At 44.0% G+C, this 288,358-nt stretch overlaps 1 protein-coding gene across 2 annotated transcripts; it reads right to left on the bottom strand.

The window, feature by feature from the left end:
* Positions 1-50,232: 50,232 nt before the first annotated feature.
* BEND4 (BEN domain containing 4) lies at positions 50,233-198,962 on the bottom strand. Of its 2 annotated transcripts, none has more exons than XM_073645585.1 (5): positions 198,392-198,962; positions 124,903-125,466; positions 104,716-104,807; positions 68,606-68,846; positions 50,233-50,938 (listed from the first exon to the last, which is right to left on the bottom strand). In XM_073645585.1, the coding sequence occupies exons 1-5, from the start codon at positions 198,771-198,773 to the stop codon at positions 50,721-50,723; spliced, it is 1,497 nt and encodes a 498-aa protein (XP_073501686.1). In that variant the 5' UTR covers positions 198,774-198,962; the 3' UTR covers positions 50,233-50,720. The 2 variants fall into 2 exon arrangements, with proteins under 2 accessions (XP_073501686.1, XP_073501693.1); XM_073645592.1 differs by having other exon boundaries at positions 50,803-50,938; positions 68,677-68,846; positions 198,392-198,951.
* Between the last annotated feature and the right edge of the window lie 89,396 nt (positions 198,963-288,358).

The raw sequence follows: 288,358 nt of genomic DNA, 5'->3' as shown, positions 1-288,358 counted from the left end.
GGTAACAGGAAAAAATGGACCCCAAAATTTGTTGTGCAATTTCTCCTGAGTAAGCAGATACCCCATATGTGGGGGAAAACCACTGTTTGGGCACATGGCAGGGTTCGGAAGGGAAGGAGCGCCATTTGACTTTTTGATTGTAAAATTTGCTTGAATAATTAGCGGACGCCATGTTGCATTTGGGGAGCCCCTGATGTGCCTAAACAGTGGAAACCCCCCACAAGTGACACCATTTTGGAAACTAGACCCCTCAGGGAACTTATCTAGATGTGTGGTGAGCACCTTGAACCCCCAAGTCCTTTACAGAAGTTTATAACATGGAGCCGTGAAAATAAAAAAATCAAACTTTTTCCACAAAACTGATTTTTTAGCCCCAATTTTTTTTATTTTCACAAGGGTAAGAGGAGAAAATGGACCCCAAAAACTTTTGTGCAATTTCTCCTGAGTACGCCAATACCCCATATGTGGGGAAAATAGTGTTTGGGCGCATGGCAGAGTTCAGAAGGGAAGGAGCACTGTGCGACTTTCTGAACGCAAAATCGGCTGGAATCGAGAGCGGACGCCATGTCGCGTTTGGAGAGCCCCTGATGTGCCTAAATAGTTGAAACCCCTCACAAGTGACCCCATTTTGGAAACTACACCCCTCAAGGATTTTATCAAGGGGTATAGTGAACATTTTGAACCCAGAGGTACGACACAGAATTTGATGACATTAGGTCATCATATTGAATAAGTTGTCATTAGTCTTGAGCGCAAGTGCTCGCTACTTGAGTTTGCATCGGGTACTCAGGTATGCACCATGTATCACGGGTGCTCAAGTGAAAAGCTCGAGTCCCCGCCCGCATGTTTCACGGTTATTAGACACCCCAAAAAAAAACATGAGGGGATCGCTCGTGCATGGCAGGCAATCCCCACAAGGTTTTTTTGGCCGCGAAGCATATGGGGCGGAGACTCGAGCACCAGTGATACTCAATGCATACCCGAGCACCAGATGCAAACTCAAGTAGCGAGCACTTGCGTTCAACACTAGTTGCCATATCGTCGTTTGGTTTTTTTTTGTTTTTTTTTGTTTTTTTACTTTTGAAAAAAAAAACTAACCCTATCCCTAACCCCAACCCCAGCCCTAGCGTTTATTTTTTACGCCGTTCCTAGTGCAGTATAAGTGATTAGACGACCTTATTCTTCAGGTCGGTGCGACTACAGAGATACCAGAATGATATCGGGTTTTTATGATTGACAGCGGTCACACACTAAAAGACACATATTTTGTAAAATCTAGTTTTTGCATCGCCATATTTTGAGAGCTATAATTTTTCCATATTTTGAATGACAGAGTCATGTGACGGCTTGTTTTTTGCAGGATGAGTTGACGTTTTTATTGGTGCCATTTTCAGGCACGTGACATTTTTTGATCACTTTCTATTCCAGCTTTTGGGAGGCAGAATAAACAAAAACCAACAATTCAGGAATTGTTTTTTTTTTTTTATTTTTTTTATTCTACTCCGCGTGTGGTAAAATTGATAAGGTAGCTTTATTCTTCAGGTCAGTACGTTTACAGCAGTACCACATTTATATAGTTTTTCTATGTTTTGGCGCTTTTACACAATAAAAGCTGTTTTATAGAAACAATTATTTTTTTGCATCGCTTTATTCTGAGAGCTATAACTTTTTGATTTTTCGGATGATAGAGCTGTATGGTGGCTTGTTTTTTGCAGGACAAGATGACGTTTTCAGCGGTACCATTTTTATTTATATTCGTCTCTTTGATCGCGTGTTATTCCATTTTTTGTTTGGCGGTATGATGATAAAGCATTGTTTTTTGCTTCGTTTTTTATTTTATTTTTTTACCGTGTTCACTGAAGGGGTTAACTAGTGGGACAGTTTGTAGGTCAGGTCGTTATGGATGCGGCGATACCAAATGTGTACTTTTATTGTTTTTATTTTTTTTTCATAATATTTATTGATGGGTACATTATATTTTTATTTTATTTATTTTTTTATATTTTTTTCCCTTTCTGAGAGTTTTTTTACTTTTTTACTTTGTCCCACTCTGGGACTTTCACTTTTTTTTATTCTGATCGCCTGCATAGCATAGGGATGGAGCACCATCCCTGTGCTATGCAGGCAGTCAGCGCTGCACAGTGAGAAGATTGTTTGGTCATGCACTGTGCATGACCAAAAAATCTTCCTGCTGTCTGGTGACCCGGATGTTGTCATGACGACATCGGGTCGTCATGGCAACACCCGGGAAGCCGCTGGAGGCCGGAAGAGGAGGTGAGTATTGGGATCACCTCCCCTTAGCCACCGCAATACTGCGCACATTGTCACAGCGGACACCCAGTACTATCAGCTGACACCCGGCGACGATCGCGCCCACACAGCCTGTGTGCGCGCACGATCGCGATGACTTACTAATACGGGTCAGGCTCTTAAGTCCCAGGGCACAGACGCGTATTAGTACCTCATGAGCTTTAAAGGGGTTAAAGAAACAAGCAGAGAGGAGTAATACAAATAGCATGGAAGAGCCCCTGTCAGCGGCATTAGTAGAGAATATAATAACTGCTCCTTCACCAAAATCCCACTGCCACCCTCCGTTACTCTCCCCTCCTTTGAGGTTCACTGTGTGTGCATCTACTCCCCCTCCAACTAGCTGTCATTTACCACCCCCCAGGGCCAGCCACCACCTTTTTTGACCACTTCACCACCTGACTACTTCACTTCCTTTCCTCTGACATCCCCACTATTGTCATGGTTGGTGACTTCAACATCCCCAATGACACTTCCCTCTCAACTGTCTTTAAGCTTCTATTTCTCACTTCCTTCTTCGGCCTTGCTCAATGGTCTTCTGCAGCCACTCACAGAGATGGCCACACACTGGACCTCATTTTCACCTGCCTCTGCTCCCTATTTAACCTCACTTCTCCCTCTTTCTGACCACAACCTACTTACATTCTCTTTCCTCTCCTCTCCAGGTCCACAATCCCCAGTCAACAAATTTGCACACCCTTTCAGAAATCTCAAACACCTTGACCTACACTCAATCTCTGAATCCCTTCTCCCTCTTACAAACATAAGCCCCTTACAAAATACAGATGCTGCTGCCGCTTTATATAACACGACAGCTGCGTCTCTCGAATCAGTTGCCCCCTAACACATATCAAAGCTCTCACAGTCAACAGGCAAACCTGGCACACAAGCCTGACTAAAGAAATGAGACGGACTGCCAGGGTTGCTGAGCGGAGATGGAAAAGGTACCACTCCAATGAGCAGCTCATCACATTCAAACAGTCCCTAACTACTTTCAAGTCCACACTCACTGCAGCAAAAGAAACCTACTTATCTCTCATATCCTCCCTGTCTCACAAACCTAAACAGCTATTCAGTACTTTCAATTCTCTCCTTCGTCCCCCGGCACTGCCTCCCTCTCATCTCAACTGCCTCATTCTTCAAGAAGAAGATTGACAACATCAGGCAAAGCTTTTGCTTAAAGTCCCCACAGACGCTCTTCATAACTACTCAACCCTCCTCCAAAATCAGCTTCTCCGCCATGACGGAAGATAAACTTTCCTCTTTACTCTCCAAATCACATCTCACCACCTGTGAACTTGACCAGTCCTGTTCCACCTCATCCCAAACCTTACCACAGTCTTCATCCTAACCCTAACCCACCTCTTCAACCTGTCACTAACTGGTGTCTTCCCCTCATGCTTCAAACTTGACTCAATCACACCCATCCTCAAAAAGTCGTCCCTTGACCCATCCTCTCTGTCTAGCTATCGCCCCATATCACTTCTCCCCTATGCCTCAAAACTACTGGAACACATCCATTTTGAACTGTCCTCCCACCCCTCCTCCTGCTCCCTCTTTATCCGCTTACAATCTGGCTTCTGATCGCACCATTCCACTGAAACTGCCCTGACTAAAGTCACCACTGACCTACTGGCCAAATCCAAGCGACACTACTGTCCTCCTCCTGGACCTATAATTTGCCTTTGACACAATGGACCATTACATCTTGCTACAGACTATCTCTTCTCTTGGCATCACAAACTTGCCCTTTCTTGGATCTCCTCATACCTAACAGACCAGAAATTCAGCATCTCCCACTCACACACCACCTCCTCATCTCGCCCCCTATCTGTCTGTGTCCCCCAAGGCTCAGTTCTAGAACCCCTACTCTTCTCCATCTACACCTTCGATCTGGGACAGCTCATAGTCTCATGCCTTTCAGTATCACCTCTATGCTGATAACACACTCTGGACCTGATATCACCTCCTTATTAATCAGAATCCCACAATGTCTGCTACAACCCCTGGCAAAAATTATGGAATCACCGGGCTCGGAGCATGTTCATTCAGTTGTTTAATGTTGTTGAAAAAAAAGCAGATTACAGACATGGCACAAACCTAAAGTCATTTCAGATGGCAACTTTAGGGCTTTAAGAAACACTAAAAGAAATCAAGATTAAATATGTGGTACTCAGTAAGGGTAATTTTTTTCAGACCAAGCAGAGGGAAAAAATTATAGAATCACTCAATTCTGAGGAAAAAACTATGGAATCACCCTGTAAATTTTCATTTCCAAAATTAACACCTGCATCAAATTAGATCTGCTTGTTAGTCTGCATCTAAAAAGGAGTGATCACACCTTGGAGAGCTGTTGCACCAAGTGGACTGACCTGAATCATGGCTCCAACAGGAGAGATGTCAATTGAAACAAAGGTAAATCATCATGCAAAGATGTTGGTTGTTCACAGTCAGCTGTGTCTAAAATCTGGACCAAATACAAACAACATGGGAAGGTTGTTAAAGGCAAACATACTGGTATACCAAGGAAGACATCAAAGCGTCAAGACCGGAAACTTAAAGCAATATGTCTCCAAAACAGGAAATGCACAACAAAACAAATGAGGAACGAATGGGAGGAAACTGGAGTCAATGTCTGTGACCGAACTGTAAGAAACCTCCTAAAGGAAATGGGATTTACATACAGAAAAGCTAAACATAAGCCATCATTAATACCTTAACAGAAAAAAAAAAACAAGGTTACAATGGGCTAAGGTAAAGCAATCGTGGACTGTGGATGACGGGATGAAAGTCATATTCAGTGATGAATCGTGAATCTGCATTGGGCAAGGTGATGATGCTGGAACTTTTGTTCGGTGCCGTTCAAATGAGATTTATAAAGATACATGCATGAAGAGAACATGCAAATTTCCACAGTCATTGATAATATGGGGCAGCATGTCAGGTAAAGGCACTGGGGAGATGGCTGTCATTACATCTTCAATAAATGCCCAAGTTTACATTGATATTTTGGACAGTTTTCTTATCCCATCAATTGAAAGGATGTTTGGGGATGATGACATAATTTTTCAGGATGATAATGCATCCTGTCATAGAACAAAAACTGTGAAAACATTCCTTGAAAGAAGACACATAAGGTCAATGTCATGGCCTGCAAATAGTCCGGATCTCAATCCAATTGAAAATCTTTGGTGGAAGTTGAAGAAAATGGTCCAAGGCTTCAACCTGCAAAGCTGATCTGGCAACAGCAATCAGAGAAAGTTGGAGCCAGATAGTTGAAGAGTACTGTTTGTCACTCATTAAGTCCATGCCTCAGAGACTGCAAGCTGTTATTAAAGCCAGAGGTGGTGCAACAAAATACTAGTGATGTATTGGAGTGTTCTTTTGTGTGTTTGTTTTTCATGATTCCATAATTTTTTCCTCAGAATTGAGTGATTCCATAATTTTTTCCCTCTGCTTGGTCTGAAAAAAATTACCCTTACTGAGTACCAAATTTTTAATCTTGATTTCTTTTAGTGTTTCTTAAAGCCCTAAAGTTGCCATTTGAAATGACTTTAGTTTTGTGCCATGTCTGTGATCTGCTTTTTTTCAACAACATTAAACAACTGAATGAACATCCTCCGAGCCCGGTGATTCCATAATTTTTGCCACGGGTTGTATTTCATCTTCTCTGCCAAATTTCTAAAAATTAACATGGATAAAACTGAATTAATCATCTTTCCACCATCTCATTCAACCCCCCCAACTGATCTATCCATCAAAGTCAATGGCTGCCCACTCTTCCTAGTCCCGCAAGCTTACTGCCTCGGGGTAACCCTGTACTCTGATCTCTCCTTCAAACCTCAGATCCAAGGCCTTTCCACTTCCTGCCAACTCCAACTCTGGAACTCTCTACCCTAACATATCAGACTCTCGCCTACAGTGGAAACCTTCAAAAGGAACCTGATGACCTACCTCTTCCAACAAGCCTACAACCTGCAATAACCCTCATTCCACCATAGCACTGGATGACCAGCTCTGCCCTTACCTACTGTATCCTCACCCATCCCTTGTAGACTGTAAGCCCTCATGGGCAGAGACCTTTCTCTTCCTGTACCAGTCGTTGACTCATTTTTGTTCAAGATTATTGTACTTGTTGTTTGCTATGTATACCCCTTTTCACATGTAATGTGACATGGAATAAATGGCGCTATAATAATATCCACTTGCCCAACTTCCATCACCTACTTTTGTGTGATCCATAGAAACATCATGCTCTGTCCAGCAGCTAATGCACCACTTTCATGGTCAGGCGAAGGCAGTTGCGATATATTAGAGATGCAACATTTTTTTTAAACAGATCCAATTGTGAAAATGCTTAATTTTTTTATTATTTATTAATCAACCCTTAAATTTCAGAGGTTATCCCACAAATCAATCAGAATTGTAGCTAGCATATTGAATTTCTACTGTAAAAGAATGATAAAGGGATGAAATCCAGCCAAGGAAGTTTTGTTTGAATCCCCACTTGGCCAGAGCAAGATGCATGAAATCCTAGAAAAAGGAATGAAAAGCAAGAGAAAGTGAGATGCAATAAATTTTATGTAGTCTTGCAAACGCGCTAGATGGGCTGCCCTTCATATTTAGCACTAGCCTGTTTCTTGGGCATGAAGCCCATTAGATCTTTATGAATCAGTTGAGATAAAAAAAAACTTCAATTAAGATTTTAGCTAGAAGCTTTAAGCTATGTGCCCACGATGCAGAAATGCTGCATATTTTTTCCGCTTCTCCCTGGCAGGAAAAACGCAATCGGATTTTACATGCGTTTTTCCTGCCAGGTAGAAGCGTTTGTCAAGCGATTTTAGCATCACTTGGAAAAGTGCTTGACAACTTGATCACACTATATAAATCCATGCAACCGGCATGGATTTATATAGTGTGACCAAGTAATAGTTAAAAAAAAGAATAAGAATGATAAAAAATAAAGATTATACTTACCTTCCGATGGCCCCCGGTCTCCTTCTCTGATGCGTCCGATCTCCCCGGTGTCTCGCAGTTGTGTAAAAGGGCCTGCCATGATGTCATTTAGTCATGTGACAGGTCACGCGACCGCCGATGTCAGCGGTCGCGTGACCTGTTACATGACTAAATTACGTCATGGAAGGTCTTTTCACACCACCGCGAGTCGCCCAACACACTGAACGCATCGCTGAGGAGACCGGGGGCCATCAGAAAGTAAGTATAATCTTTATTTTTTATTTTAAATTCATTTTTTTACAGGTACCATGGTACCTGGGTCTGGATGAGAGTCTCCTCTTCTCCAAACCTGGGTACCATCCGCACATTGAATCGCTTCATATCAGCATGTGCACATGTAGTGATGCGGATATCAAGCGTTTCAATGCAAGTCAATGGCGTCAATTACGCTGCAAAATTAATGGACATGCTGCATATTTTTCCGCAATGATAATCCGCAGCGGAAATTTCCGCAGCATGTGCACAGCACATGTGGATTATCATTGGGGACCATGGGGCTCGTATTACCAAGCGTTTTTTAAGCGTTTTCGCTGCGGAAATTCGTCAGCAAAAGCGCTTGAAAAACGCATAGTGGTCACGCAGCCTCAGATCTATATTTAGGAGCAAGATTGGCTTGTAGTTGTGATTCCTAAACCCAACAAGAATCCTATTGACATCAGTAACTATGTAGCTAATAGAGATGATGGGAAGTATTGGGAACCTGATCTTATAACATTGGCAATGTGGGGAGCCAAAATATCAGAATTTTTTGTAATATCACATGGAAAAACCTTTCAGCTGTGGGATCATTGACATTTTGAGAGACATAATGGCCCAAGTGACTTCCAGTGGGAACATGTCCTGTTTCTAAGACTTATATTCGTTAAGTCTCTCCCTCCCAAAGATGACCATCTATGAGAGAGTTAGCTACTGTAGATTAGGAGAAAAGCTATTAGACTTGGCGTAAAGTGACACTAGATAAGATGGAAAGAGGCGCACTATATTTTTAGGATTATCTGTAATTGTACTGTCAGAATCTTGTAGTTTGACTGAAGGAGGTTTAGGAGTGTTGACTTTCAGTTAATGTGCTAAGAGTGAGCCAGATTTTTTTATCCAAAGCATAGCGGTTTCTTTAACACGAACAAGTCAGTTTTATCCATTTGGTTTGCTAACTATAATTAGTTCAGTCTGCTCTTTCATAACTTAGTGCTGGTGGTCATTGTTGCTGTGATACAGTCTCTGTGGGGTGGTGTGGCCCATAGGTTTGTGGGCTTTGTCTGGCAGCGTGGGATCAGAGGGTCACTTTGATCGCTCTCTATGCTAGTGCAGTATCATTGCAGGAATGGTTTCTGCCCAACACTTCACCTAATGGGTTAGGTATCCGCGGAGAGGTTCACCATGACATTGCAGTGGGCTTATACATTTCTGATCAAAACTATAGCTAAGAACCTTGAATAAAGTTTGGAAAATTCTGCTTGCTTGCAGTAGATCAATGTATAATATTTGGATGGTTTTCGATACAACTTTAGCATAACTTGAGATTTGTTCACATTTGTAGAGTATATTTTCCAGGTCTCCTCTAAGGCCTCTAAATTTGCAGTTAAATGTTGGATTTTTTTCAAACCTAACTTTTTTGTGATCTAAGGCGATGCGAATGTGTTCGCCTTCTAAAGTGACTTTGTGGGCATCTCAGAGGGTAAGCTGAGAAGAGACTGAGGAGAAATCTAATTCAAGCTATGATTGTAATGCAGCCTGAATTTGTTTGAAAGTGAAGAAGTGAAAAGAGAATCATTCAAGCGTCAATTATATTGTGGTTTGATTGGGATTAGTGAATGGCAAATAACAATGATTGGACTATGATCAGACCAAGAGCAAGAAGCAATCTATAGAGAGGTTATCAATGAGAGATAAAATGTAGAGGTAAATGTATGATTGATCCTGCAGAACGAATCGTGAGAATGAGAGTTAGGCCACGGCCCCACTATCCGTATTCGGTCAGTATTTTTTCTCAGGAGTGGGAGCCAAAACCAGGAGTAGGTGATAAATGCAGAATCGATGCACTTGTTTCTATTGTACCTTTTCTCTGATTGTTCCACTCCTGGCTTTGGCTCCCACTCCTGAGGAAAAAATGCTGTTGAAATACTGATAGTGAGGCCGTGGCCTAAGGCTGTGTGCCCACGATCAGGCTATAGCAACGCTTTGGACACAGCACATTTTCTCTGCTTCCAAAGCGTTGTGTCCGATCCCGCAGGTAAATCCGCATCATACACATTCAATTGGGGACATTTCTGTTGCGGAGACTAGTGTCTCTGCAACAGAAATTCACATGCTCCAGCTTGTAAAGCCGCAGCGTTAAATAGAAGCACAGTGGGCATGGGACTTCTATAAATCCATCCACTGTGCTTCTACTGTATAATGCAGCGTTTTGGACTCAGCGCAGGTGAGCTGTGTCCAAAACGCTGCAAATACTGATCGTGGACTCATAGCCTAAGAGGATAAGTCTTTGACCTGGTGGATACCTGGAAGGTAAAAGACCCACAAGAGGGATCTGAAATTCACTTAGTGGAAAGGGGACTTGTCCAAAAAGGGTTTACTCACTAGGTAGGAGTCCCCCACCACAAATAGAAGGCCTTTTGTGTTATTTGAATAACTTTAAACAAACGTGAGAAAAAGTTGAGCTGAAAAGTGCTGAGGGTATAATGTACTAGAAAGGTCACTTCGATGCCCATCACATGATCGCAGGCTGCCGATGGGTTGTCATGAGAACCCGGGGTCTGCAGGAGACCTCTGTGGTTGTCATAGCCGATCTGCTTTGAGCTCCACCCAGCAGTCGGCATTCATAGCAGATGAGCACTTTTGTTATGTGTAACACAGGCGATCAGATGATCACAGCTTCTAGTCTCCGTTGGTTACTATTGAGGCCAGTGAAAGGTAGAAAAAAAGTTTTTCAAAATATAAAAAAAATGTAAAAGTTCAAATCATCCCCCTTTCACCCCATTCAAAATAAAACAATAAAAAAACAAAAAATACACATTTGTTATAGCCGCGTTCAGAATCGCCCGATCTACCAATATAAAAAGTGAATTAATCCGATTGGTAAACAGTGTAATGAGAAAAAAAATCAAAACGCCAGAATTAAGTTTTTTTGGTAGTCGCAACATTGCAATAAACTGCAATAATGGACTATCAGAACATCATATCTGCCCCAAAATGTTATCAATAAAAAAAAGTCTGCTTGGCGCTCAAAAATAAGCCCTCACCCAGCCCCAGATCCTGAAAAATGGCGACTTTTTTTTATCTTTTAACAAACTTTGGATTTTTTAACCCCCGAGGGTGGTTTGCACGTTAATGACCAGGCCAATTTTTACAATTCTGACCACTGTCATTTTATGAGGTAATTACTCTGGAACGCTTCAATGGATCCCCCTGATTCTGAGATTGTTTTTTCGTGACATATTGTACTTCATGATTGTGGTAAAATTTCTTCGATATCACTTGCGTTTATTTGTGAAAAAAATGGAAATTTGGCAAAAATTTTGCAATTTTCAAACTTTGAATTTTTATGCCCTTAAATCAGAGAGATATGTCACACAAAATAGTTAATAAATAACATTTCCCACATGTCTACTTTACATCAGCACAATTTTGGAACCAAAATTTTTTTTTGTTAGGGAGCTATAAGGGTTAAAAGTTGACCAGCGATTTCTCATTTTTCCAGCAAAATGTACAAAACCATTTTTTTAGGGACCACATCACATTTGAAGTCACTTTGAGAGGTGTTTATGACAGAAAATACCCAAAAGTGACACCATTCTAAAAACTGCACCCCTCAAGGTGCTCAAAACCACATTCAAGAACTTTATTAACCCTTCAGGTGCTTCACAGGAATTTTTGGAATGTGGAAGAAAAAAATGAACCTTTAACTTTTTTCACAAAAATGTTACTTTTAGACCCAATTTTTTTTTATTTTCACAGGGGTAACAAGAAAACATGGACCCTAAAATTTGTTGTTCAATTTCCCCTGGGCATGCAGATACCCCATATGTGGGGAAAAAACACTGTTTGGGTGCACGGCAGGGCTCGGAAGGGAAGGAGCGCCATTTGACTTTTTGATTGTAAAATTTGCTTGAATAATTAGCGGACGCCATGTTGCATTTGGAGAGCCCCTGATGTGCCTAAACATTGGAGCTCCCCCACAAGTGACCCCATTTTGGAAACTAGACCCCCCCAAGGCACCTATCTAGATGCATAGTGAGCACTTGGAACCCCCAGGTGCTTCACAAATTGATTCGTAAAAATGAAAAAGTGAAAAAAAAACACTTTTTCATTTTTATGGATCAATTTGTGAAGCACCTGGGGATTCCAAGTGCTCACTATGCATCTAGATAGGTGCCTTGGGGGGTCTAGTTTCCAAAATGGGGTCACTTGTGGGGGAGCTCCAATGTTTGGGCACACAGGGGCTCTCCAAACGCAACATGGTGTCCCCTAACAAATTGGAACCATGTCGCGTTTGGAGAGCCCCTGTGTGTCTAAACATTGGAGCTCCCCCACAAGTGACCCCATTTTGGAAACTAGACCCCCCAGGGAACTTATATAGATGTGTGGTGAGCCCATTGAACCCCCAGGTGCTTCACAGAAAATCATAATGTTGACTTGTGAAAATAAACAAAAAAACATTTTTTCCACAAAAATGCAAAAAAAAATATTTTCACAAGGGTACCAGGAGAAATTGCACCCCATAAGTTTTTGTGCAATTTCTCCTGAGTAGGCATATACCCCATGTGTTGGAAAAAACTACTGTTTGGGCGCATGTAAGGGCTCGGAAGGGAAGGAGTGACGCTTTTGAACGCAGACTTTGATGGAATGGTCTGCGGGCGTCATGTCATGTTCTCAGAGACCCTGATGTGCCTAAACAGTGAAATGCCCAACAAGTGCCCCCTTTTTGGTAATGGTAGTTGATTTTTGAATTTTGTAATGTAGTGATATACATCAGTTGTGTAGGACAACCTGACGAACACTACACAACTGACGTATGACAACCTGACGAACACTACGTCAGCTGTGTAGTGTTCGTCAGGTTGTCATACGTCAGAAATTAATTTACTAGTCCATCAAAGTATGGTACCTTTTGAAGCAGTCTTTCATACACAGGCCAGGTTTGTCAGGGCAGGTGTCACATTGATAAATGGTGTCCTTGCGTATTCCACTTTTATAACACACTCGGCACCTCTTTTGTGACTTTCCTTTTTTTCCGCTGTGAGGGATCTGCCCTGGGAAATGCTGGCCTGGTACAATTCTCGGTCCTTCAATTCCAGAAGTACTGGGGCCCGCTCTGTCACCGCTGCCAAATATCAGGGCGTTGATAACTGTTTTCTGAAACTGAAGATACGACGCAGAAGTCTGGCCTGCACATTGTGACAGAAGGAAAGCGTTGTGCATTGCCATCTGTACAATGTGCACAGCCAGCTTCTTGTACCACACTCTGGCCTTTCTCAAAGCACTGTACGGCTGGAGTACTTGATCAGAGAGATCAACTCCCCCCATGTACTTGTTGTACCCCACTACACAGTCTGGTTTGACGACCTGTGTAGTGGAACCTCGTACAGTGCTGAGTGTGCTGCCATCACCATGTATGGTGGTCAAGAAAAGGACATCCCTTTTGTCCTTGTACTTGACCATCAACAGGTGGTCGCTACATTGGGCTCTGCTCTCACCCCTTCTGAGCAGCTGCCCAATTAGCGTCTTTGGGAGGCCTTTCTGATTTTTGCAAACAGTACCGCAGGCTGCGGTACGTCGCGCAGAGAGGGACTTGAAGAGCGGGATACTTGTATAAAAGTTATCCACGTAGAGGTGATAACCTTTATCAAGCAGTGGGTGCACCAAGTCCCACACAATTTTCCCACTCACTCCCAGAACAGGGGGGCATTCAGGGGGTTCAATCCGGGAGTCCTTCCCTTCATAAACTCTAAACTTGTGAGTGTATCCTGAGGTACTCTCACAAAGTTTATACAGCTTGATCCCGTACCTTGCCCTCTTACTGGGCAGTACTGTCGGAATTCAAGCCGCCCCTTAAAAGAAATTAAGGACTCATCCACACAGATGTCCTTTTGGGGCACATACACTTCACCAAACTTGTTGAAGTGTTCTATGACCGGCCGAACTTTGAAAAGACGATCAAAGTTCGGGTCATCGCGTGCAGGACACCTTGCATTATCTTGGTAATGCAAAAACTTGTAGATGGCCTGAAAGCGTGTCCGGGGCATGACCATTCGAAACACTGGAGTGTTATACAAAACGTCAACACTCCAGTATTGCTGAAGCTCGGGCTTCTTCAAGATCCCCATAAGAAGGACTAGGCCCCAAAACTTCATCATTTCTACTGTCTACAGGAGACCAGTTAGAAAATGATGAAGAGGGGTTTTGTTCTAAAAATTGATGAGCGTATAAATTAGTTTGGCCCACCATGAGGTTTATAAAATCCTCAGAGAAAAAGACTTTGAAAAAGACTTTGAAAAAGTCTATTTCTGTGAGGCCGGTGGTGTCAAACTTGATTCCTGATTCCGCCACGAAATCAGGAATCAGTGGCTCATAATTTTCGGGGGGCGAAGTCCATATAGGCTCAGTAGTGGGGGGCGCTGGAACATCTCTCCTGCGACGACGGCGGGGCGGGCCAGCAGAACCTGAGGAAGAGGAGGAAGACAAGGAGTCGGAAAAACAAAGAAATGTGGGATCCTCACCCTCACTGTCAGTGTCGGAGGCAAGAATAGCGTATGCCTCCTCCGCTGAATACTGAGTTTGGAATGAGCAGGACATTGTTTGTTATGTATGTAGTGCGTGTATGTCAGTACTTTATTTAGAGTGTGTGGAAAAAGTAAATACTGTATGTGGTGCAAACAGCGAGCACGAGTGTGGATTGGTGAACTATGTCACCGATCAATACTCGGCGGCTGCTGGATGTGCGCACAGATGTGTGGGGAGTGGGAAGAGGGGAATTGGGTTGGATGAGGGGAGATCAGAGATTACTTACCAAAGTCCTCTCTGTTCTTCTTTCTGGACCGGGAGCCCGGCGCTGGTGACCGGGAGCCCGGCGCAGGAGCCTGGAGCAGGAGATCGGGAGCCCGGAGCAGGAGACCGGTACTAGAGCTGGAGATCAGAACCAAAAGAATTAACAGGGACACTGGGGTGAGGCGGATTGGGGTGGGAAGGGGGGTAAAAAGACAGGGGAGTGGGAAGAGGGGTAAAAAGACGGGAGTGGGAAGAGGGGGATTCGGGTGGATGAGGGGAGATCAGAGATGGACTTACCAAAGGGTCAGCAGGACTGGAACAGAAGACCCAGAGCAGGAGACCGGGAGCCCGGCGCTGGTGACCGGGAGCGGAGCTGGAGACTCGGACCAGAGCTGGAGACCGCTGCAGGACGCAGAAAAAAAGGTAAGGGGGGGGTAAAAAGAGGGGGGGGGGATTGGGATGGATGAGGGGAGAACAGACTTACCAAAGTCTTCTCTGCAGGATCAGCAGCAGGATCAGCAGCAGGAACCACAGAAGGTCAGGAGCAGAAGATCCAGGACGCTGGAGCAGAAGATCCAGGAGCAGCGGCAGCAGCAGCAGCGACTGGAACAGTGAGAAGATGGTCTTGTGGTGTCACAGAATATTCTGTGGCACTACAAGGCCCAGCACAGACACATCAGATGTGACCACTCTGTAGAAATCCTCACCAAGTGTGAGGGTCTGCAGGGCGGTCACAGGGTGATGATGGGGTGGTGACAGGTGGAGGTAATCTGATTGGAGCAATCATTGATGACATTGATCGCTCCAATCAGAGTACCTGAATACAGGTGACCAGGCGGTCACAGGGAGGTGTCACCTCTCTGTGACCCCCTGTGGTGCGTGCTGTGCCCCAGCCATCTGATTGGTGACACTGATTGCATCAATCAGACATAGCTGGAGCAGAACACGCACCACAGGGGGTCACAGAGAGGTGACACTTCCCTGTGACTGCCGGTCACCTGTATTCAGGTACTCTGATTGGAGCAATCAATGTCATCATCGATCGCTCCAATCACAGCAGTCTGGGGGCTTGAATCACATTACAGGGGGTCATGGGGCGGTGACAGGCAGGTCACAAGCCGGTCACCGCCCCATGACCGCCCTGTCACCGCGCGGTCGCGCTACGATCGGTGCGATCGATGTGATCGGCGATCGCACCGATCATAGCAGTCTGGGGCCAGGGCTGGAGTGTCCTAGCAACAGCCTAGGATCGGTGCTCTTAGGAGCACCGATCCTAGGCTGCAGATCACTGTTTCCGGCAATCACATTGCCGGAAACAGTGAGAAATGCTGTAATTGGCCGTTCAGATTTGAACAGCCAATCACAGCGATCGCTGGTGCGGGGGGGGGGGGGCGGCGACACCCCCCGGGATAATAACGCCATCTACCCAGAGGTAAGATGGCACCGTAACTTTAATGCTGTCACCGCGACTTAAGTCACGGTGCCGCATTAAAGATATGACGTACTAATACGGGTCTGGCTCTTAAGTCCCAGGGCACAGACGCGTATTAGTACGTCAAATGTTGTTAAGGGGTTAAAGAACCTATACATGTTTGGTATCTGCGAACTTGTAATGACCTGGAGAATCATAATGGCAGGTCAGTTTTAGCACTTAGTGAACATGATAAAAAAAAAAAAAAAAAAAAACACAAAACACAACTGTGGAATTGCATTTTTTTTTTTTTGCAATACTTGGAATTTTTTTTTTACCGTTGGGTTCAAATCCCATCCACATCTGCAAGAAGTTTGTATGTTTTCACTGTGTTTGTGTGGGTTTCCTCCGGGTTCTCCAGTTTTCTCCCACACTCCAAAGACACACTGATAGGGGATGTTGATCGTTAGCCTCAATGGAGACAGAGATGATCTCTGTAAAGCACTGAGGAATTAATGACGCTATATTATAAGCGAGTAAAAGAAATAATAATATTATAGTATATGTCTGGATGCTCCAGTGATGTTGCTGCCCAGTTATGGACCTCTGTGGTACTAATCAAGATACCATTACATTTTTTTATTCAATCCTAAATATTGTCTACAGTGAAGTGTTTTTTTTTGTTCTTTTTCCTAGATACAGTCTTAATTTGACTTTTAATGGAAACCTGTCAATCACCTGGAGCATTTCAGAGAAAAACATACCCTGAGTGTAATCGTGCATCCATAGTTTGGGCAGCATGAATTGACTGACAGGTTCCCTTTAAACCACTCAATGAGATCAGGACTTGATACAGAAAGAGCAACAAGGGTAAATTTCCTTCCAGATTGGTAAGAAGGGAGCAATGCTTTATTATTCAGTTATTACGGAAAGGATGAGAGCAGTGTTCAGGCTGTGTCATGTAAGAATTGAATAAGAGCCAAAAAGCAGGGAAACTAGATTAGATTTTATTTTTTGAAGGCCACACTCCACTGCTGTTGTGCCACTTTAATTTGCTTCCTAGCAGTCTAAGCTGACATGAGAAGTTGCATGGACTTATAGCTGCCACTAAATAGCAGCACTCCCAGGACTGCCTGATCTTAGTGTGGACTGGTCCTTGCAGACACACCTGAGCTCATTAACTCTCATCTTCCTGTAGCATCTGCTCCCACAAATGATGGGAAGCTCCTGTGATGGGGGCAGGACTATGCCGATTTTACAAATTTGAGAAAAGTCAGAACTGTGGTGCATTCAAATGGCAAATTAATCAAAATGATCTGATTAATTGTCCTGCCCTAGTGACAGGTCACATATTGAGGAGGATTCTGTGCAGGAAATAACACATGCCAGATGCATACCAGGAAATAATACAGGCCAGGGCTACTCAGCATAAAGATCCACAGTATAGCAAATTGCACATCTGAGAATTCATCAAGTCAACAATTGCTACATCTGTAAATATGCATGTATATTATGGCTTTTGTAGGCTTGGTATTGAGAGGAGAAGGGCCCCAAGTACACTTCTTGCACAGAAGCCCTCCAGTGTAAGTGTTCACCCCTGTGGCTCATTATACAGTGGCTTGCGAAAGTATTCAGCCCTCCCCCTGCCTTGGCAGTTCTCGTGTTTTGCTACTTCACAACCTGGAATTGCGTTTTTTGTTTGTTTTTTTTGAGGGTTTGCATCAGTTCATATAAGGATCATACCTACAAATGCAAATATTTGTTTTTCTTTTTATTGTGAAGCCAGATGTACAATACAAAATTATACTGTGGTTAGTGAGAAAAATCGTTGTAAATACTTTTATACCCAAAAATGACAAAAGTGTTCTTGGAGTGATACCTTTATTGGCTAATCAGAAAAATATATATATTTGCAAGCTTTCAGAGCACAGGGGCTCCTTCTTCAGGCAGGTTTACAAATGAATTGATAAGACAAAAGCACAAGCATTTAAGAGATATTACAGCAGGACATTTGTCCATGAAGTGTAAGGGGTGATGCCTCCATTTTGCATCTGGATAGAAAGAATATGCCGCTGTTCAATTTCTTCAGGAGATTTTTCAGATCCATCTGTGATCGGTACATTGGGGTATCTTCCATTATTGCTAAGCAAACAACACATAGGACAAAATAACTGAAAACTTCAGTGTGCATAACCGTTCAAACCCCTAAAGTCAGTCCTTTTGTGGAGCCTCCTTTTGTAGCAATTACAGCTGCAAGTCGCTGTGGATAAGTCTCTATGAGCTTTCCACATCTTGCCACTGGGATTTTTGCACATTCCTCAAGGCAAAACTGCTCCAGCTCCTTCAAGTTAGATGGTTTCCTCTGGTGAACAGCAATCTTCAAGTCTGACCACAGATTTTCAATTGGTTTAAGGTCTGGGCTTTTACTAGGCCACTCCAGAACATTTACGCGCTTCCTCTTAAACCACTCGAATGTTGCTTTAGCAGTATGCTTTGGGGCATTGTCTTGTTGGAAAGTGAATCTCTGTCCCAGTCTCAAATCACTGACAGACTGAAACAGGTTTTGCTCAAGAATATCCCTGTATTTCGCATCATCCAACTTACCCTCGACTCAGACCATTTTCCTTGTCCCTGCTGCCAAAAAACATGCCCACAGCATGATGCTGCCACCACTATGGTTCACTGTGGGGATGATGTTCTTTGGCTCAAAACCAACACAGCTCATTACCCTGACATACCGTTTACCTTCGTGACCAAAAAGTTCAACTTTTGTCTCATCTAACCACAGCACCTTTCTCCATACATTTGACACTCTCTTGGCAGGTTTGCTGTGGTACCATGTTCTTTCCACTTGATGATCGTGGATTTGATGGTGCTCCGGGGATCATCAGAGATTGGGATATTTTTTTAGAACCCAACCATGATTTGTACTTCTCAACAAATTTGTCCCTGACTTGTTGGAGATCTCCTTGATCTTCATGGTATTTGGTTAGTGGTGCCTCTTGCTTAATGGTGTTGCAGCCTCTGTGGCCTTTCAGAAAAGATAAAGTTTATATACTGACAGACCATGTGACACTTAGATTGCACACAGGTGGACTTCTTTCACTAAGCATGTGACGTATTAAGGTAATTGCTTGCACTAGAAATTTTTAGGGGCTATATAGCAAAAGGATTGAATACATACAGTGGGTACGGAAAGTATTCAGACACCTTTAAAATTTTCACTCTTTCTTTCATTGCAGCCATTTGGCAAATTCTAAAAAGTTCATTTTTTTCTCATTAAAGTACACTCTGCACTCCATCTTGACTGAAAAAAAACAGAATTGTAGAAAATGTTGCAAATTTATTAAAAATGAAAAACCTGAAATATCACATGGTCATAAGTATTCAGACCCTTTGCTCAATATTTAGTAGAAGCACCCTTTTCAGCTAGTACAGCCATGAGTCGTCTTGGGAATGATGCAACAAGTTTTTCACACCTGGATTTGGGGATCTCTGCCATTCTTCCTTGCCGATCCTCTCCAGTTCCATCAGGTTGGATGGTGAATGTTGTTGGACAGCCATTTTCAGGTCTCTCCAGAGATGTTCAATTGGGATTAGGTCAGGGCTCTGGCTGGGGCAGTCAAGAAAGGTCACAGATTTGTTTTGAAGCCACTCCTTTGTTATTTTAGCTGTGTGCTTAGGATCATTGTCTTGTTGGAAGGTGAACCTTCGGCCAAGTGTGAGGTCTGGCAGAGGTTTTCATCCAGGATATCTCTGTACTTGGCCGCATTCATGTTTCCCTCAATTGCAACCAGTTGTCCTGTCCCTGCAACTGAAAAACACCCCCATAGCATGATGCTGCCACCACCATGTTTCACTGTTGGGATTTTATTGGGCAGGTGATGAGCAGTGCCTGGATTTTTCCACACATACCGCTTAGAATTATCACCAAAAAGTTCTATCTTCGTCTCATCAGACCAGGGAATCTTATTTCTCATAGTCTGGGAGTCCTTCATGTGTTTTTGAGCAAACTCTATGCAGGCTTTCATATGTCTTGCATTGAAGAGAGGCTTCTGTCGGGCCATTCTGCCATAAAGACCCGACTGGTCGAGGGCTACAGTGATAGTTGACTTTGTGGAGCTTTCTCCCATCTCCCTACTGCATCTCTGGAGCTCAGCCCCAGTGATCTTGGGATTCTTCTTTACTTCTCTCACCAAGGCTCTTCTCCCACGACTGCTCAGTTTGGCTGGACGGCCAGGTCTAGGAAGACTCCTGGTGGTCCCAAACTTCTTCCATTTAAGGATTATGGAGGCCACTGTGCTCTTAGGAACCTTGAGTAATGCAGAAATTCTTTTGTAACCTTGGCCAGATCTGTGCCTTGCCACAATTCTGTCTCTGAGCTCCTTGGGCAGTTCCTTTGATCTCATGATTCTCATTTGGTCTCACATGCACTGTGAGCTGTGAGGTCTTATATAGACAGGTGTGTGCCTTTCCAAATAAAGTCCTATCAGTTTAATTAAATAAAGCTGGACTCCAATGAAGGAGTAGAACCATCTCAAGGAGGATCACAAGGAAATGGACAGCATGTAACTTAAATATGAGTGTCCTGAGCAAAGGGTCTGAACACTTATGAACATGTGATATTTCAGTTTTTCTTTTTTAATAAATTTGCAAAAATTTCTACGTTTCAATTTTTTTTTTCCAGTCGAGATGGGGTGCAGAGTGTACTTTAATGAGAAAAAAATGAACTCTTTAGAATTTACCAAATGGCTGCAATGAAACAAAGAGTGAAAAATGTAAAAGGGTCTGAATACTTTCCCGTACCCACTGTATGCACATGCCAATTTTTAGTTACTTGATCCCATAAATTTGATTTATGCCTATATTTTTCTCACTTCACTTGACCAACTTAGACTATCTAGTGCTTATGCATCACACACAAATCGGATTACAAAAATATTTAAACACAGGTTGCAATGTAACAAAATAGGTAAAAGGCCAAGGGGTGAATACTTTCGCAAGCCACTGTAGGTCAATGGGAAAAAAAAAGTACCTATCAAACGTACCGTGATCATCCATCATGGTTCCTTTAAAACCGGAAATCATACTGCTTGTGTGAACAGAGCTGAAGAATTAAATAACTTTTTTATATGGACATTTAGTGATGAGATTTGGCACTTTTCTTTAATACAGGTAGAGTAAGAGGAGGAAGAGTGACAGCTTCTCATCAGCGACATTTAATATCCATTATTATGTTATCACTGTAGTGTGGAGGTGTGCGCGACCAAATCTTCTTATCAGTCTGAATCTGCATTCCCAGAGGCCATAGAGAAATTATCAGTCAAAGGGTTGTTGTCTTTACTCAGCAATAAAATGTCATTGATCCTCATTGGTGTTGGCTGCTGTCATGCTGCTAATTCTGTCTATCTATATCTATATCTATATCACCTATTTAACTTCCTTTATTCTATAATATGCCATTGATGTTCCAGAATATTAAAGCATTAATCTGGCGTTGTTGGGAAATCCATTATTAAAATGTTGATTTCGTACAGATGAAGTATTTTGGTTTTAGAAAATTGATGTACAACAATGACTTATGAATTCAGATCGCAGATTCAGTATTGAAAATCAGCAACAATTTATAGTACAATGCATGCAGATCTGTAAGACCCCGTCAACGGATTATAGAAATCCATGAAGAATTCTTGGTATAAAATCCTGCAGCATGTAAATTCTGTCATTGAGTTTTCAGATTTTCCTCACGGATTTCACCCAGTGAATAGAGTGAAATCCATGTGCATTTTTTGCTGCAGATATGGGGGAATCTGCAGCCAAGTTTTACCTTATTCACGGATATCATGGCACAGAGTTGCCAGTAAGTGAGATTTCTAAAATAAAGTTAACCACCGAAGTAACAGAAGTTTTCTCTTGTAAGCTTCCAACACTCCACTAGCAAGTTAAAGGCATATACTGAGCGTAATTATTTTTTTTGTGAAAACCATTGAATGAAAAGGTGATGAGAAGCCTCTGATTCTGGCTCTTTACCCCTTATATACTGGGAGCAATAGCCAATATGGAATGTAAGCTGTTTGACGGTGAGAGGGAGCTGCCTCTTTTTCACCCAAATATTGCGGGGGCATCAATGGGATACTATGACTTTAAGTTTTAACAAAATATTTAATAAGAGTTCATCATAAAAATATTTATATTATTCAACTACATAAACAGTGAGAAACTCAAAAAGGATAGTGTTGGCCAACTCAAAAATAATTTGGGCAAAGTGGTGGTGGAGGATGAGGGAAATGTCAGTCTACTGAACGCATTCTTCTCTACAGTGTTTTCAAGAGAAAATCCTATGACAGATGACATGATCCGGGACACCATAAATTCTCTTTTAAATGTCACCTGCTTAACCATGCAGGAAGGAGCCGTTTCAAAATCACTAAAATAGACCAATCACTGGGCCCAGATGACATACACCCTGTGAGTCCTTCAGCAATTAAGTACCGCGATAGACAGACTGTTATTTCTAATATTCAAGTATTCTGTAATTACAGGGTCTGTACCACAGGAGTAGCGCATAACAAATGTGGGGCTGGTATTCAAAAAAGAGTCAAAATCTGAGCCTGGAAATAGTATCCCAGTAAGTTTAACTTCCATTGTGGACACAACTTTTAGGGTTTTCAAAGGTACGATGGTCAGTCAATAAGTAATGCCTCCTATTTTTTTCTCCTTTTAATTGGCAAGAAATTCAAATACAATTACATACGTTGAAAACCACAACATTAACGATTAATTTGTCACTTTTCAATATAATCTCCATCCAGTTCCACAGTCTTGGTCCACTGTTTAACAAGGGCATGTATTCCAGCATGGTAAAAAGCATTTTTGGGACCCACCGTGCACAAACTTTTCTGTATCCCAGTTGTCCAATAATTTTCATCACACTGCCTTTACTGAGGCAGATAATGCCACACAATTCATCTGCAGTCACCCGGCGGTCACCACGAATGATGTCATCGACTCGCTGAATGTTGCTTGGAGTCACTGCGGTTACTGGCCTGCCACTCCGCATTTTGTCAGCCAACGGTGATGGCCCTTCAGCTGTGTTACAGCAATGAACCCATTGTCTAACAGTACTGACATCCACTGTTGCATCACCGTACAAATTTTTCAGTCTCTCATGAATTCGAATGGGCGTTTCACCTTCTGCATGCAAGAATTCAATCATAGAGCGTTGTCTAATATGAACATCGATGTCAGCCATTTTGCAAACGGATACAGTCCTGCCACCTGTTGGTGCAGGAAGTTGCAATTGCTGCGGATTGGAGAAGAAGGTTTGAGGAATTGTGCCAAATACAAATATTTAACATAACTACCTTATTTAAGGAGAAAAAAAATAGGAGGCATTACTTATTGACTGACCCTCGTAAATAAGAATAAGCCCATGACCCAGTATTAACATGGTTTTAAGAGGGATTGATCCTGTCAAACTAATCTTATGAACTTCTATGAGTTGGTAAGTTCCAGACTGGACAAGGCTAAGGCCCTGGATGTCTTCTATCTGTACTTTAAAAGGGCATTTGATACAGTGCCACATAAAAGGTTGATACATAGAATGTAAGCAATGGACTAGGGGAAAATATGTGTATAACAAAGGGTGGTTATTCATAGAACACACTCTGATTGGGTCACCGTTAACAGAGGGGTACCACAGGGGTCAGTACTGGGACCTCTTTTGAGCATATTTATTAATGACCTTGTAGAGGAGAGGGAATACAGAATAGTATTTCAGCTGGCACTGGCACTAAACTCTGTAAGGTAATAAACATATAGGAGTATAATTTAATATTACAGAGGGAATATATATAAGCTGGAGGCTCGGGTTGAGAAATGACCATTGAACTTTAATAAAAAACAAATGTAGGGTTATGCACTTGGCCAGAGGAAAGAAAATATAAAGTTATATACTTATTAAATGGTAAAATACTAGGCAAAACTTTCACTGAAAAAGACTTGGGCATATGGGTGGATGGCAAACTCAACTTTAGCGAGCAGTGTCAGCAGCTGCAGCCAAGGCAAATAAAATAATGGGATGCATTAAGAGAGGCATAGATGCTCATGACGAGAACATGGTTTTGCCGCTATACAAGTCACTAGTGTGGCCATACTTACAATACTGTGTACAATTTTGGGCTCCAGTATATAAGAAGGACATAGCTAAACTACAGTGGGTGCAAAGAAGAGCAACCAAGGTTATTAATGGATTGGATGGACTGCAGGACCAAGACAGGTGATCAAATTTGAGGTTATTCAGTTTGAAAACTGACTTAGGAGTGATCTTATTACAAAGTACAAATATGTGAAGACAATATACAAATCTTTCTAATCATCTTTTTACACTTAGACCTGCAATGGTGAGAACGGGACATACTCTAGGTTTAATGATGACAGACAGTGATTCTTTACTGTAAGAGCAGTGAGACTATGAACCTCTCTGCGCTGCTGCTCTCCTGTGTTGCGGCACTCTAATAGAAGAAAGATGCAGCAATTGTTGAGTTCTTAGCGTGTTCACGTTAGACAAATCTCATCTCATGAGATGACGCAGAGCCTGGCTGCAGCTGTGACCTTCTCTGTGGGCATTTGCTTATTTCTCCTCTATGATGCAGCCTTGTTTTGCTAAAAAGATAGAAAAGCAAACCCATAGAGAAGTTCTGGGTTTCCGCCCAGTTGGTTGAAGGGAAAATTTGCATATTGGGTGCTCTTTATTCCCTAGGGGCATAACTTTGGAATGTAATTCTGGCAATGATTTTTTTTTTTTTTTAATTTTACAATTTGTATTAAAAAAAAGAAAAAAATCTTGCAATTTTCACACCTGCAACTGAGGCTACTCTAGACTCTAGATTTGCGGTTCTTTCAGAAAAATTCACATGCACATTAGCAGCAACAGAATGACTCAGGCTCTATCTGTTGTATATTATTTAATGAGCTTGTGCAAAGATCATTGTGAAGGGTAAGGGAGCAGGATTATCTATTGGATACTGTGATGGACTGTTATCAGCTGCGTATAGAGGTGTTCCTGTCAATGTAATCGTGCCTGTGATGATAATGAGACTTCCGAAAATTGTTCCTAAAAGAACATGAAGTATATAAAAATCCCCAATGAGCAATCTGAAAACTGCAAGATAAATAAATAAGTTGCAAGGTTCACAATAGCTTTTGGGAAAAAGTGCCTGAGGTTATTATTGTGTTTCTCCAACATATAAGCGGACATCATACCATATCTAAAGGTAGAGGGTCCTCAAACAGATTTTGCATTTTGTACTTTCAGGACTTTCCATTTACATGTTTATATACATGCTTAGTCATAAACTCTGATTACTTGGCGCAGCCAATCTTCAAGGGTGAGTGCTTTTTTTTCCCCTAATTCACAAATTGTACCACCCTCCTCTATGCCACCCTAGGTGACTGCCACCTCTGAATAGCCTTAATCTCATACAATACAAAATATTTAAAACAAAGATTTTAACCCCTTCTCACCCTTGGACGTATCCATACTTCCAGGTCGCCTGGTACTTACCGACCTTGGACCTATGGATACGTCATATCTTTAATGCGACACCATGAGTGCAGTCGCGGTGATTGCATTAAAGTTCTGGCGCCATCTTGCAGCAGGTCACCGGGAGCTGTCCCCCTCGTGACGACGATCGCTGTGATCGCAATTCTGAACAGCCAATCACAGCATTTCTCAGTGTTTCAGGCAATCAACCTACAAGCTTGCTGCATCCTGTTGTGCATTTTCCTTGACATTTTGGCTGGTACTCTACTCTAACCTATTAAACATTTCTTAAAAATATCCAATACTCTTTTTTTTTAGGTATATTTTATTTATTTTCTTTAAGAGAATGTGTCACATACATTTTTTTTTATACTAATTGTGACCAGATTGTGATTTTTTTTTTTATAATCTGTATTTCTGATTGCAAATTCAATCAATCATTCCCTCCCCAACCAGAATGTATAAGCTCCTGGAGAATCCTGAGCACGGCCGCCTGATGTAATTCGGCATTTGGTTTTGCAGCATCGCTCAGGATCATCCAGTAGCTTATAAATTTTGGTTGAGGGTTGGAAACTGGGAGGGGAGGGAATGATTGCATCATACAATCACATACTGAAATGGTGGACAAATGAATACATGGACTTAAGTTAGCTGCTCACACAGCCAGTAGCACCGCCGCGCCCGCTGCCCAGTCAAGAATATTCTAATGGTCGCCTCAGCTTGCCCACCGCCGTCGCCTCAGCCTGCGATAACTGAATTAATAAATGTAAACAGGGCAGATTATTCCATATATATTCACCGATTTCACACTACTCAAAATATCTTTATTGGTATTCATTAAAAACCTATAAATTCTAGAATATAAATACACCTCAAAACATGATAACTCAAAGTGATAATATAAAAAAATTATCAAGTAGTCAAGAGTAAAGGGGGGATGGGAAGCCACCCCATTTAGCAACTACTCGTCCCTACCTGACTGTGGAGGTTGGCACCCTCGTAAAACAAAATTGGTGCCCCCGCTTTGCAGCCACTCAACAGCCTCCCCTCTCTCACCAGCATCCCCTCAGCAGCCTCCCCTCCCTCACTAGCATTCCTTCGGCAGCCTCCCCTCTTTCACCAGCATCCCCTTACCAGCCTCCCCTCCCTCACCAGCCTCTCCTCCTTCAGCAGCCTCCCCTCCCTCATCAGCCTTCCCTCCTTCAGCAGCCTCCCCTCCCTCACCATCATCCCCTCAGCAGCCTCTCCTCCCTCACAAGCCTCCCTTTCCTCACCAGCCTCCCCTCCTTCAGCAGCGTCCCCTCCCTCACCAGTCTCCCCTCCCTCATCAGCCTCCATTCCTTCAGCAGCCTCCCCTCCCTCTCAAGCCTCCCCTCCTTCAGCAGCTTCCCCTCCCTCACAAGTCCCCCTCCTTCAGCAGCCAGCCTCCCCTCCCTTATCAGCTTCCCTTCCTTTATTCCATTAGCAGCCTCCCCACCCTCACCATCATCTCCTCACCAGCCTCCCCTCCCTCACCCTCCCTCACCAGCCTCCCCTCAGCATCCTCCCCTCCCTTACCAGCATCCCCTCAGCTACCTCCCCTCCCTCACCAGCCTCCCCTCCTTCAGCAGCCTCAGCAGCCTCCCCTCCTTCAACAGCTTCCCCTCCTTCAGCATCACAGCGCAACACACACACTTACCACCCGCCGCCGTCCCCGCAACACATTTGGCACACTGCTGCTCTGCTCCGGGTTGAAGATGAGCGCGCAGCGTGTCACATGACCAGGACCATGATGCCAAACTCTTGTTCCTAAGGGCCCGGTAAGCAGAAGCAAAGTGATATCGAAGAAATTTTACAACTATTATGAAGTACAATATGTCATGAAAAACGGTCTCAGAATCAGCGGGATCCGTTGAAGCGTTCCAGAGTAATTACCTCATAAAGTGACAGTGGTCAGAATTGTAAAATTTGGCCTGGTCAGGAAGGTGAAAACAGGAATGGGGGCTGAAAGCGTTAAGGGGGGATTTTCATCTTATAATGTTTCGGCATAACGCTAAAATATGGCATTAAATTATGATAAGGTCGTGTACGACCTCTGGCACTGAGCTCACCTCAGCATTTCTCCCGCACAGTGTAGCTCCCATCTACTATACAGGGACAGCCCCATTCAAGGTTAGTAGAAGATGCTAACTACATGCACCGCAGCACAGGGCATGCTGTTGTAGTGAGCTGGCCGGCTCTGGCTGTTCTGTGATAATTGATATAGAGCCTGTTACAGAAGTGATTACACAGGATGATGTTGCCACCTTGTGGCCAGAGGTTGCACCTGCGCAGGGTGTGATGACAGAGAAAAAGACTGAGCCTCCTGTGTCCTGCCCTAGAGAGTCACGTGACCAAAGTTGGAAGCAGGAAAAAGCGCGCGAAGAGTCTGCTGTGGTCTGTGAAAAGAGCCAGGACGGTGTGCAGGCCCTCGTGTGTGGCGCAGGAGAGACTCTCAACGTGATTTCTTCTATCTAACACCATATCCTCGGAGCCTTCCCCAGCTTCTTCACTGCTGAGGGATACAGCTATTACACTCCCTGCTACTGGAGTGTGGACTACATAAGGGGACCCACCAGAGCTTCTATCCGGATCAGAGAGACTGTAAGCGGGACCTCTGGCGAGAGGCCGAAGTATCCCTTCCTTTCTTTCCGCGAATTCTGCTGTTCCTGTTTTTTTTTCCGTCTGGGACGCCCTCCTGCAAAGACAGACAGGCCTGCGACGGGGGACACATCCTTCTGGAGTAAAGGACTGGTAACGTGTGAGTAGGGACAGTGAGGGTCAGCTTATCAGTACACGTTATTACTGTGCATATTTACGGTTGTCATTTATTGTTTTTCTTTGCTGTGTTAAAAATGTATACGAGTAAAGATACGGTTATCAAGATAGAGTCTGTGTGTGGGGATCTTGCTGGGCCAGATCATAGATACCAATGCGCGGCCTTGCCCGCGGTCACTTCAATGTTAGAGTATTTTACATTGATTTATTAATAGTTTTTATAATTGCAGTGGAAACAAGTGAATTGTCCAGTTATTGTAAATGTAACACTTCTCAAATTGTGAAGGAATGTTGTTTGTCATTTGCATCATCAGACTTCACACACTATTATCAGCGCTGGACACAGCTACTGCAACGGTTTAGGAAACATACAGTTCCTATTCCTGTAAATTCCCCTTTAAGGTCTCATGTCTCAGACGTTTGTGAATCATGTGTGTGTTCTCTCCCTGTTTTTCATATATTGAACACTTACCCATTATAGTCTATGGGGCTGTTCACACGTCCGTGCTTGTTTGTGGACCATGTGTCCGCAAAAAAGAATTAAAGAGACTTGTCTATTTCTGATCGGGGTCAAGGATCAAAATCATCCATACAAGTTTACAGGTAGACAAGCATTCCTAGGAACGCTCTTCACAATATTCGTGCAGTATAAATAGACCTTTTAGCTACATGTACTGTACATGCAGTTGTGCTCTTTTTATTTCTCCACTGCATAATCAATTTATTTTGCAGGGAAATTGCTGTTTCTCCCTACAAGACCACTTGGCCAATCATAATAATTTTATGGGTAATACAACTGTTAGCTAAAATAGACAAGTCAGGAGGGATGACAGGCTGTTTTCCTCAATTTGAAGATATTCAAGTGAATACTGTATTGTTCATTGACACCTCCGTAGTTTGACCCAAATGTATCACTATAAAATTTAGCAAGTGCTAAGCCAGAAGGTATTTAAACCCCTTACCGACATATGATGTACTGCTTCATTATATGACGGCTCCCTGACTTTGATGCAGGCTCATAAGCCGAGCCCATATCTTTCCGTGCAGATGATGGTTGAATTATTCAGCCATCATCTGCCTCTAACAGCCGCGGGTGGTGCAGAGATCCGCCTGCGGCTGTTAGCCTGTTAAATGCCGCTGTCACTCTCTGAGAGCAGCATTTAGCATGTGTCGACAGAGGAGTGCGTCATTCAACTATGTGATCACGAGGCGCCGATGGGTTGCTATGACACACGGTGGTCTGCTGAAGACCCCCAGGCCTTTCATTACGATACTCCTGTGAAAACCAGCATCTATCTGCCGTTATAGGAAATTGTGATTTTCACTATACATAGCAGTGCTATGTATAGTACTAGTGATCGAATAATCGCATCCTCAAGTCCCTTAAGGGCACTAGTAAATACAGTAAAAAGAGAATTTTTAAAAAAAAAAAAAATATGAAAAACATAAAAATCACCAAAGTTCAAATCACCTCCCTTTTGCCTTATAAAAATAAAACCATAAAAATATTTAAAAAAATACACATATTTGGTATCATTGCATTAAAAAAAAGTCTGATCTATCAAAATCTAAAATAAATTAATCAGATTGGTAACTGGAATAATGAGAGAAAAAATAGAAACATCAGAATTACGTTTTTTTTGGCCACCCCAACATTGCAATAAAATGTGATCAAAACATTTTATCTACCCCAAAATGGCATAAGTGAAAACGTCAGCTCAGGGTGCAAAAAAGAAGTCATCACCCAGCCCCAGATCCCAAAAGTTCAAAACGTTACGGGTCTCAGAAAATGGCTACAAAAGCAAAAGATTTTTTTCTTTTTACAAATTTCAGATTTTTTTTCACCACTTAAAAAGAAAACTATACATGTTTGGTATACTTGTACTGACCTGGAGAATCATATTGCCATGTCAGTTTTACCGTATAGTGAACATTTGGGGAATTGCACTTTTTTTGCAATTTCAATGCACTTGAATTTTTTTCTCCGCTTTCCAGGGCATCACTTGATAAAATGAATGGTGTCTTTCAAGAGTACAACTCATCCCGCAAAAATCAAGCCCTCATACGGCAATGTGAACAGAAAATTAGAAAAGTTATGGCTCTTGGAAGACGGGGACAAAAAAATGAAAATGAAAAAATGGAAAATAGCCCCGTCAGGAAGAAGTTAAAGAATTTTGCAGTCTGATACAAGTAAATTTTCACAGAGCCATGTGCCATGCACTGACGTAGAGAGGTATAAAACATAACAAGTCTTTCTTAAATAGATAATTAGCACATGAAAAAACAATACGTAGAAACATGAAATGTGTAAAAAGGACAACCAATACCCCAGATCAGGCCTCAAGGGGAACACCCCAAAATCCCACACATACTAAATAGGTGTAGAACGAGCAAGAAAGCTTGTAAAAGAACTTCAACATGACGTTTCAAGGATGGAGCGAGACTGCCATCTACTGGCCAGAGACAGTCAAGCGGAACCAAAATATACAAGGGAAGCTGCAGGGAGGGCAGATTCAGACGCTGGACCCGATCAGGTGACTTCCAGGAAGGAGTTCAGAGAGATGAGAGGCCAGCGCGCCAAACCTGAGGGGTCTTTGGTGCCAAGCAGCAGAGAGGAGCAGACGTGCTCCCTGCGTCCTGAGAAACCCCGCGTGACAGGCCAAATCCAGAGGCCTGAGAGATGCTCCAGCCGGGCACCGGTAAAAGAGCTCCGGATCCCTCACAGTTGTGACCCGAGTGCTGTGCCTGCTGAGGATACTAGGAACCTGATCGCGGTGCTGAGTGAGTTCGGGGAACCCGACGTCGGCCGCCGACAGACGAGGCCTGGACCCCCCTATCCAAGGCTCGAGAGACTACCTCCAACGGCCAAGCAGAGAGGAGCTGCATACGTGAGCAGGGCCGTCACTTCCACTGCTCACCCACGGTACCGGGGACAATTGGGCTTAAGTACTCAGGTTGGGAGGGGAACGGTTGGGGCTAAAGTAGCACAACGTGATTTAATTGAATTTATCCGGAAAGAGATTCATGGCCTAGCGGGAATAACCGGTGACCCCCGCTAGGGCCAAATTCACTGTTAAAGAACTTGTGTGGTGTCTCTCATGCTTGAGGGCATCACCTTACTTTAAGAGACTGCGCCTTATTTTAAGAGACTGCGCCTTACTTTGAGAAATTTCGTATTTTTCTGATATTTCAAACCACTGTTCATTACCCTTGTTGCTGATCCTTTGTTTCAGTATACCTGTTGTATAAAACTGTTTACAAACATCTCTGACTGTTCTCGCCTTGTGTCTCTGTGCGTTGCATTCCGGCACCTGCATTACATTTGGCGTAGTCGGCAGGATGCAACATTCAGACGCAGAGATGGCGGATCAGTCTGTAGATGGGTCCGGCCGGAGCCATATACCCCTGGGGGCTATGCTCAGTCATCTTCCCAAGTTTACAGGGGATGGCATGTCACTTTGGGACTGGGCAGAAAGACTGAGAAGTATGCTATGTATGTATCTCCTTGACCCTCTAGCCCAGGCTTAGCTGGCCCTCCTAACCCTTGATGGAGAGGCCCGACAGACTGTGATGTACCGCCCACCTGGGGACCGTGACACCGTGGATAAAGTGATAACAATTCTAGAGGACATGCACGGTGACACTACAGATTTGGGACACTTGCGCTTACGGTTGTTTCAGCGGGTCCAAGGGGAAAATGAGACAGTAAATCAGTATGTTAATGCACTACAGGAAGTGACGGCCAATATCACTAAGAAAACTTGAGATGGGAACCGAGGACTGGGACCATTGGATGAGGTGTTGCGTGACCAACTGATTGCTGGCTTGAAAGACCCTTCCCTGAGGCAGATCCTGAAGGAGCGGCTGCGATTGAGCCCTGATATGGGCTTCCTGGAGAGAGAAGTTCCTGTTCTCAAAGCCACAGTTAGAAGTCATGAGGCAATTGCTCCTGGATTCACCAACCAAGAGCCTGATTGGGTACGGGAAATACGTCAGGAAATTCGAGACATTCGGGGTGAGCTGAATTCTATTAGGAAGACTCCTACTGCCCCCTTGCCGACGGACCGTATTGCTCAACGCGGACGGAGACCAGAACGAGAAAGAAGTTCCTATCCGGCCCCAGCACGACATGTACCCGACCTATCGGCAGAACGAGGACCGGAGTGCTGGACCTGCGGAGGTAGGGGGCATATCTCCAAAGACTGTCCCAACCGAGAAAGGAGGAGGAGGGGACAGCCGTTAAACTAAAATGCCCCACGGTTGTGGAGCATACCGTGGGGTCTCGAGCTTCAGAGAGTAGAAGAGGGAGCTCTGAAGACATTGTCTCCGAGAGGCCCATTATCTGGGCTGAATTCAATGGGCAGCGGATCCGCTGTTTGATGGACACCGGGTCTCAAGTGACCACTATGCCTGAGACGTACTTCCAAAGTCACTTTCCTGAAGTCGCTCGTTCTTGCCGGGAACCCACTGTCAAACTGGTGGCGGCTAATCAACTACCTATCCCAGTAGCGGGAGTAGTATGGATGTCCATGCGGGCATGTGGAAAGGACCTCGGTCGAAAAGGGATCGTACTGACCACCGGGCCCGGAGGCGATGGGCCCATTGTAACCCTGGGCATGAATGTGCTGAAAGAAGTTGGACTGTTCCTGGCTGAGGGCTGTAGCAAAAACAACTGGACCCGCGCCACTCGAGACCCAGCTAACAAGAGAGTGTTCCAGCACCTCGTGCGGGTCAGTCAGATTCAAAAGTTGCCCACTACCTCCCAGTACCTTGGTAAGGTATCGATACCGCCCGAAGCCACAATGACACTGCCGGTGGGACAGACTGTACTCACTTTGCTGGTGCTGGCACATGTGTCCTTAGAGGGCGTGGACATTCATGTTGAACCAATGGAGGGAGAAGAAGCGCCCTCTGGACTCCTGATTGCTCGAACTCTGGCCACCGTGCGGCACGGTCGAATACCCGTGCGCTGCATCAATTTAAGTGGCACCAGTTTACAGTTGTTGCCCCGACAAGAGGTGGTGCGAGTGTGCATAATGCCGGAGGCCCTTACTAGAGCTGACGCTATAGGGCTGGCACCTGTGGAAGGAAAACCATGGACCCTAGAGGTGTCCCTCAATTGCCAGGAACATGGAAGAGAACCGTTGGCTGGACGCCACCTCCTGGAAGAAATGGAAGCTAACCTGACTGAGTTTTCTGCTGGACAAGTAAGGCAGATCGAACAACTTCTACAGCGATATCAGGGAGTGTTTGCACAGCATGAAGATGATTTCGGGTGCACTCGGGACATTCAGCATGAAATACCCACCGAAAATACTGCTCCCATCCGAGAGAGATATCGGCAGATCCCGCCTCAAATGTACTAGGAGGTGAAAGAGCTGTTGGCCCACATGTTGCGGAATGGTGTGATCCGTGAAAGCCAGAGCCCCTGGGCGGCTCCGATTGTGCTGGTCCGAAAGAAGGACGGTACCCTGAGATTCTGCGTAGACTATCGAAAGCTGAATGCCTGTACAGTACGGGACTCCTATCCACTCCCCCGAATCGAAGAGTCTCTATCTGCACTAGGAAGCGCCAAATTCTTCTCCTCCCTCGACCTGGCCAGTGGCTATTGGCAGGTCCCAGTAGCTGAGAAGGATCGTCCGAAGACAGCTTTTGTTCTCCCTATGGGACTGTTTGAGTTCAATCGAATGCCGTTCGGACTAACAAACGCGCCAGGAACCTTCCAACGGCTGATGAGAGTTGTTTGGGGGACCTCAACTTTGAAGCCACTTTAATATATCTGGACGATATAATTATCTATTCCGCAACGTTTTAGGATCATCTCCGCCGATTGGAACAAGTGTTAGAACGGCTACAAAGGCACGGCCTGAAAATTAAGCCTTGTAAGTGTCGTCTCTTCAAACGAGAAATTGAATATCTGGGGCACACTGTGTCCAGTGCAGGGGTGCACCCCACTGCGGAGAAAGTAGCTGCCGTGCAGAAGTGGCCCACGCCCGCCAATCTAAGGGAACTAAGGGCATTCCTGGGGCTTGCTGGATACTACCGCAGATTCATTAAAGACTTCGCTAAGATTGCGATCCCGCTCAATGAATTGCTGAGAGGAACAGCCGGGGGAGCCAAGCGGCAGCCCATTCAGTGGGGCCCACGACAAGAAGAGGCATTCCGAGCATTGAAAATGGCGCTAACAGATGCCCCGATTCTGGCCTACGCTGACTTTTCGCAGCCTTTCATGTTGTACACTGATGGAAGTTTGCATGGGCTGGGAGCAGTGCTGGCTCAAGTACAAGGAGGGAAAGAGTGAGTGATCGCGTATGCCAGCAGGTCACTCCGAGATACGGAGAAGAATCCGGACAACTACAGTTCGTTTAAGCTGGAGCTACTGGCACTGGTGTGGGCCATGACCGAGAAATTTGCTGAGTACCTGTCAGGGTCAGAAGTGCAAGTGCGGACAGATAACAACCCTTTGGCCCACTTGGAGAACGCCAAACTGGGCGCGTTAGAACAGCGGTGGGTCGCAAGGATGTCCAAATTCCAGTATAAAATCGCCTATCGGTCCAAGGCCCTGAACACACATGCAGATGCCTTGTCCCGGGTCACTCAGGCGGGGCCGAAGAAGGACAGAGATGAGGAGCTCGAAGGCAACGAGATCCCGGATTTCAGCCAGTTCACCGCTGCTGTGGTCGACGCCCAAGAGACCAGAGAGGAGCCGAGGCCCACTCAGATTCTGGGCCGTTCAAGAGACGAATGGATACATCTGCAGCAATCCGACCCGGAGCTAGCAAAGTTGAGAGAATGGGTTGCCCTTAATCAGAGACCCGACCAGGAAACCAGAGCCGCTTCACTTCCAACTACCCTACAAATCCTAGGCCAGTGGGAGAGGCTCCTCCTGAAGGACGGCTTGCTATGCCGAAGAATCCAGCTGCCTCGAGAGTTTGATGTGACCTGGCAAGTGGTAGTTCCTGGAGCGCTAGTAACACAGCTAGCCCAAGAAGGTCATAGAAGAGGTGCTCACTTCGGAGTAGAAAAGACCTTCCGGTGGTTGCAACGGCTGGTGTATTTGCCTCAACTGCGACAAGAAGTCGAGGGGGTCTGCCGAACATGTCGCCAGTGTGAGTTGAACAAGCCCCCGGAGCAAAGAGCTCCCATTCAGACCATCCGAACTTCTGCCCCCTTGGAAGTCTTGATGATTGACTACTTGATGGTAGGAACTTCATACAACGGTTATGGACACTGTTTAGTCATGACTGATCACTTCACCAAGTTTGCAGTAGTGACGCCCACTAAAGATCAGACGGCAGAAGCCGCAGCCAAGGCCATCTGTCAAGATTTCATCCGGATTTATGGGTGCCCAAAGCGAATACATTCTGACCAGGCGGCCTGCTTCCAAGGACGAGTGATGGATGAGCTATACCGCATCTATGGGATCGACCGTTCCCGGACAACGCCCTACCACCCGCAAGGGAACGGTGCATGCGAGCGCTTTAACCGAACCCTGTTGCAAATGTTGCGAACACTGGAAGCGGACAAAAAGATGAAGTGGCCCAAATTCGTGTCCGAGCTGGTGTGGGTGTATAATAATCGAGTTCATGCAACCACCGGCTACACCCCCTACATGTTGCTGTTTGGAAGAAGTGGCCGAGAAATCACCGAGCTGGAGCTAGACTCAGAAGACCCCGGTCCGGGCAGTAGCCCAAGTACCTGGATTCGAGAACACCAGCGTCGACTACATACCGTGAGAAGACTGGTTGCTCAGAAGTTTCAGGAAGTAGAGCATGCAGTTCGGCCCCCGACCACAGGTGGATTGCTTCAGCCAGGAGACCGAGTGCTGGTGAGGGCTAAACGATTTGGGAGTAAGCTGGACCATTGTTGGGAGGCAATACCATATCGGGTGGTGAAGAAGGTCCACCCAGACAACCCCGTCTACGAGGTTAGGCCCGAAGGGGATGACGCCGCGACATCCAGGGTGTTGCACCGTAATATGTTGCGACCTTGCTCCTCTGAAGCAGAAGTCTGTAACGGGGCTGGGCCCTCAGACGTGTTGGCTGAAGTGCCACATACAGGAACCTTGGGGGATGAAGAAGGGTGGGCCACAATGCAGTTGGGCCCGTCAGAACCGTTGGTGCTACTCCCAAGTGGAAGTCAGAATGAGTCAGGAAATTATTTGCAATCCCCAGTAGTTGATTCCTCGGATCTCCCGGAGTCTCCTCCGCAAGAAGAGCCCCGCAGAACTGAGCGGGCTAATGCCGGAAGTTTATCTGGTCTCGAATCCAACAGAAAACACAGGAGTGTGCCCAACTCCTGTCTGAGCTTGCACTGCCTGGAAGGAGACATCAATTCTGCGAGGAGTCCACTCGCCCGAGGACTGGCGAGCAAAAAGGAGGGAGGAATGTAGAACGAGCAAGAAAGCTTGTAAAAGAACTTCAACATGATGTTTCAAGGATGGAGCGAGACTGCCATCTACTGGCCAGAGACAATCAAGCGGAACCAAAATATACAAGGGAAGTTGCAGGGAGGGCAGATTCAGACGCTGGACCCGATCAGGTGACTTCCAGGAAGGAGTTCAGAGAGATGAGAGGCCAGCGCGCCAAACCTGAGGGGTCTTTGGCGCCAAGCAGCAGAGAGGAGCAGACGTGCTCCCTGCGTCCTGAGAAACCCCGCGTGACAGGCCAAATCCAGAGGCCTGAGAGATGCTCCAGCTGGGCACCGGTAAAAGAGCTCCGGATCCCTCACAGTTGTGACCCAAGTGCTGTGCCTGCTGAGGATATTAGGAACCTGATCGCGGTGCTGAGTGAGTTTGCGGAACCCGACGTCGGCCGCCGACAGACGAGGCCTGGACCCCCCTATCCAAGGCTCGAGAGACTGCCTCCAACGGCCAAGTAGAGAGGAGCTGCATACGTGAGCAGGGCCGTCACTTCCACTGCTCACCCACGGTACCGGGACAATTGGGTTTAAGTACTCAGGTTGGGAGGGGAACGGTTGGGGCTAAAGTAGCACAACGTGATTTAATTGAATTTATCCGGAAAGAGATTCACGGCCTAGCGGGAATAACCGGTGACCCCCGCTAGGGCCAAATTCACAGTTAAAGAACTTGTGTGGTGTGTCTCGTGCTTGAGGGCATCACCTTACTTTAAGAGACTGCGCCTTATTTTAAGAGACTGCGCCTTACTTTGAGAAATTTCGTATTTTTCTGATATTTCAAACCACTGTTCATTACCCTTGTTGCTAATCCCTTGTTTCAGTATACCTGTTGTATAAAACTGTTTACAAACATCTCTGACTGTTCTCGCCTTGTCTCTGTGCGTTGCATTCCGGTACCTGCATTGCATAGGTACATGAAGGGAAAGCAGTGACCGGATAGCCAAGCACAAAGGGTAATAACTATGAGGATGACAAAAGTTACAGGCCAAGTGGCCATATACCATATGCAGCTAATAGCGCTGTTGCATAAAGTCATCTATGAAACCCCCTGATTGGCAGTCATAACCAAATGGTGTTAAGCTAGAAGCAAAGTAGGCACTGCTTACCCCAAGGTAACTGGGAGGCCGTGAATCAGGGAAAGATTGGATGCTTCCAGCTTCCAGACGTGCGTGTCACATGGAGTGTTCTTTGCTTTCTCAAATTATATACAGTGGGGGAAATAAGTATTTGATCCCTTGCTGTTTTTGTAAGTTTGCCCACTGCCAAAGACATGAACATTCTATAATTTCAAGGGTAGGTTAATTTTAACATTGAGAGATAGAATATCCCCCCAAAAAAATCAAGAAAATTACATTGTATAAATTAGATAAATTTATTTGCATTTTGCAGTGAGAAATAAGTATTTGATCCCCTACAAACCATTATGAGTTCTGGCTCCTACAGACCAGTTGGATGCTCCTAATCAACTCATTACCTGCATTAAAGACAGCTGACTTACATAGTCACTTGTATAAAAGACTCCTGTCCACAGACTCAATTAATAAGTCACACTCTAACCTTTACAACATGGGCAAGACCAAAGAGCTTTCTAAGGATGTCAGGGACAAGATCATAGACCTGCACAAAGCTGGAATGAGCTACAAAACCATGAGTAAGATGCTAGGTGAGAAGGAGACAACTGTTGGTGCAACAGTAAGAAAATGGAAGAAATACAAAATGACTGTCAATTGACATCGATCTGGGGCACCATGTAAAATTTCACCTCGTGGGGTATCCTTGATCATGAGGAAGGTGAGAGATCAGACTAAAACTACACGGGGGGAACTTGTTAATGATCTCAAGGCAGTTGGGACCACAGTCACCAAGAAAACCATAGGTAACACATTATGCCTTAAGGGTTTAAAATCCTGCAGTGCCCACAAGGTCCCCCTGCTCAAGAAGGCACGTGTGCAGGCCCATCTGAAGTTGGCCAATGAACACCTGGATGATTCTGTGAGTTATTGGGAGAAGGTGCTATGGTCAGATGAGACAAAAATTTAGCTTTTTGGCATTAACTCAACTCACCGTGTTTGGAGGAAGAAGAAGGATGAGTACAACCCTAAGAACATCGTCCCAACCGTGAAGCATGGTGAGGGAAACATTATACTTTGGGGGTGCTTTTCTGCTAAGGGGACATGCCGACTGCACAGTACTGAAGGGAAGATGGATGGGATCATGTATTGCAAGATTTTGGCCAACAACCTCCTTCCCTCATTAAGAGCATTGAACATGGGTAGTGGCTGGGTCTTCCAGCAAAAGAATGACCCAAAATATACAGCCAAGGCAACAAAGGAGTGGCACAAAAAGTAGCACAGTAAGGTCATGGAGTGGCCTAGCCAGTCTCTGGACCTTAATCCCATAGAAAACTTATGGAGGGAGTTGAAGCTCCGAGTTGCCAAGCAACAGCCTCAAAATCTTAATGATTTAGAGATGATCTGCAAGGAGGAGTGGACCAAAATTCCTCCCGACATGTGTGCAAACCTCATCATCAAGTACAAACAACGTCTGACTGCTGTGCTTGCCAACAAGGGTTTTGCCACCCAGTATTAAGTGTTGTTTGACAGAGATATCAAATACTTATTTCTCAATGCAACATGCAAAAAAAAAAAATCTAATTTATATAATGTGATTTTCTTGATATTTTGGGGGGATATTCTATCTCTCAATGTTAAAATTAACCTACCCTTAAAATTATAGACTGTTTATGTCTTTGTCAGTGGGCAAACTTGCAAAAACAGCAAGGGATCAAATACTTATTTCCCCCACTGTATAATGTCCATAGCCCTGCATACAGTATATCCACCAAAGCCTTCCAATATACAGTATGTCAAACACAGCCCCCCCATACAGAATGATGGCCCCCACAACCCCTTATATACAGTATAGTGTCCACTACGGCCCCCCTCATACAGTATGATGTCCACCAGAGCCTTCCATATATAGTATGATGTCCACCACAGACTCACAAATATAGTATTATGACCCCCACAGCACCCCATATAATATGATGGCACCACAGCCAATTATGCAGTATAATGTCCCACACAGCTCCCCATACAATATGATATCCATCACAGCTTCTCATACAGTATATCCACCACAGCCCACCAAATATACTGTATGATGTCCACCACAGCCCCCATACTGTATGGTCATCACAGCTCTCTAGACAGTATAATGTCCTCCACAGCATCCCATACAGTATGGTCCCCATAGCCCCCAATATAATGTTTCCCACAGAGCCCACAGTATGGTCATCATAAGCCAGGTCCCCAACAGCTCCCAATACAGTATGGTTACCACAAGACCCAGTATAATGTCTTCCACAGCCCCCAAAACAGTATGATGTCCCCCACAGATCCTTAAACAGAGGGATGTTCACACAGACTCCAGTATAGCACCCCCCCACAACTTACTATACAGTATTATGTCCTCATAGCCCAGGTATAATGTTCTTCACAGCCCTCCATGATGTCCCCACAGCCCCCCATTGTGGCCAAATAATATAAGAAAAACAAAAGTATACTCGCCTAATCCAGGCTCCCCATTCACTGCAGCCTGTGTCCTCCTTCTATCTTGATTAGCAGTGGGTGATGGGTGGCACGATGAAGTGATGTCATCACGTCACCCAATGCACCCTGGGTGGCACTTGTCCCAGGCCTCACATTAATGGTATTGGTATCTTAAAGGCATGAATACAATTGAGTGCAGGGAGGGAACACAGGCCAGGGTGCAGTCAGAGAGCGGTGGTAGTGACTCACTGACAATATTAACCTGTATGCCTGTGCCCTGACCATCAATGTGCTGAATGCTGGTGGCCAAAAGAAGATGCAGGATGGCCACAGGCACAGTACTGTCAGTTGTTTTTTTGCCCAGGGAGGCAAGAAGTAGCACCCTGGGTAGGTGCCTACCATTGTCTGCCCATCATCCCGGCCCTTGGCTACAGTCACGTGATTAAGTACCCAATTATACCAAATAATGCTGATAATGATTATTACCATTTTCATCTGTAACCTGAAACACAGTCTTTAAAAATGAAACAGCTGGGTAAGGAGGTCTAAAACTGGGTGAGGAACAGAACACCGCTACCAAGGTGAGGTTGAGAAAGACAGTTTCATGGCAGTGATAATTGACCATGGCAAGCCTGAACACCGCAACAAGACACAAGAACTGCCTCAGCAAATATTTCACAGCAGACTGGGGTTTGAAGATCTGCTATTCAAGCTGTTTTGAAGAAGCACCATGTAATGGGCAACGTTGAGGACTGTCAACACAGTGGATGGCCAAGGAAACTGCGTAGCAGATCAAAGACACATCATGCTTACTTCCATTCAAAATCGGAATATTTCCAGCAGTACCATCAGCTCAGTACTATCAGCAGCCAGTAGGTCCCAGCTTCACCCATCTACTATTGGGAGAAGTCTGGCAAGAAGTGGTCTTCATGGAATAATTGTGACCAAAAACTATACCTTCGACATGGACACAAGGCCAAGCAACAGATAAAACTCTGGCCTATTGAGTCAAAATATGGAACAGACTTGCAGCAATAATTGCAGCGAAAGGTGGTCCTACAAAGTATTAATTCAGGTGGCCGAATATAAATGCATGTCACAATTTTCAGATTTATATTTTTAAAATATTTATAAAAACATGTACAGTGGTGTGAAAAAGTGTTTGCCCCCTTCCTGATTTCTTATTCTGTTGCATGTTTGTCACACTTAAATGTTTCAGATCACAAAACAAATTTAAAATATTTGACAAAGATAACACAATTAAACACAAAATGCAGTTTTTAAATGAAGGTCTTTATTATTAAGGGAAAAAGAAATCCAAACCTTCAGGGCCCTGTGTGAAAAAGTGATTGCCCCCTAAACTTAATAACTGGGCCACCCTTAGCAGCAACAACCGCAATCAAGTGTTTGTGATAACTGGCAATGAGTCTTTTACAACGCTCTGGAGGAATTTTGGCCCACTCATCTTTGCAAAATTGTTGTAATTCAGCTACATTAGAGGGTTTCCGAGCATGAACCGCCTTTTTAAGGTCATGCCACAGCATCTTAATTGGATTAAAGTCAGGACTTTGACTAGGCCACTTCAAAGCCTTAATTTTGTTTTTCCTAAGCCATTCAGAGGATGACTTGCTAGTGTGTTTTGGATCATTGTTCTGCTGCATAACCCAAGTGCACTTCAGCTTGAGGTCACGAACAGATGGCCGGACATTCGCCTTCAGGATTTTTTGGTAGACAGCAGAATTCATGGTTCCATTTACCACAGCAAGTCTTCCAGGTCCTGAAGCAGCAAAACAGCCCCAGACCATTACGCTACCACCACATTTTACTATTGGTATGATATTTCTTTTCTGAAATGCTGTGTTACTTCTACACCAGATGTAATGGGACATACACCTTCCAAAAAGTTCAAATTTTGTCTCGTCAGTCCACAGAGTCTTCTTTTAAAAAATATTGGTGATCATCAAGAAGTTTTCTGACAAAACTGAGACGAGCCTTTGTTCTTTTTGCTCAGCAGTAGTTTTCGTCTTGGAACTCTGCCATACATGCCATTTTTGCCCAGTCTTTTTTATGGTGGAGTCATAAACACGGACCTTAACTAAGGCAAGTGAGGCCTGCAGTTCTTTGGACCTTGTTGTGGGGTCTTTTGTGACCTCTTGAATGATTCGTCGCTGCGCTTTTGGGGTAATTTTGGTCGGCCGGCTACTCCTGGGAAGGTTCACCACTAGGGTTGAGCGAGTATGTTCTGTCTGAGTATGCTCGGGCCGAGCTCCGAGTATTTATAGCTGCTCGGTGATATGGTTGAATCGCTCCCGTGTGCATGATTTGCAACTGTTTGACAGTTTTATTACAGGTGAGGAATGTGTAAGAAATAGACATTCCTCTCATGTAATAAAACTGTCAAACAGTTGCAAATCATGCAGGGAGCGATTCAACCATATCACCGAGCAGCTATAAATACTCGGAGCTCGGCACGAGCATACCCGGCGAAAGGGTTAATAGAACATACTCGCTCAACACTATTCACCACTCTTCCATGTTTTCGCCATTTGTGGATAATGGTTTGCTGGAGTCCCAAAGCTTTAGAAATGGCTTTATAACCTTTTCCAGACTGATAGATCTCAATTACTTTGTTTCTCATTTGCTCCTGAATTTGTTTGGATTGCAGCATGATGTCTAGCTTTTGAGGATCTTTTGGTCTGCTTCACTTTGTCAGGTATGTCCTATTTAAGTGATTTCTTGATTGAGAACAGGTGTGGCAGTAATCAGGCCTGTGTGTGGCTAGGGAAATTGAACTCGGCTTCCCAAAGATGTGATAAACCACAGTTAATTTATGTTTTAAGGTGGGGGGGGACACTTTTTCACACAGGACCCTGTAGGTTTGGATTTCTTTTTCCCTTAATAATAAAGACCTTCATTTAAAAACTGCATTTTGTGTTTACTTGTATATCTTGTGTTTGCTTGTGTTATCTTTGTCTAATATTTAAAATTTGTTTTGTGATCTGAAACATTTAAGTGTGACAAACATGCACGAGAATAAGAAATCAGGAAGGGGGCAAACACTTTTTCAAACCGCTGTGTCAGTTCCTTTACACTTCACAAATACTTGTTACTTTGTGTTGGTGTATCACATAAAATCCAAATAAAAAAAAACATTTTAACTTTGTGGGCATCCAAGGGGTAACATTTCTCCTTGCGGAAAGTGATATGTTAAGCATGTCAAGGTGAGGAGACTTTTAAGCCACAATGCTCCTCTGTGAAATATGCAAATTTTCTCTTCAAAGAGGAAGAGAACTAGAACTCCAGTGCCACCTATAGGAAGTAGCAATCCTAAAAATCAATATTGACTCTTCAAGGAGTTACCCCTGGGATACTGGTCAGATGCCTCTCACTCAGCCTGACCATATCACACTTTGCACTGACGAGGGGCAGTACCCCGAAACACAGTGTCTGCAAATTGATATTTTGATTTTGGCTATTATCCTAAGTCATGTGATAAGGCTCCTTGAAGAGTCAATATTGACTTTTAGGATTGCTACTTCCTATAGGTGGTACTGGAGTTCTAGTTCTCTTCCTCTCTGAACGGACAATTTGCATAAGTTTGTGGGTGTAACATGAAAAAATGTGGAATAGTTCACGGTGTATGAATACTTTTTCAAGGCACTGTACAGTATATATTAGAGAACTGCATTATGTAAATACCTTTAATATAATTTCATTGTCAGATTCTCTCCTGCTACTACAGTATATGAAATAGTCAAAAACTAAAACAAGAAAACTAAAGAAATCAAATTCCTCAGCAAATTAAGAAATATTAGAATGCAATTCCCTGATAAGACATAACTAATTACTCTCGGAGACGAGGCTCTGCACAGCTCTATAACGGGCAGTATAACATTGCGTATGTCTTTGCCGACTTCTGTTCTTACTTTGTTGCAGGAAGAATCCTAACCTCTATTCTAATGAAGAGCCTCCATTGCTCTTGAGCTTAAGGGTCATTGTATTGAGAGAATGTGTGCGTCTCAATGTGTATTAAGGGTCTTGCATAATTACATTATAAACACCAGGCATGCACAAGACCCAGATAATACAAACCCGGCTGTGTGATGAATATTCATATGATTGCTGCTCGCAGCATCATTATATTGGTGCACACTTTGAATACTGTATATAGTAGGGTCAGTGAGGTTATTGATAGACTTTTGTATGTGAAAATGTCAGCATGGTAAAAACAGAAGAGTGTTCTCTATAAAAGCCATAGACCTGAACGTTCCCATTACCAAGATGGGTTTACAGGAACAGATAATGATCATTTGAATTCTAAGCACTGAATACTAATTTAGTCACATATAATTAATAATCTTTGTGAACTATCACACAACAAACTCACTCCAATACATATTTATAAATGGCAGCTACAATCTTAGAAGCTTGTGCATCAGGGGCAAGTCTAATGCTGATTAACTAGCCAGTTATTGATTTCATTTGAGTTATACATTGAAAACGCTGATACCTGACTTGTTCTTTGGGACCAGATTGACCCATGTCCAACTATACTCCATTCCCTTCACCATAAAGGTTAGTTTGTACCTGTCATTTCAGATGACTTTTGTGTGTCAGGTTTTGTAAAATGAGTAGCACTGATTTCTAACAACACAATTTTTTTGTTATTTTTCATAAGTTTTTCCCACAGCATGTTCCATCTAATTGTTAGCTTTTACTAAGCTCAGCTCCAAAGTGGGTGACGCCTAGCTGTCTATGATGTCTCTCATGCACAATACACAGAGCAGATATCCTTCTCTCCTGTGTCCATGTTGAGCCCCATTAAAAGTAGTAGCATTGAGCGGTGTAGCTGTGAATCCAGCACTGGGTGAAATGTACAACTTTCTAAAGCCTCTGGGAGCCTCTCTGTGTCTCGCGGCAGCTGCTCTTTTCACTTTCTTCTCCACAGTCTACTATGAACATGTAATTGGATTAGTGTTGAGCAAGTACAGTACAGACCAAAAGTTTGGACACACCTTCTCATTTAAAGATTTTTCTGTATTTTCATAACTTTGATAATTGTACATTCACACTGACGGCATCAAAACTATGAATTAACACATGTGGAATTATATACTTAACAAAAAAGTGTGAAACAACTGAAAATATGTCTTATATTCTAGGTTCTTCAAAGTAGCCACCTTTTGCTTTGATGACTGCTTTGCACACTCTGGGCATTCTCTTGATGAGCTTCCAGAGGTAGTCACCGGAAATGGTTTTAGCTTCACAGGTGTGCCCTGTCAGGTTTTATAAGTGGGATTTCTTGTCTTATAAATGGGGTTGGGACCATCAGTTGTGTTGTGCAGAAGTCAGGTGGATGCACAGCTGATAGTCCTACTGAATAGAATGCTAGAATTTGTATCATGGCAAGAAAAAAGCAGCTAAGTAAAGAAAAACGAGTGGCCATCATTACTTTAAGAAATGAAGGTCAGCCAGTCCGAAAAATTGGGCAAACTTTGAAAGTGTCCCCAAGTGCAGTTGCAAAAACCATCAAGCGCTACAAAGAAACTGGCTCACATGAGGACCGCCCCAGGAAAGGAAGACTAAGAGTCACCTCTGCTTCTGAGGATAAGTTTATCCGAGTCACCAGCCTCAGAAATCGCAGGTTAACAGCAGCTCAGATTAGAAACCAGGTCAATGCCACACAGAGTTCTAGCAGCAGACACATCTCTTCAACAACTGTTGAGAGGAGACTTTGTGCAGCAGGCCTTCATGGTAAAATATCTGCTAGGAAACCACTGCTAAGGACAGGCAACAAGCAGAAGAGACTTATTTGGGCTAAAGAACACAAGAAATGGACATTAGACCAGTGGAAATCTGTGCTTTGGTCTGATGAGTCCAAATTTGAGATCTTTGGTTCCAACCACCGTGTCTTTATGCGACGCAGAAAAGGTGAACGGATGGACTCTACATGCCTGGTTCCCACCGTGAAGCATGGAGGAGGAGGTGTGATGGTGTGGGGGTGCTTTGCTGGTGACACTGTTGGGGATTTATTCAAAATTGAAGGCATACTGAACCAGCATGGCTACCACAGCATCTTGCAGTAGCATGCTATTCCATCCGGTTTGCGTTTAGTTGGACCATCATTTATTTTTCAACAGGACAATGACCCCAAACACACCTCCAGGCTGTGTAAGGGCTATTTGACCAAGAAGGAGAGTGATGGGGTGCTATGCCAGATGACCTGGCCTCCACAGTCACCAGACCGGAACCCAATCGAGATGGTTTGGGGTGAGCTGGACCGCAGAGTGAAGGCAAAAGGGCCAACAAGTGCTAATCATCTCTGGGAACTCCTTCAAGATTGTTGGAAGATCATTTCCGGTGACTACCTCTTGAAGCTCATCAAGAGAATGCCAAGAGTGTGCAAAGTAGTCATCAAAGCAAAAGGTGACTACTTTGAAGAACCTAGAATATAAGACATAATTTCAGTTGTTTCACATTTTTTTGTTAAGTATATAATTCCACATGTGTTAATTCATAGTTTTGATGCCTTCAGTGTGAATGTACAATTTTCATAGTCATGAAAATATAGAAATTTTTTTAAATGAGAAGGTGTGTCCAAACTTTTGGTCTGTACTGTATGTTCTGTCCGAGTATGCTCGGGCCGAGCTCCGAGTATTTACAGCTGCTCGGTGATATGGTTTAATCGCTCCCGTGTGCATGATTTGCAACTGTTTGACAGTTTTATTACATGTGAGGAATGTGTAAGAAATAGACATTCCTCACATGTATTAAAACTGTCAAACAGTTGCAAATCATGCACACAGGAGCGATTCAAACATATCACCGAGCAGCTGTAAATACTCGGAGCTCGGCCCGAGCATACTCGACGAAAGGGTTAACAGAACATACTCGCTCAACACTTAATTGGATCCCTCAGTGAGCTGAAAGTCCATCTATTCTCTCTACAGATTTTAGCAGAGTACGGGTCACATCGTGAGCATAGAACTAGTTCGTGAGTGGCGACAGAGGCATAGAAAGAAAACTCATCTTTGTATATTTTCTCTGGGTTACAGAAAAAAAACAGACTTTTATTATACTTTACTCTCATTTATATTTTAGTGGCCAGTCTTCAGCTAGTCCTGACCTAACACTGGTGCTTGGAGTATCTCCTCCCAACCTAGGGCCAGGCCTGTGCAAATAATTTTACTTTGGTAGCAACAAATCGGCACTGATTTTTTTTTCATATAAACATACAGATAATATACCCACTATGAATGATCCCTTAATTTATCAATTATGAGGATTATTACATCTATTGCCACCGCCTCTGCATGGTTCCCTTGTTCTCCCCATGTGGGGACACTGACATACTCACCGCCCGGCAGCATCCTAACGCTCCTCTTCCTCCTTCTCCTGTGCACAGCACGCATGCTCTTAATGGGGCAGCGCGCGTACCTGCAAAAATTCCCCCAGCCAATAGCTGGGAGGCATCTTGTATAAAAGACATCCTCTCCAATATGGAGATGTCTGAGCAACCCTTATTGTTACTGAGTGGTAGTTTGTGTGTGCAACTGTATTTTGCCAGGTCCCCCGTCTATAGTCTATTATACACTGTTCAAAAAAATAAAGGGAACACTTAAACAACAGAATATAACTCCAAGTGAATCAAACTTCTGTGAAATCAAACTGTCCACTTAGGAAGCAACACTGATTGACAATCAATTTCACATTCTGTTGTGCAAATGGAATAGACAATAGATGGAAATTATTGGCAATTATCAAGACACCCTCAATAAAGGAGTGGTTCTGCAGGTGGGGACCACAGACCACATCTCAGTACCAATGCTTTCTGGCTGATGTCTTGGTCACTTTTGAATGTTGATTGTACTTTCACACTCGTGGTAGCATGAGACGGACTCCACAACCCACAGAAGTTGCTCAGGTAGTGCAGCTCATCCAGGATGGCACATCAATGCGAGCTGTGGCAAGAAGGTTTGCTGTGTCTGTCAGCGTAGTGTCCAGAGACTGGAGGCGCTACCAGGAGACAGGCCAGTACACCAGGAGACGTGGAGGGGGCCGTAGGAGGGCAACAACCCAGCAGTAGGACCACTACCTCCGCCTTTGTGCAAGGAGGAACAGGAGGAGCACTGCCAGAGCCCTGCAAAATGACCTTCAGCAGGACACAAATGTGCATGTGTCTGCACAAACGGTTAGAAACCGACTCCATGAGGGTGGTATGAGGGCTCGACGTCCGCAGATGGGGGTTGTGCTCACAGCCAAACACCGTGCAGGAAGCTTGGCATTTGCCACAGAACACCAGGATTGGCGAAGTCACCACTGGCGCCCTGTGCTCTTCACAGATGAAAGCAGGTTCACACTGAGCACGTGACAGAGTCTGGAGATGCTGTGGAGAGCGATCTGCTGCCTGCAACATCCTTCAGCATGACCGGTTTGGCAGTGGGTCAGTAATGGTGTGGGGTGGCATTTCTTTGGAGGGCCGCACAGCCCCCCATGTGCTCGCCAGAGGTAGCCTTACTGCCATTAGGTACCGAGATGAGATCCTCAGACCCCTTGTGAGACCGTATGTTGGTGCGGTTGGCCCTGGGTTCCTCCTAATGCAGGACAATGCCAGACCTCATGTGGCTGGAGTGTGTCAGCAGTTCCTGCAAGATGAAGGCATTGAAGCTATGGACTGGCCCGCCCATTCCCCAGACCTGAATCCGATTGAGCACATCTGGGACATCATGTCTCGCTCCATCCACCAACGTCACGTTGCACCACGGACTGTCCAGGAGTTGGCGGATGCTTTAGTCCAGGTCTGGGAGGAGATCCCAGAGGAGACCATCTGCAACCTCATCAGGAGCATGCCCAGGTGTTGTAGGGAGGTCATACGGGCACGTGGAGGCCACACACAATACTGAGCCTCATTTTGACTTGTTTTAAGGACATTACATCAAAGTTGGATCAGCCTGTAGTGTGTTTTTTCACTTTAATTTTGGGGGTGACTCCAAATCCAGCCCACCATTGGTTAATAAATTTGATTTCCATTGATGATTTTTGTGTGATTTTGTTGTCAGCACATTCAACTTTGTACAGAACAAAGTATTCAATGAGAATATTTCATTCATTCAGATCTAGGATGTGTTATTTGAGTGTTCCCTTTATTTTTTTGAGCAGTGTAGTTATTCCCTTATCCAGAATCGTCACTCTAGTCTTGTGCAGTGTGTATGTGATCCTGTAGCTGCTCCGGCGGAACCTGAACCCTGATGCCGCTTCAGCGGTACCTAAACAATTTCCCGAGACCTGTGTGTCTGAACGAGAACCTATCACCGAAGTCCATGTTGTCCAAACAGTCCGCCAGCCTCCGACTCCTTCCTGTCTGTGACTCTGCTCCCATGTCCCCATCCAGCAAACCTGACCCTTGGGATCGGCAGCTTCAGTACAGGGGACTGCTTAGGAGTGGTACCTGGCGGCTACCTGCAGCTCAAGCCTGACTCCACCATCAGGAGCTCCAGTGAACACCAGGTAACCGCTTAGCTACACCCCTCCTATGTAAGCCCAGCCCCGTGGCACAGTGGGTCCACAAACCACGTGACAGGGTAAAGGCCGTCCACCACTGATAAATAATCTGCAGGTCGGGTCCATGGAAGACTCAGTGCTCAATTTAAAAAATCTTGGTCTATTCCTTAGCACAGGACATCAATGATCAGGAGGGGCCTGACCTCCAAGTCCCTTGCAACTCAGCAAATGCACAGTTTCTTATCCGTATGGGCGTCTATTCCTGATGCTCCATCTAAGTTCCTTTCAAGTGATTTGGACGATCTGCAGTTTTGGGACGTTTGTTTTGGAAAAACCCCTCTAAAACTACCTGCATGTTTAATATCTGAATAATGTCACTTCTCTATTTAGTACAATAGAAATATATTGGCTGAAAAAAGAAGTTTTGCTCTTACCAAATAAAACACAGTGAGAAGAACACTTGAATAATCAAAGAAGATATGTCTTCTGATTCACTGAGCACATTACTCCGCATGAGAAGCCGCATAACAAAGAAACCTGAGATTATGATGATGAAGTGATTGTTCCGAAAGAGAATAAACTACCCTCATCTGTTTTGCCTTTGGAGCCAAAGGAATAAAACATGTACGACATATGCAGAAAGATACATAATAAATATTATCAGAGACAGAAATAATCCACACAAAAGAAAAAAGCCACAGAAATATTCTGCGTCGGAATAGTGGCGACGTTTTATGAACACAGGATGAACAAGTTGAATTCTTGCATAACTGAACCCAATAGTGAAAATGCAAATTCTATTAAAGCTAATTCTACAGAACACACCGACACGTTCCTGTCCAGCGACATTCAGTCTCCAAATGCCTGGTTTTGTCTGTGTTGTGTTCTATTTGGGGGAGAGTGAGTAACAGTCACATAATACAGTCCACAGGAAGTCCCTGAAGAATTTACCAAGATGACAAAATTCTTACACGCACACACACCCACTGTACAGACTTGTAGTATACTTTGGACTGGTTTAGTGGCAGACTGGTATTGCTGATTGGGCCCACTAAGTGTCCCAGGCACCCTGCACAGCAACAAAACATTGAAGACACATTATTTGAACTATTACACTAAGATTTCATTTTGTGGCTAACTTTTTCTTTCACATTTTTTAAATCTTTTATTTTGTCTTAGTCCACATTCTTCATCAATCTCCAGATCCATCAAGAGAGATTCGGTTAAATATGTCCTCTTGACACACTTGGTGGTCTATAGGATCGTAATAGGAGTTTCCGTTATGGAAGAACGTTCCCACAGCACGTCCCTGGCGAGCGTGTCCTACTGCATCGCTGAACACCTTGTTGATCTGCTCTTCGGATGGCATCCACCAGTCTGGGTTTGACGTGCAATGCATCCTAATAAATTCTGAAATGGCAAAAGAAAGTAGACAAACGTATCAGAAAAGTATTTTGCAATGTTTTATATTTATGACATTGGGTTTTTGAGTGGTGGGTTGGGTGGCAAAATAATCACGGAACATGTCATATAGACATCATAATATATCAGTAGGGATATTTTCTTAGACTTGGAAAGTACTCTTGTCCCGGAGAAAGAAAGTTACAAAGTCAATTTTGGACCCATTAACAAGCCCAGCACTGTGAGGAAGGATATAAGCTAAACCAGACTATCCACCAAAATAAGACACACCCATCTGCAGACAGCAGTTTCAAGGTTCTTCCCCCTACCAGTATAAAGCAGGGTACTGGTTGGCTGGGTGAGAAGTCTTTGAGGTGGGTCCAGCCGACTACTCTCTACTGAAGAGAAAGGCAACTCCAAAATAGCACCTTTTCCTTTCTTTGGCTATGTGCCCGCGTAGCAGATTTGATGCAGAGCGTTTTTGCCTCTCTCTGGCAGAAAAAAACGCATGCAGATTTACATGCGTTTTTTTCTGACAGAGAGAAGCGTTTTTTCAGCGTTTTTACATGCGTTTTTTCAAGCAGTTTTCCAAGCGATTTTGAGCATCACTTGGAAAGTGCTTGACAAGTTGGTCACACAATATAAATCCGTGCAACCGGCATGGATTTATAATATGTGAACAACTGATGCTTTAAATGCAGCATCTATAGTAACTGCAGGTCCTGACAGTACACCGCAGGACACCAAGCAGAGAGGACGCGGCCGGGAGCAGACCGGGAGCCGCCGGAGAGGTGAATATACAGGTTTTGTTTATTTTTAACTTTTTTATTTCTTTTTTTCACCGCGTGGTAGCCGGGATGAAGAGGAGTTGTAGTCTCCTCTTCATCCCGGTTACCACACGCACCGCGATTACGCTGCAAATTTGCGGCCATTGAATTTAATTGAAACGCAGCAAATCCACATATACCTGGGCAGCACGGTGGCTCAGTGGTTAGCACTGTAGCCTTGCAGCGCTGGGGTCCTGGGTTCAAATCCCACCAAGGACAACATCTGCAAGGAGATTGTATGTTCTCCCCTTGTTTGTGTGGGTTTCCTCCAGGTTCTCCGGTTTCCTCCCACACTCCAAAGACATACTGATAGGGAATCTAGATTGTGAGGCCTGATGGGGACGGCGACAATAATGTATGTAAAGCGCTGCAGAATATGTTAGTGCTATGTAAAAAATAAAGATTATTATTATATACTTGCGGGTTTGCTGCGTTTCAATGGCCGTGAATTTGCAGTGTAATTGCGGTAGAAATGGTCATGCTGCATTTTGCAACACAATGCGAATTCGGCGCGCAAATTAGCGCATCATGTGCACAGCACATCCGAATTCACATTGCTTTGCATGGCAGACTGTTTTACAAGCTTTTCGTGGCGTTTTCGCAGCCGTAAAAACACCGCAAAAACGCTACAAAAACGCTACGTGGGCACTTAACCTTTCATGTAGACTAGATATCCTTACTGATTTGCAAGGCTCTTTAAAGAGTCAAATATTGACTTTTAGGATAGCTACCTCCAATAGGTACTAGAGAGATCGCTTTCTTCTGAAGGGGAGCGGATTTTCATACCATTATTTTCCCAGGGAATATAATCAACATTAAAATTCCCATCACCGTTCCTCTGCTAAAACATCACTGATATCAATGGCATCTATTTGATAAATCATTGTGTGAGATGGAGCAACATCTTTTGGTGCTTAAAGGAATGTACCAACTCACAAATACACAATATTCAAATAAAATTATTCTTATAAATACAAATATTAAAATATTTTTGTTGGTTTGTTTTATTTTTTATGAGACTCTTGGCACAATTTTTTTTCTGAAATACTTCAGTTGAGCTCCCAATGGCCAAAAGAGCGATGACAATATGTGGACAATTCCTGTTCTGTGCAGATCACTTTTCAGTTTTGCTGTATATTCCTGCACTAGATGGAGAAATCATCTAATTATCATCAGACGGTGAGCAAAATAAGCATAGCTAGATAAGATAGGTCACTAAAGGCCCCCATACACATCAGACTAAAGTCGGCTAATCCGCAAATACTGGCGGGATCAGCAGACAGTCTAATTTATATCTGGTCCTCCCAATTCTCCCCTGACGAAGTATGTCAGGGAAGAGAAGGATGACCCTTTTGTCAGGAGATAAGCGGCTGCGAGAGCTATTTGACAGGCGCTTTCTCCGCTCTTCTCGTTGAAAACATATGGACGTTTGGTTGAGCTGAACATTAAAGTATGTGGGAGAGTCGGTAGACATAGCTGACAGCCGAATGAGTGCTCGTCCATCAGATATTGTGTATGCAGGCTTGGACTGGCCCACTGGAGAAAAGGAGAATCCTCCGGTGGGCCCCTGTGCAGGAGTAGGCCACCAACCTCTTATATGAGCAGTACTTGGCACAATATACTTGAATCACTATGTACAGATAATGGCAGCATCTTATTCATCTAACAATCTAGCCAGTTCATTGTTATATAAATTTGTGATTGAGGATAAAGTCACATTTTCATCTAGCTGAAAAGTGGGGCCCTGGAGTTGGTACTGGTGGGCCCTTGGCATCCCAGTCCGACACTGTATGTCTGTATGGCTAGCCTAAGGCTATACACACACAACACTTTCTATGCATCTACCTGGTCTATAGGGAGATAGGGAGTGGGCTTGTACCCCATCATTTCCTTGGTACTTTAAAAATATATTTCTCTATCACTTGGCTGTCATTCACATTAGATGTCATAAAGTGCACACACTCTACTGTAATCTATGGAGTAAATAAAAAAAAACACAAAAAAACATCTCCAACATGGCGAACATGTCATAAATGAAAAATTAATAGCTACGACTTAAAAGTGAAATAAAAAAACAACACCTCATTTAATTCCTATGGTAAATGACGATTAAATACATGACTCATTTCCTTTAAGGTCTCAATTTTTGGTAACCAGTAGATGTCTAAACTCACGACCCTTTTTATTTCTCTATTACACATCAGAAGACACATTTTCACGGAACATGGAAATCTCTGATTTTATAGAAATGAATATTCGGATGCTTTATCAGTAATTTGTGATCCTGTTAGCGTGTTCATATTGAACAGGAAATCTTTCCATACACTGTACGCTGACATTCCTTATTGATTGTCTCACTGCCTAAACGCTGACAGAAAAATGTGGCATTTTAAGCAACTATTTAGAAATTTACATAAGAGACACAGTAAGCTCCCAATTTCATGCTGATTCTGAAGATCTTTTAACCTTTTCTAAGGGTTTTAAAATTTACAGAGAACGGTTGCATCTATGCAGTAAAGAATTAATTTATATATGTATATATACACACAGGAGAGAACCAAACTAATTATATTATTCTGCAATCAGGTTAAAAATAGCTTTTAGGAAACATCAATTTGTCTCAGAGAGGCGGCTGGTGGCTCCACAAGATACAACCGAGAACACCGACAAAACTACTGTATGATCTTGCACTTCAGACCTGTCCTTCTCTACGAGCCCTAATATTCCAAGTCGTGCTAGAACCGTCAGCTCTCTGCCCCTTCCAGGTCAGGGGCATCACAGGTCGATTAGTTTGGGAAGGCCTTTTACAGTGCAGCGAGGCATACACTTGACTTCCTTCTTCCATTAGAAAAAGTTGAAACATGAAAAGTTAAAAAGGACATTTCACCAAGTCAAAAGTGGGCAGTCTTTGATCTTATTTTATTCTCGCTGCTCCCCTGAATATTCTGTAGTTTTCTTTCGTTATCTCCACCATACAGTTCTAGAGATATGGGCCTTTTTATCTGGCGCCAATATTTATGGTCTTTACTACCAATGGGGCTTAGCTCACAGTAATAATTCAAAGTAGCCTAAAAACACGCCCCCAGGGAATCCTGGGAGCCACACCCACTTGGTAAAAATAGCACTAAGTAAAAAGAGGCTCTCAGTGGTGCCCCAATTTTGCCCCATACACAACGCATGAACCCATGAACAGTCATGGGTGTCACTGCTTCTGGAAGACCACAGCTATGTTTTTCTTATCCTGTGCAGTCCCCAACACATTTGATATTTATTTTTGGGGACATATTTTTGTGGCTTTTAATAACATGTAAGTATAACGTGATTTCCTCCTTTGAGAAATGCCACTTCACAAAGGAAGAGGGATTCTATGAGCTGCTCCAGACCAAAGGTGTAAATGGAGAAGAGTAGGGGTAATACGACAGATCATTGAGAAACACCAACAAATAAAGAGGGCGTGATGAGGAGGTAGTGTGGAAGACAGAAAATGTGCGGTTGGTTAGGTATGAGGATATCCAGAAGAGGGCCAAATCTTTGATGCCAAGGGGTAGAGAAAGTATACTTTGATCTCAAAAAGTAATGTCATCTGGCTTTGGCAGTAGGCAGATCATTTGTGACTTTAGTTATAGCGATCCAGTGGAGTGGTGGGGTCGGAAGCCAAAATGTAGCTGGCCAGAGACAGGATGAGAGGTGGTTTATCGTGGATGTGCTGTTCAAGAAATTTGAAAGCAAACGGGATGAGTGACAAAGGGCTATAGCTGGTCATGGAGGATGGGAAGAGGGATGGCTTCCAATTTTATGAAATAGGTATAGGCAGCTAGGCAATGTTAAACTAAGCAAATTTACAATGAACTTGCTTTTGCTAACTGCCTCCGGTCTCCGGCTATCTGCTTTTTAGTGTCTTATTGTTTATTACTTGTTGGACTCCGCTCCTGTTTTACTCTGAGGCTGGCCCCCTCTCTTCAGCCCCATTAATTTCTGTAGAACGGATCTTTGGCATTCCCAGGAGCAGTTCTACAGTGCTGCTCCCCCCACATGGTCATTATCTGAATGCTGCTGGTGATCGCCCAGCACTTGCGATGCTGCAGAGGTAGACAAAGCTCACATATCAACATATGGTTCCAGCTACCCTGAACTGTCAGTCATGACAAAAATTATGGAATCCGGCACTCTTTTGGAGATTTTATTGAAACCAAGGTACAGTGTATAATAATTTTTGACGTTTCGGTGTTTATGACTTTCTTCAGAATATACACTAGTGATCTATACATATATGTGTAGAGCTAAGATTCCGGCTGATCAAAGATTGTAATAGCAGCTCATATGTTCCTGAGTTCAGGGGTATGATTCAGGAATGTCAGCACAGCTGTGGCAAATATCGCAAAAAGGAGACTATCCACATGGGCTGACACTCCGATTAAGGTTGCCATCCACCACAGACATCACGGGTCCATATCCTGAACCAGGGAAGATTGTCTCCTTTTGCGATATCTGCCATAGCTGTGCAGACATGCCTAAATCATACACCTGAACCCAGGAACATATGGGCTGCTATTTGAATCTTTGATCAGCCGGAATCTTAGCTCTACACATATACTGTATGTATAGATCACTAGTGTATATTCTGAAGAAGGTCATAAAGACTGAAACGTCAAAAATGATTATACACTGTACCTTGATTTCAATAAAATCTCCAAAAGAGTGAAAGATTCAATAGTTCTTGTATTATAAGGATTGGGACCCTATCCGTGCAACTGATACACACAAGGAGAGCCATTCCTTTGTATAATGTCAGTCAAGACAGTCAAAGAAGAGTGCCCGCTGCCCCCAGCAACCAGGGAGTCAGGAGGCTGGGGAGCGGTGTGCTCATGAAGAGAGAAGTTGAGACAAGCCCTTTAAGTATACTGTAGGTGTGATGGTTGTTTGCTTAAAGGAAGGTTAGACTTAACCATGCAGTATTTTTAGGGATGAGATGGTGATGTGGGATTTGGAGAGCTTTTCATCTGATATGGTGGAGAAGCAGGTTATCAGCGGAGAGGACTAGGCTGTGTGCAGAAGTGTCGTAGGAACTGCAGGATGAATCTTTAATAACAATAATTTTATTTATATAGGCGCCAACAAATTCTGCAGCACTTTAGAAATTAAACGGAGATATGTACAAACAATAAAGACAATACAAAGTAACACAAAGCTCAACAATTACAGGAGGAGCGAGGGCCCTGATCGCAAGCTCACAATCTATAAGGAAATAGTAAGGCACAATAGGTAAAAAGTGCTTGTGTGTATGGTCCAGCCATCATTATAATAAATGGGGCATTTATTATATGGGGCTATTAAATGGGGTATTTCAAATAAGCTGCATGAACCGGTCATGAGCCAGTAACTGTGCAAGTACAGATACCAAGTGCAATTGGGTGCATGGAGGATTTGGAGACCGATGAAAGGAAGAGTTAGGTTAGTGATGTGATAGGCTTGTCTAAAGAGATGTGTTTTTAAAGCTCACTTAAAAATGTGGGGGCTAGGTATTAGTTGGATAGTCCAAGGTAGTGATTTCCAGAAAACTGGTGCAGCACGATAGAAGTCTTGGAGACGGAGGTGTGAGGTTCGGATTATGGAGGATGTTAGTCTTAGTTGCAGAACAGAGAGAACAGGTAGGGTGATAGACAGAGATGAGGGAGGAGATATAGGGTGGTGCAGAACTGTAGAGAGCCGTGTGGGTCAGAGAGATACATTTGTATTGTATTACGTAGTGAATGGGCAACCAGTGCAATTACTGGCACAAAGTTGAGGCATCGGTGTAGTTGCTGGACAGAAAAACGACTTTGCCTGCCAAATTCAAGACGGATTGGTGAGGAGAGAGTTTGGTTAGAGGGAGACCGATCAGTAGAGAGAGTTGCAGTAGTCCAGACAAGAATGAATAAGAGCGACAGTAAGAGGTTTTTGCAGTTTCAAAGAGGAGAAAAGGTCCGGATTCTGGAGATGTTTTTAACTTTCAGGTAGCATGAGCGAGTAAGTGATTGCATGTAGGGAAAAAAGGAAAGTTCTGTGTAAATTATGACCACAAGACAGTGAGTGTGCTGCTTGGGAGTTATGGTTGAACCACCCAAAGCAATTGCAATATAGGGTATAGGTAAGTTAGTAGAGGGGGGAAACACAAGAAATTCAGTTTTGAAGAGATTCAGTTTCAGAGAGAGAAAGGACATGATGTTAGAGAGAGCTGATAAACAATCCCTAGTATTTTGTATTAAGGTGGTGGTGAAGTAAGGAGAAGGGGTATATAACTGGGTATCATCAGTGTATAGATGGTATTGGAAATCAAATCTGCTGATGGTTTGTCCAATAGTGGCAGTGTATAAAGAGAAGAGAAGGGGGCCTAGGACTGAGACTTGAAGAACCCCAATAGTAAAGGGAAGATTAGAGAATAAGAACTGGCAAAAGATACAGTGAAGGAGCGTTTAGAGAGGTAGAAGGAGAACCAAGAGAGAACAGTGTCCTTGAGGCCAATAAAGCAAAGCATAGTGAGGAGGAGCTGGTGATGCACAGTGTCAAATGCTGCAGAGAGATCCAGGAGAATCAGCTGCAAGTAATGCCCGTTAGATTTAGTAGTTAGTAGATTGTTAGAGACTTTAGTAAAGGCAGTTTCAGTAGAATGTAAAAATGGAAACCAGATTGTAAAGGGTCAAGAAGAAAGTTATCTGAGAAATAGTGGATTAACCATGAGTGGACCAAGCATGCCAGGAGTTTAGAGATGAAGGGAAGATTAGAGACAGGTCTGTAGTTAGCAGTGCAGTTTTGGTAGAGGGATTTTTTTAGTAATGGGGTTATGACGGCATATTTCAATGAAGTGGGAAAGATACCAGAAGAAAGAGAGAGGTTAAATATTTTAGTTAAGTGGTCAGTGACAAGCAGGGAGAGGGACTGAATGAGATGTGAGGGAATGGGGTCACTGGTGCAGGTTGTAGTGCAAGAAGAAACAAGGAGCCTGGTAACTTCTTCTTCCCTAACAGGTTTAGGCTGTGTGCCCACGTAGCGTTTTTCAAGCATTTATGCTGCGGAATTTCCACAGCAGAAACGCTTGTGAAACACTAGGTAATCCACACCCCATGGTCCCCAAGGGGGTTCTGCATGTTCTATGCACATGCTGCGGATTTTTCCGCAGCATTTATGCTGCGTACAAAAATCCGCAGCATGTCATTTAATTTTGCGGAAGCGCAGCGGAACTCCCGCCATTGACTTGCATTGAGACGCATAGAAACCGCGACTGTACATTTGTACAAGCGGCTTCTATGCGTCTCTATGTGCGGATGGTACCCAGTTTTGGAGGAGAGGAGACTCTCATCCAGACCTGGGTACCATTGTACCTGTAAAAAAAAGAATAAAATAACAAATAAAGTTTATACTCACCTTTCCGAAGGCTTTTCTCTGAATGCCGGCATCGCTTGAGGACCTGCGGTGACGTCACAGTCATGTGACCGCAGGCCCTTCACCGCTCTGTCTCGCGATATGCCAGCAGCCAGGAACCAGACAGGAACGAGCGCTGCTGCACACACCGGGGCCTCGGGGGTGAGTATAGCTTTATTTGTTTTAATTTTTACGGTTCACACTATATAAATCCATGCCGTGTGACCTAGTTGTCAAGCACTTTCCAAGTGATGCTATCGCCTGGAAAGCGCTTGTCAATCTGCCTGCGGAAACGCATGTGAATCCGCATGTATTCTGCAGGAAAAACGCATGCACAATCTGCATGCGTTTTTTCTGCCAGGGAGATGCAGAAATGCTGCAGAAATGTTCTGCTTCATTTCTGCATCGTGGGCACATAGCCTTAAAGGTGGAAAGTGAACTTGTGGTGCAGGAGGGAAGGGGATCCAGACTCTGAGGGGATTGAGCGAAAATGTCCTGACGTATATGCTTGATTTTTTCTAGAAAATAAGTGGCCAGATTGTCAGCACTGAGGTTGGAGATGAGGCCTATACTTTAGGGCTCAGGAGGGAGTGGAAAGTTTTGAGGAGACGTTTTGGACTGTCGGATAGTGATGTGATGAGGGAGTAGACTTGTTGTTGATCTTTTGTTTGAAACATGAGGCAAAGTTCTCACCTGAGAAGAGATGTGGAGAGGGCTTCCGGGGATGGGGTGGGAATTAAAGTCTTAAACATTTGTTTGCAGTTATGGGATACAAAATATATTAGAGTAATGAAGTAGTCCTATTTAGCAGATGTGAGTACAGACTTGAAGATGAAAACTACTTATTCACATGTGATAGGGCCTTCCTTGTAGCAGGTTATCCTCCAAAGCTGTTGTGCAAGTCTGGAAGCTTGCCTCAGTTTTTGTCATCACTTTGGTGTGCCAGGGCGGATTATAAACTTGACACGTTCTGTTGTTTGCGAGAGGAATGACAGATTTGAGAGCTGAGGTTATAGCGGTGTTATAGAAAGAAGTAGCTGCTATTGTATCATTAAAGTTTGATTGAGAATGATATAAGAGTCAGAGAGTGCGAATGTCAAGTTGTGTAAGGTTCCTGAGAGAGTGTGTTAGCTTTAGATCTGGGGAGGACAGGTAAAAATGTAAGTAGGTAAGGGGAGGGAAGATAAGGTCTAGTGTATACCTATCTTTATGGGTGGCTGTGGTGGTCACTGTGAGATGCCAAAGAAGGAAGGAAGTGACAACGTTTGGAGGCAGAGGAGTGACATTTGTCAATGAGGATGTTGAAGTCTCCCATGATGATGGTGGGGATGTTATCAAAGAGCAAATGTAGGAGCGAGGTGATGAAGTGGTTGATGGAGGTGGTGGTCAATGGATAATGGCCAATTAGAGACTAAAGGGTGAGTGCAGTGGACGCTAACTGGCCACAGAGATTGCGTGACATAACAATGGTTTGGTGACAGAACAGAGATATAATAGTGGGAATTTGATAAGTAGTCCCAGAATTAATGGATAAATCACCTGAGGTAAGAAGAAATAGAGGGATATCAGGAGTGAACAATAGAGGGCCTGTCCATCAGCCTCCGCCAAGTGAAAAACAGCTATACACGAGTACATTTTATATGACGTTCATAAGTATGATCCATACACAGTTTCTGTTCAATATCATAGTCTTTAGCGTGCCTGGAAAACGAAGCCGTATGAAGTGTACATTACAACTAGAGCCCTATCATGTCATTTAAATAAAAGCTACTACCGCTTTGTAATACCGTCATTCTGCTACCATCAGGTGCTGCGCCCCACATTCGGCTTTATTAGTTTATATTTTATAATCTCCCTTAATTTATATAGCTGTAACATCTGGCTAGGCTTTAAATAATGACCAAAAAAGACATCTGTTAATCCGTAGTTATGAAATGATATGATTTGTCTGAATGTTCATTTTCATTAATGATCTTGGAGCCTGCCCTTTTGTCTAGCAAATGGATATTAAAAAGAGTCATTGAAATTGTCACATGCAAAAAATATTTTGAACAAAAGCCCTATTAAAAGAGAGATGTAATGTAAATGGTGTATGTGATGCTCCAAAGCAATAATACAATAGAGCCATGGAAAGTCACAGGGAAATCCACATTTGGACATATTCCTTCTATATATAATTTCTTCTTTCATACAGGGTGGAAAATAAGTATTTGATACACTGCCGATTATGCAAGTTTTCCCACTTACAAAGAATGGAGAGGTCTGTAATTTTTATAGTAGGTACACTTCACCTGTGAGAGACAGAATCTAAAAATAAAAACCAGAAAAGCACATTGTATGATTTTTAAATAATTAACTTACATTTTATTGCATGAAATAAGTATTTGATCACCTACCAGCCAGCAAGAATTCGGTCTCTCCCAGCCCTGTTAGTTTTTCTTTAAGAAGCCCTCCTACTCTGCACTCATTGCCTGTATTAATTGCATCTGTTAGAACTCCTTACCTGTATGAAAGACACCTGTCCCCAGGAAGAAGAAGGATGAGTACAACCCCAAGAACACCGTCCCAATCGTGAAGCATGGTGGGGGAAACATCATACTTTGGGGGTGCTTTTCTGCAAAGGGGACAGAATAACTGCACCATATTGAAGGGAGGATGGATTATGTCATGCATCGTGAGATTATGGCCAACAACCTCCTTCCCTTAGAAAGAGCAATGAAGATGGGTCTTCCAGCATGACAATGACCCGAAATACACAGCCAAGTCAACTATGGAGTGGCTCCATAAGAAGCCAGTCTCCAGACCTGCACCCAATAGAAAATCTTTGGAGGAAGCTGAAACTTAATGTTGCACAGCGACAGCCCCGAAACCTGAAAGATCTGGAGAAGATCTGTATGGAGGAGTGGGCCAAAATCCCTGCTGCAGTGTGTGCAAACTTGGTGAAGAACTACAGGAAACGTCTGACCTCTGTTATTGCAAACAAAGGTTTCTGTACCAAATATTAAGTTCTGTTTTTCTATTGTATCAAATACTTATTTCATGCAATAAAATGCAAATTAATTATATAAAAATCAAAAATGTGATTTTCTGGATTCTTTTTTAAGAGTCTGTCTCTCACAGGTGAAGTGTATCTACGATAAAAATTACAGACCTCTCCATTCTTTGTAGATGGAAAAACTTGCAAAATCAGCAGTGTATCAAATACTTATTTTTCTCACTGTATATACAGCAGATTTCTCAGCTCTGTTAGACGCAGTAGGAATCAGATAGCAGTTTAGGTATAGTTCACTGGAGGACACGTGGCCTAATATTTGGGTGGACATCTTGTCTCCCAAAATGCTCTGCTGCCTGGTAACAGGAACCCAGCAGACTTTCTAAAGCATTTCTCAAGCTATAAATGAAAGTTATACACTGCCCCTGTGATTTTGGTATTAACTGTGAAGCCTTTCTGACAGTGACAGCTAAAGTAAAGGAAATAATTATTTGATCCTTTGCTGTTTTTGTAAGTTTGCCCACTGACAAAGACATGAACAGTCTATAATTTTAAGGGTAGGTTAATTTTAACATTGAGAGACAGAATATCCCCCCAAAAAATCAAGAAAATCACATTGTATAAATTAGATAAATTTGCATTTTGCAGTGAGAAATAAGTATTTGATCCCCTACAAACCATTATGAGTTCTGGCTCCTGCAGACCAGTTAGACGCTCCTAATCAACTCGTTACCTGCAGACAGCTGTCTTACATAGTCACCTGTATAAAAGACTCCTGTCCACAGACTCAGTTAATCAGTCAGACTCTAACCTCTACAAATGGGCAAGACCAAAGAGATTTCTAAGGATGTCAGGGACAAGATCATAGACCTGCACAAAGCTGGAATGAGCTACAAAACCATAAGTAAGACGCTGGGTGAGAAGGAGACAACTGTTGGTGCAATAGTAAGAAAATGGAATAAATACAAAATGACTGTCTACCGACATCGATCAGCGGCACCATGCAAAATCTCACCTCGTGGGGTATCCTTGATCATGACGAAGGTGAGAGATCAGCCTAAAACTACACGGGGGGAACTTGTTAATGATCTCAAGGCAGCTGGGACCACAGTCACCAAGAAAACCATTGGTAACACATTAAGCCTTAAAGGTTTAAAATCCTCCAGTGCCCGCAAGGTCCCCCTGCTCAAGAAGACACATGTGCAGGCCCATCTGAAGTTTGCCAATGAACACCTGGATGATTCTGTGAGTTATTGGGAGAAGGTGCTGTGGTCAGATGAGACAAAAATTAAGCTCTTAGGCATTAACTCAACTCGCTGTATTTGGAGGAAGAGAAATGCTGCCTATGACCCAAAGAACACCGTCCCCACTGTCAAGCATGGAGGTAGAAACATTATGTTTTGGGGGTGTTTTTCTGCTAAGGGCACAGGACTACTTTACCTCATCAATGGGAGAATGGATGGAGCCATGTAAAATCCTGAGTGACAACCTCAGGACATTAAAAATGGGTTCTGACTGGGTCTTCCAGCAAGACAATGACCCAAAACATACAGCCAAGGCAACAAAGGAGTGGCTCAAAAAGAAGCACATTAGGGTCATGGAGTCGCCTAGCCAGTCTCCAGACCTTAATCCCATAGAAAACTTATGGAGGGAGTTGAAGCACCGAGTTGCCAAGTGACAGCCTCAAAATCTTAATTATTTAGAGATGATCTGCAAAGCGGAGTGGACCAAAATTCCTCCTGACATGTGCGCAACCCTCATCTACAAAAAATGTCTGACTGCTGTGCTTGCCAACAAGGGTTTTGCCACCAAGTATTAAGTGTTGTTTGCCAGAGGGATCAAATACTTATTGCTCACTGCAAAATGCAAATAAATTTATCTAATTTATACAATGTAATTCTGTTGATTTATTTTGGATATTCTATCTCTCAATGTTAAAATTAACCTACCCTTAAAATTATAGACTGTTTATATCTTTGTCAGTGGGCAAACTTACAAAAACAGCAAGGGATCAAATACTTATTTCCCCCACTGTATATACTTTGAGAAAGCAAAGAACACTCCATGTGACACGCACGTCTGGAAGCATCCAATCTTTCCCTGATTCACGGCCTCCCAGTTACCTTGGGGTAAGCAGTGCCTACTTTGCTTCTAGCTTAACACCATTTGGTTATGACTGCCAATCAGGGGGTTTCATAGATGACTTTATGCAACAGCGCTATTAGCTGCATATGGTATATGGCCACTTGGCCTGTAACTTTTGTGGGCAAACTTACAAAAACAGCAAGGGATCAAATACTTATTTCCTTCACTGTATATCCTTTTAGTCATATTAAAGAGGAACTGTCACCGGGTCAAAATGCTTATGGATTTAGAATGGGGTGTAATAAAAGCTCCCGTAGGTGTAATGTATAGTGGTGCAATATGTTTGTCTATATAGTGCAAACATGTGAATCATGGAGTTAAAGATATTTGTGAATATAGCTATCAAGGCATACAATTGCTATTTCTAGTTTTCTTCTGAGAGAAGTCTTATTTAGACATTTGTGGCTTGTAATATCTATCTCGACAATTAAAAACAGCAAATGTAGCAACCAGTATCATTAAGCAGCAGGTGCAGTATCTGCATTACTGATCACGGTGGTTTCAGTTGCTGTTTGTGGTTTTATATACAGTTTATCTAGTAGAATTTGAATATCCTGCAAATGTATTTATCTTCAAAGATCATATTCCAGCATGCTAGAAATAATACATGACATGCTGTAATAACGCACTATACACTGAGTATACCTGTGATGTAGATGTAGTACAACACATTCTACCATGGGAGAAGAAATCATTGGCATCCTTATGGGGCACAGCTATGGTACAGGGCATTACTATGTTCCTCTGTGCACACTATGTTGTGTAAATACAATATTAGAAATATTTTGGGACCGTGAAAATGAATTCTTCATGAACTATATACGGCATCTTCAAGGGGGGGACTCCAGTTTACTGAGAACATTATGGAGATAATTTGTGAAAGGATGCCCACCAGAATTCTGGCAGAAAACTACCCATACATTTTGTTATACAACTTTTCTGTGCCCATTTGTAGTTTTTTTTTTCTTCAGTTTTACACTTTATGGGGTAAATTCATGCCCAGATCTGAACACCATTTTACACGTAATGTAACTATGATCATTAGTTATCATCTCAACTATATTTTATAGATGCATTCAGGGCCGGTTTTAGAGAAAGTGGGGACCTGACCAAATATTAAAAACTGACCAAAAATTAAAAACTGGCCAAATACTGAACGTGTGCACGTGGCCTTAGAAGGCAAGGATCACTATTCTTAGCTTCTCCTGTAGTGCACAAACCATGCCTTAACCAGTGGCATAGTTATATGAGGTACATAGGTTGTAGTCACATCTGGGTCCAGATAACAAAAAGGTCTCAAAACTTCTTGTCCTACATTAAATGACAGCCGTGCTATATGAGGCTAGTAGCTGTTGTAGGGTTAGAACTTTGGTACAGATTTTTAGATACTTTTGTATTAGACCACTGCTCACGCTACATGACTTTATCTGATCCACTTATTTCCAAGGCTGTCACCTACAGATCTAACAAAGATTAGTGTGACTCAGATAACACAGTCTTGGGGAACTGGGGCACAAAAACATTAATTCGACACCTAACTTGACATTGGTCAATAACTTGTGCAATGTTAAGATATGTTAACACTCTTTAGTGAAATAACTGTATGTGACAAGCTATCAAAAATTGTGATTCATAATAAATTTTGCTACTAATAATAATCTTTATTTATATAGCGCCAACATATTCCGCAGCGCTTTACAATTCAGAGGTTCATATACAACAGTCATAAGTAACAGTAAAAGATAATACAATAATTAAAGCAAAAATAATGACGACCCTGCTCGTAAGAGCTTACAATCTACAATGAGGTGGGGTGACACAAAGTACAGGGGCTTACATCTGTATCTCTACCGCCTGCACAAAGTGATTGCATACTTATAGGGGCTGTCTGGTGAAAAGAAGCAGTCACCAATCCAATTAACTTTTTGAATGCGGGTACTGACACCAATCAGCAGAAGAGGGCACTTTTATCACAGTTAAAATGGGGCTCTCGAACACTGCACTTGGCTTTTTGAATGGATTCAACCTGAAGGCATCAAAACCACAAAGGAACACAAAGGATAAAGAAACACATGTGAAACAAACACGAGTATGAGTTAAACTTTAGATTTCCATTATGGACAATGGCCCAAAACACAACTTCAGGCAATATAAGAGTCTTGCTGACCAAAAAAGAGAGGGATGTAGTTCTGCGAAAAATGATATGGCCAACTCAATCACCGGACCTCAATGCAATAGAGATGGCTGGGATGAGTTGGACCTTAGAGTGAAGGCACAGCTGCCAACAAGTCCTCAGCACCTCTGGGAACTCCTTCAAGACTGTTAGAGACCGTTGCAAATGACTACCTGATGGAGCTGCCAGAGAGAATGCCACGAGCTGTGCAAAGTTGTTATCAGAGTAAAAGGGGAGTACTTTGAGGAATCTAAGATTTAACACACATTCCGCTTTGTTTCACACGTGTTTCTTTACTCCTTATTTGCATATGTGCTCCCTTGTAGTTTTGCTGCTTTCAGTCAGAATTTGCAATGTGCACATTCCAATAAGAAAAATCATTGCATGAACAGGTGAGTCCAAATTTTTAATTAGTACTGTACATCATTAGCGAATTATACGATTTCTTTAAGTATTATAGGGAAGCAGGTTTTACTTTTACTTTACCGGAGTGCAAACCCCAGTGAGATTCTCCTCTCAGGGTGATACCAAATGCGAGGGGCAGATAATTCTACACATCATCTGACTGGTAAAATAGAGCCTTGTAATTAGATCTGCAGGATTTAACCTGTGTTACAATTTTGTCAACTTGCTGGTCCAGGGGAGAAATTACTTTATTTTTCTCATAAATTCACAAAAAGAGGATTACATACATTGGGAATTGATTCACTAATGCATCTCAATGAGCAGCGCATCAGCGAGATGCAAATTAGCCATCAAGTGCCTCTAACAGCCGCGGGTAGAGCGGTGCTCCACCCGTGACTGTTAACCAGTTATATCCCACTGTCATTCACTGACAGTGGGATTTAACACGCGCCGGCCGGAAGCACGTCATTAATCCTGCCTCGGCACCCCTGTCATGTGATCGGAGAACGTTGGTGGGTTGTCATGACAGCCGGGGGTCTGCTGATGATCCCCGTGCCTGTCATTATGATACTCCTGTGAACGTCAGCTCATGGCCGGCGTTCATCGGAGATTGTGATTTCTGCTATACATAGTAGTGCTGAAGCCCTGCTATGTGTAACACAAACGATCAGACGATCGCAGCTTCAAGTCTCCAAAGGGGACTATTAATTACAGTAAAAAAAAAAAGTTTTTAAAAATATGAAGAAAAAAAACAAAAACACAAAAGTTCAAATCACTCCTCTTTTGGTTTACTGAAAAGAAAACAATACAAAAATAATACATATTTGGTATCGCTGCATTCAGAAATGTCTGATCTATCAAAATCTAAAATAAATTAATCCAATCGGTAAGCAGCATAATGAGAAAAAAAATCAAAACGCCAGAATTGCGTTTTTCTTGTCCGCCGCAACATTACCAAAATAGTGATTTAAAAATGATTTAAAAAAAAATTGGACTCTTATTCCTAGCTTGTTATGTTATGGTTTCCTGTTACCCAATTTCCATTATTTCCTAACCCAATAATGTACTTTATCAGCAAAGCTGGTCATAGCTGCAAACAGGCAGGATCAGAGTTGGCAAAACCCTGTGGATAATGATGATGATGATTGATCTGTTTGTGGACCTCCTGACTATATCCATAGAAACGGTGTGAAAAAAATGTTGGACTTCAATATCCTCAATTTTTTTTTCTCACGAGGTGTCTGGCAGCGTTTTTTTCCTCTACTCTATTGTTCATGTCTATGAGGATTATCAAGATACTTAGTTGTCAGTTTAAACATTGTAAGATAACCCTATTGTTGCCGTATCTTCACTTAACCTTATTCAGTTCTCATTGATGTGATACACAAATCCTTGTCTAAGATCAATTAACAAATAAATCTGCAGAAATTACACCGTTATTTGTGATATTCACACCAAAATGTTCTTACTACAAAACTGACTGTAAACCCATATGCTGCAGCCTACACGGATCTATATTGTAAATTTTTTTATTCTACACCAGAATTCTATAACATGGTGATTCAGGAGGATAACAAGAACTTAGATTTATAGGTGGACGCTCCCATATGACACAAAGTATGTATATTAACACAGACATAGCAGTAATACCGGCAGAAAAGATGTATAATACGGCCCCTATAAATGAAAGTGCCAGATATGAAATGAGAGTTACACTGAGTGAAAAGATGCAGTACCTCTGAGACATGTAACTTTAACAGGATCCAGGGGACGTCTTTCAGGACCAGAGTCTCCTGTCTGCACTGACCTTTTCCTTTTCCCAAGGCCACATGAGTATTTAAGCTCATCAGTTGAGAAAACAAATCTTATGAGGTATCGGAGGAGACGCCTTCCGTCTTTCTTGGAGGAGTTGACTGCCTCATCCCATTGTTTACCGCTTATGTAAACAGGGTAGTTGTTCAGCAGCTGTTTGCTGCCCTGTGGAGGGAACGCAAATGGTAAGTGTTAGGTTTGAATACATTTATAATAGAACAAGTAGGTTTAAGGTAAAGGGGTTATAGTGGACTTTGGGTTTTTTTTGGCTACAGGGCTAAGAACTTTCTGGTAGGTAGGTTGACGATCTCTCCCAGATCAGGCGGCGATTCTCTGGCTTCAATTGTCAACAGAGCAGCTCTTTTACTTCCGGTCTGCTCTGTTGATTGGGCGTCACTGCGGACATCACTCTGACTGGCAGTCAGCTCCCCTGTCGACATAGTAGAGCAGAAGAAAAGGAGCTGCTCTGTCGATGTGATGTCTCCAGAAGTAGGAGAATCGAGGGCAGGAGCGGCCCGTAACTACCCTGAGCCAGATGAGATCAGAACAGGAAGGTAAGTTAGCAACTACCTGCAAGTAAGTTCTTAGCCCCATAGCCAAAAAAAACCCAAAGTTCTGTTTAACCCCTTTAATTAAATATAAGTATTTAATAATATAACATATATCAACAAACTTTGGTTCTCCAGCTTTCGGAAAGAATTTCAAGCATGCCCCTACAGCAAGGGTGTTCTGGGAGTTGTAGTTTTGTAATTGCTGGAGTGGTTATCATGTGAATTGTAGCCTATCTAGGGTTTATAGTAAGAAACTGGAGTCACTGAGAAAATGAAAAATCCAAGAAAAGGTAAAGGTGGATACATCCGTTTGTAATTCATTTACTAGTGCCTTTTATTGAAAATTTTACAATATTGTATGTAAAATGATTTCAGACCATTCCTAGGTCATACTCTGCAAATTATTAGACCAACAATGCAATCAATAAAAAAACTATTGTATTAGGTGAGCTAACATTTTTTCAATTATCTTAGATATCTGCCCAAGTTTGATTGGTCACTGAGAGGTAGTTCTCATTCTAAAGAGTTCACTGATACTAGCGCAGTCTTGTAATAGGACATACCTGATGTAACAATATTCTACAATATTGTATCGAGTGAGGCCGTGCCCACTAGACGGGGTCTGGCCGAGAGTATGCATAACGCATATGTACTCTCCGGTCCCGGCTCAAAAACCGGCGAATCCTCGCAGCGCACCATGCGTAAGTCTGTATTCACACAGAGTGACTGCAGACTTATTAATAAAGACTGCTTTAACGTCTATTTTGGACTAACATCTCTACTTCGGACTCGTCTGTCCAAAATTCACAGTTCAAGAAGTCTTCTGGTGTATTTAGATACAACTTTGCAGACTTTAGCCATACTGCCATGCTCTTTTTAGAAATAAAAGGCTTTGTCAAGCCATACTTTTTTTTCTATCAGTACATTCATGAATTTGTCATGCTAATATGCTAACGGAGGCCTTTAGAGTCTGAGGTGTAGCTCTTGGCTTTTTTTTGCAAAGTCTCCAAGCACTGCACAAATGGACCTTATGGTGAATTTGTTGGGATGTCCACTCATAGGAAGACTTATCAACTGTCTTGAATGTTTTCTACTTGTGAATAATCTTTCTCATTGTAGGCTGATGGAATCCAAATTATTTGGAAAACCACTTCTCAACACTCACCATACATGTAGGGATCATGTTGAGTGCAGGTATATGGACTGGGCTTATCAATTGAGACCATTTCATGCGAGGAAAATTCTGGCTGTGTTATACAGCTGGCATCTGCCTTTAATAGCAGCTACCGGAGCAATGAACATTAGTTTGTTTAATGACTGTAGATAGGTATATAAATAGGTGAAATAAATAAGATTTAGAAGCATTCACACACGTGGACAAAATTGTTGGTGCTATGGGCAGCAAAAACGGTATTTGTTCTTTTTCCGTTTTGATAAATCTTCATATACTGGTTGCTAAACACATTTTATACCTATGAAACTGATCCATAAATCAATACGTAGTAGCCTGTCCTATAACATTTCCTATGTAAGGGCTGAAATCCCATTTACAATACTTATATAGTGTATATATCACAATATAATCCACAAATGATAATGATAGAATCACGTACACCCACAGACAGACACCCAGATAGATGGACAGACAGACAGATAGGGTATATATAATCAATGTGCTTAATTTAATCCTATTCAACGTGTTGTGTGCTTCCCCTTCTTGGCAGGAGCCCCTTCATAGACCGGCACTACTATTCATCTATTCTCATGCCTGATTACATGTACCATTCCTTCACAGCACAATGTTGGCACCGGCCCATACAAAGCAATGTAGTCAAGTCATTCCCTGAGAACACAAGCGCACCATTACACTGACAATAAAACATGCTCAGAAATGAACAAGTAATTGCTCATTCTAAGGGCTGACACTTTTAAATTACATTTGCATTTTCCATAACAAGACCCAATGAGGTATAATGAACACCTCTGAGAAAGCAGTTATTTATAATTTGCACTTTAGCTGGTAGGAGCAAAAGTGTCAATGATCCAGTGACTGAGAACATCATTTAAATATAACCCGTAACCCTTCTCTTCCTCTATTAAGATGTCAGGTGCCCGGGATGTGTCTGATGAAGGCGTCGTCTTTATGACGGGTGACAGTATACTGTACAGATGATGCTTTATCATCAGCTCTTAAATTACCACTAAGTAGTGGAAAATGCGCTGCTCAATTTAATGGTGGAATAAAAAACAAATCAATAAAACGGCAGCATTAAACCCGTGCAAAAAAAGCTTGATGTAAAAGCAAGGAATATTCCAACCAGTTTATAGCATTAAGTAAATGTCAACGTGTCAAGCGACAATGCTTCTCAATCATAACTTTCATGAGCTATGAAATTCCAGGGCAAACTGCGAGCGTTGGGACTAATTACTGAAATACTAAAGGGGTATTTCATCGGTATTTATAAGTGATACTATGGTTGGCAACCTGGACTGGATACTTCAGTAAACTGTGGTAGAAAACATTCCTATTCATACATTTCCATAAGTAACGAGTTACAATTCAGAAAATACTTTTATTCCCATAGGAGAAACATAAATGAAGCAAGTAGTATGTTGTACTATTAGTATGTTGCACTATTTGTATGTTGCACTATTAGTATGTTGCACTATTTGTATGTTGCACTATTTGCATGTTGCACTATTTGCATGTTGCACTATTTGTATGTTGCACTATTTGTATGTTGCACTATTTGTATGTTGCACTATTTGTATGTTGCACTATTTGCATGTTGCACTATTTGCATGTTGCACTATTTGTATGTTGCACTATTTGTATGTTGCACTATTAGTATGTTGCACTATTAGTATGTTGCACTATTTGTATGTTGCACTATTAGTATGTTGCACTATTAGTATGTTGCACTATTTGTATGTTGCACTATTTGCATGTTGCACTATTTGCATTTTGCACTATTTGTATGTTGCACTATTTGTATGTTGCACTATTTGTATGTTGCACTATTTGTATGTTGCACTATTTGTATGTTGCACTATTTGCATGTTGCACTATTTGCATGTTGCACTATTTGTATGTTGCACTATTTGTATGTTGCACTATTAGTATGTTGCACTATTAGTATGTTGCACTATTTGTATGTTGCACTATTAGTATGTTGCACTATTTGTATGTTGCACTATTTGTATGTTGCACTATTTGTATGTTGCACTTGTAGTTTGTTGTACTCGTAGTATGTATTACTTACGTACTTGTAGTTTGTTATACCTGTAAATTTGTATTACATTGTACTTGTAGTATGTTGTCCTTATGTATTGTACATTAAGTATGTTGTTCTTGTAGTATGATGTACATGTAGTATCTTGTACTTGTGTACTAGTAGCATGTTGTACTTGTAGTATGTCATACTTGTGTACTAGCAGTATGATGTACTTATGTACTTGCAATATGTTGTATTTTGTAGTATGTTATACTTGTGTACTAATAGTAGGTTGTACTAGAAGTATGCTGTCATTTTGTACTTGTAATATGTTGTACTTGTAAATTTTGCCATATGTTGTTCTTGCAGTATGTTGTACTTGTGTACTAGTAGTATGTTGCACTGGTAGTCTGTTGTACTTTTGTACTAGCAGTATGATATTTTTGTATGTTGTAATGGTGCACTTACAGTATGTTGTTCCTGTGTACTAGTAGTATATTGTATTCGTAGTACAGTATGTTGTACTTGTGTACTAGCAGTATTGTAATTTTGCACTTGTCGGATGTTTTATTTGTAATATGTTATATGTGTGTACTAGTAGTATGTTGTATTTGTAAATTGTGCATTAGTAGTATGTTGTACTTGTATTGCATTTGGCCATTTCGCACTGATTCTATTGCATAGCAAGAATAAAAAGAATACTCGTATCAAACAACAGCGTTTTGTTCCTCCTCGTCCTTGTTCTAGGAGGGAGTGAGTGGTCTGAATCAGTGTGCCCTATAGAGCAATGTAATGGATGCGTTACTGGCCACTCTGCAGAATGCAAAACTAACAACTACTAAGTGGGATGTCAGGGCCAGAACAAGCTCTTCTAGTGACCAATGGAGAGATTTCAGAATATGCTCAATGCCCCAGTTGATAGCTGTAAGATAAACAATAATTTTTGTATCTGGCTTTTTTACCAATCTATATCTAATTCGAATTTTCAATAGCCTTCAGGGGCTTCCACCTCCATTATGTCCACATTGGAGCAATACTCACACTTCTCATCTCCATTTTGCATTAAAAAAGTTCTCTGATGAAAACAAGTTATATCCAAGTGATAGGTGATACCTTATTTATAAGTGGTCTGACCACTGGGATCCGAATTGTTTGGCAGAATCAACACTTTTATCCCTGTTTGAATGGATCGGCGCTCCATTCATTCTCTATGGGGCTTACGAGCGCTGCACTTGGCTTGTTCCGGCAGCCCCACAGATAAGGAATGTAGCGACGGTCAGGCATGCGTGCTGCCGCTTCATTCTAACTAGAATAAAAATTTCTCAATCTGCCGATCAGTGTGGGTCCCTGCAGTCAGACAGCCACCGATCAATAAGTTATCAGGTAGATAGATGATAACTTGTTTTCACCAGACAACCCCTTTAATAAACTGTCTTTCTACGTTTGCTTCTCTGATTGATGACCTGTACCTTCCAGCTTTTTTTGTGAGCTCAAGATAGGGCTTCTAGTAATATGCCGCCAAAGTCACAGGATCACATGTAGGATCACATCATGCCTACTTTTACTTGGTTTACTGCATGTGAAAAATCACTTTGTTCTCCACATTTTATATCTGCATTGTACGGATCTGTTGTATGGAATAAGGTAATATGGTCTGCAGTGCATCAGTGCAGAGATGGCTATCAGTCAAAGTGCTGGGGTGTGCTTATAATCACTGCTTTCAGTGCTGTGAATGGTGACTGAGGCCGCGCCGTCACGCCTGTATGACTGAAAGCCAGCAGTTCTAGGGAAAAATAAAGCTCAATTTCTCCCGAGTGCTGCACTTTGAGTACCGGGCACCATGTAATTGGTTGCCACTTTTAAATATCCTTTTGTATAATTGTGGCCATGTCCATGATATTGCCACTAAATGGTAGCACAAGGGGCAGTCTGCAGAACCCTAGGCACACAATGCCTTCATCAGACTGATATTCTCCTCTAGAAGCAGAGCATGCCATGATTTTTACATGTTAAGGTACAGCATGGGTTCATAGAAAGTGATCCGTGCCATATTACCGGCCCGTAGAATAGAGATCTAAAATGTGGACAACAAAGTGATTTTTGCAGGACTAATAAGAGCCCTGACAGGAGCTGATAGCGAGAGAGGAGAGCAGCTAACTGTTGTATAGAAATCAATGGGCTGTAGAGAACTGACTGGGATGTTAGGAGTTAACTCAAAAATATAATATCGAGGTTATCAGTGCTAGATTCTTTGATGGGACATTGATCCAAGGAACTAGTCTGATTGCTGTATGTGGAGTTGGGAAGGAATGTTTCTACTCATTACCTCATGGGGGTTTTGCCTCCTTCTAGCTCATACATGTCAAACTCTGGCCCGTGGGCCAAATCTTGCCCGCAGGGTGGTTTTATTAGGCCAGCGGCACCAGAACCACCACTCCTATGTGAAGCCATTATTCAGTATGGGGAACTATGTGAAGCCCCATTATTCTGTATGGAGGACTATGTGGTGCCATTATTCTGTATGGAGGACTATGTGGTGCCATTATTCTGTATGGAGGACTATGTGGTGCCATTATACTGTATGGAGGACTGTGTGGGGCCATTATACTGTATGGAGGACTATGTACCATTACACTGTATACTGGTTGGCCCGTGACCAAATTTTTAAGTTTAGTCCTCTGTGTGTGAGTTTGACATCCCTGGTCTAGATCAACATGTTTGGTTATGGGTTGAATTTGTTGGACTTGTGTCTTCTTTGAACTCTAAAACTATAAAATTTATCTTAACATATCACTAATGTCACTGATATATACATATATACCTTTGGCAGATACCAATCAACTATTTAATTACATCACAATTATTGGTATTTAACAGCTAATGTGAGATATCACATCCATTTTACATACATTAATACAACTGAATCTGTGACGATCAGGAACATAATAATCAGGGCACATAATTCGTTGGCATTAAACATTCAAACATTCATTACAATGATTAGGATTAAGATGTTGTATTAATTTGCCAAGATAATTAGCATACATTGTAATGAATTCTTACCAATGGTGTATATATATGTTTCATAACATATAGAGCACGAATATGTAGTGTAAGAAAATGCTATTTTGCATTTGAATTGTTAAAAAGTGGAAATGTTAAATTTTAATTATTTTAATAAGTGAAATGATGAAAAGTAACGAATCATTAGAGCAAAGATGTATGAACGAAGCAGCACAGAGAACTCAGCAAATATGTGTTTTATTGTGCCATAAACACAGTGAATATAAATAATTTCAGGGCTCTGACCTCTGAGACCCCCACTGATTCTGAAAATTAAAGGGCAACAGCACTTATTAAAGGGAGTGTCATGGGTCAAATATATTTATTTATCTATGGCAACAGAGCCTGTTTTGTAGAGATCATCTCAAGGCAATCATCTCCTTATCATCACAGGCAGGATTAAAATGTCAGATAACACCTATAAATAGATAACACAGGATCTACTATTCACAATAGGGTATGGACACAGCTTCCCTCCTCCCCACCTCTGCTTGATAGTGTCTGCACAGATCACAAAGAAAGCCTAAAAAATCTCTCAAGTCAATGAGATAACTGATTTTTTTATGACCTATCCTAATGATAAGTTATCAATATCTTGCGGAAGACATCCTCTTTAAAGTGTCCTGAAAAGAACTATGTTCTTTTACAATTTCAGGATACCTGAAACTTACAATACATTAATTTGATTTAGGCTGCGTGCCCACGATGCAGATTTAATGCGTTTCCGAGGCTGCATTTCCGCCATGTTCCCCAATGATCGCATGTGCTGTGCACATGCTGCAGAAATTTACGCTGCGGATTATCATTGCGGAAAAATCTGCAGCACTAGCATTAATTTTGTGGAATCGCGGCGGAAGCATGCATGCGGATGTTATGCGATTCAATGTGCGGATGGTACCCAGGTCTGGAGAAGAGGAGATTCTCCTCCAGACCCGGGTACCATAGTACCTGTAGTTAAAAAAGAATTAAAATAAAAAAAAACATATACTTACCTTCTGATGGCCCCCTGTCTGCTCCCAGCGGCGCTGCTGGCGCTTCGGCTGCTCGCAGTGGTGTAAAAGGACCTCCCATGAAGGAGACCGGGGGCCATCGGAAGGTGAGTATAATGTTTTTTTTTTATTTTTCAACATTTTTATTCTTTTTTTTTACTATTGATGCTGCATTTGCAGCATCGTAACTTGGTCACACTATATAAATCCATGCCGGTTGCATGGATTTATATAGTGTGACCAAGTTGTCAAGCACTTTCCATCTTGTGTATATACAATACACAAGATGGGGTGCTTTCATATATAATTAAAGGGGTTGTCCTACTTTGGAGACATTTTTTTAAAGAATGCATGTATTTGGGGTTATAAAATAATTTTGTAAATTGAGTTTCATTAAAAATGTTTCACTGTTTGACTTTTGCAGGCTCTTTGGTTCCCATTTAACTTTGATGTGGTCATAAATCAGGTGAGGAAAAGCTCATAAAAAAAAAACAGATAAAAGAGGCACAGACTCTCTTATGAGGCCATCAGTATGAGCTCACTGATGGATTCTCAGTTAACTCATTCTCCAGCCAGCATTAGATAGTGCAACACAGAGGCTATAGAAGGCAAACAATACAACATTTTCAATAAAATCAATTGCAAATTTTCTTTTATCCCCAATCCATGCGTTCAAATAAAATTAAAATTGTCCACAATAGGGGTCAACCCCTTTAATGCCATTATGCAGTATATGTATGAAAGTTTCTCTCACTAGAATAACCTTTCTAAGTGCGCATTTACACAAAACTTTTTTTTTTACAAAAACATAGATATTTGTTCGCTTTTTTGTTGGCAGCAAAAATTCTGTAGTCAGATGTTGACTGTTAGTTAATTGTCAAATATTATGCAAACATTGTGTGAGTTTGGTGGCTTTGTTTTTTCGGTGTTTGTAAGGTTTTAGTATTTTCTTTAAAAGAAAAAGCGTGCTCTAGGTAAAATGCATATGAAATACACGGCGTTTCTTACAAGCTAAAAAAAAAAAAAAAAAGTGTGTCAAGGAAGCCTAAAGTGGTGGTATGCTGCCTTCAAAACCTGTAGAGTAAAACCCAAGTTCCAAAAAAGTTGGGACACTGAGTAAAATATACAGAAAACAAGAATTCAGTAACTTGAAAATCTCTTACAGACATTTTATTCACAACAGAATATAGATCACGGATCGGAAGGTGGAAGACATTTTTCCATTTCATTTTGAAAAAAAAAAACTCATTTAGAAATTGATGACAGCAACACATCTCAAAAAATTTTGAGACACGTCCATGTCTACCATTGTGTAGCATCCCATCTTTTTATAATAGTCTGTAAATGTCTTGGAAGCGAGAAGACAATTGCTGGAGTTTTGGGAGAGGAATGCTGTCCCATTCTTGTCTGATGTAGGATTCTAGATTCGCAACAGTCCTGGATCTTTGCTGGATTTTTCGTTTCATAATGCACCAAATTTTTCCTATTGGTGAAATGTCTGGACTGCAGGCGGCCGGTTCATCACCTGAACTCTTTTCTGTGAAGCCATGCTGTAGTGATGGATGCAGAATGTGGTTTAGCATTGTCTTGCTGAAATATACAGCGGGTGAAATAAGTATTGAACACGTCACAAATTTTCTAAGTAAATATATTTCTAATAATATTCTAAAACTAATTTGAGGGTATTAAAAAAAAGCTGCTAGAATGGCCAAGCCAATAATCTGACCTAAATCCAATAGAAAATTTATGGAAGTAGCTAAAGTTCAGGGTTCATAGAAGGAGCCCACGGGACCTTTAGGATTTCAAGAATGTTTGTGTGTAAGAAAGGGCCAAAATCACACCTGAGCAATGCATGCAACTAATTTCTCCATACAGGAGGCGTCTTGAAGCTTCATCACAAACAGAGGCTTTTGTACAAAGTATTAAATAAATTTCAATAAGCGTGTTCAATACTTTTTTTCCCTGTGTCATTTCTCATTATTACATATAACTTAATTTATGGACATCTATAGTTTGATTTCTTCGCCTATGTGGGTTGGATGAGTTGTTGCCGACATCTGGTGAGAATTTCATGTCAATATCACCTTTAGAAATATATTTACTTAGAAAATTGGTGACGTGTTCAATACTTATTTCACCTGCTGTCCAAGGTCTTCCCTGAAATAGTTGGTTTCTTGATGAAGCATATGTTGTTCTAAAACCTCTAGTGTTCAGCAATGATGGTGCCTTTCAAGATTTGTAAGCTTCCCAAGCCATACACATGTAACCCCATATCATCAGAGACGCAGGAACTGTGCGCTGATAACAAGCTGGACGGTCCCTCTCCTCTTGAGTCCGCAGGACATGGCGTCTGTGGTTTCCATAAAGAATTTCACATTGTGATTCTTCTGATCACAGAACAGTTTTCTGTTTTGCCTTCGTCCATTATAAATGAGCTCTGGCTCAAAGAAGACTGCAGCATTTCAGTGTCGTGTTGATCTATGGCTCCTTCTTTGCCTGATACAGCTTTAACTTGCATTTGTGAATTGCACAACGGACTGTGTTCATATACTGTACAATAAGTATCCCTGAGCCCATGTAGTGATTTGCGAGGCTGAATCATGACTGTTGTTACGGGTCCAGGCGGTGGAACCTCTGTGCTGGGATGCAAGGAGGGACCAGAGGGGAGTAACTAAGCGCCTACTCGGACCGACCCTGGTCGCACGGCGGCTTAGTCGACTCCGTGAACCAAGGAGGGACCGGGCAGGGGAACCAGGTGCCACTCTGGGACCGACCTTGTGTGAGAGCAGGCGACTCCCACGGGTCAGGTGGCTGAGGCTGACAGGTACTGCGGCAGGTAGCTTGACGGGTGATCCGCGTGGACAAGCAGGCGGGTACGGCTGGTAGCCAGACAGGTGATCCGGGTGGACAAGCAGGCAGACACAGCAGGTAACCTGACAGGTGATCCGGGTAGGCAAGCAGGCGGGCACGGCTGGTAGACAGGCTGGTGGGCACGGCTGAAAGGCTGGCGGGCACAGCTGATAGGCTAGCGGCCACGGCTGATACACAGGCTGGCAGGCACGGCCTACAGACAGACTAGCGGGCACTGGGACCTGAGGGCTGAGGAGAGTTTTAGCACACAAACAACAACTTTGTGCAGGCACCTCCATTTTGGAGGAGGTGCTTTAAATAGGGGTGGTCCTCCGGCCATTGGCCGGGGACTCTTTAGGATGGCGCGCGCGGCCCCTTTAAGAGGGAGGGAGCGCGCGCGCCCTAAGCACAGTGCCCGGACAGCTGCGCAAGGTGCGCGCAGCAGCAGCAGGGGAGCTGGAGGACGCCGGACCAGGACAGCGGCGGTGAGGGGAGCGGGGTCTCTGCTTGGCAGGAGGCAGAGACGCCGGCGCTACAGTACACCCCCCTTTACGTCCCCTCTTCTTTAGGCCCACAAGAAATTTTTCTAGAAGACGAGGGGCACAAATGTTCTCCCTGGGCTCCCAAGATCTCTCCTCAGGACCAAACCCCTTCCAATCCACAAGAAAGAAAGTCTTTCCTCTTACCTTCTCGATGGCTAAAATGTTCTCTACCTCAAAGATGTCCTCAGCGGAGACTGGAGCCGGAGTGGTACCTGGATCGTCAGAGAAAGAATTAAGGACAACCGGTTTGAGGAGAGACACGTGAAAAGAGTTGGGGATTTGTAAGGAGGCTGGGAGTTTCAGCTTGTAAGCCACTGGTTTTATTTGGTTCAGAATCTCGAACGGACCGATGAACCGCGGACCCAACTTGTAAGATGGTATCTTGAGGCGGACATATTTGGAGGAAAGCCAGACCTTGTCTCCCGGACGGAATTGAGGCTGATCCAGACGTCTCTTATCAGCATGCTTCTTCATCCGCTCGGAGGACTGAAGGAGAGCAGATCTAGTGTCTTCCCAAATCGCAGAAAATTCACAGACGAGAGACTCCGCGGCAGGGTTATCCACTGAGGAGGAGACGGGAAACGGAATCCGGGGGTGTAGACCGTAGACCACAAAAAACGGACAGTTAGCAGAAGACTCACTCGCATGGTTGTTATAGGAAAACTCGGCAAAGGGCAGGAGCTCAACCCAATCGCTATGGTGAACGTTGACAAAGTGCCGAAGAAAACTGGTAAGGATCTGATTGATACGTTTCACTTGACCACTGGACTGAGGATGATAGGCCGAAGAAAAATCCAAAGAGACATCCAGCAGCTTGCACGTGGCTCTCCAAAAGCGAGAAGTGAACTGAACTCCTCGGTCCGAGACAATGTGGAGGGGTAAGCCATGGAGACGGAAGATGTGATGGATGAAGTCCTTAGCCAGCACAGGGGCAGACGGAAGACCAGGCAGAGGGATGAAGTGAGCCATCTTGGAGAAGCGGTCGGCGACCACCCAAATGACAGTACAACCGGCTGATACAGGAAGATCCGTGATGAAATCCATTGCAATATGCATTGCGACTGGCTGGAAGAGGCCTAGGTATCTTGTTACTGGCACAAGAGGAACAAGCCGCGACAAAATCCGCAACATCCTTGCGCAAGGTGGGCCACCAATAGTGCCTAGCAATGAGCAGAAGTGTGTTCTTGTGGCCGGCATGGCCAGCCAGTTTGGGTGAATGGCCCCAGAGTAAGACCTTCTTCCGATCCTGAGCCGCTACAAAGATCTTATCAGGAGGTAGATGAGACAGGTGAAATGGAGCAACAGTCATAATTCTGGAGGGATCAATGATGTGTAAAGGCTCCTCCTCCAGGGCAGAAGACAGAAAAGAGCGGGTTAGAGCGTCGGCTTTAATGTTCTTGTCTGCCGGGCGATAACGAAGACTGAAGCAGAATCGAGCAAAGAACAAAGACCATCTGGCCTGACACGGGTTTAGTCTTTTGGCAGTCTGAAAATAAGCGAGGTTTTTATGGTCAGTGTAGATGACCACCGAGTGCAGAGCCCCCTCAAGCAAGTAGCGCCACTCCTCCAGCGCTAATTTGATGGCCAGCAGTTCTTGATCTCCTATGGAGTAATTGCGCTCAGACGGAGAGAAGAGTTTGGAAAAGTAGCCCCAGGTCACCATTTGTCCGGACGAAGATTTCTGGGTAAGCACCGCTCCGGCTCCGGAGGAAGAGGCATCAACCTCCAGGAAGAAATGTTTATTGCAATCCGGACGGTGTAGCACAGGAGCGGAGGGGGAGGCTTGTTTAAGAGAGATAAAGGCATTCTCTGCCTCGGAAGACCACTCCTTGGGATTTGCTCCCTTACAGGTAAGAGCAGAGATGGGAGCTGTCAAGGAGGAGAAATGAGGAATGAAAAGGCGGTAATAGCGAATCCCAGGAACCGCTGAATAGCCTTCAACCCCTCCGGTCGGGGCCACTTCAAGAAGGCAGACACTTTCTCGGGATCCATCTGCAGTCTGGTCTCAGAAATGATATACCCCAGAAACGGCAGAGATGTCTGCTCAATGAGGCATTTCTCAAACTTAGAATACAGGCGATTCTTTCAGAGCCTCAGCAGGACCTGACGAACATCCCTCCGGTGAGAGGGCAGATCAGGGGAGAACACCAAGATATCGTCCAGGTACACCACCACGCAGGAATACAGGAGATCTTAAAATATATTGTTTACTAACTCCTGGAAGACACTCGTCTCCTTGGCGAATCTGAACCAGATTGTACGCTCCACGCAGGTCGAGCTTAGTGAAAATCCTTGCGCCTTTTAGGCGATCAAACAGCTCCGAGATGAGAGGCAGAGGGTACTTATTCTTGATGGTAATCTGGTTTAGGCCTCTATAGTCGATACAAGGGCGAAGAGAGCCATCTTTCTTTTTGACAAAGAAGAATCCTGCTCCAGTCGGGGAGGTGGATTTCTGGATAAATCCCCTAGCAAGATTTTCTTCAATGTATTCAGACATGGCACGGGTCTCGGCCAGCGACAAGGGGTAGATTCGCCCACGAGGAGGTGAAGCACCAGGTATTAGGTCGATGGGGCAATCATACGGCCTATGAGGTGGTAGTGTCTCTGCCTCCTTTTTATTGAAGACGTCCGCGTAGGACCAGTGTGGTGCTAGCAGGCCAGGTAAGTTAGCCAGAGTAGACGGGGGTCGAGCAGGAAGAACCGGAACCAGACAGGTCTTATGGCATTCCTGACCCCAACGGAGCACCTCACCCGAGCTCCAATTCAGGACGGGCTCATGTCTCTGTAACCAAGGCAGACCAAGCAAGAGGGGGTGTGAGAGACCGGACAGAACTTAAAAGGAGATCTTCTCCGAGTGCAGCATTCCCACCTTATTGGCTCAGTGACCAACAAGATGGTTTCAGGGAAAAGCTTTCCATCCACAGAGGAAACCGCTACAGGATCCGCCAGATGTACGGTAGGAATCTGAAAACGTTCCACAACGGCCTGTTGGATGAGATTCCCAGCGACTCCGGAATCCAAACACCACTTATTAGGAGGGCACCATCTAATATTTGGGATCTACCCCCAGCATATCACAACATAGTGCACATGACAATCAAAGAAAAAAGAAGATATGCTTTCTAGAGGTGATCACCCAAATAATCAACAATAAATAATTTACCATAAATATACATCAGTTTATTTAAAACATATAGATCCTGACACACATATACAGAAGAACATACCGACCGACAATTAAAACACCATTAAAAATAGTGGAAAAACACCACTACTGGAAGAGCCAGCTATAGCAAAAAAAAAAAAAACCTTCCTATATTCTTGTGAGATATAATGCATGGTAATACACGTAAATGAATAAGAAATGGAATATAAATTGCACAGACTGAAATGGGGTATCTGTGGTGGTCAATATTCCCCAGACTCTATATTGCACATACCCAATAGAAAATCTCATGAGACATACAAAACACATGAATGATTAGATAGAAATATATAAATGTGAGTACACAGCCTCAGGTACCTGTCAGCAGATTGAGATTAGAATCACCATATGTGGGGAGCGACTCCGGAATCCAGATGGGCAGTCTAGAAGAAGCGGGTCTCACCACTGGTAATGGAAACGGACAGAGTCAAGGGCAGAGAGGAAGAACTCTTGCCTAGGATGACCTCTCCAAGCGGTCCTAGACACTGGAGTTTCCCGGTCTCACCGGGCAAGAGCGGATCTGATGCTCTATATTGCCACAATAGAAGCAACTCCCCTCAGCACGACGGGTCTCCCGGCGAGACTTGACCATCTTTACTTGGTCAATTTGCATAGGCTCTGGAGGAGACACTCGGGGGAGTGCAGGTTGCGAGACTGGACTTTGGAAGATGGGAGCAAGGCACAGAGGTAGCTAATCCAGGTAGCTAATCCGGGTAGCTAATTACACTAGGTCGTCCAGTGAGGAAGGTATTTCACGACCGGCTAGCTCATCCCTGATCCGTCCGGAAAGGCCCTCCCAAAAGGTGGACACCAGGTCCTCATTGTTCCAGGCAAGTTCAGATGCGAGGGTTTGGAAACACATGGCATACTGGCCCACAGAGAGACTCCCTTGGCGGAGTCGGAGAAGTGAGGAGGCAGTAGAAGATTTTTGTCCAGGTTCATCGAACACCTTCCGGAAAGCCGCGAGGAAAGCCTGGAGATCGGACACCAGAGGATCCCCTCTCTCCCACAGAGGGTTAAGCCATGCCAACGCCTCTCCGGTGAGGTGAGACATGATGAATGCCACCTTGGCCTGGTTGGAGGTGAACTGGTGTGCCAGGAGTTCAAAGTGCAGCGTGCACTGTTTTAAGAAGCCCCTACATAGGGCCGGGTCACCACCATAATGTGGAGGAGCAGATAGCCTGGGTCCAAAGCCGGATGCCATTGGGTTGAGGTGCCACCGGAGTGGGTGCCGCTCTGTTAGAGGCGGGCACAGTCGGGGTGGACAGCACGTCCAGGCGGGAGTTGACTGTCCACAGGTAGGACAGGATAGTATCCTGTTGGGATCTCTGGCGAGAGACCTCTTGGTACAGGTCTGAGAGCCTGGGAGCCACCGGGTTCCATGGCCTGCGCAAACTGTTACGGGTCCGGGCGGTGGAACCTCTGTGCTGGGATGCAAGGAGGGACCAGAGGGGCGTAACTAAGCGCCTACTCAGACCGATCATGGTCGCACGGCGGCTTAGTTGACTCCGTGAACCAAGGAGGGACCGGGCAGGGGAACCAGGTGCCACTCTGGGACCGACCTTGTGTGAGAGCAGGCGACTCCGACGGGTCAGGTGGCTGAGGCTGACAGGTACTGCGGCAGGTAGCTTGACGGGTGATCCGCGTGGACAAGCAGGCGGGTACGGCTGGTAGCCAGACAGGTGATCCGGGTGGACAAGCAGGCGGACACAGCAGGTAACCTGACAGGTGATCCGGGTAGGCAAGCCGGCGAGCACGGCAGGTAGACAGGCTGGCGGGCACGGCAGATAGACAGGCTGGTGTGCACGGCTGATACAGGCTGGCGGGCACGGCTAATAGACAGGCTGGCGGGCACGGCTGATAGACAGGCTGGAGGGCATGGCTGATAGACAGGCTGGCGGGCACAGCTGATAGGCAGGCTGGCAAGCACGGCCTACAGACAGACTGGCGGGCACTGGGACCTGAGGGCTGAGGAGAGTTTTAGCACACAAACAACAACCTTGCACAGGCACCTCCATTTTGGAGGAGGTGCTTTAACTAGGGGTTGTCCTCCGGCCATTGGCCGGGAACTCTTTAGGACGGCGCGAGCGGCCCCTTTAAGAGGGAGGGAGCGCGCGCCCTAAGCACAGTGCCCGGGAAGCTGCGTGAGGTGAGTGCAGCAGCAGCAGGGGAGCTGGAAGATGCCGGACCAGGACCGCGGCGGTGAGGGGAGTGGCGTCTCTGCCCAGCAGGAGGCAGAGACGCGGGCGCTGCAACTGTTTTTAATCTCAGGGCCTATAGATCATGAGCATCCAGTATTGACTGCTGGCCTCAACCCCTTGCCCTTGGGCACATGGATTTCGCCAGAATCTCTGAATCTTTAGATGATATTATATACCATAAATGGTGGAATATTCAAAGTCTTTGCAATTTTCTGTTGAGGAACATTTTTCTGGAATTGCTCCACAATTTTTAGATGTAGTTATTCACAGACTGATGATCCTCTGACCATCTTTGCTTCCTAGAGACTACCTCTCTAACATGCTCTTCGTATATACTGTCATGTGACTTAGTTGAAACTTGGACTCGCCAGCTGCTTTTCTTAAGAACCACATACTTTTTCAGCCTTTAGTTTACCGTGTCCCAACTTTTTTGAGATGTGTTGCTGCCATCAATTTCTAATTTTTCAAATAAAATGTAAAAAATATCTAACGTTCAACTTATGCTCTGTGTTCTATGTTCTGTTGTGAATATAATATGCCTATAAGAGTTTTCCAAATCATTACATACTTGTTTTCTTAACATTTTACACAACGTCCCAACTGTTTGGGAATCGGGGTTGTATATAGCTCAATTGGTAATTCATTACAGCTATGCACAACATAGTGCCATAATATGGCCCATTTACCTGAGAAGACCTATTTTATTAAATACCTGTTACTCCTCCCTAAAAAGAAACAATTCTAGATCATAATTTTCTGAAGACTCATTGCTTTGGTGTTCCTCTGTTACCCGAGATGAAAGGAAGCACAGCACTCACATGACAATATCGATATACTCTAGATCATACATGTCAAACTCTTGCCCGTTGGCCAAATCTGGCCCACAGGGTGGTTTTATTTGGCCCGCGACACCAGAACCAACAACCCTATGTGGGTCCATTATTCTGTATGGAGGACTATGTGGTGCCCATAATAGTGTATGGATGACGATGTCGTTCCCATAATAGTGTATGGAGGACTATGTGGTGCCCATAATAGTGTATGGAGGACGATGTGGTGCCCATAATAGTGTATGGAGGACGATGTGGTGCTCATAATAGTGTATGGAGGACTATGTGGGCCCATTATACTGTATACTGGTTGGCCCGCAACTTTGTCCAAGTTTTTAATGTTGGCCCTCTGTGTTTTGAGTTTGACAACCCTGCTCGAGATATACATTGTGAGCCCTCCTGTACCAGTCGGTGACATGCATTGTTCATGATTATTGTACTTGTTTTAATTATGTATACCCCCTTTTTCACATGTAAAGTGCCATGGAATAAATGGCACTATAATAATAATAATAATAATAATAATAAATAATAATAATACAGATGTACATAGCTATCACATGTGAGTGCAAAACGTCAACATCGATTAAACTAAAATAACATAAAACATAAAAGTCAAATAAAAGTGCAAGCAGAACGAGTGATCCATATCTCCAGACACAAGATGTCAGCTAGAATATAAGATACAGATGAGCTTGCTCAGCTTTTCCACCAATAAGGGGAGGATATCAATAAGAAATAATGTCATAAATAAAATTTCACTTTTCTGATTAGGATGTTAAAATTCACAATGAAGACAAGCTTTGGTTTTGCAGTGAGAGCTGAAGTTGATGCACAGATGATGTGAAATGGGACTCTGTGGGGAAGTTTATGATCGTGTTGCATTTCAGCTAAGAATTTTTTTTTTCTTACGGAAACAAATGTGCTTTTAGTGTTGATAAGTCATAAGATGCAGAAACTAGAAAGGCCGATTACGGCACAGTCCAAGCAAGGTTTTAGTGCAGTAATAGTAATCACGGCCGTTTTTAAATGGACTGATATTTTTTTTTCTGGGTTAACAAACCTAGAAATGTGGAAACTTACTTTACGTTCTGAAATATTACTGAGATACAAAGAATTATTAAAAAAAATGTCCCTAATAATATAAAAGAGGTGGATTTGTGAGCTCTTAGTGAGGGCTTAAAGGGGTTGTCCACTATTAGGACAACCACTTCTTGATGTAAATGTTTGCCCCCAATAAAATAAAAAAGCTTATACTCACCTCCCGTGCCAGCACTGTTCCAGCGGTGTTGGCACTCTCGGTCCCGGGACTCTCATGCTGTTGTTGTGACACATGAGCCCTGCGCCCAATCAGTGTCGGCGTCATTGTCCCCGCCTTCGTACGAATTGAACATGAAGAGGAAGTGAGAGATCAGCTGCGGCCCGGACTTCCTCTTCATCTTCAATTCTTCCGAAAGCGGAGACAGTGACGCCAGGCACCATGAGTCATAACATCCTTCCGAGACTCCCGGGACTGTGAGTGCCGACACCACTGGAATAGCACCAGCATGGGAGGTGAGTATAGGCTTTTTTATTTTATTGGGGGCAAACATTTAGATCAAGAAGGGGTTGTCCTAGTAATGGACAACCCCTTTAATGTCAGAAAAATCCTACATGTATTTGGAGCAAAACCCATGGCAGGAATCCAAGGCTGACCCTTCTGCTTTTGCACAGAATACACGTCGAAATCTGCGTGACCAAAGCTTTGTGTGAACTTCCCTAATGGTTAAAAGGTATCTTTTATGCATTGTTTTAAATATGGTATACCAAATTACACTAGAAATTCAAGTAGGTATGACTGCTATAGTATATGACATCATGGCCAATAAATGCACAATCGGACACAAGTGTTCAGGCAGCTGATGTCAGCGGTCAAGTGACCTGTCACATGACTAAATGACGTCATGGAAGGTCCTTTTACACCATCGCGAGCTGCCGGGGAGCCAGGACGCACTGTACAGGAGACCAGGGGCCATCAGAAGGTGAGTATAATGTTTATTTTTTATTTTAATTCTTTTTTTTACAGGTTCTATGGTACCCGGGTCTGGAGGAGAGTCTCCTGTCCTCCACACCCGGGTACCATCCGCACATTGAATCGCTTAATATCCGCATGTGCCCATGTAGTCATGCGGATATTAAGCGATTCAATGCAAGTCAATGGCGGCAATTACGCCGCGTTTCCACAAAAATAATGGACATGCTGCGGATTTTTCCGCAATGATAATCCGCAGCGAAAATTTCCGCAGCATGTGCACAGCACATGCGGATTATCATTGGGGACCATGGGGCAAATATTACCAAGCCTTTTTTAAGCGTTTTCGCTGCAGAAATTCCACGGCAAAAACGCTTGAAAAATGAATAGTGGGCACGCAGCCTAAGAAAGCCACAGAAAAATACAATTCAGAACAGTCCTTTTCTAGGTTAAATATGTAAATTTTGCTGTGAATACATCACACACAACTATAAATGGGCAATAAAAAAAATTTATTTTGAAATATATGCAGCATATGAGCTGCATGTACATCAGCGTACAGGGAGTTGATGCATAATATATAGTCACACATAAATATAAAAATATATACAGCAGTAAGTAAACTACACACACAAATATATACCAGCAGTAAATAAATTGGATATATAAATAAATATCAGCAGTGAATATACCACATACACATATACCAGCAGTGAATATATATCATGTAGATAAATATATACTAGTAGAGAAAAAACATAAACAAAAATATAAATCAGCAGTGAATAAGCTGTATACAACAATATATCAGCAGTGAATACACCATGTACATCAATATACACTGTGGCCCCAATTCATCAAGACTGATGAGGGGTCATGGAGTCAGATGCTGCTGATTCATGAAGAGGTAAACACCTGCACAACTGTTTCTGTTTCAGTTAATGATTGTTTTTTCAGCCTGTATATGAAAATAATGATCACTATCACCTGTTTGGTATATTTGAGTACTAATACACCGGAATATAATCCTTCAAAATTCCTGACTTTGTACAAGTGTAGCTAGAACATCAATCAGTGAAATGTCCATTTTACCAAGAAGAAGTGATGCCGTTTTGAAGGCAAAGGACGGCGACACCAAATATTCATCTGATTTAGATTTCTCTTTTGTTCTTCACTTTTCTATCTATATAACATCTCATATCTATTATCTATCTATCATCTATCTATCTCATATCTATCTCTCACCAATTGTATCTAATCTATTTACAGTATCTATCAATTTTGTCTATCATCAATTTTATCTTATCTATTTATCGATTTTATCTATTTATCTATCATCAATTTTATCTATTGATCCATCTATCAATCTATTTATCTATCAATTTATCTATATATCTATTAATCTATCGATCGGTCTATCTATCTAGAGGTCCAAGTGAGAAATAGGAGTTTTATTCACCCATTCAGCTGCACCCTCCCTCTTCTTGGATCCTTTGCTGCCTCAATGGTTTTCCTTTTATATACTTATAGATCGTTAGATAGCTTTACATGTATACATATACATGGCAATGTATATATAAATATATATGAACATTATCAGCAGTGTTAGTAGCAGATACATATATTTACATGTCATACTCAGGGACATTTTTCGGATAATGTTTGTATATTTGTCGCTTATCACAATTCAATCCAGTAAATTCAGCTTTGTTGAGATCTTGTCACTAGAAAGGGCTGATCAATAGGTCTAAGGTGACTAGAAGTCTGAATCTGCAAGATATTCTACATAACTGCCAGCGAGGTCGCTTACTTTAATGACTTGGTAAAGCAGTTTCAAGCCCATCGGCTCTATTTATGTGGCAAAGGGAAAAATAAACAGCAAATCATTGTTTGAAGGGAATAAAAGACCTAGAAATCCGGAATACGCTCTTCCCCATATCCGTCCCCCCTGACAGACCTGCTTGTGTGCACACTGCATATTGATTATACATATGTCTAAAATATAGGTTTGAACTCTGCAGCATCATTGATCTGCAGAATCTTCGCAACAAACCACAAGATTAATTGCACTGAAATTGATCAGACAATCTATGCGCTAGGCAGTAAGGACAGATGAAAGCTGCAGCTGCTCCTGAACAGTTCTTCTGATTGGCGTGACTATCACCAGACGATCAATCAATCAATGAAATGTTCAGTTACCAGTTCTTTAGAAGCTTTCCATACCAAACTACTAATAAGAATATCCATTTTTTTAAGTTTTATGTGAGGCACATTTAATCAATGTATACTGAGCAGTTCTACAATTTTCTAACACACTCATCATATTAAAGACATTTGCTGGCCAAGTGTTAGTAAAAATTCTCACTCGTTCCTGTAATAGCAGAACACGAGCCCAGCACTAGCCCAGCACTCACACCATCCTTACTGCATTTGTGTTTGTACAGAGACAAAGCCTGTAGGCTTAAATAGGCGGCCTCACTTCAAGAGCACACCGCTCCTCAACCTCTCTGCTTCCTGCCTATCAGGTAGCGGTGTGCTCCAGATGATTGACAATTCGGGTCAGCGGCATGGCTGAGCTTCCAGTACAAACTGTGCACTCTCCCATGCCGCAAGCAAAGACAGGTTTGCTTCTGCAGCATAGCAGAAGTGCAGGGGCAGAGAAGTTAGTTGGTCTAGCGATCTGGCCGGCTTCATAGCAGTGCTAAAAAAACTGTGTAGCAATCAGCTTGTAAGCATGTGTTCCTTGCCTAAGAAACCAGCCATCTTAAATTAGGCAATGAGCTGTAAACCATTGAATTAAAGGGGTTTTCCCACGAACTAAAGTTCATTTTTATAAAATAAATTTGTAAAAATCCAAAGTGTTTGTAAAAACAAGCAACTTTGCAAGTTGTTCTTATTAAAAACGTCTCTATTCTCATGATCAGAAATGTTTTTAAAGGGTTTTCCCCACAAACAAAAGTTCATTTTAATCAATAGATCTTGGAATAATAATAACTTCCACAATTGGATGTGTTTAAATAAAATGTTCCTGTGCTGAGATAATCTTATAAATGTGCCCCTGGTGTGTACTGTGTAATGGCTGTGTCTGACCGTACAGGAACATGGTCTGATCATACCACAGCTCATGGGCAGGGGAGGACACAAAAGAGTATACAGACATTACAGCACGAGATCACAGCTGATTCTTTTTGTGAGGTAAAACATTTCCCTGCCTGTTTTTAAACAATGTTTAAAATTATTCCAATAGATCTTGGAATAATAATAACTTCCACAATTGGATGTGTTTAAATAAAATGTTCCTGTGCTGAGATAATCTTATACATGTGCCCCTGCTGTGTACTGTGTAATGGCTGTGTCTGACCATACAGGAACATGGTCTGATCATATCTTATACATGTGCCCCTGCTGTGTACTGTGTAATGGCTGTGTCTGACCATACAGGAACATGGTCTGATCATACCACATCTCCTGGGCAGGGGAGGACACAAAAGAGTATACAGACATTACAGCACGAGATCACAGCTGATTATTTTTGTGAGGTAAAACATTTCCTGCCTGTTTTTAAACAATGTTTTACTTCAATTAAGAATCAGCTGTGATCACACGCTGTCCTGTCTGTATACTCTTTTGCTTCCTCCCCTGCCCAGGAGATGTGGTATGATCAGACCATGTTCCTGTACGGTCAGACACAGCCATTACACAGTACACAGCAGGGGCACATTTATAAGATTATCTCAGCACAGGAACATTTTATTTAAACACATCCAATTGTGGAAGTTATTATTATTCCAAGATCTATTGATTAAAATGAACTTTTGTTTGTGGGGAAAACCCTTTAAAAACATTTCTGATCATGAGAATAGAGACGTTTTTAATAAGAACAACTTGCAAAGTTGCTTATTTTTACAAACACTTTGGATTTTTTCAAATTTCATAAGATGAGACAACCACTTTAAGGATAGCCATAGGTTTTCTTAAGATGAGTTGATATGCTTCTCTTTCATGCTTTATTTTACCAAATGGAAAACCTGTCAATTGTTGAGACTGGACAACCATGGGGTCTCCGTACTCTGATGCCAGTGGTAGGAAGGATTAGATATGGTGGACTTTAACGTCCAATCCTTTGCACATGTCCGAGATAAGTCGCAGCTGGTGGAGTACGGTAGTGATCTATCCTCCTCACTATCGCATTGTATACACAAACACAACTAAAGCCTACAATACACATGGCTGTCAAATAAACAATGGTTCGTCAGATCAATCGGCCAGCAGCCATCTTGGCTGGCTATCTCATACACCAGAGCACTCACTCGGCCGAGCTCTCTTTAAGAAAGTAATTGCCAGACATCTCTGCTGGCTTATCTCTGGAGAACAAAGCGATCAGCAATTTGACATGGTGATAGATATCATCCCCAACAATCAATTGTCCGAGGCTCCCATACACATTAGAGACTGTTGGATGAACCAGTCGATATCGGCGAGTAGGGACAATATTTAAGCCTTAGACTTACAGGGGTATTCCCATCTCCAAGATCCTATCCCAATATGTAGTAGGTGTAATAATAATAATAATATTAGCAAATACCTCCAATAAGAAATGTAGTATAGCTCTCCAGATTCACTATGTCGCTTACCCCATGTGCAGGGCATTGCTTTAGCTTAGGTATCCATGGTTACGACCACTAGCAACTAACTGTCACTATATGAGTGGTCGTAACCATGGATAACCTGCACAAAGGGTAAGCAACATAAGTTATCAGGAGAACTATACTGCATTTTTAATTGAAGGTATTTGCTAATATTATTATTATTACACCTACTACATATTGGGATAGGATCTTGGAGATGGGAATACCCCTTTAACATGCCTGGAAAATTGAGTGACAGCCTGCTCTGCACACACACACATGATGAAGAACAGACTATCAATTAATGTGCTGAGGAGTGATTGTAGCGCACTGACTGTGTACTGAGCGATGACTGTAGTCGACCCAATGACTGGAAACAAGCGGCTGCAGGGAGGATACAAATTAATTTCTCCCTAGAGTCACGCTGCCAGTATGCCAGCCAGGAGGGAGTAATACGCAATTTACCTGCAGATTACCACTATATACAGTACAGACCAAAAGTTTGGACATACCTTCTCATTTAAAGATTTTTCTGTATTTTCATGACTTTGAAAATTGTACATTCACACTGAAGGCATCAAAACTATGAATTAACACATGTGGAATTATATACTTAACAAAAAAGTGGGAAACAACTGAAAATATGTCTTATATTCTAGGTTCTTCAAAGTAGCCACCTTTTGCTTTGATGACTGCTTTGCACACTCTTGGCATTCTCTTGATGAGCTTCAAGAGGTAGTCATCGGAAAGACGGATTTTGGTAAGACCTTACCTGTAAAATCCTTTTCAGCGAGGGAAGGAAGGGAGACACAGTCATTACTAGTGGGTAGGCGGAGCCCACATAGGATAGAACACCTCAGATTAAAAAAGAGTGTTGTCCGGCCCCTCCAGCTTGGGCTCCTCCTACTCCAGCTCTCCAGTCCGTACACAAGCTAAGGAAGAGCAAATATCACCAGCGGAGCAACATAACCCCTTCTGAAGAACTTCAGAGAAAAAACAAGAGACAGGTTATGCATATAACAGAAAAAACCACACAGTCCCAGGTACTACTCACTGGACCTGACCACTGCGATGAGCTGGCAATGCTGGAACAGAGCCTTAGCGCGCCGACCTCAGCCCAGATAATCGCTATCAGAGAAGGGTCACGCTGCATCTGAAAACACAACAACACACTTCTGCCATGGGAGGGAGCTGTGTCTCCCTTCCTTCCCTCGCTGAAAAGGATTTTACAGGTAAGGTCTTACCAAAATCCGTCTTTCAGCAGCAGATGGAAGGAAGGGAGACACAGTCATTACTAGTGGGACGTCCCAAAGCAGTCCAAAAATTAAGGGTGGGAAAAAACCAACAAAGGCAGAATCCCAACAACCTAGAAAAAATGCGCAACTAGCGCTAAATACAAGTTAACGATAACTTAAACTACAGCCGCCTGCAGGACCCTACGTCCTAAGGCTGCATCAGCGGAAGCACTGACGTCCACCTTATAAAACTTTGTAAAAGTGTGGACGGAGCGCCAGGTAGCCGCCCGGCAGAGTTGAGCTGCCGAGGCCCCTTGATGAAAAGCCCACGATGAACCCACAGCTCTCGTGGAGTGAGCTCGAATCTTAATTGGACAAGATTCGCCCTTGAGTCGGTAAGCCTCTAAAATGGCCGACCGAATCCATCGAGCTATAGTGTCCTTGGAAGCTCGTTGACCACGCCGACGACCTGCTGGAATCACAAACAGAGAGTCCGATTTCCGAAAACCTTGAGTAATAGACAAATAGAACTTCAAAGCCCGCACTAAATCCAATGCGTGCAAGGCCCGTTCCTTCGCATTCCTCGGTTCCGGACAGAGCGAGGGCAACACAATATCCTGGTTAACATGAAATTGTGACACCACCTTAGGTAGAAAGTCGCCCCGTGTGCGAAGCACCACGCGATCCGGGAGAAACTCCAGAAAAGGAGGCGAGCAAGAAAGAGCCGCCAGTTCAGAAACCCTTCTCAAAGAGGTGACTGCCACTAAAAAGGCAACCTTCCAAGAAAGCAAAGAAAGGCTAACAGAGTCCATAGGCTCAAAAGGCCCATGTTGAAGAGCCTCCAAGACCAGATTGAGCCGCCAAGGGGACACAAGCGCCTTCCGCGGCGGAAACTGACGGGTTACCCCGCGAAAAAAGGAACGAACGTCCCTACGCGAGGCGATAGCCTTCCGAAACAGCAAGGACAAAGCAGAAACCTGACCCCTCAGAGTGCTAACTGCCAAACCCTTGTCCAGGCCATACTGCAAAAAGGCCAACAAATTGGGAATGGAAAAAATCCTCGGGTTCCTTGAAGAACCCGAACACCATGAAAAGAAGGCCTCCCAAGTCTTGTGATAGATCCTAGTAGTGGCAGGACCCCTGGCAGCTCGCAGAGTGGCAATGACTTCGGCTGAAAAACCTTGACGAGTCAAGATTTCGGTCTCAAGAGCCACGCCGTCAAACGCAGAGACTTCAGGTCCGGATGACGAACGGGCCCTTGGGTTAACAGGTCCGGGCGAAGAGGGAGAGGAAGTGGAGGCGCAGCCAGAAGCGACACCAGCGTCGAGAACCACGTCCTCCTTGGCCAGTCTGGGGCTACTAACATAGCCGAGACTCTTTCCAGTCTGATCCGACGCAACACCAGAGGAAGTAAGGATATCGGCGGGAACACATAGATTAGCTCGAATTGGTCCCACGGAGCCACCAGAGCATCCACCGCCACAGCCTTCGGGTCCTTGTACCTGGACATGAACGTCGGTAACTTGGTGTTGAACCTTGATGCCATCAAATCCACTTGAGGAGTTCCCCAACGGGAGCACAGCTGTGCAAAAATTTCTGGGTGAAGACTCCATTCTCCGGGATCCACCTTCTCGCGACTGAGGAAGTCCGCCGTGATATTCTGAACTCCCGGAATGTGAATCGCAGAGATGGCTGGCACCTTGGCCTCGGCCCATACCAGGATCCGAGACACTTCCATCATGAGCCTGGAGCTCTTCGTTCCACCTTGATGATTGATATACGCGACCGCCGTCGCGTTGTCTGTCTGCACTCGGACTGGCAGACCGTTTAAAGGGACCGTCCAGTGTTGAAGGCAAAGGAAAATCGCCCTCAATTCCAGGATGTTGATCGGCAGGACAGACTCTTCCGACGACCATACTCCCTGAATCCAGAGATCGTTCCAGACACCCCCCCAGCCTGACAGGCTGGCATCGGTGGTTATAACCGACCACCTCGGAAGGAGGAAGGACTTCCCCAGGGATAACGCTTCCGGACGTAATCACCATTCTAGAGACTCTCGCACCCTGTGGGAGATGATGACACTGCGATCCAGCGAAGCCTGTGATCGATCCCAACGGTTCGGAATGAGCATTTGGAGAGTCCTGGAATGAAATTGGGCAAACGGAAGTGCCTCCATTGACGCCACCATCAAACCCAAAAGGCGCATACACCTTCGAAGGGACATTGCTGTCGAAGACTTCATAACCTGTACATGTCGAAGAAGACTTGCTTGCTTGTCTGGAGGCAGGGACACCACTGCTCGTACCGTGTCGAAATGCATCCCCAAAAACAGGATTGACTGCGACGGTTCCAGAGACGACTTCTTCCAATTGACTAGCCACCCGAAGTCCTCCAGGAGCTGAAGGGATAGATTGCGAGCCGTCACCGCCTCCTCCTTTGAGGACGCCACAATCAAAAGGTCGTCCAGGTAGGGAAGAACCGTAACCCCCTGTCTTCGAAGGATCGCCATGAGAGGTGCCAGAATTTTTGTAAAAACTCTGGGCGCCGAGGCCAACCCGAATGGTAGGGCCACAAACTGGAAATGGTCCTGACCTATGGCAAAACGAAGGAAGCGTTGGTGGGCCCTTCCGACAGGAACATGCAAATAAGCGTCGCGAATGTCGATTGACACCAAAAAGTCGTTCTGCGACAGGGCCGCCACAACAGAGCGAAGCGACTCCATGCGGAATTTCCGGGTGCGGACATGCCGATTCAATCTTTTGAGATCCAGAATGGGGCGAAATTTGTCCTCCTTTTTGGGGACCACAAAGAGGTTTGAATAAAACCCTCTTCCCCGGTCCTCCGGCGGAACCGGTACCACCACACCCTTCTGCAGAAGGGAATCGACCTCCTGCCGTAGAGCGGTAACTAGCTCGGTCTCTTTCGGAATGCGAGATCGACAAAACCTGTCCGGGGGTCGAGAAAGAAACTCTATGAAGTAGCCTGCTGACACAACCCGCGTCACCCAGGCGTCCGAAACGCGGGACGCCCAAGTCGATTCGAATTGGAGCAGGCGACCCCCCACTCGAGAGCCCTCGAGAGAAAACCTGGCGTCAGTCCGCCTTAGCGGGCTTTTTGTCAGCTTCCCGCTTGTCTTGACGGAAGCTCTGTTTCCAGGGAGTGCGGGATTTCTGAGAAGCCTTTTTTCCTGAAAAAGAGGGACGACCCGATCCCCAAGAGGGCTGACCGGACCGTCCCCTGGACCGAAAGGGCCGCCGACTACTACCGGCACTAGGCCTGCCCGACGCAGAAGCCACAGTTCTTCGCTGTGGTAAGGCCGCTTCTTTTGCCTTTGCCTTGACAATCAGCTCCGTGAGGTCAGATCCAAATAACTGACCACCCTTGTAAGCTAAAGATAGCAAACCTTGCTTGGAAACCGCGTCCCCGGTCCACTGTCTGAGCCACAGTGCTCTTCTGACTGTGACCGCCGAGGATTGCGCCCTGGACAGCAGTGACGCGGTATCCAAACCTGCATCACTGCCATATCGGGCCGCATCCTCCAACAACTTGAAAAGCCCATCTACCTCGGATAGCGGGGATCCATCCTGCCACGCCGTCCGTAGACGGTCCAACCAGCTTAGGGAAGCTTTACAAGCACACATGGATCCTAGCACCGCTCTGAATCCATGACCCGCGGCCTCGTAGATGGATTTCGCCGCCATCTCCGTTTTTCTGTCCAGCGGATCCTGCAGACTCGCCTTCCCTTTAACAGGCAGTAATGAGGATTTGCTAAGTTGGGATAAAGGGACATCCACTTCAGGAGAAGGAATCCAATTATCAATCAACTCCGTGGAACACGGATACAGTGCCTCAAAAAACCGTGTCCCCTGAAAACGTTTATCTGGACACAGGCGTTCCTTCTCCACTGCCCCATTAAGCTCATCCAGAGATGGTAATGCCAAGCGCGACCTATGCGACTCCTGAAACATCCGGGCCGACTTACCAGGACGTCTAGTTACCTCCTCCGGAAACTGTAACGCCTCCCTCATGGCTCCAATAAAAGCCTCTGCACGGCCTAAAAAAGAGGCAGAGTGCCCCTGCCGATCCTCCTTATCCGAATCGGACATCTCCCCATCTGAGCTTGAAGGGGAACCCTCCATAACAGAGATCTCCGAGTCGCTGCGCGGGGAGGGCAGTACCGGCCTGTGGCGCTTCCTGCCATGAGAGGATCTAGCTGACACCCAATAACCTAGAAGGTCAGACAGGCCATCAATAGAACGAGTGAGGGCCTCCATTTTGACCACTGCCCCATCACCGAAACCCCCGACCGCTGCGCTTGACGCCGTCGAGGACTCCTGCGTGTCAGACACGCGAGACTGATCCTGTAGCGGACCTGGGAGACGGTCCACACCTCCTGGACCCTGATCTGACATGCCCTCACACAGTGTATGGCAGGATAAACCTGTCAGTAAGTAGGACAGTGTGGTTTCTTAAAAGAAAGCTGAAGGGTTAAAGCTCTTAAAAAGAGAGCTACCCCAGCTGACCCCCAATTAAGGGATAACCGCCTAATAAGGGGTTAATGTCGCAGACTCCCCACAACCTCTGTGAAATGAAAAGGATGTGCGAGCCCCAGACAAAAAAAGAGACCTCTATATGAGGTAATAGCTGCAGGACAGCACAGTCTGTCACCTTATTGTGCCTCAGAAAGGTGCCCTGCGCTGAGGGGGTGAGGGGTTAAGCTTCTGCCCTGACAGGCAGAAGCGACTCACCCAGCTGGCCGCGGTGCAGTGTTCCTTCGGTCTATCGGGAGGAGAGGAGAGTGAGGAGCCCGATGGAGGCCTCAGTAATGGCCGCCGCGCTGTGAGGAGAGAGAAACCGGAAGAGGAGGGGCAGGAGAAAGCGCGCGCTCAGAGAGCTTCCTGCCCGCGAAAGACCGGGAAGGCGCGAAGCCACGCCCCCCGCCGGCTTCAAAAAAAGCGCGCGCGACTCCTCCGCTCTCCGCTCCTGCCCCGCTTCCATGTCCTGCAGGCCTCCACCTGCGGACAAAAAAACACAAGTCACCACCTGAAAACATGTAGCAGCGGCTGCCGCAGCAGCCGCTGAAGCACTCAAAACACATTAACATGCTGAGTACTCACCCAGCTGAGCGCCACAGGGACCCCCAGGGATTTGTGGCGCTGTGCCCAAGCTTCCCCCCAGGGCGGAGAACGCAGTGACCCCAGATAAGCGGTTTGCGTCCCCGCCAGGGAAGCATCCCTCATCCCCCGGGGCCGGCAGGGTTCTGCAGGGACCTCTCTCAAAGGGTAATGCAGATCCGCCAAGGGAGGGGTGGGGGTCCAGCAGCGCTGAGACCCCTGAGACCTCAAGACCACGGGGGTCCAAGTCTCTGTCCGATAAAAAAAAAAAAAAAAAAAAAAAAAAAAAAATTTTCTGAGGAGCTGCTTCCAGCAGCGACCATCCTCTGTGACCTCAAATTTTAGACTGGAGAGCTGGAGTAGGAGGAGCCCAAGCTGGAGGGGCCGGACAACACTCTTTTTTAATCTGAGGTGTTCTATCCTATGTGGGCTCCGCCTACCCACTAGTAATGACTGTGTCTCCCTTCCTTCCATCTGCTGCTGAAATGGTCTTCCAACAATCTTGAAGGAGTTCCCAGAGATACTTAGCACTTGTTGGCCCTTTTGCCTTCACTCTGCGATCCAGCTCACCCCAAACCATCTTGATTGGGTTCAGATCTGGTGACTGTGGAGGCCAGGTCGTCTGGCGTAGCACCCCATCACTCACCTTCTTGGTCAAATAGCCCTTACACAGCCTGGAGGTGTGTTTGGGGTCATTGTCCTGTTGAAAAATAAATGATGGTCCAACTAAACGCAAACCGGATGGAATAGCATGCCGCTGCAAGATGCTGTGGAAGCCATGCTGGTTCAGTATGCCTTCAATTTTGAATAAATCCCCAACAGTGTCACCAGCAAAGAACCCCCACACCATCACACCTCCTCCTCCATGCTTCACGGTGGGAACCAGGCAAGTAGAGTCCATCCGTTCACCTTTTCCGCGTCGCACAAAGACGCGGTGGTTGGAACCAAAGATCTCAAATTTGGACTCATCAGACCAAAGCACAGATTTCCACTGGTCTAATGTCCATTCCTTGTGTTCTTTAGCCCAAACAAGTCTCTTCTGCTTGTCGCCTGTCCTTAGCAGTGGTTTCCTAGCAGCTATTTTACCATGAAGGCCTGCTGCACAAAGTCTCCTCTTAACAGTTGTTGTAGAGATGTGTCTGCTGCTAGAACTCTGTGTGGCATTGATCTGGTCTCTAATCTGAGCTGCTGTTAACCTGCGATTTCTGAGGCTGGTGACTCGGATAAACTTATCCTCAGAAGCAGAGGTGATTCTTGGTCTTCCTTTCCTGGGGCGGTCCTCATGTAAGCCAGTTTCTTTGTAGCGCTTGATGGTTTTTGCAACTGCCACATTCAAAGTTTGCCCAATTTTTCGGACTGACTGACCTTCATTTCTTAAAGTAATGATGGCCATTCGTTTTTCTTACTTAGCTGCTTTTTTCTTGCCATAATACAAATTCTAACAGTCTATTCAGTAGGACTATCAGCTGTGTATCCACCTGACTTCTGCACAACACAACTGATGGTCCCAACCCCATTTATAAGGCAAGAAATCCCACTTATTAAACCTGACAGGGCACACCTGTGAAGTGAAAAACATTTCCGGTGACTACCTCTTGAAGCTCATCAAGAGAATGCCAAGAGTGTGCAAAGCAATGATCAAAGCAAAAGGTGGCTACTTTGAAGAACCTAGAATATAATACATATTTACAGTTGTTTCAAACTTTTTTGTTAAGTATATAATTCCACATGTGTTAATTCATAGTTTTGATGCCTTCAGTGTGAATGTACAATTTTCAAAGTCATGAAAATACAGAAAAATCTTTAAATGAGAAGGTGTGTCCAAACTTTTGGTCTGTACTGTATGTTTTCATAGCTAACAGGTTCCCTTTTACATAGCAATAAATAGCAATAAAGTACAATGCCATTTTCACTGTAGGATAATTATGGTTAATATCGTGCACACATCATCCATATTATTTTTCTAAAGAACTGAAGTATTAACAGTTACTTAAGAAGTATTAACAGTTAAGATGAATCTTGACTCTCCTCATCATGATGCATCTAAGGTCCTATGGGACTTAGAAAAAGTGTGGGTAGCCATAAAAGCTATGAAAGAGATAAAATGTAATCTTCAATTAACATATCAAGACACCTTCCATCAAAGTGATGTGTGAGTTGGAAACTTTGCAGGAGGCTACGGTGTCCTCTACCTTCAAAACCTCTCCGAGACTCCTGGGAATTCTGGAGATAACGTGCTTGTATGAGAGCACATCATTGCTGTGAACAAACAATGTCATTATCATAATTTAAGTGCAATCTAAAAATAAGAAGAAAAATGAGGATAAAGTAGGATAAATGTAGTCAGTAATTACAAGGTAGGTGAATATGAGAGAGGAATGATGAGGATGTCTAATCTTCAGTGATTCCGCATAACACTTGGTACAAAGATGCTTTTAAGACTAAACCTATTGGCCAAACGCAAATAATAATTGTTGGCTAATGAGGTTTTAACTAATAACTAAAGTTGTTAATGACTCCAATAACACAGGCATGTCCGGCTAATAGACTGAACAGTGAGTATTGTTTTTGTTTATTTTTTATCAATTTTTTGCTATTATCCCAATTGATTAAAATCCTGGACAACCCCTTTAACTTTTGGGCTCCCGTAAGACAGTATAATAGTTCTGCTATGCTACAGTTAAATAGCAATTAAAGTGAATATTATATCCGCTATGAAAAGTAAAATTCCAGTCAATGGTAACCATGAAAGCCATGAAAGGCAATATAATTTACCAGCATTAAACCCAAAAGCACATTAGGGAGGAGTATTGTGAGGAATCCCTGCCGTTGAGAGACTGTCAAGCCCTACAGTAGAGCAGAGAACAGCAACAACAGCAAGGTTCTCCTCACAACGATTGTCACTCCTGTCCTTTTCAGTTGGATGCAAACCTATTATACTACACCAGATGACAATACTTTTTTAAATGACCCGTACCTCTATGCACTGCAGCACCTAGAAGGTGGACTACATTTACATACATGCACTGGGATCCAAGGGTTAACGTTTTTCCTTGCAGAGAGTGACATATCAAGCCTGATATGCCGAGGTGAGGAGACTTTAAGCCGCAATGCTCCGCTGGGAAATATGAAGATTGTCTCTTTAGAGAGGAAAAGGACTAGAACTCTAGTGCCACCTATAGGAAGTAGCAATCCTAAAAGTCAATATCGACTCTCTAACGAGCCTTGTCACATACCTTAAGATTAAAGCCAAAAGCAAATTCTCAATTTGCAGTCACTGTGTTTCAGGGTACTGCCCCTCATCAGTGCAAAGTGTGAAATCTGGTTTGGCTGGGTGAGAGGCGTCTGACCAGGATCCAAGGGGTAACGTTCCTCTTTGCGGAGAGAGTGACATGTCAAGCCTGACATGCCGCGGTGCGGAGAATTTTAAGCCGCAATGCTCCTCTGGGAAATCTGCAAATTGTCTCTTCATATAGGAAAAGGACTAGAACTCTAGTGAATCCTAAGTCATGTGACAAGGCTCATTAGAGAGTCGATATTAACTTTTAGGATTGTTACTTCCTATAGGTGGCACTAGAGTTCTAGTCCTCTTCATCTCTGAAGAGACAATTTGCAGATTTCCCAGAGGAGCATTGCAGCTTAAAAGTCTCCGCACCTCAGCATGTCAGGCTTGACATGTCACTCTCCGCAAGGAGAAAATTTACCCCTTGAATCCCGGTCTGACGTCTCTCATCCAGCCAAACCAGATCTCCCACTTTGCACTGAGGAGGGGCAGTATCCTGAAACACATTGTCAGAAAATTGAGAATTTGGTTTTGGATTTAATCCTAAATCATGTGATAAGGCTCGTTAGAGAGTGGATATTGATTTTTAGGATAGCTCCTTTCTGTAGGTGGCACTAGAGTTCTAGTCCTCTTCCTCTCTGAAGAGACAATTTGCATACGTGCACTAAAATTCATAGTGGTTGGACGATGTGTAGTATATATTGAAGAAATGGTTTCTACCGATTGTAGTACAGAAGTACTGTGTCAGCAGGGTAATTGCATACCAAGACATTAAAAAATGAAGTTCTTAAAGGAAATTTGTCAGAGACTTTAACCTCTCCCCTCCAAAACCAGTGGCCGTGCCCGTGTACCAGAGCAAACAACCTATCAGCCAGTGGAGGGTGTTGGTAGTTCAGGAATACAGCTGTAAGAGCATCGCCACGCCCCAAAGCACGTCCTTTGGATCATCAATGGCATGAAGCAGTGTCATGATCCACCTCATCCTTCTACTGGATAGTATCATACCAGATGGTAAACATATAGATCAATGCATTAGTCCAGGGTTCCCCAACTCCAGTCCTCAAGGCCCACCAACAGGTCATGTTTTCAGGATTTCCTTAGTATTGCACAGGTGATGGAATTATTGCCTGTGCAGGTGATGCAATTATCACCTGTGTAATACTAAGGAAATCCTGAAAACATGACCTGTTGGTGGGCCTTGAGGACTGGAGTTGGGGAACCCTGCATTAGTCCATGGAAGCCATTCTGTTGTCATGAGCAATCTGATAGAAGACTTCCTATGCCCATAAACAGTAGAATAAAGAAGACGCAAATAGACAATTTCAGTCTTAGGCTATATGCGCACGTTCAGGAATTGCTTGCAGAAATTTCTGCAGCGTTTCTGCACCTCTTGGCAGCAAAAACGGTGCGGAAAATCTGCAGCATTTACATGCGTTTTTGATGCATTTTTTGTGTTTTTGCCTGCGGATTTGCCATGCGCTTTTTCCAATGCATTATATAGGCAAAAACGCACAAAGAATGGACATACTGCGTTTTTTTCTGCACATGAAATCCTGTCAGGAAAATTCCTGATCATGTGCACAGAACTTGCAAGATGTCATAGGAAGTCATGGGATAAGGTATGCAATGCGTTTTTGGAGCAATTCTGCGCAAAAAAAACCGCACAAAAAATGCACTGTGTGCACATAACCTCAAGGAACGTTTGGCAGGTGATCTTTAACAGCGAACAATAGTTTTATTTGACCCATGATATATCAGCATAATGGTTAACATTTTTGCCCAATAGTTAGAGCACAGATCTGTAGTTGTACTCAAAATATTTTGTCCACACACAATCTTTCTTTCAAAGGACATTCCCAAAAAGAACTTTTGTCCTGTGCCCGGTGTCATTGAACAGCTATGACCAGTTTAAATAAATGTAACAGCCGATAAATATAAAAAAAATCTGTCAGCAGGTTTTTGCTATGTAATCTGAGAGCAACATGATGTAGAAGAAGAGAGCGTAATTCCAGCAATGTGTCACTTACTGAGCTATTCTAGTTTCAATAAAATCAGTGTTTTATCAGAAGGAGATTATCACTACAGGACTAGCTGCCTTGTGCCTGATAGTCCAATCACATCCCACCCACTGATTTTGCAGCTTTCTGTGACTACACATTATACACAAAAAGCTGCCAATCAGTAATGTAGAATCCCATGTAAAAAAAGAGAGTTTGTGCAATGAAAATACTGCTAAACTTGGACAAAAACTGAATTCTCACATTTTAATTGTATCCTAAACAGTTTCCATTAGATAGAAGATTTGTAAGTACATTACCTCAGAAGGTTGGTCTATGGGTTGTGGCATAATCAACTGATTGTGATGTTGAAGAACAGTCTTCAAATAGTCTAACACTGTCTGGCACGGCACTGTAAGAGACACAGAAGTCACAAGCACGCCCGCTAAAGTCAGGAGCTGCCATCTAAACCAACAAATATTATAAAGCATGAAATTGTGAAATAATAATGTCACTTTTCTTCAAGAACATTGTTGGGTCTGGTAATCTTCTGAAAGATACAAGTGTAGTTAATGAAAGAGCAAACTTTTCTGTATCCCTTAAAGTAAAGGAGGTAATAATCTTAAACAAATGTAATTCCCGGTAAAAGTCTGCATTTCAATTTTATTCTCGTTTACTAATGAAATGCAAATGAGATCATTATAACCTTAATTAGATTCATTCCAGATGGTTAATGTTTTGAGATTGAGCATGAAGTTAAAGTCACTCTTAAATCTGACCTTAGTGACATATTTCCATGGTTTCACGACAAGTGGAGGTTTCTTCTAAGGCCACCATGAGATTCGCAGACAATGTCAATAATTCACAGAACGCAGTTTGGTGAAAGTCAAAAAAGTACTAAACTTTCTTGCAATGATATTCTCATATCTTCCATGAATATTGGAACAATATAAGCTTTATGCATTCCTACGCATTACAATAAAACAATGGGTTTCCAATTAAAGCGGATCAGTCACAAAGGGACAAGTTAATGAAACATGTTCCCCATGACTGCAGTCCCAGCTCCTGCTGTTGATGTTGGCATCATTCAGATATTTGGACATTTCTATAAATGACTCACATTTTATATCAGTCTTTGTAAGAGTCACAGCCTTGACTGAGCCACAGGCTGACATAATGTACCAAATATAATATGATCAAATTGTTTCTCTATTCAGAAATTTTTCAATTTTAGCCTCTTTTGGTCACAAATGACCCCCATTGTTCTTGGCATTACAACGAGATTTACCTTCAAGGGAACCCGTCATCAAGATTTTATACCCAAACAATGACATGTATGTAACGGCGCTTTAATGCTCATTAAAACCTTAACCTTGTCGAAATCAGTTTTACCTCTCTCGTTACTCCCCGCCTCCTACTGTCTCTGATTGACAGGTCACTCCTGTTTCAGTGACCTGCTTTTCCTGCCAGAGATCTGTCAGTCATAGACAGGAGAAGAGTCTGAAGGAGAAACAGGAGCGGTAGCCCCCAGGCTCTACAAAGAAGTCATGGGATGGATGTGGTTAAAAGATTCTTTATTCATACAACGCGTTTCGGAATGAGGATGACTCCTTCTTCCGAAACATGTTATATAAATATAGAATCATTTAACGCACATCCATCCTGTAACATCTTGGCAACGCTCAGGGATTACTGCTCCTATTTCTCTTTCAGTCTCTTCAGCTCTCTTCCCACCCAAGTTTGGGTCAGCGGCTGGAGCAGCAGTCTATCCATTTGCCCTATGATCAAAGGAGTTGTTCCGGGTCACAACTCACCCATGTGAGCGAGCACCTCCATCTGTCCTTTCATTCCCACTTGGGAGCACTTCTTTCTCTTTTCATTACACAGTCAGAGAATTGAGGCAGGCGGGGAATAGGGAGAGAGGCAGGAAAGCTGCAAGTGAAATGTCCGACCCCGCTGCACTTGCAGCTCATTGTCAAATAATGTCAACAAATAATTCCTAAAATGGATTTCCACAAGCAAGGTAAGAATTTAATCAGCATTAAAGCGCCTTTACATAAATGCTGTTGGTTTGGGTTATAAAATTGTTAAGACAGGTTCTCTTTAAAAGAGTTCTGACATTAGAAATAACCCATTTATGTGCCCTTGGTGGCAGATTCCAGCAACGCCATTGATGGACGTAGTGATATGGCGCACAATCAGGTGGTTGGACCATATGAGAGGTGGGGACATAGTTACTTGGCTTCTAGAGTTCAGTGGATCAGCCAAGATACGAATTCAGCAAATTCCGTGAATTTTATAGGGAAACTTGTTTTGCGGTGAACTTATTTGATGCAAATAGAATATTCCTTATTATTCTTTGAGGTCACTCCAGATCCCAAAGTATAATAAAAGTAGCATGTAAAATTAAAAGGAAACAAAAAATGAAAGGGGTTTTCCACTACTCAGACAACCCCTTCTCAATTGTTATTTTTCCCTGTATAAAAAAAAGCAGCCTATACTCAACTCTGGTGCTGGCGCCGGGTCTTCTGGGACTCGCGCGATGTTGTTATTCTGAATGAGCCCTGCACCCAATTAGCGGCCGCTTCACTCTCACTTCCTTTGGACGTACCTTACATTCAGAGGGCGTCTGAAAGCAGCAGCAGCTGTCACTTCTTCAAGGTGTTGGTTTTGTGTGAAGTGATAGTAAAGTGGCTGCTATTGGCTGCAGGGCTCATGTGGCATAACAATATAATGCGAGTCCTGGGAGCCACGGCATCAATATCGTTAGAATTGAGATGGCACAGTAGATGAGGACAGGCAGTTTTTATTTTACAAGGTGGAATATAGCAATTGGGAAGGGGTTGTCAGAGTAATGGACAACCCCTTTAATACTCAACTTGCCACTCACCTTACTTCCCGCTGTCCAGTCCTCTGTGCTTCTTCTTTTCCCCTTTCCCAGTTGCGGGCGTCCTTTACAGCCTCTTCAGTCCAAGCCAGGACTTATAGCATGTTTAGGTCTCTGACGTCACTGTTCACACAGCGCACAGAGACATCAGATGCCTAGTCGTGCCAGAAGTCCTATGCCTAAAAAGCCAAGGATGGAGGATGCGCACAACTTGGGTAAGGGAAATGAAAATACGTGGAGGGCTGGAAGGTGGGCTGCGGGAACAGCAAGACAGATGAGTGATGAGTATTATTTTTTTAACCATTAGCCTGGCCCTCTGTAGTTCAGAAAAATGGAGGCCGCAGCTGGTCACTAAATTTATTTATGTATATGTATATATATATATATATATATATATATATATATATATATATTGTAGCGTCGGAATCCCTGCCTCTTGCTAGGCAGGGACGCTGTTCCCCTCACCTCTCTGCTCCGTGCCCGGCGGCTTCCTCCCGCTCTGCTTGCAGCGCTCGCTCTCCCCCGGTCACTGTGCTTAGGGCGCGCGCGCTCCCCCTCTCTTAAAGGGGCCACGCGCACCGCCCTAAGGAGTCCCCGGCCAATGGCCGGAGGATCCCTCCATATATAAGGCACCTCCTCCAAAATGGAGGTGCCCGAGCAATGTTGTTGCACTGTTCACTACTCTGCTTCAGCCCTCAGGTCCCGTTTCCAGTTACCTGCCAGTTTGCTGTCTGATTCCTGCCTGTTATCCGCTTACCTGCTTGCTAGCCTGAGGTCCGACGGTCTGCCTTCCGACACCAGTCAGTCTGTCTATGGACCAGCTTGCCCGCTCACCTGGGAGCGCTCATCTGCTACCTGCCTGTTAGCCTACCTGGAGGCTCCGTCGTCACGTGCTGTGACCACCTGCCAGTCCAGAGACTCTTGCCCGCTCACCTGGTAGCGCTCATCTACTAGCCTACCTGGAGGCTCCGCCGTCACGTGCTGTGACCACCTGCCTGTCCAGAGACTCTCGCCTGCTCACCTGGGAGCACACATCTGCTACTCGCCTGCTAGCCTACCTGGAGGCTCCGCCGTCACGTGCTGTGACCACCTGCCTGTCCAGAAACTCTCGCCTGCTCACCTGGGAGCACACATCTGCTACTCGCCTGCTAGCCTACCTGGAGGCTCAGCCGTCACAGGTCGTACCTGCCCTTTACCCAGAGACTGCCCCGGTCACTTGCCGTGACCACCAGCCCGTTACCCAGAGACTGTCCCGGTCACTTGCCGTGACCACCTGCCCGTTATCCAGAGACTGTCCCGGTCACTTGCCGTGACCACCTGCCCGTTACCCAGAGACTGTCCCGGTCACTTGCCGTGACCACCTGCCCGTTACCCAGAGACTGTCCCGGTCACTTGCCGTGACCTCCTGCCCGTTTACCCAGAGACTGCCCCGGTCACTTGCTGTGACTACCTGCCCATCTTCCCTGGGCGCCACCCGCTTTCTTACAAGGACCGCCCCCTTGTATAGTTGCTCAGAGGTTCCGCCTCCCAGACCCGTTACAGTTTGCTCGGGCCATGGAACCCGGTGGCACCCAAGCTCCCTCGCTCTCGGACCTTTGTCATGAACTGTCCCGACAGAGGTCCCAACAGGAGTCCATCCTGGGTCACCTGCGGAATGTCAATTCTCGCCTGGACACTTTGACTGCTCCGCCAGCAACCACCGCTAGTGTCATGACTCGCAGCCCGGCTGCTCCGCTGTCCACCAATACCATGGTATCCTACTCCGGAACCCGGCTTTCTGCACCTCCTCGCTTCGGAGGCGACTCCGCTCAAGCTCGGGGCTTCATAAACCAGTGCACCCTGCACTTTGAACTCCTGTCCCACCAGTTTAATTCCGACCGGGCCAAGGTAGCCTTCATCATGTCCCATCTCACGGGGGAGGCACTGGCTTGGCTAAATCCTCTATGGGAGAGAGGAGATCCCCTGGTGTCCGACCTGCCAGCCTTTCTCACGGCTTTCCGGAAGGTCTTCGACGAACCCGGACAGAAGACCTCATCCGCCTCATCTCTGCTACGCCTCCGCCAAGGGAGTCTCACCGTGGGCCAATATGCCATACGGTTCCGTACCCTTGCTTCGGAGCTGGCCTGGGATAACGACGCCCTGGTGTCCGTCTTCTGGGAGGGTCTGTCCGGCCGTATTAAAGATGAACTCGCCGGTCGGGACATTCCTACCACTCTCGACGACTTAATTACACTTGCCACCCGGATTGACATCTGGTTCCAGGAGCGCGCCAAGGAGGTCACCCGTGAGAGGAGGTTTCCACGTCTAGCCCCTACCTTCCAGAGACCCGTCACTCCCTCTGTTACTCCCCAGGCACACTCACCTGAGCCTATGCAGGTCGACCAGACCAAGATGGTCAAGACCCGTCAAGACTTACGCCGTGCCGAGGGGAGCTGTTTCTACTGTGGCAGTAAGGAGCACCGGATCCGTTCCTGCCCAGAGAGGTCGGGAAACGCCTGTGTCTAGGATCGCTCAGAGAGGTCGCCCTAGACAAAAGTAAACCCTCTCCATCCCTGATGCTGTCTGTCTCTATCTTCTGCGGAGAGAACCGCTATTTTGAACTGGCTCAACTTGACTCAGGAGCTGCTGGAAATCTCATCTCTCAATCCCTGGTAGAAAAATACCGCATTCCCACCAAACCTCTGGCCGTACCTTTATCTGTCGCCGCCGTGGACGGGGGCCTCTTACCACATCCCATCCAACTCATCACCGAATCTCTGACTCTACAGGTGGGAATGCTGCATTCTGAGAGCATCTCCTTTCATGTTCTGCCTGGACTCTCTCACGCACTATTGCTTGGCCTGCCTTGGCTCCAGAAACATGCACCCGTGCTTGACTGGCAGACCGGAGAAGTCCTTCGCTGGGGACAGGACTGCCATAAGACTTGTCTAGTTCCCGTTCGTCCTGCCCGTCCTTCTCCTACCCCAGCCAATCTGCCCGGTCTTCCGGTTCCCTATTGGTCTTATGCGGATGTCTTCAATAAAAAAGAGGCAGAGACTTTACCTCCTCATAGACCATACGACTGCCCAATCGACCTGATGCCCGGCTCTACTCCTCCCCGTGGGCGAATCTACCCTTTGTCCGCTGCAGAGACCCGGTCCATGTCTGAATATATTGAGGAGAACCTGGCCCGGGGATTTATCCAGAAATCTACCTCCCCGGCGGGAGCAGGCTTCTTCTTTGTCAAAAAGAAGGACGGCTCACTCCGTCCATGTACAGACTATAGAGGCCTAAACCAGATTACTGTGAAGAATAAATACCCCCTTCCGCTCATTCCTGAATTATTTGACCGTCTGAGGGGGGCTAGAATCTTCACCAAACTGGATATCCGTGGGGCGTATAACCTGGTCCGTATCCGTCAGGGGGATGAGTGGAAGACGGCATTCAACACCCGGGACGGCCACTATGAGTACCTTGTGATGCCCTTCGGTCTCTGTAACGCTCCTGCCGTCTTTCAAGAGTTGGTCAATGACATCTTCCGTGATCTTCTCTACTCCTGCGTGGTGGTGTACCTGGACGACATCTTGGTCTTCTCTCCGGATATTCCTACTCACCGGAGGGACGTTCGTCAGGTCCTGCTCAGGCTCAGGCAGAACCACCTCTACGCTAAATATGAGAAGTGCATCTTTGAGCAGACCTCTCTTCCATTTCTGGGCTACATAATCTCTCAGACAGGTCTACAAATCGATCCTGAGAAACTGTCTGCCATCCAGAAGTGGCCCCGACCAGAGGGGTTGAAGGCTATTCAGCGGTTCCTGGACTTCGCCAACTATTACCGCCTGTTCATACCGCACTTCTCTTCCCGGACCGCCCCTATCTCTGCGCTCACCCGTAAAGGTACGAACCCCAGAGAATGGCCGCCCGAAGCAGAGGAGGCCTTTCTTTCCTTAAAACAGTCCTTCTCCTCCACCTCGGTGCTGCATTGTCCGGACGGCAACAAACAATTCTTCCTAGAAGTTGACGCCTCCTCCTCCGGAGCTGGGGCGGTACTTACCCAAAAGTCATCTTCCGGAAGAAAGGTAACCTGCGGCTTTTTCTCCAAACTTTTTTCCTCTTCTGAGCGCAACTATTCTATAGGAGACCGAGAATTGTTGGCCATTAAGATGGCACTGGAGGAGTGGCGTTACCTGCTCGAGGGGGCTCTTCACCCGGTAATAATTTACACTGACCACAAGAACTTTGCATATCTCCAGAGCGCCCAGAGACTTAACCCGCGCCAAGCCCGGTGGTCCTTGTTTTTTGCCCGCTTTGATTTCATTCTTCATTTTCACCCGGCTGACAAAAACATCAAAGCTGACGCCCTGTCCCGATCCTTTCTGGTGTCTGATCTTGAGGAGGAGCCTAAACACATCATCGATCCCGCCAGAGTAATACAGCTAGCCCCCGTGAGTCTCAATCATCTCCCTCCCGGTAAGACGTTCGTAACGGTGTCCGATCGGGAGAAGATTCTACACTGGGGTCACTCGTCTAAGCTAGCTGGGCACGCCGGTCAGAGAAAGACCCTCCAGCTTATTACCCGGCACTACTGGTGGCCTACCCTGCACAAGGACGTAATAGACTTTGTTTCTGCCTGTGTGTCCTGCGCCCGCAACAAAGTTCCGAGACACCTGCCTGCCGGCCGCCTTCTCCCTCTGCCAGTACCTGCTGCCCCGTGGCAGCATACAGCTATGGACTTCATAACAGATCTCCCCATCTCTGCCGGTTGTACGGTCATTTGGGTGGTCGCTGACCGCTTTTCCAAAATGGCTCATTTCATTCCCCTGCCAGGCCTCCCGTCTGCACCTGAGCTAGCTAAAGACTTTATCCGCCACATCTTCCGTCTCCATGGTCTGCCTCTCCATATCGTGTCGGATCGTGGGGTTCAGTTCACCTCACGCTTCTGGAGAGCCACATGTAAACTGCTCGACGTCACCCTGGACTTCTCCTCCACTTACCACCCACAGTCCAATGGTCAAGTGGAGCGGATCAATCAAAATCTGACCAGTTACCTCCGGCACTTCGTTAATGCCCACCATTCTGACTGGGTGGATCTCCTACCATGGGCCGAGTTCTCTTACAACAATCACGAGAGCGAATCTTCCTCTAAATCCCCGTTTTTTGTAGTCTTCGGTCAGCATCCTCGGATCCCTTTTCCTGTCTCCACCTCTGTGGACAACCCGGCTGCGGAATCTCTCGTTAGCAAATTTTCCTCCATTTGGGAGAGTACCCGATCCTTCAGTCGTCCGAGCGGATGAAGAGACACGCCGACAAAAAACACCTGGATTCCCCACAATTTCGTCCCGGAGATAAAGTCTGGCTCTCATCCAAATATGTCCGGCTCAAGATTCCTTCCTATAAGTTAGGGCCTCGGTTCATCGGCCCACTGGAGGTTATCAAACAGATCAACCCGGTGGCCTATAAATTGAAACTCCCGGCCAACTTACGGATCCCTAACTCCTTCCATGTATCTCTTCTCAAACCCGTGGTACTTAACTCCTTTTCCAAGTCTACAGGTACGCCCCCTGCTCCGGTTTCTGCTGAAGACGAGTTTGAGGTAGAGAACATTCTGGCCACCAAAAGGGTAAGAGGAAAGACCTTTTTTCTAGTGGATTGGAAGGGGTTTGGTCCTGAGGAGAGAACATGGGAGCCCCGGGAGAACATCCATGCCCCTCTCATCCTTGATAAATTTCTGTCTGGCCTAAAAAAGGGGGGGCCTAAAGGGGGGGGTACTGTAGCGTCGGCGTCCCTGCCTCTTGCTAGGCAGGGACGCTGTTCCCCTCACCTCTCTGCTCAGTGCCCGGCGGCTTCCTCCCGCTCTGCTTGCAGCGCGCGCTCTCCCCCGGTCACTGTGCTTAGGGCGCGCGCGCGCTCCCCCTCTCTTAAAGGGGCCGCGCGCGCCGCCCTAAGGAGTCCCCGGCCAATGGCCGGAGGATCGCTCCATATATAAGGCACCTCCTCCAAAATGGAGGTGCCCGAGCAATGTTGTTGCACTGTTCACTACTCTGCTTCAGCCCTCAGGTCCCGTTTCCAGTTACCTGCCAGTTTCCTGCCAGTTTGCTGTCTGATTCCTGCCTGTTATCCGCTTACCTGCTTGCTAGCCTGAGGTCCGACGGTCTGCCTTCCGACACCAGTCAGTCTGTCTATGGACCAGCTTGCCCGCTCACCTGGGAGCGCTCATCTGCTACCTGCCTGTTAGCCTACCTGGAGGCTCCGTCGTCACGTGCTGTGACCACCTGCCAGTCCAGAGACTCTTGCCCGCTCACCTGGTAGCGCTCATCTACTAGCCTACCTGGAGGCTCCGCCGTCACGTGTTGTGACCACCTGCCTGTCCAGAGACTCTCGCCTGTTCACCTGGGAGCACACATCTGCTACTCGCCTGCTAGCCTACCTGGAGGCTCCGCCGTCACGTGCTGTGACCACCTGCCTGTCCAGAGACTCTCGCCTGCTCACCTGGGAGCACACATCTGCTACTCGCCTGCTAGCCTACCTGGAGGCTCAGCCGTCACAGGTCGTACCTGCCCTTTACCCAGAGACTGCCCGGTCACTTGCCGTGACCACCTGCCCGTTACCCAGAGACTGTCCCGGTCACTTGCCGTGACCACCTGCCCGTTATCCAGAGACTGTCCCGGTCACTTGCCGTGACCACCTGCCCGTTACCCAGAGACTGTCCCGGTCACTTGCCGTGACCAACTGCCCGTTACCCAGAGACTGTCCCGGTCACTTGCCGTGACCTCCTGCCCGTTTACCCAGAGACTGCCCCGGTCACTAGCTGTGACTACCTGCCCATCTTCCCTGGGCGCCACCCGCTTCCTTACAAGGACCGCCCCCTTGTATAGTTGCTCAGAGGTTCCGCCTCCCAGACCCGTTACATATATATATATATATATATATATATACATTATATAAATGGGGATGGTTGGTGATATCAACTTCCTGTTTGTGGCACATTAGTATATGGGAAGGGGAAACCTTTTCCAGATGGGTGGTGACCATGGTGGCCATTTTGAAGTCGGCCATTTTGGATCCAACTTTATTTTTTTCAATGGGAAGAGGGTCATGTGACACATCAAACTTATTGAGAATTTCATAAGAAAAACAATGGTGTGCTTGGTTTTAACGTAACTTTATTCTTTCATGAGTTATTTACAAGTTTATGACCACTTATAAAATGTGTTCAAAGTGCTGCCCATTGTGTTGGATTGTCAATGCCACAAACAGGAAGCCGATATCACCAACCATTCCCATTTTACTTAGGTGTATCCATATAAAAGGCCCACTCTGTATATAGATATACATAAATATATATATATATATATATGTATAAAAAACTAATATTTTACTGAAGTCATTAAAATAATAAAATATTCAATTTTTCAGTATGCTGTCCTGCTATCCTGTGTTCTGGATATTTAGCTTCTTAGTTAAAAGCTTATAAGTAGTGTTGAGCCACCCCCGTAGTGTTCGGGTTCGGTTCGGTTCGTCGAACACCGGGATGTTCGAGGAACTGTTCGTCGAACTGTTCGTCGAACACCTTAGAACACCGTCGAACACCGTTAAAACCAATGGCAGGCAAACAAAAACACATAGAAACACATAGAAAACACCTGCAAAGGTGTCCAAAAGCTGACAAACTGCTCAGAAGACACTCTCTTTAAAAAAGCCGGCCGGCAAATTTAGCAGCGGCATACACCGGTACCCGACAATTTAGACAAGAAGGAATAGAGCATCACACATAGATTAGATAGATAGAAACATGTCAGTCACACATATAAGAAGCACAGTGACAGTGTTGGTTACTGCACTTGTCATTTAGTGTAAAGGATTTATTAAAAAAAATATTAGTGTTTTCATGCACCGTCTCTTTAAAAAAGCCGGCCGGCAATTCAGCATCTGTACCCGACAATTTAGAACAGAAAGAATAGAGCTTCACACATAGATTAGATAGATAGAAACATGTCAGTCACATATATAATAAGTACAGTGATAGTGTTGCTTACTGTACTTGTCATTTAGTGTAAAGGATTTATTTAAAAAAATAATAGTGTTTTCATGCACTGTCTCTTTAAAAAAGCCGGCCGGCAATTCAGCAGCGGTACCCGACAATTTAGAACAGAAAGATAGAGCATCACACATAGATTAGATAGATAGAAACATGTCAGTAACATATATATGAAGTACAGTGATAGTGTTGGTTACTGTACTTGTCATTTAGTATTAAAATAAAGGATTTATTATTAAAAAAATTGGCGTGGGGTTCCCCTTAATTTTAGGCTCTAGCGGAGGTTAAGCAGACGGCTGGGGCAGATGTTTGAAGCCTGGGAAGGGGGTAATACCCACGGAGCTTCCCAGGCTACTAATATCAGCCCCCAGCTGAATACATAGCCTTTACTAGCTATTAAAATGGGGGACCCCCCAAAAAAAATGATGTGGGGTCCCCCCTAATTTAATAGCTAGCAAAGGCTAGGCAGACAGCTGGGGGCTGATATTAATAGCCCAGGAAGGGAGCCATGAATATTGGCCCCCTCCCAGGCTAGAAACACCAGCCGTCAGCCGCCCCAGAAATGGCGCATTCATAGGATGCGCCAATTCTGGCACTTAGCCTCGCTCTTCCACGCTGCCCTGGTGCGGTGGCAGGGGGTAATAGGGTTGGGGTTGATGTCAGCTTATAATGCCAGCTGACATCAAGCCCAGGTTAGTAATGGAGAGGCGTCTATAAGACACCCCCATTACTAACCCCATAGTCAAAGTTAAAAAAAACACAAACACCCAGAATAAAGTCCTTTAATTGAAATAAAGACACAATCCTTTATTGTTCTAAATTAAACCATACTTACCATCACGCCCATTCCAGCTGAAGCCAACGATCTCCTGCAATAAAAGAAAAATAATAAAGCAACCTCATCCTTACCTTTCCATGGTTCCCACGACACCTTCAGCTCTGCTACATTGAGATGACAGGCTGGACCGCAGCAGAACGCTGCCATCCAGCCTGTCATCCCGCAGACACTGAGAAGCGCAGGCATGCTTGCGCTGCTCAGCGTCTCTCTGTGACGACATCCAGATGAGCCGAGTTCATGTCCAATGAACTCGGCTCACCTCATGCACGTCACTGACAGCGTGGGAAAATTCTCACGCTGAAGCGCTGATTGCAGGAGAATTTTCCCACGCTGTCAGTGACGTGCAGGAGGTGAGCTGAGTTCATTGGACATGAGCTCACCTCATGCACATCACTGACAGCGTGGGAGAATTCTCCTGCACTCAGCACTTCAGCGTGAGAATTTTCCCACGCTGTCAGTGACGTGCATGAGGTGAGCCGAGTTCATTGGACATGACCTCGGCTCATCTGGATGCCGTCACAGAGAGACACTGAGGAGCGCAAGCATGCCTGCGCTTCTCAGTGTCTGCGGGATGACAGACTGGATGGCAGCGTTCTGCTGCGGTCCAGCCAGTCATCTCGATGTAGCAGAGCTGAAGCTGTCGTGGGAACCATGGAAAGGTAAGGATGAGGTTGGTTTATTATTTTTCTTTTATTGCAGGAGATCGTTGGCTTCAGCTGGAATGGGTGTGATGGTAAGTATGGTTTAATTTAGAACAATAAAGAATTGTGTCTTTATTTCAATTAAAGGACTTTATTCTGGGTGTTGTGTTTTTTTTAAATACTTTACTAGAAATTCATGGCGGTCATGTCTAATACTGGCGTGACCCCATGAATTTTGGGCTTGGGGCCAGCTGATAATACCAAGCTGGCCCTAACCCCTTTATTACCCAGTGAGCCACCGCACCAGGGCCCTGGATGAGTTGGGTACAGCGCCAGAAGATGGCGCTTCTATGAACGCGCCATTTTCCGGGGTGGCTGCGGACTGCAATTTGTAGCGGGGGGGGGCCCAGAAAGCTTGGGCCTCCCTGCGCTGCAGATTCCAGCCCCCAGCTGCCTAGTTGTACCTGGCTGGACACAAAAATAGGGCGAAGCCCCACGTACTTTTTTTTAAATTATTTCATGAAATAATTAAGAAAAAAAGGCCTTCCCTATATTGTTGTGTCCGGCCAGGTACAAATAGGCAGCTGGTGGTTGGGGGCAGCCCGTTCCTGCCTGCTGTACCTGGCTGGACACAAATATAGTGCGAAGCCCCACTTCAATTTTTTTTAATTATTTCATGAAATTCATGAAATAATTAAGAAAAAAAGGGCTTCCCTATATTGTTGTGTCCGGCCAGGTACAAATAGGCAGCTGGTGGATGGGGGCAGCCCGTTCCTGCCTGCTGTACCTGGCTGGACACAAATATAGTGCGAAGCCCCACTTCAATTTTTTTAAATTATTTCAGGAAATTCATGAAATAATTTTAAAAAAATTGACGTGGGGCTTCGCACTATATTTGTGTCCAGCCAGGTACAGCAGGCAGGAACGGGCTGCCCCCAACCACCAGCTGCCTATTTGTACCTGGCCGGACACAACAATATAGGGAAGCCCTTTTTTTCTTAATTATTTCATAAAATAATTTAAAGAAAATTGACGTGGGGCTTCGCCCTGTTTTTGTGCCCAGCCAGGTACAACTAGGCAGCTGGGGGCTGGAATCCGCAGCGCAGGGAGGCCCAAGCTTTCTGGGCCACCCCCGCTGCAAATTGCAGTCCGCAGCCACCCCGGAAAATGGCGCGTTCATAGAAGCGCCATCTTCTGGCGCTGTACCCAACTCATCCAGGGCCCTGATGCGGTGGCTCACTGGGTAATAAAGGGGTTAGGGCCAGCTTGGCATTATCAGCTGGCCCTAAGCCCGAAATTCATGGGGTCACGCCAATATTAGACATGACCACCATGAATTTCTAGTAAAGTATTTAAAAAAAACACAACACCCAGAAAAAAGTCCTTTAATTGAAATAAACACACAATTCTTTATTGTTCTAAATTAAACCATACTTACCGCCACGCCCATTCCAGCTGAAGCCAACGATCTCCTGAAATAAAAGAAAAATAATAAAGCAACATCATCCTTACCTTTCCATGGTTCCCATGACAGCTTCAGCTCTGCTACATCGAGATGACAGGCTGGACCGCAGCAGAACGCTGCCATCCAGCCTGTCATCCCGCAGACACTGAGAAGCGCAGGCTTGCTTGCGCTCCACAGTGTCTCTCTGTGAGGGCATCCAGATGAGCCGAGTTAATGTCCAATGAACTCGGCTCACCTCATGCACGTCACTGACAGCGTGGGAAAATTCTCCTGCACTCAGCGCTTCAGCGTGGGAGAATTCTCACACTGAAGCGCTGAGTGCAGGAGAATTCTCCCACGCTGTCAGTGACGTGCAGGAGGTGAGCTGAGTTCATTGGACATGAGCTCACCTTATGCACGTCACTGACAGCGTGGGAAAATTCTCCTGCACTCAGCGCTTCAGCGGGAGAATTCTCACGCTGAAGCGCTGAGTGCAGGAGAATTCTCCCACGCTGTCAGTGACGTGCAGGAGGTGAGCTGAGTTCATTGGACATGAGCTCACCTTATGCACGTCACTGACAGCGTGGGAGAATTCTCCTGCACTCACCGCTTCAGCTTGAGAATTTTCCCACGCTGTCAGTGACGTGCATGAGGTGAGCCGAGTTCATTGGACATGAACTCGGCTCATCTGGATGTCGTCACAGAGAGACGCTGAGCAGCGCAAGCAAGCCTGCGCTTCTCAGTGTCTGCGGGATGAGAGGCTGGATGGCAGCGTTCTGCTGCGGTCCAGCCTGTCATCTCGATGTAGCAGAGCTGAAGCTGTCGTGGGAACCATGGAAAGGTAAGGATGAGGTTGCTTTATTATTTTTCTTTTATTGCAGGAGATCGTTGGCTTCAGCTGGAATGGGCGTGACGGTAAGTATGGTTTAATTTAGAACAATAAAGGATTGTGTCTTTATTTCAATTAAAGGACTTTATTCTGGGTGTTTGTGGTTTTTTTAACTTTGACTATGGGGTTAGTAATGGGGGTGTCTTATAGACGCCTCTCCATTACTAACCTGGGCTTGATGTCAGCTGGCATTATAAGCTGACATCAACCCCAACCCTATTACCCCCTGCCACCGCACCAGGGCAGCGTGGAAGAGCGAGGCTAAGTGCCAGAATTGGCGCATCCTATGAATGCGCCATTTCTGGGGCGGCTGACGGCTGGTGTTTCTAGCCTGGGAGGGGGCCAATATTCATGGCTCCCTTCCTGGGCTATTAATATCAGCCCCCAGCTGTCTGCCTAGCCTTTGCTAGCTATTAAATTAGGGGGGACCCCACGTCATTTTTTTTGGGGGGTCCCCCATTTTAATAGCAAGTAAAGGCTATGTATTCAGCTGGGGGCTGATATTAGTAGCCTGGGAAGCTCCGTGGGTATTACCCCCTTCCCAGGCTTCAAACATCTGCCCCAGCCGTCTGCTTAACCTCCGCTAGAGCCTAAAATTAAGGGGAACCCCACGCCAATTTTTTTAATAATAAATCCTTTATTTTAATACTAAATGACAAGTACAGTAACCAACACTATCACTGTACTTCATATATATGTGACTGACATGTTTATATCTATCTAATCTATGTGTGAAGCTCTATTCTTTCGGTTCTAAATTGTCGGGTACAGGTGTATGCCGCTGCTGAATTGCCGGCTTTTCATGTTTCACTGTGAGCACTGTTCCCATCGATTTAGGCAATCACTGTAATGCCACAACCACCATGGCTGTGGCATTACAGTGAGTGGCAGACAATCCCTGCATGATTGGTGCTCTAAATAGCGCCAGACATGCAGGACACGCTTTTGGTGCACGAACAGTTATCGAACATAACCTCGAACAGCCGAATTTTTTGCAAATCGTTCGGGTTCGTCGAACAACTCGAACACCGCCCAAAACAGCTCGAATTTGAGATTGGCGAACAGTTCAAGTCGAACACCGCTCATCTCTACTTATAAGAAATAATCATTTGAAAATACCTAGTAACAAAAAGGAAGCTGCTTTTTATTCCGTGATTAGGGTATCACAGGACACCGCAAAATATATATTTTTCAGCACTTTAATGATGCAAGTAGTAAAGTTTTAATGTTCTTTTTGTTGTATGATGAACGCCATTAAAATTGCAGAAAGAATGGTGGAATTATTGCTTTTTTTCCGTTTGAAAAAACTTATGTCACTAAAAAAAACAAAAATGTTTAAAGAGGTTGTCCGGTCAAAAGTGACTGCAGACTTATGAATCCCCTCAGCACAGGCGGTGTGTGCTGCGGGGATTCGCTGGTATGAAACCCGGGACCGGATGGTATATATGTGTTATACATAACCCGGCCAGTGGGCGCGGCCTCGCTCACCATACACTTGTATTGAGAGAGGTCGCGCCTTCTAGTCGGACGTGCCCACTGGCCGTCCAGGTTACTAGACATGGCGTGGTCTCGTTCCAAACAAGTGAATGGAGCGAGGAGGCACTGAATGGCCGGGGGTATGTATAACGTATACATAGACTCCGGTCCCGGATCTCATACCGGCGAATCCCCGCAGCGCACAGAGTGACTGCAGACTTATCATTTTTGACCGGACAACCCCTTTAAGGCCAGAGCTTGCATTGAATAAAGTCTTAAAACTTCGTGACACCATAATACATCATCATCTGTGACTTTACAGAGCACTGCAGGTAACCTTATTGCTGATAAACTGAGTTCTTCTACACTGTGAGATTAACATGTTATGTATTTGTGTGAATCCGCAAATAATGTAAAATCATAGACTTCATCATGTGCGATTTTTTTAAGTCACTTTTTTTTTCTTGTGATACTTGCTCATATTTTTTTCACCAAATTCATCAAAATGGCACAAGAATTTTGTGCAAAATAAATTTTGTTTCTGGACAACCCAAAGACGATAAACATTGAGGTGGCAGCGTTTTACTTTAGTGATATTCTAAAATACAGTGATGAGCAAAAGGGTAACAATAATTTGAACTTTTGACTTTCAGGCTCCATATCTCACCATTCACTACTGCTTCTAACTTGAGGCTACCATCATTTTATAGACCTTCATCTTGGCTATCTCATACATAAATTTGACTTGCAACTATTTAGCATATGATTAGTTATGCAGATTCCTGTCATGTCACAGCATTGTTACTGTTTTGCTCCTGGTGGTGGAAAAATCTTTTTCTTCCTGTATACTACAAATTACAACCTGTTCTCACATTCCCTAATAGCTCAGTGTGTTATTAAATTGATTCCCAAGCGAAAGGTCACTGGTTTGAATCAAAGAGCAGCCATGAACAAGATTTCCCAAGAAAAGAGAAACAGCATCATCCAGCTCATGGATTGCGACTCTCGGCCAAGAAAATTGCTAAACTGCATCATGTGAGCGCCATGACAGTTGGAAGAATACGAAATGAAGTCCGTCCATCCATTCAAAAGCCAAGAGGTGGACGTCCAGGCATAATATCGGAGTCAACAAGTCGGCTCATCACAAGGTCTATTGGTCCTGGCGTGACAAACACGGCAGTGGAGGTGGCTCATATGCTTCGTAATAGAGAGATCACAGATGACGGTGTGACGCACGTTACACAAGTCTGGAATGGTGGCACGAAAAAAGGTGAAGAAGCTCGTCGCGCGAGTTTGCAGAAAAGTATAAAAAGTGGACAGTAGAAAACTGGAAACGGGTGATTTGGAGTAATGAGAAGAAAGTCAAGAGACTAGGCTTTGATGGGTGCAAATGGGTCTGCAAGATACAAGGGAAAAAGGGGCTAACGGATAGACAATGAAGTAGAGGTGATGGATTGGCCCCCACAATCCCCAGACCTCAACCCAATCGAAGATTTGTGGGTAGAGTTGAAGAAAAAGCTAAGTCGACCAGTATGCAACAACTTTGGGAACGTGTAGAAGAGACCTGGGTTCAGATTTCGGTTGAGACATTCTTGAATCTGATCGAGAGCATGCACAGAAGGCTTCAGGTAGTGTTGAAAGCCAAAGGTGGATTTACAAAATAATAAAAATTAAAATTTAGATTTTTAGGAGCAAAACAGTCACAATACAGTGGCGTGACAAGAATCAGCATAACTAATCATATGCTAAATAGTTGCAAGTCAAATTTATGTATGAGATAGCCAAGATGATTGTCTATAAAATGATGGTAGTCTCACGTTCTAAGTAGTAGTGGATGGTGAGATATGGAGCCTGAAATTCAAAAGTTCAAAACATTTTTACCCTTTTGCTCGTCACTGTATCACAGCAAAGTAGAGCAGGTTCACTGCACAACATCATGCAGCTGCAGGAGCAGGGACCCAGATGTCAGACATAGCTAAATTCTCCATGGAAAAGGCAGGGACGGTTTATTACCGTCTCTACTTTCCTGTACACAGTTCTGAACAAGCGCTGTGTATTCAGTATTAGGAAGTGCTGACAGTGCTTACTCCTCCAGACCCAATGATCATGAGCTTTCTGGGTGTATAGAAAGAGCAGGAGCTGCTGGGTCATAACAGACCCAGATGAACTCTGCAGTGCAACCAGACGTCAGAATTTCCCCTGTAACTGGGGTTAATATACCAGCCAGAGTTACAGAGGAAATCAAATTAAAAATAAAAAGTATTTCATTCCCCCAAAGGTCTTTAATGACTTTATAGGGGGAGACGAGGTAGTTAACAATGTGTGAAATAAATGAAAAATAAATAAAGAGCAAGAAGAAAATAAATAAAAAAGCCATGGCCAATTCAAATTGCTATTGGTAGCCATGCCCACATCGAAAAAAAATAAGGGTCCAATATATACAAATTCTGGGCAGAATTTGCCTGAAAAAGATGGTATGTGGCATTTTTTCAATGGAATACTCTGAAATAGGGAAACCCTTTAGTCACATTATTTCTTACTTAAGCTGAAAATAATAACATAACTTACAATATTTATCAGGGCATTTTTGTTCTGCAGGGCGATGAAAATGGAAGGAAGTTAATTGCAATCCACAATTTGGAACACAACCTATGATCAGAGAACATGAAAATGTATGGTATATTGTGATTTGCTGAAATTGCAGACGTCTGCTGATGTGCCCTACTTTTCCCTGGTGACATGACAAATTTTTGAGCTTCATGCATGTGAAAATCAATAGAGCATTGCAGTGCTATCAGAGTTCAATATAAAACCTGGAATGTTCCACTCATCAATTTCCTGAGCATCTGAGAAAAGCAACACAATGAAAATCCATAGGTAACAGGAGAATAACAGTCTTAATAACAGATCAGGGATATTATTTGTGGAATCAAATGTCGACAGACAGAAATACTAAGCTGCGGGATGACAGCTCCATCCGTAAATGCATATGTTGAATAATACTATTCTATCAAATCTTTACATCGATATCTGAGCTAAAAGAACAGATTTCTTAAAGAGAACCTGCCAGCATGATTTTGCATGTTAAAGTAAAGGCATGGCCATAATGGCACTATTATACAGATTAAATAGCTACCGTCAGTGAAGAAATCGGTTTCCTAGTTATTCTGTATTCTGTTCAGCATTTGCAGATTGGGTGTGATAAGCTTTCGGTGCATAGGGGCGGGACTGTGGGTAGGTTCTTCGGCTCCTGCCCCAGCCATTCCACCTGCCTTTGGTGTCTGTATCTGCCTCCTGTTTGAAGGTTCGAACTAGCGCCATCTTTGCCTCATGTGCTGCTTGCACAGTTTGATCTCCCGGTGATCTTCAATAAAATGGCGCCGGTGGCGGCGAATGCGCAAATTGACCTTAGCTATCTTAAGTAAAATAGCGCAAGTGGCGGTGCATGCATAGATTAATATCTCTGCTCAATGATGAGCCAATATCTCAATTTGCACATGCGCCAAGACTGCACCATTTTATTGAAGACCGCCGGTAGTTTAATCTGGGCAAGCGCAGCCCGCGGTGAGGACGATGCCAGCACAAACTTTCAAAGAAGAGGCAGATACAGACACCAGAAGAGGTGTCGGGACAGGAGCTGAAGACCCTACCCACAGTCCCTCCCCTATGCACCTATCTTATTACACCCAAACTTCAAATGCGGATTAAAGAACAACCACCATGCAAATTTCTTCACTAAAGGTATCTATTTAATCTGTATAACGGCACCATTATGGCCAAGCCTTTACTTTAATATGCAAAATGATCAAATATTTACATCCTCTTGTAAGGATACATTTATTTATTTTTTATATTTTGTTAAAAGGGCTGTCCACTTTCAGGAAAACAGGCCCTAAACTCTGTAAAATACCTAAAATAACAAAGTCAGCAGGTATTCAACCTACCTGTGTCCAGCTTTGGCTTCTTGCCACTGATCCAGTCTCAAGTGTTTTGGTTTCATCGGTAATGTCACGTCAACAACGCGCACCTTTCTAGCCTATCTAGTTTGTACACTGAGCTCAGCGGTGTGTGCCGCCCACCTTGGCAGAGACGCCGAGCTCAGTGATTTAGCGAGAGCCTGAAACCAGAAAGGTGAGTACCTGCTGACTTTACTTTACACAAATTGGGGCCTACTTTCCTGAAAGTGTACAAAGCAAACTCCCACCAGAAGCTTAGCATTGTGACTAAAATTCCACCTTGATATTGGGCAATTTTTCTACTTAATGAAGGATAGTCGTAAGACAGATAATAACAGACAATGAAAGCTATAGAATACCTGGTATACTTTCTAATTTCCTTCTGAGCTCCTCATTCTCTTGCTGTAGACAGATAACTTCTTGTTCTAATTCCTGGCACCTTGGACAGTAACCTTCTTCTTCGTCATCATCTTCTTCTGGAAGAGTTGATGAAGACGGGTGGCCATGTGATTCCGAGGTTGCAGGAGACGCCCATCCACCCATTGTGTGTACCGGAGAAGACGAAAGAACATCCATGTCTGTCAAGTGACCATAATCACTCGAAGATGAGGTATTACGAGCAGGAAAGCTGCCGGCCAATAGGTAGTTTTGGAGTGAATCTGTGAAGACCCTTAAAAACGCTGAGGTCTGTTGCTTTTTTTGTATGTACTGCATTTCTACGTCTGGTTTGTCTGTCGATTGGCCGTGAAAGGCTTTACTAAATTGACATTGCTCCGACCTCTCACTGTAACCGTTATTTTCCTGTTTCACACATGACACCAGAGACGGAGGAGGTTTGGAGTCCAAAAGTTTCCCCCCACAGTTCAACAGGCCGAGTACTCTGCTACACTGCTGGGCAAAGGCATCAAGAATCATTCGGCTCTCTGAAAACACAGAACAAAAATAGTAACGAAAACAGTACAAAAGCATCAGGAATCAAAAAGACTGCATGGGCCCAATCCCTCATTAACGAACAGAATTACCCATTATTCAGTCTGACAAGAAAAACAAGCTTTCACTGCAATGTAAAGTTAATTGCTTATGTTCCTATTGATTTGCATAATTAACAATGACATGTATTAAAAGCAAGAAAGTCTAAATGTACCACATCTTAACTGCTTTCGTCAAGAAATCCCAATTGAGTTCCTTCAAAAATGTTCAATACATTGGATAGGAAAGAACAGGAATGATCAAAAATAACATTTTAGTCATCAAGTGTCACATAAGTAAAAACCTGGACCCCAAACTCAGATACTGTAAAGCAAGGTGTTCAAGTGTCCTTCTCACATTACCTTTTACTGTGATCCCCTACTGGTCACAATTTTATAGACGGTAGATGAACAAAGTCTGAACGAAAATGGGGTTTAAGGCTTCATTTAGCCGACTGCACAACTTCATGACTGACTGCCGACTTCATGGCTGATTGCACTTCTCTGCACACAGAACCATCGGTAATTGATCGTTCTGTGCGTACAGAATATCACTGTTCTCGGTAGCACAATGACCTACTTACAAACGGACAGTGTGCTGCCGAGAACCATGATTTTCAAACAAGCTTAAAAATCATTTTAATTGACGAATGAATGAGCATTTTGCTCGTTTGTTGGGTGATTGTCAGCCAGTCTAGACGGGACGATTATCGGCCAGTGTAAATGTACTCTTGATCTCACTTCAGATCAGTTAGCTGTACATTTTAGTACATAAATTTGTAAAGTTGAGTAACCAGCATTACATTAGCATTATATACAAGACCTGGTCAATGACCATATCAAGCCCTACAGTCTGGGAAATTATGCACTGTGTTTTTAAAAGGCAACACACAGGGTATAATTATGGCATTGGGGAACGTTGACATCATATGTTTGAGTAGGGGGCACTTGACTTATGAATCTTGAGAAACACTGACCTAGAAGTACCTGACCAGCTGTATTCACACCTATAAGACATAAAGGCTGATTAATCAAAGCTTACTTGCAACTTTTTGCATTTTCAGCCAGTTTGAAGCAGCTCCGTCAAAATGCGTGAGCTGGGGAGGAACCGGGGCGGGATGGGCTGTGGCTATGCCCGCCTATCAAATTCATCAAACGTGCCGGTGCTTGTTACGCCAGAAATGCGACTCCAGTCTCTGTCCATGACTGGACTTGCATTTCTGGTGAGGGGCGCGTCACTGAAAAGATGTGCCGAATCCATTAAGGTGCAAGAGCATCTTAATGAACACGGAGCATCGTACTCACTCCAGTGAGCCCTTAATTTTTAATGGATCGGCCCCATAGTTCATCATAAATGTGAATAACTATTCTGGACGAAGTTTCCATATTTCTCCTGGCTACGATGAATTAATTAATTGATTCAACTTACATTTATTAAAAATATTAATATTTTTTTTACCTGTGATTGCACTACTTGTGTCATATCTTCATCTCAATGCCCTACCCATGTGTTTTGTCCTTTTCTGTCTCATTCATGTCTTTAAAATGGTTGTCCAGTCATGATTTTAGCTTATTTCTACTTAGAATGCTATATATATATAAAAAAAAAACTAATTAAGTCATACTCACCATACTGATCCCCCAGGGCTCTAGCTCAGACGCTTCCAGGACCACCAATGGTCCCTGTACTTCCTGTTCCAGAAACAATGTCCTGACATGGGTATGAGAGTACTGTAGCCAATCACTGTCTGCAGCAGTGACAAGCTACAGTTAGTGACTGGCTGTAGCAGTTACATATCTCTGTTGGAACATCATCATTGAAGCATAAAGTACACAGACCTGGAACCAGGAAAGCAAGCAAAGATGTCTCCAGCAGGACCAGGGTTGTATATATCTTGTTAAAACTTCACTTTTAATTTCAAATTGTAAAAGCCAAGGATGAGTTACAGAATGAGCAATATAGCGGCTCTTAGGTACAGCACATTCCAACGCGTTTCAGCTAAACCTTATTCATGGAATAATCAGGTTTAAGGTAAGGTTTAGCTGAAACGCGTTGGAATGTGCTGTACCTAAGAGCCGCTATATTGCTCATTCTGTAACTCATCCTTGGCTTTTACAATTTGAAATTAAAAGTGAAGTTTTAACAAGATATATACAACCCTGGTCCTGCTGGAGACATCTTTGTTTGCTTCCTCATTACTTGAACCTTGGTAGCCCGTGACCTGGGCGTCTCCGCTGCAAGACTTCGTTGGGACTGGATGAGTCTGGCTATTACATGGTGAGCTGACATACGTTTTCCCTTTCCCTTTCCCCTTGTTTTTTCATTGGAACCAGGAAACATCCATTCAAATGGTGCATTCAGAACCCCCTTTCTGGTGATTGTGGGGGGTCACAGTGGTCAGACCACCAGTGACCTAGCAGTTAGAACCTATCCTATGGGTAGGTGATATCTTGTTATAATAGGAAAGCCCTTTCAACCCATTCTCCTGGATAAGCCATGCAAAGTTCATTACTCAACAGGGGGTGACAGAGAGCACAGGAAAACCTCTCTCAATGTTGTCAATGTTCCATCCCAAAGTAAGGAAGCAAAATTCAGAATATAATAAGTATAAAACCCAGTTTATATCTCACTTTATCCTTTTTTTTTTACTTGTTTAAGTTTTAACAATCTCTTCATTCATGTTTAGACCCAATGAGCTGAACACGTATATCCTCAGTGAGGCTGTAACATATCTATAAGGGCTTTGTACATATATTTATCTTCGAGACGTATTTACATGTAAAAGCTTTTGTATGTAAATCTGTCAAGACGCAGCGCACAGAAGTAATTGCTTTCCCTTGCACTGGGCTTTCTCTGTACAATCTGCATTGGAAAACATACACTTTACATATTCTGTACATTACCTCCAGATTTTTCCTTTGATACTTCTACAAGCAAAAATAGGCATAAGCATAAAATGTATTTGTGGGTTAGTGACAGAGCAAGGAACATGTTTTATGCTTGGAAAATCCATTCTAATTCTTCCGCTCCTTTATGATGTTGGCAAATATTTGATTTATATTAGGCAGCAATGGAAGAAGAGGTGCAAGAGCCGCCCGCCTTAATAATGCCCAGCTCAGTAAATGGCAAATATCACAGCACTCATCTATTAATGGCATCAATCTTTTTGAAATATTTGATTTTAGAAATGTAAGACACAGCATTGCATGTATTATGCCCCAGGAAGAGACTACTGCTATTATAGTAGTGTTAGTTCTGTAGTCGATTTAAAGGCAATGGGCACCCTGACATAGAAACAATTCTGTTATATATGGTAGTGGCTACTTTTGGTTAATAAAATAAAACTAAATTTAAGACAGCAATCTTCATTCATTCATTTTCAGCCCCTCTGATAAGCAGGTTGTAGCTTGATCCAAGTTAGATTTTTCTCAAAAAGTGTCCCTCCCAGTAATATAGATCTGTGTGTATCCAGGGGGCTGGTGTTTTCACTGGACTCCTATTTCCTCTTCATGTTCTTTAATCCTGCTTTCTCTGCTCTCCTTGAGACTCTAGATTCTTTCTCCCCTCTGTGTATAACCACCTCCTTCACCCTCTTTCGATCTCTAACACCAAGAGAAAGGAGGAGAGCAGAGGCAGCCACGAGAACCAGGAGCTCTGACGAATTTGTTGCAAAACACTAAGCTACATAAAGGATAAACACTCCGCAGCAGAAAATTGGTAGGAAATTTTCAATTAAAACTTTTTAGAAAGTTGCTTAACTTTTCATTCAGCAAGCAAATGAACAATTTACAAAAACTCAGTACAAAGGGGTACACAGCTTTTAAGTGCTATTAGCATGTCATAAAGTAATCCCTTATCGCTAAGCTAAGCCATCACCTTAAGATACAATCACCGGGATGCCTACTGATCCTGAAGATCTAAGGGCCAAGAGTTCAGACCCCCACCGATCATAAAGTGATGATATTTTGTAGTGATTTGATAGGAGATGGAATAGACAAAAGTGCTAAAAAAGATGCTTACAAAACCTGAAAAAAGGAGCCATTCCTGAAGTCTTCCGCTTGAAAAACAGATGTTTTTATCCACTAAAAACACAGTGTGAACACACCTTTAGACTAGAGACTGTAGCGTCTTAAAATGCACTGGATTTAGCACAGTGCTTCTTGCTGTTTGATTAAACTGGCACATCCTTACTGTCTATTCTAACTTTATATATCTCTCCAATGTGTCAGCATTTAAAAAGAACTAGGTGCTTAACTAAATGCTGCACACAGCGTTATAAATGCAGGGCAATTTGCTATAATTATTAGACACTTAAAAAAATGTTCAGGGCATATATATCTTTTTCCAAATAATACTGCACAACCTATAGCAAATAAACTTATTGCTATTTAGAACATAATTTTGCCACAGAAGTAAAATTATATATGTCATATACTCTATATTATATTACATTTTACTTCTTACACTCATCTATAGTGTCCATTGCTCTAAACAGGAATAAAAGACTTATCTTGCTAATAATATTGGGAAATAACCTGATTTGTTAAGTAACCTGAACTAACCTCCTATAAAGGGAATTTGTCAGTAGAATTCACCCTCCTAAGCCGTCTATATGGAAATGTAGGCCAAAAGAAGCTGAATAAAATGATACCTTGATATCTGTGATCCGATGTCTTATTTCATTTAACATTTTTCTTATATGTAAATGAGATATTAAGATCTATGGCCGGACATAGCTCTCCCTGAGAATCTGCCCCCAGAGCTTATTTTAAATGACAGGGGGTGTTAATAGTGTGAAACACGTAGATCTGGAGTGCAGACTGTCAGTCATTACATGTCTCAGACTGGTATCCCAGTTATTAAGGTATCATTTTATACAACTTCCTTTGACTTACATACCCATATAGACGGCTTAGGCGGGAGAGACCATCCTACTAACAGATGCCTTTGATTTGATAAAATATTGTTTGATCTGGAAAAGTGATTTCACAGCATTTACCCAGTTTATTTGTACAGGAAGGAGACCCCGAATAGATCTCAGTGAATAAGGGCTTTTTGCCAGAAAGGCATTGAGATGTATTCCCAACCTGTATGATCTTTTAAATTACTTTCTAATTAATTGAGGATTTTAATTATTTTTGGGACTCACCAAAATTATTTTCTTATGAGACCCCGAATAGCTTTGCTTAAACTTATGTTTAACAAACCTGCTGGAGATCTTAATTTCCCTACTATCAGAGAGTATGACCTGGCCTGCTTGGCTAGTCATATATTACATTTGGCCTCAAGGTAGATAATTTATCAAATTGGGATCTAGAGAGGGACCTACTATCACCTTGGCACACATATTCATTGCTCCACACAAAATACTCAAAACTACCCCTGTCAATCAAATCCTCAATTTTGCTCCAAAACAAGCTGGTGGCTTGGAGGAAAATACACAACGTTCTGAGGATTTCTTTGCGAATGCAAAAAAACCCCACTTTGGGACCACTCTGAATTTCCCCAGGTAGGAAAAACACCAGCTATAGCCATCTTATGCATATTGAAGAACGCAGGTGGCAGGTGGATCTCGGTTTTCGAATTGACGGATAAGTGTTCTCTGCCTGGAACCTACGTTTTATCTGAGGCACAAATTTTGCCCTTCTGCAATGCAGGCTTAGGAGACCTCAGCAAAGAGGCTGGATGCATGGCTTTTCATATGTGTTCGTTTGGCCAAAAGGGCTCTTTAGTGTCTGTGCTCTACGGAGCTATTGGGGACGCTTGGCACTGCTTGTCTCAAAACAAATCTTTAAAAGTTGGGAGCAGATAGTAAATGACCCCGATAGTGCGAAGAAAATCCCGGACAGATTGCATTAGGAGAAATCTCATTACTGAAAGATGGAGGGAGACTTTCTTAAATCATATCCATGGGTCCATTTATGGTTTTAATTCTCTACCATCCTAAACGTTGTTTATTTCTACACCACTATGTAAATAGCAAACATAAATTGTCATCCTATGACTAGAGCCTCCAAATTTGCCATCGGTACATAAATGTGGCAATATTAAATCAGCCCCCAAGTCAATACTTTGTAGGACAGTCTTTCGCTGCAATTACTGCTGTTGGTCCTTTGAGGCATGTCTCGATCAGTTTTGTACATATAGAGTATGTAAGTCATACTTCAGCCCACAGGGTGAGTATATTTGGCCCTCAACACCACGCGGGTCTCCCGTGTATATTGGTCCCCCGCCCATCATCACACTTTCAACTATATTGGCATCCTAGATGCCGATACAGTTGAAAGCAATGATGGAGGAGGGAGCGTCAGCTGATGCTCCATCTCCCATCATTCCCCCTCTGCGTCTGACGTCTCAGCCCAGCGGGTGAGAAGACATCATTACATCGCGCCCACTGTACCGATGTGTGCAGAGGATCTGAAGATACCATGAAGAGTCTGGAGCTGCGGGGGAATGAGCAGAGGTATTTATTTTAATGTGGGGCCTATTATACTGTATGAAGCACTATGTGGGGCCAATTATACTGTATGGAGTACAATGTGGGCACTATTATACTGTATGGAGAACTATGTGGGGTCATTATACTGTATGTAGCACTATGTGGGCTCCATTATACTGTATAGAGTAATATATGGGGCCATTATACTGTATGGAGCACTATATGGGGCCCATTATACTGTATGGAGCACTATGTGGGCCCCATTATACTGTATGTAGCACTATGTGGGCTCCATTATACTGTATGGAGCACTACGTGGGGCCAGTTATACTGTATGGAGGACTATGTGGGCCCTATTATACTGTATGGAGAACTATGTGGGGTCATTATACTGTATGGTGCACTATGTGGGGCCAATTATATTGTACGTAGCACTATGTGGGCTCCATTATACTGTATGGAGCACTATGTGGGGCCAATTATACTGTATGGAGCACTATGTGGGGCCCTTTATACTGTATGGAGCACTATGTGGGCCCCATTATACTGTATGGAGCACTATGTGGGGCCAATTATACTGTATGGAGGACTATGTGGGCACTATTATACTGTATGGAGAACTATGTGGGGTCATTATCCTGTATGGTGCACTATGTGGGGCCAATTATACTGTATGTAGCACTATGTGGGCTCCATTATACTGTATAGCATAATATATGGGGCCATTATACAGTATGGAGCACTATATGGGGCCCATTATACTGTATGTAGCACTATGTGGGCAACATTATACTGTATAGAGTAATATATGGGGCCATTATACAGTATGGAGCACTATATGGGGCCCATTATACTGTATGTAGCACTATGTGGGCTCCATTATACTGTATAGAGTAATATATGGGGCCATTATTCTGTATGGAGGACTATGTGGGGCCCATTATTCTGTATGGAGGACTATGTGGGCCCCATTATACTGTATGGAGGACTATGTGGGCCCCATTATACTGTATGGTGGACTGTATGGGGATTACAGCTGGTGAATCATACTGTGATGGGGTCACGATTCTTTGTTGTGGTGATTGAGGGGGGTACAGTAGGGTCATCATACTGTGCGTGTGGAGGGTACTGTGGAAGAAATCACTGTGGGGGTATCATACTGTGTTTGGGGGCACTTTTGCTTGCATCATACTTTATTATCTGTATTATTCAAGGGTTTTTTCATCCTTGGTTATTACATATTTAAATTAGGCCATTGGGCCATATGGTTTTTATTGCTCTTACATAACATATATTATTTCAATATTTTATTCTAAGATCTATTAATTAAAATGTACTTTGTTCATGGGACAACCCCTTTAAGTTTGTTTCCATATGAAAAAGTTCACTGTGATATTTGATAAGGAAAAACTTCCTCACTTGTAGACATTTTTTTAATAAATATCGAGATTGGCCTGCGACTTTGTCCAAGATTTAAATTTTGTTCCTCTGTGTATTTGAGTTTGACATCCTTGATCTAGAGCAGTGTTTCCCAAATCCCATCCTCACAGCCCCCCACAGGTCATGTTTTCAGGATCTCCTAAGTATTGCACAGGTGAGAGAATTCCTGATGCCTTGATGATACTTCAATCACCTGTGTAATACTAAGGAGATCCTGAAAACATGACCTGTGGGGGTCCGTGAGGATGGGGTTTGGGAAACACTGATCTAGAGGCTGAAACGTTTGCCAATTCTTCTTTCACACTAGCTCTAGATCAGTGAGATTGGATGGAGGACGTCTGTGAACAGCAATTTTCAAGTCTTGCACCAGATTCAATGGGATTTAGCTCTGGACTGTGACTGGGTCATTCACACATATATGAATACTAGCTATTGAGCCCGTTCTACACGCGGGTGGCGAGCATTTTTATTGGTATATGGTCTCCCATGCTGGTATGTGCTGCCCCTATCCTGGTATTTGTGCTGCCCCCATCCTGGTATTTGTGCTGTCCCCATCCTGGTATTTGTGCTCCCCAATCCTGTTCCTCCTTCCTGTTATGTGCTGCCCTCATCCCTATCCTGGTATGCATGGCATGCCTCATCCCTATCATGGTATGCATGGCACCCCTCACCACTAATCCTGGTATGCATGGCACGCCTCACCCCTATCCTGGTATACATGGCACCCCTCACCACTAATCCTGGTATGCATGGCACCCCTCACCCCCAATCCTGGTATGCATGGCACCCCTCACTCCCAATCCTGGTATGCATGGCACCCCTCAACCCCAATCCCGGTATGCATGGCACCCCTCAACCCCAATCCCGGTATGCATGGCACCCCTCATCCTCCAATCCTGGTATGTATGGCACCCCTCATCCCCAATCCTAGTATGCATGGCCCCCCTCACCTCCCAATCCTGGTATGCATGGTCCCCTCACCCCCCAATCCTGGTATGTGTGGCCCCCTCATCCCCCAATCCTGCTATGTGTGGCCCCCTCATCCCCCAATCCTGGTATGTGTGGCCCCCTCATCCACCAATCCTGGCATGTATGGCACCCCTCATCCCTTTCACGCTGCACATATACAAAAAAACCCCACTTATATTCAACTTTCTTCCCTGTGGTCCAGCGCTGCTGTGCCCTGCTCTGCCGGAGGCCGGGGGAGGAGTGCGGCACCGGAGTACGCGCAAGCCCATACCGCGCTGTCTGGCGCCATTTTGCTGAAGACACACTGCAAATGTGTCTTCAGTAAAATGGCGCCGGATATCGCTATGCGCAAGCGCCGACTCCGACGCCTTCACTCCTGCCCCGGTCTCCGGTGAGAAGAGAGGCACCGCGGCAACGCTCCTCCCGGTCAGGTAAGTATGGCGCTGGAGATCGTGGTATGCGTTCAGTGTCTACGCATACCGCAATCTCCGGCGCCATACACTCCTCTTACCTGTAACGGCTCCATGCGTTCTTCTGTCTGGAGCCAGACTGCGCGTCGCGCTTGCGCAGTCTATAGAGACTTCAGACAGAGGAACGCTTGCAGCGTTGTATTATAGATGCTTTGATCTAAACCATCCATGTAGCTCTGGCAGCATGTTTAGGGTCGCTGCCTTGCTGGAAGGTGAACCTACGCCCCAGTCTCAAGTCTCAACAGGTTTGACTTCAGGATTTCCCTGGATAGCACCATCCATCTTCCCATTAACTCTGATCAGCTTCCCTCTCCCTGCTGAAGAAAATCATCCCCGCAGCATGACGCTGCCACCAATATGTTTGATTGTGGGATGGCGGTTTCAGGCTCATGTGCAGTTTTAGTTTTATGCCACACATGACATAATGAATTTAGTCCAAAAAGTTCTACTTTGGTCTCATCTGACCAGATAGAGCACCTTCTTCCACATGCTAGATGTGTCCAATACATGAATTTGTGCAAACTGCAAACAGGACTTCTTATATCTTGCTTTCAAAAATGTCTCTTTTTTACCACTCTATCAAAAAGGTCAGATTTGTGGAGTACAGTATATAACTAATAGTTGTCCTGTGGACAGATTCTCCCGCCTGAGTTGTGGATCTCTGCAGCTCCTCCAGAGTGACCATAAGCCTCTTGGCTACTTCTATAATTAGTGCTCTCATTGGTTGGGATGTCAGTTTAGGTAGACGGCCCTGTCTTGGTAGGTTTGCAGTTGTGCTATATTTCTTCCATTTTTGGATGATGGATTGAACAGTGCTCCGTGAGATGCTTAGAGCTTGGATTACAGAAATAGGATAACCTCATGGGTATATAATTATATCTCACATCAAAAAAAACATAAAAAATAACGTTTACTAGATATCATTAAAATATTGCCTTAAGGCACACAAACAAACACTGTATAACATAGAAATAGACATACAATTTGTGAAAAGATGATCAAATGCTGTTAGCTCAGATGGATATATAGAAAGACATCAAGCTATAGGCTATAACGTCTAACAAGACGACATGTAGTCCAGAGAGACCCAACTATTCAGAGTCTCTCACAAAAGCCTATTCTTATATAACAGTCATAGATCATAATAGCAAGATTAGCCACTAAGAGTACCGCTAGAATATATTACTCATTTATTTTGATTCAAAAAAGATCCCCGGTGGAGGCGACATCAGTACAATATAAGATGATTCCTGAATCCTCTAATTCATCTCAGTATATCACCTGTTAATGTGAATATGCTTAATAACTAGCTGAAGTTAGCAGTATAATCACCAGGTGATAGTAGTACTCCAAAATTACAAACTAATATATAGATAAATAACTTCCCCAGGCTGGGATATTACAGCAGGTTCCCTTGCAAAAAAAAAAAGGTTCATATTAGGGTTGAGCGAGTATGTTCTGTCCGAGTATACTTGGGCTGAGCTCCGAGTATTTACAGCTGCTGGGTGATAAGGTTAAATCGCTCCCGTGTGCATGATTTGCAACTGTTTGACAGCTTTATTACATGTGAGGAATGTGTAAGAAATAGACATTCCTCACATGCAATAAAACTGTCAAACAGTTGCAAATCATGCACACGGGAGCGATTCAAAAATATCACCGAGCAGCTATAAATACTCGGAGCTCGGCCCGAGCATACTCGGCGAAAGGGTTAATAGAACATACTCGCTCAACACTAGTTCATATAGTATGAAGTATGCACAGATAAAGCAATACCTCACACTACAGTTTTAGATATTTCAGATAAAGTGCATATAGAGTAAAAGTGCATACCTAGTTACTCATCTTAATATGCAGTATAGTATAGGTGTTCCACATTCCTCGACGTGTTTCCCTGTGTAAATCAAGGTTCATCAGGAGAAAAAATGGAATGATAATGTAATAAGGTATCCTGCTGATGGTTTGCAAACGTGTAGAGGAATGTGGAACCCCTATACTATACTGGGAAGGCAGTGTCCCTGCATATTAAGATGAGTAATTATTTATGCACTTTAACTCCATATGCACTTTATCTGAAATATCTACAACTGTAGTGGGAGGTATTGCTTCATCTGTGCATACTTCATACTATATGAACCTTTTTTTTTCTGCAAGGGAACCTGCTGTTATATCCCAGCTTAAGGAAGTTATTTATCTATATATTAGTTTGTAATTTTGGAGTACTACTATCACCTGGTGATTATACTGCTAACTGCAGCTAGTTGTTAAGCATATTCACATTAACAGGTGATATGCTGAGATGAATTAGAGGATTCAGGAATCATCTTATATTGTAATGATGTCGCCTCCACGGGGATCTTTTTTGAATCAAAATAAATGAGTAATATATTCTAGCGGTACTCTTAGTGGCTAATCTTGCTATTATGATCTATGACTGTTATATAAGAATAGGCTTTTGTGAGAGACTCTGAATGGTTGGGTCTCTCTGGACTACATGTGGTCTTGTTAGACGTTATAGCCTATAGCTTGATGTCTTTCTATATATCCATCTGAGCTAACAGCATTTGATCATCTTTTCACAAATTGTATGTCTATTTCTATGTTATACAGTATTTGTTTGTGTGCCTTAAGGCAATATTTTAATAATATCTAGTAAAGGTTATTTTTTATGGGTTTTTTGATGTAAGATATGTTTAGAGCTTGACCTATTTTTTATAACCTAACCCTGCTTTACTATTCTGCACAACTGTATCCCTAACCTGTCTGGTGTGTTCCTTAGTTTTAACGATGCTGTTTGATCCCTACTGTTCTAAAAAAAAAACTGAGGCCTTCACAAAAACATCTGTACTTATACGGAGAATAACTTACACTCAGGTGGACCCAATTTACTATTTATGTAACTTCTGGAGGCAATTAGTTATTCAGGATTTTATTTAGGGGAATCAGACTACAGTGGACTGAATACAAATGCACGCCATAATTTTCAGATTTATGGGTTTAAAATAATTAAAAAAACATGTATCATTTCCTTCACACTTCACAAACATTTGCTACTTTGTGTTGGTATATCAAATAAAATGCATTTAAAATATCAATAAAATACATTTAAGTTTGTGGGTGAGCTGTGGAAAAGGCGCTGTACATATACGTGGCCATCACAGACTGAGGTTTGTCTACAGAAGCTAGGCAACTTGTTGATGGTTTCCATGTAGCAATACAGATTTATTTTGTTAAAGGACAAGGTTATGCAAATAGATATTCACAAGAAATAAAAAAGCTATATTACCGTACATGTCTGCTCCAATTCTATAGCATAAAATTCTAGATTACGGTGTGAAAAGAGTAAAATATAAAAGTGAAGGGAAATGAATTTTACAATCGCTTTCTATATAACCTATAGACAAGCACAGAAAGGTCTAACACCTATAATTACTGGTCTAGTAACAGAACCCATTAGATAAAATGCAGATATCATAGGTTACCTGCAAATAATTAACGCGACGAGCATTTTTCTCTTTAAACCTATGGTAATTAAACGTGTAATTATTGCCAGAGCCAAAGTTAACCAACGTATTTTTATACCTTTATAATATTTCTGCTACTGACTAAACTAAAAAACAAAGACAGCAGTTAATTAGATGTGCAGAACTAGACAATTTAATTTGCATTATACCAAAGTTTTATGTTGCTCAAGCAATTAAGAATCCATTTTGCAGAACATGGAACAGTAAATGGAGCGCAAGCCTCTCCCAGCAGTTCAGCGAGCACCAACACCGTTTATACAGTGAAACGGTGAGTATGTCGGCTTTATAGCACACAGAAGTTGGCTGAAAACAGGGCAACAGTTTGATAGGGGATTCACATAGAATCATAGAATGGTAGAGTTGGAGGGGACCTCCTGGGTCATCTGGTCCAACCCCCTGCTCAAAGCAGGATTCACTAAATCATCTCAGACAGATGTCTGTCCAGCCTCTGTTTGAAGACGTCCATTGAAGAACTCACCACCTCTCGTGGCAGCCTGTTCCACTCATTGATCACTCTCACGGTCTAGAAGTTTTTTCTAACATCTAATCAGTGTCTTCTCCCTTTCAGTTTTATTCCATTGCTTCTCGTGTTTCCATGTGCAAATGAAAATAAAGATGATCCTTCTACACTGTGACAGCCCTTCAGATATTTGTAGACAACTACTAAGTCTCCTCTTAGCCTTCTTTTTTGCCAGCTAAACATTCCCAGATCCGATAACCGTTCCTCGTGGGACATAGTTTGCAGTCCACTCACCATCTTGGTAGCTCTTCTCTGAACTTGCTCCAGTTTCTTCATGTCTTTTTTTAAAATGTGGTGCCCAGAACTGTACACAGTATTCCAGATGAGGTCTGACCAAGGATGAGTAGAGGGGGATAATTACTTCCCGTGATCTAGACTCTATGCTTCTCTTAATACATCCCAGAATTATGTTTGCCGTTTTTGCTGCTGCATCACACTGTTGACTCATGTGCAGTCTGTGATCTATTAGGGTGTGTGCACACGGTCAGTAAATGCTGCGGATTGGACGCAGCGCAATTGCGCTGCGTGCAATCCGCAGCGGCCGGATGTTAGAGCATAGTGGATGGGATTTCAAGAAATCCCATGCCCACTATGCAGCTCTGTGCACCTGCGGCTCACCCGCAGAGAAGGACATGCGGCGCATCTTCACAGACCGCAGCATGTTAATTTCTCTTGCAGAGACGCCAGTCTGAAATGTATAGGATGCGGTGAATCCGCATATGTTCATTGACCTGTGTGCAGCGCTTTGGACGCAGCACAAGTATGCTGCGTTCAAAGCGCTGCTAAAAAGGATTGTGTACACATACCCCTAGTATACCCAAGTCTTTTTCACACATGCTCTTGCTTATTCACTGGTATGTGCTGCTGTGAGAGCATTCTCTCTACTCTCTGGCTGTGGATTAATATTTTCCTCTAATACCAGACCAGACATGATAAAAGCTGAATAGCCTTTTCTGGTCGGTAATAGATTACTAACAAGTACTATCTGAAAAGCAGTGGGCACAGTCTAGAATGGGAAGCCTTGGCGTAGCAGTGCCTATGGCAAAGTAAGTATTATGTGCCCCCCTAACCCGTGGACCACTCAAAGTCCCTTCCACTCGTCCAAAATTGAAACTTATCTCCTAAGCACGTGTGATGTATTTTAAGAGAACATCAATATAATTATAGTTTACCATTTGACCCTCTTTTTTTCTCAGATTCTTGCTTAAATTCAACAGTAAATTTGAAAAAAAAATGTTTACATTGTTATATATTTTTTTCCTTTAGTTTTTTTTTAATTACATATGTTATGGTTTTTTTTCTGTAATTATTTTAATACCCTAACCCTAGCCCTAAGCATAGTTAGGGTTAGAAAAAGTGTGGACAACTGGCCATGTGCCCCCCATGCTGCACCACTCATGGAAAGTTACAGTGTTATTTGTGGCGGGTAAAAGAAAAAGAGAGAAGAAAGAGAGAATAGAGTGTGAACATGGATGTGATTTTCTTTTACATTGTGCACCCAAAGCTCCACTATATCAAACACAATGGTCAAGGATGTTTAGATGGGGTTGATGAGTACATTAAAAAAATGTGATAAAAGTTAAAAAAAATGTTGTGAAAAAGTATAAATATTGTATCACAGAGTGCTCAATAAAACGAATGGGTGATCAATGACCATATAATACCTACTTAGACTAAGTGATCCACAGGGGGTGCTGTTCTTTGCAGTCGCTCTGCTCATGATATTTATTTACCGCTATCTAGGATTATATGTATGCCCTAATGGAGTGTGTGTGTGTGAAGGGGCTGTCCTCATGGGATGACCTATTTAACCCTTAGAGACAGCCAAGTAATTAATAGCCCCCTTTCTATAAGCAGACATAAGGTTGTTCTGTGCAGCACCAGGGGGTGTTAGTCACACCAACGTCAGCATCTTACCATACTGTCCTCATTCCATTTATAGATATATTGTGAATGCATGCTTTGTTTTATCTTCTTTCCAGTGCCCACAAGTACACTGAAAACAGCAACTCCACCATGTTTTACAGAGGATGTGGTGCGCTTGGGTTCATGAGCCGTTCCATGCCTTTCCATACTTTCATCTTCCCATCATTCTGGATAAGTTGATCATAGTTTCATCTGCCAAAGAATGCTTTTCCAATAGTGGGCTGCTTCTTCAGATGTTTTTTTGGCAAAGTCTAATCTGGCCTTTCTATTTTTAAAACAAATTAATAGTTTCCCCCTTAGGTGAACCCTCTATATTTGCTTTCATGAAGTCTTCTCTTTATGGTAAACTTATTGAAACACCTACTTCCTGGAGAGTGTTCTTCACTGGGGTGGATGTTGTGAAGGGATTTTTCTTCACCAAGGAAAGGATTCTGCGATCATTCACCATTGTCTTCCGTAGACGTCCAGGCATTTTTGAGTTCCCAAGCTCACCAGTGTGCTCTTTTTTTTTTGCAGACTGCACCAAACTATTGATTTGGCCACTCCTAACATTTCTGCTATCTTTCTGATGGATGATGGCTTGCTTCACCTCCATTGTAAGCTTCTTTGACCGCACTGTCACGCAAAGTGTAGGAAAGACCAAGGGCAACATGAAGGGAAGGGGGAAAAAGGGACCCAGACTCTAGGGATAGGGGGTAGTGGAGACCTCCTAGGCTGACCTATATCTCCTTGACTCCCCTAACGTCCCAATATTGGTTCCGCAAAAATCGCCACACAGGAACCTCGCCCTGTCTTTCAGTGGCGTTTGGCCCTGGCTAGAGGAGGGAGGGGATGAGCGCTAGTCGATCCCCATTGACAACTAAAGACAACAGAGGGGAACAAGCAAGGGAAGATAGCTTAGCTTTAGTCGACTTCAGAGAGATGAACACACGTCCTCTTAGCACCAGAGAGGAAGAAGTACTGCACTAGCTCCGAGCCTTCACAAGGGTCATGTGAATATCGCCGGGACCTGCCTCTAGCAAACAGCAGGTATTTATACACCCAGGCCAGGGTTTTAATGAGCAAGAGGAAGGTAGCCGCTGGGTCCTAGAGAGACAGCTTCTAAGAAGGTGTCTGTAATGCCAAAGGAAGAGATCTCCTGCAACCAATTGCAAGGCGACAGTCTTTCACTTCTGACAAACCCGTGACACGCATGTTGTGGGTTCACAGCAACAGCTTCCAAATGCAAATACCACACCTGGAATCAGCTCCAAACCTTTTAGCAGCTTAATTGATGATGGATGAACGAGGGAATAGCCCATGCAGCCCATTAAAGAGTGTTTGACATGAATGTCCAATTACTTTTGGTCCTTTTAAAAAGAGGGAGCTACATATTAAAGAGCTGTAATTCCTAAACATTTTCTCCAATTAGGATATGAATACCCTTCAATTAAAGCTGAGAGTCTGTACTTTAAGCCCATATTGATTATATAACTGTACCTTGAATATGTTTTGGTAAACAGCTAAAATACCAAAACTTATGTCACTGTCCAAATATTCCTGGACCTCACTGTATGAGCAGCAACTGTCATCTAAAAGATTCTATGGAGAAAGGAGAAGGGAAGAGGTGGAGGCAAACACAGACATTCTGCTACATGTTTGCAGATCTGCGGTTATTAGGCAGTACAGCGTCCATTTTAGGACATGATCAGATATCAAAATCAAACATCAGAATGATGTCAGATTGAGGCTAAATACCCTGTCTGAGAACTGATTTTGACAAGTGATTTTGACAAGTGATTTTGACAAGTGATTCAGACAAGTTATTCAGACAAGTGATTCTGACAAGTGATTCAGACAAGTGATTCAGACAAGTGATTTTGACAAGTGATTTTGACAAGTGATGTTGACAAGTGATTTTGACAAGTGATTTTGACAAGTGATTCTGACAGGTGATTCTGACAGGTGATCCTGACAGGTGATCCTGACAGGTGATTCTGACAAGTGATTTTGACAAGTGATTTTGACAAGTGATTTTGACAAGTGATTCTGACAAGTGATTCTGACAAGTGATTTTGACAAGTGATCCTGACAAGTGATTTTGACAAGTGATTTTGACAAGTGATTCTGACAAGTGATTTTGACAAGTGATTCTGACAAGTGATTCTGACAAGTGATTCTGACAAGTGATCCTGACAAGTGACTTTTACAACAACTGTAATAATAATAATAAAAATTTTCACTGTTCGCTGATGGGACTTGAACCCAAAATTCTGTGTTCAGAGGCCAGTGCACTTTTACAGTTGTAAAAGTCACTTGTCGGAATCACTTGTCGGAATCACTTGTCAAAATCAGTTCTCAGACAGGGTATTTAGCCTCAAACTGACATCATTCTGAGGTTTGATTTTGATATCTGATCATGTCCTAAAATGGACACTGCAAGGCAGACTGAGTTTCATTTGTGAACAGAACAATCAGTAATAGACTATGTTTAATAGTTTTATAGATTTTGAGGTTGAAGTTCAATCGAGTTCAACCTATAACCTAACATGTCGATCCATGTGAAGGGAAAAATCCTAATTGCCCCATATTAAGGGAATATTTCCTTCCTGACTCCACGTACAGCAAGCAAATTAGCTTTCCCGATCAAAGTCCCATTACAGAATTTAATACCCATAACCTGTAATATTATATTTTTCAAGAAAGGCATCCAATCCTTCTTGAACTTTGAGGCTATGTTCACACATGTTGGGTTTTTCAGCGTTTTTTTTCTGCAGATTGTTATGCAAATTTTCAACTGCATTTTGCAGTACCAACAAAGTCTATGAGAAACCAGAATTCTCTGTTCACACATCATGTTTATTTTTGGTGTGTATTTTGTGCCTTGGTTGGGTCTTTGGAAAATAGAGCATGTCACTTCTTTCAGCATTTTTTCACCCATCGGAAGTAAAGGGTGGTTAAAAAAACGCTGAAAAAACGCACCAAATTTGCATCAGCTTTTTTGATGGCAAAATAGAATGGGGTTCTTTTTTTTTACAGAACTTTATGGACGTGCATAAATATAGACAGAAGGACAGAGAAAAAAACACTGAAAAAATGCACAAAAAATGCGTGAACATAGCCTTATAGTAAATCAAGCATTGCAACATCATGTTGCAGAGTTCCATAGTGTCACTGCTCTTAGAGTGAAGAATCACAGTCTATTAATGTGATTGAATCTTCTTTACGCTAGACGTAGAGAATGTAAAAGATGTAAAAAGATCATTAGAAAAACCTTTGTGCTGTCCCGGTTTTCCTGCACCAACTGCCCGCAATGCTGCCTACTGGACACTGCAGGAAAACTTGGACTCACTTACCATCAGAGACATCGCAGAATTCTTGAACAGAAATAAAAAGCTATAATGGTGCATGCCCACATACAAGAATAGTAACGTTTTGGAAGCCTCGTATTTTTGCTACGTCCAAAACGCAGCGTTCTATTAAAACGCATGTGTTTAGGTAACTATGCGGATTTACCGCATCTAATGATAGCCTACTGGGGAAAATACATATCGGTCTCCGCTACAGAAATTAACATGCTGCGGCTCATAAACCAGCACCGCGGGTGAGTTTACACAGGGTTAAAAAGAAGACAAGTGGGCATGGGATCTCTATAAATCCCATCCACTGTGCTTGCAATGTAGAACGCAGAATTTTGGACGCAGCGAAAATACGCTGCATCCAAAACGCTACTGTTCCTGATTGTGGGCACGTACCCTAACTGAGGGACGATCCTTGGATGATCTCTACTTCTTATCCATTAAAGGCTGGACATTTTGGATAAGCATCAGATCCAGCGGACTCGCTACTTATGACTTTGGATTGCTGCATTTTTAGGTAGGAATAACTTACTACTTACAGGCAGAGTTTTTTCAATTACACTACAGCGCAGTTTGCAAGTTTTATTTTTCTACCTTTGGTACCAGGCAATATTTACAGCAGATTTTTTTGCCGCTAATTGCAGCAGCAGTGCAATATACATGGTGGGAGCACCAATATTATAATACATTTAGTCCTATTTAAAAACCAATCTGGATATCCTCATTTTTTTAAAAGGGAACCTGTCAGGTCCCTCATGCCCTCCAACCCAGCAGCATTCACCTATATGTGATTAAACTCCTTCCTCAACCAGCCCTGTATTACGTAATTCAGTTAAATGCTTTAAAAAAGCATCTATAATACTGTTCTCTGAGAAAATATTTCCTTTTTCTCAGCAGGAAACAAATACTTCCAAATGACGGTGAGAACCTCACGCCCACAGACGCCCCATTATAACGGCACAAAGTACTCTCTGTCAAACATAAAAAAATTATGCTGTAACAAACATTGCAAAAACAAAAGAAAAAACATTTTTAAAGAGAATCTGTCAGCAGGTTTTTGCTATGTAATCTGAGAATACCATGATTTGCTTTACTGTATCAATAGAATCAGTATTTTATCAGCAGGAGATTATCACTACAGGACTAGCTGCCTCACGCCTGCTAGTCCAACCAATCCCCCACCACTGATTAGAAGCTTTCTGTTAATATACAATGTCCACAAAAAGCTGCCAATCTGTGGTGGGGATGGGTTACACAGCTCAGCATTCTGAGCTTTGCATAAGATTGTGATTCTATCACAACTGCAGCATCCAGTAAATTAAGTGATACATCGCTGGAATCAGGGTCTCTCTCCCTACCTTATGCTGCTGTCAGATTCCCTTTAAATCCTGACTATATATAGAATATTTATCCACAGATTTAGAATCTGTGACAATACCAAGATCGTGTGGGATGTACAGTAGGTAGATAATGACTTTATATGGCAAGTAATTCAGAAATATCTGTCATCCCACACATTCCCATCTATCATTTGGAGAACATGTTGTGTATCTTTAAGAAAACTAGAGCATTTTATCCCAATAGGCTGTAATAATACATCAAGCTAGTTACATAAATGCTCATTTAAGGAACTGCTCTCCACCACATGCTATACTCTAGCGGAGTGCTGATGGCAGCTATGCATGGCATGTTACAGATAGAGCACCCGCATTCTGGCCAGTAGCAGCTTGTTTTTGTTTTTTTATTATTACATTTGCAGATATTTTTATTTTATTTTCATTTCTTGGAAATTAGATAATCCTTTTAATTTTCAGGTCTTGCCTGGGGACTGAATTTCTTATGGGGTCTAGACTTGGGGCTCAATTTATTTATTTATTTAGGGGTCTGGTCTAAGGTCTGGTTTCATTTTGTAATATAAAGGAAACACACTTATGTTTCAGCTTGTAGAATTTCAGTAGTTTATTTACCTGCAAATCTCTACCTCCTTGGAAATTCCCAATGAAACCGGTTGCATGCCCCTCAGCTTCATTGGTGCACTGTGTATACCCAGGGAGGTAGAGGTGACACAGGACTCAGCCAGCTGCGAAATCTGCAAAGAACAGGTGGTTATGGCTGCCTGTGCCGAGAAGATAAAATCCCTCAGAGCCATCCGACATTTGTGATCGGACACTGCCATCCAACTGTCCAACCCGGACCCTGCGGAACCCATAAGAAGGTGGAGTGTTTTGAGAAGGACGAGTTTAGATGGAGCACCGGGTCAAGTGACATCCATGACAAAGTTCTCTGATATAAAAGGCTATAGATCCAAGGTGGGAGAGGATCTGGCGCCAAAGAGAGAGTAGGAGGATGTGTGCTTGGAGGCACATCACGGCCAAGATACCAGGTCGCACACGAGAGACCAGACTGGCTGTGCACTCGCGAGTGAGATCCAGACTGTCAGGCAAGATCAATGGTCCAGACCGCGGCGGTCAAGATCCAGAGATCGGACTATGCCAGGCAAGACCTCATGCCCAGTCTTCATCAATCCAGACTCTGCACACGTCCACTGCAGGTCAAGCCCCCAAGATCAGGCGGAGACCCTAATCCACAAGTGAATGTCTGCAGCAGTGACCAGGAGGCGTGAGTGAAACGGGCCATTACTTCCGACACTGACGTACGGTACAGGGAACATTCTTGGGTGGTGCAACAGTTAGGATGGGCACCTACTAGAGTACGGGAAGTCCAGAAAGCATTAATTGACTTTGTAAAAAGGACTTGCGACCTAGCGGGAAGAACTGAAGACCCCTGCCAGAGCCTGGAAGGTAAAGGGGATCGCTAAAGAGATATACTTGTCACTGTGAACATTGCTCTCACTAGAAACTAGATATATATTATGCAATGATGCCGTGCTGCAAGAGTTATAGTGTGTTGATAGCAACTGTGATATTATTGTATATTGGACATTGTACTCTGTAAATACTCATACACCACCTTCCCGTATTCAAACTCAAAGCATAAATAGTTAAACCGGTTACTTCCGTCTTGCCTCTGTCTGCGTGTTGCATCTAGTGACCTGCTTACACCTGAGTGCTGCGTTTCCGTTGCCTCCCTTGGTGTGCACAGTGCGCTGATAGAGCAATTAGAATGCTTTGTCAGGGGGGCAGAGATGTGCAAAAAGCCACTGGTGACATCGCACTTGCAAATCATGTCACTCATGGCAGTGATAAAAGCTTAGTAGGGTGAGTAGTCCAGGGAAAACAACGCCCCCATGACTAGTAACCTACTAATTAGCATATTGCAAGCAAATTATAAAACTTATTTTAGGTACATTCAAAAATCAATAAGCCACAAAAAGCTTGTTAGGAAGTACATAAAAGAATAGTGGCCGTATGGGTGACCAAAGAACCTGATGGGCTCCTTTAAGGGCCTAGGATCTGAGGAAAACGGTGACAAAGTAGGGCCCCAATGGAAGTCATATTACAGCAATATAAAATTTAATGGGAACCTGCCAGCAAGAAAAATGATATTTACTTGCAGATACAGCGGTGATCTGCAGGTAAATACCCGTTTAAACATGTCCGGCAAATCAACTTCAAAACTAAAACAATGTGGTTGCAAGTCACCTTTAAATTTATGAGAGCGATTGGTCTTTTTGAGTAGAAGTCTATCAGCATGGCACATCTAGATTGGCAATCTTTGCCCTCTCTTCCTTGCAGTGCCGCTCTAAATCTGTCAGACTGCATCTCCTGTGTACAGCGCCCTCTTCAAGCATGGATTCAGGTCTGGGCTCTGGCTGAAAACCCTGGCCTACTTCTGACGAAGCCATTCGTTTGTTGATTTGGAGGTATGTTTAGGGTGATTGTCAACCCGAAAGGAGAAATTCCTCTTCATCTTCAGCTATTTAGCAGAGACTACATTCCCACAATGAGTTTTGGTGAGCTTTTAAGCTGCATATTTTTGAAAAAATGCAAGTTGCCTATTTTACTTAATAGGTGCAGAAAATCTGCAACCTCACAAACTCACGAAAAGCTCATCGAGGGAACGTAGCTTAACACTAGAACTACTGATGGAGTCATTTTGACTCCTTTCGTTTTTTATTTCTCTTCTGTGACTACATTTTTCAGAATTCCGGCTTGAAACTCGGTGACTTTTCCTCAAATATGATGTGAAAAAAGATTTTGTGAGAATAAATAATTTTGGTGAAAAATTTGCGCGTTTTTTTCAAAATTTACCAAGAACTACTGAAGGGAGTCATTTTGACTCCCTACTATATTTTGAGGTCCTTTTGTCACTAAATGTTGCTATAAAGTTTTGTGCATAATTTTTTCACTCTGTCTTATTTACCCTGATGTTCATATAGATGTAGTTCAATTTACATGTCAACTTTTCACATTTTCCTTGTGTTTTACCTGCTTGTATTACTGTGTAATGCTGAACAAAATAGCTTGTTTACTCTAGGCTCTTATCTTATGCTAATGAAGGGTGGTGTTTTTCTAAGGTCCTAGCAGGAGACAGTATTCTGGATAGTAACTTTACTTTCAGTTCAGCTGAAGAGACAAAGAGAACAGACGCAGACATACGAGCTCTGAAGACTCATACAGGTATGAATTGTTATGAAATAGTTTAGCTGTCTGTCAACTGATTCAGCCCACCTACTTTTGAAGGTGGCAGAACAGTTATTATTTCTTTTAGTTTTCATTTCATTTCTATTTTTCAGCAGGGAACTATATAGAATTATGGAATTTGTGAGGAATATGGAGAGAAGACGTTTGATAAAGCCTCAGGATATTCTGGCTACTTTGCAATCCATACCGGAGGATGAATCGGAATCCGAATTGCAGGAACATGTATTTGATTCTGACAGTGATGAAGATTTCATTCCTCAGAACATATCAAGTGAATCTGAAGACTCAGAAGGAACAAATCCAGAAGGTAAGTAGTTATGTGTATTTATTTGTTCTTCCACACACTGAGTTAGGGCCTGTGCACACTAGCAGAATTCTGGCTGAATAGCCATCTGGATATTCTTGCCGCAATACAGGCCGTACCTGCCCGCTCATGCCTGAAGCTCCGCTCCGAACCCCGGGCTGGAGCCGCTGTCAGGGACAGAGCAGCGCTTGCTTACGCGCGAGCACGGCTCCGTCACAGACAGCGGCTCCAGCCCGGGGTTCGGAGCGGAGCTTCAGGTATGAAACTCCGCTCTGTACCTGAGCGGGCAGGTACGGGCCGGATTGTGGTGAGAATATCCGGTCGGATATTCCGCCGCTAATCCAGCCAGTGTGCACGGACCCTTACAAAACAAAAATTCTAAATATTCATCAACTTTTTTACAGATATTCCAAGCACATCAACTGGGGATCGGGCTCATGCAATTATGTTGCCTCGTGACCATCCTCCTGGTCGTGGACAGAAAAAATCAGCAAAACGTCCCAGAAATGAAAGAACAACAGATAACGATGGCGGCGAAGGTAATGCAACAACAAACACCAGAGAAGGCGAATCTGAAGGAATACTAGTTTCAGCGGATGGTATTCAATGGAAACCTGTTGAAATTGGAGAACACTTGCCTGGTAGGCGTGACAGCCAAAATATTCTTCGAGAAGCACCTGGCCCTACAGGATACGCCAGAAGAAATATCATTATCGATAGTCCTTTGAGTGTATGGCGTTTATTTTTTGATTCATATATATTGACACATATAAAGAACTGTACGCTTGCAGAAGCATGCAGGAACAATAATTTACAGTTTACTCTATCTGATGAGGAGCTAGATGCATTCATTGCGATATTCTATGCTCGTGGAATATCTGGCACGAACCGTCACTCGATTAGCAGTATTTGGTGTAATGACTGGGGAATACCGTTTTGCAAAGCGACAATGTCTAGGGACCGCTTTGTTGAAATTATGAGGTTTCTCAGATTTGATGAGAAATCTACTCGATCGGAGAGACTGCAAACGGACAAGTTTGCTCTATTTTCTACTGTGTGGGACAGGTTTATTGAAAATTGTATTACGTGTTACAAACCTGGCCCATACATAACGGTGGATGAGCAACTTTTCCCAAGCAAAACTAGGTGTCCATTCACGCAGTACATGCCTTCCAAACCAGATAAATATGGCCACAAATATTGGCTAGCTGTTGATAAGAGGAGCAAATATCTGGCAAATGGCTTCCCTTATCTAGGCAAAGATGACACACACCGTGCTGAGGACCGTTTAGCTGACCATGTGGTAATGAAGTTATTGGACCCGTTTTTGAAAAAAGGTCGCAATGTTACAACCTATAATTATTTTACTTCAGTAAAATTAGCTAAACAGCTAAAAAGCAAAGGAACAACCATCGTGGGAACACTGAACAAGATAAGGCGAGAAGTGCCTAAAGAAATAAAATCCATGAAAGAGGAATTGTACAACACTAAAGTGTTTAGAAATGAAGACAATTTTACACTTACAGTATATCAAGGAAAGCCCAACAAAAATGTTGTCATTTTGAGTTCCGTCCATCCAGATGTTGTTTTTGCGTCTGATTCCGCTAAAAAAACTCCAGAAATGGTAAAGTTTTACAATGAAACAAAATATGTAGTAGATGTAGTGGATCAGATGGCACGAAAATATACCACACGAACATGCACAAGGAGATGGCCTGTTCATGCATTTCAAAATGCCTTAGACTTTGCGGGTATAAATGCATGGATAATATTCAAGGAGATTACCCACCAAAAAATGTCACGCAAGGCATTTTTGCAAACGCTTGTGAGAGAGTTGAGTGGTCCTTATGTCACAGATAGGGAAAAGGGTTCCACGTCCCAAGTTTCTACATGCTCAGAAGTGATGGTTCAAACTAAATTTTGCCAGATCAAAGAAAAGTGCAAGAAAAATAGATCTGTCGGAAATTGTAAGACTTGTGGTAAGTCTTTGTGTGGGCAATGTACTGCCATAATTCAAAGGCAATGCCTAAAATGCGAAACACCAAATGTTTAGAAGGTGAATTCTGCGCCATATTTTCATTTTTATGCTCCTCCACCTACATTTTCTCTGCTTTTTGTTCTTCAGTTGTTGTTTATATGTGTGCACTTGAATAAAAAAAATGTTTGAAAAACGTCTATTATAATTATTGTTATTTTCTGTAGAAAAATAAGAAAAGCAGAAAAAAAACAATCAAAAGCATTACTGTTGGATCTCACAATAATAATACATTACAAAAAATATAATTATTAATAAATAACCACAAATGAAACTCTAAAAATAAACGAAAACAAGCAAGGAGTCAAAATGACTCCTTTCAGTAGTTCTAGGCGGGGTCACGAGTCCAGTAGTCCTAGTGTTAAAGATTTTGTTGTAAAATTGACTGATATTTGGAACTGTTGATAATTCCCTCCCCCTTGACTAAAGCCCCGTCCTAACTGCCAAATAACAACCCCAATGCATAATGCAGCCTCCACCATGCTTAACTGTGGTTATGGTGTTCTTTTAACCCCTTTCCGACCTGGTCAGCAATAGTACACACCAGGTCGGAAAGACCGGTTCAGCGGGGGCTCCGGCGCTGAGCCCGCACTGAACCAGGCACATGTCAGCTGATTCTTACAGCTGACATGTGCCCGCAACAGCCACAGGTGTTATCGCGATCAACCCGCAGCTGTTAACCAGTTAAATGCCGCTGTCAATCTCTGACAGCGGCATTTAACTTGCGCTTCCAGGAAGCGCGTCTTAGGCCCCGCCCATCAGTGACCCCATCACGTGATCGCGGGTCACCAATGGGTGGACATGACAACCCAGCGTCTGCAGCAGACCTCTGTGGTTGTCATGTCTCAATTGCTATGAGCGCCACCCAGTGGTCAGCGCTCATAGCAAGTGAGAATTTCTGCTGCATACAAGCGATCTGATCATCGCCTGTATGCAGTAGAAGCAATCAGACAACTGCTGCTTCTAGTCTCCTATGGAGACTATTGAAGCATGCAGTAAGTGTAAAAAAATGTTTTTAAAAATAAAAAATATATAAAAGTTTAAAAGTAAAAAAAGGACCCAAAAAACAACTGTGGAATTGCATTTTTTTGTAATTTCACCTCACTTGGAATTTTTTTCCCATTTTCCAGCACAAGATATGGTAAAACCAGTGATGTCGTTCAAAAGTACAACTCATCCTGCAAAAAATAAGCCCTCACATGGCCATATTGAACGAAAATTAAAAAAGTTCTGGCTCTGGAAGAAGGGGAGCAAAAAATGAAAACGCAAAAACAGAACAAACCCAAGGTCGTTAAGGGGTTAATGATGCGCAGTTTTGGCTTTGCGCCAAACAAATCTTTTGGAATTATGGCCAAAAAGCTCAACCTTGATCTCATCGCACCAGAACACGTATTCTCATGTTTTTGGCAGACTTGATGTAAGTTTGGCCAAAACATTGTTGGGCTTGGATGCTTTTCATTGTAAGGCCACGGCCCCACTATCAGTATTTGGTCAGTATTCAGTCAGTATTTTTTTCAAGAGTGGGAGCCAAAACCAGGTGAGAAACAATGAAAGAAAAGGTATAATAGAAACAAGTGCACCAATTCTGCATTTATCACCCACTCCTGGGTTTGGCTCCCACGCCTGAGAAAAAATACTGACCGAATACTGACCAAACACTGATAGTATGGCCGTGGCCTAAGAAAAAGACTTCAATCTCGCCACCCTACCCCACAGGTCAGACATATGAAGAATATGGGAGATTGTTGTCACATGCAGCCTACAACCAATTACGAAATTCCCGCAGCTCCTTTAATGTTGCTGCAGGCCTCTTGGCAGCCTCCCAGACCAGTTTTCCTCTTGTCTTTTCATAAATTTTTAAGGGACGTCCAGTTCCAGATAATGTCATGAGCCAAATATAAGCCACTTATTGATGACAATCTTCACAATGCTGTATGGTTTATTTAATGCTTTCTAAAAAATCTTGTACCCATCTTCTGACTTAAAACTTTCAACAATGAGATCCCTTTTCTATGTTGTAAGCTGTTTACAGACCATGGCTTTTGCTGTAAAATGCAACTAAGAAAATGTCAGGAAACTCCTACTAGAAATGCTAAACTTTATATGGGATCAATCAGAATCACTGTAATTGCTTGAAGCTGTGCAATGACTACAATGTAATATGAGTTTAAATGTGATTGACTAATTCCATACACAATCACATCTCCAATTATAAGAGAGTATTCATACTTATGCAACCACATTATTTTTATTTTCCCCCTTAAAATTATTTCAGTTTGTTTCTCAGTGGATTTGAGCAGATTATAGGTGACGTTAAAAGTGGAAAAAGTTCTGAAATGATTCTTCTTGGCATGATTTTTTACTTGACAAAAACCTAACATTTTCATAGGTATGTAGACTTTTTATATCTACTGCAGCTCGTTTCAAGTCATCAGAGCAGTGAAAGCCTGTCCTGTAAAATGGCTGGAATAACATGTAGTACACATGTATACCTTGGAAATTCATAGAATTATCCTAGCTTTTGAAAATTATTTGTATATATGACAGGATTACCATAGTACATATTCTACATGTCCATTAAAAAGCTTTCCAAAAATAAAGATCAAAAGATCTTTACAAGGAAATCTTGAGAACAGAAAAAGAAAACAAAAGGTTATGACAAGGGGAAGAAATCTAGTGTAACTTAAAAGTCGACGGTGAAGACCTAGATTCACAAGACGTCTTCTGTCTACTTAGATCAATTAACATCAAAAGATCTAGCTTTCAAGTATTATGATTCCGAATGACACTTTATGAAGCAAAGATGAAAGATCTAGAAAAGATCTTCACACGTAATGATGTGTGTATAAAAAGAAGGACCAGAATTTTTCAGGTTATGATTCAGTATTTAGGCGTTTGTAGATGAGAAATCTGAACAAACAATGGGAAGATATTTGAGAATACTGCAGTTGGCACACAAAATAAGGCAATCCTGGACTAAAATCAACCCATCCATCAACCCAAAGCACAAATTATCGGAATAATGGCAAGAAGCAAAATTATGCTCAAAAGGGGTTAAGAAGACAGTCAGCAAGAATGTGGATGGACGTAAAAAACTAGAGTTTCTGTAGAACCATTTAAGCTACAAGTGCTTCTCACTAAATTAGAATATCATCAAAAAGTTAATTTATTTCAGTTCTTCAATACAAAAAGTGAAACTCATATTACATAGAGTCATTACAGAGTGATCTATTTCAAGTGTTTATTTCTGTTAATGTTGATGATTATGGCTTACAGCCAATGAAAACACAAAAGTCATTATCTCAGTAAATTAGAATAATTAACAAGAAACACCTGCAAAGGCTTCCGATCAGGGCTGTGGAGTTGGTAAGCCAAACCTCTGACTCGACTCCTCAATTTCATTGACACCGACTACCTGGGCCAAGGAGAAAAAGACCTGGACTGTTACTCAGTGGTCCAATGTGTTGTTTTCAGATGAAAGTAAATTTTGCATTTCATTTGGAAATCAAGGTCCCAGAGTCTGGAGGAAGAGTGGAGAGACACAATCCAAGCTGCTGGAGGTCTAGTGTGAAGTTTCCACAATCAGTGATGGTTTGGGGAGCCATGTCATCTGCTGCTGTAGGTCCACTGTGTTTTATCAAGACCAAAGTCAGTGCAGCCGTCTACCAGAAAATTTTAGAGCACTTCATGCTTCCCTCTGCCGACAAGCTTTTTGGAGATGGAAATTTCATTCTCCAGCAGGACTTGGCACCTGTCCACACTGCCAAAAGTACCTATACCTGGTTTACACACAACAGTATCACAGTACTTGATTGGCCAGCAAACTCGCATGACCTGAAGCCCTTAGAGAATCTATGAGGTATTGTCAAGAGGAAGATGAGAGCCACCAGACCCAACAATGCAGACGAGCTGAAGGCTGCTATCAAAGCAACCTGGGCTTCCATAACACCTCAGCAGTGCCACAGGCTGATCGCCTCCATGCCACGCCGCATTGATGCAGTAATTGATGCAAAAGGAGCCCCGACCAAGTATTGAGGGCATTTACTGAACATACATTTCAGTAGGTCAAAATTTCGGACTTTTTTCAAGCTGTTATAAAGTATTCTAATTTACTGAGATAATTACTTTTGTGTTTTCATTGGCTGTAAGCCATAATCATCAACATTAACAGAAATAAACACTTGAAATAGATCACTCTGTCTGTAATGACTCTATATAATATATGAGTTTCACTTTTTGTATTGAAGAACTGAAATAAATTAACTTTTTGATGATATTCTAATTTAGTGAGAAGCACCTGTATGTTCACATAGTTTTTTTTACAAAGGTGTTTGGAGCAGATCCGCTAAAGAAAAAACGTCAAAGTCACTTAGAAAACTCTTCAAATTAATCTCTGTGGGAAATCCTCTTTTCTGTTCACATAAGGAGTTTTTAGAGCTTTTTTTCCTGAAAAGATTTTGAAAAACGCCTTGTGGATAAAAAAAAGTACATGTCCTTTCGTTGAGGCAGATCTGGATGGAATCTACTCTAAACTAGGCACTGTTAAAGGAAAAGACAGTAAAAAACTCTTCAGGAAAAAACAATCTTCCAAAACTCTTCAAACCAAACCTGCTGCAGTAAACAATCAGGTAAAAGAAAAATTGATCCAAAAAGCTGCGTTTCCTGAATCAGTTTCCACTTGAAAAACTCATTGTTTTGAATGCGTCAAAAAGCTTTGTGTGAACATAGCCTCATTTATATGGCACTATACATGATGCTATACTATGTTATGAAAAATGAGCACATAACTTCTCTTATCCTTTGCACGGTTTCCAAATTCTGAAGTGGCTAAAGAAATTAACAAAAGACGGAACATGTGCACAGCAATGCTATTTTGACATTGTTGAGCACTATGTTCATTTTTTGCGACAGTTTGGCGTCACTTTTGCGACAGTTTGGCGGATACCAGGCAGAAAAGAACGTTGTGTGCACTTCACAAGTCCTAGAAAATTGTTTATCAAGGCTATTTTCAAAGTTGTTTCTTTTCATATTGTAGATGCATTGGAGAAATAAAAAAATGATCATACACTTTCAGCTTTGTATGTAGTTAAATGTTTATACATTTGACTGTTGTAGTCACATTATTGTGCTTTGTATGAGAATAGAAGTGAATTGCTCAAGAGCATTAAAGGGGCTGACCCCTTTTCAGAAACTCCCAGTCCCTATTGCAGTTAACTCATCGTCCCCGGGTTCAGGGCTGAGTCTGCGCCGCTGCTCCTGGTGTCTGTTAATGGCGGGAGCAGTTTATACAGAACAGAGGCCAATCAGTGAGCTCAGCGGCTCTGAGCTCGGTTTTCCATCCACATGGGCAGCTCTATGATTGACTGCCGAGCTATCGATATAATGTCAGCGCTGCAGCCAATATCAGACAACAGAAGCAGCGATAGAGACTTAGTGGTGGACCAGGGGATGGTGAGTAAAGGACGGCTGTTGTTTTCTATAGCAATCTGCTCCCAGAGGCTAGGATTTCCTGAAAGGGACAACTCCTTTAAGCAGATCAAACCCATTCTCTACCCTGAATAATATCAAAACAATTCTTCAAATGTGCCAGTATGATTTATGCTCTCCAGCACACAGTGAACAATGTACACCTCCAGTTTTTAAATACTGTACATTTTACATTCTAAAAAAGTCTAAGAAAAAAAAGTGACTGTTGAAAACCAGTAGAGTCAGCAGCACCCACTTACAACGGGTGACTTGGTTGGTTAGTCTTGTCTTCACAAGACCAACATAATCAAGCTTTTTAGGAGCATGGGCTGTCCACATATGCCCAATTGTTCAACTCAAGTCTGCGATAAGTCCTCAGCAAAATCTGCATCCACACTGAAGGGGCTACTCACTGTGAAAATCCACAAGCTGCAGATTTTGAAATAAGAATTGTGAAGAATAATGGAGATATAATTCCATGTCAATCATTGTATCCTATTTGGCAGAGGATTATAAAGCCCTCTTCAGTGTGCAGTTGTAACAGGACACCTAGCAGCTTCAGGGGGGGTGGTCAAGAGACTCTGAGTGACAAATATCCCACCTCTAGTCAGCTCTCTCAGAACAAAGGGCCTGCAGCCATGTGATCCCAAGCCATGTGAGTTTCCTTTAGTTAGACAGATAGGAATTCCACACCGAGTTATGGAAATACTATACGTCTTAGCCATACATCGAATAGATTTTTGAAATCCCGATGACATTGTGAATGTCCGCCTGGGTCTCGACCCAGTCTAGCACATCAGGATAGGGAGATACACAGTGCAGCCATTCAAAAATCCATAGGGCCGCTGTGTTTAGTCTCCACGAGTAGCAGGGGCCCAGCGGGATCCGATGACTCCAGAACCGGCTCCCTAAGACTGTTCATTAAGGAGTTATGACCCATCTTAGTTTCTGGAGTTTCTAGCTCCTAGAAGCCAGGGGTGGAGATTTGGGTCCAGTCCAGGGGGCAGAAGGGGGTGACCTGAGGGGTTAAAAAGCTCCTGCAGCTCTTGGCCTACTGCTTTTTCTCTGGGAGGTTGCAATGACACATAGTGGGGGAGAAGTCACGAGACAGAGGGGACCACAAGCCTCCCATATGGCAGCCCTCTCCTGCAAGCCAGGCTTTTCATCTGACTGGTAACTGACTCTTAATATCTGCATACTTTTGTACCACTACTATTGTATTTGCATCTCTGACCATTATGTATGTATAACCCTTATGTATATAGTGTATTTTCTAGTGTGCCTTTAAGGCAATTAAATATATCATTTAACCTTGGGCTGCTCTTTTATCCCAACCACACGTTTGTTGTTCGGTTCAACTCACATTTTACCTGGGCTAGTTTCTGACCCGATATAATTCCCGTTACGAACCGAGGTTTATGTCTAATAGGAACTGGTGGCAGCTCTACTGGATTGATAAGATTCTGTTTCATTGAGGTCAGTGAGAAGGCCCTCTCAGCCTGTCACAGGTGTGAGCAAGCGTGGTGCCACGTCAGTGACTGAGTGGGCCATCTCTTCTCACTCCCGGGACCTTCCTGAACCCATGAGGACAGGGGGTGTCTGTGTAGAACTGTACTAATCTGACCTTACGTTTCCCCGAGGGGGAACTGAACGTCACGTTGGTGCAAAATGCGGATCTGTATCACGTGATCCGTCTGATGTAATAGTGACGTCAGGAGGGAGGTGCGGTAGGGATCCTTCACATGTGGTGGCTGTGGTGGTATTCTGCGTGATCTCTCTGGTGCCATTCATCACAAGAATCACCGCTCAAACATATAGATGAGATTGCCTTTAACTATATTCTGCAGCAGATTTAAAGGGAACCTGTCAGCAAAAAAAAACAAACAAACATATTTATCTTCAGCCATAGTGGCAATTTGCAGTAACATACCATTTTAAACAAAAGTTGCAGCCTATTTGATAATGCATCTCCAGGGAGAAATAAAATGATATCCTCCCTGCAGTAGCTCGCTTCCAGGCCTGAGAGTGGCACTGTGAGAAATCCTCATTTACTATAGTGAGTTTGCCTGCTCTAATCTCTCCCAACGCTCCATGACTGCACTTCCAAATAGGCTGGCACATTTGTTTAAAATGTATGCTAAGCAAGTGCTATGTATACAGTAATAGGAAGCGCTAAGAGCGCTGCCTCCTCTATACACAGCGGTCATATACAGTGCTGGCCAAAAGTATTGGCACCCCTGCAATTCTGTCAGATAATACTCAGTTTCTTCCTGAAAATGATTGCAATCACAAATTCTTTGGTATTATTCTCTTCATTTAATTTGCTTGCAAGGAAAAAACACAAAAGAGAATGAAGCAAAAATCAAATCATTGATCATTTCACACAAAACTCCAAAAAAGGGCCGGACAAAAGTATTGGCACCCTCAGCCTGATAATTGGTTGCACAACCTTTAGCCAAAATAACTGCGAACAACCAGTTCCGGTAACCATCAATGAGTTTCTTACAATGCTCTGCTGGAATTGTAGACCATTCTTCTTTGGCAAACTGCTCCAGGTCCCTGATATTTGAAGGGTGCCTTCTCCAAACTGCCATTTTGAGATCTCTCCACAGGTGTTCTATGGGATTCAGGTCTGGACTCATTGCTGGCCACCTTAGAAGTCTCCAGTGCTTTCTCTCAAACCATTTTATAGTGCTTTTGGAAGTGTGTTTTGGGTCATTGTCCTGCTGGAAGACCCATGACCTCTGAGGGAGACCCAGCTTTCTCACACTGGGCCCTACATTATGCTGCAAAATTTGTAGTCTTCAGACTTCATAATGCCATGCACACGGTCAAGCAGTCCAGTGCCAGAGGCAGCAAAGCAACCCCAAAACATCAGGGAACCTCCGCCATGTTTGACTGTAGGGACCGTGTTCTTTTCTTTGAATGCCTCTTTTTTTTTCCTGTACACTCTATGTTGATGCTTTTTCCCAAAAAGCTCTACTTTTGTCTCATCTGACCACAGAACATTCTTCCAAAACGTTTTAGGCTTTCTCATGTAAGTTTTGGCAAACTCCAGCCTGTTTTTTTTATGTCTCGGGGTAAGAAGTGGGGTCTTCCTGGGGATCTTACCATACAGTCCCTTTTCATTCAGACGCTGACGGATAGTACGGGTTGACACTGTTGTACCCTCGGACTGCAGGGCAGCTTGAACTTGTTTGGATGTTAGTCGAGGTTCTTTATCCACCATCCGCACAATCTTGCGTTGAAATCTCTCGTCAATTTTTCTTTTCCGTCCACATCTAGTGAGGTTAGCCACAGTGCCATGGGCTTTAAGCTTCTTGTTGACACTGCACACGGAAGACACAGGAACATTCAGGTCTTTAGAGATGGACTTGTAGCCTTGAGATTGCTCATGCTTCCTCACAATTTGGTTTCTCAAGTCCTCAGACAGTTCTTTGGTCTTCTTTGTTTTCTCCATGCTCAATGTGGTACACACAAGGACACAGGACAGAGGTTGAGTCAACTTTAATCCATGTTAACTGGCTGCAAGTGTGATTTAGTTATTGCCAACACCTGTTAGGTGCCACAGGTAAGTTACAGGTGCTGTTAATTACACGAATTAGAGAAGTATCACATGATTTTTCAAAGGGTGCCAATACTTTTGTCCACCCCCTTTTTTAGGTTTGGTGTGGAATTATATCCAATTTGGCTTTAGGACAATTCTTTTGGTGTTTTTTCATTGAAGACAAATTAAATGAAGATAATAATACCAAAGAATTTGTGATTGCAATCATTTTCAGGAAGAAACTGAGTATTATCTGACAGAATTGCAGGGGTGCCAATACTTTTGGCCAGCACTGTAATTCAATGGGTCTAGGGAGAGAGCAGTAGATGCTGGATCTTAGGAGACCCAGTCACTTCTGCAGACAGGAGGTTGCATTTCCACTGTAACTGGTGCTAACATGCCAGCCTCAGTTACAGGAGAAATCAGATTACAAAAAACAGTATTTAAATTTTGAAATGCCCCCCAAAGGGGAAAAAAATGTAAAATGTATTTCAGTGGTCCTTTGTGGTCATATTTTCCCAACCGATATTGTTAAAAAAAACGTAAAAAAAAGAGAGAATAGCAAAATAAAAAGAATTAACTATGTTTACTTAATCTGCATTTCTTTAAATGGCATGTATGAAAACAAATGAAAATATTAAGTCAAGAATGTGGGGGGGTGGCCTGGATATGAACTAGTTAAAATGCGCAAATCTGCACTCTTCTGTCCAGTGTGGAATCCAAGGCCACGGCCCCACTATCAGTATTCGGTCAGTATTTTTTCTCAGGAGTGGGAGCCAAAACCAGGTGAGGAACAATCAGAGAAAATGTATAATAGAAACAAGTCACCAATTCTGCATTTATCACCCACTCCTGGTTTTGGCTCCCAATCCTGAGAAAAAATACTGACCGAATACTGACCAAATACTTATAGTGGGGCTGTGGCCTAATAGTCCAAATCTGAGGTTTAAAAAAATGAAGCAAACAGAGATGGCTGGGGCTAGAGGGTCGAAGTGCTACTTCCATTTTTATTTCTAAATCAACAGGGGTTCAAAGCAGTCAGACCCCATCACACAGATATGAATGGTATAATGTGGTGATATTGTGTAGAAGAACGAGACTGATCGTCCTACACGGAGAAAATTTGTAGTGCCGCATAGGAAAACCTGGGGGATTGTGGGAATTGGCAGGAGAGACAGCTTCTATCTTTTAGATATACTAATAATAAAAGTACTGTGTTATTTTTCAATGCGTTTTTCATGTCACTCAACATAATCATTCGGGAATTAAAGAGTATTTGCAAATCAATGCAGAAAAAGTCTCCCCAGTGGATTCTATTTTGAAAGAACATTACCATAGATATGATTAGTTACATGTCAGTTCTGGTGTTCTGTGAAGAGATTGAAAATTACTTTCCTGGAAATACAGATACAATGTTTCTACCACATCCTTTGTGTAAAAGAATCAGATAAAGGAATTAACACATTTCATTTGTAACGTTGATGTATTTCATTGACATTATCTTTAAAATGAATTCATCTGCATAAATGATTGTCCACTTTTATATCTAGTCACCAGGAGAAACTGCTGGAAATATTGACGCGCAGATGGATGGATAGATTGATTACAGATAGATACGTAGGTAATGGAGATTTGGGGGAAGGGTGGTATACGGTAACGTGGAACGATTTGAAGGAACCTAATCTTGGTTAAGGGGGATGTGTCTTCAGAAAACGATCTATTGTTTAAATCAGGTTTGTGTTTTAACTCCTTTACCCCCGAAGGCTGTTTGAACGTTGATGACCAGGCCAATTTTTACAATTCTGACCACTGTCACTTTATGAGGTAATAACTCTGGAACGCTTCAACGGATCCCACGGATTCTGAGATTGTTATTTCGTGACATATTGTACTTCATGAGTGGTAAAATTTATTCGATATGACTTGTGTTACTTTGTGAAAAAATCGGAAATTTGGCAAAAATGTAGAAAATTTTGCAATTTTCAAACTTTGAATTTTCATGCCCTTAAATCAGAGAGATATGTCACACAAAATAGTTAATAAATAACATTTCCCACATGTCTACTTTACATCAGCACAATTTTGGAACCAATTTTTTTTTCCGTTAGTTAGTTATAAGGGTTAAAAGTTGACCAGCGATTTCTCATTTTTTCAGCAAAATTTATTAAACCATTTTTTTTAGTGACTACATCACATCTAAAGTGACTTTAAGGGGTCTATATGACAGAAAATACCCCAAAGTGACACCATTCTAAAAACTACACCCCTCAAGGTGCTCAAAACCACATTCAAGAAGTTTATTAACCCTTCACGTGCTTCACAGGAATTTTTGAAATATGAAAGAAAACAATGAACATTTAACTTTTTTTCATACAAATTTTAATTTAGACCCAATTTTTTTATTTTTGCAAGGGTAAAAAAGCACATCCTTCAAATCATAGAATGATCTGATGCAGAAAATTATGATTTTCAAGCTAGCCAAAAGATCATTTCATCTGACGAATGTGCATTTTGCTTGTACATCAAGTGATTGGCAGCCTGTTCACATTGTCAGATTATTGGTAAGCAAGTGTTCCTACAAAATCTCGTTCACCATAATAGGGCAGTGTAAACCCAATTTATTGAGCGTGTGCAAAGGAGCCAGGTCAGTATTGATACTACTTATTGTGATTGGTGGATCCTGTGTTATCAGCTGTGTATAGAGGTGTTACCTGTCATTGTAACCCTGCCTCAGCTGATAGGGAAACTGCTGTAAACTCTTCCTGAAACTATAGGAAGTTAGAATCCAAAATACCCATATTGTCTACTGTGAAAAATTATGTAGTTACCCATTTATTAATAAAGAGCATGATAAAAACTTTCATTTTTTTTAAATACATGTAACACAAAAACTTTGATGTAAACAGCAGATCATTTTATATTGACACATTCCCTTTAAAGGCAATCTGTCAGCAGGTTTTGCTATAGAATCTGAGAGCAGCATGAGCATGATGTAGGGGCAGACAGTCTGATTCTAGCATTGTGTCACTTACTGAACTGCTTCGTGCAATTTTGATAAAATCTCTATTTTTTCCGTTTTAGATGTAGCAGTGCACAGAATGCTGAGTTGTGTATAACCCTGCCCACATGCCTGATTTGCAGTGTCTTGTGTACATGGCACATTGTCAGTAAGCTACCAATCAATGGTGGGGGAGGGGTTACACAGATCTCCTGAACTGTCCTGCACATGAGACCTAGTCCTGCAGTAATAATCTCCTGCTGATAAAACATTGATTGTATTGAAGCTACGGCACACAGCCTAATAAGTGACTCATCCCTGGAATAAGGCTCTCTGCTCCTACATTATGATGTCCTCAGATTAAATAGCAAAAGCCTGCTGACAGATACCCTTTAACCTTTTCCTAGCTAGCAGATCTTTGTCTTGTTCTTACAACCATGCTGCAGTTTATCATTCACAATTTTGGTTTCTAACATCCTCTGTTGCACAATGGGCATTTACTATGTATACTTTCCTACAGTCCAATTTTGGAGCTTAAAAATTCCAGTTTTGGTCTTTAAAATATTGGTGTGTTTATATACATTGCTTCAGTCAGTGATGAGGCTGCTGTAATCACAGGATTTTATTAACCCCTTAACAAACGCATTTTTATGGCGGCCGTTAAGGGTACTTATTCCTCAGCGCCATGAAAATGCGACGCTGAGGAATAAGGATGTAGGGCCCCCCAAAGTCAAAAATTCTCCGGGGTCTCAGCTACCACGATAAGTGGTACATACCCGAGTACTCGATGCAAACTGAAGTAGCGAGCACTTGCGCTCAAAACTAATGACAACTTATTCAATATGATGACCTAATGTTATCAAATTCTGTCGTACCTCTGGGTTCAAAATGTTCGCTATACCCCTTGATAAAATCCTTGAGGGGTGTAGTTTCCAAAATGGGGTCACTTGTTGGGTGTTTCCACTATTTAGGCGCATCAGGGGGCTCTCCATATGGGGTATTAGCTTGCACAACAAATTTTATGGTGCAATTTCTCCTGTTACCCTTATTAAAATGCAAAATTGGGGGCTGAAAAACATTTTTGTGGGAAAAATGTGAAAATTTTATTTTTACGGCTCAATGTTATAAACTTCTGTAAAGCACCTGGGGGTTCAAAGTGCTCACCACACATCTAGATAAGTTCCCTGAGGGGTCTAGTTTCCAAAATGGTGTCACTTGTGGGGGGTTTCCACTGTTTAGGCACATCAGGGGATCCCAAACGCAACATGGCGTCCGCTAATTATTCAAGGTAATTTTACATTCAAAAAGTCAAATGGCGCTCCTTCCCTTCTGAACCCTGTCGTACGCCCAAACAGAGGTTTTCCCCCACATACGGGGTATCGGCTTACTCAGGAAAACTTGCTCAACAACTTTTGTGGCCCATTTTCTCTTGTTACCCTTGAGAAAATTAAAAATCTGGGTCCTGAAGTAAAATTTGTGTGAAAAAAAGTTAATTTTTTCCTTCCACGTTGCTTCAGTTCCTGTGAAGCACCTGAAGGGTTAATAAACTTCTTGAATGTGGTTTTGAGCACCTTGAGGGGTGCAGTTTTTAGAATGGTATCACTTTTGGGTATTTTCTGTCATAAAGACCCCTCAAAGTCACTTCAAATGTGATGTGGTCCCTAAAATAAAATGGTTTTGTAAATTTTGTTGGAAAAATGAGAAATCGCTGGTCAACTTTTAACCCTTATAACTTCCTAACAAAAAAAAATGTTGGTTCCAAAATTGTGCTGATGTAAAGTAGACATGTGGGAAATGTTATTTATTAACTATTTTGTGTGGCGTAGCTCTCTGATTTAAAGGCATAAAAATTCAAAGTTTGAAAATTGCAAAATTTTCGAAATTTTTGTTAAATAATAATGCAGCTTATGTTCTAATAAGAGCTATGGGTAAGACAGAAGATTTTAACTAGATCTTGTATCCATGGACATAGTCTGACTGTCTCCCAAATCTTAGGGAAAAAATATGATCAGACTGTCTGGATTTCTAGCAGCCGCTTAACATCATACAAATAAAGTGTCCGTTTGAAGCTGAATAGGCATGTTTTGGGGGATATCTTTTAAATTCCTGTTGGTTAAATGACTGTTTTGACACCTATTTATGCCTACAGCAAGTCTTCAGTGTAATAGGTAAATAATTAAAGGGGTTTTCACACAAACAAAATTTATTTTAAAGTTGATTTTAATCTATACATCTTGGAATAACAATAATTTCTACAACTTGATAGGTTTAAAAAAAATGTTCCTGTGCTGAGATAATCTTATACATGTGCCCCTGCTGTGTACTGTGTAATGGCTGTGTCTGACCGTGCAGGAACCATGGTCTGATCATACCACATCTCCTGGACAGGGGAGGAAACAAAAGCAAATACAGACAGGACAACACGGGATCGCAAATAATTCTTTCAAGGTAAAATATTTAAAAAAAAACAAAAAAAAAACAGGCAGGTAAATGCTTTATCTCACAAAAAGAATCAGCTGTGATCCCCTGCTGTAATGTCTGTATACTCTTTTGCACCCTCCCCCCAGCCCAGGAGATGTGGTATGATCAGACCATGTTCCTGCACGGTCAGACACAGCCATTACACAGTACACAGCAGGGGCACATTTATAAGATTATCTCAGCACAGGAGCATTTCATTTAAACACATCCAATTGTGGAAATTATTGTTAACCAGCTTGCAAGAACGTGCACCTTGCCTTAGACACCGGCCACTCTCAGGTGGACATTAACTTAGGCATCGAGCTGTACACTATAGAGTTAAAAATCCCTACGTTCTTGAGGACAGAGAAAATTTTATTAAAAAGTGAATTGCTTTTACAAGCAATTTTAACCATTGATGAACAAGAGACAATCCCTTTGAGAAAAGCATTGGCAGTGTGAAGACATTATTTCCAATGGAATCTAAACTGTTAAACAGAACCTTGATTCTGCCTACAATCACTTCCATAAATCATACTGGTTGCCTACAGAAGGAGGCATCACTAGTTGTCTGCCAGCCCCCAGTTCAGCGCTATGGATTGAGAGCTGTTCTGTAAAGAATAAGACAAATAACTGTAAGGAACTACAGGACGCAGCCTGGAGGATCTTCCATTGACAAGAGCAGATCACACAGGATGACGGCGTCCTGTCCCTGGATGCATACATGATCTGCTACTATTCACCCTTGGCCAAATTCTCGCAGATATTTTATTTTGCAGAAAGCCAGAAGTTACCGCACTGGACTCAGCCATCAAGAATGAATTTCACTTGGGAAAATTCCCCTTTAAAAAGGGGTTAATTTCCACTGAGGAAAATGTATCACCAATAGTGACAGATGGCCTTAATGTCTCACGTCTTAATTAGTATTTTTTGCTTTCTCGCTTCACCACTACTACAATTCAATAAGTTTCTGTACTGACGTCTTATTTATGTTGGGAAACAACAGTTCTAAATGTCTTAAAAGAAGATCAGTTACCGGCTTTCACAATACAAAATGCATTGACCGTAAACCACTTTTATCCATTCTTGGTCTTGGATCCTGATTTTGGGAAATCTAACGGCACAGAACAAATCCATTCCCCTTTGTATCTTTACAACACAATCCGTGGATGCTGCAGCAACTGTTATATTCACAATACTAGTGGCTGTGTCACACACAACCTCATCAGGTGAGTGAGTATAACCTGGATAAGACCCTATTGCGCTTTAATTTTCCTCTCTAGTCCATGAGTTAGAATCATAAATCCGCTCCCTGTGTCTTGATTGATAGCGCTTGCATGCCTAGAGTGAGCGTGTTACGATACTGTCATAGCACTGCTAGAATCTAGTGGCTGAAGGAGCACAAGCAGGAACAGCAAGCGGTAGTAGAAGTTCTTGGCGTTCGCAAAGGAGTAGTAGGAAACAATCCGTAGATAGGTGAGAACAGTCTGGGTAAGACAGTCCAGGATCTATAGACTGGAACTAGCCTAAACAGCTAGACACAACACTCAAGCAATGAGTGACAGATCCATGTGGCTTTAAGTAGGCCCAAACAGGAAACAAGATGGATTCCACAGGTTCAGAATCTGCCATCTTAGTAAAGGGCAATTGCAGAACACTGCAGCAGCCTCCAGTGGTAAGGAGTGAAATTGCAGCAGAATTATTAATTATTAGCAGCCACTAGAGGTCAAACTGTAAAAGGACAACAGGAATCTTGACAAAGCACTGCCTGAACAGAATAAGCCTTTGTGTGACCGTTCAAAGGTTGACGCCACAAGTAAGCAGTGTCGTGTAGGAGCTGGAGTGTGCATGCCCACAGACCTCTCTCCTAGAACGGAAGAAAAATCACATCATGCTGAACTTTTTCTTCCATCAGTTATACAACGGACTCTTTTTATTTACATTAATTCCATTTGTATATTCCAAAAAATATCCCCAAACTGAATGTCAAAATGCAAGTGTGAACGTAGCCTAAGATGTATTCATGAGAATTTATACTTCTCAATAATTTTTTATCAGGGACAACCCTCTTCCGTTTGGACAGGGTGAATGACCAAAATGGAGGCACTGTATCTCCTAAAGCACAATGTGGAAAAACTATACCGGTCAGCAGCTCCTATAGTATGAAACTAATAATCAGTGACATCTGGCTGCAGTATAAATGTATATACAACCACAATGTAAGCGCAATTCTGCTAACACTGAATATATGAATGATACTGTAGCTGCATGGATACAAACGTGCTGGGCAGCCCACCGGATCCATATAATGGGCTATAAGCCGGCATTGTGCACGTAGGACGGAATCCCTCATTGATGATCGGTGCGATGGGATGATCATCAGTATTCTGCACCTCGGATACCTCCATAATATACTGTTGGGGCGCGTAAAAATATAAAAGAAAACATGACTCTTCCGCTGCTCCAAGTCTGATGCTCACATGCCCATTGTGGTTGATTCAATTGAAGGGATTGTCCACAACTGGACAACCCCTTCATAACTGCTTAACGAGTCGGCCATTTTATCTTTATTGTAACAGAGGTGCTGGGGACATGATTTTGTGGCACTTACTATTATATAAGTATGACAGGTTCTCCTCCTGCTGTTGTTACTGCAGCTTTCCTCACAGACTGCACAGCAGCTCTCCTCTCCTCAAGATGGCTGCTGGTAGAGGAGCATGTGACCAGACCTGTCCATCAGTATCCACCAATAGAAATGTAGCTTTCTTATGGGAGGTGTTTTTCAACTAAACAAGGTTCTCCTCCTGCACTAACAAGAGCAAGAGGAGAACCTGTAATACTTCTATATTAGTAAATGCCACACAAACATGCCCCCAACATATCTGTTAGAATAATATGAGGTGTCCAAACCCTTTAAGTGCCCCATATATATATATATATATATATATATATACTTACCTCCTAGACTGGGACAGCACCCATGACATCAGCACTGTGATTCCCAGCAGTCATGTGACACGTAACCACTGCTGCAGCTAATCAGTGGCCGTATGTGAGCCACTTAAATAATACAAGAGGACCAGTCACCAGGTCAAAAATTGTTAGTTTTTGCCTTTTTTTTTTTATTCCCACTGCTCCCGAGTATTTTTTTTAATTCACAATACCGTTCCTGAGAGATCGTCCTATTTATGTTGGGCTAATTTTTATGGTCTTTGCCATGAAGGCGGTGCTCATAGGATGATAATGTAGAGCAGTCTAAAGACACGCCCCTAGAGAATCCTGTAAGCCACGCCTCCTTGGTTAAGATCTTAAAAATTATCACACAAAAAAAAAACATAGATCTGGAAACGTATGGCGGATTAAAAAAAAAAAAAAAAAAAAAAAGAGTCAGATGAGCAGTGGGATTAAAATTAGACCAAGACCGGGCCACTTTTGGCCCAGTGACAGGTCCTCTTTATGAATTGGTTGTTCAGTAGTGCCCAGCCCTTTTAATGGACAGGGCCTTCAAATGTAACAAGTTGTGAGGCACTTAGGTGTTCTGATACTATTCTATTAGTCAGCTTTAACTTTTGTAGCGCTGGCGTCCCTGCCCTCTGCTAGGCAGGGACGCTGCTCCCCTCACCGCTCTGCTCCGTGCCCGGCGTCCTCTCCCCGCTCTGCTGTCAGCGCGCGCTCCTTCCCGGCGTCCTCCTCCCGCTCTGCTCTCAGCGCGCGCTCCTTCCCGGCCCCTGTGCTTAGGGCGCGCGCGCGCGCGCTCCCCTCCTCTTAAAGGGGCCGCGCGCGCCGTCCTAAGGAGTCCCCGGCCAATGGCCGGAGGACTTCATCATATATAAGGCACCTCCTCCAAAATGGAGGTGCCCGAGCAATGTTGTTTGCACCTGTGTCTCACCTGTGCTTCAGCCCTCAGGTCCCGTTGCCAGTTTCCTGCCAGTTTCCTGCTAGTTACCTGCCAGTTACCTGCCTGATTCCTGCCTGAATACTTGTTACCTGTCTGCCAGTCTGAGGTCCGACGGTCTGCCTTACTACTCCTGTCAGTCTGTCTAAAGGACCAGCCTGCCCGCTCACCTGGGAGCGCATATCAGCTACCTGCCTGCTTGCCTGAGGTCCGACGGTCTGCCTTACTACTCCGGTCAGTCTGTCTATGGACCAGCTTGCCCGCTCACCTGGGAGCGCTTCTCCGTTATCTGCCTGCTTGCCAGCCCGGAGGCTCCGTTGTCACGTGCTGTGACCACCAGCTATCTCAGAGACTCTTGCCCGCTCACCTGGGAGCGCATCTCCGTTACCTGCCCGCTTGCCAGCCCGGAGGTCCCGTTGTCACGTGCGGTGACCACCAGCTATTCCAGAGACTCTTGCCCGCTCACCTGGGAGCGCTTCTCCGTTACCTACCTGCCTGCCAGCCCGGAGGTTCCGCCGTCACGTGCCGTGACCACCTGCTATTCCAGAGACTCTCGCTTGCTCACCTGGGAGCACACATCTACCATCTGCCTGCTAGCCTACCCGGAGGCTCTGCCATCACAGGTCGTACCTACCCCTTACCCAGAGACTGCCCTGATCACTTGCCGTAACTCCCTGTCCGTTCACCCAGAGACTGCCACCCGCTCCCTTACAAGGGCCGCCCCCTTGTATAGTAGCTCAGAGGTTCCGCCTCCCGGACCCGTTACAGTTTGCTCGGGCCATGGAACCCGGTGGCACCCAAGCTCCCTCGCTCACGGACCTGTGTCATGAACTGTCCCGTCAAAGGTCCCAACAGGAGTCCATCCTGGGTCACCTGCGGAATGTCAATACTCGCCTGGACACTCTGACTGCACCACCTGCGGCCACTGCCAGTACCATGACTCGCAACCCGGCAGCTCCGCTACCCACTAATACCATGGTAACCTATCCCGGTCCCCGGCTGTCTGCACCTCCTCGCTTCGGAGGCGACTCCGTCCAGGCTCGGGGCTTCATAAATCAGTGCACCCTGCACTTTGAACTTTTGTCCCATCAGTTTAATTCCGACCGGGCCAAAATTGCCTTTATCATGTCCCATCTCACCGGGGAGGCCCTGGCCTGGCTAAATCCTCTATGGGAGAGAGGAGACCCCCTGGTGTCCAACTTGCCTGCTTTTCTCTCGGCTTTCCGGAAAGTCTTCGACGAACCCGGACGGAAGACCTCATCCGCATCCTCTCTGCTACGCCTCCGTCAGGAGGGTCTCACCGTGGGCCAATATGCCATACGGTTCCGCACCCTTGCCTCGGAGCTGGCCTGGGATAACGACGCTCTGGTATCCGTCTTCTGGGAGGGTCTGTCCGGTCGTATTAAAGATGAACTTGCTGGTCGGGACAATCCTACCTCTCTCGATGATCTAATAACCCTTGCCACCCGGATTGACCTACGGTTCCAGGAGCGTGCCAAAGAGGTCACCCGTGAGAGAAGGATTCCACGTTTAGCTCCTACTTTCCAGAAACCCGTCATTCCCTCCATCTCTCCCCAGGTACACTCTCCTGAGCCTATGCAGGTCGACCAGACCAAGATGGTCAAAACCCGTCAGGACTCACGCCGTGCCGAGGGGAGCTGCTTCTACTGTGGCAGTAAGGAGCACGGGATCCGTGCCTGCCCGGAGAGGTCGGGAAACGCCTGTGTCTAGGTTCGCTCAGAGAGGTCCACCTAGACAAGAATAAATCCTCTCCATCCCTGCTGTTGTCAGTTTCGATCATCTACGGGGAGAACCGTTATTTCGAACTAGCCCAACTTGACTCTGGAGCAGCCGGGAACCTTATTTCACAGTCCCTGGTTGAGAAATACCGCATCCCCACCAAACCTCTGGCTGTACCCTTGTCTGTCGCTGCCGTGGATGGGGGCCTCTTACCTCGCCCCATTCAACTCATCACCGAATCCATTACCCTGCAGGTGGGAATGCTGCATTCTGAAAGTATCTCCTTTCATGTTCTGCCTGGACTCTCTCACGCCCTCTTGCTAGGTCTGCCCTGGCTCCAGAGACATGCACCTGTGCTAGACTGGCAAACCGGAGAGGTCCTTCGCTGGGGACAAGACTGTCATAAAACCTGCCTGGTTCCCATCCATCCCGTCCGTCCCTCTCCTACCCCAGCTAATCTACCTGGACTTCCGATTCCTTATTGGTCTTATGCAGATGTCTTTAATAAAAAGGAGGCAGAGACATTACCACCACATAGACCATACGACTGTCCCATCGATCTGCTACCCGGTACTACTCCTCCCCGTGGGCGTATCTATCCTTTATCCGCTGCTGAGACCCGGTCAATGTCCGAATATATTGAGGAGAATCTGGCCAGAGGATTCATCCGGAAATCTACCTCCCCGGCGGGAGCAGGCTTCTTTTTCGTCAAAAAGAAGGACGGCTCTCTCCGTCCCTGTATAGACTATAGAGGCCTAAACCTGATCACGGTGAAGAATAAGTACCCCCTTCCGCTCATTCCAGAATTATTTGATCGCCTGAGGGGGGCTAGGATCTTCACCAAACTGGACCTTCGTGGGGCGTACAACCTGGTTCGTATTCGTCAGGGGGATGAATGGAAGACGGCATTCAACACCCGGGACGGCCACTATGAATACCTGGTAATGCCCTTTGGTCTCTGTAACGCTCCTGCCGTCTTTCAAGAGTTGGTCAATGACATCTTCCGGGACCTTCTCTACTCCTGCGTAGTGGTGTACCTGGACGACATCTTGGTCTTCTCTCCGGATCTCCAGACTCACCGGAGGGACGTTCGTCAGGTCCTGCTCAGGCTAAGGCAGAACCATCTCTACGCTAAATTTGAGAAGTGCCTCTTTGAGCAGACCTCGCTTCCGTTTCTGGGCTACATTATCTCTCAGACCGGCCTACAAATGGATCCTGAGAAACTGTCTGCCATCGAGAAATGGCCCCGACCGGAGGGGTTGAAGGCCATTCAGCGATTCCTGGGCTTCGCCAACTACTACCGCCTCTTCATACCACACTTCTCTTCCCGGACGGCCCCAATTTCTGCGCTCACCCGTAAAGGTACTAATCCCAAAGAGTGGCCACCCGAAGCAGAGGAGGCCTTTCTTTCCCTTAAACAGGCCTTCTCTTCCGCCCCGGTGCTGCATCGCCCAGATGGCAACAAGCAGTTCTTCCTGGAAGTTGACGCCTCCTCCTCTGGAGCCGGAGCGGTACTTACTCAAAAATCATCTTCCGGGAGGATGGTAACTTGTGGCTTCTTCTCTAAACTCTTCTCCTCCTCTGAGCGCAACTATTCCATAGGAGACCGAGAGTTATTGGCCATCAAACTGGCATTGGAGGAGTGGCGTTACCTGCTCGAGGGGGCTCTTCACCCGGTAATAATTTACACTGACCACAAGAACTTGGCTTACCTCCAGCATGCCCAGAGACTTAACCCGCGCCAAGCCCGGTGGTCCTTGTTTTTTGCTCGTTTTGATTTTGTCCTTCATTTTCGCCCGGCTGACAAAAACGTCAAGGCGGACGCCTTGTCTCGGTCCTTTCTGGTGTCTGATCTCGAGGAGGATCCGAAACATATCATCGATCCCGCCAGAGTAATGCAGGTGGCTCCCGTGAGTCTAAATCGTCTTCCTCCTGGTAAGACGTTCGTACCAGTACCTGATCGGGAGAAGATCCTACACTGGGGTCATTCGTCTAAACTAGCTGGCCACGCCGGTCAGAAAAAGACCCTCCAGCTTATTACCCGGCACTACTGGTGGCCTAACCTGCACAAGGATGTAATAGACTTTGTTTCTGCCTGTGTGTCCTGCGCCCGCAACAAAGTTCCGAGACACCTGCCGGCCGGCCGCCTCCTACCTCTGCCAGTACCTGCTGCCCCCTGGCAGCATATAGCGATGGACTTCATTACTGATCTACCCGTCTCTGCCGGTTGTACGGTCATTTGGGTGGTCGCTGACCGCTTCTCCAAGATGGCTCACTTCATTCCACTGCCAGGTCTTCCGTCTGCACCCGAGCTGGCTAAAGACTTTATCCGCCACATCTTCCGTCTTCATGGCCTGCCCCGTCACATCGTGTCGGATCGTGGGGTACAGTTCACTTCCCGTTTCTGGAGAGCCACTTGTAAATTGCTGGACGTCACCCTGGACTTCTCCTCCGCTTACCACCCACAGTCTAATGGTCAAGTGGAGCGGATCAATCAGAACCTGACCAGTTACCTTCGGCACTTCGTTAATGCCCACCATTCTGACTGGGTGGATCTCCTGCCATGGGCCGAATTCTCGTACAACAATCACGAGAGCGAGTCTTCCTCCAAATCCCCGTTTTTTGTAGTCTACGGTCAGCATCCTCGGATCCCGTTTCCCGTCTCCACCTCGGCGGACAATCCGGCTGCGGAATCTCTTGTTAACAAATTTTCCTCCATATGGGAGAGTACCCGGTCCGCACTCCTTCTGTCATCCGAGCGTATGAAAAGACACGCTGACAAAAAACGTCTGGACCCTCCTCAATTCCGCCCTGGGGATAAAGTCTGGCTCTCGTCCAAATATGTCCGGCTCAAGATCCCTTCCTATAAGTTAGGGCCTCGGTTCATCGGCCCACTGGAGGTCATCAGTCAGATCAACCCGGTGGCCTATAAATTGAAACTCCCGGCCAACTTACGGATCCCTAACTCCTTCCATGTGTCTCTCCTCAAACCTGTGGTGCTTAACTCTTTTTCCAAGTCTACAGGTACGCCTCCTGCTCCGGTTTCTGCTGAGGACGAGTTTGAGGTAGAGAACATTCTTGCCACCAAAAGGGTAAGAGGAAAGACCTTTTTTCTGGTAGATTGGAAGGGGTTTGGTCCTGAGGAGAGAACGTGGGAGCCCCGGGAGAACATCCATGCCCCTCTCATCCTAGCTAAATTTCTGTCTGGCCTAAAAAAGGGGGGGCCTAAAGGGGGGGGTACTGTAGCGCTGGCGTCCCTGCCCTCTGCTAGGCAGGGACGCTGCTCCCCTCACCGCTCTGCTCCGTGCCCGGCGTCCTCTCCCCGCTCTGCTGTCAGCGCGCGCTCCTTCCCGGCGTCCTCCTCCCGCTCTGCTCTCAGCGCGCGCTCCTTCCCGGCCCCTGTGCTTAGGGCGCGCGCGCGCGCGCTCCCCTCCTCTTAAAGGGGCCGCGCGCGCCGTCCTAAGGAGTCCCCGGCCAATGGCCGGAGGACTTCATCATATATAAGGCACCTCCTCCAAAATGGAGGTGCCCGAGCAATGTTGTTTGCACCTGTGTCTCACCTGTGCTTCAGCCCTCAGGTCCCGTTGCCAGTTTCCTGCCAGTTTCCTGCTAGTTACCTGCCAGTTACCTGCCAGTTACCTGCCTGATTCCTGCCTGAATACTTGTTACCTGTCTGCCAGTCTGAGGTCCGACGGTCTGCCTTACTACTCCTGTCAGTCTGTCTAAAGGACCAGCCTGCCCGCTCACCTGGGAGCGCATATCAGCTACCTGCCTGCTTGCCTGAGGTCCGACGGTCTGCCTTACTACTCCGGTCAGTCTGTCTATGGACCAGCTTGCCCGCTCACCTGGGAGCGCTTCTCCGTTATCTGCCTGCTTGCCAGCCCGGAGGCTCCGTTGTCACGTGCTGTGACCACCAGCTATCTCAGAGACTCTTGCCCGCTCACCTGGGAGCGCATCTCCGTTACCTGCCCGCTTGCCAGCCCGGAGGTCCCGTTGTCACGTGCGGTGACCACCAGCTATTCCAGAGACTCTTGCCCGCTCACCTGGGAGCGCTTCTCCGTTACCTACCTGCCTGCCAGCCCGGAGGTTCCGCCGTCACGTGCCGTGACCACCTGCTATTCCAGAGACTCTCGCTTGCTCACCTGGGAGCACACATCTACCATCTGCCTGCTAGCCTACCCGGAGGCTCTGCCATCACAGGTCGTACCTACCCCTTACCCAGAGACTGCCCTGATCACTTGCCGTAACTCCCTGTCCGTTCACCCAGAGACTGCCACCCGCTCCCTTACAAGGGCCGCCCCCTTGTATAGTAGCTCAGAGGTTCCGCCTCCCGGACCCGTTACAACTTTTTAAGCATTTTGCGTCACAATAAATTTCTATGTTGAATCCGACCACACAGCTAGCCCTCGCGCCACGTGACTCTGTTAGGACACGTTAACACATTCAGTTTTTGGTCAGTATTTTCCATCAGTATTTGTAAGCCAAAATCAGGAGTGGGTGAGAAATACAGAAGTGGTGACGTGTTTGTTCTTTTCCTCTGATTGTTCCACTCCTGGTTTTGGCTTCCAGATACTGAAGTAAAATACTGACCAAATACTGAACGTATGAATGTGGCCTAACAGATTCACTGGTGGTCCTGGCTTGGTCCAATTTTAGTAAGAACTAACCACTGCATACTGGGAACAGCCTCTAACAACTACCATTATGGAGATGCTGTTACCAAGTGGTCGAGTCATCTCTCTATTATACCTATGTCTCTATCTATCTATCTATCTAAAAGAAAAAAGAAAGTGGAGTTGCACCAGTCCTGCAGAATGTGGGTGCTGTCCTCCAAACCCACTGGCAACTGGATAATGATAAAATATAGGCGAAAGAGACGTTACACTCTAAACTTAGCAAAAAAAAGCGAAAAAAAATGTATTCTGTGCCAAAGGTACACAACATTTCGGCTCAAGGTGTGAAAAACTCGAGAAAGGCAAGGGTGATGGAAGTAACCTGCGCTGGTGGATTAATGACAAGCCACGATGAAATGTTGGATGATGGTTTAATGTCAACGTGTTTCAGTCATTCCAACACCTTCTTCAGGACACCCACAATTTTTTTCATCATCCAACATTTTATTCTGGCTTGTCATTTATCCATCAGCGCAGGTTACTTCCATTACCCTTTTATAGTTTTACCAGATTTATTGGAAGCTGCAACAGTTGGAATATATGCAGTTCTAGTGGTTGTGTCTTACACAACCCTTTAAGTTGAGCAAACTACCTATTTATCCTCCCTTATTACTTGGATTAGACCCTATTGAGCTCTTGCATTTTTTATCTACTGTTACTTGACAAAGGCTTACACCTTGAGCCAAAACATTGTATACCTTTGGCATGGAATACATTTTTATTGCATTTTTTTTGCTGTTTGCAGTGCGCCCTCTCTTTCTCCTATATTATTTACCTATCTATTTTACCTATATATCTATCTATGATAATGTCTTTTAAAGTGCTGTGGAATATGAGGGCGCTATGAAAGTAAAATAAATAAAAACTCTCTATCTTTCTATCTATCATCAATTCTATCTCTCTATCATCAATTTTATCTATATCTTTCTATCTATCATCAATTCTACCTCATATCTATCTATCTATCTATCTATCTATCATCAATTCTATGTATCTATCTATCTACAATCAATGCTTGAAAAAGTTCCACATTTGGAGCAAAAAGTTGCCCTAACATGACGGGTCAATAAACCACTAATCTTTGGACTATGGAGTGCTGCCGTTGTCTTCTTTGGATATTTTGAGTTTTGGTTTTTACCTGAAAGGCGTTTTGCACTCAATTTCACATTATTTTTGCTAGTGCTGCACCTGTATTTTTCTATTTATAATCAATTCTATCTATCTATAATCAATTCTATCTATCCATCTATCTCTCAATCTATCTATCTATCATCAATTCTATCTATCCATCTATAATCAATTCTATCCATCCATCTACAACCCCTGGCAAAAATTATGGAATCACCGGGCTCAGAGGATGTTCATTCAATTGTTTAATGTTGTTGAAAAAAAGCAGATCACAGACATGGCACAAAACTAAAGTCATTTCAAATGGCAACTTTAGGGCTTTAAGAAACACTAAAAGAAATCAAGATTAAAAATGTGGTACAGAGTAAGGGTAATTTTTTTTCAGACCAAGCAGAGGGAAAAAATTATGGAATCACTCAATTCTGAGGAAAAAAAAATATGGACTCATGAAAAACAAACACACAAAAAAACACTCCAATACATCACTAGTATTTTGTTGAACCACCTCTAGCTTTAATAACAGCTTGCAGCCTCTGAGGCATGGACTTAGAGTGACAAACAGTACTCTTCATAAATCTGGCTCCAACTTTCTCTGATTGCTGTTGCCAGATCAGCTTTGCAGGTTGGAGACTTGTCATGGACCATTTTCTTCAACTTCCACCAAAGATTTTCAATTGGATTGAGATCCGGGCTATTTGCAGGCCATGACATTGACCTTATGTGTCTTCTGTCAAGGAATGTTTTCACAGTTTTTGCTCTATGGCGGGATGCATTATCATCTTGAAAAATGATGTCATCATCCCCAAACATCCTTTCAATTGATGGGATAAGAAAACTGTCCAAAATATCAATGCAAACTTGGGCATTTATTGAAGATGTAATGACAGCCATCTCCACAGTGCCTTTACCTGACATGCAGCCCCATATCATCAATGACTGTGGAAATTTGTATGTTCTCTTCATGCAGTCATCTTTATACAGTGGTGGCCAAAAGTATTGGCACCCCTGCAATTCTGTCAGATAATACTCAGTTTCTTCCTGAAAATGATTGCAATCACAAATTCTGTGGTATTATTATCTTCATTTAATTTGTCTTCAATGAAAAAATACAAAAAGAATTGTCCTAAAGCCAAATTGGATATAATTCCACACCAAACCTAAAAAAGGGGGTGGACAAAAGTATTGGCACTGTTTGAAAAATCATGTGATGCTTCTCTAATTCGTGTAATTAACAGCACCTGTAACTTACCTGTGGCACCTAACAGGGGTTGGCAATAACTAAATCACACTTGCAGCCAGTTAACATGGATTAAAGTTGACTCAACCTCTGTCCTGTGTCCTTGTGTGTACCACATTGAGCATGGATCAAAGAAAGAAGACCAAAGAACTGTCTGAGGACTTGAGAAACCAAATTGTGAGGAAGCATGAGCAATCTCAAGGCTACAAGTCCATCTCCAAAGACCTGAATGTTCCTGTGTCTTCCGTGTGCAGTGTCATCAAGAAGTTTAAAGCCCATGGCACTGTGGCTAACCTCCCTAGATGTGGACGGAAAATAAAAATTGACGAGAGATTTCAACGCAAGATTGTGCGGATGGTGGATAAAGAACCTCGACTAACATCCAAACAAGTTCAAGCTGCCCTGCAGTCCGAGGGTACAACAGTGTCCACCCGTACTATCTATCGGCGTCTGAATGAAAAGGGACTGTATGGTAAGATACCCAGGAAGACCCCATTTCTTACCCCGAGACATAAAAAAGCCAGGCTGGAGTTAACCAAAACTTACCTGAGAAAGCCTAAAACGTTTTGGAAGAATGTTCTCTGGTCAGATGAGACAAAAGTAGAGCTTTTTGGGAAAAAGCATCAACATAGAGTGTACAGTAAAAAAAAAAGAGGCATTGAAGGAAAAGAACATGGTCCCTACAGTCAAACATGGCGGAGGTTCCCTGATGTTTTGGGGTTGCTTTGCTGCCGCTGGCACTGGACTGCTTGACCGTGTGCATGGCATTATGAAGTCTGAAGACTACCAACAAATTTTGCAGCATAATGTAGGGCCCAGTGTGAGAAAGCTGGGTCTCCCTCAGAGGTCATGGGTCTTCCAGCAGGACAATGACCCAAAACACACTTCCAAAAGCACTATAAAATGGTTTGAGAGGAAGCACTGGAGACTTCTAAGGTGGCCAGCAATGAGTCCAGACCTGAATCCCATAGAACACCTGTGGAGAGATCTCAAAATGGCAGTTTGGAGAAGGCACCCTTCAAATATCAGGGACCCGGAGCAGTTTGCCAAAGAAGAATGGTCTACAATTCCAGCAGAGCATTGAAAGAAACTCACTGATGGTTACCGGAAGCGGTTGTTCGCAGTTATTTTGGCTAAAGGTTGTGCAACCAAGTATTAGGCTGAGGGTGCCAATACTTTTGTCTGGGACATTTTTGGAGTTTTGTGTGAAATGATCAATGATTTGATTTTTGCTTCATTCTCTTTTGTGTTTTTTCCTTGCAAGCAAATTAAATGAAGATAATAATACCAAAGAATTTGTGATTGCAATCATTTTCAGGAAGAAACTGAGTATTATCTGACAGAATTGCAGGGGTGCTAATACTTTTGGCCACCACTGTAAATCTCATTGGAACGGCACCAAACAAAAGTTCCAGCATCATCACGTTGCCCAATGCAGATTCGCGATTCATCACTGAATATGACTTTCATCCACTCATCCACAGTCCTGGAGTGCTTTTCCTTAGCCCATTGTAACCTTGTTTTTTTCTGTTTAGGTGTTAATGATGGCTTATGTTTAGCTTTTCTGTATGTAAATCCCATTTCCTTTAGGCGGTTTCTTACAGTTTGGTCACAGACATTGACTCCAGTTTCCTCCCATTCGTTCATTTGTTTTGTTGTGCATTTTCCTGTTGCTTTAAGTTTCCGGTCTTGACGCTTTGATGTCTTCCTTGGTCTACCAGTATGTTTGCCTTTAACAACCTTCCCATGTTTTTTATATTTGGTCCAGATTTTAGACACAGCTGACTGTGAACAACCAACATCTTTTGCAACATTGCGTGATGATGTACCTTCTTTTAAGAGTTTGATAATCCTCTCCTTTGTTTCAATTGACATCTCTCGTGTTGGAGCCATGATTCATGTGAGCCTACTTGGTGCCACAGCTCTCCAAGGTGTGATCACTCCTTTTTAGATTCAGACTAACGAGCAGATCTAATTTGATGCAGGTGTTAGTTTTGGAAATGGAAATTTACAGGGTGATTCCATAATTTTTTCCTCAGAATTGAGTGATTCCATAATGTTTTTCAATCTGCTTGGTCTGAAAAAAAATTACCCTTACTGAGTACCACATTTTTAATTTTGATTTCTTTTAGTGTTTCTTAAAGCCCTAAAGTTGCCATTTGAAATGACTTTAGTTTTGTGCCATGTCTGTGATCAGCTTTTTTTCAACAACATTAAATAACTGAATGAACATCCTCCGAGCCCGGTGATTCCATAATTTTTGCCAGGGGTTGTATAATCAATTCTATCATCCATCCATCCATCCATAATCAATTCTATCCATCCATCAATCTATAATCAATTCTATCATCATCCATCCATCCATTAATCTATAATCAATTCTATCCATCCATCAATCTATAGTCAATTCTATCATCATCCATCCATCCATTAATCTATAATCAATTCTATCCATCCATCAATCTATAATCAATTCTATCCATCCATCCATCTATAATCAATTCTATCCATCCTTCCATCAATCTATCCATCTATAATCAATTCTATCTATCCATCCATCTATCAATCTATGCATCTACTGTATATATAATCAGTTCTATCCATCTATCCATCTATAATCAATTCTATGATAATGTCTTTTAAAGGGCTGTGGAATATGATGGCGCTATAAATGTAAAATAAATAAAAACTCTCTATCTATTTATGAAATTCCTAAATCCTAAGCATTCATTCTTTACACTTATGCACCATATCAGTGCCTGCAATCATATGGATCAGGGCGGCTGAAGGATTTTGCCACGATTTTTTGATCACACAGTTAATAAGGGCATCTTATAATCCATCCAAATAATGGATCGTGTGCTACGTTCCCCGAATGTGTGCAGCACCTTCCCTTCACCCTCTATATCAATCAGAAAGCAGGAATATTTTGTGAACTATCAGTAGAAGGAATAGACTGCTGCTATTTGTGACGGCAAACAAAAGCAATCATGACTGCCAAACACACAGTGTAGCAGGCGGCATCTCCGCTCCGCGAGACAGAAAGTAATTAGAATGCTTTTAATGTCCAAAAGAATGATGCTGATAGGCTGCCACAGATGTGTAGATTTATGAATATTTATACGCTGGTTTATAGCTGACACTTTTATCAGTTGAAGAAGATAAAATATCTGCCTGACTCAAAAGCTTGACAGTCAGGTTAATAAAATCTCATTAAAGAGAATGACCTATGCAATTATATAGGATTTATTGTAATTCATTTTTGATTGTGTTCTGCTTAAAGATGCAGTTTCCCATTTCCCGATGCCACATTTCGGTCGCATATCAAAATTCTTCTGCGTTTAACTCCAAGCTGTCCTCGTCGGAGATGAGAGATGGGTAAACAAATCACCGCATCCTCGACTTTTATTCATTTTCTTTTATTTTTTTACCGTCCTTGGCCAAAAATCGGACAAGTGGAAGGAAAATAAAGAAACTCTAATGGCAGATGTGTCTGCGAGACCGGCGCTGTCACTCTGTCGTGTTGGAGAACGTGAAGTGTTACTTAGAGAATCTTGAAGTAGGTAAATGTGACGTACAGCCAAAGATTTGATTAAAGGGGTTTTCCACTACACTAACGTTGATGACCTACCCTTAGGAGAGGTCCTTAATATCAGATCGATGGCGTGCCAACACCAAGAACCCTAGCCAATCAGCAGTAAATAAATAGTGGTGCGGTGGAAAACTCCTTTAATTAATTAGGTTTCATTACAAGGACCATGGGGGTTATTCATGACTTTGCCACATCACTTGGCTGCAGGCACACTCTCACTTTACAAAAAAAGATGTGGGGAAAATACTGACCCATGTTTTTCTGGAGAAGAAAAGGACATGACTAGCCCAAAATCTGAGAATGGTCTCATAGGTCATAGCTTGAGATCATACCTCAAAAAAAATACAAATGTATTCTTCACAGTTTGTGCTACCTTAGTCACTGTGGGTACATGGACCAAAAACCAAGAGGGATGACCTGAGACTGGTCAGGGTTCATAAGCCGTAATGATCACAGGTCCCTATTTATCCATCAGATAGATGAGCAATTTATCCCTAGTTTAGTGCAGGCCATGTGCTTACATATTCAAAGGGTTGTCCATAACTAATAAACTATTTAAAACTCTGCAGGTCCCCTGATTTACTCCTCGGTTGCAGCTGATTGGCTGTGGCAGTCATCTGATACTTCTTGGCAAGTGAGGAGACCGACTTTGGGACAACTGCAGTAGTGTTTTTTTTTTTATTGTAGCGGGGCCATTTTAAAATGTTTGCTAGTACTGGACAACTCCTTTATAGGCCTTATCCAGAAAACATGTGTCCCCTAGGCCATACATGTCAATCTCTGGCCCGTGGGCCAAATCTGGCCTGCAGGCTGGATTTATTTGACCCGCGACACCAGAGCAACTAACCATTATGTGGGCCCATTATTATGCATGGAGGACTATGTGGGGCCCATTATACTGTATGGTGGACTATGTGGGGCCCATTATTCTGTATGGAGGACTACGTGGGGCCATTATTCTGTATGGAGGATTATGTGGGGCCCATTATACTGTATGGAGGACTATGTGGAGCCCATTATTCTGTATGGAGGACTATGTGGGGCCCATTATTCTGTATGGAGGACTATGTCGATCCCATTATTCTGTATGGAGGACTATGTCGATCCCATTATTCTGCATGGTGGACTATGTGGGGCCCATTATTCTGTATGGAGGACTATGTGGGGCCCATTATTCTGTATGGAGGACTATGTAGGGCCATTATTCTGTATGGAGGACTATGTTGGGCACATTATTCTGTATGGAGGACTAAGTGGGGCCCATTATTCCGTATGGAGGACTATGTGGGGCCCATTATTCTGTATGGAGGACTATGTCGATCCCATTATTCTGTATGGAGGACTATGTCAATCCCATTATTCTGCATGGTGGACTATGTGGGGCCCATTATTCTGTATGGAGGACTATGTAGGGCCATTATTCTGTATGGAGGACTATGTTGGGCACATTATTCTGTATGGAGGACTAAGTGGGGCCCATTATTCCGTATGGAGGACTATGTGGGGTCCATAATACTGTATGGAGGACTATGTTGTGCCCATTACTGTATTCTGTAGGGAGGACTATGTGGGGCCCATTATTCTGTATGGAGGATTATGTGGAGCCATTATTCAGTATGAAGAACTATGTGGAGCCATTATTGTGTATGGAGGACTATGTGGAGCCATTATTCTGTATGGAGGACTATGTGGAGCCATTATTCTTTATGGAAGACTATGTGGGGCCCATTATTCTGTATGGAGGACTATGTGGGACCCATTATTCTGTATGGAGCACTATGGGGAGCCCATTATTCTGTATAGAGGACTATGTGGGGCTCATTAATCTGTATGGAGGACTATGTGAGACCCATTATTCTGTATGGAGCACTATGGGGAGCCCATTATTCTGTATAGAGGACTATGTGAGGCGCACTATTCTGTATGGAGGACTATGTTGGGCCCATTATACTGTAACGAGGACTATGTGGGGCCCATTATTCTGTATGGAGGACTATCTGGGGCCCATTATTCTGTATGGAGGACTATGTTGGGCCCATTATTCTGTATGGAGGACTATGTTGGCCCATTATGCTGTATGGAGGAGTTTGTGGGGGCCATTATACTGTATACTGGATGGCCCGCGACTTTGTCCAAGTTTTTCATTTTGGCCCTCTATGTGTTTGAGTTTGACATCTGTGTCCATAGACAGTATCCTGATGAGAAGTGACAAATGTTGTTACTGGAAAATCACTTAATACATGTGACTCATGGGCGATGCTGTAATGTCCCACAACTTGGGAAGCATACAGTGTTTTATTATCATTGTATTGTTGTTGTGACACTGCTATGCAATCAGGTTTGCCTTTTAGAAGTTTGTCCTGTCTCTATCCCTGTAGGCCAGCTCTGATGTAAGTAACCCCTCCCTTCTTCCACCTCAGTTAGTATGTGTCAGCCATCATCGCTTGATGTTCATCCTCTTTACATCTCTGGTTCAGAATTGTCTTTTTACCTACTGCAGCAGCTGCTGTTACAATTGTGCATAATACAAGAGTTCAGCCTGAGAATGAACTTCTTCTGGAATCGTCATACGTGCCTCTGCAGTGGAGTCAAGATATCTGATGAAGTTCTTGGTGTGAGTACTGGTTCAATAGACATCCATACAAATAAAGTCTCAAGAGCCAAACACTCTCAGCCTAGTTATGGAGTCAGAATACTGTAGATGCCCTAATTACCCACTGCCATAAACGTTCGTCTACTACATTATCAATGACCTTAATAATCTTTTCAGAAAGAAAAATATTAAAAAGACAGCGCCAAAATGGTTGACAAAGATAGGAAAAATATTGATTGCTTTCTTCCAAAAACAGCACCACACCAGTCCACAGGTTGTTTGCATTATTGCAGTTCATCCCCATTAACGTAAATGCTATACAGCAAACAGAAGAACGAGACGCTGTTTTTAGAAGAAACAGCTTTATCTTTTAAATCTCAAACGAGCCCTTTTAGTGTTGCCTTACTATGACTAGGCTCATATATATCAGTTGCATTAACCTGAGTTTTTGAGCCTGATGCAACTCAAGTGATCACAGATGATGCAAGAACTGGTGCAAAACTGTCATCAGAATTTTACGTCATTTCCTCCCGAGAACCATTCCAGGGCGGGATCAACAATGCATCAAATGTGATCTGGCCCCCACCCCGGCTTCTGCCTGGTGCAACAACTGATAAGCCGGACAGGTGAAGGGCCGATCATGGTGCAATCAATAGGATCAGTTCCTCCATTAGTCTCCATCTGGTGTGCTGGTGTGGTGTCAGTCACAGCTCAGTACAGTGATCAGCGGCTGTAAGAACGCCCTGGCACATTGACTGACAGCTGTATGCAGCGTATCAGTGTAGAGTCGGCTGTCAGTCAGTGCTGGGTGAGGTTACAGCTGCCGCTTACTGAAGCCTGCAGATTACCCCCATATCTGCAGGTTAATAGCATTTTGGGACATGACTGCATCGCAATGTTCGGACTGGCCGGCGGCTCTCCTGACCTGAGCTTTCTATGCAGCTATCACGCTCGGGTGAGGAGAGCCGCCGGCCAGTCCGAACACTGTTATGCCATCGTCATCAGTGGTATACTGCTGTCTGACTGCCGCCTTATTAGGATTTTGGGGCTCAAGTCAGTCCCTGTTCCCTTACTGTTCCCTTACTGGTGAATGCTGCATGTGTGTATCTGGCGTGTATGGAGCTGATGTGTGAAACATGGTGTTTGCAGCATCACACACTGTTACGATGTTTCAACGCGATCCATATGTCAGGGCTGTGCAAAACATTCATAAACCTAAATGTATCTTAATGACATTAAGCCGCAGAGTTTCTGACTGCGCTGTCAATCAAGGAGCGGTGGGCGGTGCCAGATAGGAGAAGTATAGAGGGACTATACGCTGGAGGTACACTGATATGACACTAGTGCACTCACAAGCCTAATATATCAGGGAAGGCAGAATTTTAGCCCAACAGCGAAGCAGATGGAGCAATAATAGCTATATTTCATAATATTTTACACTGTACTATCCTGTACTACCTATGATTCAGCAGGGTAATGTTACTGACAAGTTCCCTTTAAGACACTAATAGAAAACAATCAAACTGTTCAAGCAAATGGATGTGATTTTATGAAGTCTCAGGCCCTCCGTGCGTTTAAAGAAACTGTTGAACTATGTGTTTTTTGGTGCATTTTTCTCAATTGGCTTCAATGGGGGAGACTGAAAAATGCAAAAATGCATGTAAAAATCGCAGTTGTGCTTTTCATTACAGAATCAATGTTTCTATGTGCTAAAAAGATGCATTAAAAATGCTGCTTCAAATCACCACCAAAAAAGAATTAAATGAACAGTGGACATGATTGGAGAACAGCCACAATTGATACGTGCTGCACCGTGCCGCGGAGTGGTTTTCTCCTTTCCTCACTTAGGACTGCTTATGACGAGGACATACTCTAGATGGCAACTTAGATATGGAATCCTGACCCGACGGGTTCCCTTTAATAAATTATACAAACCTCAGTTACACATTGAAGGGGTTGTCCGGCTTTAGGGTACAAGTCTGCAGTCACTCTCAGTGACTGCAGACTTGTGAATGCTCACAGTGTGTGCACTGCACACTGTAAGGATTCCCCGGAGCCTTCATCGGGAGCGGGCAGTAATGTGACCACAAGTATGTGATTTGCAAACTTCTGGCCACATTCTGGCTAGACACGTCTGGCCTCACTCAATACACCTGCATTAAGCAAAGACGCACACATCTAGTCAGTATGTGACCGCATGTATGCACATCACATACTTGCTGTCATGTTCCCGGAGAATGCTCACAGCGCGCAGCGCGAGCACTAGTCAAGTAGAATGACTGCAGACTTGTACCATAAAGCCGGAAAATCCCTTTAAGAGTTTTATACTAAATATTAAATGACAGAGCAGCTTCACTTAAAAAAAAATTGTGAAATTGGAATGGATTTTTTAAGGACCTTCATCATATTACCAATATTATTCCTGTAACATTTTAGAATTTAGGATTAAGAACATTAAAAGAATGTCCTCAGTAGAAAACTCAATTTCATACACCTTTTTAGAGAGTTCAAGGTTAATATAGGAGGGTTCTCTGCTCAGAATCCTCATGTCTTCATCAGAGTCAAAAGCGGTTACAAGGAGATTCTCTCACTCTGGAGAACCTGTCGTGTCTTGCGTAAGGGTATATGATCATGGCATCTTTTCCAAGAGCGTGCACTCGGGAACCAGCCAGAGAAAACACTAAAGAATCGATCAAAAGAATGAACAAATGCACTGCAATATCAAAACAACTTGCTGTGCATATGTTCAGTCTGTGTGAGCTTTTTCTTTAAATGCCTCAGGCTTCAAAAGCCATAAAGTGGCTAAAAGAAATGTCCTGAATATTATTCAAGCGGTTTCTGCTATTCACTATTGTATGCATAGTGTAAAAAAAAAATAATAAAAGATGCTTCAGGAAAATCACCTCCAGCATCTTTCTGAAGCGTTTTCTGCTTGAAAAACTCAGGGGAGTACGCTGGCATCTCAAAGACAATAGCCATAAGGAGGCATGTCAGAGTCATGAAGTGGTGCATGCTTCTTCATGAATCAGGAGCACCTTGCCACAAATCTGCCGTGACAGCTTATCATGAATTATATGAGCTGTGGCATCACTCCCTCGACCATGTTGAAAATGCCAAAAAGTTGCTTGAGTTGACCCCAAATTTTGTGACTTTTTCAAAGCAATTTAAGCCAGAATTCTGGCAATAATTTCTTTGATGAATTGGCGCCATTGTGTGCACATGCCCTTCCACAGGTGAGCCACTGATTTGTATGAGCTCTGTGCAATGCTTCATTCTGCCTATGGTGGCGCTTAGGAGTGGACACAGACAGAAGACGGCCCCTGTGCAAGGACAGTATATGGGCCCTTTGCAGTCCAATAGCTCATTATAATGCACAACTCCACCTGTTTTGGATTTGGTAGTGGCCCCATTACCTCTTGGGCCCCTAGTTGCACCATTGGTATGTCTGCCCCTGGCGGCGCTGCCTAAAAATGGAACACTTCCTTGCACCTTTGCTCACATTTTACAGCTGATTACTACAAAATCCATCAGGAGTCATTTTGTGATCGACATATTTTCAAGCATCACTGTAGCAAGTTGGTAGTAACCCAAGTGAAGACCCCTCTAAACACATTTAGGAATGTTCTGATTCTTTTGCATTGATTTTGATGCATTTTCAAACTATTTCCCATCTGTTTACAACAGCATTTTCAATGTGGATAATACTATATATCAGCACCATGTTGTGACCTACAGTATATTGTGATCTTATCTCTATTAACTTTCTTCTTTGAGTCGCCAAGTAACTAAGAAGGAGCGCCGGAGCGCCGTCTACTATCGCTCACAATGGAGAATAATAAAACTACTTTGAAGCTTGAAGAGGCTCAGGGATCATTGATGTACTACGGCATGTGCATACAAAACAATGGGGAATAGTCAATAAGCTGACACGGAAGAACAATGGAATAAAAGGAGCTAAAAAAATGACTTTATCAGTACGTCAGACTCGATATCAATGAACACTTCACGTGCGAGGCTGCTGCTAACATACATCGTGATTATTCTGAAATCTGAAAATTGCCTTCATCGTTTTGTTTTATTTTCCTTTATATCGGGGGTAGAAGCGTGTCTACAACATGTAGACACTGCTAACCTGACATGTAAAGTATAAGAGCGCGGATATACGAGATATAATATTAGCTATGCGGAATATAAAGCTGCTGCACTAATGCTTTGTACATATACTACTTACATAGTACTAGTACTTACAGAGACGCCCGGATATTATACTATATAATATACAAGGGCAGCACATATGGCAGACATACTAGTGTTAGTTCATAGGTCGAATGTGTGTGGTTCTATCTATTCAATCTGAATGGGAGGCCGCTGCACATATAAAGTAGGATCGCCAGTCTATCAGGGTAGCCAACTTGACTTTTTATTTTTTCTAGATGACCAAAAAAATCATGGGCGGACAATATTTTTTACGGACACATTGGAAAACCATTTTAAACCATTCTGATTATCAGTGATCCCTGTCTACACCCCATAATGCTGATATGAAGACATCAGCTGCATTCACTGTACACTGGAAAATAATAATTACAGTCAAAATAAGCAGAATAAGTTTCTTCAGCCTCAAAAAAAATAATGAAAGCTTTCATTATTTTTACGGACAGGGCAAAAAAGTGACACATTTTTACGGACTGCAACGTAGTGTGCAACCCTGCACGCTACGCTATCGGGGCACTGCAGCCATTAAAATTATGACTACTACATCTATATAATGGCTTGTTCTAAAGCTAAGGCATGGCCAGACCCAGAATATCAAGCTGAGCATTACATAATGTACTTCAGCCTAATAGAGTCAGTTTAAAGGAGTTGTCCACTGCTGACCCGGCACTGTTCCTGCAATCTGAGCATTCTTTCCCCCAGAGGTCATGTGAAATTGTTATGACATGCGACTGCTACAGTTATCAGCAACCTGATTGGCTGCAGCCTTTCAGCATTCCGTCAGAGCGAAGTCCAGTAGTGGACAACCCCTTTAACCTAACAAAACTACAAAGTGAACCGCTGCAATTCCATTCTACATTCAGATATTGTGGTACATCAGCTTCACCTGTATATTGGGATGTGACTTTTTTTTTCTAGTAAATATAAGGCTAGTTCTGTTATCTTTTAAAAATGGAAAAAGGTATCACCAACTAGCTAAAACTAATGTGCCAGGATGTTTTGAGAGTAAACCATTGAGGATCCCTTAAAATTCTTTACCTATGAGCTCCACAGAAGTCCTAATGGGTGATTTAACCTCAAATGGTCCCAAACTTATTTTAGTTTACTATTTATGCTTACTTATATAGTGCCATTAATTCCAAAGCACTTTAAAGAAATTATCATCACTGGACCCACAATCTAGATTCCCTATCAGTATGTCTATGGAGTGTGGGAAGAAACTGGAGGAAACCCACGCAAACACAGAGAGAACATACAAACTCTTTACCGATGTTGTCCTTGGTGGGATTTGAGCCCAGGACCCGAGTGCTGCGAAGCAACAGTGCTAACCACTGAGCCACCATGCTGTATAAAGTGATAGATGCCACTGAATTTGGCAGCCACTGATATCCCCTAGCTTGCCAGCCTTAGATTCCCCCTGGAATGCCTAACTCAACTGTGCCAATGAGTGTCAACCACTAATACCCACTAGGTAACTTTCCGGTGTCTACCGGTGTCTGACGTTTATGAGAAAGAGCCAATATCCGTATATTGGCCATACTGTCAATGACTAGAAGGGACCTGAATAAAGGCCACAACCATTAAATCTTCCCTGAATTCAACAGGACAAAAAAGTCTGGATTTCTGGCCATAAACCAAAGCAATCGGGTGGATCTGGAAGCTTTCATTAAATCTGACTCTTTGATTTAAACCTATAAACATTATTGTGGGTAATTTTTTCATTTATTCTATTCAGTAACTATGGATAAATGCTAATAACTGGTTATCAATAACCAACACCTAAGGTCTGTCAAATCTTCCAGCGAATTACCTCCTCGTATGCTTCATTTTTAGATACAGTATATGAAGAAAATTATTGGAACACCTCCACATTACATGGACAGGAGATTTTAGAACATCCTACTCTAAACCATCAGCATTAATATGGAGTTGGTCCCTACTTCACTTCTAAAATAGCTTCCACTCTTCTGGGACGGTTTTTACAAGCTTTTGGAGGTGACTGAGGTAATTTTTGACCATTTATCTAGACGAGGTTATGTGAGGTCAAACACTGATGATGGATGACAGGGCTAGGCTCACAATCTCCATTCTAGCTCATCCCAAAGGTGTTGGATGGGGCTGAGGTCAGGACTTTGTGCGGCCGGTCAAGTTCTTCCACACCAATCTCTGCATCCATGCCCTTGCTTTGTGTACTGAGTTAGTGATGCTGGATCAGAAAAGGGCCTTCCCCAAACTGTTCCCATATAAGTTGGGAGTACACAATATCTTGCTATGCAGAAATACTAAGATTCCCTTCACTGGAACTAATTGCCATTGACTAAGCCATGACATACAGCGTCTCCGCATTATCCCTCCTCATCACACTTTACAGTTGGAGCATTACAGTCAGGGAGGGAATGTTCTCCCAGACAATTTCAGATTCATCCATCAGACTACCAGATAGAGAAGTGTGATTTGTCACTCCACAGAATATATTCCCATTGCTCCAGAGTTCAGTAGTGGCTTTACACCACTCTATCCGACACTTGGCATTGTGCTTTGTGATGTAAGGCTGCATGCATCTTCTTGGCCATGCAAACGTATACCATGATGCTCCGGGGCAGCAGCGTTTGTGCCGATGTTACTACCAGAGGAGGTTTAGACTCAGCAATTATGGAGTCAGCAGAGTGTCGGTGACTTTTGTATAATATGCACCTGAGCACTTGACGGTGACTCAGTGATGTAACTTTACGTGATCTCCAATTCATGGCCGAGTTGCTGCAGTTCCTTCCCCCTTACAATAAAACCTCTTACAGGTGATGGCGGAATATTTAGGAAGGATGAAATGACATGAACTGACTAGTTACACCGGTGATGTTCTATTATAGGGCCGTGCTAGTATCAGTGAGCTCTTTAGAGTGAGCCATTCTGTCACTTGTTAATAAAATCAGATGGCATGGTCAGGGGCCAAATGTTATACACCGGGAGCGAAGGACCGGATGTTAGACACGGGGGTGAAGGGCTGCATGTTATACACCAGGGGTGAGGGGCTGGAATTTATACACCGGAGGTAAGGGACGGGATGCCATACACAAGGGGCGAAGGGCCAGATGTTATACATCAGAGGCGAGGGGCCTGATGTTATACAGCGGGGGCGAGGGGCCAGATGTTATACACCGGGAGGCGAGGGGCCGGATGTTATACACCGGGAGCGAAGGACCGGATGTTATACACCGGGAGGCGAGGGGCCGGATGTTATACACTGGGAGGCGAGTGGCCAGATGTTATACACCGGGAGGCAAGAGGCCGGATGCTATACACCGGGGGGAGAGGGGCCGAATGTTATACACCAGGGGTGAGGGGCTGGAATTTATACACCGGAGGTAAGGGACCGGATGCCATACACAAGGGGCGAAGGGCCAGATGTTATACATCAGAGGCGAGGGGCCGGATGATATACAGCGGGGGCGAGGGGCCAGATGTTATACATCGGGAGGCGAGGGGCCGGATGTTATACACCGGGAGGCGAGAGGCCGGATGCTATACACCGGGGGGAGAGGGGCAGAATGTTATACACCAGGGGGCGAGAGGCCGAATATTTACACTGGGGGGCGAGGGGCAGGATGTTATACACCGGGAGACGAGGGGCCGGATGTTATACACCGGTGGGGCGAGAGGCCAGATGTTATACACCGGGAGTGAGGGGCTGGATGTTATACACCGTGGGTTAGGAGCCGGATGTTATACACCTGTATGGGACTGAATGAAAAACCTGAATTCAATGGTTACAACGTGTCCAATACTTTTATGTACTGTACATAGTATATGTATCCTTATACACTTACAGATAATATTTAAACAAGGTTTGCCTCCAGATCTACAACATAATCTGTGTACATCATGAAATAGATCACCCAGCCCTGATGAGGCTGGTGTGCTTACTTTGCAAATCCACCTGAGACTGGACTCCTTTCTGAATGCTGGAGTCCAGCTACACACTGCCAGATGTTATGAGTGCCAGTGTATTCAGGCTGTAACCTCTTATCTCAGCCCACCTATCTGTACTGACCAGCTCTTCTCACTTTCCTCGCTGCTCCTGATGCTGAAATCCTGCTCAGCAGACGTTACAGTCTCTATGGCGCTACAGAGGGTAAGGGCCCATCTTCCAGCAATGATTCCAGTGTGTAATAACAAAGTCCACACCATCTGCTGCAAGAACCAAGTTCACCAATGGTAAACCGGCCTGTGTGTAGAAAAGTCGGCATGAACAAGTTGCAATTTTTTGTGCAAAGTGCAAAAATGATACGACTTTTCTCATTTGTACTGCTTTTTGAAGGAGAGGGAAAGGCCTAACGCAATCCAAAATATGCGCCATAACTTACATTCATGAAAAACACTGATGGCATCGATGGCGAAAGCGGGCGCACGGACCGCACACTGATGAGACACAGATCCAAAACACTGATGACACCGGTACCAATTTTTCACCTCCGTGTTTAAACACAGACGTGTGAATGAGGATAAAATGGTCCCCTGACTAGAAAAAACAAAAGGGTCTTTGCTCACCCTCCCTGGGTCCAGCACTGAGTCTCTGATGTGCTCCTGTTGTCCGTTGTTGTCTGCAGCGCTGACATCATGTAGACAGCACTGCAGTCAATAACTGAGCTCAGCGGTTCTGCCCGAGTTGATGGCACAAGCCTGTCAGCGTTACTTAGCTCACTGATTGTTTGCAGTGCTTCAGACAATAACAGAAACTGGAAGCAGCAGTGAAGACTCAGCACTGGACCTGGGGAGGGTGAATAAAGAACGTGTTTAAAAAAAAAAAAACGTGACCGGGTATCAATGGTTTTCCAAAGCCAGAAAACCACTTTTAGTTTTAGCATGCACACTTTACTTTAGCAGCTTCAGAATGAAGACTAGCATATAAAACCCCAGTTTTGATGAATTTTCACATTTGATATATACAGTGGGGAAAATAAGTATTTGATACACTGACGATTTTGCAAGTTTTCCCACCTACAAAGAATGTAGAGGTCTGTAATTTTTTATCGTAGGTACATTGAGAGACAGAATCTAAAAAAAATACAGAAAATCACATATGATTTTTACATAATTAATTTGCATTTTATTGCATGAAACAAGTATTTAATACAATAGAAAAACAGAACTTAATATTTGGTACAGAAACCTTAGTTTGCAATTACAGAGGTCAGACCTTTCCTGTAGTTCTTGACCAGGTTTGCACACACTGCAGCAGGGATTTTGGCCGACTCCTCCATACACATCTTCCCCAGATCTTTCAGGTTTCACGGCTGGGCAACATTGAGTTTCAGCTCTAAAGATTTTCTATTGAGTTCAGATTTGGAGACTGGCTAGGCCACTCCAGGACCTTGAAATGCTTCTTATGGAGCCACTCCTCAGTAGCTCTGGCTGTGTGTTTTGGGTCATTCTCATGCTGGAAGACCCAGCCACCACCCATCTTCAATGCTCTTACTGAGCGAAGGAGGTTGTTGGCCAAAATCTTGCAAAACATGACTCCCATCAATCCTCCCTTCAATACAATGCAGACGTCCTGTCTCCTTTGAAGAAAAGCACCCCCAAAGTATGATGTTTCCTCCATTATGCTTCACGGTTGGGACGGCATTCTTGGGGTTGTACTCTTCTTCTTCTTCCTCCAAACACAAGTGGAGTTGATACCAAAAAGTTCTATTTTGGTCTCATTTGACTACATGACCTCCTCCCATGCCTCCTCTGGATCATCCAGATGGTCATTGGTGAACTTCAAACAGGCCTAGATGTGCTGGTGTGAGCAGGGGGACGTTGCTTGCCCTGCAAGATTTTAATCCATGACGGTGTAGTGTGTTACTAATGGTAATGTTTGAGACCGTGGTCCCAACTCTCTTCAGGTCATTGACTAGGTCCTCCCATGTAGATCTGGGCTGATTCCTGACCTTTCTCAGAATCATCCTTACCCCATGAGGTGAGATCCTGTATGGAGCCCCAGACGAGGAAGATTGACAGTCATCTGGTGTTTCCTTCATTTTCGAATAATTGTGCCAACAGTTGTTACCTTCTCACCAAGTTGCTTGCCTATTGTCCTGTAGCCCATCACAGCCTTTTTTCAGGTCTACAATCTTGTCCCTGGTGTCCTTAGACAGCTCTTTGGTCTTGGCCATGGTGGAGAGGTTGGAGTGTGATTGAGTGTGTGGACAGTTGTCTTTTATATAGGTAACGAGTTCAAACAGGTGCAATTAATACAGGTAATGAGTGCAGAGTAGGAGGGCTTCTTAAAGAAAAACTAACAGGTATGTGAGAGACAGAATTCTTGCTGGTTGGTAGGTGATCAAATACTTATTTCATGCAATAAAATGCAATTTAATTATTTAAAGAACATACAATGTGATTTTCTGGATTTTATTTTTAGATTCTGTCTCTCACAGGTGAAGTGTATCTACGATAAAAATGACAGACCTCTCCATTCTTTGTGGGTGGGAAAACTTGCAAAATCGGCAGTGTATCAAGTACTTACTTTCCCCACTGTGTGTATATATATATATTAGCCTAGGGTTGTAGTTTAAAAAAAATATTTTGCTGCAATAGTCAGAGATGGTTCTTAATTCTCAAACGAGGTGCTCGGTGCACCCTTGGTGTGGCCAGACAGTTCAGTGCACCTTCACTTACTTGTATTCCTTCTATCTTTTCTTTGATTGACAGCTCTGGCTTTAGGGTAGTCAGAAGAAGGAGGAGATAGAAGGAAATCTAGAAGATGGGAAGTTGCACTGGACTGCTTGGCCACACTCGTGGTGAAGCAAGCATCTGGTTAGCGTTTGTGATAAAGAACGTTAAAAAATGATTTTGACACTAATGGTATGATTTTTTTTATTAGGGCTATGTCCCCTACAAAGTGATGTGCTTGGTTTGAACAGTCATTTTGTGCCGACAGACATCTAGGAACACATTTTATCCACATGAACCAGAAATCGCTCCCAGTTTTGACATAGTGATGACCCCTTGGTCAGCATGGTCTTAACCATAGACCAATTTTCTTCTGGCTGGAAAAGTGACACTTGCAGCACTTGAATTGTAGAAAATAGAAAATGAAAAAAAAACGAGGGTTAATTCTGTAAAAGCTGTCGACGTCTACAATGGATTTAGTATTCTGCTTAGTTCTGAGTGACGGTAGGCACATCACACAACCTGGCCGAAATGTCCTCTGCTGTCCACCACGTGTGGTCGGACTACTCCAGGGCGGATACAGATACAGGATCTGATATAAATGTAGCCACCTATGCATCTCAGCCTCAAGGATCTTGTCAGCAGCTCCGCCAGATCGTACATCAGCCCCTGTCAGGAGGCGATGTGGATGATTGAATTGTCCGCCTTCCTTTTTTTACATAAGAAGCTAAATCTAATCCAGGGAATGAATGGTGAGGACAAAAATACACTTCTGTGACTGCTGTGACTTTTAATTAGATCAGTGGATGCCATTCTCCAGCACTGCACCCATTGGTCAATTACCTGCGCTCTCGTATATGTATAGATGATGGAAGATAATCATTAAACGAGGGGCATGAACTTAGCACAATATCATATTCATACGTGAAAGGAACCCGACTCCACGCCAAAATAACCACTTGTTTCAAATGCAAATGGAATTCAATTTCCAAAGGGGGTTTGAGTGTGCCAAGCAAGGCAAGGGTTAATTCTGAAATACTTGCAGTGTGACAATAAATGATTTGTGTCATGGCAGTATATATATATATATATATATATATATATATATATATATATATATATATATATATACTGTATATATTTCTTTTCAGCCTTGGATCTGTGTGGATTATATTATACTTTATAACTATAGATTAAGGAAAGTCACATCATCTCCACGTACGTATGGAAACATTCTGGCTGGAGATGAAGCAGTGACATTTTTAGGGCAGACATTCTTCTGGACTTTCTGACAGTGATGTCATTGAAGAAAACTATAGTGAGTCATAAATGGCTGATAACAGGGAGCAATAGATCATATTCAGGTCCACAAACGTAAATTAAATAGATTTTAGTTTTTAAAATCTGCTACAAATCTATAGATCGATGTACCTGTTTCTATACAGATTCATTTATTATTATACAAAATATTATTAATATTACTGCTATACAATGTTTATAATCTACAGACATTAAAGATACCCATCTCTTGTTCTTTGTTCTACCCTGGCTTTTATTTCTAGAGCTTGGGGTTTTACAATGTCACAGAATGTAGGTAAACTCAAGGTCATCAGAGTCTTCTGTAAAGATGTAATTCCTCCTTCTGTGTTATCTACACAGGTGGATCAGGTACCTCCTTCTTACACAGAGGACTTAGCAGTTATAGAGAGCGATGCGGCACTGGGAAGTGATAAAACTGCAGGAAAGTTAACTTTTAATGCAAAGCACAACTGATCTGCTCATAGAGGAAAGGTAGGAGACTAGAGAATGGCACATCATCCAGGTATGGGACAAGGAATGAAGACCAGAAGAACAAGGACAGCAGATTAATCCTAGATAGAACGTAACTACTGACCTGAGAAACTACAATCTAAGCCCCAGGAAGAAGAGAACCCCAAAACTCCTTCCACATGAGGCATACAATGGGAGTCCCAGGAAGAAGGGCGCTCCAACTGTCCCTCCAAATGAGGGGTACAAACTCAACACCAGAAAAAGGTGCAAACGACTATCTGCCCAAACTGAGGACAGAAGATATGCACCCCAACTATATATCTGCCCATACTAAGCACCAGGTAGATGGGCACTCCAACTGTCTACCCATTCTGAGGATAGGAGATGCACACCTGAACTCCCTGCCCATACTGAGCACCAGGAAGATGTGCACCCAAACTCTCTGCCCATACTGAGGTCAGAAGATGTGCACCTCAACTCCCTGCCCATACTGAGCACCGGGAAGATGGGCACCCCAACTACTGTGCACCAGGAAGACGTGCACCCCAACTCTCTGCCCATAATGAGCACCAGTAAGATATGGACCTCAACTCTCAGCCCATACTAAGCACCAGAAAGATGTGCACCCCAACTATCTGTCCATACTGAGTAAGCAATATATGCACCCCAAGTATCTGCCTATATCGAGCACCAGGAACATTTTCTCCCTATCGGCCCATACTGAGGACAGAAGATGTGCACCCCAACTATCTGCCCATAATGAGTACCAGAAAGATGTGCGCCTCAACTAATTGCCCATACTGAGCACCAGGAAGATGTGCACCCAAGTGGCCTGCCACTTTAGGTGCACAAAATTACCCTTGAACAAAAAGTGCACTCCAAAGGTCCCTCCCAATAAAATGGTCCGAATTGACGATCAGGAAGTGCACAACCCTATGAGGTGCAGAAAACCTACCTTCTACACAGTGTCCACTCAACCAGCCCTCCAGATGATGTGCACCAACCTATGCCTCAAAAGAACAAGATCCCTAAAATAATTACACCACAAATAACTGAAAAAGAAATTCACCCCCAAACCAGCATACAAAAGTGCAACTCTAATTGTTTCATCCACCCCAATTTCCCAACCCCCCTTTACAATAATAAACTCATTCTTAAGGAAATGCACCCAAACTTCTCAGATTTTTCCACATTATACGGACATCATCTCATAAGAAAAAAATAATTAATCTTTTCATTCTCCCCTCCAAAAAGTGCACCCCAACTCCCCAAACCATTCTCCAAAAACGCAGCTCAGCCCCTGGCAGATGGGCACCATGAGAGGTGGGTGGGAGGTACCTACCTGCGCTGAGTTCAACGTTGCCCTGACTGGCGGACTGCTGACAGAACCTGTTGGTGGAGCCCAGATGCCCAGTTGGGGCACCTCCCCTCTGCTGGCACTGGGAGGAGGTGGAGGTAGCAGCTCTGCTGGGCCCGTTCTGATAGGAGCTGTGCGCCTGCTGGTAATGATGCTGCTGCTCACTGATGGAGGCTGCTGGATGGTGCTGGAAGTAGTGCCCTGCAGCGACCCCCAGATGTGGGATCTCCACCATGGTGGGTCTCTCGTACCTCCTGGCCAGGGACCTCTTGTTGGAGAAGGTCTTGAGGACGCTGTAGGGGCTCCTCTGCTTGTAGATTTTGGGGATGCAGGGCCCCTCCTCTGCTGGCTGCATCTCCTCCTCCATCTCTGCCTTCCTTCCCCGGGCTCGTCTCCTTGTGGCTGCTGAGCTGCTGCTGCTGAGCCGTGCAGGGTGCCGTGTGATTGACAGGCGGCCTCTCCAATGCCTGCAGGGAGAAGGGAGGTAAAGAGCAAGTGTTTAGGGTAATATTTGCTAATGATGATGGGGGGAAGGGGCGGGTCCTGCAGCGGCTGCTGCCTGAGCTCTGCTGGATGTTCACATCCAGGTGCTGGAAGTATGGAGAGTCATTGTATCCAGCAGCAGTCTGCTCCTCAGCGCTGAAATCCCCCATCCTGCCTCCCAGCACTCTGCACAAGTGCCCTGTCCTGCTTGCACAGCACTGGGTCTCAGCATATTACTGGGGCAGGCTGAAAGAGTTAATCATTTAAAGGGACTGCTATGGATTTATAATGAAAAGGACTTTACTAACAGAAGAAAAGTAGTTATAGAATATTGATAGGTATCACTCATATGCTACTTTAGGCTTTATATATTTTTTCATTACGTCCTATATGTGTATGGCTATGTCTGATTTGTAATGTGCTTTTAGAATATGTTGGTCCTATGGAAATAAAATGATTATTAATGTGTATGGTGGGTTGTGATCCCCCAGTCTTGGCCTCTCTACAGCACGTTCCAAATTATTATACAAATGCAATTTTTTTGTCTGATTTTCCTAAATGGTTGATGGAAATGAGTCAGGATAATGCTTGAATCATCACACGTGAATAAATCACATTTTATTGGCCAATCCTACCAATGATAACAGGATTTTTTTCAAAACTAAAAAAAAACTCAAAATGCAGTATTCTAAATTATTATGCACAATGATTTTGCAAACATTTTACAGGTCGTAAAGGACTGAAAATGGTCATTTGTTGAATTTTCAGAATTAAGAGGTCACATTTACTGATATCAATTGCTTTTTCAATCAAAAACATCTAGACCAAGTTAGATGTTAATTCAGGACCCCTTCTTTGATATCACATTCTTAAGTCTTGCATCCATTGAACTTGTGAGTGTTTGGATAGTTTCTGCTTGAATTTCTTTGCAGGATGTCAGTATAGCCTCCAGGAGCTGCTGTTTTGATGAGAACTGCCTCCCACCCTCAGAGATCTTTTGCTTGAGGATACTCCAAAGGTTCTCAATAGGGTTGAGGTCAGGGGAGGATGATGGTCACACCATGAGTTTCTCTCCTTTTATGCCCGTAGCAGCCAATGACTCGGAGGTATTCTTTGCAGCATGAAGATGATTTTGCTATGGATGGCACAGTTCTTCTTTTTGTACCATGGAAGAAAGTGGTCAGTCAGAAACTCTATATACTTTACTGAGGTCATAGTCACACCTTCAGGGACCATAAAAGCGCCTATTAGCTTTTTCCTCATGATTACAGTCCAAAAGATGACTCCGCCACCTCCTTACTTCCTTCTTGGGATATGTTGGCCATCCACAAACCATCCACTACTCCATCCATCTGGACCATCCAGAGTTGCACAGCACTCATAAGTAAATAAGACTGTTTTAAAATTAGTCTTCATATGTCTGGGCCCACTGCTACTGCTACCATTTCTGCTTGTGAGCAATGTTTAGGGGTTGCCAAATAGTAGGTTTATGCACAACTGCAAGCCCCTGGAGGATCCTACACCTTGAGGTTCACAGGACTTCAGAGGTACCAGCAGCTTCAAATACCTGTTTGCTGCTTTGTAATGGTATTTTAGCAGCAGCTCTCTTAATCCGATCAATTTGGCTGGCAGAAACCTTCCTCATTATGCCTTTATCTTCAGAAACCCGTCTGTGCTCTGTTTCACCCACAAATCTCTTCATAGTTTGATGATCGAGCTTAAGTTTTCGTGAAATATCTAATGTTTTCATACCTTGTCCAGGGCACTGCACTATTTGACACTTTTCGGCAGCAGAGAGATCCTTTTCCTTTCCAATATTGCTTGAAACCTGTGGCTGCTTAATAATGTGGAACGTCCTTCTTAAGTATTTTTCCTTAAAATTGGGCTCACCGGGCAAACTATTATCACAGGTGTTTGAATATGATTTCAGTGATCCACACAGTCCTGAGACACAATACCATCTGTTGCGCTCACGCTAGTACTTGTTTAGCGTGAGCGTGGATCGTGGTCCCCCTGTTTCGTGGACCGAGAAGAACCTGGAGGGGCATGACTAGGTGCCATATTAAGACTGAACTTGGATGCACAGCAACTGACTGTGCCACGATCCGAGGAGAGCCGAGGAAGGGTGGAACCAAGTGCTACACCAGGGCAAACCCCGGATAAATGGCAGCTGACCCTCAACAAGGTATGCAGGTGCTGGCAGGTTAAGCTGGTATACAGATAAGCACTGACAGGTGCGGACAGGTCCGACTGGAATACAGGTACGGGTAGGACCCAGTTCAGACTGGATGGACAGACAGGGAAACGCAGGTGCGGACAGGCAGGCAACCCACAGGAGAGACAGAACTTTGGTCACATGGAACATACAGGGTCATGTTCACACAGGACACATACAAGGATAGGTACAGACAGGAGAGACTGGAACAAGTTCACACAAGGACAGGGTCATGGGACAGACAGAGTCAGAGTCACACAGGGTACTTACTATGAAGTAGCAAGTGTACTCACAACTCACTAATGTTGCACAGAGACAACAGATGGAGATAGATACTGGTTCTGACACTGCATGTTTTATAGATACAGTAGATGCTGGTACAGAAACAAGAGATTAAGGGAAAGATCCAGACACAAATACAAACAGGTTCAGGAATAGGTCCTAATTCAGACAAGAACAGACACTGGTACAAACAGGTTCAGGGATAGGTCCTAATTCAGACAAGAACAGACACAACCGAGAAATGCTACTGCGCAAGCGCTGGCGGCGGGGGCCATATTGCTGCAGGCAAATTTCTTGCTGATAGATGCTACTACGCAAGCGTCGCACCATTTTGCTTGAGGAAAAAGAAATTTGCTTGCAGCAATAAGGCCCCCGCCGCCCACGCTTGCGAATTATCATCTCTCGGCAACCGAGAGATGCTACTGCGAATGCGCGGGCGGCGGGGGCCATTTTGGTGCATGTAAATTTCAGGATTTCATCAACAAAGGTATAATTTTACTCAGTATAATGGCGCCCACCTGACAGTGTATGTGGTTTACTAAGCACAATCCTGCTGACAGGTGCGCTTTAAGTACCAAGTGCCTCCCAGCAATAGGCTGGGGACACATTCGGAATGAGCGCACTGTTTCTTTTAGAATCAGGAAGTGCATGTGCGGACACCCTAAACATGCAGTGAGGAAACATACACAGAAAGCAGTGGACCAAGAGCTCACTGCACACAGCAAGCAGAGGACAAGAATCTCACTGCACAGCGTGAAGTGGTGAGTATGTCAGTGTCCCTGCATGGTGGGGGATGAAAAGCCATGCAGTGGTGTTACACCATCCATTAGTTTTTCTGAAAAACAAAAATAAATTACACCGTTATGACACTTAAAATTTGCACAACAATTTGGAACACGGTATTTAATGTCATATGTCTGACATTAAATATATTTAGAGACACTCTCAGAATTTCCCCATAAAATAAAAAAACTCACTAGTTAAGTGAAAGTTAATAAATTTTGAACATAAGCACACAAGATAAATATTTACAGGTTCTATCTGTTCCTTTGAGATCATTGTTACAGGACAGGAGAGGAATGCATTATATTACATGATATTTTTATTATTATATTACATGGCAATACAAAGGGCTCATTATGTGTATCCGTTTTTCCCCTTCTTCTTACTGTTATTATATTACATGACAATACTATGCGTTCATTTATTATTTGTATTATTAGTATTATTTTTATTACTATTATCATTATAGTATATCATATTACAATATGTTCATTATATAAAAGTTTTCTGTTCTTTTAAATATGGTTTCTGTAGCGGAACATGTAACATTGTCACTCAGACCTAGGATACATCTGAGCTGATTTATACATTCACCCCTATGGACATACATTTTAACTTTGTGTTACAAAATATCACACGTTTTACGGCTGTGTAATTATCTCTCATAACTTATGTGAATGCTCATAGTGTCTACTATACATCATTATATAACAGGTACAAGCTTCAGGTCACCTTATAGGCAGGTCAGCATTTACTTTACCCCTGGACCAGCTATAGCCCCTACCTGTATAGGACGCCCCTCTGTGCGCTCTGACTATGTAGCGTAGCACCAAACAGGTAGAGCAGTGGTTTGTTGCACCAAAATCTTTTGGAATAAGATATAGACCTCGGCTAATCTCTCCCCTCCTCTACTATATGAAAAATTCTTGGGTTAAATAATAAATCCACTAATAAAAAATAAAAGGATTTTTGAAACGGTTAAAGATGCCTTTAAGATCATGGGGATGAAGATGACTGTGAGTTTGGAGCAACAATGATTTCTAGAATGAAGGGGTTGTGATCTGTCTAGTGCGAAAACAAAATACACTCAGAGATGGGCCTGACAAAAAAGACTAAGCAAAATGCCATTGGTTTGAACAAGCTTTTGTTTAGAATGTTCTTTCAGAGAAACTCTACACAGTGTGCAGAATTATTAGGCAAATGAGTATTTTGATCACATGATACTTTTTATACATGTTGTCCTACTCCAAGTTGCATAGGCTTGAGAGCCAGCTACCAATTAAGTAAATCTGGTGATGTGCATCTCTGTAATTAGGAGGGGTGTTGACTAATGACATCAACACCCTATATAAGGTGTGCTTAATTATTAGGCAACTTTCTTTCCTTTGGCAAAATGGGTCAGAAGAGATATTTGACGGGCTCTGAAAAGTCCAAAATTGTGAGATGTCTTGCAGAGGGATGCAGCAGTCTTGAAATTTCCAAACTTTTGCAGCGTGATCACCGAACAATCAAGCGTTTCATGGCAAATAGCCAAGAGGGTCGCAAGAAGCGTGTTGGCCAAAAAAGGCGCAAAATAACTGTCCATAAATTGAGGAAAATCAAGCGTGAAGCTGCCAAGATGCCATTCGCCACCAGTTTTGCCATATTTCAGAGCTGCAACGTTACTGGAGTATCAAAAAGCACAAGGTGTGCGATACTCAGGGACATGGCCAAGGTAAGGAAGGCTGAAAAATGACCACCTGTGAACAAGAAACATAAGATAAAACGTCAAGATTGGGCCAAATATCTTAAGACTGATTTTTCAAAGGTTTTATGGACTGATGAAATGAGAGTGACTCTTGATGGGCGAGATGGATGGGCAGAGGCTGGATCAGTAAAGGGCAGAGAGCTCCACTCCGACTCAGACGCCAGCAAGGTGGAGGTGGGGTACTGGTACGGGCTGGTATCATCAAAGATGAACTTGTGGGACCTTTTCGGGTTGAGGATGGAGTGAAGCTCAACTCCCAGACCTACTGCCAGTTTCTGGAAGACAACTTCTTCAAGCAGTGGTACAGGAAGAAGTCGGTATCGTTCAAGAAAAACATGATTTTTATGCAGGACAATGCTCCATCACATGCATCCAACTAATCCACAGCGTGGCTGGTCAGTAAAGGTCTAAAAGAAGAAAAAATAATGACATGGCCCCCTTGTTCACCTAATCTGAACCCCATAGAGAACCTGTGGTCCATCATAAAATGTGAGATCTACAGGGAGGGAAAACAGTACACCTCTCGGAACAGTGTCTGGGAGGCTGTGGTGGCTGCTGCACGCAATGTTGATGGAAAACAGATCAAGCAACTGACAGAATCTATGGATGGAAGGCTGTTGAGTGTCATCATAAAGAAAGGTGGCTATATTGATCACTAATTTTTTTGTTTTTTGTTTTTGCATGTCAGAAATGTTTATTTCTCAATTTTGTGCACTGATATTGGTTTACCTGGTGAATATAAACAAGTGACATGGGATTATATTTGGTTTTTATTAAGTTGCCTAATTTTATTAAGTTGCCTACTGTTGTTCTGCACAGTAATAGTTGCCTGCACAAACAGATATCCTCCTAAGATAGCCAAATCTAAAAAAAACCCACTCCAACTTCCAAAAATATTAAGCTTGGATATTTATGAGTCTTTTGGGTTGATTAAGAACATAGTTGTTGATCAATAATAAAAAGTTGATCAATAATAAAAAAAATCTTCTAAAATACAACTTGCCTAATAATTCTGCACACAGTGTATATAGACAAAAGTATTGAGACACCTCCACATTACACCTACAGGAGCGTTTAAGACACCCCGTTCTAAATCCATAAGAATTAATATGTAACTGAGATTCATTTACACTGAAAGATAATTCCACAATTATTTATCAGGTGAAAAGATCTTTTTCGGGACTGCAAAAGTTCATCGTCCTCAGCGGTGGATCGTCCTGTGTAAACATGACTTGCAATGCCGAGAACCATGGCAGCCTATGCGCACTTAGTGATCTAGTATTGGTCACCCAGTGCATGTCGTATACTTTGGTCTGGTTGTGTAATCTGTTATTCAACAACCGCCAATAGGCAAACCTTTACCGATCAGCGGTCATATCTTGCCACCGGTCGGTCCATGTAAATGGACCTTTGGTCTACTTCCCACTGTAACAGCTTCCACTCTTCTTCTGGAAGGCTTTCTACAAGATTTTACACTGTGTCTGTAGGAATTTTGGCCCATTCATCTCGAAGAGGTCAGACAGGAAAGGCCTATCACAAATGTTAGTAAATGCAGACGGCATGGCGAAGGGACGGATTTTATATGAATGAACCTGATTTCAATGATTAAGTGGTGTGTCCCTTAGGGAAATCAAAAATTAAAAGTTCTAGCAAAATATATTTCCAATAACTGTTCTCATAGCATGGACAAAATATTTTTTGTGACTTTGTACAAGACATGAGCTTATCTACACCTGTGATATAGAGATAAAATGTTGCCTGTGCCCTTGAATTCTCACTAGTTTGTAACTATCTGCACCTGTTAGATAATGGCAGAAATATGTAGGGAGTACGTCTTCAAATTGAGTAACTCTTTATATTTATCGAATTCCGAGAAAGTTGCTTACGCATATAGATTTTAGACCAATAAGGAATAGACAAGTATGTTTGCATTATCCATAGTATTCTAAAAGTATAAAAAGTCAGACAACGCTTATGACCAATACCTCGTCCACTTGCTGCAAGATAAGAATAAAGAACTACCTTGTTCCAGATGACATTGTGCCTTGGGAGATAATTTTTCTAACAGTCCCAATACTTCTGTCCATTTAGTGTATTTTGAACTGGAAATTTCTGAATGATGTTGAAGGGTTTGGCTCTCCTTTAGGATTACAGAAGTAGCAGTCACATTGGGTCCTGGAGCCTACCCGGATCCAAAGACATTTCGGCATCATAAGAAGACCACTATTATAAAAATCACATGGTAGGGTAGGATGGGGTCTTGTTACAGGTTGTGCATTGAGTCCAGGGTATGGAGTGTGTGGGAAACAGTTGAAAGAAGGGACCAGATTCTGAAGAAAATGTAGGATGACAGAAATGGGAAAAGTTAGATTAGTGGGGTGACATGATAGGCCTGCCTAGAAAGATCTGTTTTTAGGGCACTCTTAAAACTCTGGGAATTAACTTGAATGACTTGGTTAGTGCATTCCAGAGGACAAAATCTCATGAAAAGCCCATTGTGGGAACGTAGTCTTAATATGATTCATCAAATCTCCATCATAGTGTCCAACGTTTCACCAGAGAAAATTTTATATGCTATTTCCTACAGTAAAAATGATGCAGACCAAGCTGGAGCATCCTAATGAAGACTCTAGCACAGGTGTGAACAGATCCAAAACTATTAGGAAAATTACTGTCACTTCTTTTTGCTAAAGGTACATATAGGGATGGCCTCAACAGCCAAAAAATTGGATATTTGTTTTTTTTTTCAGTTAAGAAATAGATGATACTATAGAGTCTCCCTCTCGTTAACCAAGAAGTAGGCTGTTAGTAGCCTACAAATATTTATAGCCTAACATTGACATTAATGCTTTTTTATTTTTTAGCTCATAGAAAATTTGTATTTCTTCTTCTGGTTAGATTATGGCATGTCCAACAGTATCTGCAAATAATTCTATTGCCATGCTGTTTGAATAGGGGCATACTGTATATTTTCCTTCACATCAATTTAAACTTTAGTTACCATCTTTTATTTGCATTCATAACGAATCCTGGTAGACGGCTGCACTGACTTTGGTCTTGATAAAACACAGTGGACCTACACCAGCAGATGACTTGGCTCCCCAAGCCATCACTGATTGTGGAAACTTCACACTAGACCTCAAGTAGCTTGGACTGTGAGTCTCTCCACTCTTCCTCCAGACTCTGGGACTTTGTGGCGTGTGTCAATGACTGCCTTCTGGACATCTGTCAAGTCAGCAGTGTTCCCCATGATTGTGGAGCCCACTGAAACAGACTGAGGGACCTTTTTAAATGCTTATGAAGCCTTTGCTGGTGTTTTTTGTTAATTATTCTAATTTACTGAGATAATGAGTTTTGTGTTTTCATTGGCTGTAAGACGTAATCATCAACATTAACAGAAATAAACACTTGAAATACCGCATTTTTTGGAATATAAGAAACACCTAAGTTTTAGAGGAGGAAAATAGAAAACAAAATTAAGCAAAAAATTTGGTCATGATGCCCTGTTAAGGGGGAGGGGGTCTGCTGCTGACACTGTTATAGGGGTAATGTCCCCCAATTCTGTTAATATCCCCCATCCTGGTATATATGGCCTCCTTCCCATTATACGTGGCCCTCATCCCTATCCTGATATGCATGGCACACCTCATCCCCATCTTGGTATGCATGGCTCCCCTCATCCTTCTTCCTGGTATGTATTGCACTCTTCATCCTGGTATGTAAGGCCCTCTTCATCCCTCATCCTGGTATATATGGCCCCCTTCATCCCTCATCCTGGTATGTATGGAACCGCGCATCCCTCTTCCTGGTATGCATGGCCCCCTTCATCCCTCATCCTGGTATGTATGTGTTATGCACACGCCCGGGCTGACTGGCGTGAGCGTGATTAATGATCCCACTGTACCATGAACCGAGGAGTGCCTGGAGGGGCATAACTAAGTATCAACCTGATCCGACCAAGGTCGCACGGCGGCTTAGTTGACTCTGTGGACCAAGGAGGAACCGAGCAGAGGGACCAGGTGTGACTCCAGGTCAGACCCCGGTCACAGTTGTTGACCCACACTGGGGAATGCAGGAACAGGCAGGTTAGACTAGCATACAGGCAGGTGGGTATTGGCAAGTACGGCTGGTATGCAGACAGGTGGGTACTGGCAAGTACGGCTGGTATGCAGACAGGTGGGCACTGGCAAGCACGGCTGGTATGCAGACAGGGGGGGTACTGGCAAGCACGGCTGGAGTGCAGATAGGGAGACACTAGCAGGTTGGAGCACAGGCTGGATAGGGTCCAGTACAGATAGGGATTCAGGAACAGAACCGCAGATGCGGTAGACAAGCAGAGCAGAGAGGAACCTCTGGAGCGGTGGGCAAGGCAGAGCAGAGAGATACCGCCGGAGCGGTGAGCAAGCAGAGCAGGAAGGAACCGCCGGAGCAGTGAGCAAGGCAGAGCAGGAAGGAACTTCCGGAGCGGTGAGCATGGCAGAGCAGAGCGAAACCGCCGTAGTGGTGAACAAGGCAGAGCAGAGAGGAACCGCCGGAGCGGTGAGCAAGGTAGAGCTGGGTGAAACCGCCGGAGCGGTGGACAAGGCAGAGCAGAGAGGAACCGCCGGAGCGGTGAGCAAGACAGAGCAGAGAGGAACCGCCGGAGCGGTGGACAAGGCAGAGCAGAGAAGAACCGCCAGAGCGGTGAGCAAGGCAGAGGAGAGAGGAACCACCGGAGCGGTGGACAAGGCAGAGCAGAGAGGAACCGCCGGAGTGGTGAGCAAGGCAGAGCAGAGAGGACAGGGCTCTGTTCACACGGAACAGACTGGAAGGGAAAAGCAGAACCAGATACACACAAGGTACTTGCAATGAAGTAGCGAGTGGACTCTAAGCTCACAAACAGAAGTACAGAGACAACGAGTAGGAGTTAGGTGCAGGTTCAGAGACTGCAGGAAAAGGGAAGGTACGGACACAGAGACAAACAGGCTAGGAGAGTGTTCAGACAGGAACTGACACTGCAAACGAGATACAAGAGCGAGTCTGGGTATACGGCCCCCAGAATGGCGGAAACAGGCTAGAAGACGCAGATAACAGGTCTGGGAATACAGCCCCCAGAATGGCAGGACAAGCAGACAAGAAGTCACAGATAACAGGTCTGGGAATACAGCCCCCAGAGATGGCAGAACAGACAAGAAACAGAACTAGACCTGGCAACTTCAGAGTCAAGGAGCACACTGAAATTAGTGTTACTCAGGCACCACCTTCAGGTGGAATGGGTTTAAATATCCTGTGACTAACAGCGATAGGCTGGGGACGCATTAGGAGTGTGCCCACAACAGCTATAAGAATCAGGAAGTAACTGGGCCGCCGCCCTAAGCAATCAGACCAGAGGCAAGCAGACAGCATGAACAGAAGCAAGGCTAGCAGACTGGACTGAAAGTTAAGATTGCGATCTTGCATAGTGGGAGGTGGTGCACTATGCAAGCACGCCGCCAGGTATGTTACAATATGGCACCCCTCATCCCTCTTCCTGGTATGTATTTCACCCTTCATCCTGGTATGTATGGCCCCTTTGTGGCACCCCTGCGGGTCCAGTAGCCACAGATGTACTGCTTCTCACCCAGAGGTGTGGTACCCCACTCTCAGGTAAGGGCGGAGTACTACCCGGGACCCACACACCCACATCCAATACACTCCACTTCAGTAGGGAATGGCGAAATTGCTCCCAAGGGAGAGCACAGTCCCTGGTCCCTAGCTGGAGAGTGGAACTAGGTAGAGGAGGTGGGTGGAGGAAGTAGAGCAGTGGAGCACAGACAGAAAGGGGCTTAGTAGGAGCTCCGCTCAGGAGAGCAGAGGAGTGCGGCCTAGTCAGAGAGGCCCAGGACGAGGAGAGTGAGAGAAGATGGGAGCAGAGAGAAAGGCTCCAGAGACAGAAGGGATCCCAGGGACACGGCGAGTGCAGGAAGGCTCCCGTGCGCCCGAATTCACACTGATGTGGAGGGATTAGGCCACAGAAGGGGACAGGCCCCAGACTAGTGGAGAACAACCAGGCTCAGCTAGCAAACCGGAGGCTGCAGCATTTTCAAGGTGTTGCAGCCAAACCCCACAATTACATTGCTGAAAAGGTGGCCACATAGGTTCCAGGGGACTGAGAGTACGTCGCCTGACAAGGCCCGAGGCCACTGGCTTGGGACACTGATTGTGAGGTGCAGGGCAGGAGGGTGAGAGCCAGCGCAGTGAGATGACCTGGAAAGGTACATAGAACTGGGTCCCGTCCAAGTGCTCCTGAGATACCTGAGAGTTTGCTGGATCACTACCCCGCAGGACACAGGACGACGTGGGCGGTTGCACACCGGTGACTGTAACCTGAAGAACTTAACAACTGTGAGTAAAACCTGAAGACTGCACCCCACTGTGTCCTTGAATAATTGCTGCGCCATCACCTGCATTACACCGCACCAAAAACATCTACCTCCACAATTCTTCATATACTGCCCTGGAGCTTAGCTCTGCCTGTGGAGCGCTGAACCAACTCTGCTACGTCACCATCAGCTCCAGTGGATCTGCACCGCAGCGGCGGCCCCCATATAGCCGCATACCACAGGTGGCGTCACAAACATTATCTCTAAAAACTTTATTCCCCTTTTACTTTTACTTTTAATTATTTGACCGCCCGGGGACATGGACCGGGTCACTGCCACCGTGACAACCCCAATAGAAAACGACCGGCCCGGCTACCGAATACCCCACGGCCCAGGGGGCGCGTCACCTTCATCCCTCATCCTGGTATGCATGGCCCCCTTCATCCCTCATCCTTGTATGTATGGCCCTCCTCATCCTGGTATGTATAGCACCCCTCATCCCTCTTCCTGGTATGTATGGCCCCTTCATCCCTCATCCTGGTATGTATGGCCCTCCTCATCCCTCTTCCTGGTATGTATGGCACCACTCATCCCTCTTCCTGGTATGTATGGCTCCCCTCATCCCTCTTCCTGGTATGTATTGCACCCTTCATCCTGGTATGTATGGCCCCCTCATCCCCATCCTGGTATGTATGGCACCCTTCATCCCTCATCCTGGCATGTATGGCTCGCTCATCCCTCTTCCTGGTATGTGTGGTACCCCTCATCCCTCTTCCTGGTATGTATGGCACCCCTCATCTCTCTTCCTGGTATGTATGGCACCCTACATCCCTCATCCTGATATGCATGGCACCCCTAATCCCTCTTCCTGATATGTATGGCACCCCTCATTTCTTCCTGGTATGAATGCCACCTCTCGTCCCTCTTCCTGGTATGTATGGCACCCTTCATCCCTCATCCTGGTATGTATGGCACCCCTCATCCCTCTTCCTGGTATGTATGGCACCCTTCATCTCTCTTCCTGGTATGTATGGCACCTTTCATCCCTCATCCTGGTATGTATGGCCCCCCTCATCCCTTTTCCTGGTATGTATGGCACCCTTCATCCCTCATCCTGGTATGTATGGCCCCCCTCATCCTTCTTCCTGGTATGTATGGAACCCTTCATCCCTCATCCTGGTATATATATGGCCCCTCTCATCCCTCTTCCTGGTATGCTTGGCACCCCTCATCCTGGTATGTTTGGCACCCCCTGATCCCCATCACACTGCACACAAAAAAAATAAACAATTATACTCCCCTCCTCTCTCCTCCAGTGCTGCGTCTTGCTCTGCTGCCAACAGGGATCTCACTGTGTGAGCTGCGCATGGCGTAACTGCCATGGTCCCTCACACTGTGAGATGCTGTGCCGGAATAATCACTGCTCCCCACGCCGGGACTGTGTGTGTGGGGAGCAGTGACCATTCACTGTCCTTAACAGCGCACACTCTGAAGCTGGAGCGCAGCTCCTGCTGCAGCCGGCGGTAACGTGTGCCCGCTATTAGAGACCATGAATATTCACTACAACCCACTCCCAAGAAAAATCATCTGAACCTTCCTGAATTAGCTCTGTTTTTGCAATGAAGACTAATAAAATGTAATCTAATTGTTATCAAATTCACAACTATAGACAAACATAATGTATCTAAAGCAATAACACACAAACATTGTTAATGTGCATGTATGTTATTGAGCACATTACGTAAACACACACAGTACAGGAAGATTAAGTAAGTGAACTTCTGTGTTAAAAGGAAAATGTCCACACAAAATGACCCTTCAAACCAAGCACAGGCGCTCAGTGCACCCTCGATGTGGCCAAACAGTTCAGTTTCCACCTTCTTGTTTCCTATCTATCTCTGCCTTATTTGGCTTCTGTAAAGCCAGAGCGGTCAATAAAGGAAGAGGAGGATGATAATAGATGTCAGAGTGGCTGTATAATCCGTTATGAAAGTTAGTTTAATCTCCACCCACTTAGCCTGACTGACAGCTCCTCAGGGTCCCTCCTTCCTGCTGCTGCTGAGATCTCACACTGCTCAGTACAAGCCGAAGCTGTCAGTCAAGCTGGGAGCAGGCAGACTGGATGAATTAAGACATAGATTTTTATTGTGAAATTTGGCTACAGATCCACTTTAATATGACTTGTTTTGCTTGAATAAAGCCAAATATGGAGCCTCTCACCTTTGTTGTCTGGAATAAATCTGTGATCAGGTATTTAATTATGTGGCACAGAAACAGACTGACTATGGGTCCATGAAAAACATGTACTGCACACGAATGGCATTACTGTACGGTCCGTGTGTTGTCTGTATGTGACATTGTTAATAGGGGAAGCTTTATAATTTATTTATTTATTTATTCATCCTTGAAAAATGCTGATGACACTGATGGCAAAAACAGGCACAAGGACCAAACACTGATAACACACTGATGTGAAACGCTGATTACACCGGAACAATTTTTTCACGTACATGTGAATGAAGCCTAATAACGTACGCAGCTCTGCAACGTCTCAGTTGTACCTTAATTCTTGTATTGGACAACTCAGCAAGTCCAGATTCCCAGTCACCCATATACCTTTTCCTATAATTCAACTCCATGGAAGCATTAAAAAGTCCAAATATTAATTATATGTTGGTTGTGGCATTATTTTTCACCCCCTTCTTAATGGAGTTTTCCACTTTCAAATAATTCATGTTCAGATGACTGCATACTTGTAAATTAAACACGGATAGTACTCAGAGGCGGCAGATTAAGGGTAGTCAGGGCTCTGGGCAGTTTAGAGTATTTTGGGTCATGTGATAGGTAACATGATAAACACACAGGTGCTCTAGTGCACATTTGCAGATGGAAGGAGACAAACAGTGGCGTGCTATGCGCACCACAGCAAATTTTTTCCCTTATGCACAACAGAAAAGGATTCTATGTAATAAGGGACGACACTATACAGGTAGGTGCAAATGATAGTTTTCTCTCCATCCGAGAAAAACGGTTAGATTATTCTGATCGGAGTTTGATCAGACTGACATCAGTTTTTCTCAGAGGTGGAAAAAAAAGATTCTCCATTCTATCAGTTCGTGAAAATCAGACCACACTCTGATGAAAATCAGATCAACCTCAGTCCTTTTTTCTCGTTCGTGAAAAAGACTGACTTCTGAATGAGGCCTACATCTCCTTTAACATAAATTGTTTCTACTATATTCCTTTTTTCTCATTCATTACAATTTAACAATTTATGTAATTTCACTGCTTTGTAAAAATTATTTTTGGCCCATACATTTTGTGCTAATTCATGTTTTTATTAGAGCATCTTTGTGTAGAAATGGAAAAAATGTGTAATTCTGCTGTATTAAAAGCACTCATGTCTGTTATGTATTATTAATAATACATAGCGGTATCTCAAGATATAACAGCCGCAAGTTGTAATATGTTCACCTTTCAAGTGGCCTTGTTGGCCTTCACATCTGTCAGCTGCCGTTCCCTGTGGTTATCTGGAATATGCGCTGCGCTCCGCTTTCTCCGACAGCCCCATAGACAATGAGTGTAGCAGAGGTTGAGCATGCGCAGCTCCGCTCTGTTCAAGACAGGGCTGCAGAGACCAATTCTTAGAGTTCTAGTGCCCCCTTCTTGGGTACCTGGGGGTCCCAGTGGCCAAACCCTCTGTGATCAGCAAGTTATACTCTATTTTGTGAATATTATTATTTATTTATATAGCACCATTGACTCCATGGTGCTGTACATGAGAAGGGGTTACTTACAAAATACAGATATCACTTACAGTAACAAATAAACAATGATAGACTGGAGGGAAGAGGACCCTGCCCTTGAGGGCTTACATTCTACAGGATGGGGAAGGAGACAGTGGGTTGGGGGGTTGCAGTACAGGATGGGGAAGGAGACAGTGGGTTGGGGGGTTGCAGAGCTCTGGTGGTGGTGAAGCGCAGGTCTGGTGTTGAGGAGGCAGTGGGGTCATTGCAGGTTGTAAGCTTTCTTGAAGAGATGGGTTTTCATGTTCTGAAGGATCCGAATGTGGCGGATAATCGGACGTGTTGAGGCACAGAATTGCAGAGGACGGGGGATATTCGGGAGAAGTCTTGCAGGCGATTGGGTGAGGAACGAATAAGTGTAGAGAAGAGGAGGTGGTCTTGGGAGGACCGGAGATTACGTGAGGAAATATATATCAGGAGATTAGTTCAGAGATGTGCGGAGGAGAAAGGTTATGGATGGTTTTGTAGGTCAGTGTTAGTAGTTGGAGCTGGATATTCTGGGCAATTGGGAGCCAGCGAAGGGATTTGCAGAGGAGTAGCGAGGAGAGAGATGAACTAGTCACGCACACAGCAGAGTTATGGATGGACTGGAGGGGTGCGAGAGTGTTAGCAGGTAGGCCACAGAGGAGGATGTTGCAGTAGTCGAGGCGGGAGATGATGAGGGCATGCATAAGCAGTTTAGTAGATTGAGGGTTGAGGAAAGGACGGATTCTGGAAATGTTTTTGAGCTGGAGGTGACAGTAGGTGGTGAGAGCTTAGATGTGTGGTTTGAAGGACAGAGCAGAGTTGAGGGTTACACCGAGTCAGCGGATTTCTGGTACAGGTGAAAGCGTAATGTCTTTTATTGTGATAGATAGATCAGATGGGAAAGATACGTGAGATGGAGGAAAGAGGAGTTCAGATTTGTCCACATTGAGCTTGAGGAAGCGAGAGGAGAAGAAGGAGGATATGGCTGCTAGACATGCTGGGATTCTGGACAGCAGAGAGGTGACGTCTGGGCCACAGAGATAGATCTGGGTGTCATTGGCGTACAGATGGTACTGGAAACCGTGGGACTTTATGCGCTGTCATTGTTAGAACCCTCCTTTTTCTATCTTGTGTTTTGCGGTCACGTGACCATCTGCCTATATATTCCAGCTCCGCCCTTCTGGCTTTGCTGGACTTCAGTGTTGTTTGATTGTCTTGCTAGCCTGGTGCTTCGGTGCCTATCTCTGTCAGTTCGCTTGGTCCTCTGGTACCTCTAGTACTTTTTGTCAGTTTGTCTTTTGTGTTCTACAACAACTTTTGTTTAGGAGGTGTCCCATTTTTGTCCCAGTCCTTAGTTCTTTTAGGGACCCCTCCCTTAATTCTATAGGTCTTCGTTCAGACTAGCTGAGGACGAAGGCGGGTCTGTTCACTAGGAACAGGCAGCCCGCTACATCGTAGAGATTCAGCTTACTCTTACTGTAGGGACAGCTTTCCCCTATCTTTCCTTAGTTCTTGTTGCAGATCATAACAGTCATAGGCCAAGGGTATAGATGAAGAAGAGTAGGGGTCCTAGGACAGAGCCTTGAGAGACTCCAACAGAAAATATCCAACAAATGTGATCATTTTTCTGTCCTGATAGCTTGAATTGCCTAAGAAATAAACCCTCTGTGTCCTTATGTATAAACTTCATAGTACAGGAAGGTAACACTGATGTAACTGTGACAATCTGTGAGTTACCACACTATGAAATCTCCGATATTTTCTCTTGATTTTTTTATTAATAGAAAGTTGTATAATACTATATTACTGTGATGGAGATTTCCAGGGACAGAAATGTCCAACTGATTACTCACAGACTGCAATTAAAACAATAACTAACTTTCTGCAATAATTTTGGATTCTACATAATTTAAGTACATTTTTCTACACGTAAATTTATAACTCAAACCACTTCATAATTCTTCTATTACTTCTTAATTCATAGTACTGCAGTGTAATTTGCATTATAATGTGACTGTCAAGTCCTCCATTTGATCCTGCCTTAATATATGTTCCATATTCCAGGTATTGTCACTGCTGAGCCTTTAATATGTGTATCAATCAGAAGCACTGTGCCGCTATTCTCTATCTGTTTTTATGGAATGTAAATGAGCGTTATTTACTGTCATGCACTAAATTGCTGCTGGTTATTGAACACATTGTCAATCATTTGCTGGAAACTCACAGCGACCCCCTGATTGTACATAAAAACTTACCATTAGCAGGGGAAGGCATGGTAAACTAGTGCTCATATAAAGAGAACCTGTCAGTACGATTTTGCAATGTAAAATAATGAAATGGCTGTAATGCCACATTCACACGTTCAGTATTTGGTCAGTATTTTACATCAGTATTTGTAAGCCAAAACCAGGAGTGGGTGATAAATACTGAAGTGGTGACGTGTTTCTATTATACTTTTCCTCTGTCTGTTCCACTCCTGATTTTGGCTTACACATACTGATGTAAAATACTGACCAAATACTGATAGTGTGAACGTGAGCTTATACTGTTTACATTGATAGCTTTGGTGAAGAAATCCGCTTTAGGGTATGTGCAGACGATGCAGAAATGCTCAGGATTTTTTCCTGAGCGTTTCTGCATCTCTCTGGCAGGAAAAAACGCATGCGGATTGTACATGCGGATTGTACATGCGGTTTCCTGCCAGGGACATGCGGAAATGAAGCGGTCTTCACTTTCATTTCCGCATGCGGGTTGACAAGCGCTTCCCAAGTGATTTTAGCATCACTTGGAAAGTGCTTGTCAACTTCACACTATATAAATCCATGCAACCGGCATGGATTTATATAGTGTGTGAATGTCAAAAAATAAAAAATAAATCTATACTTTACCCTCTGATGGCCCCCGGTGTCCTGCTTCATCGGTCCCGGCTGCCGGCGGTGAAGACTTTAGGACCTTCCGACGTCAGCGTCACGTGACCCGTCACATGACTCTGACGTCAACGAAGGTCCTTCATTCAACCCCGAAGTGCGCGGGAAGCCGGCAGGACGCAGCGCGGGCCGTCAGAAGGTGAGTATATATATATTTTTTATTTTATTCTTTTTTTTTTAATGGTACCTGGGTCTGGATGAGAGTCCTCTCCTCCACACCCGGGTACCATCCGCACATTAGACCGCATGAAAAGCGCATCAACATATACAGTGATGCGGATTCCATGCGGTCTAATGCAAGTCAATGGCGGCAAAAGAGCAGCGTTTCCGCAAAATTAATTGACATGCTGCGGATTTTTGACCGCAGCGTTTACGCTGCGGAAAAATCCGCATCATGGGCACAGCACATGCGGATTTCCATTGGGGAACATTGCTGCCCTTCTACCATGCGTTTTTCATGCGTTTCCGCGGCGTTTACGCAACTGCAAAAACGCCGCGGAAACGCATGAAAAACGCATCGTGTGAACTCAGCCTTAAGGTGTGTACTGATATCGGGCCTCAGTTAAGTCATTTAGAGACATCTGTGAATGCGCCGCCCAAGGTGCCATTTTATTGTAGGCCAGCGTGGAAATCAGTCTGCGCACACACACGCCTATGGCAGTGATGGCAGCCGAGCAAGATTTTAAACAGGAGGCAGGTCACTGGCCTCCTGGTTGAAATCTTGTGCTGGTATTGCCGTGGGCTCCGCTGGGCAGATTAATTTCCCGGTCTACAAAAAATGTCGCGGTAGGCAGCGCATGTGCAGATGTCTCTAGATGACATCATTGAGCCGAGATCTCAATCTGCACATGCGCTGCCTACAGCAGTGGTGGAGATTCTCCATTACACTGTGTTCCAAATTATTATGCAAATAATATTTTCTCAGATTTTCCCAAATTACCTATATGAATTGCAGTCATTGTAATTTTCCAGTCAAATAACTATTAGAGTACAATTGAAAGGTTTTTGTACAAACTGCCTATGATAACAGTATATTTTAAAAAAAATAAAAACTCAAACTGCACTCAAAATGCATGTTCCAAATTATTATGCACAGCAGAGTTTTCAACCTTTTCATTTTAATAAAGAACAAAAAAATGGTCATTTTTGAAATTATAAGTATTAGCAGGTTATTACAAACTGAAATCAAACAGCTTTCAACTCAAAACTTTATTCTAGGTGATGTTACATTTGCACATAGGACCCCTTGTTCGAAAGGAGCTTCTGAACTCTCTCGTCCATTGAATTTGTCAGGTTTTGGATGGTTTCTGCTTCAATTGTTTTGCATGAGGACAGAATACCCTCCCAGAGCTTTTGCTTAGATGTGAACTGCCTCCCGCCATCATAGACACTCCTTTTGATGATGCTCCAGAGGTTCTCAATGGGGTTGAGGTCAGGGGAGCATGGGTGCCACACCATAAGTTTGTCCCCTTTTATGCCTATAGCAGCCAGAGATGCAGATGTGTTATGTGCAGCATGAGACGGTACAGCAGAATCCCCCTTCAAGTGACCCCATTTTGGAAATTATACCCCTCCGGGAATTTATCTACAAGTGTAGTGACAATTTTGACTCAAGGGTGTTTTCCAGAAACAAACAACAAAGGATGTTGCTGAGTGAAAATTGCAAATTTGCCATTATAGTGCCTGTACGTTGTAGTTCTCATACATTGTGCCCAGCTCTTGCTTCTGGAGGCAAGCATCCCGTAAATTAAGTGGGCTCTCATCACTATAGTAATGCCAATGTGGTTTAGGCACACTGGGGCTTAGAAGGAGGGGGACATTTGGATTCGGGAGCGCAAAATTCGCTGATTTATTTTAGTGGGAGTTATTTAGCTTTTCCAGAGCCTTTGTGTTACCAGTAACGTGGAACCCCTTATATTTCCATTGATAGATGATGGACCTGAGTGGGGACTTGCTTTTTTTGTGCATTGAGTTGAAGCTTTTATTGGGAACATTTTAGATAACATTTTGGATCACATTTATCCTGTGCTCTATGCTGAGCACTTACATCAGGGTTTCCATCTATACCTCCGAGTGACGTGATTCAGATGAAACCCCCGAGGGATCCATTCACTGTAGTGAGGCAGTAGAGTTACTCTGGACTCCATCTGGCCTCTGTTCACGGGTATACTTTTCAGAAGTGCACAAAATTGTGGCAGACCACACTTTTATGCACGCCTAAAAAGACGGACACCGCCTGATCACAGTGCCTCCATCTGCCTCATTACAGGGAATCTTCCGCCGGGGGTTCCGTCTGAATCACGTATTTCAGAGATTTACACGGAAACCCCAGTGTAAGTGCTTAGCTCAGAGTGCAGGATAAATGTGAGCTGAGGCTTACTGCAATCTTTGGGAGGCAGAAAGAACAAATCAACAGCAGGTGAAGAATTGGTTTTATTTATTTTTTACGCCGTTCCTTGTGCGGTTCAAGTGATAAGACGACTTTATTATTCTGGTCAGTGTGATTACAGCGATACCAAATTTATATTGGATTTTTATGTTTGGCTGCTGTCACACAACAAGTTTTTGCATCGCCATAGTTTGAGAGATATCACTTCTCTATATTTCTGCCCACAGAGCCATGTGAGGGCTTGTTTTTTTGTGGGACGAGTTAGAGTTTTTATTGATATCATTTTCAGGCACGTAACATTTTTTGATCGTTTTCTATTCCGATTCTTGGGAAGCAGAATTAACAGGAATTATTTTTTTTTTTCATGCCGTTTACCATGTGGTCAAAACGATTAGACAACTTTATTCTTCGGGTCAGTACGATTACAATGATGCCACATTTATGCTTGTTTTTATGAAAAAAATATATATTGTTTTTCATCGCTTTATTCTGAGAGCTATAACTTTTTTATTTTTCCGCTGATTGAGCTGTATTGCAGCTTGTTTTTTGAGGGACAAAATTATATTTTTAACTATACTATTTTTATTTACATTCGACTTTTTGATCTTGTTTTATTCTACTTTTTTCTGTGGTATGATGAAAAAGCATAGTTTTTTGCCACATTTTTTATTTATATTTGTCTGAAGGGGTTAACTAGTGTGACAGTTTTCTAGGCCGGGTTGTTCTAGACTCGACAATACCAAATATGTGTACTTTTTATGTTTTGCAGCTTTTATACAATAAAAACTATTTTTTAGAAAAAATAATTGTTTTTGCATCACTATATTCTGAGAGCTATAGCTTTTTATATCTCCTCTGACCAAGCTGTATTGCGGTTTGTATTTTTGTGGGACAATATGATGTTTTCAGCTTTACCATTTTTATTTACATTCGACTTTTTAATAAATCAAGTCAATACCAAATATGTCTACTTTATTTATTTTTGTTTTTACATTAATATATGTATTTACTGGTATAATATTTGTGTTAATTATTTTTTTGTTCTTTATTTTGTGAATTTTTTTATATTTTTACTATTTTTTACTACTTTTTTAAAACTTTTTTTAACATGTTCCAGTATGGGACATCAACTTTCTGTGAACTAATTGCTGATCTAATACTCTTTGCATTGCTTTGCTTTTGCATTGCAAGGCATTAGATCAGTGTCTTGCAAACAGGGAGAAGTCGTGTCAGGTCCTGCTCTCTGCAGGAACTTACAGGCCACCGTACTTAGGTGACCATGCAGCTATCTTTGGTTCGGGGTCACTAAGGAGACCATCGGCACAATACGATCATAATCATGATGTGCCGATCAAGGCAGAGAGGCAGCTCCCTTCCTCTGTAAGCCAATCAATGTCGCTGTCACTATTGACAGCAGCATCAGATGGGTTATATGCCTGCGATCGGCGCTAGCTTGATCATGGGTGTTTCAGCAATGATAAATACTATATGATATGCTATCATCCCACCGTCGGCAGTTTGCAGGAATGCACCTCTTGCGGTGCCGTACATGGGGTTAATAATGAGTGTTTTTTTTATGTAGATGTAGATTTATGTAGATTATGTAAACCTGTTTTTTTTTTCCATGTATTTTTGTGTACATTTTCTGCTTCAATTTGATTCAGTTGTCAAATTTAAAGGGGTTTTTCAAGCAGAAAGGCCTCAAAAATTGACATGTTGCTACTTTTTATACGTGAAAAAAATAAACCCCTGTGGACAAAAACAGAACCATATTCATGATTTACCATTGCATCAAAATGAAGTTTATTCAAAGAGTATTTGAAGTGACTTTTGTGTGCTTTTCATATCAAAATCCACTCCAAAATCCTAGCCAATTAACTCAATGTAAGCATAACCTAAAGCCTTACACCGGATGACCGGCAGCATTAAATGACGCCAATTGAGTAATCGGCAACATGTTTGCTGATCAGCAGTCATTTAATAGGTTGCTCACAATGTACACAGAACAATCAATAATAGATTGTCCGGGATGCACAGGCTGCCATTGCTCTCGGCAGCACATCATGCTGCCGAGAACGATAATGTTCGTCGGCCAAGAAATCACACAAAATACAAGTGTTTTGCCTGTTTACACTGCAAGATTATCTGAAAATGAGCGTTCTGAAGAATGCTCATCCAAGGTAATTGTACAGTTCAAATGCACCTTAAGGCTTTATGGTGGTGTCGGGCCATATTTGCCGGGTACACGTTAACGTTCATGTCGCATTCACTTTATTCTGTTTTTCCTCAATGCCGCTGGGTTGCAGGATTATTTACAGTGTTATTATGTTTGTATTAAGTCCAATCTGTTTTCCCTCATGGCAATACTCGGTAGGAGCATATTACAAATTTCTTGATGAAATTGTCTCATCCGGACAGACTGTGAGACATCACCTAGGTGAGAAGAAGGCAGCCAGAAATAGGTTTCCTAATTTTACACTCTTAGTTAATAGGTGTTCAAAAACCTGTCTCCTACAATTATAATGCATGTCATCTCATCCACGGTTTAGACGACAAAACTCACACAAATACATGTCTTCGGGCCAAAGCTAAGTGAAATGACACTCCTGATTAGAGCAGCCTACAGGCCTGTACTGTAACTTCTACCTTCATCGATCAAAGTGCAAAGCACTGAGAATTCCTGCAAGACAATCAGACCATTCATTTTCTTAAAGGGGTCATACAGTATTATATCATTTATTATTTATAACCCGTCTGGATGAGTGTTTCTAGGAACTGGGGGGGAGGACTGGAGACTTCCAGAATGTCTGGTTTTAGAAGTTCTCTGCATTGTGCAGACATTGTTCTACATTTCTGGTAGACTTACCTACAAAATAGTAAGGGACATAGGAGAAATGTCCTCTGCCATGTCTCCGGTGTTGACCTCACCCTCCCACTTTCACCAGGCAGGGTAACATGTTAGATGCTGCCTATGCTTAATAAAAGAAATATTCCCGCTAATTATAGGGCAATTTCTCACCTAAAGCACTTAGATTGCAATTTAGGTAATGCTAAACAGCCCTTTAAGTGGAAATTTTTACAGTAAAATTGAGTGTCGAGTAAAAAGAAAAATAATTGCTGCATATTAATTCTTATAGTATCGTATAACCAGTTATAAAGTAATTATTTTAATATCTTCTCTAGGGAGAGGACTAAATAGAAAAACAGATAGGAGATAGATCTACAGACGGAGGTAGAGACAGACAGATAGATATAATAGGTATACTCCTTAACATTGAAATTGCAACTGAATTAAAAAGAAAAAAATATTTCTCGAACTCACCGGTATAGGAGAAGTTCCATGATGCAGTGTACGGATAAACTCCCGGCCGGTTCCTTGGTGAATATAGACAGTAAGTAAAAAAAGAAATCAAAGAAAGGAAAGGCAAAATGGCTATTCCAACATCTGTGGCTTCAAAGTAAAACTTTAAATTTATTGGGAAAACATTAAAACTTAGATAAGTATAAAAAGATATTGGTAGATATCAAAGGACACCAGGTCTACGCATTTAGTGCCGCAGAGCAGGCTCTCAATCAATCAATTGAAATTGAAACACAGAGGACTAGCCATAAGGGTATGCAAATCGTGGAACAGGTGTCGCTAAGATCTGCAAATTATCAATTTTCAAGAACCTTGCTACAATCTGTGGCATGTGGGCAGCCATAAAAGGCAAATTGAAAGCAATTTTTTTTAGCCACATGAAATCTCAAAATTCTGATCTAGTCTTGTGAGATGATTTTACAATGCCTCCTGTTTGTCGACATGCCAGCTATCGCTGTCACGTAGTGACAAAGAACTGTGGGCACCTACCTGATCCATCAAACTAGGGGCAACGTAGGCTATCCCTGTCCTTCTGATTACCCTTGATGGTGGAGATGCCGGGGTCTCGTACCTTGCTATTATCCCATCTTACCCTCATCTGTTCCCTCCCCCACCCAGGGAGGTATGAGGCCGAAGTGTATAGGCAAACACTAACCAGACAGACAGGGGAAAACAGACAAGTATAAAAGAAAACTACAATCATACAAAGAAACTCACAAAATAGCAGAGTGGGAAATGGGAGGAATAGGAAAGAAGAAACCAAATGGAAGAGGATAAGGATAAACATGCAAACCAATTCCATACAGCATTCGCCTGAAAAACTCTCCAACCGCCTACTCCAAACAATGAACTCTTTCCTTTAACTCTAAACCAGGTAGTGGTAACTATCACTGGCAAGGTCAGAAGCAAGGAGGAGGGTTCTTATACCTGCTGGGAGTAACGAACTCAGAGCAGTTGATACAACCCAAGACAGAGAACTCCAGGAGTCCAATTAAGTAGTTTAGCCCTTGCAGCACCAGATCAAAGAAAGCCAGAACTGCAAATAGGACGATGTAGCTGTTTTAAAGAAGTTGTCCAGTACTTTTTATTATCCCCCCCAATGTATTCAGCCGGTGCCCATAAGGGTTTTTGTAATTACCTTCTGCTGTCCTTATTGCCTCACTTGATGTGACATCAGCTGTTGCCTGTGAGCGGCCCGCAGTAGCGCCGCTCACAGGCAAAAAGGACAGCAGGAGATAATTAGAAAAACACTTATGGGCAACGGCTGAATACATTGGGGGATAATAAAAAGTTATGGACAACTTCTTTAACTACCGCAGGTGTATGTGTCACCAGACGTTGCGATCGTCTGACCCCACATGACAATCTCCACTTGAAAGGCACAGAATCGTTGAATTGAAAGACCTTGTATTTTTACTCTGGCAGATCACAATGCACAATAGCCATAATGTCAGCAATGTTCAATGATGCATACCCAAATAGTTGGGAGAACAACAACAAAGTGGAATGGCAGCAAGAAGTACACAGAGGTTAAACTCTGAATGGATTAGAAGATGGCGTGTAGTTATCCATTATCTACTGCAACTGAAATTCTGAAATTGGACATTACATACCAAGCTAAAGGCATCAAACAGCGTCTGCAAACCATCAGAAAACATTTGCGTGATATTGGGCTACGAGCCAGACTTCAGCAACAGGTGTTCCAGTGACCTACGAGCACCGCTCACAAAGGCTATTATGGTGCAGACCATGTCAGCAATGGAGGCTGGAATGGAGGTCTAACCTCTTCAGCAATGAGTCCCGCTCTGGTTTTGAACGCAATGATAGCCGAAGATTGGTTAGAAGACCATCAACATCATGAAAAACCTTTATGAGGGAATGTCACACCAGTCCTACTCACAGGATTATGGTATAGGGCGGCATAAAGTACGCCCCCCTCGAGTTTTCACACCAGTTACACTAACAGCTCGGTGTTACATTGATTTGGTCATGAAACATATGGCCATTTCTCCAAAATGTCCCAGAAACCGTTTTCCAACAAGACAAAGCCAGATCACTTGTTGCTTGTGCTACTGTGAGCAGCAGCATCACCTAAACGTGCTATGATGGCCTGCAGTATCTCTAGACTTGTCTCCCATCGTGCACATCTGGGACATAATTGGTCGGCAATTGCAAATAGAGCTGCCAGCTGCGCATATTGGTGATTTGTATTCCCAGTGTGGCAGAACATTCCTCAGACAATACTTAATAACCTCATTGTTATCAGCCAAGTTGTGTTAGGTCTCCTTCACATGTTCATTTTTTATGTCGTTATGCAGTCCGCTATTTAAGAACCCAAAATACAGACATACGCAAACCCATTGTATTTAATGGTGGTGCGCACATGTCAGATTTTTCACACAGACCGTGTGTCCATGTGAAAAACCTGCAAACATGTCCCTTTTTTTAATGTACCACAGACCAAATGCGTGCTGCACACATGCACACTGATGATATATGGATCACATCCGTGTGTCATCAGTGTGACACGTACCAGTGCCTGGGAAAAGCCATGCAGTTCGCGCTTTTCCCAGGCGCCAGGTGCTGAAAGCAGCTCTCATCATTGTTGCCTGGTCTCCCTGAGATCAGCATGACTAGGCGACACAGATGGGAGTTGTATTCAGCACCCGCTGTGTGTGTACATCGTATATAAATAAATAATTTTTAAAAAAACGACTTGTATTCCCCTGTAATTTTCATAAACAGCTGAGGGAAAGCCGACAGCTGGGGGCTGATATTAATATTCTAGGAAAGGGGCCAATAGCCCTAAAGGTTCCCAGACTATTAATAACAGCTCAAAGCTGTTTGCTTAGCCTTTACTGGTTAGTAAAAGGTGGAACACAGAAAAAAAATGACTATAATTACTAAAGGCTAAACAGACAGCTGTGGACTGTAGTATTAATAGCCTGGGAAGGGGCCATGGATATTGGCCCTCCTCTCTGACTAAAAACATTAGCCCTTAGCCATCCCAGAAATGGCGCATCCATAAGATGCGCCAAATCTGGCACTTAGTCTCACTCTTCCCACTTGCCATGATGTGCCATGATGCGGTAGTAAGTGGGGTCATATTTGCGGGGTTGATGTCACATTTGTAATGTCAGCTGACATCAAGGCCAGTGGTTAGTAATGGAGAGGCGTGTATAAGACACCCCCATTACTAACCTCGTAGTAAAAAAAAAAAAAAAAAGACACACAAAGTCCTTTAATTGGACAAAACACACAAAACACTCCCCATCCTCTTCTACCCATTTATTAATGTAAAATTAAAAATAATAAATCACAGTATTCCTCACCTGTCCACTGATAATCCATTTGTCCCATTAAGAGCCCAACTCAGCTACATCTGGATGCATTGCTGAGCGGTAGCATGATGCAACCGCTCAGTCGTGCATCCAGGAGATACTGAGCTGAGCGTGCGAATTCAGCTTCAGTGACCAGCAGTGACGTCATTGAGGTTACCGCTGGTCACAGGCTGCGGTTCCCACAGTCAGTTCATTGTGAGCAGGCCGATGAACTGCAGTAACCTTAATTACGTCACCGCTCGCACCGTGAGCGATTTCTCATCGTACGAGCGGTGATGTCATTAAGATTACCAGCTGGCTCACGCTGAATGGACCGTATGAACCGCAGCCTGTGACCGGCGGTAACTTCAATCATGGCATCGCTGGTTACTGAAGCTGCATTCTCACGCTCAGCTCAGTGTTGCATCATGCCACCGCTCAGCAATGCATGCAGATGTAGCTGAGTTGGGCTCTTCATGGAACAAATAGATTATTGGTGGACAGGTGAGGAATAATGTTTTTTTTATTTTTATTTTGAAAACAATAAAAGGGTAAAAGAGGGTCGGGGAGTTTTTTTTTCAATTAAAGGAGTCTGTGGGTTTATTTCAATTAAAAGACTTTACTCTGTCTGTCTTTATTACATTTGACTATGGGGTTAGTAATGGGGGTGTGTTATAGACGCCTCTCCATTAATAACCCCTAGGATTGATGTCAGCGGCCATAAAACAGCTGACATCAACCCCACAACTACTACCGCACTTGCCACCGCACCAGGGCCAGTGGGAAGCTTGGAGGCTTAGTGCCAGAATTGGCACATCTGATGGATACGCCATTTCTGGGGCGGCTGAGGGCTGATGTTCTTAGTCTGGGAGGGGGTCAATATCCATGGCCCCCTCCTAGACTACATTCCGCAGCTGTTTGTTTAGCCTTTGCTGGTTAGTAAATATAGGGGGGACTCCACGTAATTTTTTGGGGGGGCCTCCCCTAAATGCTAAGCAAACAGCTGTGAGCTGATATTAATAGCCTGGGAACCTTTATGGCTAATGTCCCCTTCCCAGAATATTAACATCAACCCCCAGCCATCGGCTTTCCCTCAGCTGGTTATGAAAATGAAGGGAGACCCCATACCATTTTTATTTAATTAAAAAATAAATACAGGTACAGAAAAATAAGCACGCAAAGCACTGATTAGAAATCACACTGACATACTTCTATCTATCTATTTATCTATCATGTTCCTTATCACTATCTGTCTCTATCTTTGAACATCTTTCTACTTAAAACTTTTTAATTTCTATGCTGCATTTCATTCCAAACGTGTCACACGGACAGTACACAGATGTCACACGGATGTCACAAACATACATAAGGATGGCATACGGACACGGACCATGGATCTCACCAGTTCTGGATTTTCCAGTACAGGATTCACCAGGACGTGTGAAGGAGGGCTAAGTGCGGGGATTTCTACGAGTGGCGCTCATATTTGATGCTGAATAATTCAAGATGTTTTGAAAATTTTGTTCCCATTTTTTCAGCATTTGCAAATCATTAATATGTCCTTCCATAATTCCATGACTTTTCATGTTTGGTGTTGCAATTTCATCAGGATCATCAGGATCATGCCCAGGCGTTGTAGGGATGTCATACCGGCACGTGGAGGCCACACACAATACTGAGCCTCATTTTCACTTGTTTTAAGGACAGTACATCAAAGTTGGATCAGCCTGTAGTGTATTTTTCCACTTTAATTTTGGGGGTGACTCCAAATCCAGGCCTCCATTGGTTAATAAATTTGATTTCCATTGATGATTTTTGTGTGATTTTGTTGTCAGCACATTCAGCTTTGTACAGAACAAAGTATTCAATGAGAATATTTCATTCATTCAGATCTAGGATGTGTTATTTGAGTGTTCCCTTTATTTTTTTGAGCAGTGTAGAAGCTTCTGCATCACAATAATAGCAGATTAAATACAGCAAATATTTCACAAAGGCCTCGTTCAGACATCAGTGATCTTCGTGGTTCACAAATACCGGTCTGAGTTTCATCAGTGTTTTTGATTCAGTTTTCATCAGTGTTTGGTCAGTGTGTCAGTTTTTATGTCAGTCTTATGTCAATTAATTTTCTTGTTTGAAAAAATAAATTGTAAAGCTTCTCCTATCCATTACAGTGTTCAAAATAGATAGAAACTGGATGGCAATGAGTGTTGTCAGATTTATGGAATCTTAGACATATATGGGTAATTTTGATCCCTGACTTAGATCAAAAACAGTCATGTCTCTGTGATTTTTTTGCAGACAAGTCAGCAGCCATACAGACTATAATGGGTACTAGTTTTTTTTGGTAGCATGTAGTTGAGATTTGCAGATTTTCTGAATCCAAATCGTTGGCAGGTAACTGGATGCATATGTCTCATATATACAATGAGTTTCCTCCGAAGTATTGAGATATTTGTTATGACCCATACTACTACCAATATCAATGAAGATGTTGGGCCTGTGCGCTTGATTTTATATAACTCTGTGTAATGGATGTGTCTAAAACATGAGCTCAATTGATAGATATAAACAAAATAATACAGCAGCCTCTGTAAGTGCAAAGAGATATGCAAACATTGAATATATGAAATTAGGACTGCATTACTGCTATATAGAATATACTTATAAAATGAAAGTACATAGAGCACAAGTTGGCCAATTCATGAGAAACCACCAGCCATGACAAGGTGACCTTTCTTTGATGTGAGCCTGAATCTAATATTTATCAAACATGCTTCTCCTGTGTTAAAAGCCTACAAAAAAAAATCCTGCCCTTTAAATTTGTAGGATTTTATTCCAGGACAGGCATTTTTGATAAATATTAAGTTTAGGGTCCTATGAAAGAAAGGTCACCTTGTTGAGGCTGGTGGGTTCTCCTGAATTTCTGCACTAGGTACCTTCATCTTTATAAGTATATTCTATATAGCAGTAATGCCATCCAAATTTCAAGTATTCAGTGCTTAGAGAGTGCTGCTGCATTCTTTTGTTTCTATATTATGCAGTCATGGCAGCTTGCACCTGTTTACACTTGCTTTATTCTGTTCAGAGGTGCTGGTCAGTTTTTTGTTTCTTGTAGATAGATAGATATGAGATTGAATTCTAATATTGTAACAAGTATCATGCATAGTTCTGCTCAATGTTGCCCATAATATATGATTCAAATGGAAGTTGTGGTGCCACCTAGTGGTTTTTAGTGGTAAAATCTTTTTTTTTTCTTTTATTGTATACATCAGTCTTTATGGGACTACAGATTTAAGGGGTTTAACATCTGTGCCAGTACCAGTCCCCTCTGTTTCCACTTTTGTTACGCAGGGCGAGTATACGGTAGCCTTCTTTATTCCTGGCACTTGTGGTACTTCTCTGCCTGGATGCTCCGATACTTAACTCTCTTCTGAGAGCTGTGGGTGGGGTTGCTCTATATTTACACTCCTTAGTCTCAGTCTTCCACTGTCAGTTATAGTTTTACTAACTCTTGTCCACTTCTGTTGTTCAGGCTGTTTTACTCTTATTCTGACCTTGGCCCATTTACTGACGATATTTCTGATTTACAATTTTGTCCCTTGTCTGCCCTTCTGGTTCTGACCCAACGACCTGACTATTCCTAGCAGCCCTCTGCACAGGCTAGCGGCTACTCCAAGGGCTCACCCCATTGCCCCCATGTAAGTCCACATCCCAGTATAGGAGATAAGAGATGAAGGACTGGTTTCTTTGGGACCTGATAGAGTATTTAGCACAAAGCCTTCCTGTGGAAGACCTATTTTGAGCTGCCAGGTGACCACGGACAGAGCAACTGGCCAAATTAGGGATCATCTCCAAGCAGTGGTGGATCACATGCAATACCTGACCCAATTTGTCCAGATTCTTGCAGAGCAGATTCATCATCATCATCATCATCATCATCATCATCAACTCCTACAGCTGAGCAGTATTGTACTGCGTTTCGGGTCTGGGCCACAGAGTCACAGGCAAATAACCAGACATTTCACAATTTGTTTCGTACTGGACTTTCTGACCAAATCAGACATGTTAGTCCAGTTTCCTTCTCCTCAGCCATGTCTCTAGCAATCCGTGTTGATAAGCGGTTGCGATAAACACGGTCAGGAACTGCTGACTCTGCACCTCCACCTAAGACTTGTGTACCTATTACCCTTACTGTATAGCCAATGCAGATTGGGATGATTGAGTCCCAGCAACAAGGGGACAAGTGACATAAGCTGGATCAATACTGCTACTGTGGAGAGTTGAGATGTCAGATGCATGGGCCCTGTCATGCTCACCTAGGTGCACAGGCAGTTCCATATAATTCTGCAAGTTTATTGCTTTCTTGTTTTTTTTTCAATCTTATGTAGAAACATCTGGGTGGCTGAGGTCCTTCATAAATTGTGACTTCACAACAAATTTTGTTGTTGCCAAAATGGCTAAAGAAGATCTTTGTTTGCCTTTACTAATATTTTGTTTCCAAGGAAAGTGAATGCTATTGATAATACACCTTTCACCAGGGTAGTTTGTAGAAATCATAGGGCCCCATAGCAGAAGTTCTAATTGGGTCCCATCCCAACAAAAAAAAATATTAACATTCGGCGGGGTCACAGACAAGCATATCTCACAACTTTCCAGCCTTTACAAAGTAATTTTCCTCCTATTGAAGCCCCTAGATTTGCCTTTCATTGCACCCATAAAGTATGATGCCAACAAAAGTGCCCCCAAACACTGTATGATACCCCCATAGTGAATTTCTCCACAGTACCTTTCACACACAAAGTTTGATGACCCTACTGTACCCCACCTCAACTTCCCCGGCAAAGTATGGTGACCCCAATACAGTATGATTCCTCCACACCTCCACACAGCCCTCCATGCAGTATATTGGGCCTACATACAGCATCAAGGCCCCACACCTCTCCACACTAATGGCCCCCACACAGCCCTCCGCACAGTATGATTCTCCCCACACAAACCTTTAGACTGTATATTTGCTTACATCCAGTATAATGCCCTCCATATAGTATAATGCACTCCCCATACTCCGCCATATAGTTTAACCCCTTTCTGGCCCAGGGCGTACTAATACGTATCTGTGCCCTGGGCCTTATGGGCCAAATACATATTAGTACGCCTTGGCGATTTCGCCCGCACACAAGCGGTGTGGGCGAGATCGCCGCCAGGTGTCAGCTGATTGTCACAACTGACACCCGGTGCTATGTGCAGGGAGCAGTCCCACACCGCTCCCTGCGCATTAACCCCCGAAATGCTGCGATCTAAATCGATAGCAGCATTCCGGTGGCAAGGGGAGGTAAGAGCTATACTTGCCTTCTCTGCCGGCATCCAGCGGCTTCTGAGTCCGGTCCCGGATGTTGCCATGGTGACCTGATGTCATCATGACAACATCCGGGTCACCAGGAGGCAGGAAGTTGCTTTGGTCATGCGCAGTGCGTGACCAAAGTAACTTCTCTCTGTGCAGCGCTGACAGACTGTATAGCACAGGGATGGTTCTGCATTCCTGTGCTGTACTGCCGATCAGGCTGAAAAAAGTGAAAGTCCCATAGTGGGACAAAGTGTAAAAGTCATAAAAATGTCAGAAAGTGAAAAAAAAAATAAAAAAATTGCAAAAATATAAAAAAAAAATGAAAAAAAGAAATAAAAAGAAATAAAAATATATTGTACCCATAAATAAATAATCTTATGAAAAAAAAAAATGAACCAATAAAAATACACATATTTGGTATTGCTGCATCCGGAATGACCTGACCTATAAACTTTCCCACTAGTTAACCCCTTTAGTGAACACGGTAAAAAAACAAACAACATAAACGATGTTTTATCATCATACCACCAAGCAAAAAATGGAATAAAACGCGATCAAAAAGATGAATGTAAATAAAAATGGTACCGCTGAAAACTTCATCTTGTCCCGCAAAAAACAAGCCGTCATACAGCTCCATCATCCGAAAAATCAAAAAGTTATAGCCCTCAGAATGAAGTGACGCAAAAACAATTCTTTTTTCTATAAAATAGTTTTTATTGTGTAAAAGCGCCAAAACATAAAAAAAAATATAAATGCGGTACCGCTGTAAACATACTGAACCAAAAAATAAAGCTGCCTTATCAATTTTACCACACGCAGAATGTGGCGCCCAGCTGCGCTTGGTACCACATTTCCTAGAGGGTTGCATAGAAGGATTTCTCCACAAGAGGCCCCCACAGCATACACACACCTCCACCTTCCACCTCAGACCACCAGAGGGAGCCCATTAGGGATATAAATAGGGAAGGTGGAGCTAGGCAGTTAAGTTCCTAGCCTGCTAAAGTACAGAGCAGCTAGGAAGTTCCTGCTCAGACACAGAAGGAGTCAGTGCAGTCGAGCCAGAGCCTAGCAGTTCCTGCAGAAAGAGTTCAGTACAGTCTGTAGAGTGAGTCCAGACTAGAACTCACAGAGCTCAGGATAGAGAGCTAGGAGTGTGCCGACACTCTGAGAGCGTCGAAGAAGAGCAGCGTCCCGGCTGCAGTGTGTGTAGCCTAGTGAGGGCCCGAGCGGGGCCGAAGGCAAGTGGAAGAGAGTAACATAGGGGGCAGAGGAGCTTTACAAGCTCACCCCAGAAGCATATACTGGACACCAGGTCCGAGTCTACGTGGATCTTCATGACCAGTAGAAAACAACCGGAACCCCTGGCGAACTACATGTCCCAGGATCACCAAAAGCTGATACGTACCAGGGTCAGGAATCACGGAGACCCCAGAGAATAGGGAGAGTGATCTCCAACAGAAGGCCCTATCACCAAGTCAGCAGGTGCAGAACAGAAACCAAGTTAGGCCTAGCTCCAGGCAGGTCAGAAACTTACTACAGAAAGGCAAGAAACAGGAGGCCCTACACCCGCTCTCTGGGGAAAATCCAGACGTGCACCCCTCACCCTACAGTGCTCCGGGACGTGCCTGAATTTCCATCAGTAAAAGGTACTGAAGTGACTATCGTGTCTGTCCCTGTTCTTGCTCTGACCCGACTGGGTCTCGCCTGTCCTGCATCCCCCTCTCCGTACGCTGCCCTGAGGCCTAGCTCCACCTGTGGGGAGCTATACCATCGAGCTGCCTTATCACCGGCCTCAGCGGACTGCCGCAGCGCTGGTGATTCTCACCAGAAACCACAGGTGGCGTCACGAACTTCCATAAAATTAACAAACAATCCCCTTTTAAAAGCTGACCCCAGGGTACGGGCCCGGGAGCCGACCACCGCGACATCCCCAAGGCCAGGCAAAGGCCCGGGTACCGAGTCGTCCCCATCCCCCTGTGCGAGTCACAGAATGGCATTAAAAAAACAAAAAAACAATTCCAGAATTGTTGTTTTTTGTTTATTCTGCCTTTCAAAAATCAGAATAGAAAGCAATCAAAAAATGTCATGTGCACGAAAATGGTACCAATAAAAACGTCAACTTGTCCAGAAAAAAACAAGCTGGCACATGATTATAGCTCTCAAAATATGGCTATGCAAAAACTAGTCTTTGCAAAAAAAAGGTTTTTTTAGTGTGTGACAGCGGTCAATAATAAAAGCCCAATATGAATCTGGCATCGCTGTAATTGCAGCAGCCCGAAGAATAAAGACGTCTAATCACTTATACCACACGAGGAACGTCATAAAAAATAAACTTTAGGGTTAGGGTTGTGCTAGGGTTAGGGTTGTGCTAGGGTTAGGGTTAGGGTTGTGCTAGGGTTAGGGTTGTGCTAGGGTTATGGTTGTGCTAGGGTTAGGGTTGGGCTAGGGTTAGGGTTGGGCTAGAATTAGGATTGGGCTGGGGTTGGGCTAGGGTTAGGATTGTGCTAGGGTTAGGCTAGGGTTAGGGTTAGGCTAGGGTTAGGCTAAGGTTAGGGTTAGGTTGGGGTTAGGCTAGGGTTAGAGTTGGGCAAGGGTTGGGCTAGGGTTAGGTATTTCTACTTGAGTTTGCATCGGATGCTCGGGTATGCACCGAGTATAGCAGGTGCTCGAGTGACATGCTTGAGTCTCCGCCCCAAATGTTTTGCAGCTGTTATACAGCCCAAAAAAACTTGCGGGGATTGCCTGCCATGCACGAGCGATCCCCGCATGTTTTTTTGTGGGTGTCTAATAACCGTGAAACATGCGGGGTGGGGACTCGAGCATGCCACTCGAGCATGCGCGATACATGGTGCATACCTGAGTACCCGATGCAAACTCAAATAGCGAGCACTTGCACTCAAGACTAATGACAACTTATTCAATATGATGACCTAATGTTGTACCTCTGGGTTCAAAATGTTCACTATACCCCTTGATAAAATCCTGGAGGGGTGTAGTTTCCAAAATGGAGTCACTGGGGATGGGTGGTTTCCACTATTTAGGCACATCAGGGACTCCCCAAATGCAACATGGTGTCCGCTAATTATTCAAGCAAATTTTACATTCAAAAAGTCAAATGGCGCTCCTTCCCTTCCGAACCCTGCCGTGCACCCAAACAGGAGAAATTACTCAGGAGAAATTGCACAACAAATTGCATGGTGCAATTTCTCCTGTTACCCTTATGAAAATGCAAAATTGGGGGCTGAAAAACATTTTTGTTGGAAAAATGGGAAAATTTTATTTTTACGGCTCAATGTTATAAACTTCTGTGAAGCACCTGGGGGTTCAAGGTGCTCACCACACACCTAGATAAGTTCCCTGAAGGGTATAGTTTCCAAAATGGTGTCACTTGTGTGGGGTTTCCACTGTTTAGGCACATCAGGGGCTCCCCAAACGCAACATGGCGTCGTCTAATTATTCAAGCAAATTTTACATTCAAAAAGTCAAATGGCGCTCCTTCCCTTCCGAACTCTGCCGTGCGCCCAAACGGTGTTTTTTCCTCACATATGTGGTATCTGCGTGCTCAGAGGAAATTGCACAACAAATTTTGGGGTCCATTTTTTCCTGTTATCCCTGCAAAAATAAAAAAATTTGGGTCTAAAGTAACACTTTTGTGAAAAAAAGTTAAATATTCATTTTTTTCTCCCACATTCCAAAAATTCCTGTGAAGCACCTGAAGGGTTAATAAACTTCTTGAATGTGGTTTTGAGCATCTTGAGAGGTGCAGTTTTTAGAATCGTGTCACTTTTGGGTATTTTGTGTCATAAAGGCCTCTCAAAGTCACGTCAAATGTGATGTGGTCCCTAAAAAAATGGTTTTGTAAATTTTGTTGTAAAAATAAGAAATCGCTGGTCAACTTTTAATCCTTATAGCTTCCTAATAAAAAAAAAATTTGGTTCCAAAATTGTGCTGATGTAAAGTAGACATGTGGGAAATGTTATTTATTAACTATTTTGTGTAACATATCTCTCTGATTTAAGGGCATAAAAATTAAAAATTTGAAAATTGCGAAATTTTCAAAATTTTTGCCAAATTTCCGATTTTTTCACAAATAAACGCAAGTGATATCGATGAAATTTTACCATTATCATGAAGTACAATATGTCATGAACAAACAATCTCAGAATCAGCGGGATCCGTTGAAGCGTTCCAGAGTAATTATCTCATAAAGTGACAGTGGTCAGAATTGTAAAAATTGGCCTGGTCATTAACGTGCAATACACCCTCGGGGGTAAAGGGGTTAATGCACTCCCCATAGCCCTCCATACAGTATAATGCACCCCATAGTCCTCCATATAGTATAATACACTCCATAGTCCTCCATATAGTATAATGCACCCATAGTCCTACATATAGTTTAATGCACTCCCCTTAGTCTTTCATACAGTATAATGTACTCCCCATAGTCCCCCATATAGTATTATGTCCACCACAATTTACTCACTGATTTTAAAAAAATAAATAAATACAATCTCATCTCTCTTCCTTGTTCCCTCGTTGCTCCGGTCTTTGCGGTGAGTGCGTTGATGAGGTTGAGATGCGCTGAAACTTTAGACTCCGAAGAAAAATGATGGAAGAGGACGTGTCATCTGATGCTCCCTTTTTGATCGTTACTTTCAACTTTTCATCCAGCTTCATCCAGAATACCGATGCAGCTGAACGCGCGATAAGGGGCGGCGGGTGCCCGCTCTGGCACTGGGTCCCATAGCCACGGCCTCTCATACAGGGTGTGATGAAGTATATCACTAAGGATGTGTCCCTGATTGTTGGTACCTTACATTTTTGCATTTGATTACCTGTCTGCGGCTGTGGTCGGGGCCATGCCTTGGCTATATAAACATAACCCGGTGTAGCAGGCCAGATTAACCACCCCCCCAGAATATACCCGGGGTTAAAGTGGCCTAGGCCAGATTATACCCCGGGGATATTCTGGCCTAGGCCAAACTATACCCCGGGGTATAAATTGGCCTAGGCCAGATTATACACCTCTGGGCCAGAATATACCCTGGGTATATTATGGCCTAGGCCAAACTATACCCCGGGGTATAAATTGGCCTCGGCCAGATTATACCCCTCTGGGCCAGAATATACCCTGGGTATATTATGACCTAGGCCAAACTATACCTCGGGGTATAAATTGGCCTAGGCCAGATTATACCCCTCTGGGTCAGAATATACCCCGGGTATATTCTGGCATAGGCCAAACTATACCCTGGGGTATAAATTGGCCTAGGCCAGATTATACCCCTCTGGGTCAGAATATACCCCAGCTGCTGTAGATCAGATTTTTCATGCTTTTGAGAACCATTGAGTGATATACTTAATAACGGGGCCCCAGTCAGTGCACAGGGGGCCCAAGCAGCACACAGGGGCCACAGGCAGCGCACAGGGGCCACAGGCAGCGCACAGGAGGGCAGAGACACCGCGCAAGGGGGGGAAGAGACAGTTCGCAGGGCCCCTGTGAGCTTTCTCTGCCCCCCTGTACGCTGTCTGAGACCCCCTGTGCACTGTCTGGGACCCCTTTCTTGAGTATATCACTCAATCCTGTGCGATGTCTGGGGCCCCTGTGTGACATCTGCGGCCCCTGTGCAATGTCTGGGGCCCCTGTGCAAAGTCTCGAGCCCCGTTCTTGAGTATGTCACTCAATGGTTCTCATAAGCGTGAAAAATCTGATCTACAGCAGCAGGGGTATATTCTGGCCCGGAGGAGTATAATCTGGCCTAAGCCAATTTATACCCCGAGGTATAGTTTGGCCTAGGCTATAAGATATCCATGGTCTATAACCCTCTAGGGCAGAATATTAGTGTGTTTTTGCTGCTGTAGTGCTACAGTATATATAGATGCACATACACAAACCATATACCATTTCATGCGGCTTTTGTCTGATTTTGATGCAGTCTGCAGCAGATTTCCCTCTTCCACGTGACACGGAGAAATCTGCTGTGATTCTGCACAAAAAATCCACATCATTGGGATGCGGATTTTGATGCAGATTGGCTGCTGATTTTTTCTCTGTGGAAAATCAGCAGCAAATCTAGTGCATGGGAACGGGTGGACTAGACTTACAGCATGTGTTGGAGGCATTACATTGAACTGACAGTAGCTGGTGCAGTTCCATCAGTGCATAGTTAATGTTATGTGTTGTAACTTGTTATGTATGTTTCTTCCTGCTCTCTATGATATGCACTTTAAGTTCTCCAGTGTGAGTTCCTATTCTATCCTGATAAGGTATATAAAGTGAACTTAGAACACCTCCAACAAAAAAATAAGTTTTCCAATTTTGACAACAATGGAAGACCAACTGTATGATCAGCAAGTGAGATTCTACACTGTAACAGAACAAAAATACCCCCCAGTGGATCTACGATCTACCTCCAGAGAAACGTTCAAACGCCAAGTCCCAGTTAAGACAAACATCTAAGACATATCGAGCAGAGAAAGGGATTATTTACTATGGAAAACAGGAGGTTCTCACTAAAAGCCGACTGCCAAATATCCTGAAGGCCTGTCAACACAACCCAACTTCTGGTGGCCATTTTGGCACAGATAAAACATTTGCCAAAATTTCTGACCATTATTACTGGAAGGGAATGAAGAACGATGCTCACCAACATGTCAAAGCCTGTCAAAATGTTTTGTCACAAGTCCAAAAATAAGCAAAGAAGCTCCACCACTCTCCAGTATGCCAGTGTCTGGAAAAGTATGGAGCTTAGTTGGGATTGATATAATCGATCCTCTTGAGGAAACATCAAACGGCAACAAATATATAGTTGCTGTCATTGATCATTTCTCCAAGTGGACTGTAGCAACAGGTGTTCCAGACAAGAGTACCATATCAGTAGCAAAATGTTTGTACACCATTATTTGCCACTTAGGCTCTATGGACACTTTGATTAGCGACTAGGGAAAAGAGTTTGTGAACTCAATCATCGACAACCTGATGGATCATTTTCAAACAGATCACCGCATTTCATCTGCCTACCACCCACAAACAAATGGCCAGCGGGAACGTGACAATCGAACACTCAAAGAATCTCTTAGCAAGCTTGTCAATGACCAAGGATCCAACTGGGACCAGTTCATCCCTGGTGTTTTGTTTGCCTATCACACATCTGTACATGCCTCAACCAAGTGCACTCCATTTGAGGACATGTATGGACGAAAGGCTAAGCTTCCTATTGACCTCAATCCATCAGCAAATGACACTGTGGATGTCATGTCTCTTTCAGATGATGCCAACCCTGATGTGCTAAATACACTCACAACCATTCATAACAGGATCCACTCAACTGTAAGTACCAACATCCATTCTGCTCAGGTACACCAAAAGTGTGCGTTTGATCGCCAACACAGCAGCAACAAAGAAATCACTGCTGGCACCATTGTTTATATCAAGAATCAATTTTGTATTCATCGCATGGGTTCAAAGATGGAACCACGCTGGGTTGGACCCTACTTAGTTGTGGAATCCTTAACCAAGGGACGAGTAAAACTTAAGAACAATAAGACTGGCAAGATACTAAGCAACACCTACCATGCCAGCAACCTTAAGATTTACCAGGATGAAGAGACTTCTCTACCACCCCAGTCCCCTGATGACTGTCCCAGTGACTCGGCCACACAGAAACACAAGCAAAGCAAGACTTTCAACCCACTATCAAGTTCAGGAAGGAAGTATCTTACCACCACTCTTGACCTTACGTTTAGTAGGGTTGTGTAGTTTGGATGCACAAGAGATCTTGGACAACATCAACGTACATATAAAACCAAAGGTGATGGGAACTGCTACTTTCGAGCCATCAGCTATATCCTGACAGGAACAGAGGACAACTACTCCCTTCTCAGAGCTAGAGTGATCCACCACATGAAAACTGACTTGTCCAAAAAACTACAGGGCTACTTTAATGAAGATGTGAATGAATATGTGAACACCTCTGGCATCTCTCGTGATGGAGTCTGGGCAACTGATGCAGAAATCATGGCCACAGCAAATCTGTTGAGTCATCGTCATCCACACAAAAGTCGGTGACACCATGGATTGGTTGACCTATCCCGCAAGCTTCAATCTGCAGTCAACAACAGAACATGCACTTTATCTTGAAAACAAGCATGATCATTTAAATGTTATCAGTGTTTACTAATCATTTTAATGTTATCAGTGTTTACCTTTAAACGTTTATATTGTAGCGTCCTGTCACCAGCCATGTGTACGATTATCGGCCGAAAGCCTCTCTGGAACCAATAATCGCCCCGTGTAAAAGTATCTTTGTAAGTTGAAGTTTCAGAATGTTATGACTTTTATTATATCCCGAACAGTCAAGTTTTTTATGAACCATCAAGGTTTTCTGGTTGAAGTAACAAAAGTCTGTGTGTTTAGAGTTTAAACAATAAAATGTTGAAAAATTACGGAATTCTTGAGTATATCACTCAATGGTGCTCATAAACGTGAAAAATCTTATCTTTAATATACTTTAATATACTTTAATCTTTAATATACTCAAGAACGGGGCCCCAGACATCGCACAGGGGCTTCAGACATCATACATCGCACAGGGGCCCCAGACATCGCACAGGATTGAGTAATATACTCAAGAACTGGGCCCCAGACATCGCACAGGGGCTTCAGACATCATACATCGCACAGGGGCCCCAGACATCGCACAGGATTGAGTGATATACTCAAGAACGGGGCCCCAGACATCGCACAGGATTGAGTGATATACTCAAGAACGGGGCCCCAGACATCGCACAGGGGGTCCCAAACAGCGCAAAGGGGGTCCCAGACAGCGCGTATATTCTGACCCAGAGGGGTATAATCTGGCCTAGGCCACTTTAACCCCGGGTGTATTCTGGGCGTGGGGTTAATCTGGCCTGTTACACCGGTTATAAACTGGCACCAGGGTGATATCACATGGTGGAGCCCTGAGTGTCAGAACAAATGTATGTCTTTACCTGTGAGTGTATCTAGAGCTTTGCCCAGTGGTTTACCTAAAATATTTGAACATTTCGTGGCTGTTCTTTATGCGTTAGATTCTGAAAAATTGCCCCCACACAGAAATTATGATTGTCCAATTGATCCGGTTCCATACTCCTGTCTCCCCAAGATTAAAATATATCATCTGGTAATGTAAAAGAAACTTTCTTTATTTGTAGTCATTAAAAAGAGATCCAACCAGAGATTAAAAAACAGATGCGTTTTTTGGTATCATATGTGTATATGGAAGATGATGGAGATAAGGGTTTATGCAACCCGGTACCCAGAGGCGGTACCATTGAGAAGCTCCTCTGCCAGGAGTATAGCCCAAGAGCTAGTGCATATCTTCTCCCGGACAGGCCTGCCAAAGGAGATCCTGACAGACCAGGGAACTCCTTTCATGTCGAAAGTGATTAGGGAGTTGTGTAAGGCTCTCCAGATAACACAACTCAGGACGTCAGTGTACCATCCGCCGACAGATGACCTGGTGGAGAAGTTCAACAAGACTCTAAAGTCCAGGCTTAAAAAAGGTCATGGAGAAGGATGGCTGAGACTGGGATTGCCTACTCCTGTACCTGTTATTTTCTATTAGGGAAGTTCCACAGGCCTCTACGGCATTCTCACTGTTCGAGCTGCTATACGGATGGCACCCTCTGGGACTTCTGGACATTGCGAAGGAGACCTGGGAAGCTGAGGTAACACCCCACTTGAGCATCATCGAGCATGTGGCCCAGATGCAGGACATGATCGCGAAGGTGATGCCTATTGTGAGGGAGAACCTCCTTAAACCACAAGAGGCTCAGTCAAGGGTTTACAATCAGTTGGCGAGACTGAGACAGTTTAGCCCTGGAGACCAGGTGTTGGGTTGATCCCCAGGGTGGAAAGTACGTTTCTGGCCAAGTGTCCGGTCTAAAATGAAAGCGTTTGACTCCCCCCAGGGCATGCACTGTGTGCTGCGAGGATTCGCCGGTTTCTGAGCTATTGTAGAATTTACAATAGATATCACTCATGTAATGTAAGAAGTAAGTGAAATCTTTAGCATTGTACTATACCTATATTTCTTATCTGTGCATCACGAATTGTGGTATGTGTTAAAAGGGCCCACTGAGACTCTTTTGCCTGGGGCCCATGAAGAGCTGGAGCCGGCCTTGCCTAGAAAGGACGTGTTTATGTTTGCTAACTCTGCACTGGTTTATGCAGCACCCTTAATAAACCAGTGAGAGATTTAAAGAGACAGCATTCCTGGGTCTCCCTCTGTGTGCAGCCGTGAGAGTCAATGTAGCACAATATCTATCTCACAGATTATAAAACGAACTGGGAGATCTAGTCAGAGGTGCATGTATGGGGGATCCTGGCATTAGGCTGCTTACTGACGTGGCCGCAAAATAGATGAAGAAGAGGGAAGAGGGGTGTAGGATGGGATATAATGTCCAGCTGGAGGAGCCGTATGATAGGGCTGGGCATAATGGGACTGAGGATAAGGATTGCCTCCCTGATACCCTTGCACAAATGGTGTGTGATGGGGTGCGGCACCATACCTATGAGGTTCAGCTTGGGACCCATCTCCAGCTTGGTAAGGGGCATGTTGGGCAGAATGATCCATTGGATAATGGGCAGGAGCAGGTGAGTGTTGGGAAGGCACAGGGGTGGATTAACATGCTGATGGCCACTGAAGGCTGTTTGTTTCCTCCACTCCAACACACTGAACAGCTCCCTGTGGTCAATTGGTGGTGCTGCTGCATCCAGGACAATGTGGAGTGCTGCCTGGGTCCAAAGCCGAATAGGTCTTGGGCATTGCCTCAAGTAAGGTGTGAAGCTGCTGCAAAAGGACTCCTCCCCATCATCATTCACGGTGCAAGATAGATACTCCAGCACCCTACTACCTATCTAGGTCACTGTGCGGCTGGTGGTGGTGGTGGGGGGTCCTTCTGCTTTCGGCTCCTTCTTGGCACACAGGAAGCTTCCACTGGTTGCTCCAGAGACACTGTTGTACTGGTGCTTACATCCTGCTTTTCAGGATTAGCAACCTCAGCAGGCCCAGATGGTGCAGTGGGATCCACAACTTCAGGCTCTCCAGCAGTTTCAATGTCCCGTATGTTGGTTTCTGACCTGAAATATTCAAATACAAATTAGTACAATACACGTGTGGCAACATCCTTTTGACAATGAACATACAAAATGGTACACCTACTGCCACAGACAGGCCCGGCTCCAGGTTTTTGTGGGCCTGGGCAAAAGAGTCTCAGTGGGCACCTTTAACACATACATATGTGGCGCCCCTGCGGGTTCAGTTGTCACAGAGGTACTGCATCTCACCCAGAAGTGTGGTATCTCACTCTCAGGTAAGGATAGAGTGCTGCCCGGGACCCTAACACCTGCATTCAACACATTCCACTTCAGTGGGGGCAGGGCAAGATTGCTCCTGAGGGAGAGCACAGTCCCTGGTCCCTAGCTGAAGGGTGGAACTATGTAGCGGGTGTGGGTGGAGGACGTAGTTCAGGGGAGCACAGGAAAGGAAGTGATATAAATAGAGAAGCCATCTTGAAAGAACAGGTCAGTCAGAGGAGGACAGTGAGTGGGAGCAGGAGTGCTGCAGGAGCTCTGCTCAGGAGGAGGGCCTAGTGAGAGAGGCCCAGGACAGACTGAAGAGAGGAGAGGAACAGGAAGGAAGGCTCCAGGAGGATCAAGGGGATCCTAGGGGTACGGGCAGTACTGGAGGCCACCCGTACGCCCGAATCTACCAGGACGTGGAAGGATCAAGCCGCAGAGGGGACCGGCCCCTAAACTAGTGGAGAACTACAAGGCTCAGCTAGAAACCGGAGGCTTCTGTACTTTTAGGGTGCAGTTGCCACAGCCACAATTACATCGCCGAAAAGGTGACCACAGAGGGTCCAGGGGACTGCAGGTCGCCCGACAAGACCCGAGGCTATCGGATTAGGACACTGATTGTGAGGCGCAGGGCAGGAGGGTGAGAGCCAGTGCAGGAAGACGACTGAGAAAGGCTCACAGAAGGGGGTCCCGTTAAGTGCTCTTGAATTACCTGAGGGATTGCTAAACCCCTCCTTGAGTAAGCAAAGGAATACGTGGGAAGTTACACCGGTACCTGTAACTTGGATTGCAACAACTGTGAGTAAACTCTGAAGACTGCACCCCACTGTCTCCGTGAATTACTACTGCGCCATCACCCCCTGCACTACACCGCAACATCCATAACATCTCAGCACAGCCCTGGAGCTAAGCTCTACCTGTGGAGAGCTAAACCAACTGTGCTGCATTAACAACAGCTCCAGAGGACCTGCTCCGCAGCGGCGGCTCCATATAGCAGCATACCACAGGTGGCGTCACGAACTATATATAAAAACTATAAATCCCCTGGAAATATTCCCCTTTTGATTGACCGCCCTGGGTCACGGATCGGGTCACCGCCACTGTGACATCTCCCCTAGCAACGACTGGCCCAGCACCAAGTACCCCACGGCCCAGGGGGTGCGTCACATTCATGATGCACAGATACAGCAGAGAAATATAGGTATACAACACAGGGCCCAGGCTGCACCCTCATCCATCACATATGCAAACATGCACTCACACACACTACGCAGACATGCACACACAAAGTACGGAGAAACGCACACACACAGGACGCAGACGTGCGCACACATGCAGACATGTACACATACACACACATGCACATGGTACACAGATATGCACACATACAAACAGATATGTGCACATACAGACATATATACATATTTGAACACAAATTCTTAAAAACACATATAAAACAGACATATATACATATACACAGTCATACACACTGACATACATAGATATTCACATCATACATGCACACACACACATTAGAAATATTGTTAATATGGGGATTGGGGAAGCTGGCAACAAGCCTCGCTCACCTGCCCCTGGCCTGTCTCCCATCCAGCTTCTCAGGTATGTGGCTCTGCAGGGCCGCCAGCGTGTGTGTCACAGACATGGCCCTGGACCATCAGGGGGACCCACTCACCGTCGGTGCCCGGGCGGCTCCCCCAGCATCTGTGCAGGATCTCTGGCGCTGTTTGAGTGCTGTCACTTTACCAGAAATGGCCACGTGCATTGCGATGTGTGGCTATGTCTGGTAGTAATGACGCGGCAGGGGTCAGACACAAGCAAAATTAAAGGCGCAGTGTCGTCCCTGCCATGTCATTACCACCAGACACAGCCGCACAGCGCACTGCGCGCGGCCATGTCTGGTGAAGTGCCGTCAATCAAACAGTGCCAGCAGTCCTGCACAGATGTGGGGAAGCGGTCCGGGCCCCGACGGCGAGTGGGCCCCCTTGATGGTCTAGGGCCCCCGGCACTTGCCCAGGTGTGCTGGGTTCTGACGCCGGCCCTTTCCGCCAGGAGATTAAACAGCTCATAACATAGGTACGGCTGCTTTTTTGGTACTGCATCGCTTTTGCTGTAAAATACAAAAAAGAAAATGTCACGTAAATCTTTCTAGAACAGCTAAACTGTACATGGGGGTAGTCAGAATCCCTGTAAATGATGGCAGCGCAGTACTGACTACTATGTAACATGAGTTTAAACTTGATTGGCTAATTCTCGACACAGCCACATCCCCAATTACAAAAGGGTGCTCACACTTATGTAACCACATTATTATTATTTTGGTAGTTTTTTATTTTCCTCCTCAAAATTATTTCAGTTGTTTCTCAAGACAGATTACGGGTGACATTAAAGGTAGAAAAAATCCTGAAGTTATTTTTCTTCGTATATGTTTTTACAGGACAAAAACCTGCCATTTTAACAGTGTGTGTAGATTTTTTATATTCACTGTAGTTGTGAAGGTCAGGGGTCCACATCCTTTTAGCCAAATGTTTTACTGTAAATGTAAAGGTTAACAGTACTAAAAAAGCATAATCTATGACTTTCCCCATAGAGATTAGATCTATGGGGAGTTAGATCTATAGGGAAAGCCTGCATGCGGACCCGCCGGAGAAATTGACATGCTGCGGTCTGGAAAGACGGGCCGCATGTCACTTTCCGCAGGTGGGCCGCAGACGCATAGTGGACATGGGATTTGTATAAATCCCATCCACTATGCTGTAACATCTGGCCGCTGCGGATTGCACGCAGCACACTTGCGCTGCATCCAATCCGCAGTGAACACTGATTGTGTGCACATACCCTTAGTGAAATAAGTTACTTGCATTTTTTTTTTTAAATCGGCAACATCAAAAACTCACCAAATACTCATCGTGGGAACGTAGCCTAATAAGTGTTGGTAAAAGAGCAAAATGAAAATTTCTACAACCACAGGTGAAATCACTCAAATCACCCAATACTTGGCTTACTGCAATCACTTCCGTAATTCCCAACTAATAATCATAAGAATCTTAAACAGTAGAATAAAATTTGAATATATTACACATCAGTATAGACAAAAAAAATGTGTGCAGATAATAAAACAGTAAAATAATTAAACATACAGCGAGTGATTAATAAATACAGAATCAGTCCAAGGGGAATAATCTACTCAGTCATTGTGGGGTCCTCGCAAGGCTAAGTGAACTGTGGATTCCAGTGTCCCATAAACTAATAGCAGATTGAATGCATCATTGTTTGTACGCTCCAAACAGACAAATATCAGTGTCAATATTATTTTAACTTGGCAGATAAATTGTTTGTGTTTTTATGGTCTGCATTATGTTCATAATTGAAAATCAGAGTATCACTGCTTGTCCACATGAGTATATTGAAAAAAAAAACGCAGAATGGTAAACTCTGATGCCACCATTATAAAAATCCAAATTGTAGTTTATTCTCGGTCAGATGTAAGTAGCCCACCTCAATCGACTCAGTGCACTGTGTCGTTCTGGTAATAGTACAGACTGCGAATGGGTTACTATGCTGTTACATTCCTTTCTCAATGGTATAGAGCAGTGGTCCCCAACCTTTTTTGCACCAGGGACCGGCTTGAAGCAAGATCATTTTTCCATGGCCCAGCAAGGAGGGGGTGGGGTGGGCGGGGCTTTGGTCATATGGGGGCGGGGTAATGGAGGGATTTGGAGTTTAGTGCATACTTATCATATAGTGTAGACCAGGTCCCCGCCAGGAGCTATGCCAGGAGCCCCACATAATGTGCTGTGCCAGGAGCCGCATCACTGAGGCCCCATCACGCCCTGCAGCAGGACAGGGCAGCTGTCCTGACAGCTGCTGTTCAGCTGCATTTACTTCATCCCAGGGGCGGACACAGACTGTAGTGGGCCCCTGTGCAAGAAATTTTTGGGGGCCCCCCCCCGCCCTTCATAAGGCAACAAAGTTATGTAAACATAACCCCCCCATGTGCATCTCTCACCCCCCCATGTGCAGCTCACCCCCGTGCATCTCTCATCCCCTCCGTGCATCTCTCATCCCCCCCGTGCATCTCTCACCCCCCCGTGCATCTCTCATCCACCCCCCGTGCATCTCTCATCCCCCCCGTGCATCTCTCACCCCCCCGTGCATCTCTCATCCACCCCCCGTGCATCTCTCATCCCCCCCGTGCATCTCTCACCCCCCCGTGCATCTCTCATCCACCCCCCGTGCATCTCTCATCCCCCTCCGTGCATCTCTCATCCACCCCCCGTGCATCTCTCATCCCCTCCGTGCATCTCTCATCCCCCCCGTGCATCTCTCACCCCCCCGTGCATCTCTCATCCACCCCCCGTGCATCTCTCATCCCCCCCGTGCATCTCTCACCCCCCCGTGCATCTCTCATCCACCCCCCGTGCATCTCTCATCCCCCCCGTGCATCTCTCACCCCCCCGTGCATCTCTCATCCCCCCCGTGCATCTCTCACCCCCCCGTGCATCTCTCATCCCCCCCGTGCATCTCTCACCCCCCCGTGCATCTCTCATCTCTCCCCTCCCTCCCATGTGCATCTCTCATCTCTCCCCTCCCCCCATGTGCATCTCTCATCTCTCCCCTCCCCCCATGTGCATCTCTCATCTCTCCCCTCCCCCCATGTGGATCTCTCATCTCTCCCCTCCCCCATGTGCATCTCTCATCTCTCCCCTCCCCCCCATGTGGATCTCTCATCTCTCCCCTCCCCCATGTGCATCTCTCATCTCTCCCCTCCCCCCCATGTGGATCTCTCATCTCTCCCCTCCCCCATGTGCATCTCTCATCTCTCCCCTCCCCCCATGTGCATCTCTCATCTCTCCCCTCCCCCCATGTGCATCTCCCATTCCCCCCACTCCTAGTTAATTGTATTTAAAAAAAATAAAACTTGTTATACTTACCCCCATGCGATCCCTGCAGAATCCTGGCGCTCGTCCAAATCGCTGACACCAGGTTCTCCTGACTTCCGGCCATGTGACGGCGCCGTCACATGACCGGAAGTCAGGGGAATCATGAAGGTGCTGCCGCAGCAGCGCAGCGCTAAGATGTCCCGGACCCGGCGCTTAGCATGCGGCCGGGGGCCCCATGAGGAGAGAGACGCACAAGAGAGGGGCTCCGAGGGGGCTCCTACCGGCCGGGCCCCATACTGGAGTCAGGGCAGTCATGCCCTGATTGCGGCCCTGCTGGAGGCTGGAGGGGCCCCCTCTCCCCGCGGACCGGCTGAAAAACCCCAACGGCCCGGTCCTGGTCCGCGGACCGGCGGTTGGGGACCTCTGGTATAGAGTCACGGCTGAAAGTGTTGAAAGAAATTGTTCCAGAAAATGAAATATTCCTCCCAGAAAATTATTGCAATTACACATGTTTTTTTAAACACATGTTTATTTCCTTTGTGTGTATTGGAACGAGACAATAAAACGAGAATGCAATGGAAACTCACCAGTGACAAGTAACAGGTGTGGGCAATATGAAAATCACCTGAAACCAGATAAAAAGGGGAGAAGGTGACTCATTCTTTGCACTGTGTGTCTGTTTCTGCCACTCTAAGCATGGAGAACAGAAAGAGGAGAAGAGAACTGTCTGAGGACGCAAAAACGAAAATTGTTAAGAAATATCAACATTTTTAAGGTTCAAGTCCATCTCCAGAAATCTTGATGTTCCTTTGTTCATGGTGCGCAACATTATCAAGAAGTTTACAACCCATGGCACTGTAGCTAATCTCCCAGAGACTGGCGGTGGCATGAGTGGGGCGATGCCCTGGGCTCTCAGAAGATGTTGGCACCGGTGAGCGGCATCCTCTTTCCCATAGATTGACCTGCGGTGGCCCACAGGAAAAATGCACGTGCGCAGATTGAGATCACGGGAGACAATCCACCGCAGCCGTTCCTTCCCCCGGTACCTTCAGATTATAAGAATATAATCTGAAAAATACGGTATATGTGTAAGCATGTGTATGTGTGTATTTAAAAGGAACCAGTCACCAGAAAAAAACTCTATTAAACTCTACTAACCTGCAGATATGGGGTTAATCTGCAAGTTAATAGCGTTATTAACCTGCCTGGCACCCGCACTTAGCCGAATGCTGATGGGAGAAAATTAACTTTATTCCCAGCGTTCCACTTTCAGTCACAGGGGCTGCGCTGGCACTCGTTCAGTCACTGCTCTGTATTGCTGTATTGCTGTAATTGCGCCCCTCGGCCCTGACTGACACTCCCTCTGCATTGGGGCCAGCTGTCAGTCAGGACTGGGGGCACGGTTACAGCTGCTGCTCTCTATACTCAGAGCAGTGACTGAAGCAGCGCTAGCGCCGCCCCCATGACTGAGATCCAAACGCTGCTACAGAGAATAAAGTTAATTTTCTCCCCTCATCGTTCAGCTAAGTGCAGGCGCCAGGCCGGGTTTTGTCTCTTTAGTGGCCAGTGTGAACTTAATCCCTGCATGCACACCAATTTATATTCCAGTTCATCTCTTTAGGTTTCTGTTTCAGTTTTTTTGTGCTCTGTGCAAATAAGGGCGTGGACTACTTTTCTTTGAGCTGGACATTACATTCATATAGTTCCCCATGGCTGGGTGTCCATTAGTCGGGTCTCAGTCCTTCTCAGCCATTATTCACATTTATGTAATTTTACATATGGTAAGGTTTTAACACTAAAGGTTAGGACCATCCTGAATAGGGTCACCTTGACGTGGTGGGATGGCTTTTACGTTTTTTTTTTAAATCAAATTTATGTTAACTAAGTGCTCTTTAATATTTTCATGCACTATTGTTATTTATTTACTGCAGGGTATTAGCTTATTTTGGTTTTATCTAAGGTTTTGTCTGTTTTGTGACCAGTGTGAACATGCAACTAGATGATGCATGCACACCAGCTTATATTTCAGTTCATATCTTTAGGTTTCTAGTAACGCTATTAACCTGCAGATTAACCCAATATCTGCAAGTTAATAGCGTTTTTTTTCTGGGGACAGGTTCCCTTTAAAAAAATACATATAGTATGTGTATACACAGGAGGGGCAAGATAGGAAAGAGCTTCACACAAGTTGTGCACAAAGGGCATGGCTGTCATTGTCCGCCTCTGATCCTTAGGATAGGTCATTAATATTTTGTTGGTGGTGGTTTGACACCCGGCTGCTTGCAGCTCTTGCTGAGGCCATAATGTACAAAGCTGGATCCGAATGACTCCATACACCGTGTAGTGGCCATTCTTGGGTACTGCAGTTTAGCTCCCATTCAGGTCAGTAGCAGCAGGCAGGGCAAACCACATGAATGATGCCTATGGACAGATAGGGTATGTGGTCAATAGTTTAGGTCTTTGTCGTGTTCTAGTTTTATTATACAGTAATGTATCATACAAACACTTGAATTTGTATATTAATTTTTAATGACATTCTGTTACATTTCTGTGATGTCAGGGTGATGCTGGGTATCTGCCAGTAACGGGCTGTAGCAACAAACAGAAGTTATATTATGGGCTGCAGTAAACATTTTACTATTTGCTTGATTTTGCAAGACATAAAGCCAGACAGGCCGGTTTGCCTGAGACTATTTATCATTGTAAGTGTTAACTTTCAGAGTTTCTCTGATTACTTGTTCTGGCTGTAATATAATGAATGTGTTAATCATTTTTCTTGTACCTGACAACAACATTATTCAGTACAGATCTGTTCCATTATTATACACAGTCATGTAAAGGAAAGAAAAAAAGCGTTGATTTGGAACAGAGCAAATATACAGCTCATTAAAATGTGCGCCTGGATCAGAATCGTTATTTATATTTTATTTATTTGTCACAGTTTTAAAAGTAAGTAACTTTTCCAGTATCCCATTAATACCTAACTTTACTGCTGCTGTAGAGCGTGCCCAGAGAGCCCAATGTGCATACAGTATGCTGAATGTTAGGCCATATGCCAGAGCTATCTTAAAGCGATCCTGTCAGCAGGATTTTGCTAAGTAAACTACAGGCAGTGTCATGTTGAGGCTGCTGCACTGATTAAAATTATACCGGAGTTGAAGAAATCCATTTTGTGGTTCTTGTGTATAATCAGTGTTTGCAGTTTTGAGTTAATGAGTTTCGTGTGCTCCTGGGCGAGAGGTTAGGCTCGGCCAGAACAGCAAGAAAAAATCTGCCCACAGGCCGCCCTGAAGCACAAGTTTATTCCTCATCATAGAGACAGCCAGACAGAGAGACAGACAGATAAACAGCAAGGCAGAGAGGCAGACAGAGAGGGAGAGAGACAGCCAGCCAGCCAGAGACAGACAGATACAGAGAGACAGACAGATAAACAGCAAGGCGGAGAGGCAGACAGAGAGGGAGAGTGACAGACAGCCAGAGACAGAGAGACAGCCAGATACAGAGACAGAGAGACTCTGGCTGACTGTCTCTCTCTGGCTGGTTGTGTCTCTCTCTCTCTGACTGGCTGTGTCTCTCTCTCTCTGGCTGGTTGTATCCTTCTGGCTGTCTCTCTCTAGCTATCTGTCTCTGCCTGTCTTTGCCTCTGGCTGTCTCTCTGACTGTCTGAGTCTCTCTGTCTATTGGTCTCTGTCTCTGGATGTCTCTCACTGTCTCTCTGTCACTGGCTGTGTATCTGTCTCTCTGGCTTTCTGTCTCTGGATGTCTCTCACTGTCTCTGTCACTGGCTGTGTATCTGTCTCTCCATCTTGGCTGTCTCTCTGTCTCTGGCTGTCTATCTGTTTCTGGCTGTCTCTCGGTCCCTGTCTCTGGCTGTTTATCGATCTCTGTCTCTCAGTCTCTGGCTGCCTATGAGTGTCTCTGTTTCTGGCTGTCTCTCTGTCTGTCTGTCTCTCTCCCTCTATGGCTGTCTCTCTGTCTCTGGCTGTCTATCTTGCTCTCTGTCTGTCTGTCTCTATGATGAGGAACATACTTGTGCCTCAGGGCAGCCTGTGGGCCAATCTTTTCTTGCTGATCTAGCCTAGAGCATCAGGATCTGTCTCTGCCTACAGTCCTGCCCCGGAGCACGGGCATATCATTAACTCAAAACTGCAAACACTGATTACACAAGATGGATTTCTTCCCTTCAGGTATCATATTAATCAGTGCAGCAGTCCCAATATGACCCTGCCTGTAGTTTACTTACTACAATCCTGCTGAAAGGTTCCCCTTTAATGTCCCTTTAAGGGCAGGTGCAGATGACCGCATTTTCGGTTTGAGTACGATCTGACAAAACATCGGATCACAGTCGAACCAATATTAGTCTATAGGGCCGTGCACATGTCAGATTTTTTGCCTTGAAGATCGTTAGTCCGAGGTAAAAAAATCACTGGATGCACGAGTTAGATACGATATTCGGATGATATTCGGATCACACTCAGCTTTGCAATTCAATGAGTGCGTGGAAACCATCAGACTGCACTCGGATGACATCTGAGTGCAGTCTGATTTCCATGGACTGACACAATGGTGAAGATGGAGAAATTTGTTTCTCCATCATCTCCTCATCCAAAAAAATTGGATCACACTGTGATCAGAGATTGATCAGTGTGTGATTTGCATCATCAGACCACATACATTCAACGCTCCATGATCCAATTTTTCTGCCGTCATGTGCAGTCATGCTCACTCGCCCACTGTAAGCGGAGGGCCCTTTTTTCTATTTTAGCCATAATTACTACAGCTGCTGTTTGATGCAATGTAACCAGCCAGGCCTTCACTCCCCACATGCATCAGTCATCCTATTGTTACCGAATATTTCAATAAAAATTAATGGTTTATTCTTCATTAATTATTGTGCACATGAGACCAGACAGGATTAGTTTCTTATCTAATAAAATATAGTTGAAGTTAAGCATTTTATACATAAGACTATACATAGCAGATATCAGTAATCCACAGCACGGTACATTTCTAAAAGCATCATAATCTTAGAAAAATCCATTACCATTTCTTTAGTATTAAAGTATTAAATACGCATTTGTCAACGATTCAGCAGTATTAGTAATTTTTATAATAGCTTGTGCAAACTATATCTAGTGATAACAGTCCTTAAGTGGGTTCTGCGGGAATAGAAAAAAATAAAAAACTAAAGGAATAATTATTTTAAATAGCTTCCAACATACCATTAATTATGATATCACTTGTTTTGTCTAGGCAGGTAATCACTATAGTACATCAAAATGGTCAATGTCATGTTACACTGACAAAACTCTGTCCTAAAATATTAACAGGACAGGAGCATGTGCGCATGTGCAGTAGGAATCTCCGCTGCTGTGACATGGAGATAACCTATACCATGTACTGTGAAGCTGTCTTCAGGTCACAGCAGCAGAGCTTCCTTCTGCACATGCTCACAGGCATCGGTCCTGTTAAAGGGAATCTGTCAGTAGGATCAAGCCTCCTTCGTCATCTATATGGGCTTGTAGGGCATAGGAAGCTGAATAAAACAATACCTTAATATCTGTGATCCGATGTCTTATTCCAAAGAAATCCACTTTTTTTTTGTATATAAATGAGCTGTTAAGATCTATGGGCCGGACACAGATCTATATGAGAATCAACCTCCAGAGAGTATTATAAATAAAAGGAGGCGTTACCAGTGTGAGACATGTAATGATTGACAGTCTGCTCTCCTGATCTACATGTCTATTTTTTGTGTATGCCCAAAAAAGACATCTTTGGATTTAGGCCAGACAGTCTAATGTGACTCCATCCATCTCCATCCAGTAAATGATTCCATCAGGGCTTTTGTTTAAGGCTGCGTGCACACGATGCGTTTTTCATGCGTTTATGCTGCGCAATTCCCGCAGCGGAAACGCATCAAAAACGCATGGTAATCCGCACCCCATGGTCCACAATGGCATTCCGCAAGGTCAATGCACATGCTGCGGATTTTTCCGCAGCGTTTCTGCAGCGCTCATAAATCCGCAGCATGTTCATTAATTTTGCGGAAGCGCCGCCATTGACTTGCATTGAGACGCATAGAATCCGCGTCTGTACATTTGTACAAGCGGATTCTATGCGTCTCTATGTGCGGATGGTACCCAGTTCTGGAGGAGAGAAGACTCTCATCCAGACCTGGGTACCATTGTACCTGTGAAAAAAAGAATAAAATAATAAAGTTATATTCACCTGTCTGGTGGCCCGCGCAGTGCTTCTCCTTCCAGGACCTGAGATGACGTCGCGGTCATGTGACCGCAGGCCGTCTCGCGAGATGCCGGCAACCCGGAAGTAGCGCGACAACACACGCGACAGCTCACGTGGCGGGGGATCGGAGGTAAGTATAGCTTTATTTTTTTATTTTTACGGTCACACTGTAAAAATCCATGCCGTTTGCATGGATTTATACAGTGTGACCTAGTTGTCAAGCACTTTCCAAGTGATGCTATCGCCTGGAAAGTGCTTGTCAGTCCGCATGCAGAAACACATGCGTTAACACATGTGGATACGCATGTGAATCCGCATGTATTCTGCAGGAAAAACGCATGCATAATCTGCCAGGGAGATGCAGAAATGCTGCAGAAATTTTTTGCTTCATTTCTGCATCGTGGGCACATAGCCTAAGTTTCATTTTACACAGATTTGGGCACAAACTCGAAAACCCAATGTAAGCGCTCAGGGGAGAGCACAGGATAAATTTGAACCAAACATTATTCAAATTTTTGGAGGCAGAATAAACAAATAAGCAGCTGTGAATTGTTTTAATTTTTTTTTTACGCAGTTCACAGTTACAGATGAGCGTTGTTCTACTCGAACTGTTCGCCAATCTCAAATTCGAGCGGTTTTGGGCGGTGTTCGAGCCGGTCGGCGAACACGAACAATTTGAGAAAAATTCGGCTGTTCGAGGTTATGTTCGATAACTGTTCGTGCACCAAAATCATAACTGGATTTTTTCTCAGTAATGATGAAAATTAATGTTAATACGCAGTTTGAGTGTACAGCGGGGCGGGGGGAGGGGCAGGGGATGGATCTCTGCAGGAACAATGAAGATCTCCATTTTTTTTTCTCTTTCCCGCATTTGCAGTGGGGAGGTGCAATCTGTCAGCCTATCAGCAGCGCACACACGGAGCGAAGTGCTTTTTTTCACACAAGCAAGGGCATATGTGATTGGCAGTGTATGTCACATGTCCTTGCCCTATAAGACCAAGCCATTTTCCCCGTCGCCACCATTTTCTCACTGCTGCAGCTGCGTGTTAGACGGCACCGCTGTTGCTGTGTGCGCTATACCTTGTTAATTTCAAGCCAATTTTCGCACAAATATACAGATAGCTTGGGAGTAGGGAATAGTTGTGATTGCAGTCCTTTTAAGGACTAGGTTACAGCATTTCCTACGACTTTTATCAGGCAGGTCTGTGCTCTTAAATAGATAGATTGTGGGAGTAAAGACTAATTGTAATTGGAGTCCTTTTCAGGACTAGGTTACATCAGTTCCTATCAGTTTTTGCCAGGCAGGTCTGTGCCAGTGCTGTGCAAGTTTTTTTCACAGCATTTGGCTGAATCTAGCAAAGCTAATCCTTTTTGGCCTATTGCAGAGTGTGTTAGTCAGTGGAGTAGCCTATCTGTGTTGCAAGATATACCACCTGTGTATAGAATACCAATTTTTTTACTGCACCTAGTGAAGTAAAATCTTTTGGGCATAGCATCATTCTATTAGTCCATCTATACTGACCTCCATCAGGTTGCAAACTGAATATAATTTTTTTCTGCATCTAGCTCTGAAAAAATATTTGGGCTTCTAGCAGTGTGTGGGACTTGGTCTATTAGTCCATCTATACTGACCTCCATCAGGTTGCAAATTAAAAATAATTTTTTTCTGCATCTAGCTCTGAAAAAATATTTGGGCTTCTAGCAGTGTGTGGGACTTGGTCTATTAGTCCATCTATACTGACCTCCATCAGGTTGCAAATTAAAAATAATTTTTTTCTGCATCTAGCTCTGAAAAAATATTTGGGCTTCTAGCAGTGTGTGGGACTTGGTCTATTAGTCCATCTATACTGACCTCCATCAGGTTGCAAATTAAAACTAATTTTTTTCTGCATCTAGCTCTGAAAAAATATTTGGGCTTCTAGCAGTGTGTGGGACTTGGTCTATTAGTCCATCTATACTGACCTCCATCAGGTTGCAAATTAAAAATAATTTTTTTCTTCATTTAGCTCTGAAAAAATATTTGGGCTTCTAGCAGTGTGTGGGAGTTGTTCTATTAGTCCTTCTATACTGACCTCCAGCAGGTTGCAAATTGAATATAATTTTTTTCTGCATCTAGCTCTGAAAAAATATTTGGGCTTCTAGCGGTGTGTGGGACTTGGTCTATTAGTCCATCTATACTGACCTCCATCAGGTTGCAAATTAAAAATAATTTTTTTCTGCATCTAGCTCTGAAAAAATATTTGGGCTTCTAGCAGTGTGTGGGACTTGGTCTATTAGTCCATCTATACTGACCTCCATCAGGTTGCAAATTGAATAAAAAAATTTTCTGCATCTAGCTCTGAAAAAATATTTGGGCTTCTAGCGGTGTGTGGGACTTGGTCTATTAGTCCATCTATACTGACCTCCATCAGGTTGCAAATTAAAAATAATTTTTTTCTGCATCTAGCTCTGAAAAAATATTTGGGCTTCTAGCGGTGTGTGGGACTTGGTCTATTAGTCCATCTATACTGACCTCCATCAGGTTGCAAATTAAAAATAATTTTTTTCTGCATCTAGCTCTGAAAAAATATTTGGGCTTCTAGCAGTGTGTGGGACTTGGTCTATTAGTCCATCTATACTGACCTCCATCAGGTTGCAAATTGAATAAAAAAAATTTCTGCATCTAGCTCTGAAAAAATATTTGGGCTTCTAGCGGTGTGTGGGACTTGGTCTATTAGTCCATCTATACTGACCTCCATCAGGTTGCAAATTAAAAATATTTTTTTTCTGCATCTAGCTCAGAAAAAATATTTGGGCTTCTAGCAGTGTGTGGGACTTGGTCTATTAGTCCATCTATACTGACCTCCATCAGGTTGCAAATTAAAAATAATTTTTTTCTTCATTTAGCTCTGAAAAAATATTTGGGCTTCTAGCAGTGTGTGGGACTTGTTCTATTAGTCCTTCTATACTGACGTCCAGCAGGTTGCAAATTGAATATAATTTTTTTCTGCATCTAGCTCTGAAAAAATATTTGGGCTTCTAGCGGTGTGTGGGACTTGGTCTATTAGTCCATCTATACTGACCTCCATCAGGTTGCAAATTAAAAATAATTTTTTTCTGCATCTAGCTCTGAAAAAATATTTGGGCTTCTAGCAGTGTGTGGGACTTGGTCTATTAGTCCATCTATACTGACCTCCATCAGGTTGCAAATTAAAAATAATTTTTTTCTGCATCTAGCTCTGAAAAAATATTTGGGCTTCTAGCAGTGTGTGGGACTTGGTCTATTAGTCCATCTATACTGACCTCCATCAGGTTGCAAATTAAAAATAATTTTTTTCTTCATTTAGCTCTGAAAAAATATTTGGGCTTCTAGCAGTGTGTGGGACTTGTTCTATTAGTCCTTCTATACTGACCTCCAGCAGGTTGCAAATTGAATATAATTTTTTTCTGCATCTAGCTCTGAAAAAATATTTGGGCTTCTAGCGGTGTGTGGGACTTGGTCTATTAGTCCATCTATACTGACCTCCATCAGGTTGCAAATTAAAAATAATTTTTTTCTGCATCTAGCTCTGAAAAAATATTTGGGCTTCTAGCGGTGTGTGGGACTTGGTCTATTAGTCCATCTATACTGACCTCCATCAGGTTGCAAATTAAAAATAATTTTTTTCTGCATCTAGCTCTGAAAAAATATTTGGGCTTCTAGCAGTGTGTGGGACTTGGTCTATTAGTCCATCTATACTGACCTCCATCAGGTTGCAAATTGAATAAAAAATTTTTCTGCATCTAGCTCTGAAAAAATATTTGGGCTTCTAGCGGTGTGTGGGACTTGGTCTATTAGTCCATCTATACTGACCTCCATCAGGTTACAAATTAAAAATAATTTTTTTCTGCATCTAGCTCTGAAAAAATATTTGGGCTTCTAGCGGTGTGTGGGACTTGGTCTATTAGTCCATCTATACTGACCTCCATCAGGTTGCAAATTAAAAATAATTTTTTTCTGCATCTAGCTCTGAAAAAATATTTGGGCTTCTAGCAGTGTGTGGGACTTGGTCTATTAGTCCATCTATACTGACCTCCATCAGGTTGCAAATTGAATAAAAAAATTTTCTGCATCTAGCTCTGAAAAAATATTTGGGCTTCTAGCGGTGTGTGGGACTTGGTCTATTAGTCCATCTATACTGACCTCCATCAGGTTGCAAATTAAAAATAATTTTTTTCTGCATCTAACCCAGCCAATAGTTTTGGCCTAATACCACAGTTTGGCCACTCAGCTCTGCTCGGTTACCATCCATTGTTTTTTTGTGCAAACAACTCCAGAGTTGTGAATTAGTTAACCACCAAAATGAGTGGAAAAAGGCCTGCTGCTGGTGGAAAGGGGAATAGGCGTGTTGGGAAGGGGAAAAAAGGTTGTGTCCGTGGGGTAGGTGCAGAAGAAAGACCATCTTCCAGCCAAACTAAAATGTCTACTTCTTTTAGCGGACAATGTGATAAGATCCCTTTCTTACGGCCACGCCAATCGCTACAAATTCCAGATGAGGCACAAAAACAGCAGGTGCTTCAACGGATATCAAGTGCTCCTTTAAGTGGGCTCTCCTCCACATCAACTTCAACATCACAAATACTCCAGTCCTCAAAGGTGTCACCCAAATCGCACTTGCTTCCTCACAGCTCCCAAATCTCCAGCTGCCCGTCTGAGTATGAGGTAGAACAGATGGTTGAGTCTGCAGAGCTGTTTACTCATACTATAGCCTGGGAATCAGAGGTCGACTCCAGCGCTTCTGTGAATCCAGACGAGGAAATGATCTGCACTGATGCCCAGAATCTTTATGAGTCGGATCCAGGACCAGACGCAGAAGGTTCTGACCATAATGTAGACCCTCATTCCCAAACTGTAACTCCTGTTGGTGGAGACAATGAGGAAGACGATGATAAGACTCAAATACCTGATTGGAGCGACAACTTTAGTTTTTTGTCAGGGCAGGAACAGGTTGGCTCTGAGGACGACGGGTGTGATAACGCACAGGGTGATGATGATGAGGTCGGAGATCCCACTTACTGTCAACCCACAGTCAGCCAAGAGATGAGGTCAGCAGAGGAGGTGGAGGAAGATGCTAGTGACGACGAGGTCAGGTTGCGCCTTCCTGGACAGAGACGTAGTACTGGAAGCACGTCAACAACTGCATCCTCAAACACAACTCTGCCTCTCACCACAAGTCGTGGTGGCTCTTCAGGTCGCATGGGTGCTAAGCCTTGCATAGCCTGGGCATTTTTTCAGATCGATAAAGATGACCCAACTCGTGTTATCTGTAACATTTGTCAGCAAAAGCTAAGTAGAGGCCAAAAAATACATAGTTTGAGTACTTCATGCATGAACCGGCACATGGACATGAAGCATAAGTTGCAGTGGGAAGCTCAGTGTGCTACAATGCGGTCTAGCCGGCCGGGCCAACCACCGTCTGCCATATCTTGTGCATCCGCGGCCTCTTCATCCTCTGTGACTGGGGGGACAGCAGTCACACCTGTTTTGGGGCGCAGACCTGCCACCTCTTTACCCGCAACAGCCAGCGTGATTGGCAGGTCATCATTTTCTTTGGAGGTGGTAACACCAGCTGGTCTTGAGCGCTGTCCGACATCGATAGCACCACCTTTGGATCAAGGCAACCTAACATGTCCGCCTGCATCTTCCTCACAGACCGGCAGTTTGCCGGGGACACCCTTATCAACCCCGTCTAAGCACAATAGCCAGCCCTCGGTCCCTCAGATGTGGACAAGTAAAAGACCATTTCCTCCTAGCCATGAGAAAGCTAAGAGGTTGAATTTCACCATCTGCAAGCTCTTGGCTACAGAAATGCTGCCTTTCCGCCTGGTGGACACAGAGGATTTTCGAGACCTTATGTCCGTCGCAGTGCCCCAGTACCAGATGCCCAGTCGGCACTACTTCTCAAAGAAAGGTGTGCCTGCGCTCCACCAGCATGTCGCACACAACATCACCGCTTCTTTGAGAAACTCTGTGTGTGACAGGGTGCATTTCACCACAGACACTTGGACGAGTAGGCATGGACAGGGGCGTTACATGTCGCTGACTGGGCACTGGGTAACTATGGTGACAGCAGGACAAGGGGCTGCTGTCCAAGTCTTGCCGTCCCCACGAGTTGTGCGTCAATCCTCTTTATGTCATTTTTCCTCCACTGCTTCTGCCTCCTCAACCTCCTCTCGGTCTTCCACCTGCACCCAAAGGCTGTCTGGTCATGCCACAAGCTTTCTAACTGCGCAGAAGGGATCCTGCACACCTCCTTACTATGCTGGCAGTAGGGCTCAACGTCATCAGGCGGTTTTTACATTGAAATGTCTGGGAAATGTGAGTCACACAGCTGAGGAGTTGTGGTCAGCTCTGGAGAACCAATTTCATGAATGGTTGTCTCCACTGGACCTGAAACCAGGGAAGGCCGTGTGCGACAATGCTGCAAACCTGGGTGCGGCCCTTCGCCGGGGCAATGTCACACACGTGCCTTGTATGGCTCACGTGTTGAACCTGGTTGTCCAGCAATTTTTAGCCCACTATCCCAGACTAGATGGCCTTCTGCAGAGGGCACGGTCGCTGTGTGCTCACTTCCGCCGTTCGCATCCCGCAGCTCAGCGACTTACATCTCTACAGAAGTCGTTGGGCCTGCCACTTCACCGGCTAAAATGCGATGTGCCTACCCGGTGGAATTCAACTCTGCACATGTTGCAGCGACTGTGGCAGCACCGACAAGCCCTGGTGCAATACGTTCTGACGTATAGCCTGGGCCAACGAGATTCAGAGGTGGGGCAAATCACGCTGGAGGAGTGGTCTCAGATCAGGGACCTATGCACCCTTCTGCACAGTTTTGAAATGGCGACGAAGATGTTTAGTGCTGACGATGCCATTATCAGCATGACTATTCCGGTGATTTACATGCTGGAGCACATGTTAAACAGAATTCGGAGTCAGGTGGTGGCACAAGAGGAGGTGGAGGAAGTAGAGGAGGAGGAGTTGTATGCGGAAGGGCTAACATCTGCAAGGTCCAGACGGTCGGCAGCACCAAGGCGGCAGGCATGTGAGGGTGGGGGAGATGATTTTACCAGGGCGCATGGTAGCAGCCAAACTAGTGAGGAAGGTGCAGGAGCCCAGGAAGAAGTGGAGGACGAACTGATGGAAGACTCATCAGATGAGGGAGACCTTGATCACATTTCTGTTGTGCGAGGTTGGGGGGAGAGGACAGAGGAAGGAAGCATGATTGCTACCTCGCCACCAACACAACAGGGACTTGGTGCTCCTGGATGCGCAACACACATGAGTGCCTTCTTGCTGCACTACCTGCAACATGACCCTCGAATTGTGAGAATTAGAAATAATCCTGACTACTGGGTTGCCACACTGTTAGATCCCCGGTGCAAAAGTAAATTTGCAGAAATTATTCCTGCCATAGAAAGGGATGCACGCATGCAGGAGTATCAGCAGAGACTGTTGCAGAATCTTACATGTGCTTTTCCACAAAATACCAGTGGTGCACGTAGTGAATCTCACAGTTCCAACTTGCCAACCGTGGGACCGTCAAGTGTTCAGCACTCAAACCGTAACAGAACCACAGTATCTGCTGGTAACATCAATTTTGCGGAATCATTTCACCACTTTTTTAGCCCATCCTTTGCAAGGCCACAGGAGACAAGAAGTCTGACACATAGTCAACGCCTAGAGACGATGGTACAGGAGTATCTCCAAGTAAACATTGAAGCCACGACTGTCACTGGACCCTTGCTCTTTTTGGGCTTCCAATCTGGATAAATGGCCGGAGCTAGCCACTTACGCCTTGGAGATCTTGTCATGCCCCGCAGCCAGCGTTCTGTCTGAACGTGTGTTCAGCGCTGCTGGTGGTGTGCTGACAGATAAGCGCACGCGGCTCTCCACTGATAATGTAGACAGACTCACGTTCATAAAGATGAACAAATCATGGATCCGAAACGACTTTTCTACCCCTGTGTCATCCTGGGGAGAGTAAAAGCTTGATGATTGGTTAAAATCACCCTACCAACCGTTTTAAGCTTTCAAATTACTAATCATGTTTATCTGTATCTTGACTGGAAAATAATTTGGGCTTTGTAGCAGTGTGCAGCACTCATCCTATTAGGCCATCTATAATAAGCTTCACCAGATTTAAAATTAAAAATAATTTTTAGCTGCATCTAGCCCGGAAAATAATTTTGGGGCTCCGAGATGCGCAAGACACATAAGTGCCTTCTTGCTGCACTACCTGCAGCATGACCCTCATATTGTCAGAATTCGAAGTAATCATGACTACTGGGTTGCCACACTCTTAGATCCCCCAAACTTTTCGATCAACCTTTTCATTTTAATAAAGACCAAAAAAATGGTCATTTTTGAAATTATAAGCATTAGCAGGTTGTTAGAAACTGAAATCAAACAGTTTTCAACTCAAAACTTTATTCTAGGTGATGTTACATTTTCACATAGGACCCCTTGTTCGAAAGGAGCTTCTGAACTCTCTCGTCCATTGAATTTGTCAGGTTTTGGATGGTTTCTGCTTCAATTGTTTTGCATGAGGACAGAATACCCTCCCAGAGCTGTTGCTTAGATGTGAACTGCCTCCCGCCATCATAGACACTCCTTTTAATGATGCTCCAAAGGTTCTGAATGGGGTAGAGGTCAGGGGAGCATGGGGGTCACACCATAAGTTTGTCCCCTTTTATGCCCATATCAGCCAGAGATGCAGATGTTTTATGTGCAGCATGAGATGGTGCATTATCATGTAGAAAAATGATCTTGCTGTGAAATACACGGTTCTTCTTCTTGAACCATGGCAGGAAGTGCTGTTTGAGAAAATCCACATACATTATGGAGTTCATCTTTAGCGCCTTCAGGGATCCTAAAGGGGCCGACAATCTCTCTCCCCATGATTCCAGCCCAAAACATTACTCCACCTCCTCCTTGTTGGCGCTGTAGCCGTGTTTGCGTGGGGTGTCCATCAACCAGCCATCCTCCACTCCATCCATCTGGACCATCGAGCGCTGCACGGCACTCATCCGTGAACAAAACAGTTTTGAAATCAGTCTTCATGTAATGTTTGGCCCACTGGAGCCGTTTCTGCTTGTGTGAAGTGGATAGAGGAGGTCGACAGGATGGCGTATGCACAGCTGCAAACCTCTGAAGGACCCTGCATCTTGTTGTTCGGGGGACGTTGGAGGCACAAGCAGCTTCAAAAACTTGTCTGCTGCTATGACAAGGCTTTTTTGCCGCTGCTGTTTCAACCTGACGTAATTGCCTGTAGGAAAGAGTCCTCAATTTGCCCTTATCAGCACGCACACGTGTGTACTGTGAATCAGCTACATACTTCTTGATTGCCAAGACACTTCATCCTGATCATCGCACAATGTTGATTGTAGTCATGCCTTGACCTAAACACTCCACAATTTGTTGCTTCTCAGCAGCCGACACATCCTTTTTCTTTCCCATTTTGGCAGAAAATGTAGGCTGCTTAATAATGTGAGAGAGCCTTCTTAAGTAGTCTTGCCTTTCATTGGACACACCTGCCAAACTAATTAGCACAGGTGTCTGCAATTGCTTACAGTGATATAAAGAGCCCTGACACACATCACCATCAATGAGTTTAACTGACAAACAAACAAATTCTTCCCTTATCACTCCTAAACACTTTTTGCATAATAATTTGGAACGCGGTGTACATGTGCTTTTCCACAAAACACCAGTGGTTCACGTAGTGAATCTTACAGTTCTAACTTGCCAACCATGGTCTGTATGGAATTGTTCAATAAAGGGCCCAAAATTAAGATAACATAGATGGGAGAGGTCTCTATGAATAGGAATTCCTAAGTATTTGATACCCTGTGAGGGCCAGGCAAAGGGAAAGTTGGACTGGATGGAATCCTATATGGATTTAGGGAGGGAGACATCGAGGGCCTCAGACTTCGCTGCATTGATTTTAAAATTTTACCATGTAACAAAGTGATCTATTTCAGCCATAACAGCAGGGATGGATATATGTGATTGAGTGATATATACTAGGACATCATCAGCAAATAGAGAGCACTTGTACTCGGTGCCTCCCACCTCAATCCACCTAATATTGGGGTTATGGCGAATTGATGAGAGCAGGTGCTCCGTCACTAGGATGTATAAGAGAGGGGAATAAGGACATCCCTGCCTTGTCCCATTGGTGATTGTGAAAGGTGATGAAAATGTTCTGACGCACCCCCTGGGCCTTGGGACACCCGGAGCCGGACCCTTTTTGGTGGATGCTGGTGGTTGTAGTCTTCGTGGCGGCGATCCGGTTCCGTGGCTCAGGGCGGTCAAACCAGTGGCGGAACTATTTATGTGGTTTTGATGTTTAAATGTCCGACTACGCCACCCGTGGATTGCGGTCAGAGTGAACCGCCGCTACAGGGCAGACCGCTAAGGCTGGTGTTGTGGGTGCAGCAGAGCGTAGCATAACTCCCCACGGGAGGAGTATAGCCTCAGGGCAGTGTATGCGGAGGATGGGGGTGATGGTGCAGGGCAGCAGCAGTAACGACACGGAGTCAGTGATGCAGTTCAGGGCCTTTACTCACAGTTCTTATTATCCAGACCACGTCTGCAGGTAACGGCTGCCCACGTCGTACTGTGCTCACCAGGTGAGGGGCTCAGACAACTCCCAGATAACTTTGGAGCGCTTCACAGGACCCCCTTTGTGTGTCCTTTGTCTGGCCTTTCTTACCAACACTTCTGTCCGGCTGCCTCGGGCCTCCTCTTGGTAAACTTGGCGCCAGTTTCCCTGACCCTATGTGGTGCCTTCCTAGCGGGTGGAGCAAGGGGCTGCGCCACATAAAATGTCAGAGCCTCCGGTTTCTAGCTGAGGGTCGTTTCCTGCCTCCACTAGTTCGGGGACCGGTCTCCCCCTTTGGCCTGACCCCTCCACGCAGGTGGATTCGGGCGTGCGGTGGCGACTCGCCCGTCCGCACCCCTGGGATCCCTTCATTCCTCGTTCCTGGAGCCTTCTCCGCTCCTCTTCCTTCCTTCTCCCTCTTGCAGGCCTGGGCCTCTGTTACTAGGCCCGCCTCCGGACCAGAGCTCATGCAGAGCCCCTGCTCCCTGCCACTTCTGCTCAGACTTCTCTGCACTGAACTAAGATGGTGCCCACCTTTTATACTCCCTTCTCAATGCACCCAGGAACTGCTTCCTCCCTGCTCCTGCACTGCAGGGTTCCCCTTCCTCAGTGTTCCCTCCCCCCACTCCAGCCAGGGACAGGGACTGTCGTGCCCATCTCAGGGGCATATTGGTCGCCCTGCCCCACGGCAATGTGGTGTAATGCATGCAGGTGTCGGGTCCTGATCCACACTCCATCCTTATCTGAGAGTGAGATATCACACCTCTGGGTGAGGTGCAATACGTCTGTAGCAACCGAGCCCTCGGTGCTACAGTTCCATTTATCTTCAGCCTAGGTGACGTATTGTGATACAGGGCCGTGATTTTGGCTATAAAAGGGTCCCCTAGACCCCTACCCCAAGCTTTTTAAGAGAATCATATATGGCGTGCCAGGAGACTCTATGGAATGCTTTCTCAGCATCCAACGAGAGTATCTACTTACAAATTTTTAACTGCATCTAGCCCAGGAAATACTTTGTGCCTAGTAGCAGTGTCTGCTAGTCAGCGGATTATCCCGGCTGTTAAGCAAGCTACACCACCTGTAGTTTGGACACTTAATTTTTTCAAAGGAAATGCTTCGGGACCACGGGATACTTAGTGAAGAGCATCAGGAGGCACCCCAAGGCATAGGGGCTGGGACTGGCACTAGGATGCCTTGCGGTGGACAGCCGAGCTCGATCCTTATAAAAGCTTTTTAACTGCAGCAGCTTTAGTGGACGCTACTGGAGCTGGAATTACGCGGCTGCTGGCATGAGACTTGCCCTCCAATAGATCCTTGTAAATGGATTTAAACTGTATTCATTCAAATTAGAGGGACAATTTAAATTAAAAAGCTTAGAGCTGCCTCCACCACAGGGGGGCTCTCTCGACCCACCAGCGGACAGGCACCAGTATTGGGAGAGGGGGGCTGGCCGTCAGGGTTCACCGCGGCTCTGGCACAAACCCGGCGACACGGAGGTGGCACGGGCAGGAGCGGACTGGCCGTCTCGGCTTCTCACTTTTTGGATTTTAGAAGGGCATGACATGCCTATATCTGTGTCTCCCCCTCCTTTTACTCCTCCACCTCTTTTCTTTTCGCATGACTATATGTACTTGTCACTTTTCCATGTGTTAGTTGTGTCTTCTGAGCAGTTTGTCAGCTTTTGGACACCTTTGAAGGTGTTTTCTATGTGTTTCTATGTGTTTTTGTTTGCCTGCCATTGGTTTTAACGGTGTTCGAAGGTGTTCGACGAACAGTTCGACGAACAGTTCGGCGAACACACGGGTGTTCGACGAACCGAACCGAAGTCGAACACTACGGGGGTGGCTCAACACTATTCACAGTGCAGTATAAGTGTTAAGGGGATGGTTGCAAACAACTTTATTAAATAATGGAAAGCAACCGAACCCGGGGTCCGCGATGCAGCCTGGAGGACTGCGGCCGAACACCTTCCGGGTGAGAAGGTAAAGCAACCAACTTAAGTAACAATCCCTTCCATGTTACTGCACACTGGAACGGGAATAGGGATTCGCACTCTCTGTTAACTGCACGAGAGATGTGCGATAAATAATGTATCTGTAGCCCTGTTTACAGCACAGGGACTACACAGCAGGCGCTAGGATGCGTGTGTGATACATGCCGGCGTATACGATCTCCCAGACGGCGTGCTACCGGACTGAGGAGTATCTCTCCACGTAGCTTGCAGGCGGTGCCGGGAATACGGCGTCTGCAGACTGCTCGGGGTGTATGGCGACCCCTTTGTCGGAGCCAGACTGTCAGACGAAGCTACCTGCCTCCCTCCATATAAGGCTGCCTATCCCCTGCTAAACCTGCCTGACCGAAGCTAAAGCACACGTGGAGCCCAAACGACCAAGCGTCCACACAACAACACCAACATAGCTCAATGATCAGAGCGCGCCGCCATGTTTGTGGGCGGGCTATTTAAAGATTAAGCCCTGCCCACCGTCGCACTATTGGTGACGTCACCCGCGACCAATCAGGCGGTGCCAGGTACCTGGATCAGCTGATTTCCAAACCACCAATCACGGTCCGCCATGTCACGGGCGTGCTCAGTGCAGTGAATCCTGGACTTAGGTTGTAGCAGCCCTGTTTCCCTCTGCAACCTACGCTTCATGTTGCTAGGAACAAAGACCCAAGAGACAACTTGTACATCTCGTGAACCAGCTAGGCATTGGTACTGATGATGATGCTGAGCAGCATCAGCCCTGGCTAGACCAGAATGGGAGACCACTGATGGTTCTGAACCCAATTAGAATCCAGCAAACACCTAACATCATCCCCTTCCACTTGATGCTCATTTTCCTCAATGAGCAGGGGAGCATGAATGTGGTCCACCGGTTCCCAGGGATGATCCTCAGATCCATGGCCCCTCCAGTGTACTGGGTAAACTTTTTTTCCACGAACCATCTTAGACCCCATAATAGCCTGCACCTCGAGATTATCACCCCTGGTGTCTGTAGCAGGTTGGGGTTCAGCGAGTTTTGTCAGGCGAACAGGTTTAAGGAGCGACACACGGAAAGTGTCGTGACTCCTCAGGTGTCGTGGCAACTGTAAACAGTACACTACGGGGTTTACTTGGGCCAAAACTTTGAAAGGACCAATAAAGCGGGGGGCAAACTTAGCAGATTCCCCGCGTACTTTAGTATTGCGAGCCGCGAGCAACACTCTGTCGCCCGGATAGAATACGGGAGCAGGACGACGAAGAGTGTCAGCCAACTCTCTCATTCGATTCTTGGCCAAAATAGCATCCTGGGTATGGTCCCAAACCTCCCGCGCCCCCAGAGCCAGATCTCTGACCCCAGGTTCCATAGAGGAAACTGGCATAGGAACCGGAAAGCGCGGATGTTGGCCATTATTCAGAAGAAGCGGAGTCAGATCTGTGAAGTCCGCCATGGGAAACGGGTGGAGAAGACCAGCCGGACTTTGGCGGGATGATTTATCTCTCGTACAGGAGATACGCAAGAACATATTCCTTAATGTCCTGGCCCCACCGGGGCCACCAATAGGACCGTTTAAGGAACTTTGTGGTACGTTTGACCCCAAAATGAGCTCCGATCTTAGGGGCATGTGCCCAGGAGAGCACCTCATTTTGTAGATTAGGGGGAACGAACGTCCTCCCCGAAGGAACCTGGTTTAAGGATACTGGAGCCACCCTCCGCATACTTCCCGAAGGAAGGGTGAGCCTGGGCTCGTCATCGTCCTCAGCCGTATTCATGGACCGGGACAAAAGGTCTACCTGAGGGTTCTTTTTGACATAATCTGACAAGACCTGGGTCTCGGGGACAGACAGAGGATCTGTGCCGGGGGCCACATCGGTAGAAGGGTCAGAGACTACCCTCCGGGTGACTGTAACCATACACTGAGACACACAATTCTCACTCCAGGAAGAAATTCTCCCCGTATTCCAGTCAATGTGTGGAGTGTGACAACGTAACCATGGAAGACCCAATAACACCTCATCTAATTCACCGGAATAATAAGAAAGGAGATAACCTCCCGGTGACCCTGAGGAAATGACATGGTGAGGGGAATCGACTGGTGGGTGATTTGCGTTTCCAGGAGTGAACCGTTGACTACCCTAATGTTCATTGGTCTTGGCAGCAACTCTATAGGGATGGCGTGCTTCTGGGCAAACGTAGATGACAAGAAATTGCCATCAGTGCCAGAATCCACCCACGCCTTGGCAGTAACCGTGGTTGCTCCGAAGAACAATGTCACCTTATACAATAATTTGGAGGAAGAAGCCCCAGAATCTAACACACCTCCTCCAACGGTGGTTAGACACACTCGTTTTCCCGACTGCTTGGAACCCTTATTAACGGGGTACTCCAAGAGATGTGCAGGTCGGGTACGAGAGGGGCTAGACTCAGTCCGGGATATATCCATAGCCTCAGGCTCGGGGTCGGGAGTCGCGGGTTTGGAAATGGGTCTAGAGCAGGATGGTGCCCACCGACACTGAGGTCTGAGGACCTCCAGCTCTAACTTGTGTTCTGCATGACGCAAATCTATTCGGTTAGCGAGAGAGATTAACTCCTCCAGGGAGGTTGGAATCTCTCTGGTAGATAGAGCATTTTTAATATGCCCAGCCAGACCCTTCCAGAACACCGGGATTAAAGACCGCTCAGACCAATCCAATTCAGCCGCTAAGGTTCTGAACTGGATGTCATAGTGGCTGGCGGTGACCGAACCCTGGACCAACGCAAGAAGCTTAAGAGCCGTATCATGCGTGACTTGAGGACCTAGGAAGACATTTTTTAGGGCTGTAAGAAAGAGACACGCATTAGCCACTACCGGGTCACTCCGCTCCCACAGGGGTGCTCTGATACTGTTAAGGGGACGGTTGCAAACAACTTTATTAAATAATGGAAAGCAACCGAACCCGGGGTCCGCGATGCAGCCTGGAGGACTGCGGCCGAACACCTTCCGGGTGAGAAGGTAAAGCAACCAACTTAAGTAACAATCCCTTCCATGTTACTGCACACTGGAACGGGAATAGGGATTCGCACTATCTCTGTTAACTGCACGAGAGATGTGTGATAAATAATGTATCTGTAGCCCTGTTTACAGCACAGGGACTACACAGCAGGCGCTAGGATGCGTGTGTGATACACGCCGGCGTATACGATCTCCCAGCCGGCGTGCTACTGGACTGAGGAGTATCTCTCCACGTAGCTTGCAGGCGGTGCCGGGAATACGACGTCTGCAGACTGCTCGGGGTGTATGGCGACCCCTTTGTCGGAGCCAGACTGTCAGCCGAAGCTACCTGCCTCCCTCCATATAAGGCTGCCTATCCCCCACTAAGCCTGCCTGACTGAAGCTAAAGCACACTTGGAGCCCAAACGACCAAGCGTCCACACAACAACACCAACATAGCTAAATGATCAGAGCGCGCCGCCATGTTTATGGGCGGGCTATTTAAAGATTAAGCCCTGCCCACCATCGCACTATTGGTGACGTCACCCGCGACCAATCAGGCGGTGCCAGGTCACCGGATCAGCTGACTCCCAAACCACCAATCACGGTCCGCCATGTCACGGGCATGCTCAGTGCAGTGAATCCTGGACTTAGGCTGTAGCAGCCCTGTTTCCCTCCGCAACCTACGCTTCATGTTGCTAGGAACAAAAACCCAAGAGACAACTTGTACATCTTGTGCACCAGCTAGGCATTGGGACTGATGATGATGCTGAGCAGCATCAGCCCTGGCTAGACCAGAATGGGAAACCATAGAATCCACTGATGGTTCTGAACCCATTTTGAATCCAGCAAACGCCCGACGCCTAACAATAAGTTGTTTTAAATTCTTCAGGTCATTATCAATACAGAGATGCTAGATTTATATACAGTAGTTTTTTATGTTTTACTACTTTTACACACCGAAAGAAAAGTTTGCATAACCATATTTAGAGAGTTATAACTTTTCTTTATTTTTCATCGAAAAGAGCTGCATGAGGGCTTGTTTCTTTTTGGAGGATTAGGTCAAGTTTTTAATAGTTCCGTTTTGATGTACAATGCATTTTTTATCACTGTCAATTCCAATGTTTGAGAGGCACAATGAGCCAAAAAATTTTGGTTTTACATTAACCTTTTTATTTTTCTGCCAGCAGAGTCATTTGAGGGCTTGATTTTTGGAGGCTGAAATTATGTTTTAAGTGATAGAATTTTTCTTCACATATGACTTTTTCATCACGTTTTAGTCAATTTTCTGTGTGGCAGTGTGATGAAAAAAACACAGTGTTTACTTTTTTTTTTTTAAATGTTGAAAATGTTTTTTACTGTGTTCAGCTTAGGGGTTAAATAATGTGACAGCTCTATAGCTTGAGTGTATTTTTGTTTTTGGTTTCACATAAAAATGCATTTTTAACAGCAAAACCTTTTTTCATTATTTATTTTGTGTAAATTTTTATATTTTTACAATTAATCTTTTTTTACTTTTTTTCTTTGCGACATGAACACTGAATACACTGATTGTTTGTCTATTGCACTGCAATATTAATGTATTACAGTGCATTAGACCTGTCTATTTTACTAACAGGAGGCCTGGTAGAATCTGCCATGACAGCCACTGACACCCCACAGTCATGGAGTAAGAGTGCCAACAAGGTTAAAGGGTGAACCCCATGTGTCTCACAACCATCTAATTGCTGCCTATGGTGTCTCTTAATTCAGTTCATCTGTCAGTTAAGACGGAGCGCCCCATTAAAATGATGTAGCAAAAACAGCTATGTCCATAGGAAAAGGAACACATGCTGAGAATCAGTGGAACACTGAAGTCATCATGTAATGAAGAATAACAATTTCCTCCAGCACTTATTTCATGAAGATCGTCAGCCATCATGAGTTACTAAATAAATTTCCATTTCACCTAGGGTTCCCATAATCCTGTCGCTGCTTTGGAGGTTGCTTTATTCGGACCACTCCTAGGGGGTACTATTATTCACTACATGCTATTATCATAGCACAAGACCTGGGGTTTTGGAGATGCTCTTAACCTTCCAGCCATCACAATTTTGAGAATCAGTGGAACACTGAAGTCATCATGTAATGAAGAATAACAATTTCCTCCAGCACTTATTTCATGAAGATCGTCAGTCATCATGAGTTACTAAATAAATTTCCATTTCACCTAGGGTTCCCATAATCCTGTCGCTGCTTTGGAGTTGCTTTATTCGGACCACTCCTAGGGGGTACTATTATTCACTACATGCTATTATCATAGCACAAGACCTGGGGTTTTGGAGATGCTCTTAACCTTCCAGCCATCACAATTTTGTCAGTTGCTCAAATCCTTACATTTGCCTGTTTTTCCAGCTCACACTAAGCCAGTCTTGATAGAGTACAAGGCGCCAAATCCATTAAGAGACGTCACGTCACTTAATGAATTCGGCGCATTCTCTGAGTAGCGCATCTGTGTGCCGCACCAGAAATGCTACTCCATTCAGGGACTGGAGTAGCATTTCTGGTGTACAAAACGTCAGCATTTTTAATGAATTTTATGACTTTTCCAAACATTTACACCAGTTTTCTGGAATAAAAGCTTTGATGAATCAGCCTGATTAAGAACCAGCTGATTATTTTCTGTCTAATATCTTCCTTGTACTTTATAAAAGGAGTGCGATTACTGCAAAAATGTTCCAGATTGCAACCATGAAAAGTTGACAATATGTTTTAAGCGTATGTCTGAACAGGATATGGAAAGATAGCGGTCAATGGTGTCTTTGGGGGCTCAAAAGACCCTTTTCCACATAAAGCACTGAAATTTGGTAGGTGAGGGCCCTGTCACATTATTTTCATTGGGACCCAGGACCTTTAATCTAGATTTGATTCGTAGCTCATTGTGGGGTAACATTGGGTCCCATAGCCCAGATACAAATCAGATGCTTTTCATTTGCTGCCTGACACCACTTCTCTTAATCATCCATGACAGGAAGTCGTTGCCATTTTTTTTAACAGAAGTTCATTTTTCTCTTGCTTGCAAACATTAATACAGGTGCAGTACAGGGGACTAACAACCGCGGTCGCGGAGGTAGAGACCGTGCAGGTTGGGGTCTGCCGACGCACATCCAGTTGAAGTGTATTGCAGTGCACAGACCCATCGGGTCCATGTGTAGAAATTCAAGCTGCTGGCCAATCAGAGGCCAGCATCTGACGTCAGCGTGCACGTGACTGGGGGTGCATGGCAGTGACGTCATGCACTCCCGTCGCTTGCACACTGAAGTCAGCTGCTGGCTTCACAAGAGGACTCTGCGTGGCGGGGGAGCGGAAGGAAGGTGAGTATTTATTATTTTAAATCAGTGGCCATACTACTATATGGATGACTATGGGGTTTACATTATACTTTATGGAGGACTATGAGCTGTGCATTATACTTTATGGAGGACTATGAGCTGTTGTACATTATACTTTATGGAGGATTATTGGCTGTGCATTATATTATATGAAGGATATGGGCTGTGTATTATGTTAATATAGAGGTTTATTATACTACAGTCATGGCCAAAAGTTTTGAGAATGACACCAAAATTATATTTTCACATGATCTGCTGGCCTCTGGTTTTTATTAGTGTTTGTCTGATGTTTATATCACATACAGAAATATAATTGCAATCATATTATGAGTACCAATAGGTTATATTGACAGTTAGAATGAGTTAATGCAGCAAGTCAATATTTGCAGTGTTGCCCCTTCTTCTTCAAGACCTCTGTAATTCTCCCTGGCATGCTCTCAATCAACTTTTGGACCAAATCCTGACTGATAGAAGTCCATTATTGCATAATCAATGCTTGCATTTTGCCAGAATTTGTTGGTTTTTGTTTGTCCACCCGTCTCTTGATGATTGACCACAAGTTCTCAATGGAATTAAGATCTCGGGAGTTTCCAGGCCATGGACCCAAAATCTCTATGTTTTGTTCCATGAGCCATTTTGTTATCACCTCTGCTTTATGGCAAGGTGCTCCATCATGCTGGAAAAGGCATTTTTGGGCGCCAAACTGCTCTTGGACAGTTGGGAGAAGTTGCTCTTGGAGGACATTCTGGTACCATTCTTTATTCATGGCTGTGTTTTTAGGCAAGACTGTGAGTGAGCCGATTCCCTTGGCTGAGAAGCAACCCCACACATGAATGGTTTCAGGATGCTTTACAGTTTGCATGAGACATGACTGGTGGTAGCGCTCACCTCTTCTTCTCCGAATAAGCTGTTTTCCAGATGTCCCAAACAATCGAAAAGGGGATTCATCAGAGAAAATGACTTTGCCCCAGTCCTCAGCAGTCCACTCCCTGTACCTTTTGCAGAATATCAGTCGGTCCCTGATGTTTTTTCTGGAGAGAAGTGGCTTCTTTGCTGCCCTCCTTGAAACCAGCCCTTGCTCAAAGAGTCTCCGCCTCACAGTGCGCGCAGAAGCACTCACACCAGCCTGCTGCCATTCCTGAGCAAGCTCGGCACTGCTGGTAGTCCGATCCCGCAGCTGAAACAGTTTTAAGATACGGTCCTGGCGCTTGCTGGTCTTTCTTGGGCGCCCTGGAGCCTTTTTGACAACAATGGAAGCTCTCTCCTTGAAGTTCTTGATGATGCGATAGATTGTTGACTGAGGTGCAATCTTTGTAGCTGCGATACTCTTCCCTGTTAGGCCATTTTTGTGCAGTGCAATGATGGCTGCACGTGTTTCTTTAGAGATAACCATGGTTAACTGAAGAGAAACAATGATACCAAGAACCAGCCTCCTTTTAAAGTGTCCAGTGATGTCATTCTTACTTAATCATAACTGATTGATCGCCAGCCCTGTCCTCATCAACACCCACACCTGTGTTAATGGATCAATCACTAAAACGATGTTAGCTGCTCCTTTTAAGGCAGGACTGCAATGATGTTGAAATGTGTTTTGGGGGTTAAAGTTCATTTTCTGGGCAAATATTGACTTTGCAAGTACAGTAATTGCTGTTAAGCTGATCACTCTTTGACATTCAGGAGTATATGCAAATTGCCATTACAAAAAATGAACCAGTAAACTTTGGAAAAATTACTATTTGTCTCATTCTCAATACTTTTGGCCATGACTGTATATGGAGGATATGGGCTGTGCATTATACTATATGGAGGACTATGAGCTGTGCATTGTACTATACAGAGGACTATGGGCTGTGCATTATACTATATGGAGCATTAAGGGGAATGCATTATACTTCTGCTATCGGGCTTCAGGACTTCTATGTACGGCCATGGTGAGTAAAGAACAGTGGCAGAACGGGGGACATATAGTGGGATGGGGGATATATATACCAGGATGGTGGATATATATAGCAGCATGAGGGCATATATATATATATATATATATATATATATATATACACAATGAAGGAAATAATTATCTGATCCCTTGCTGTTTTTGTAAGTTTGCCCACTGACATAGACATGAACAGTCTATAATTTTAAGGGTAGGTTAATTTTAACATTGAGAGATAGAATATCCCCCCACCAAAAAAACAAGAAAATCACATTGTATAAATTCAATAAATTTATTTGCATTTTGCAGTGAGAATTAAGTATTTGATCCCTCTGGCAAACAACACGTAATACTTGGTGACAAAACCATTGTTGGCAAGCACAGCAGTCAGACATATTTTTGTAGTTGATGATGAGGGTTGCGCACATGTCAGGAGGAATTTTGGTCCACTCCTCTTTGCAGATCATCTCTAAATCATTATTTTGAGGCTGTCACTTGGCAACTCGGAGCTTCAACTCCCTCCATACGTTTTCTATGGGATTAAGGTCTGGAGACTGGCTAGGTGACTCCATGACCTTAATGTGCTGCTTTATGAGCCACCCCTTTGTTGCCTTGTCTGTATGTTTTGGGGTATTGTCTTTCTGGAAGACCCAGCCAGAACACATTTTTAATGTCCTGGCGGAGGGAAGGAGGTTGTCAATCAGGATTTTACGGTACATGGCTCCATCCATTCTCCCATTGATGCGGTGAAGTAGTTCTGTGTCCTTAGCAGAGAAACACCCCCAAAATATAAAGTTTCCACCTCCATGCTTGACAGTGGGGATGGTGTTCTTTGGGTCATAGGCAGCATTTCTCTTCCTCCAAACACGGCGAGTTGAGTTAATGCCAAAGAGCTCGATTTTTGTCTCATCTGACCACAGCAACTTCTTCCAATAATTCACAGAATTATTCAGGTGTTCATTGGCAAACTTCAGATGGGCCTGCACATGTGCCTTCTTGAGCAGGGGGACCTTGCGGACACTGCAGGATTTTAAACCTTTAAGGCGTAATGTGTTACCAATGGTATTCTTGGTGACTATGGTCCCAGCTGCCTTGAGATCATTAACAAGTTCCCCCCGTGTAGTTTTAGGCTGATCTCTCACCTTCCTCATTATCAAGGATACCCCACGAGGTGAGATTTTGCATGGTGCCCCAGATCGATGTCGATTGACAGTCATTTTGTATTTCTTCCATTTTCTTACTATTGCACAACAAGTTGTCTCCTTCTCACCCAGCGTCTTACTTATGGTTTTGTAGCCCATTCCAGCTTTGTGCAGGTCTATGATCTTGTCTCTGACATCCTTAGAAAGCTCTTTGGTCTTGCCCATGTTGTAGAAGTTAAAGTCTGACTGATTAATTGAGTCTGTGGACAGGAGAGTCTTTTATACAGGTGACTATGTAAGACAGCTGTCTGCAGGTAACGAGTTGATTAGGAGCGTCTAACTGGTCTGTAGGAGCTAGAACTCATAATGGTTTGTAGGGGATCAAATACTTATTTCTCACTGAAAAATGCAAATAATCTTATCTAATTTATACAATGTGATTTTCTTGATTTGTTTTGGATATTCTATCTCTCACAATGTTAAAATTAACCTACCCTTAAAATTATAGACTGTCCATATCTTTGTCAGTGGGCAAACTTACAAAACAGCAAGGGATCAAATAATTATTTCCTTCACTGTATATATATATATATATATTTATATATACAGTACAGACCAAAAGTTTGGACACACCTTCTCATTTAAAGATTTTTCTGTATTTTCATGACTATGAAAATTGTACATTCACACTGAAGGCATCAAAACTATGAATTAACATATGTAGAATTATATACTTAACAAAAAAGTGTGAAACAACTGAAAATATGTCTTATATTCTAGGTTCTTCAAAGTAGCCACCTTTTGCTTTGATGACTGCTTTGCACACTCTTGGCATTCTCTTGATGAGCTTCAAGAGGTAGTCATCGGAAATGGTTTTCACTTCACAGGTGTGCCCTGTCAGGTTTAATAAGTGGGATTTCTTGCCTTATAAATGGGGTTTGGATCATCAGTTGTGTTGTGCAGAAGTCTGGTGGATACACAGCTGATAGTCCTACTGAATAGACTGTTATAATTTGTATCATGGCAAAAAAAAGCAGCTAAGTAAAGAAAAACGAGTGGCCATCATTACTTTAAGAAATGAAGATCAGTCAGTCCGAAAAATTGGGCAAACTTTGAAAGTGTCCCCAAGTGCAGTTGCAAAAACCATCAAGCGCTACAAAGAAACTGGCTCACATGAGGACCGCCCCAGGAAAGGAAGACCAAGAGTCACCTCTGCTTCTGAGGATAAGTTTATCCGAGTCACCAGCCTCAGAAATCGCAGGTTAACAGCAGCTCAGATTAGAGACCAGGTCAATGCCACACAGAGTTCTAGCAGCAGACACATCTCTTCAACAACTGTTAAGAGAAGACTTTGTGCAGCAGGCCTTCATGGTAAAATAGCTGCTAGGAAACCACTGCTAAGGACAGGCAACAAGCAGAGGAGACTTGTTTGAGCTAAAGAACACAAGGAATGGACATTAGACCAGTGTAAATCTGTGCTTTGGCCTGATGAGTCCAAATTTGAGATCTTTGGTTCCAACAACCGTGTCTTTGTGCGATGCAGAAAATATTAACGGATGGACTCTACATGCCCGGATCCCACCTGAAGCATGGAGGAGGAGGTGTGATGGTGTGGGGGTGTTTTGCTGTTGACACTGTTGGGGATTTATTCAAAATTGAAGGCATACTGAACCAGCATGGCTACCACAGCATCTTGCAGCGGCATGCTATTCCATCCGGTTTGCGTTTAGTTGGACCATCATTTATTTTTCAACAGGACAATGACCCCAAACACACCTCCAGGCTGTGTAAGGGCTATTTGACCAAGGAGGAGAGTGATGGGGTGCTACGCCAGATGACCTGGCCTCCACAGTCACCAGACCTGAACCAAATTGAGATGGTTTGGGGTGAGGTGGACCGCAGAGTGAAGGCAAAAGGGCCAACAAGTGCTAAGCATCTCTGGGAACTCCTTCAAGATTGTTGGAAGACCATTTCCGGTGACTACCACTTAAAGCTCATCAAGAGAATGCCAAGAGTGTGCAAAGCAGTCATCAAAGCAAAAGGTGGCTACTTTGAAGAACCTACAATATAAGACATATTTTCAGTTGTTTCACACTTTTTTGTTAAGTATATAATTCCACATGTGTTAATTCATAGTTTTGATGCCTTCAGTGTGAATGTACAATTTTCATAGTCATGAAAATACAGAAAAATCTTTAAATGAGAAGGTGTGTCCAAACTTTTGGTCTGTACTGTATATATAAAAATATTCAGGATGGGGGGGGGGGGGGCGCAGTCCAAATCAGGCTCTAGTATGGGCCTCATAGTAGTGTCTGTGGTACCATGTCTTTGCTTGTAGCAATTCAGAACATATAATTCACATTGTGAATAATTCATTTTGACTCACATATTCTTGCATCTGCTCTTATAAAGGAAACCTTGGTGCATGCAGCATATTGTGGACTTTTTCTGTTTGAACATCAAAACCTCTTCCTAGCAGAAAAAGCTTTTTGCTCTCTTATTTAGCCGAGTGTTTTGAAGCATGCGATATTATTGCACAGAGCAGTGGATTATGATAGACACTTGAGAATGAATAAAAGATAACAGTAAATTGGTTGATATTTATACACTGCAATTTCAGAGTCAGATGTTTTTTTTTGCCAAGGCAAATAAAAGATTTGCTTGCAAAGTAAACACAATGTCATCACCATAACAAGGGTTTTCTTTTCAATATAAAACAATGTGTGTAGGGGATAGGTATTCATACTAATCTTTTATACCACCTTGTCTTATCAGAGGGTAAATTGTATAATGTGACTGTTTGACTCTGTGCACATGTTTAGTGTTCATTGTCTCTGTAATCATCTGTATATGAAATAATGTATATGTGTTAATGCTGTAATAATAACTGATGTCTCTGTTGTAGCAGAAATAAATATAGGAGCTTACATAAGGAGCTGTAACCAGAAAGTGAGAGGGAGTGTGGCTGAGCCACATGGCAGGTAGAGGTTAGCTGTTACTGAGCGAAGAAAAGCACTACAATGAAGTTCCTAAAGAAGGGGGTCAGACAAAAGAGGTAGTGCTAGAAGAGTCTAGGGAGGGCTGCAGTTACAGATAGACAAAAGTTTGGTGAAGTGATTACAGCATGCTTTTTGTCACATGTCCATTAGGAGATAGTAGAATATGACCCAGAAGAACAACTATGAAGACACCAGTTTTTAGCATATGAGACTCAGACTTTATGAGTAGTGATGAGCGGACCCGTGGAAGTTTGGGTTCATCAGGTTCTACCGAACTTTAGTCCAAAGTTTGATTCGGGTACCAGAGCTCTACCTGAACTTTAACCAGAACCCGAACCCCATAGAAGTTAATGGGAACCCGTACTTTGGTGTTGTAAAATGATCATAAGTGCTAGTGGGCTGCCAAAGGAAGCAGAGTAACCACACAGAATCTCTCTCTCTCTCTTGACTTCACTCAGAACTCCGAACACTAAAACGGACTTCCGGGAGAAGTCCCTGTTCAGAGTTCACGGTACGAACCCTGAATTTTAAAGTTCAGGTTCGCTCATCTCTATTTATTAGTAGAGATGAGTGAATCCAAACTTTAAAGTTCAAGGTTTGTACCGTACATCTAGTGTCCGGTGCTGAACTCCGAACACAGACTTCTCATGGAAGTCAGTTTTACAGTTCGGGGAGTAGAAAGAGTGATACAGATTTTCCAGCTCCAAAGTTCAGGTCCTCATTGATTTCTATGGGGTTCAGGTTAAAGTTTGGGTAGATGTCTGGCACCTGAACTTTGGACTAAAGGTTGGTTGAACCTGACAAACCCGAACTTCCACAGGTCCACTCAATCCTGTTTATGAGTAAGGGATGTATGTATGTTACTGTGGAATTATGTTTGTTGGTGTTGATGTTTGAAGATATTATGTGTGTAATTGTAGTTTGAAGTGCTGTACCCTTCTCCATCCTAGCACCTTGTACACTGATTTAAGCCTCATTCACACATTCGTATTTTGTATCAGTGTTTGTATGCCAAAACCAGGAATGGAAATGTGACGCCCCTGAGGGTTCGACCGCCACAGGAATGCTCCACTTTTTTAATGGAGTGTGGTGTTTCTCCTCTAAGGTAAGCCCAGTGCGATGGTTGTGACCTAACCTTTTGCATCCAACACCACATTTCCACCAAAGGGAGCTATTATGCACTAGGTGCTGCTCCCCTGGTTACAGGGAGACTGGGGAACACAAAGTGGTAGGAACCAGTTAGTGGGTGTGGGTGGAGGAACAACTAGATAGTGACACTTTAGATTTCATATTTAATAGAATGCCATCTTTGATCTTGGTTCTTCTGCTGGTTCTTCGTTGGTCCTTCTGCTAGTTCTCACTAGTTAATTAGTTGGTCCAGAGTGCTTCTTCTCTTTGGCGCAACCTGGCTAGTCGGCCTTGGTCGTACTGTGCTGTCAAAAGACTGTGGGTAATGTGACTTCCCTCCGGGAGCGCAGATCCTGTGTGGGCCTGCACCGGCAAGGGACACAGCCCTCGTACCCGATCCATGGGACGAGTGGTAGGTTGCAGACAAGGAATGTCTCAACCCTGCCGAGGACCAGGATCAAGAAGGCCCGGGAGCTTTAGAGTGTGGCTCCCTAGCAAATAGGTCCCGGGGAGGATGCAGACGGAGCGGAGTACGCCACCTGTCCTCGCCTACCTGATCTATTCAGAGGGATTCCGGCTGCAAGAGGGGTACCGGCCCTCGATACCCGACCTTGTACTCTACGTCCAGGACGGGAAAGCCCGGTTAGGCCCTGAGGATCCCACCGGGTGTCGGATGGAGAGGAATTGCCACCCGACCCCTACACCTGAGAGGAGCTCAGACGGAGACCCGGCCTATCCACACACGCACAGACGGGAAAGGGTGAAGTCTGTAGAGCAAGAACACTCTGGTGTAGGGACGCTATCGAACACTGGACTTCCTCGGAGGTAGTCGGACCCCCGTCCCTGGTGGGCGCAGGACTCCGCGAGGAGCAGGGAGTCGCCTTCCCGCTAATATCTCTGAGTGAGTAAAGCCTTGGAAGTTCACCCCTATGGCCTCCGGACTGTTCATTACGCGCCATACCACGCAACGCGGTGCCCGTACTCCCCGCGCTACTGCTACCCCCCTTCATCCTGTTTGTCTGCCCTGAGGCCCTGCTCCGCCTGTGGGGAGCAGTGAGAACTTTAGCCGCCACGACACCAGGCCTCGGCGGACTGCTAGCGGCGCTGGTGGCCCTTCACCAGACACCACAGGTGGCGTAGTCGTTAATATAAGCCACTCAACCCGGACAAGCCCACACCATCTCTTTCTAATGTGACGGCCCTGAGCACGGGTCGGGCCCGGGCCACGGCTGCATCCCATCTCTTCACCACAGGGCCCGACACCGAGTCGCCCAACACCCAGGGTAAAACACGGGCTTTCTGGGTAGAGGCGTCACAGAACTTACAGAGAAAAGCTATAATTGAAAGATTGACACCTGTTTTATGTTTTGGAGACACTCCTGGTTTTGGCATACAAAACACTCATGCAGAATACTGATGTGTGAAAAGGGCCGGCTCCAGGTTTTTGTGGGCTCTGGGCGAAAGAGTCTCAGTGGGCCCCTTTAACACATACCACGATTCATGATGCACAAATATGGCAGAGAAATATAGGTAAGGCACAATGCCAAAGATTTCACTTACTTCTTCCATTACATGAGTGATATCTATTGTAAATTCTACAATAGCTCATAAACAGAAAAGAAAACAGAATAATGAGCCCCATATAATGCTCCATACAGAATAATTGGCCCCATATATTGCTACATACAGAATAATAGGCCCCATATAATGCTCCATACAGAATATTGGAACCCATATAATGCTCCATACAAAATAATGGACCCCATATAATATTCCATACAGAATAATGGACCCCATATAATGCTCCACACAGAATAATGAGCCCCATATAATGCTCCATACAGAATAATGGACCTCATATAATGCTCCATACAGAAAAATGGACTTCATATAATGCTCCATAGAGAATATTGGAACCCATATAATGCTCCATACAGAATAATGGACCCCATATAATGTTCCATACAGAATAATGGACCCCATATAATGCTCCACACAGAATAATGGACCCCATATAATGCTCCATACAGAATAATGGGCCCCATTTAATGCTCTATGCAGAATAATGGGCCCCATATAATGCTGCATACAGAATAATGGACCCCATATAATATTCCATGCAGAATAATGGACCCCATATAATGCTCCACACAGAATAATGGACCACATATAATGCTCCATACAGAATAATGGACCCCATATAATGCTCTATGCAGAATAATGGACCCATATAATGCTCCACACAGAATAATGAAACCCATATAATGCTCCATACAGAATAATGGACCTCATATAATGCTCCATACAGAAAAATGGACTTCATATAATGCTCCATACAGAATATTGGAACCCATATAATGCTCCATACAGAATAATGGACCCCATATAATGTTCCATACAGAATAATGGACCCCATATAATGCTCCACACAGAATAATGGACCCCATATAATGCTCCATACAGAATAATGGACCCCATTTAATGCTCTATGCAGAATAATGGGCCCCATATAATGCTGCATACAGAATAATGGACCCCATATAATGTTCCATGCAGAATAATGGACCCCATATAATGCTCCACACAGAATAATGGACCCCATATATTGTTCCATACAGAATAATGGACCCCATATAATGGTCTATGCAGAATAATGGGCCCCATATAATGCTGCATACAGAATAATGGACCCCATATAATGTTCCATGCAGAATAATGGACCCCATATGATGCTGCATGCAGAATAATGGACCACGTATAATGCTCCATACAGAATAATGGACCTCACATAATGCTCCATACAGAAAAATGGTCCCCATATAATGCTCTATACTGAATATTGGAACCCATATAATTCTCCACACAGAATAATGGACCCCATGTAATGCTCCATACAGAATAATAGACCCCATATAATGCTCTATGCAGAATAATGGGCCCCATATAATGCTGCATACAAAATAATGGGCCCCATATAATTCTCCGTACAGAATAATGAGTCCCATATAATGCTCCATACAGAATAATGGTCCCCATATAATGCTCCATGCAGAATAATGGGACCCATATAATGCTCCATACAGAATAATGAGTCCCATATAATGCTCCATACAGAATAATGGGTCCCATATAATGCTCCATACAGAATAATGGGCCCCATATAATGCTCCATACAGAATAATGGGCCCCATATAATGCTCCATACAGAATAATGGGCCTCATATAATGCTCTATTCAGAGAAATGGGCCTCATATAATGCTCTATTCAGAAAAATGGGCCCCATATAATGCTCCATACAGAATAATGGGCCCCATATAATGCTCCATTCAGTATAATGGGCTCCATATAATGTTCTGTATAGAATGGGCCCCATATAATACTCCAAACTGAATGGACCCCATATAATGCTCCATAGAGAATGGGCCCCATATAATGCTCTATATAGAATGGATATCATATAATGCTCCATAGAGAATGGGCCCCATATAATGCTCCATAGAGAATGGGCCCCATATAATGCTCTATAGAGGATGGACCCCATATAATGCTCCATAGAGAATGGGCCCCATATAATGCTCCATAGAGAATGGGCCCCATATAATTCTCCATAGAGAATTGGGCTCCATGCATAAAAAATAAATAATCAAATACTCACCTCTCCTCGTTCCCCGCTGGCCGCAGGTCCTGTCTCTTCAGCATCTTCTGCCTCTCTTTACTGCGCAGAGGGCGTGCTGTAGTGATGTAATTGATGCCCTCTGCCGTGATACGTCACAAAGTCAGAAGACGCAGGTGAGACAGGACCTGCACCCAGCGGGGAACAAGGAGAGGCAAATATTTCAAACAGTTTAAAGCACATGGGGGCCTCCCATGTGGCAGACCCTTCCCTGCAAGCCAGGCCTTCGATCTGACTGATAACTGACTTTTAATATCTGCATACTTTTGTACCACTACTATAGTGTTTGCATCTCTGACCATTATGTATGTATAACCCTTATGTATATAGTGTATTGTCTAGTGTGTCCTTAAGGCGATTAAATATATCATTTAACCTTGGGCTGCTCTTTTATCCCAATCCGCGAATCGACGCGTCTGTTGTTCGGTTCAACTCACATGCTACCAGGGCTGGTTTCTGGCCTGATATAATTCCCGTTACGGACCGGGGCTTATGTCTAACTGGTGGCAGCTCTACTGGGGCTTATAAGGTTCTGTTTCACTGGAGTCAGTGAGAGGGGCTTCTTAGCCTGTCAGGGGTGTGAACGAGTGTGGTGCCATGTCAGTGACACATCTTCTCACTCCCGGGACCTTCCTGAACCCGTGAGGACAGGGGGTGTCTGTGTAAAACTGTACCAATCTGACCTTATGTGTCCCCAAGGGGGTGCGTAACGTCACGTTGGTGTAAAGTGCGGATCCGCATCACGTGATCCGTCTGACATAACAGTGTCATCAGGCGCGAGGCGCAATGGGGATCCTTCACATGTGGTGGCAGCAGTGGGATTCAGCGTGATCTCTTTTTTGCCATTCTTCACATGTGGCGGCAGCAGTGGGATTCTGCGTGATCTCTCTGGTGCCATTCTTCACATACTCTTTGAATGTTTAACTGTGCTACTGCTTGCATCTAATCAATACTGTGATTCCCGTATGGCCGCAGTCTGATGATGGTTGGTAACAGCTCCCAGTATCTCCTTACTATTTTTAGGGTCATACTGGGGTTTGCTGATTCATGAGATACAATTGTATGTTGTGGGAGTTGACCTGACATAGCAATTGATCATTGTATTGAGCTTGGTGATCTTTTCATGGACTGACTGGCGTGAGCGTGGTTAGTGGTCCCACGGGGCCACAAACCGAGGAGTGCCTGGAGGGGCGTGACTATGGGCCTTGCCAGATCCGACCACGAACACACGGCGGCTTAATCGATTCCGTGGTCCGAGGAGGAACGTGGGAGGTGGCCCAGATGCTACTCCAGGTCAGACCCCGGTCACAGCTGTTGATCCACACCGGAGAATGCAGGAACGGGCAGGTTTGGCTGGTATGCAGACAGGTGGGTACAGGCAGGCACGGCTGGTATGCAGAAAGGTGGGTACAGGCAGGTACGGCTGGTATACAGACGGGCGGGTACTAGCAGGCTCGGCTGGTATACAGACAGGCTGATACTGGCAGGTAGGAAAACAGGCTGGATAGGGACCAGTACAGACTGGGATACAGGAACAGAGCCGCAGGTGCGGAGGAGTAGCGAAGCAGAGCAGAGCCGCAGGTGCAGAGGACAAGCGAAGCAGAGCAGAGCCGCAGGTGTGGAGGACAAGTGGAGCAGAGCAGAGCCGCAGGTGCGGAGGACAAGCGGAGCAGAGAGGAGCAGAGACGCAGGTGCAGGCAGACAGGACAAGGCTCTCTTCACATGGAACAGACTGGGAAACACAGGAAGGTAGCTAGAAACACAGGAGGTAGATGCGGAGGCAGGGAAACTGGACAAGGAGAACCAGATACACACAAGGTACTTGCAATGAAGTAGCGAGTGGACACAAAACTCACAAAAATAAGTATAGAGACAACAAGTAGGAGTTAGGTACTGGTTCAGACACTTCAGAAAAAGGGAAGGATCGGACATAGAGACAAACAGGTGACGGGCTAGGACACAGTTCAGACAGGAACTGACACTGGAACGAGATACAGGAACGAGCCTGGGCATACAGCCCCCAGGGTGGCGGAAAAGACTAGAAGTCACAGATACAGGTAACGGCCCTGGGTACTCAGCTCCCAGGGTAGCAGAAACAGACAAGCTACAGGACAGGACCTGGCAACTCAGTTGCACAGAACACACTGAAAGAAAGTGTTGCTCAGGCACCTCCCACTGGGTGGGGGAGGTTTAAGTATCCAGTGACTCACAGCAATAGGCTGGGAACGCATTAGGACTGCGCACACTGTAACTTTAAGAATCAGGAAGTACCAGCGCCGCTGCCCTAAGCCAGCAGACAAAAGACATGCACACAGCAAGTAAAGGAGTATAGTGCACAGCCTGGACTGATAGGTAAGTTGGCATTCTTGCATGGTGGGAGATGGTAAGCCATGCCAGCACGCCGCCAGGGATGTTACAGTACCCTCCCTTTACGCCCCCTCTTCTTCAAGTCTGCAAGGATTTTCTGCAGAGAAGGTGGAGGCAGATCCTTCACAATGGATTCTCAAGACTTCTCTTCAAGAACACTACCTCTTCTGTCCACTAGAGGGAACGAGACTGATCTCACCATCCTGGTGACTAGAATGCTTCATTGAGCCATCTTCAGCATCAGATGAAGAGGACGAAATACCAGGAACAGGGTGTAGGAAAGTCTCTCTCCATTTGTTATCAGGTAGCACCCCGGAGGATTCAAGAGACAACTGGAGGTCTTCCGTCTGGTAGGAGGGGTGCAGAGACTTGGGGGTAGCCACCGCCTTGATGGACTTATTGCCAGACTTATTGTCAGACTTGACAATAGATCATTATAGCGTCAGTGTGGTGTCTAGACTAAAAGACTAAAAATATAGCCGTCTGAATGAGGACATATATAGTATGTCAGCCACATGTTTGTCTAAAGCCCCAATAGACTTTAGAAAGCTGTCCGCCAAACGATGTTTCAGCCAATCATTCAGCTGGCAGCTCTCCCGCCCTACTCTGTTATACACAGTAGCGCTCGCCCTTCCAAGCTCTTCTGTATTCTCTATTAGATAGCTGGGTTCAGACATTTCTGGTGGTTACCTATCTCTTAGGCCTCTTTCACACGTCCTGATATTTCTGGTACTGGAAAAAACAGTACCGATGCTATCCGTGTCCATGTGTAACATCCGTATGCCATTCATGTGCACCATCAGTGTGACACATACAGCGTCTGGAAAAAGCAGTACAATTAGCCCTGTTACCAGGCTCTGAATCCAACTCTCACTATCGTCGCCTGGTCTACCTGCAATCAGCACGACCAGGTGACGTTGATGAGAGTTGGAGTCAGCAACCACTGTCTGTGTATAGCGCGCCTTAGATAAGTAAAGAAAAAAAACAGCGTGGGGTCCCTATTATTTTTCTTAACCAGCTGAGGGAAAGCAGACAGCTGGGGCTGATGTTAATATTCTGGGAAGGGGCCAATAGCCATAAAGGTTCCCAGCCTATTAATAACAGCTCACAGCAGTTTTCTTAGCCTTTACTGGTTAGGTAAAAGGGTGGACCCCAAAAAAATTATGTGGGGTCCCCCCTATTTTTACTAACCAGCAAAGCCTAAACAGACAGCTAGGGGCTGATATTAATAGGCTGGGAAGGCATGGCCCCCTCCCAGACTAAAAAAAACAGCCCTCAGTCGCCCCAGAAATGGCGCAACCATTATAGTTCCCATTCTGCCGCTTACCCCCGGCTTTTCCCACTTGCCCTGGTGCGTTGGTAATAGCTTTGGGGTTGATGTCAGCTTTGTAATGTCTGCTGACATCAAGCCCAGGGGTTAGTAATGGAGAGGTGTCTATCACACATCCCATTACTAACCCTGTAGTAAAAGTAATAAAGACACACTGAGAAAAGTCCTTTAATTGAAAAAAATCACACCCCGACAATTACCCTCTTTTACCCATTTATTAACCTAAAAATAAAAAACTCAAAGTAATTCTTACCTGTCTGCAGTTAATCCATAATGAAGAGGTCCCACGACGATCCCCAACTCTGCTACATCCGGATGGTGTGGTGAGCAGTGACATCAGTAACATGACGGCTCACCACACCAGCCGAAACTCAAGCAGCCACTTTCACAATGGTGCCTGATGTAGACATCTCTGGATGCCTCATGCATCAGGAGAATGCGGTCTCGTCACCCGACAGGAACTCCAGAGAGGAGTATGTGAATTAGACAGGTGACAGGTTTCCTTCCTTGTCTGTGGCTTCAGTGTAGCTTATGGCAATTCTGAATTATTAGGCAGTAAGTACAGAACCCATGGTCTATTGTAGACAGCCATGTTTATGCATCATCTCTTCCTCTTTAGGGTCTATTTGCACAGATTTAGAAGTGGATTTTACTGCAAATCGACATTAAAAAATGCTTCAAATACATTTTCGATTAGTTTTACTGCAAAATGCTCAAAATAATGTGAAATAAATCCGTACAAGACTTATTTAAAGAGCATTTGACGCGGTTTTTGATGTGGATTTAGAAGCAAAATCTATTGCTAAATCCTCGTCAAAAAACTCAGTGTGAATGTACCATTAGAGTGCTGAGTTTTGGAGGTAAGAGTCCTGTACGTAGAATTTGTAATCAAAAAAGGACACTCATTTTTGGCTTGAAATTATATTCAAAAGCTTTATTCCAAAAGGTAATAAAAAATGACAATCCTGGTATATCCACAGTGG

Source organism: Phyllobates terribilis, unplaced genomic scaffold (assembly GCF_046119375.1).
Source record: "Phyllobates terribilis strain yellow unplaced genomic scaffold, ASM4611937v1 Scaffold_1__5_contigs__length_1240528914, whole genome shotgun sequence".
In the NCBI taxonomy this organism is placed as follows: Eukaryota; Metazoa; Chordata; class Amphibia; order Anura; family Dendrobatidae; genus Phyllobates; species Phyllobates terribilis.
This window is presented reverse-complemented; position numbering and strand designations above follow the sequence as displayed.

What these genes read in the sequence shown, in the direction of transcription:
- BEND4 (XM_073645585.1), bottom strand. Translation starts at nt 198,773, where the DNA reads ATGGAGGAGGAGATGCAGCCAGCAGAGGAGGGGCCCTGCATCCCCAAA. An exon ending in GAAATTAGAAAGTATACCAG is followed by an intron (nt 104,808 to 124,902) that starts GTATTCTATAGC and finishes TGTCTCTTACAG; the next exon opens with TGCCGTGCCAGACAGTGTTA. An exon ending in TAAAGTTACATGTCTCAGAG is followed by an intron (nt 50,939 to 68,605) that starts GTACTGCATCTT and finishes TTGCCATTTCAG; the next exon opens with AATTTATTAGGATGCATTGC.